Raw genomic sequence first — 282,933 nt, 5'->3', positions numbered from 1 at the left:
TAGGATGGACTGGTTGGATCTCCTTGCAGTCCAAGGAACTCTCCAGAGTCTTCTCCAACACTACATTTCAAAAGCATCAATTCTTCAGTGCTCAGCTTTATTTATAGTCCAACTCTAATATCTATACATGACTACTGGAAAAACTATAGCTTTGACTTGATGGACCTTTGTTGGCAAAGTAATGTCTCTGCTTTTTAATATGCTGTCTAGGTTGGTCATAGCTTTTCTTCCAAGGAGCAAGCGTCTTTTAATATCATGGCTGCAGTCACCATCTGCAGTGATTCTGGAGCCCAAAATAATAGAGTCTGTCACTGTTTCCCCATCTGTTTGCCATGAATTGATGATGGGACCAGATGCCGTGATGTTAGTTTTCTGAATGTTGAGTTTTAAGCCAACTTTTTCACTCTCCTCTTTCACTTTCATCAAGAGGCTCTTTAGTTCTTCTTTGCTTTCTGCCATAAGTGTGGTGTCATCTGCATATCTGAGGTTATCGATATTTGTCTCGGCAATTTTTTTCAACTTGTGCTTCATCCAGCCCAGTGTTTCTCATGATGTGCTCTGCGTATAAGTTAAATAAGCAGGGTGACAATATAATATACAGCCCTGACGTACTCCTTTCCCTATTTGGAACCAATCTGTTTTCCATGTCCCATTCTAACTGTTGCTTCCTGACCTGCATACAGGTTTCTCAAGAGGCAGGTCAGGTGGTTTGGTATTCCCATCTCTTGAAGAATTTTCCACAGTTTGTTGTGATCCACACTGTCAAAGGCTTTGCCATAGTCAATAAAGCAGAAGTAGATGTTTTTCTGGAACTCTCTTGCTTTTTTGATGATCTAACGGATGTTGATAATTTGATCTCTGGTCCCTCTGCCTTTTCTAAATCCAGCTTGAACATCTGGAAGTTCACGGTTCACACACTGTTGAAACCTGGCTTGGAGAATTTTGAGTATTACTTTACTAGTGTGTGAGATGAGTGCAATTGTGCAGTAGTTTGAACACTCTTTGGCATTGCCTTTCTTTGGGATTGGAATGAAAACTGACCTTTTCCAGTCCTGTTGCCACTGCTGAGTTTTCCAAATTTGCTGAGTCATCTTTAGTTTCCCTTATTAATGTTTTTAGTTCTCAATGTATAAGTCTTTCACCTCCTTAGTCAGGTTCATTCCTAAATATTTTATTTGTTGGGGTATGATTTTAAAATGTATTTTTTTAATATTCCCTTTCTGATATTTCATTGTTGGTGTAAAGAAATGCGACTGATTTCCATGTGTTAATCTTAAATCCTGCTACCTTGCTCAATTCATTGTTCAGTTTTACTAGTTTTTGTGTGGCTTGTTTAGGATTTTCTGTATATTGTATCATGTCATCTGTATATAATGACAATTTTACCTTTTCCTTTCCAATTTGAATACTTTTTATTTCTTTTTCTTGTCTGATTGCTGTGGCTAGGAAGGACTTCCAATACTGTGTTGAATAGAAGAGGTGAGGGCATCCTTGTCTTAGTCCAGATTTTAGTGGAGGGCTTTCAGCTGTGAGCCATTCAGTATTTTATTGGTAATGAGTTTGTCATAAATAGCTTTTATTACATTGATATATGTTCTCTCTGTACTCACTTTGGTAAGAGTTTTTATGAATGATGTTGATTTTTTTCAAATGCTTTTTCTGCATCTATTGAAATGAACATGTGGTTTTTGTCTTTTGTTTATGTAGTGTATCACATTTATTCACATATGTTGAACCATCCTTGTGAACTTGGGATAGATCATACTTGGTCATGGTGTATGATCTTTTTTATGTGGTGTTGGATTCAGTATTTGGTAATATTTTGTTGAAAAATTTTGCATCTATATTCATCAAATTTAGTGGCCTATTTTTTTTATGGGTGTTGTCTTTATCTGATTTTGGTATCAGTGTTATGGGGGCTTCATGTGATGTCTTTGGAGAATGCTTCCTCCTCTTCATTTTTCTGGGAAGAGTTTGAGAAGGATCAGTGTAAGCTCATCTTTGTATGTTTGGTAGAATTTGCCTATGAAACCATCTGGTCCTGGACTTTTGTCTGTAGGAAGTTTTAAAATTACAGATTATTATTATTTTTTTTGGTCCACAGTGCATGGCTTTCAGGATATAAGTTTGCTGGTCTGAGATTGAACCCAGTCCACAGCAGTGAAAGTGCCAAGTCCTAACCACTGGACCACCAGGGAATTCCCTAATTACAGATACTGTTTCACTTCTAGGGATCAGTCTGTTCAAATTATCAGTCTCTTCTTGATTCAATTTAGGTGGGCTATATGTTTCTAGAAACTTGTCCATTTCTTCTAGGTTGTTGAATTTTTGGCATATAATTGTTCACAGTATTCCCTTATGGTTTTTTGTATTTCTGAAATATCAGCTATTATGTCTCCTTTTTTGCTTCTTTTTTTGTTTATTTGAGTTTTCTCTTTTCTTCTTGGTAAGCTGGCCAGAGGTTTGTTTGTTTAATCTTGTTTATCTTTTAAGCATGATAGTCCTCATCTTATTTAGAGAAAAGGAAAACCCAGACAGATACATTCACTAGCTAGAGGTCATATAGCTAAGGTGGTATCCTGGCTTCTAATCTGGATCCAGCGTTTGTGCTGTCACCATTGAGTAGCCCAGCCCCTGTCATCTCCTGAGTCTCCAGAAGGACCCTTGGGGCCTGCTGAGGAAGAATGAATAGGAAGGATTCTGATTTTCTTTTGGGGAGGCAGAGTGGGTGAAGCAGCCCCAGGGGAACAGAGGTGGTTCTGAAAAAGCAGGCTTGGTAGATGGTTTTCCCAGCTCTGTGGTTTTCCTCGTTTGCCCTCCAAAACTGGGGCAGACCCCAAAGCTTTCAGCCATGGTGAATGGGGCCAGGTTGGGTATGAGAGGGACATTCTTGGCACCTGTGTCTCTCCAGTGAAATATCAGCCTCCTTTCTTCTGTCTAAATCCTACTGGGGCTGCCCAGGCCTGGCCTGGAGGATGGACCAGCTCAAGGAGTCATTGTGACCCTTTAGGTCCAGGTTAATGTCTCTGGATAAACTCCACTGACTTCAGCTATAGAACTCTTTAGACTCTCTAACCTACATCTCAGTCCAATTCCACAGGACTTCCCTTTGGTAACTGGGATCTTCTGTCCTCTTTAAAAAAAGGTTAAAAGGACGCACCACACATGTAACCCTCCCTTTGAATCTGATCCACCCAAGCTTTGAGAACTTGGAGTTTGACCAGTGACTGTAAGAGGAGACCCTTCCAAAGACAGTCCCTGAGTGAAACCGGCTCATGGTAGGTTTGCTGGGTTTCCTTCAGATCTGCTCCTTCACCCCTGTTTCAAAGAGTCCCTGATTTCTGCCCCCTCAATGCAAGGCATTTCTTGGCTAAAATCTCAGTCTGGTTTTATGACTTCACTTGGCTGGTGTCCCGCTGAGTATTTCTAAAAATGTTAACCTGGCCTTAGATCCCACTTTTGGCACCTCATTCAAAGACCTGACTTATTCCAGCTCTGCCTTAGGCCCCCTCTCCACAGAGAGGCACTGTGATGTAACTAGATAAACCTTGGCCACTCGAGGAGACCTCAACTCATCTCCCCTCTGTGGGCCTTTCCTCTTCTACACAATGGACAGCCTAAGGTTTGCCTTGTTTACACTGCAAAGTTGTGACAGGCAAGTGTCCGAGTCAACATAAAAGTCAACATTGCCTAAAATGAGTAATAATGACCACATCTCTGTGGATCGGACACTAGGCCCGGCACTTTACATCTGTTAACCGCTTTATAGATAGTAAATCATTTCCCCCTTTGCTCTTCGGGACAGAAGACGTTTCTTCAGAAGATGAAAGACTGAATTCAGTACGGTGCAATACCCACTGTGTGGGTATTTCTTGCCCCCTTGAAAGCCCCTCTCTTTTTCTGGGTATCTTAGCATTATCATCAGTGTTAGGGTAACCAAGGCACAGTAATGCTTGGGGGTAGCTTCAGAATTCTTTAGAAGTTCATTAGAAGGCTCAGTGGTTACCAGCCAAGTTGGGGTCAGCAGCAAGCATGGAATGACAATTAAGTATAAATTGTTCCAGAGTTTGTCTCTCCCCGAGTCCCAACCCCACTGGCAGCCACTCAGCATTTGTGAACAAAGGAAATGAAGTGAGACTTCAACAGCTGCTCTGTCTACCTTTCAAGTTAACATAATTCCAGCTCGGATATAGCCTGAAAATGTTTGCATAGTGATCCCTAAAAAGATATGTCCACATCCAAATGCCTAGACCCCTATGAGTATTCCTTTCTTTGAGAAATGGATTTTTATCGATATAATTAAGTTAAGGGCCTTACTAATTTTTTTATTGAACTATAATTGATTTATAATGTATTATTTTTTGCTGTATAACAAAGTGACTCAGTTATACATGTATATATATATTTTTTTATATTTGTAATTAAGGATCTTGCCTTGCCTGTCAGTCAGTCATAAGTTGCTCAGTCGTGTCCGACTCTTTGCAACCCCATGGACTGTAACCTAACAGGCTCCTCCGTCCATGGGATTTTCCGGGCAAGAATACTGGAGTGGGTTGCCATTTCCTTCTCCAGGAGATCTTCCCAACCCAGGGACTGAACTTGGGTCTCCCGCATTGTAGGCAGAGGCTTCACCATCTGAGCCACCAGGGAAGTCCTGGTTTGCCTGGGTGGGACCTAAATCCAAGGACAAGTGTCATAAGAGACAGAAGAGGAGGGACAGACAGGCGGAGAAGACAGAGGCAGAGGCTGGAGTGATGTGGTCATAGCTGGGGAAGCAAAGGACTGCTGACAGCCACCAGAAGCTGGAAGAGGTCAGGCAGTACGTCTGCTCTAGAACAGGGGTCCCCAGCCTCCAGACATGGACCAGTACCTCCTGTCAGATCAGCGGCAGCTTTAGATTAGAAATAAAGTGCACCATTAATATAATGCGCTTGAATCATCCCTATAAACCGGTCCATGAAAAAATTGTCTTCTACAACATCGGTCCCTGGTACCAAAATGGTTGGGGGACCACTGTCCTAAAGCCTGCAGACTCACTGTGGCCCTTTTTTCTTAAAAAAACTGACTGACTGGTTGTGCTGGGTCTGAGCTGCTGCTCAGGCTTTTTGCTAGTTGTGGTGAGTGGGGGCCACTCTCTCGCTGCAGCGCGCAGGCTTCCTGTTGCATGGCTTCTCTCGTTGCGGCTCCCGTGCTCTAAGAGTGGACTTCAGTAGTTGTGCCACAGGAACTTACTTGCCCCGAGACATGTGGGTTCTTCCCAGACAGGGATCAAACCCATGTCTCCTGCATTGGCAGGGGCATTCTTTACCACTGAGCCGCCAGGGAAGCCCCTGATGACACCTTGGTTTTAGACTTGTGGCCTCCAGAATGTGATGGTAAATTTTTGAGGTTTAAACCACGCAGTTGGTGGTGACTTACTGTGGCAGTCCTAAAAAACAGATACATGGCCATACACACTGTCTCTGATACTTAAGTCTTGAGGGCACGTAGGACTGGCCTTGGGAGCAGCCCCTGGGGATTGAGGCTGTGAGGAGCGTGCAGCGTTGTGTTTAGGGCAGCCGGGAGAGTGCACAGTGGTGGCACAGATCCTGCGGTGGTGGCTAGCAGGTTTGATATTTCCTGGGTTTAGCTGGAGGGGAGCCCTGGGCCCATTCTCTGCTGGCCTGGGCAGCATCACCCCAGCGCCCCAAAAGTGTCACCACTAGGGCGGGAGGAAGCAGGGAAGGAGGTGAGGGGAAGGCACTTCCTGAGGGCCTTCCATGAAAACCCCCAGGCAGGCCTGGTGCCCCTGAGGGTTGGGAGCGGTGGGGATAGGGATGGGGAGAAGAATTGGGTGCCAACAGGCTGGGAGAGTAAGGTTGGGGAAGGGTGCAAGGTAGACTAGGGTGGAGCGCTGGGGCACTCTTGGGGAAAAGGAGGGTTAGGGAAGAATGATGTGGGGGGAGGGAAGGAAAATAGAGGGGGATGGGCGGGGAGGAGAAAGGAAGATTGGGGTGCAGGGAAGAGTAAAGAAATGGGGTGATGGAGGAGTTTTTTATTTATTTAATTTGTATATTGTCGGGGGTAGTTTGAATGGAGGAGTGTGGGAGTTAGGAGGGGAAGGAATAAGGAAAGGGAGACAGGAAGAATTGGGGAGTCTGGGTGAATGCAGCAAAGGGTTGGGGAAGGGTCTGTCCCTAGTTGGCATCAGCAGCATCATCAACAACAATATTATTTATTGAGCACTTGTCCCTATGGAGCAAGCGTATAGCGGGCACCTCCCTGTGCCAGACACAGTTCCCTGGCGGCAAATACCCCCCGACTCTCCGTCCTCCCAGAGCTCATGCTGGAGATGGCGTGGCCCTGGTCTTTGTGTCAGTGAGCTAACGCTTTCATCATGGGGTGGCTGTGATTGTCCCCATTTCATAAACAAGGAAACCAAGGCCGCGGAGGGGAAGAGCTAAAGTTTAGTGAGAGCAGGGCCCTGGTTACCCCACAGGCCTGGCCAGCCACTTCCACCTGACGCCCATCTGCCCCCAGACCTCACAGCTCCGGCATTTCCCATACATGCTCCCCTGGGGAGCGGGGCGCAGCTGGACCCCCGTACCGGCCCCGCCTTGACCTTCTCTGAGCCTCGGCTTCCCCGTCTTGGCAGTGGGCTAGGGATTTATCTCCTTCACGGGCTGTCGGGTAGCTCACTCAGCAGCACACATCTGTTACCCCTCCGTGCGTCAGTTGCTGGGTGAGGCTGGTGCTGGGAGTGGGGCGCGCAGGCGGGTTGGCTTCCTGATAGCAGGCTGCCCGTGCCCTCCTGAGCCTGGAAGGAGACGTGGCTGTCAGGCTTGGGTATACAGCAGGCACCCCATAAATATCAGATTCTTCCTGAGCTCCGGACAGGTTGCGTCCCCGCCCTCATCCCACCCTCGTCCTGACCTCCTGACCGCTCGGACCCCAGCCCAGAGAGGCAGCCCACCCTCCCGCTGGCCCCCTCCCCCATCTGCACTTCCGTTTGAGAAATGAGTTGGGGTCTCGTGCCTCTAGCCTTCACCCGGCCTCCGCGTGCCTGCGGACCCGCAGGAGCCTGCGCAGGGCTTCCACCTCCAGCTCAGTGGTTGGTCCAGCCAACCTGGCCCCGGCGTGTTGAGGGGGTGTCAGCAAACAGCACCGGGGATTTCAGAGCAGAGCCTTGGAGAGGCTCTGGGAAGACCTCAGGCCCTGCCACTTTACTTGCTGTGAGATCTCAGGCTTCAGTTTCCTCTTGGCCTCAGTTTTTCTATCTGTAAAATGGGGCTAACCTGCTTTGTGGGGCTGTTGTGAGCATTAAATGCACTTTAGTTGGGTCAACACACAGCTGTGTGTTGTCAATACAAAGAAATAAAGAAATCTTAGCCGTTAGGATTTTTAAAGTTTGTGTTTGTTTTTGACTGCTTTGGGTCTTCACTGTGCAAGAGTGCTTGTCTCTAGCTGCGGCCAGTGGGGGCTGCTCTCTGCAGTAGCTTCTCTGGTGGAGCACGGGCTCTAGGTCATAGGCTCATCAGTTGTGGCTCGTGGGCTTTAGAGCATGAGCTGTTTTGATTATTCTGCGAAACTGACTCGTCGCCTGTCTAGCATCCTTCCAGTCATAGCTCCAACTTCCCTTTGGGTTCTTCCCCCCACCTCAGTGAGGTGTGGATGGGCTTTGTGACCAGTTCTCATTCAATCCACTGGTTTCAGGGGCTGACTAGGGGAGGAACATGTGATCCACTCAGCCATTGACCTTTTGCTGAAAAGGGGCTTTTGCTGGGAATCCTGAGAAACAGATGTTTGCTCCAGAGTGGGATTTGAGGCTGAGTTTCTCTCTTGGACCACAGAGAGAAAGTTGTCTGAGCCAACAGGTAGAGGAGGTGATCTCTGAGAACATCATATGAGCCTTGAGCAAGTTGTTCCTGAGGTCCATACCTAGGCTTTCCATCCACCATGCTGTATTTGTTCAACTCTGTTATGTGCCAGCTGCCATTCCAGTTGCTGGGGATGTAACCAGGAACAAGACAATCTTCACCTCACAGAGGTCCAGCCCCCAGTGCCCCAGGGCCTTTGTGCTTGCTGTTCCCTCTTCCTGGAATGCTCTTCCCCCAGTAGCTCCGTGGCTCCCTCCTGCACCTCCTTCTTCAAGTCTCGACTCAGTGACTATCCCCTGGCGAGGCCTGTCCTAGCTTCTCTGTTCAAGATCACACACCTTTGCACCTTTTCTACCCTTTTCTGATTTTATTCTTTTTCTGATTTATTTTATTCTATAGAAATACTTATTTTGTTACTTCTCTATCTCCTCCCCTGGAATGTCAGCCTCATGAGGGATGGGGTTTTCTTTTTTTTTTTTCCTTTATTTTGTATTGGTTATAACCAGTCAACAATGTGATATTTTCAGGTGAACAGAGTAGGGACTCAACCATACAAATACATGTATTCTCCTCCAAATCCCCTCCCATCCAGGCTGCCACGTAACACTGAGCAGAGTTCCCTGTGTTATACAGCAGGTCCTTGTTGGCTCGTTTTAAATATAGCAGTGTGTACATGGCCATCCCAGGCTCCCTAACTGTCCCTCCAAGGGAGGGGATTTCTATCTGTGTTGTTCACAGCAGCTCCATGGTGCCTCGAACAGAGTGTACCAGAGGGTAGGTGCTCAGTGTTGAATAAATAGGGAGACCCCAAAGACCGATCTGAAGAGATGACATTGTCCTTGTGGTCTGGATGTTTAATAGGAAGGAGGAGTCTATTTGCTGACCCTCAAAGGAGGGCGAAGCACATGGCTGCTGTAGCAAATTGATTCTCTTCTGTTCCTGGGTAGTTCAAATGGTAAAGAATCTGCCTTCAATGCTGGAGACCTGGCTTAGATCCCTGGATCAGGACGACCCCCTGGAGAAGGTCATGGCAAGGACAGAGGAGCCAGGACAGAGGAGCCTGGTGGGCTACAGTCCATGGGATCGCAAAGAGTTGGACACAACCGAGTGACTAACACTTTCTGACTTAAGCCAGACTGGATTGATTTTATTGGGGTAGGTGTCACTGTCACCCTTAGAATCCTAAATTTCTCTTGGAAGGATGCTGTACTCGAGTCCCTGGAGGGTGCAAGGAAATCCCGTGCTTGCCCTCGGACATGCAGTCATAGCACACTATCGAGAGACGTGGTGGGGACGGTGAAGAGGGTGACGCTGATAGTGTAGCGTTTGCTCTGGCGCTCATGAGGTGGGCACCATTATCACCCCTGTTCCCTGATGAGGAAACGAAGGCACCAAGAGGTCAAAGAACTTGCTCAAGGTCCCTCAGCTGTACGTGGAAGAACCAGACACGAGCAAGTAGATAAAAGTCACGTTGTCTGACCACCCAGAGGAAAGGAAGGTGCTGCTCGGCTGAAGACACCCAGGAGGGAGGGAGTTCAGGAGGGGCCCTGGGAGGACCACCGTGCTGAGATGTGAGCCTTCTCTGGCAGCCTGAAGCCTCTGACCCACGGCCTACCTGCCGGATGTCCCCTCCACCCCCGCAGTGGCCTGGTGTCCTTTTAGCTGTGGAACTAACTTTGGCTGGCTCAGGGGCAGGTGAGACCAGCACAGTCTGACACCACCCAGTCTGAGAGGGGGAAGGCTTCCTGGAGGAAGCTGCATTTAATCAGAGGCCTGGAGGAGGAGTCAGGTACGGAGAAGAGGTCAGGAAAGAGAGTTCAGGCTGGGACACGGCTGGCCAAAGGCCCAGGGAGTGTGAGAGTGAGTGATCAGCTTCTTCCGAGCTCTTCACGTGTCTCAAGAGCATGTTTACCCAAGCCCACGCAGGGCAAACGCACCGCAACTTTCCCGCCCACATTTCCATCCGTTCACTCTTTCCTCTGCGCGTTCAAAAGACGCATCCACCAACCTCTACTTTGGCAAAACACATGATCTTATCTGCAGGCCCATCTCAGAACTGTGTGGGCACCCAGCTGGCCTGGGCCCCTCAGGACGTGGTCTCTGGGACGGAAGGTGGTGAGCGGGTGGCTAAGCCAGTGCCTCTCTGAGGCTGGGAGCCCCTTTCTCAGGCCTTAAGACCCTGGAATCTGGAAGTCCCCAATGCTGCCTCCCCTTGGGTGCCCCACAGGCAGGCTGCTCCCAGGGAGGCCGGCCCCACAGGAGCCGCTTTACAGCCCAGCTTCCCTCCTCCTGTGTCCATCATTGCCTAGGCTATGGGGCCAGATGGCCTTGCTTGGTAACGCCTGGCCACTGGGAGCTGGTGGTTTAACCTCTCTGGGTCTCACTCACCTTGTCTGGAGGACGGGTTCATTCAGCGGCGTGGCCCATGGTAAGTGCTCAGTGAGAGATCGTGTGGCTCTGACGCTGTGGTCTCTCCCTTCCAGTTCTCTGGGGTGTTCTGTCCTCACTACCCAGGGAAAAGAGCATTCAGGATGGAGACAAAGATGTCTTCCTGCATCCTGAATTTCACCATGTCCCGGGGAAAGGGGAGGCTTCTAACAAAAACAGTTTTAGGGGAAGTCTATGGCTGGGGTTACTTCCCAGGTGGCTCAGTGGTAAAGAATCTGCCTGTGAATGCAGAAGATCCAAGAGACATGGGTTCGATCCCTGGGTTGGGAAGAGCCTCTGGAAGAGGAAATGGCAACCCAGAGCTGTATTCTTGCCTGGAGAATCCCATGGACAGGTGGGTACCCTGGCGGGTACAGTCCACAGGGTTACAAAGAGTCTGACACGACTGAGTATGGAGCACACACACACATGTAGGGGAAGCTGGATCTTAGAGAAAAGATTTCCTGAGTGGGGAGAGCGGGGTGTAGGGAGCTGGGAGGTAGTAGAGATTGTGGAGAGGGCCCCAGGAAAGGAGACCTCGGGTAAAGCGTGGAGGAGGCGCCAGGCCTGCTGGGGAGCTGAGCCCAGCCCCTCTCTGGTAGGGCTCAGGCACAAGAGAAGAAGGGTTCCTGGGGTCTCAAGAGTGGACCTAGGACAGCCCCACATAGGTCCCTGAGGTCCCAGGGTGATGGGCCACTGAAGAGGTCCCCACCGTCCAAGAAGGCAGGGAGGTGTGGGTGAGCAAGCCCCCGAGGTCTCGGGGCACCAAGGGCAGATGGGGCAGAGTGGATACCAGGACAGACTTGGCCTTGCCGCCCGAAAGCTCTGTGGGCCGAGGGAGCAGATGTGAGGGTGGTCACGTGGTCAGAGGGCGGGCTCACATGGGAAGAAAGGATGAGAAGAGGCTGTGAGCAGCGCGGGAGGTGGTCAGCGGCCAGACGCGGGGCGCAGGGCGGGGCTGGGATCCGGAGGGCCCTGGGAGGACACGCTATCTCCCAGACTTGACAACACAACCGACCCCTCTTAGAGTCTGTCCCCAGCCCTGGGCTGCATCAGGCTCCACTGCATACACGCAGTGTCTAGGTGTTTGCCATCCCAGCTCTGGCCTCCCTGGTGACTCAGCTGTCCCCTCGTTGAGCCTGTGAGCCATCTGAGGGCAGGGACAGGGCCATCGTTGTTGGCCTGGTGGCTGGCACACAGGAAACCTTTGCAGTCTGGACCTACTTCTTAGGTTTCTCCTCTCTCCAGCTTTCACCTGCTGTGGAATAAATAACTCATATGAGCAGTTCAGCCATGATCAGGCCCCAGGTCCACACCCCCTTGGGAGGGGAAAGTAAGGGCTTTCTAGTTTCTAGTGAGTCTGGGGGATCCCCTTCCCATTGCCACTACCCCACCGCTTCTCCAGCACACAGCCTCCCTCTTCTCCCCCCTCCCAGGTTTGGGGGATGCTGTTGGAAGCATCCTACTAGTGTAAGCCCGCCTGTGGCTCGCCCCATTCCTCCCACTGCTGGGTGGGCTCTGCTTGGCCCGGGAAGTGCCCTCTGCCCTCCCCAGAGCACGTGGCCTCGCGATTTTCCTTGAACACAGCACTTTGTGACTTTGACGTAAACTTCAAACACGGCCCCATTTCCTATCTGCGCATCAAGGAAATAGGCCGAGTTTCACAGAAAGGTGCTTCCAAGAGCACACCAGGCCTTCCGGGCCTGTCCCTGCCCCGCTTGGGTGTGCTGATCTTCTGGGGCATCTAGGTGAGTGGCTGTCCTCTGGCCTTCTGCGTCCAGCATGGCCACCGATTGCAGGGCCTCCCGGGGCAGCTGGCAGAGGGGGACTGAGGTTCTGCCACCTCCCCCCGACCTAAGGGAGAAACCCTAGTGGGGTATGACCTCTTTACACCTGGCCGGGGTGTATGAGGGGGTGGTTAGCTGGTGGGGGCCTGGCCTGGGGGCTTGGGCTGCAGAGAAGCCCAAAGTGGTTTCTCGGACCCCAGTTCTTCATCTAGAACCAGTTTTCTGGTGCCTTTGGGACCCGAGACCTTGCAGGTGGCCCGGGCCTTGGCGTCCATCAGCACATCCCCAGGTAAGTCATTCTGGATGAAGCAGCAGCTGGCCGCCATCTTAAGGGGTGGCCTGGGTCTGGTGGAGGAAGGAGGATGAGAGAGTCAGGAGGAACGGGGGTAGCAGAGGGGCTGTGGGGCTCTTGTGGGTGGCGTCCCATGGGAGGAGGAAGCAGACGTGGCCTGTGACCATCCTGAGGGGAAGAGGTTTGTCTCCAGAGCGCCAGCTGAGTGGCTGTGGACGTGTGTATCCAGGGGCCCCACAGATGCTGGCTCAGTCCCTAGCCTCCTGCAGGGCCTTATCAGTGAGACAGCCTTAGTTCCAGGAAGCAGAGAAATGTCCAGAGAAAGCAAACATGTGCTCTGTCCCCCAGGCTCAGGAATATGAGGGAGCATCAATGGGGCTGTAAACTGGAACTTCCAAATGCCAGATGGTTTTCGTGATGGGGCCCAGGGCAGGCTCCATCCATTGATGGGGAGCTCAGGTTAAAGGGGAGACAGGTGGAGTAAACAGCTTGAATCCTGCTCAACTGATGTGTGTCCTTGGCAAATTGCCTGGCCTCTCTGAACCTCAGTTTGCCCATCTTTTAAATGCAGAAGCAAACTTTGGTGCCTAGTATGTACTTGGCTCTTTGGCTTCTGACCGTTGGGGGAGAGGTTGGGAAAGCTGTCCCAGGCAGGGAAGGGTCTTGGCAGGAAGGAACAGGGGTTCATGTGGTGAACAGCTCAAGATGAGCTTTGTTACTTTCTTTTTAAAAATATTTATTGACTTGGCTGCCTCAGGTGTTAGTTGCAGCAGGCACTCAAGATTGTGTTGCTTCATGTGGGATCCTTCATTGCCGCACACAGACCCTAGCTGTGGCTCTCGGACTCTAGAGCAAGCAGGCTCAGTAGTGGCAGCGGGAGGGCTTAGTTGCCTCTCAGCATGTGGGGGTCTTGGTTCCCAGACCAGGGATTGAACCTATGTCTGCTGCACTGCAAAGCAAACTCTTAACCACCGGACCGCCAGGAAAGTCCCTGAACTTTGTTCCTGTTGTCTCAGCCAGGGCAGCCAGTACACCGTAGGTGCGTAAGAAAGCTTTGCTGAGAGATTAGGGCCCGCATCCTATGACAGTAAGTCCTTGAGTGTCACCCGCGGGGGCTCGTCTCCTGCCAGTGCTTTTTCCTGTCGCCGCCTGGTCTGCAGCCTTGTCAGGGATGGGCAGCCTTGCTGGGCAGGCAGGTGGGCCAGACGGATGGTGTTTTGTGTTCACTCTGGAGCCAGGAGGCTGACTCCGGGCCCGACTCTGCCCCCTGCACTGTGTGTGCCACACACACCTTTGGCTAGTTCCTTCTTCTCTCTCCCTCCTTCATGTCCCAAACCCACGAATTCTCCATACGCAGTGTTCTCATCAGGATTAGGCGGCTGAACTGCCCTCGAGTGCCTGGCATGCTGGAGGTGCTGGATGAGCAGAATGATCTTTATTCTTAGCATTAGCTCAGGGCGCTCTCATGGCTCCTGGAGGGTCTCCTAAGGGGCTGCAGCAACCAGCCTTTTCCATGCTGGCTGCTCCCCACCCCACCCAGAACATAGGGTCAAGGAAGTGCTTCTTTTTTTTTTAACATTATTTTTAAAAAGTTTATTCATTTCTCTATTTGGCTGCACTAGATCTTCATTGCTGTTCTCAGGCTTTCTCTAGTTGTGCCAGCTGGGGGCTACTCTCTAGCTGTGGTGTGAGGCTTATGGGGGTTTCTTGCCGTGGAGGCATCGCTTGTCGTGGGGCATGGCTCTGGGGCACGAGGGCTTCGGTAGATACGGCACACAGGCTTAGTAGTTGTGGCCCACAGGCTTTGTTGCTCTGCGGCATGTGGGATTTTCACGGACCAGGGATTGAACGTGTGTCTTCTGAATTGGCAGGTGGATTATTAACCACTGGACCACCAGGGAAGTCCCAAGGAAGTGCTTCTTAACTGGAGCCAATTTTGCCTCCCCCATCCCCTCTGGGAACATTCAATACCGTCTGGAGACATTTCTGGTCATGACTCGGTGGGTGTTACTGTCATCTAGTAAGACAGAGACCAGGGATACTGCTAAACACGCTGCAGCGCACGGATAGCGTGAGATCTCCCAGTCAGGCCCTGTTGTCCCGACGCATCCCACCTTTTCCAGCCCTGAAGCCTTTTCCCATCTCCCTTTTACAGTCACAGAGCCTGACACCCAGAGAGGGCTAGCTCCTTGCTCAGGTTACACAGCCCTTAGAACCCTGGCAGCAGAGGTTGGAGTTGGTGGGGAGTGGTGGTGATGGAGAGCTGGTCTTGGGGCATTATTCAGTCAGTCAACAGACAGAGTATGTTTGAGGTCTGAGGACCTGCCTCCGACCCCACAGCAGCCCAGCAGTCTGCACCCTAACAGTCATAGGCAGCTCAGAGTGCAGCAACATCGGGGCCCGGCAGGCGTGGGAGCCCTGGAGACCCAGCTCAGGGCGGTGGATGCCGCTTTCCTTATGGCCATGCACTGGAGTGGCTAGTACTGGCTGCTGGGTCAGAGAGACCTGGGATCAAATCCTGACTGCCACTCTTAGGCCATATGACTCTGAACATGACATTACCCTCCCCAAGCCTCAGATTTTTAGCTGACGAATGGGGATAAGTGAGGTTTAGATTAAACAGATCATGCTTAGAAGAGCTGTCATAAAGTCTTCAGCACACAGGCTATTGTCATTGTTGCTGATTTGACAAATATTCATTGGGAGGCAGTGGGAGCTACAGTGAAGACCAGACAGGTGTAGGCTCTGCCTTGGGGAGCTCAGGCTGGTCAGAGCTTGTGGGGAAAATGGAGAGACTGATCATACATGGCCATCAGGGCTATGATGTGGGAGGATGGGGCCCTGGGAGAACAGAGTAGGTGACTCAGCTGGGGAAGGAAGGGGGAATCGTGGAACATCTCTGCATGGAAGGGACAGCTGAGGGGACCTGAGGCATGTGGCTAGGAGAAACATGTCGGTGGCTTCCCAGGTGATGCAGTGGTAAAGAATTCACTTGCCAGTGCAGGAGACCCAAGAGACATGGGTTTGATCCCTGGCTTGGGAAGATCCCCTGGAGGAGGAAATGGCAGCCTGCTCCAGTATTCTTGCCTGGAGAATCCCATGGACAGAGGAGCCTGGCAGGCTATCGTCCACGGATTCACAAAGAATCAGACACGACTTAGTGACTGAGCATGCATGCATGCAGCCTGTGCAAAGTCTCCTCCAATGGGTCGTCTCCTCTTCCACCATCTGTTAGTAAAGGAAGCCTCTAGGTCCGCCATTCCCTCTTCTCTCCCAGGGAAGCCCCCATCACCTCTCCTCCCTCATCAGACTGCCGAGTTCTAAGAACCTGCAAAGGTGTCCCTGCCCACCACAGCAGGCTACATACCCTCTCAGGTACCTGGTATCAGAGGGTAGCCTCTGCCCACCACCAAAGTTTATTGGGCACCTACTCTGTGCCTGGTTGGCACAGGCAGGAGAACAAGACAGTCTCCACTCTCCTCAGGCTTACTTGCTAGCAGGGGAAAAAGGTCTTGTGTCAACAAGTTGATAGAACATCACAATTTCAGTGGGAACAGTAACACTGGGCCAGTGATAGAGAAGAGGAGGTGGTTTTAGACAGAGGTTAGGGAGGCCTCTTGGAGGTTGAGACCCAAATGAAGTGACAGATGTCGAGGGAATGGTGTTCAGGCAGAGGGAACAGCCGGTGCAAAGGCTCTGAGGTTGGACCAGGCCCAATTTGTTCCAGTTTTCTCAACAAGTAATGTAAGGAAGCCGGTGTGGCTGGGGGGGTGAGTGAGGACAGGAGGTGGCTGGGCAGATTGTGTACCTCCCCACCCAGACCCACATTGCTGCTGCCCATAGATCTGTGACCCCATGATCAGGTCTCATGCCGTGGCGTCAGAGAGAGAAGGAGTCTGTTGCCACCCACGGCCCAGTGCTCACCACTGTCACGGTGACTCGGAATGGAACAGAGTTGGTGTTTTGTTAGTTGACAAATGTCTGTGCTGCCTCTGTTGTTGGCCTGTGGACTGGGGAGCAGGACATGTGGCTTCAGGGGGACTTGGCGTCTCGGGCAGAGGACTGGGGTCCGTGAGAGGAGGCCCGGGCAGCTGGGGCTGTGCCTCCATTCCAGCAGCGCCGTGGGTGGGAATGCTGTTGGTGCTGGGCTGTGGGTGGCGCACAGGGCCTGCAGACCTGACTGCTGCCTCTGCCCCCTGCTTCCCTGCACGTCCAGCTGGGTCATCGCTCTCTGTCGGCAGCCTGATGCCCTCAGTCTGGTGTCTCAAGGTCGACATTTAACTGGTGCTTTGGACGCTCAGAGCCTGTTCTGTGCAACAGTAGTGCTTCCAGGCTCTGCTACTTAGGTGTGGGGATTGTTGTTGTTCAGCCTCGAAGTCATGTCTGACTCTTTGCAACCCCAGGCACTACGGCACACCAGGCTTCCCTGTCCTTCTCCTGGAGTTTGCTCAAATTCATTTCCATTGAGTCATTGCCGCCCTCTTCTCCTTTTGCCTTCAATATTTCCTTCCCAGCATCAAGGTCTTTTCCAATGAGTGGGCTCTTCTCATCTGGTGTGGGAATTAAACAAAGCTAAAAAGGGTCCTTCCTGGCAGGTCTTCTCAGGGCCTTTATGCAAATATGCTCCCCACAACTTTTCAAAATGCAGTTGGTCCCTTGACCTTTTTTCCTTTGAAATATATTTGGGCATCCTGTGCCTGGAACAGATAGAGTTTAACCCTATCTTTCTCCAGAAAGGAGGCTTGAAGGGTGGAATTTCAGACACAGCTGTTTAGCCAAGGATCACAGTTTCCTCTCCTCCCCACAGGGCCTGGGCTGTGAGAATGAGCCCGGTGGTCTCCTGATGGAGCTGCAAACTCTGGGAAGGCCAGACGAGCATCTTTGAGCAAGCTCAAGGGGAGGCTGGAGGGAGTCAGCCTGGGCAGGAGCAGGGTGGGAGAGTATGGTGGGCGTGTCTCCTGAAAGAGTCATGCAGTCTGTGGGGACTTGGCTCAGGACAGAAACATCTGGTCCTCCAGGAGGCTGCAGACTGGCAGGCTCCTCTGGAAGCTGCTGTGGTTACTGCTGTCTTTGTTGTTGACAAAGAGACAGGGAAGTGGGGATAAAACTGAGGATGCACAGGAAGGCTCCGGCCTCTGGGACACCTTGGACTCAGGTCCGAGGTGGGCCATCATAACTTCTGGCCCTGGACGGGGTCCTCAGGTCCGGCCTCTCCCCACTCCCGCCTCCGCACCAACCTGCCTCTGGCTACCCAGGCTGCACCTGCGGCCACCGCGGGGCGGAGCTTCTCAAACTGTGTTGTCGACAGTTTCCTGCCACAGCTTCCGGCCCCAGAGACCAGCTTCACTACCCCCACCCCTCCCCGCGGTCCCTGGACAAACCTCACTTTGCTGCCTTGTCTCAGGTTCTGATCCCCGTGAGGAGTAGGGCTGTGAGTCTGCCAGGCTGGGCTGGCTGGACTGGGGGAGCAGAGAGGAGTGGGGAGGAGGTTCCCAGTGGGGGGCTCTGCATGGATTCAAGCCGGGAAGTGAATTTGAAGAAAGACTGATAGCACAGCCTGGCCGGAGCAAAGGAAGGGCCGAGAAACTCAGTTATTAATAGATCCAATGATGTAGGCAGGAGGGAGCCACAGTAGGTCCTTTTTATTTTTTTAAAGTTTTTTTCTTTTTTTTTTTTCACGTGGGTCGTTTTTAAAGTCTTTATTGAATTTGTTACAACATTGCTTCTGTTTCATGTTTTTGGTCCCCGAGGGATGTGGGATCTTAACTCCCCCCACTAGGGACTGAACCCAACCCCCCTGCATCAGAAGGCGAAGTCCTAACCACTGGACCACCAGGGAAGTCTCACACAGTAGCTTCTTGAGCCAGGGAGGCCCTGGGGGAGAACTACCTGAAAACAACTTGCAGACCCCAGAGCTTCAGCTCATGTGGGAAACAGACTGTGGGGTTCAGCCAACCACAGGCACTGTGTGAGTTAGATCTGGATCTCAGGTTTTATTAATAGAAAACAGCTGGTGGAGATCAAAGGTGGTGACAGCAGCAGCAGCAGACCACAGGGGAAGAGATCTGGACCAGACAGGTGGCAGCAGCTGCGTGGGGAGGCAGAGACAGAATGGCCTGAGTCGGGAACAGAGGGTGGGGAAGGAGAGAGAACAGGAGCCATCAGAGAGGAAGGAGGCAAGCTGAGGGGTTGGTGAAGGACTCCAGAGAGCCGCGATGCTCAAGCAGGAGGGGGGCGGTCACAGTGTCCATCACTCAGGGGACCCAGCCGCAAAGAGGGTGCCTGGTGCCCATCAGGTGGTGATATCTTGGCAGCTGGAGGGCAGCCAGGTGGAGGCGGGGGGAGCAGATAATGACAGGAGTGTAGACAGCCTGCTCTTTCCCTTTTTAATTAATATTTTTAGCGCCTGGTATGTCTATATGTGGGCTTTCCAGGTGGCACAGTGGTAAGGAATCCTCCTGCCAGTGCAGGAGATGTGTAGACGCAGGTTCAATCCCTGGGTCTGGAGGATCTCCTGGAGGAGGAAAGGGCAATCCACTCCAGTACTCTTGCCTGGCAGACTGCCGTCCATGGGGTCGCACAGAGTCGGGAACAACTGAGCACACACAGGCACGTCATGTCTATAATTTCCTGCTGCCTTTCCTCTGTTTACATAAAAAAATAAACTATCATTTACATACAGTGCAATTTACCCCTTTTAGTGAAAAACTCGGTAAGATTTGACAAAGGCACACAGCTGAGAAACTATCTTAAGATACAGGCTATCCTTCTGAATCCCCTCATACTCCTCTGTAATCAGTCCACATCCCGGCACCCCCACTTCCCAGCAAGTCTGTGGCCTCGGCAGCCTCCACCTGTTCTGCAGTTCTGAATGGAACCAAATGGTTTGTAGCCTTTTGAGTCTGGCCCTTTGCTCTCAGCATGATGCCTTTCAGGTTCATTCATGTGTGTGTATCACCATGTCCTTCCATTTCACGATGGAGTAGGATCCCACGTGGGATGTACTCCCACTTTCTTCAACTGCTGGAAAACGTTGGTCTTCCCAACCCAGGGATCAAACTTGGGTCTCCCTTATTGCAGGCAGAATCTTTACCCTCTGAGCCACCAGGGAAGCCTTTGAGTTCTTCCTACATGTTGGCAATCGTGAACAGAGCTGCTGTAAATGCTCCTGTGCAGGTTTTTGCGTGAACCTAAGTTTCCATTTTTCTAGCATGAATGCCTAGAAGCCATCCTGACTCTTTTTATTTTTTTTTCAAACTTTAACATTTTTATTTTGTGTTGTGGTGTAACCGATTAGCAATGTTGTGATAGTTTCAGGTGAACAGTGAAGGGGCTCAGCCATTCATATACATGTATCCATTCTCCCCCAAACGCCCCTCCCATCCAGGCTACCACATGATATTGGGTAGAGCTCCAGGTGCTATAAAGTTCCATGTCCTTGTTATTAATTTTGAACCTACGCTTTTTATTTTAAATTTTTTATTATTTATTTATTTGGCTGTGCCAGGCCTTAGTTGCCGCAGGATCTTCAGTTGAGGCATGTGGGATATAATACCTCGACCAGGGATCAAACTTGCATTGGGAGCTCGGACTCTTAGCCATCGGACCACCAGGGAAGTCTTCCAATTCTTTAAACACTCTTAAGGGATGATGGGGGCTTTCCTGGTGGCTCAGTGGTAAAGAATCCTCCTGCAGACATGGGTTTAATCCCTGGGTTGGGAAGATCCCCTGGAGAAGGAAATGGTTATCCACTCCAGTATTCTGGAGAATTCTGGAGAATTCCATGGACAGAGGAGCCTGGCAGGCCACAGGCCATGGGGTCAAAAAGAGTCAGACACGACTTAGCAACTGAACAAAAACAATAAATGGGAATGGTGGCCTGCACCTCCAGGTCCCCAGTTAATCACCTGCCTGTAACTGTTGGGACGTCCAGGGCCTGCCCCCCCAACTCTGGCCCTCCCACCCCCAGTGTCAGAAGCCTTCTGGTTGGAGCGCTGGTCCTGGCCCCTCCAGCTGCCCTGATGCAGGCCTCGAATGATTCTCACTCAGCCCCAGTGCCTGTCTTTGCGTGTTCCTGAACACCAGGGAAAGGCAGCCTTCCTCAAGCCACAGAAGTTTTCTTTCCACCCCCTGCTTATAATTGCTGAAATAAGGGTGCCCGAGGACCCTTCCTTGAATGCAAAACTATGCCCGGGTGGCCTTAACATCTTAGTAGAGGAACTGTTATGGGCATAATTTTTTCAACATTATATAAAAACTTACAAACATACCGAAAATGAGAACAATTCGTTGTACAAATTATCTACCTCTTAGATTCTACAGTGGAATTTTGCTAATTTGCTTCATCACATACACTTGATCCTCCTTATTATTGGATTCTGTATCTGCCAACTTGCCTGCTTGCTGAAATTTATTTGTAACCTCCAAGTTCATGCTCACTGCACTTTCACGGTTGTTGGAGGGCATGTGCAGAGTGGTGTGAAATTTGAGTCAGCCCACATGCTGGTTCCTGCCGAGGCTGAACAAGGCAATGCTTTGCCTTCTCGTTTCAACTCATATTGTAAACAAGTCTCTTTCTCACAGTCTGTTTGGTACCACATTTTTGTGCTATTTGTCCGTAATTTCACTGTGTAAATGGTCCCCAAGGGCAGCACTGAGGTACTGTTTAGTGTTCCTAAGTGCAGGAAGGCTGAGCTATGCCTCCCAGAAAAAGTATGTGCTGAATAAGCTTATAGTTATAGGGCTGTCGGCCAAGAATTCAGTGCTAATGAGTCAATATAATTATGTAAGGTGTCTAAACAGAAGTACATAAAACAAGGTTATATACTGATCTGTTGATGAAAATTTTGTGACCAGAGACTTAAAGGAACTTAAGCCTGAATTTCTTCTAGAAGCAATGGCTTAGTACTCATTCAGTACCTTATGGAAGTGCTGCAGACAGCAAGACTCAGCTCTGTCAATCACTTATCCATACATCAGCTTTTGTTTTTGGATGCTTTCCTTTCAAAATAAATTACAGTCATCACTACCCATCACACCTAAATATTTCTGCACACAGATCATTGACTGGGGCTCAATATTTTATGGTGCCTTTAAAAAATATATTTTGACATTTATTTTAAATTTGGCTCCCTCGGTCTTGGTGGCGCCAGGCACTCGGCGTCTCTGCCGCGGGATGAGGGCTCTTTCACTGTGGTGCGTGCTCTCCAGTTGTGGCCCTTGGGCTCCAGAGTGTGTGGGCCCAGTAGTTGTGGCTCAGGGGCTAGGCTGCTCCACGGTGCGTGAAATTTTAGTTACACAACCAGAGATCAACCCTGTGTCATCTGCATTGCAAGGCGGATTCTTAACCACTCAGCCACCAGGGACATCCCTTACGGTGCTTTGTAAAATTAAGAGGCCCAAATACAACGAAATGAACAAGTTGGTACATCGTCTGAATTTTGAGCAACTCAGACACCTGTGTAACCCAGTGCTTCGGAAGATATCAGACATCACCATCACTGTGGAAAGTTGAAGGTGGGCAGTTTTAGGTTATCTGCCTCTCCAGATACCTAGTTATTTAAATGTCCTTAATTCCTCCTCACCACAAGAGGTCACACTTTCCAGTCACACACTTTATTTTGTTTAAATAAATATTATTTATTTAAATATTTTGCCATATCAAAGTTCACATTGGTGTTAAATCCTAATATATTTTTATCTGAACTAGTTTATGTGTTGTTCAGTGGCTCAGTCCAACTCTCTGCCACCCCATGGACTGCAGCACGCCAGGCTTCCCTGTCCTTCACTGTCTCCTGGAGTTTGCTCAAACTCATGTCCATTGAGTCAGTGATCCCATCCAACCATCTCACCCTCTGTTGCCAGCTTCTCCTCCTGCCCTCAATCTTTCCCAGTATCAGAGTCTTTTCCAGTGAGTTGGCTCTTTGCATCAGGTAAACAAAGTACCGTAGCTTCAGCTTCAGCATCAGTCCTTCCAGTGAATCTCCAGGATTGATTTCCTTTAGCATTGACTGGTTTGATCTCCTTGCAGTCCAAGGGACTCTCAAGAATCTTCTCCAGCACCACAGTTCAAAAGCATCAATTCTTCGGCTCTCAGCCTTCTTTATAGTCCACCTCTCACATCCGTACGTGACTACTGGAAAAGCCATAGCTTCGAACTAATTTCTGCTTTCTACAAACTCAGTTCATGAAGGCAGAGGGGACAGGGCAAAGGGACACTTCTCAGGTTGTGGAAGGCGAATGGAGTCAAGCTCCTTTGGTGAGCAAAGGTTGTTCCAGCTGCAGGGCCTTTGTACTTGCTGTTCCCTCTGCCTGATGCTTTTTGAGAAGTGGTTCCTCTTTATCCTTCAGATCGCAGCTCACATGCTACCTCCTCAGAGATTGTCGCTATCCCGGCTACAGCGGCTTCTTTCTTAGTCTCACTCTATTTCCTTTAAAACACTGACATCAATCTGTAACTAGTATTTTTGTCTCTTTGTTTGTTGCATCCTCCCTCCCTCAGACTGTCATCTCGGGGAGGGCAGAGACCATATCTCCAGCCTGAAACACAGTAAGACTCCAACATGTGTCTGGGAGACAGTTGCGCCTGGTGCGTGTGTGTGCGGGCCAGCGAGGGGTGCCTCGGTGCTCCGTGCTAGGTCTGAAAAGTCAAAGGCTGGTTTGGGACTCCCCAGTCTGAGTCCAGCAGGGTAAGGCTCTTTTCCACTTTGACTCCGGCACGCATCAGGTTCTGCACGACTGGCGCACACAGCTGTGCTGCAAGGATGCCCTTTAATGAGGGGTCTCTCCTCCTATCTCTGGGTCCAATGGTGGGTTCAGGAAGGGAAACCAAGGCCCTGACGTGCCCTCAATCCCGTTTTGAACCCCCAGGGTTTAGAGAGGCGCAAGGCCACGCAGCCTGCACAGGGCGGCGGCGGAGATGCCGGACCCCGCGGCGCACCTGCCTTTCTTCTACGGCAGCATCTCGCGCGCCGAGGCCGAGGAGCACCTGAAGCTGGCGGGCATGGCCGACGGGCTCTTCCTGCTGCGGCAGTGCCTGCGCTCGCTGGGCGGCTACGTGCTCTCGCTCGTGCACGAAGTGCGCTTCCACCACTTCCCCATCGAGCGCCAGCTCAACGGCACCTACGCCATCGCGGGCGGAAAGGCGCACTGCGGTCCGGCTGAGCTCTGCGAGTTCTACTCGCGCGACCCCGACGGGCTGCCCTGCAACCTGCGCAAGCCGTGCAACCGGCCTTCGGGGCTCGAGCCGCAGCCCGGGGTCTTCGACAACCTTCGTGATGCCATGGTGCGCGACTACGTGCGCCAGACTTGGAAGCTGGAGGTGAGAGCGCGGGGTCCGAGGGGCAGGTCCTGGGGGAGCTTGGCCAGAGCCGAGCTGTGTCAGGAGGGGGCGGGTCTTTGGGGTTGGGGGCGGGCCTTGAGAAGGTGGGGCCGGGGAGGGCGAGCCCTGGGGCGGAGGGAGCAATGGGACTTGGTGAGAGCCGCTGTCTTTGCCAGCCTGCGCTGTGCTTTGCTGCGCCCATTTTAGATGCTAGAGGGGCGGGGCCTGGTTGGGGGCAGGACCTGGGGTCTCCTCCGAGGCAGGGGCCTGAGCGATGCTATGGTGCTTATCCGAGGCAAAATATAAGTCGGGGAAAGCTGAGGTCGCTCTGAGCCTGGAACGGACGAGGTTGGGAGCGGGACCCAAGGAGCGGGGGCTTGGGCTGGGAGCGGGGTCCAAGAGAGGATGGTGGGAGCAGTGCCCTGCGGTACGTTGGCCGGCAGGGGCAGTGGCTTGTGGTCTTTGACAACCTGCACTGCCCGATTACCAGTGTCAGGCCTTCAAGTAGGAGATGAGAGTGGGCCTACTAGAAGGCGGGGCCTGGGCCGTGGCCTATGCGAGGGCCTGGATAGACTGGAGCGGGACCACGGAGATGAGCGGAGGGCCGGCTGTCCTCATCAGCCTGAAAGACTTACGTCCTAGGCGCGCCTGAGTTGGGAGTGTCCAGGAGATGGAAGAAGGGTCCTGTGGCGCGCTCTTAACGACACTTACACGTCTTCTTCACCCTCCCTTCCCCAGGGCGAGGCCTTGGAGCAAGCCATCATCAGCCAGGCACCCCAGGTGGAGAAGCTCATTGCCACGACAGCTCACGAACGGATGCCCTGGTACCACAGCAGCCTGACGCGCGAGGAGGCCGAGCGCAAACTCTACTCGGGCTCCCAGACCGACGGCAAGTTCCTGTATGTGGGGCTTGGGGCTGGGGCTTTGGGGGGTGAGGCTGGGGTGGATCTCAGTGTGCAGGTAGGTAATGAGGGGGTGTGCCTGTGCTCACAAGTGCGAGTGACTCCAGAGTTGGGTGGCCTGGGTTGAAAGCCAGAGTCTGCTGCTTAGCTGCTGGGCTCGCTGGGCAAGTATCGGAACTGCTTGCTTGCATTAACTCTTCTGCATTCACCAAATATTTACTGAACACCTACTATGTGCCAGGCACTGTTCCAGGCATTGAGGACGTGGCAGAGCACAAGACAGACACAAATTCAGCGTCCTTACTGAGCAGGCAGACAACGAGGAACCACTAAAACATAGAGTGTGTCAGATGGTGGCAAGTGCCGTGTATGGAGCTGGCCAGGGGGAGCTGGGCAGGGGGTGGCAAGCTGAGTTTAGGTGGCCAGAGAAGAACCGAAGGAGGTAATAAGTGGGCTGTCAGCTCTCTGGGCGATGTTCCTGGCAAATACTCAGACCAGGAGGAGGTTCTTGGCATGTTCCAGAAGCAGTGAGGCCAGTGTGCTTGGAGCTGAGTGACAGCTGGAGTGGGAGGGCTTCCCCAGTGGCACTAGTGGTGAAGAATCTGCCTGCCAATGCAGGAGACATAAGACACGTGGGTTCGATCCCTTGGTTGGGAAGATCCCCTAGAGAAGGAAATGGCAACCCACTCTGGTTTTCTTGTCTAGAGAATCCCATGGACAGAGGAGCCTGGCAGGCTACAGTCCACGGGGTCACACAGAGTTGGACACGACTGAAGCGACTTAGCACCCATGCATGCATGGAGTGGGAGAGGGTGAGGCCAGGGAGGTGACTTAGGCTTTGACCCTCAGTGAGGTAGGAGCTCTGAGGGAGCATTGAAACTGCTCTGTGGATGACGATAGTACTAACCTAAGGATCTGTTAGGGGAATACACCAATTAATGTGTGTTAAGCAGTCTTAAACAGAAGAGGGTGACAGAAAACAAGATGGCAGGATGGCATAACCAATGCAATGGACAAGAACCTGGGCAAACTCTGGGAGATGGTGACACAGGGAAGCCTGGTGTGCTGTAGTGCACGGGGTTGTGAAGAGTCGGACATGACTTGGTGACTGAACAACAACAAGCAAAAGTCAAGTATCTGGCGTATACCATAAGGGCACTGGATGTTAGTATATGTGGGTAAATGCAGTATCTCTGCCTGAGCCTGAGCCATGGCTGAACCATGTGGCTGTCCATGAGTTAGTTATCATGAAAGAGTCTGTCTAAAGCTATTCACAGCCCTGTGCTGGAGCTGCTGCTTTCTGGTCAGGACCTGGGCTCCTCTATCAAGCAGGTGTTATCCAGATGTCAGCTGAGGTCACTCTGGTCTCGAGATATAGAGAAAGTTGGTGCCGTCTCTTTCCTGTGGCCTCAGGAAGCGCAGCATCTTCCCCTAAGATGTGAATTCTTGAGGACCTCCTTTCTCATGGTCTCTTCTTGGCCTGAGATCCTGCCTGGCTGAATCCTTGCTCTCATCCACCTCCCCCAGGGCTGTTCCTCTCCCAGGGCCATCCCACTTGGAGGAACTGACCTTTTCCCCTTGATTTCCCCTCTCCTGTGAGGCCTGAGCATGTGCACCAGATTATCTGCAGGGATCCCTCTACAAGATTCTTGTAATAATAATAAAATATTATTGTCAAATAATACAATTTTTTTTCACCCTGTCCAACCTTGATGATATATTAAAAAGCAGAGACATTAATTTGCCAACAAAGGTCCGTCTAGTCAAGGCTATGGTTTTTCCCGTGGTCATGTATGGATGTGAGAGTTGGACTGTGAAGAAAGCTGATCGCCGAAGAATTGATGCTTTTGAACTGTGGTGCTGGAGAAGACTCTTGAGAGTCCCTTGTACCGCAAGGAGATCCAACCAGTCCATTCTAAGGGAGATCAATCCTGGGTGTTCATTGGAAGGACTGATGCTAAAGCTGAAACTGCAATACTTTGGCCACCTCATGCGACAAGTTGACACACTGGAAAAGACTCTGATGCTGGGAAAGGTTGGGGGCGGGAGGAGAAGGGGACGACAGAGAATGAGATGGCTGGATGGCATCACCGACTCTGTGGACATGAGTTTGAGTGAACTCTGGGAGTTGGTGATGGACAGGGAGGCCTGGCGTGCTGTGATTCATGGGGTCGCGGAGAGTCGGACACAACTGAGCGACTGAACTGAACTGAACTGAACAAAGCTAGGCTGTAAATTGAAGTGGAGTTTGCAAAACTTCTGAGGGAATTCTTGAATGCATGTTATAGATAACACTCAGCTGCGAAGATGGCTTCTGAACAACTTAAGGCTATTTTCTAAGACTGAGGCTGAGGGAGCTAGAATCTGGATACAGTGTAGACTGAGGCTGGTGCTGGGGTTCAGAAACAGCGGGGGCAGTGACATTATGAGGGACATGACTCAGGGAGGGAAATGTTGAGACCAAGAGCCGCTACAATGAGCCAGACTTCTGGACAGGTAGGCAAGCCATGCTCTGGACAGAAGCTGTCGTAGGCTCTTCTTGGGTTCCTGTCATCAATAACTGCTTTCTCAATGTGTGGACTGAAGGTCAAAGCTGTAGGCATAAAATCACATGAAGGAACACCCCTGGTTCATCATGATGCCAGGGATAAGCCCAGGACTGGTCTAGTTCTGCAATGAGGGTGCAGGTGTGATGGAAAATCACAGGCCCCTGTGGCCAGGAATCAAGAACAGGGCCATACTTATCACTGACCACTGTTCAGAGCTGCTGGCAAATGGATGGAATGATACCGAATGCTCTTTGCTGCCAAAGCTCACTTCCTTTCTGCCTCTTGGCAGCATTTGTGGTCCTGACTGATTCAACGGAAAAAGACACCTGAACCCTGGAAAGGGCCTTCAAGACTATATCATTAAGTGTTTCTTAATGGACCACAGGCCCCTTTGGGAATTGTACTGAAGCTGAACACTACTCATAATCCCCAACACATGTTTACCCCCAAAGATTCTGCAGACAGTCATATGAGATCATGGGCTTCCCTGGTGGCTCAAACAGTGAAGAATCTGCCTGCAGTGCAGGAGACGCAGTTTCGATCCCTGGGTTGGGGAGATCCCCTGGAGAAGGACATGGCAACCCACTCCAGTATTCTTGCCTGAAGAATCCTGTGGACAGAGGAGCCTGGTGGGCTACAGTCCGTGGGGTCACAAAATGTTAGACACAACTGAGTGGCTCACACTTATGTGAGATCATGGTTAATCCTGAACCTCATTTTTGGAGCCCTTTTCAGGATAAGAACGTGTGAGTTAGCTCTGTTCTTTCATTTTACACGTGAGGAAACTGAGGTACACAGAGGAGAAGCAACTTGCTGGAGGTACACAGAGAATCTGTTGCAGGGCTGGGTGTCAGTCCCATGTAGCCATCAATTGAAGGGTCATCCTGGCTCCATCCCAAACCAACTGTGGAGTTGAGGCAAGAGATGTAATCTCCTTGAACCTCAGCTTCCTCACGTGCAAAATGTGGGTAATTATAGCACAAGGTGGGTATCTTGTGGAGAACGTGGCAAAGATGACAAATATTGAAGAATTGAGCGAGTATATTCATAAATGGTAGCTTATTTTTATCACCATTACCAGGTTCCATGTATTATTTTGTAAATATTTATCTATTTTTGGCTGTGCTGGGTCTTTGTTGCTGCACGGGCTTTTCTCTAGTTGCAAAGAGTGGGGGCTATTCTCCGCTGTGGTGCATGACCTTCTCATTGTGGTGGCTTCTCTTGTTGCAGAGCTCAGGCTCTAGAGAGCCTGGGCTTCAGTAGTTGCGGCATGTGGGCTCAGAAGTTACAGCTCCCAGACTCTGGAGCACAGGCTCAATGGTTGTGACACATGGGTTTAGTTGCTCTGTGGCATGTGGGATCTTCCCAAGTCAGGGATCAAACCCATGTCTTCTGTATTGGCAGGTGGATTCTTTATCACTGAGTCACCAGGGCAGCCCTTTATATTTTAAAAGTGGAGATAGAAGTTGATGTGTTAGCCTGTACCTCTAGTTTTTAAGTTCAGATTTGGACTTCAAGGACAGAGAACTGCCACCAACTGGTGGATTTTTAGTAAATGAAGTAGAATTTGTGGCATTGAAATGTATTTGGTGAACACACCAGTGTCTTTGCCTATATGGGACTGGTGGCTGCTCTTTTGTGAACGCTCATGTCTCGTCCCAAAGACAGTGTATCAGTCAGGCTTTGCTGTGTAACAAACCAACCTAAAGTGCTGTAGCTTACAACACCAGTTGTTTATTCATCCTTGATTCAGTGGGCTGGCTCTTTGGGCTTAGTTCAGCTGGGTGGTTCTTCCGCTGGTTTCTTTTGCACTTGTTTGTGTGGTCACAACTGGAGGGTTGACTGGGGCTGGAAGGTATGGGATGGCCTCACTCACAAGTCTGGCAGTTGGCAGGCTGGGGTGCCTTGGTTCTCCTTTGTGTGGCTCCCCCAACAGGCTAGCATGGACTCATTTCTGTGGTGGTTGCAGGGTTGCCAGGAAAAGCAAGAAAGAGTAGGCAAGCCCCAACGCTCAACCACTTTTCAAGCCTCTTCCTGTGTCCTGTTTGCTAATATTTTATTGGCCACAGCAAGTCATGTGGTCAAGCCCTGATTCAAAACATACAAAACTACAGTCCGTCTGTTGATGGGAAGAAATGCCCAATATTGTGGCTGTATTTTTTTTTCAATATTCCACACACGTTTGTGGGTGAGTGGCTGGGCACTGAGTTTTTGTTGTCAGTTCAAAAATCTTAAGAGTTTGAACTTATGAGGTATTCTCACTTCTCAAAAGGAGAGAACTAGAAATTGGAGGCCATTACCTCCAGGCCAGCCTACCAGTCTAGTTATGGAAGCTCCTTCCTTTCTGTGGGACAGTTACATTTCCTAGTTTGTTGTAGGATTCTCTTCCTTGACTTTGGTGCCCCCCGTTTCCCCCCAGCATACCCTGTTTCCTGTCTCTCCAGGTGTCCCCAAATGTTGTGAGCTCACCTGGGAACCATGTCAGCCTTCATTGAATTGTTCTTTTGGGAACTTGCTATCTGGGAATGGATGGGATATTCACAGTCACCCCTCCATTCTTCACTCAGGTTTTGCCGTGGAGATTTAAGGGATATTTCTCTGTCCCTTTGGCCTGAGAAAGAGGGTTGCAAGGTGAATTTGCATCTGTCTTGTTCACCACTGGACTCCTACCCTTAGAACAGCGCCTGGCATGTGCTCAACACTTAGTAAATATTTGTCCATTGAATGGATATCCACGGGCAGGACCCAAACCCTGGGAGTGTTCAGTCTGAGGGTACCCACACGGGTTATCCCATGACTGTTTCCTGCTGCGTGCTGCTGGTCGACTCTTGTGTAACTCAGTTCAATCCTCTAGATTATTGGTCAGTTGTCTGCAACTTCCGCAGTGCTAGAGACCCCAGGAACAGCTGCCCTCCCTCCTCCTTAACCTACACTTAACCTTGGAATAGAACCTTGTGGCAGGATGCTGACTAGTTTTACCATGGGACGGGAGGGTGCCGGGTGCCCTAAACTGGCCTGTGTGTCTGTGTGCATCCATGCACACGCACATGTGTGTGGTTGGACAGGTTCTTACTGCATGAAGACACCATCTTTGAGGGGTTCCATTCCCATTCATAGACATGGAAGATTTTAACATTTTTTGGCAAATTTCCAGAAGAGTACAATCAAGGGTCTCATTCTGTTAAAGGTCATCTGTTATGATAATTGATGAGTCTATTGTGATGATAAGGTGACTTGTTCTGATTTGTATGAAGGTGCCTTACGATCTAGCCATGGACCTGTACTTACCTTTATCGCTCAATGTATAGAAATATCTTTGCCTCTCCAGGAAAATGGTCTTAAGGCTGTGTGTCCCCCATGAGTGGCTCTGTGTCCACCACAGATGGAAAAATATCCCACCATGAGTGGCCAACGGTCTTCCCCCACCCACTTGTGGCCAAGTGTCTAGCCATGGGTGGCGAGATGTTGAGCCACAGAGAACCAGGTGTCCCCAGTGTATAGCCAAGTGTTGCCCCCTGAATGGCTGAGTATCCAGCTGGGGGTGGCTGAGTATTAGGCTATGTAGGGCTGAAAATCCACCACAGGTGGTCCAGTATTCCCCTGTGGATGGCCCCATGCCTGTGCTTGGATGACCATGAACATGGTTCTCCTCTGGTCGCCCCGGTGCCCCCTCTCCCAGCCCTACCCAGAGTCTGTTACCAGTAGGTCTGGAGGTCACGTGGGCCTGGCCTTGGTTCCCACATTCCCTGCCACTTCTCCATGAAGCTCTGGGCTGTAGAGCCCGTAGGGTGTATGTGTGGGGACTGAGATCCATTAGGAGGGAACCACCAGGGGCCCAGGTGGTTGTCAGGGTGACACCCCCTCCTCCTCCTGCCAGGCTGAGACCCCGGAAAGAGCCAGGCACGTATGCGCTGTCTCTCATCTATGGGAAAACTGTGTACCACTACCTCATCAGCCAGGACAAGGCGGGCAAATACTGCATTCCCGAGGGGACCAAATTTGACACACTCTGGCAGGTAAGCCACCCACCGCCCTGTTGCAGGGGAGAGGCTGTTTCAGGGGTGCTCAGGCTCCCGGGGAGTCCCAGCCCTGACACCACCCCTCATAGCTGGTGGAGTACCTGAAGCTGAAGGCTGATGGACTAATCTACTGCCTGAAGGAGGCCTGCCCCAACAGCAGCACCAGCTCAGGTGAGTGGGGCAACAGTGGCAGGGGGGCGGGGGTTGGGAGACCACGGCTCCCCCTCCTTACTGTTCCTTCTGCTCCCCCAGGGGCCGCTGCTCCTACACTCCCCGCACACCCATCCACATTCACCCAGGTGAGTCAGCGGTCCCCCAGAGTTGGGGCCTTGGGGATGGAGCACAGTGGGCGCTGGGTTCTGTCCCCAGGATGGGCCTGGGCAGGGCAGAGTGGGGCTGCCATGGAACAGAAGAGGGTCCCCCCAGCACTGTCCCTGGGAGTCCTCAGAGGATGTGGGCCCGTGACAGGGGCTGGGTGCCCCGGCTCAGGCCCTGCTGACCCTATGACCTTTAGCCTCAGAGACGGATTGACACTCTCAACTCGGATGGATACACCCCTGAACCAGGTGAGCCAGCAGAGGTGAAGGTGTGTGGGGGTTCATGTCAGGCTGAGATCGGAATCCTGACTAGGCCTTGGGGTGTGTCTGGAGGGGCCTAGGCCAGGCCTGACCTCTGGCAGTGGGCTGGGTTGCCCTGGGCACAGGGCGTGCCTGCAGGTGTCCACGTCGACATACGTATCACACCTGCCTGCGTGCATGTGCCTGGGGGCATGCTGACACACAGGGGAGTACACCTGGCCATGCCCAGGCAACCTCGGGTATAGAAACACATCCATTAAGCACCTACTGTGTGCCATTCATGCTCCAGCACACTGAGTGTATGAGCTTTGCAGAATCCTCTAACAAACCACAAGAGGCTGTCATGGTCATTATTCTCATTTTACAGAAGAGAGAGGAGGGCAGGAAGGGTCCCACAGCGGACCAGGGGTGGAGCTGGGATTTGAAGCGAGGAAGACAGACTCCACAGCCCACGTACCTAACATGCCTGCCACAGACACTGCTCGTGTGTTTCATGTATGGATGCAAGCCTGTGCACACAGAGATTCACCTGGAGTCCTTGTACGCATGGCTGTGTGGTTCATACGTAGACAAGGGTGGGCACACACACGCACAGATGTGTACACTGCAGCTGGCACACTAATGGTTGCTTGTGTACACACACTTTAGGACCCCATCACACACCAAGACATGGGTGAGAGTGTGGGCGCGTGTGTGTGAACACGCAGGGGCACATGTCTGTGCACACGTTAGCCAGTGCACACACGTCACACGTGCACATTAGACGCGGCGTCACAGTTGGCGCGACCAGGAGCGCACACAAGTGCACATGCACACCTGCGCACACATGCCCTGCACGGTGCGACTTGTGCCTTTTGGCTTGTGTGCCTGGTGGGTGCCAGGGCTGCCCTGTCCTCCTCCCACCCCTGTCCCTTTCCCTGCTCCTGACTTGGGAGTGCACACCTGTGTGTGTGCCCAGCACGGTTAGTGTCCTCAGAGAAGCCGCGAACGATGCCCATGGACACCAGTGTCTACGAGAGCCCCTACAGCGACCCCGAGGAGCTCAAAAACAAGAAGCTCTTCCTGAAACGTGAGAACCTCCTCATGGCTGACATTGAACTTGGCTGCGGCAACTTTGGTTCAGTTCGCCAGGGCGTCTACCGCATGCGCAAGTAAGCTCCCACCTTGGCTGGGGAACCACTGTGGGTGGGGCAGAGGGGGCGTGGCCTCTCCAGGCCTTGTGGGGTGGAGCCAGGATGAGACTTCAGATTGACTGTGGTGGGGGGCTTACCTGGGAGAGTTCAGGACAGTCCCGAGAGGGAGTGAGAGGAGCTGGCCAGGGGCAGGGAGAGTTTGGGCTAGCGGCAGTTGCAATGGAATCCTTGGCTGATCGCAGGGGAGCTGCAGAGGGGCCAACCCTCGTCTCCTCCATTGATTGGCCATTGGATACACGCAGGTTATTAGATATAGGCTGCCCCTGGGGAGGGTGAAACTGAACCGGTTCTTTTTGGTGAGGGCAGTTCCTGGTGAGGGGCTTGGCTGTGAGCTCTTGAGTGACGGGGAGGTCTAAGCGGCAGACCACAGCATCCCCTACACAAGTCTAGGGAGAAGAGAGGCAGGTCCGGTGGGGATGAGGGAGTGAGTGGTCCAGACCACTGCGGGCTCAGGCGGTGCCCCTCCCTGTGTCACGGCAGGAAGCAGATTGACGTTGCCATCAAAGTGCTGAAACAGAGCACGGAGAAGGCGGACAAGGACGAGATGATGCGGGAGGCACAGATCATGCACCAGCTGGACAACCCCTACATCGTGCGGCTCATTGGAGTCTGCCAGGCCGAGGCGCTCATGCTGGTCATGGAGATGGCCGGCGGCGGGCCCCTGCACAAGTTCCTGGTCGGGAGGAAGTGAGCCCCTCGGCTGGCGGGGCGTTTGGGACTGGGGGCTGAGTCTGTCCACCGAGAGGCGTGCCCCACACTCATTTCCCCACGTTCGTGACACATTTACACTTGCCGCCCACACTTACACCCCTGACAGGTCTGTTCTCAGGTTTGAGTTTCAGCTGTCACTAACTCTTGTGACTCCAGGCGGGTCTCTTAATTCTTTTGTGTCTCAGTTTCTTCATTTGAAAAACTGCGATGCCCCCTCCAGGGGCCCTTGAAATCAAATGAGTTGATATTTATAAAGTGCTTAGAACAGGGCCTAGCACTCCTTGTAGGAGCTTTGTAAGTATTAGCTCTGTTGCTTCTGCCACCCCAGCTCTCTCTGCCAATTCAAGATCCACTGTGATGGCTGATTGTCTTTGACCTAAAGCAGGATCAGAAAACTGCAGCCAGGTTTGTTTTGTATAGCCTGGTTTTGCGTTTTCAAAGGTTTCCCCCAAAAACCAAAAAGGACTATGTGACAGAGACCATATGTGTCCTGCAAAGGCTGAAATACTTACTCTCTGGCCCTTTAGAGAAAAAATATTTGACCGACCTCTAATACAAAGAAATTGCAGTTTCATTTGGTTTCCTCATGCCTCAAACTCTTACCCTTATGACAGAATCTTTTACGTTCATGGAGGCACGTGACCTTTAACCCAAGCTCTCTCTGGAGCACGTGCCTTCACGGGTCCCAGCTCAGGTACTCAGTTATTCCACAGGTGTTTCTGGGCAATTTCCGTGTGTCGGGGACTGTTACCAACACTTCAGATTGTCACTGAAGAGAGAGACAAAGTTCTTTGCCCTTACTCTGGTTGAGGAAAGAGGTTTTAATAATAATTATAAAAAGTATATAGTGTCAGACTGGGAGGTGAGAAGCGAGAATGTGAGGTTTCTGCAAACTGAGGGAGGCAGCCAAGTGCAGCTGTAGGGGAAGAGTGGGTGGCTGGTGCAAAGGCCCTGAGGTGCCTGGAATGGTGGAGGAACCATGAATTCGGGCCCTGAGGCTGAAGCAGAGGAGTGCAGGAGGGAGGGGAGGTGATATGGGCAGGAGTGTGACAAGGTGGATGATGCATGACCTTGTTGGCTATGGGGAGGACTCAGACATTTACCCTGAGTGAGGTGGGAGCTATTGGGGCTGTGAGCAGAGGAGGAGAGGCAGGGCCTGAGTCCAGTGTGTGAAGGACAGGCCGTGGCGGGTGAGGACAGAGGTGGCTGTTCAGGTCTAGGCTAGTGATGATGGGGGCTGGTCCAGGTGGCAGAAGCAGACGTGGAGAGAAGCTGGGGAATACTGGAGGAATTCTGAAGGCAGAGCTGCAGGGTTTGCTGATGGATTGACTATTGCTTGTGAAAAAGAGGAGCTGAGGGCAAGGCTTGAGTAGATGAAAAGATGAAAGGGGAGCGTGTGTGTGTGTGTGCGCGCACCTGTGAACAATTAGGAACTTGACTTTATTTTCTTAGAGATGCCCAGGAGACCCCCTGAGGGCACACAGGGGATGCAGGCAAGTGTATTAAGTTTGGGGGTCATGGTGGGTACACTTTAAAGCCTGAATGAGGGCAAAAGTTTGTGCCTGTTTTGTTCACACACGGTGTGTCCCCGCCCCATGCCTAGCACACGGTGGGTGCACAATAAGCTCCTGTTGAACAGAGGCTGAGCTGGATCAGACTTGGGCTTTGCCCCCTTGGGGCCTTGGGCATCCTCTCCCAGCTGCTCCCTTCTTCCCCCTCACCCTAGGGAGGAGATCCCCGTCAGCAATGTGGCGGAACTGCTGCACCAGGTGTCTATGGGGATGAAGTACCTGGAAGAGAAAAACTTTGTGCACCGTGACCTGGCGGCCCGCAATGTCCTACTGGTCAACCGGCACTACGCCAAGATCAGCGACTTTGGGCTCTCCAAGGCCCTGGGTGCCGACGATAGCTACTACACCGTGAGCCCCTGGCTCTGGGACGCCCAGGTGGAGGGGGTTGGGGTTGGGGGTCCCTGAGCCCTCTCTCAGCATTATCTCCCGGCCCCCAGGCCCGCTCAGCCGGGAAGTGGCCGCTCAAGTGGTATGCGCCTGAGTGCATCAACTTCCGCAAGTTCTCCAGCCGCAGCGACGTCTGGAGCTACGGAGTCACCATGTGGGAGGCCTTCTCCTACGGGCAGAAGCCTTACAAGGCAGGCGTGGGCAGAGGCGGGTGGTTGGCTGGGTGGGGAGGGGGACTGGGGGAGAGAGCCCTGAGTACTCACGTGTGCACTTGACTTTGGCTTGAGCAGAAGATGAAGGGCCCGGAGGTTATGGCCTTCATTGAGCAGGGCAAGCGGATGGAGTGCCCACCAGAGTGTCCCCCTGAGATGTACAAGCTCATGAGCGACTGTTGGACCTATAAGTGAGTGCCAGCAGGTGGGAGGGTACCTGGCTGAATTGGCACCTGGGCCTGGGGCAGGAGGTTGTGGTGTCCGACAGTCAAGCATCACTCTTCCCACCCAGAGACCCAGGCAGTTCATGGCCTTTCCAACCCACAGTACCTTTACTCCCCTGAGTCTGTGTTCAGCTCTTCAACACATTGACCCTACAATGCTCTAGCACCTCAACACCCTACCTGTGGACACCCAGGGCCCCAGCATCTAAAACCTCACTCCCCCTCAAGCACTCAAGCAGTCAGCAATCCTGCAAAATTCAAACAAGTCAGTACTGTTACCCAAAATATGACACCAATACTCAGGGTATGGGGTAATATTCCATTGTATAATATAAATCCTTTTTCCCATCAGCCAACACCTAGTTGCCCATTCAGGTCAACACTGAAGCCCCCAAATATTCAATATCCCCCACCTCCATCTGCTTGAAGTCAGTGCTTGAACACCCTAACCCCTAACACCATCAGTATCTTCACTTCTAAGCACAGGTAACTTGCACCCAAACAAGCTGTCACCCTTCACTAATCATGCAATGCTTCAGTTCAGTTCAGTTCAGTTCAGTCACTCAGTCGTGTCCGACTCTCTGGAACCCCATGAATCATAGCACGTCAGGCCTCCCTGTCCATCACCAACTCCCAGAGTTCACTCAAACTCATGTCCACAGAGTTGGTGATGCCATCCAGCCATCTCATTCTCTGTCGTCCCCTTCTCTTCCCACCCCCAACCTTTCCCAGCATCAGAGTCTTTTCCAGTGAGTCAACCCTTTACTGCCCCAACGCCAATTATTCCACTGGACAACACCTGTCACACTAACACCCAGACATCCAAGCAATCCAATAAATAGACACCGTATTTCTGTCGGGTGATCATAAAGGACAGGGAAACCTGGCGTGCTGCAGTCCATGGGGTTGCAAAGAGCTGGACAGGACTGTGCGACTGAACAACAAATTTATGATCAATGCAAAGAAATAGAGGAAAACAACAGTGTGGGAAAGACTAGAGATCTCTTCAAGAAAATTAGAGATGCCAAGGGAACATTTCATGCAAATATGAGCAATAAAGGACAGAAATGGTATGAACCTAACAGAAGCAGAAGATAATAAGAAGAGATGGCAAGAATACACAGAAGAACTGTACAAAAAAGACCTTCACCACCAAGATAATCCCGATGGTATGATCACTCACCTAGAGCCAGACATCCTGGAAAGCTGAAGTCAAGTGGGCCTTAGAAAGCACCACTATGAACAAAGCTAGTGGAGGTGATGGAATTCCAGTTGAGCTATTTCAAATCCTGAAAGATGATGCTGTGAAAGTGCTGCACTCAATATGCCAGCAAATTTGGAAAACTCAGCAGTGGCTACAGGACTGGAAAAGGTCAGTCTTCATTCCAATCCCAAAGAAAGGCAATGCCAAGAATGCTCAAACTACTTCACAATTGCACTCATCTCACACACTAGTAAAGTAATGCTCAAAATTCCCCAAGCCAGGCTTCAGCAATACGTGAACTGTGAACTTCCAGATGTTCAAGCTGGTCTTAGAAAAGACAGAAGAACCAGAGATCAAATTGCCAACATCCGCTGGATCATGGAAAAAGCAAGAGAGTTCCAGAAAAACATCTATTTCTGCTTTATTGACTATGTCAAAGCCTTTGACTGTGTGGATCACAATAAACTGGAAAATTCTGAAAGAGATGGGATACCAGACCACCTGACCTGCCTCTTGAGAAACCTATATGCAGGTCAGGAAGCAGCAGTTAGAACAACAGACATGGAACAACAGACTGGTTCCAAATAGGAAAAGGAGTTTGTCAAGGCTGTATATTGTCACCCTGCTTATTTAACTTATATGCAGAGTCGATCATGAGGAACACTGGGCTGGAAGAAGCACAAGCTGGAATCAGGATTGCCAGGAGAAATATCAATAACCTCATATATGCAGATGACACCATCCTTATGGCAGAGAGTGAAGAGGAACTAAAAAGCCTCTTGATGAAAGTGAAAGAGGAGAGTGAAAAGGTTGGCTTGAAGCTCAACATTCAGAAAACGAAGATCATGGCATCTGGTCCCATCACTTCATGGGAAATAGATGGGGAAACAGTGGAAACAGTGTCAGATTTTATTTTTTTGGGCTCCAAAATCACTGCAGATGGTGATTGCAGCTGTGAAATTAAAAGATGCTTACTTCTTGGAAGGAAAGTTATGACCAACCTAGATAGCATATTAAAAAGCAGAGACATTACTTTGCCAACAAAGGTCCATCTAGTCAAGGCTATGGTTTTTCCCGTGGTCATGTATGGATGTGAGAGTTGGACGGTGAAGAAAGCTGAGCACCAAAGAATTGATGCTTTTGAACTGTGGTGTTGGAGAAGACTCTTGAGAGTCCCTTGGACTGCAAGGAGATCCAACCAGTCCATTCTAAAGGAGATCAATCCTGGGTGTTCATTGGAAGGACTGATGCTAAAGCTGAAACTCCAATACTTTGGCCACCTCATGCGAAGAGTTGACTCACTGGAAAAGACCCTGATGCTGGGAGGGATTGGGGGCGGGAGGAGAAGGGAACGACAGAGGATGAGATGGCTGGATGGCATCACCGACTCGATGGATATGAGTTTGGGTAAACTCCGCGAGTTGGTGATGGACAGGGAGGCCTGGCATGTGACGATTCATGATGTCGCAAAGAGTCGGACACGACTGAGCGACTGAACTGAATAAGAAATGATCAGAGCATTCCTACTCCAATATATATTAAGCCAGCCTCTATCAGGAAACGCTCAGTACACCAACACCTCAATATCCAGAGACTAGTGTCTGACACTCCAACACAATTCATGGATATTTCGCACACGGTACCATTAATACCTGGAATCTCCACTAGATGAACCCACCCCCCTCCACAGTCTAATATCCTTTCCATCCCTGGCAGCATACTTGCATCCATGTGAGCCCACACCTAGCACCCAAGTACCCTGCCCAAATACACATGCTCAGTACTTCAGCACTCAGTGTCCCAGCTCCCTGGAGTCAAGTTGTCACCCCAACACTCAGTGAGCTCTCATTTCTAAGTCTTCAGCAGTCAGGACTCGGTACACGCTTCCTGTCCGTCCTGTATGTCAGCCCTTCTCTTATGCAAGAGGGCAACCCCTGAACCGCAGTTGTCTTACACGCAAGAGATGCCCCTGCACCCCATCACCCAATAGCCCCTGCCCCACTGCTTTCTGAGGCTCGTGCATGCCCGCCCACAAGCTGAAGTTGGGTTCTGGGGGTGTGGTCAACCGCCTGGATCTCTACTACTCCTCACAGGTGGGAGGACCGCCCGGACTTTGCCACAGTTGAACAGCGCATGCGCACCTTCTACTACAGCTTGGCGAGCAAGGTAGAGGAGCCCGCCGCTTGTGGAAATGGGGTTGAGGCTGCGTGTTCCTGAGCTGCACCCGGCCCAGGGCCTGAGGCCCCCACGCCCCCAGCTTTTCCTCCTGTGCCCTCAGCTCTCTCCCGGGACCTCCAGGCTGGGCCCAGCTCAGTTTCTCTCTGGCCCACGCTGGTCTAGTAGTCCCAGCCCGGTCACCTGGCCCCTCTGGCTGGGGGAGGAAGCAAGACTTGGGGAAGATGGTCCTGGACTGGAATCTACAGGGGAGCCCTGAGCTGAGGGGCTTTGCTTACAGCCGGGCCCCTCCTTCCTCTGGGTCCAGAAAGGCAGACTCTGGGAGTCCTCAGGCTGCGAGACCTGGAATCATTGGAATAAACTCCAGCTTCTCCCTTGTTTGGGATCCCTCATCTTTCTGGGGTGGGGCTGGGAGGACCAGGAAAAGGTCAATGCAAAGGGTCCATGAGAAGTGCCTGAAGCAGCTGTTTTTGTGTGAGTCTGGGGGCTGGTTTTCCCACCCCTCTGCCCTGGGAACATGTTCCTGTGAGTCGGGGGTCTGTGGGAGGTGAGCCTGGGGGCTGAGGGCCCAGAGTCACTGCTGACCCCAGCTTCCCGACCTTCGTGGACGGCGTTAAACAGGTGCTGCCCGTGTTCACTGCGTGTGAGCCATCACCTGCAGAGGTTTAAACACCCTGTTGGCACCTCCCCCAGCTGCGCCCCAACCCGAGCTTTTAAAGTCTCTTCAGGTGACTCCAGCGTCCTGTCCCACCTACTCAGCAGCCGCCCCCTCTCCCCTGGGACCAGGCAGTCGCAGCTGGGAATCTTTATCAACCTGATGCCCCCTGTGCGGACTCAGGCCCAGCTCAGTCCCGCTCCAGAGAAGACCCGTCTCCGGGCCCTGGCTGCCTCAGCTTCCCCGCGCGGAGATTTGGGGTGCTGGAGCTCGGAACCCACCCGGGTGGGTGAAACAGAGCCAGGTCCCTGCCTCTCTTTTCTGGACTCACTCCCCCTCATCCTCAGCTGCAGCTGGCCCCATGCTCAGTTCCCTGGCCTCAAAGAGCCGACGGTCGTGAATCCCCCTCAAAACCAGGGAGAGGCCAGGAGATTTTCTGCAGCTTCTGGGAGGGTAGATTTTCTTTCTTTTTGTTTGTGGAGCTCTAGAAAGTCAAAGAGTTTTTTTTTGTAGAACTATAGGGTGCAGGTGGGGGGACTGGGGCTTCGGGATTGTGTGGGGGCTGAGCAGGAGACCTGGGGGTGGCGGGCAGGGGACACCCAGGAGGAGGCCCCGGAACCTTACTGATGTGGGTGCCTTGTCAAAACCAGGAAATTTATGTTGGGATTATTAACTTAGGTATAGACCTTACTCTGATTTTTACCACTGACGGAGTTGTAATAATTTATGTATAAGCTTCATGTTAGCATATTCTTTCATGAACTTTGCATTCTACCTGCAAGGTAGTTGAGAGAACTCCCAGTTTTAAAGTCAACCCCAGACACACAAACTCTCAGCTCTGTGTTTGTTTGGAAAGTAAATCTGTCATGGTTTGGAATTGTCTGAGGGTTTCCAAGCCCTGCCAGACAGTATCTTCCTGCAAAGACTGACAACAGACAAGAAGAGCACAGCAATTGTAAAGATAAAGACACAAACTTGAATTACCTCCATTTTGTCATTTTGTGCAGTCACCTGGAGATTTTTGTCTTTAAAATTTAAAGCTGTGAAGGCTTGGAAACCATGTGATATATTCTTTTATTTGGTAAATGTACATATTAGTTCATAAACTCTATTACTGACTTTAACACCATTAAAATGCAAAAATTGTTTTTTAACTTTTCAAATGAGTGAACAAATCAAGAAAAGTTACATCAATAGTACTGTTTTGTGGCTTCCCAAGTTGTACTGTTTGCAGGTATTTTCTTTTTATTATTTGTTTACTTGTTATTCCTGGATAATTATTTACACTGTTACATAAAGTATTATATCACAAGGGAAAACATTTTCACTGTCTGCATTTCTTTTATGGTCATTATTGTTTCATGTTGTAATTATTGCTGAAAATACTTTATGGGGAGAAGATGTTTAAAGTGATCGCTCTGGGTGTCAAATACACTGGAGAATGCTGCTGTCATTCAGTGGCCGAGTGGTGTCTGACTCTTTGTGATCTCATGGGCTGAAGCAGGACAGGCTCCCCTGTCCTTCACTATTTTCCAGAGATTGCTCAAACTCATGTGCATTGAGTGGGTGATGCTGGAGAATGCTGTGTGCTCACACTAAATGACCATTGGAGCCAAGGACAGAGGGTGCAGTTTCAAAACGATACCACGAGATGGCGGTGTTCCCTAAGCCACGGTGGCTCAGCTTCTGAAACCTGGCTCTCACCTGCTGCCCTGTTTGAGTTATCTTTTGCCTGGAGCAGAAACCACGACTCCCCCCTGGTCTCACAGCCCCTGGCCTGTGCCCTGCAATCCATTCACTCCACAACCACTTGAAGAATCTTTCCTGTGAGCAGCTCTGACCTCTTCCAGGGTTCCTCAAACATATTCATGTTAATGCTTACCTCTGGGCCTTTGCAATTTCTGTTCCTTCTGCCTGAATGGTTTTCACTATTTTACTAATGTCCGCAAAACTCATACTGTATTTAAAATATGAGTAAGTTACGGGGGGAGGTTACTTAATCTCTCTGTGCCTCTGGTTTGGCCAGAAAGAGAAGGTAAATCCAGGTTGAAGAATTAGAAAGCCTGAAAGGCAGTGGGGAGACACGGAGGGTGTTTGAGCAGGGGAAATCCTGGGAAGTAGAAAGAGAAAGGCCTCCCCTTCCTCCAGCCCTTCAGATGTAGGGACTCTGGCTTTGGCCAACCCAGGCCTCTCCTGTGGGTCCACCCAAGTGCCTGGTCCAGAGGATCTTCCTCGCTCTTTGTTTTCCCCGGTGGGGCCATTTGCCCTCTGGTGACCTCCTCTGGGCCTGAGCCGACCTCTGGTCCCTGGGAAGACACCAGGTGTGTGTGTGGTTTGGTCCCAGTGGGGGAGCTGCCAGCTGCAGGCGGGACCAGGGTGTCACCTTTCTGGAAGTGTTGGTGACTCCCTCCAATACAGAGGGGCTTGGCGGCCACCAGAGGCTCACAGGATTCAGTAGGACACAGCTGGGAGCTGAGTCCCGCGTGCAGGCACGGGCCTGGCTGAGCCCGCCGGCATTCTGGGGGCTGTGGGGTGCTCTTGGGGTGGCATCCAGCGCCGTCTGCCTAGGTCTGTCTCTGCCCTCCACACTGCGTCTCGGTTCTCGGGCTTAAGTCCCTCACAGCCTCCCCTTCTGTTCCTGCCCCATCTCCCTGTTCACTGTGGTCTCTGTTGATTCCCATCTTTGGGCTTCTCAACCCTGAGGGTCCCTCCTCTCTCCTCTGGGGTTCTCCTTCCTCTGACCTCAGTGCCCTGGGAGGAGAAGGAAGGGGCCGCCCAGGGAAGGGGCAGGGGGCCAGGGCCAGGTGGCGAGCACAGCTGCTGTGTGGAGTTGCACGCCCCGATGCTGAGCTCCACTTTGGAAGGGCCTCACCTGTGACTGCCTGATCCCCGTGGGCCACCTCTTCCCTTTCCTTGCCCTTTCTCATCACTGGGCTTTGACCTCTGTCCCGTTTCTTTGCTTCTTCTGTAGGTGTCACCCCTACCCCCCGACCCCAACCCGTGGCTCAGCTGTCTGCATGCCGCAGCTTCTGGGCTTTCCTGTCATTCAGGACCGTGGCCCTGACACTGACCAAAGGCCAGTCCTAGGCTCCGCGCACCTCTACTAATGCTCTGTTATCTTAGGTCCCTACACGACCCCTGCTGGGGGTGGGCTGTGCTTGAGGACTCAGGAGGCAGCGCTTTGAGGCCAGGGAGGGTCCGGCCGTTGTATGGCTCTAGAGGTAGTTGTTCTCGGGCTTGGCTGTAGAGGACATGGGGCTTCTTAACAGGGAGCCTGGTGTTGCTGTGGGGGTCTAACTGTCCTGGGGAAGCAGTTGTAAAGATCCCGGGTAATTGTGCTCGTACGAAGCTCTGGTTGCTGTGTGGGGTGGTTCCATGGGCTGGGCTGTTGAGTCAGTGTTGTCATCAGTTTGGGGAAGTCAGTGGCTGTTCTTGGTTTGGGGGGTCAGCGTTTGCTCTTGGCTTTGGGAGGTCAGGGGCTGTCCTTGGCTTTTTGACATCAGTGGTTGTCTCCAGCTTTGGGAGGTCAGAGATCGTCCTTGGCTGTTGGGTGTTCATTCCTTGTCTTTGGTTTGGGGAGTCTGGCTGCTGTTGGGCCTTTCCCCCCCATAGCTGGTGGTGGGTCTAGGGGGTCCTGGGGAGTTCCAGCTGTTGAGTGAGGGGATGAGTGTGTGTTGTGGGCGGTCACGCTTGCAGGCCTCTGGCTGTTACCAGCTCCCCCATCTTTCCTTCTTCCTGTGTCTCTCTCCCTGTTCTGCCCACATTTCCATCTCCATCTCTCCGTCTGCACTTCTCCTTTCCAGTCATATGTGTTGAGCACTTACTGTATACGTAGGTCAGCTAGAGCAGGGCTCTGGACCCGCTCATAGGGGAAGAGGTGGGGCCCCTGCCAGGAAGCCTGGTTCTTGGACTGAAGTCATAGGTTTATATGGGGTGAGAGAGCTGGATGCTGTGTGCCAGAAAGCCCTTGATCAAGCTCCTTCCTTTGAACCTTAAGGCTGAGTCCAGGGGTGCTTGGACTGGCCTTGGGTGTATGGGGCCAGGGGTCTCAGCCACAGACTTTGGGCAGGTGCAGGGACTCTCCCCTGGGGACCGAGAGGACTGTGAGCATCAGGGGAGAACCCAGACACGCTGATATCTGGGCATAGGGTGGGAGGATAGTGTTCCAGGGGGAGGGAAGAGCTCGTGCAAAGGCCCTGGGGCACGACAAGGAGGCCAATGCGGCTAAGCAGAGTGGGTCAGGTGGAAGGGGGTGGGGGCAGAGTGTGTGGAATTTTGTCTTCATTCCGAGTGAGGTGGGAAGCTCTGGGGTTGGGCACACAAGGCTCCGAGCACAGTCTGCAAACGTGGCTCCCGTGTGATGCCCACTGTCGTGGCAGATATGGGCTTGGCTGGGCCCGGGTGGGACTCATTCTAAGGCTTTCACGCATGGGAACCTTCTCATCATGAGTCAGGGCTCTAGAGGCCTTTTGAGGAATGGGCTGGGCTGCCCAAAGCTGTGGGAACAGCCCCTGTGACCCCTTAATCCAACCCTGCTGGGCAGCCTTCTTCACAAGAGGAGGGAGTCCAAGGCCCATGGAGCAGCTGGGGGCAGAGGCGCTGGACAAAGCCTGGAGGGGGGCTGGCCCTTGGCCAAGGCTCCTAGGGGTGACGGAGAGAGGCTGCAGGAGGCAATGTCTGACACCTCCTTGTGCAACTTCCTGTGATTATTACCTACCCAGGCGGCCAGGCTGGCCCGTGAGCTAGAGTTCTTAGAACGTCCTTTCAAATGCTAACCCCAACCTGGACTCCACTGCTCTCCCTGTGGTCCCCTAACCACACCAGGCTCACCTCTTTCTGCAGATATTTCACTCCTCCAATACTGATCACACGCCTGCTGTGGAGATGTGTGTCACTGGTACACAGACCCAGAGTCATCGCTGCAGTGATGGTGGAAGGCCACGTGGCCCTAGGAGTCCAGAAGTGGCTCCTGACCCAGTTGAGAGGAGGTCAATCTGGTAGACTTCATGTAAGAAGTAACGTCTAACCTGAGTCCCCTGTGAGATGAATGAAATTTGGCCATGGAAGAGGTGAGGAAAGAGTGTTCCAGGCACAAGGAACAGCACGTGGAAGGCAGAGAACATCCTTTTGGAAACCAAAAGAGGTTTAGAATGGCTGGAACACTGTGTCTGAGGAAGGATGCTGAGGCCAGCAAAGGGGTCATGCTGGAAGTGTGGCCCCATGGGAGACAAGTGACCTTGCCTTTTGTATTTCCTGGTTGCTCTGCCAGAAAGCAACTTATTCCCTGTCTTCCCCGACCCTCCCGTGGTGCATGAATTATATAATTTCTTCTTCTTTTTTTGAAATTGAAGTATAGTCAGTGTATAATAATATATGTTACAGTTGTACAATAGTGATTCACAGTTTTTGAAGGTTGCCCTCCGTTTTTAAAATGTTGCCTATATTCCCTGTATCGTATGGCATATCCTTCTAGCTCAGTTTGTGCTTGAGAACCTCTTTTCCCTCCCCTATCCTGCCCCTCCCCACTGCTAACTACTAGTTTGCTCTTTATATCCCTGAGTCTGCTTCTTTGTTGTCACATTTACGAGTCCGTTGTATTTTTTTAGATTTCATGTATGTTGCACAGCACTTGTCTTTCTCTGTGTTAATTGTTTTACTTATAATGCCCACCACGCCCATCCATGCAGTTGCAAATGGCAAGATTTCTTGTTTCCCGTATGGCTTAGTGGCGTTCCACTGTGTGTGTGTGTGTGTGTGCACGCGTGCTAGTTGTGTCCAAATCTTTGTGACCTCGTGGACTCGTCGACTAAAAAACACAACTTGAGAGTTGTGAATTAAGTTTTATCTGGGGCAAAATGAGGACTGCAGCCCCGGGCGACAGCACCTCGGACAGCTCTGAGAGACTGCTCCACAGAGGCCGTGGGGGAAGGAAGGTCAGGATATAAGATTTTGGTGAAGGGGGAGCTCAGTGCAATCAAACGCTTACTTTACAACAGGTTTTCTGCTAGTCACGAGGAGCTGATGTCATCGTGAGGGATGTAGTTCTTTTCTAGGTATGAAGAGGTGCAAGGACTGGGATCATGGAGTCAGTTTCTGAAAATATCTATCAAAGACCTGTCCCACCAGATCCCTGGCACAGAGCGCCTCACCCCCCACCCTGAACCCCCTCAGGAATGCTGAAGGTCAGCAGCTGCAGCAGCACAGAGTTCAGTCTCCACAGAGGCAGAGGGCAAATGCCCTTGTTGTTCAGCCGCTGGCAAATGCTCTTGGCAAGTGCCGATTTGTAGTTGACAGACTGTAGCCCGCCATGCTCCTCTGTCCATGGAATTTTCCAGGCAAGAATACTGGAGTGGGTTGCCACTTCCTCTTCCAGAAGACCTTCCTGACCCAGGGATTGAACCCACGTCTCCTGCACTCCAGGCGGATTCTCTACCCCAGCCACCTGGGAGGCCCGTTGTGGCTGGGGCCTGTCTTTTTTATCCATTCATCCGTTTGATGGACACTTAGGTTGCTTTCGGTGACCACTTAGGTGGCAATTATAAATAATGATAGATACTTAGGTGGCAATTGTAAACAGTGCTGCTGCGAACACTGGGATACATGCATCTTTTTAAATTTGTTTTTCAGTTCCACCTAGGAGTGGAATGGCTGGGGCATATGGTAGTTCTGTTTTTAGTTTTCTGAGAAACCTACATATTGTTCTCCATAGTGTTTGTACCTATTTACATTCCATCCACAGTGTACAGGGTTCCCTTTCTCCACATCCTCACCAACACTTGTTATCTGTGTTCTTTTTGATGATAGCCATTCTGGCAGGTGTGAGGTGATATCTCATTGGGGTTTTGACTTGCATTTCCCTGATTAGTGATGTTGAGCACCTTTTCACTGTTGGCCTGTTGGCCATCTGCATTTCCTCTTTGTAAAATTATCTATTCAGTTCTTCTGCCCATTTTAAAATCAGGTTGTTTGTTTTTTGATGGTGAGTTGTATGAGCTGTTTATATATGTTGAATATTAATCCCTTACTGGTCATACAATTTGCAAATATTTTCTTCCATTCAATAGGCTGACTTCTCTTTTTGTTGATGGTTCCTTTGCTCTGCAAAAGCTTTTAAGCAAATGGATAATGAGCACCTTGGAGCAGGTGCCCTCGTGGGACACAAGGGACTTTTGTATTTTCCAGTTGTTCTGCCCGGAGGCTCCTTACTCCACCCCCCCAGCCCCCTCCTACCCAATTTTCTGCCCCTTGCCATTCCCATGTGACCGCATCCTTCCTAGCATGAGTTTTATAATTTTAGAAATCTTCTCGAACTTCAGATGGGAAAGATCACGTCTTCTTGTGTAAATGAAGACAAATCAACATTTCTTGCGTCCATGGCGTGGTCAGACAATGTTTTCAGAGATGCCTGTATTATGATGCCTCAGACCAAGCAGAAAACGTGCATAGTCGCAGGAGCAAAAGCAAAGCCCCATGCTCTGGCCCTGTGGGTGGGGAGTGGTGTGGCAGTCTGCCTGCCCTCTTTTGATTCCGATTTTGTCTTCTCCTTCTCTGTCCCTTTGCAGTTTTAAACACCTCTCTTCTGTGTTGGAGGCTGGGCTCTCTCGGTGCCTATAGCTTTGTCCTTAGTGTCTGGGGGTGACTTTGAACTCACAGGACAGAGCCGTGAAGCCAGGAGATGTTCCGTGTGAGGAAACTCGATGTGCTGAATGTCTGACACGTCCCCATTTAATTTTCATGACGGTGGTGACCCTCATCCCCATTTTACAGATGAGGAAACTGAGGCTCGGGGAGGTTAAGATACAAACCCAGCATCCGATGACCAATATAGAAGAGACAATCATTTTTTAATTTTTATTTTTTTATTGAAGTATAGTTGATTTACGATAAGTTAATTCCTGCTGTATAGCGAATGACTCAGTTTTATATTTATATCCATTCTTTTTTTAATATTTCCCATTATGGTTTATCCCAAAGTCTACATGCAATAAATGCTGGAGAGGGTGTGGAGAGAAGGGAACCCTCTTACACGGTTGGTGGGAATGCAAACTAGTACAGCCACTATGGAGAACAGTGTGGAGATTCCTCAAAAAACTGGAAATAGAACTGCCATATGATCCAGCAATCGCACTCCTGGGCATACACACCGAGGAAACCAGAATTGAAAGAGACATATTGACTCCAATGTTCATCGCAGCACTGTTTATAATAGCCAGGACATGGAAGCAACCTAGATGTCCATCTGCAGATGAATGGATGAGAAAGCTTTGGTACATATACACAATGGAGTATTTTTCAGCCATCAAAAAGAATGCATTTGAATCAGTTTTAATGAGGTGAATGAAATTGGAGCCTATTATACAGAGTGAAGTAAGCCAGAAAGAAAAACACCAATACAGTATACTAACACATATATGGAATTTAGAAAGATGGTAACCTTAACCCTGTATACGAGACTGCAAAAGAGACATAGGTGTATAGAACAGTCTTTGGGACTCTGTGGGAGAGGGTGAAGGTGGGATGATTTGGGAGAATGGCATTGAAGCATGTATATTATCATACGTGAAACGAATCACCAGTCCAGGTTCGACGCATGATACAGGATGCTCGGGGCTGGTGCACGGGGATGACCTGGAGGGAGGATATGGGGAGGAGGGAGGATATGGGGAGGAGGGGGTTCAAGAAGGGGAACACATGTACGCCCGGGGCGGATTCGTGTCAATGTATGGCAAAACCAACCAATATATTAATGTAAGGTAATTTGCCTCCAATAAAAGAAAAAAAAATAAAATCAATAAGAAAATTTTTACCAGCACAGATAGAGAAGAATGTGCAGTCTGAGAACTAGGTTTGAAATGAAGACTGTTCCCTCACCAGAAGATATGGGTATTCATTTGTAACTAAATTTTTCCTATTGCCATCATTTTTTTTCTATTTCTGTGGAGCGACAGGAAAAAATGTTTTGAGAAATGGACATGTTCAACCATAGTAGGAATTTGTTATTAGTTTATATCAAAAGTATGATTCACACATCAAAAATCTAGTGCCTATTGCATACATTTCAGGAAAACAGGAAAAAACAATTAAAAGCAGAGACATAAAAAAAAAATTTTTAAGTCTATAAATCACCTTGGGTTGTTTCTGATGCTCTCAGCACCTCCGAAGAGAACTGAATTGTTAGTCTTGTATTTTCAATATTAAGAGTATTATTTTCTGGTACTTTGTGACAACCTAGAGGGGTGGGATGGATTGGGAGGTGGTAGGGAGGTTCAAGAGAGAGGGGAAATACGTAGACCTACGGCTGATTCGTGTTGATGTATAGCAGAAACAGACACAGTTGTACAGCAATTACCCTCCAAACAAAAATAAATAAATTAAAAAATAATTATTAGAAATTTTTTTAAAAAGGAGGCGTAGGCTTTAAAAGATTGAAAACACTGTGCTCAGTCCTCCTGAACTGCCAAGCCCACTGTGAAATGATTCATCAGCTGTGAATTTTCACATAAATATTCAAGTGCTGTGCCTCTGAATGTACATGCAATTCCATCTGACTTAATAAAACAGTTGCCAAAAAAAAAAAAAAGGAAATGGTTCCCTGTGCTCTACCGTAGGACCCTGTTGCCCTTCATCCTGTCGTGATGGCTTGCATCTGCTAATCCCAGCCCACCCTCTGCCACCCCATCGGCAGCCACGAGTCTGTTTTCTACGCCAGTGAGTCTGTTTCTGCTTCAGACAGCCTCGTTTGCGTTGTATTTTAGACTCCACATACAAGTGATACCATACAGTATTTGTCTTTCAAAGAGGCAATTCTGTTGGTGGCTTTTCTAGGCTTTCAACCAACTTCTCTTCAGAAATTAAGGATTCTGTTTGATTTAACTCAAGTTCCAGGGGAGAGGGCTGCTGACTCTCCACCCCGAAGAGAGACCTATTGTCTCCCCGGCCCAGTCTGTCTCTCAGCTAGAAAGGGGCTCTGGAGTTCAGCCCTTACACCAGCCTTACGTTTCAAGGAGAGAAATGAGAAACACTGTCCTCAGAGAACCTCACTCACAGAATCCAGTCTTGGTTCTAGGTCCATATCTGCCACCGATCCCTGATGGGACCCTGTCCAGCTCCTTCCCAGCTCTGCATCCATTCCATCTATTGAGCTTTTATTCTATCAATTATACTTCCTATATCTAACTCCAAGTCTTTTATATCTGCCTGTTTATGTTTCATAGTCTCCTATTCTTTCATGGCAGTTACTGCATCCTGTATCTCTTTGAGTGATTTAAACATATTTGATGTTAAGCCCTTTTTATTTATTTAATTTATTGGAGTACAGTTGCTTTAAAGGGGTTCCCAGGTGACTCAGTGGTAAAGAATCTGTCTGCCAATGCAGGAGCTGCAGGAGAGACAAGAGACATGGGTTTGATCCCTGGGTCGGGAAGATCCCCTGGAGAAGGGAATGGCTGCCCACTCCAGTATTCTGGCCTGGAGAGTCCCATGGACAGAGGAGCCTGGTGGGCTACAGCCCATGGGGTTAAAAAGAGTTGGACACAAATGAATGACTAACATTTTGTGTGTGTGTGCCTGCCTTTCAGTGTTATTTTACACTGTAAAAGTGAATCAGTGTGTGTGTGTATGTGTGTACATCTCCCCTATTTTTTGGATTTCCTTCCGAATTAGGTCACCACAGAGCACTGAGAAGAGTTCCCTGTGCTGCACAGTTGATTCTCATTAGACCGGGTTCGATCTCCGGGTGAGGAAGATCCCCTGGAGAAGGGAATGGCTACCCACTCCAGTATTCTTGCCTGGAAAATTCCACGGACAGAGGAACCTGGCAGGCAGCAGTGCGTGGGGTCGCAAAGAATCAGACACGACCGAGTGACTGACACTCTTTTGTCTATTCTATGCATCAAATGTGTGTATAAGTCAACCCCAGTCTCCCGGTTTCATCCCACCATCCACCCCCCGCTTGGTGTCCGTACGTTTGTTCTCTGAGTCTGAGTCTCTAATTCTGCTTTGCAGATAAGGCCATCTCTGCCATTTTTCTAGGCCCCACATTATGTGTTAATGTGTGATATTTGTGTTTCTGTTTCAGACTTACTTTACTCTGAATGACAGTCTCTGGGTCCATCCAGGTCTCTACAAATGACCCAGTTTCCCCCTTTTTATGGCTGAGTAATATTCCACTGCATGCATGCATCACATCCTTTGTCCATTCTTCTGTAGACGGATGTCCGGGCTGCTTCCTTGTCCTGGATGTTACAAACAGGGCTGCAGTGGACATCGGTGCGTGTGCCTTTGGAGCTGTGGTTTTCTCTGGGTGTGTGCCCGGTAGTGTTAAGCCCCTTTTAGACTGTTTTTTTCTCTGTTTCCTCAGATGTAAAGCTCTTCCAGTTGGGGAGTTTGGGGAAACTCCAGGAAATGGCTGTGAATCCGTCGCTTCTGGGTAGTCTCTCGCGTGCATCTGGGCAAGGTGGCTGAGAGCATGTGTGTGACCTCCCATGAGGAGCTCCTACACGGGTTCTAGCCTCCCATGGCGGGGGGCTCAACCCTTGCCATTGGGCACCTCTGCTCTGGTCTTTTGTTCACGTTCGTGTTTCCTGTCATTGCTGCGTGTTTGGAGTGTAACGGGCAGTTTTCAGTGTGTGGGCTGCTTTGAATGGAAGTTCAATTGCATCATCTGCAGACAATTCACAGGAGAGGAAATGGAAGCCCAGGGAGCTAGCGTGACTTGCTCAAGCACACGCAGCTGGAAAGGAGGATTATAATCTGGTTAAATCCTCTCCACTTCTCTGCATCTGGTGGCCTCAGTGCCTACCTCAGCTCTGATTCATTGCTGGCAGTGTGTTCTGTAGACGCTGTCTTTTTTTTTTTTTTCTCTATGAGCTGAAGAGACTGACCTCTCCTCTTCAGCCTGCAGAACAAACTCAAAACTGTGTCCCTGGCAGAAGTGAAATAAAAACTGACAAGGTTTAACCTGGTATATCGGAAAAGGTGTGAGGTCTGGAGTCTGACCTCAAGAAGGTCACTTAGCATCTTGGAGCCTCAGTTTTCTCGTCTGCAACAGGGAAATAATCACACTTATCTGTCTGGGTGATGATGAGCGTAAAGCGGTGAAAATGCTTGAGTATGGAACACAGTAGCCACCTAGTAAATACTTCTTCCTCCCATGGAGGAAAGCAGACTAGTGTAGGGGAGTGTGGGCTGGGGCAGCTGATCTATTAAATTCCTCAGGTTTTGAGAGTACAAGGGGGGAAAGGTTCTCCAAAGACAGAATAGAGACGATCAGGGAAGGGTCCAGGTAAGCCAGACGTTAGTTCCATTTTGAAAAAATGATGAGAGTTTACCTGATCTGAAAGGAGTTGATTTTAGAGGAAATGAGCTCCCCATCACTCAAGGGAGCCAAAGAGAGTTCAGAAATAAGCCCATTCATCTAAGGCCAATTGATTTTTTTTAATGTGAAGTATGGTTGATTCATAATATTGTGTTAGATTCAGACACATAGCGAAGTGATTCGGTTATATGTGTGTGTGTGTGTGTGTACATTTGTTGTTGTTCAATCATGTCCAGCTCTTTGCGACCCTATGGACTGCAGCATGCCAGGCTCCCCTGTCCTTCATCATCTCCCAGAGTTTGCTCACACTCATGTCCCAGCCCGTACGGTTGGCGCCATCCAACCATATCGTTCTCCGCCATCATCTTCTCCTCCTGCCTTCAGTCTTTCCCGGGAGGGTCTTCTCCAGTGAGTCGGCTCTTCTCATCAGGTGGCCAAAGTGTTGGAGCTTCAGCATCAGTCTTTCCAGTGAATATTCAGGGTTGATTTCCTTTAGGATTGTCTGGTTTTATCTCCTTGCTGTCTAAGAGTCTTCTCCAGCACCACAGTTTGAAAGCATCAGTTCTTCAGCGCTCCGCCTTCTTTATGGTCTACCTCTCACATCTGTACATGACTACTGGAAAAACCGTAGCTTTGACTGTACAGACCTTTGCTGGCAAAGTGATGTCTTTGCTGTCTAGGTTTGTTACAGCTTTCTTTCCAAGGAGCAAGCATCTTTTAATTTCACGGCTGCAGTCACCACCCATAGTGGTTTTGGAACACAAGAAAATAAAGTCTGTCACGGTTTCCATTGTTTCCCCATCTATTTGCCATGAAGTTATGGAACCAGATACCCTCATCTTAGTTTTTTGAATGTTGAGATTTAAGCCAACTTTTCCACTCTCATTTTTCACTTTCGTCAAGAGGCTCTTCAGTTCCTCTTCACTTTCTGCCATAAGGTTGGTGTCATCTGCATATCTGAGGTTATTGATATTTCTCCTGGCAATCTTGATTCCAGCTTGTGCTTCATCCAAATCAGCATTTCGCATGATGTACTCTGCATAGAAGTTCAATAAGCAGGGTGACAATATACAGCCTTGACGTACTCCTTTCCCAATTTGGAACCCGTCTGTTGTTCCATGTCCAGTTCTAACTGCTGCTTCTTGACCTGCACACAGATTTGTCAGGAGGCAGGTAAGGTGCTACAGTATTCCCATCTCTTTAAGAATTTTCCACAATTTGTTGTGATCCACACAGTCAAAGGCTTTGGTGAAGTCAATGAAGCAGAAGTAGATGTTTTTCTGGAATTCCCTTGCTTTTTCTATGATCCAACTTTCTATGATGTTGGTGATTTGATCTCTGGTTCCTCTGCCTTTTCTAAATCCAGCTTGAACATCTGGAAGTTCTCAGTTCATATACCATTGAAACCTGGCTTGAAGGATTTTGAGCATTACTTTGCTAGCATGTGAGATGAGTGCAATTGTGCGGCAGTTTGAATGTTCTCTGGCATTGTGCTTCTCTGGGATTGGAAAGAAAACTGACCTTTTCCAGGCCCGTGACCACTGCTGAGTTATCCAAATTTGCTGGCATATTAAGTACAGCAATTTAACAGGTCTTTTAGGATTTGAAATAGCTCAGCTGGAATTCTGTCACCTCCACTAGCTTTGTTCATAGTAATGCTTCCTAAGGCCCTCTTGACTTCACACTCCAGGATGTCTGCTCTAGGTTTGCAGCCACACCTTCGTTGTCATCTGGGTCATTAAGACCTTTTTTGAACAGTTCTTCTGTGTGTTCTTGCCGCTTCTTCTTAATCTTTTCTGTTAGTCCTTACTGTTTCTGCCCCTTATTATGCCTCCCTGTGCATGAAATGTTCCCTTGGTGTGTTAAAAATTGTTTTCCACTCTAGGTTATTATAAGATACTGGTTGTAGTTCCCATGCTCTATAGTAAATCCTTGTTGCCTGTCTATTTCATATATGAGAGTGCGTCCCATGCCCTGGCTATTGTAAATAGCGCTGCTGTGAGCATTGGGGTGCATGTATATTTTCTGATTCAAGTTTTCGTCTTTTCTGGATATATGCACAATAATGGGATTGCTAGGTCAAAGAGTAGATCTGCTTTTAGTTTTTAGGGAACTTTTGTACTATTTTTACAGTGGCTGCATCAATTTACATCCCACCAACTGCGTACCGCGGGTCTTCTTTGTTTAACACCCTCTCCAGCATTTGTTATTTGTGGACTTTTTGATGATGGCCATTCTGATTGGTGTGTGGTGACCTTTGCTGTAGTTTTGATTTGTATTTCTCTATTAGTTAATGATGTTGAGCATGTTTTCATGTGCCTGTCGGCCATCTTTCTGTCTTGGAGAAATGCCTATCTTTTGCCCATTTTTTGACTGGATCGCTTGTGTTTTTGATAATGAGTTGCATGAACTGTTTATATATTTTGGAAATTAAAACCTTCTTTGACCGAACCATTGACAAATATTTCCTCCCATTCTGTAGAGTGCCTTTTCACTTTGTTTATGGTTTCCTTTGCTGTGCCAAAACTTGTAAGATTGATTAGATCTCATTTTTGCTTTTAGCTCTTTCTCCTTGGGAGACTAAGAAAATATTGCTATGATTTATGTTAGAGAATGTTTTACCTACAGTCTCTTCTAGGAGTATAACGGTGTCCCATCTTAGAGTTAACTCTTTAAGCCACTTGGAGCTTTTGTGTGTGGCAGGAGGGAGTGTTCTGATTTCACTGATATGCATGTGGCTGTCTGACTTTCCCCACACATTATTGAACAGACTGTCTTCTCTATTGTATATTCTTGCCTCCTTTGTCAAAGATTAATTGACTAAAAATGAAAAACTGGAGAAAAAGAGTCACTGACAGTGGGCGGGCGGGTTTGCACCCTGGCACCCTGTTCCGCCCGCTGACCCGTGACTGTTTTTGTGTGTGTGCGGTGCCGCCCTGCTTTGTTATTGTAGCACTGTGGCATTGTCTGGATAGGCAATTTTTTTCTCTTTTAAATTATGAAAACATGTTAATACATTTACAGGAGACTTGGAAAATACAGAACAAAGTTCCACTATATATTACAATTATTTTTAAGGAGATAAATTGATTTTTAGTCAGCTGTCAGACTCTCAAAAATTAATAGAATAAATACACAGGCAAGTAGAAGGATATAGGACACAGTGAAGGATGGATTTCTTGGAACCTAGAGCCTGGTGTAGGAATGGCAGACCCTTGGCTTAGCCTCTCTTGACGGTTTATTTTGGAGGTATTTTTGAAGCTGTCCTTTATGCTGAGCATCAAGAGCGCCTATTACCTCGAACAGTGTAGTGCAGTTACTGTTTGTAGCCCCGTGAGGATGACAGCTTGACTAGTGGGATTTGTTTCTCGTTGTCCTTCTGATGGACATGCCTGCATTCGTTAGGAATGAGGAGCATCTTGGTTTGTAGTTGAGGGCTAGATTTAGTTTGATTTTTTTTTTTCTTCAAAGGTAAGAGGATAATTTACCATGTGCCACTTGGCTTCCTGAAATTCCATTTTGGTTAAAATTTATTCCTGCAATAACCACCCCAGTACATACCCTAAGCGCAGCTGTTATTGACAGCCCCCTAGGCCCTGTGTCCCACCAGGCCTTCCCTGGTGGCTCCGAGGTTAAAGCGTCTGCCCACAATGCGGGAGACCTGGGTTCGATCCCTGGGTCGAGAAGGTGCCCTGGAGAAGGAAATGGCAACCCACTCCAGTATTCTTGCCTGGAGAATCCCATGGACGAAGGAGCCTGGAGGGCTACAGTCCATGGGATCGCAAAGAGTCGGACACGAATACATATGCCTTGTGTACTTCAGGTGGCCATAAGCCCTGGTGGTCCTGTTGTAGTTACAGAATATGTCCACAAGGCGGCAGCACTTTCCCATTCCCTCTTTCGCTTTCTCCTGCAACCAGAGCCTTAGGGAATGTCAGGTTCCTCGGTTGTGCGCTGGAGTGGAATGTGTGTGTGCAGACACCAAGGTCTTGTGTCCCACTGTTTACTCTCCCTAAAGCTTTACAAGCCCGAATTTTAATAAATCCCAACAGGGCCAGAGCACCCAGCTCTAAGGTGCCTAGGAGGCTGCACTCTCAGGAAGGAGGCTTGTGCTGGGAACCTTAGCACCAGGAGAGGTAGAGATTAGTTGACTATTGCCTCCAAGATCCTCTAGGCCTGATCCCACTCTCGACTCTGGTCGAGACAGACAGACACTAGAGGTTTCAAAAGGGTCTCAATGAAGGGCAACCTACTAGGCTGTCTCAACCGTACTCCATTCAAAGTAGGACACAAGCCTGTGCAGATTCCAGGTATAGGATGAGTGCTAAATAAGGTAGGTTCGCAGGAATAAAATAGGCATTGCTCTGCTTTTTTTCCCTTTAACGTCATACTCTTGTTATGTCGCAGTGGAGCCAATTGGCCATATCAGTGTACAGATGATTCAGGTATGACGTAACCATGGGGTGCATCTAAGTTTTTGTTTGTTTTTTTTTGTCATAGGGCTTATTGCAGAGGGTCAGGCAACCTGCTGAGCACAAGGTCCTTGGTGATTATCTATCTCAAACATAGTTTTCAGTGTATATGAGCAAGGAAAGAGAATCTCTGTGGATTATCTTTAGAGATCAACATTTCTGTGGATGGGTCAGAGACAGAGGTTTCTGTGTGTACATAGAAAAGCAAATGAAGGAAGAAAATAAGAAAGCTGATAACCCTGGTGGGTCATCTATGACAGATACAGATTTCTCTGTTCATGCTAGCCTCGACTCCCTAATTCTTCCCCATTCTTTCACTTATGTTATTTTTTTCCTGAACCCTCGCTATGAGTTAGAATCATCAGGTCTCTCTTTGCGGGTAAATTCGATCCTATGTTTCTGGTTTTTCTTTTGCCCAGAGAGCCATCCTATGGTCCTGTGGTCTCCGCTGTCTGGCTGAGCCCCTTTGGTGTAGGATCCTTCCGTTCCATGCCTGGGGCCCCCTGGGCCGTGATGTCCATCTCTCAGTGGCGGCTTCCTGAGGCTGAGTCACAGTCCATCCTGCGTATGTGGCACGCCTTGTGGAAGCTCTGATGTGCCGGTGAGGGCTGTGCTGCTTCTGCATCTGGGCTCCTGTGGATACTGCTGCGGTGCGTGTTGAGGTGCATGTATCTTTTTGTAGGCCTGGTGTGGGAATGTCAGGTCCTAGCAGCTTAGCCTTTCCTGAAAGCTTCTTTGCAGGCGTTTGGAGACTGTCCATTTAATAACTGGGAGTTGCCAGTGTACACGCACAGCCGTATTGTAGGGGGTTCCCTTTTTTCCCAGCCCTTCTCTGGCATTTATTGCTTGTAGCCTCATGAGGATGGCTGACCTGACCGGTGGGATTTGATTTCTCCATGTCTGTTTGATTGGCATTCCTTCAGTCATTAGGGAGACTAAACATTTTGTCCTGAGCTTCCTATTATGTGTTTTTTTTTTCCTTAAAATTTGTCTTGGTAAATTTACCTGTCCAGTTGGTCACCTGAAAGTCCATTGTACTTGGAATTGATCTTTGCAATACCCACCACAGGACAGGTCCTGAGGGCAGCTGTTACCATTTATAGCCCCCTCTGCCTTGTGAATTAGAGGTACCCATGGGCTTAGCTTGTGGCTCAGAGGTTAAAGCGTCTGCCTGCAATGAGGGAGACCTGGGTTCGATCCCTGGGTTGGGAAGATACCCTGGAGAAGGAAATGGCAACCCACTCCAGTTTTCTTGTCTGGTGGGCTAGGTAGTCCATGGTGCCACAAAGAGTCAGACAGGACTGAACGACTAAGCACACACACACAAAGCAAGTGTGGTGTCATTTAGTTACAGGCAGTGTCCACAAGGTGGCAGCACTATTCCTGTCCACCTCTGGCTTCTGAGTCAAATAGTTGCTTACAAATTCAGCTTCCTGTGTTGTGAATTTGAGTGGAGTAATGGGGTCGCACAGAGTCAGACATGACTGAAGAGACTTAGCAGCAGCAGCAGCAGCAGCATCATGCCTGGGTAAAACATTTACGGGCTTGTGTCTCAGTATTAATCCCCCAGTGCTTCATGTGCTGGACTTCAGGAGTAAGCTCAGCCCAGCCACAACACCCAACTGAGGGTCCACTTTGCTCGGAGGGGGCTTGCTCTGGGAACTCCAGCACCAGCACACTTGCAGACTCGCTGGGTCCCAAGGCCTCTGTCCCACTAGGGAGTCTTGTCCCAGCCACAGACAAGCAGACAGCATCGATTTTAAAATGGGATTAACGGGCTGTCTCCACCCCACCCAAGTCCAGGCCTGGAACCCAAGCCTGCTCAGGTTCCTGGCATGCGGTTGCAATCAATTCAGGGACATCCGAGGGAATACAAAAGGCATTGCTTTCCTTTCCTTTCCTTTAAGAACAAGCCAAAGCCACGTTAGAGTCCATGAACAATGTGTGCTTATTGTCCATGCACAGACCCCTGATTCAGCACTGACCTAACCATGGAGTATATCTACTCTCTTTTGGATTCTTTTGTCAGAGAATTTATGGCAGAAGGTAAACCAATGTGCTGAGCATCACGTCCTTGTGAATTTTTTATCTCACAAGCAATTTTTGGTGTATATGTGAAAGAACAAAAGAGAATCCTTGTCGATTGTCCCTCAGAGATCCACATTTCTGTCTATAGACGAAGGCAGAAAGCTGTGGGTGTAAGGAAGGAAGGTGGGAGGAAGGAAGGAGGAAAGCTGATAATGTTTGAGGTTTATGTATTACAAACACAGATTTCTCTGGGTTAGTCCGACCTTGTAATTAATCTTTGACCCTTCCTTAACTTTTTTCTTTTTTGGAGGACCCTAACTTTTAAAAGACGCTTACTCCTTGGAAGGAAAGTTATGACCAACCTAGATAGCATATTAAAAAGCAGAGACATTACTTTGCCAACCAAGGTCTGTCTAGTCAAGGCTATGGTTTTTCCCGTGGTCATGTATGGATGTGAGAGTTGGACTGTGAAGAAAGCTGATGGCCGAAGAACTGATGCTTTTGAACTGTGGTGCTGGAGAAGACTCTTGAGAGTCCCTTGGACTGCAAGGAGATCCAACCAGTCCATTCTGGAGGAGATCAATCCTGGGTGTTCATTGGAGGTTCTGATGCTAAAGCTGAAACTCCAATACTTTGGCCACCTCATGCGACGAGTTGACTCACTGGAAAAGACTGATGCTGGGAGGGATTGGGGGTGGGAGGAGAAGGGGACGACAGAGAATGAGATGGCTGGATGGCATCACCGACTCTGTGGACATGAGTTTGAGTGAACTCCGGGAGTTGGTGATGGACAGGGAGGCCTGGCGTGCTGTGGGTCGCGGAGAGTCGGACATGACTGAGCAACTGAACTGAACTTTCAGTTTGAATTCTCAGGGTCTCTCTTTGGGCTGTAAATCTGTTCCTTTGTTTCTCTGTATTTATTTTGTCTAGAAAGGACATCATATGCTATAGTCTTCCTGTGTCTGGCTGAGTTCCCTTACGATCCTTCTCGGCCCATCCCTGTGGCACCAGCGGCGTCATTTCCTAATTTCAGTGCGGGTTTCTTATGACTGCATAACAGTCCATTGTGTGGATGTAGTGCATCTGGCTTAAGCTTTCATCTGTTGGTGAGGATTCTGCTTTATCCCTTCCCTGGCTTTCATAATTAGAGCTGCAGTGTGTGTTGGGACGGTGGTGTTTTTTGATTGATGGATTTCTCGGGATCTAGAACCAGGTATAGGAATGTCGGATCCTTGGTTTTTGGGCAGGTGTTCAGAGGCTGTCCTTATAGTGTCGACAGTGTATACTCCCACGGGCGGTGCAGGGGATTTCCTTTCCCGCAGGCTCTCTCCCACAATTATTGTTTGTCATCCTGTGAGGATGCCCACTGGACTGTGGGATTTGATTTCCCATTGTACTTCTGATGGACATGCCTGCATCATTAGGAATGCAGATAATCTTGGTTTGTTGTTGAGGCTTAGGTTTTGTTTTCCTTTTTTCTTAAGTGGTGTGAGGACAATTTCTGTGGCACTGGGTTTCTGAAATTACATTTTGGTCAACATGTATTTCTGCAATAGCCTCCCCCAGGACGTATCCTAAGGGCTGCTGCAGCTGCTGCTAAGTCACTTCAGTCGTGTCCGACTCTGTGTGACCCCATAGACGGAAGTCGCTATCATAAACAGGCCCCCAAACTTGGTGTGCTCCAGGTGCCCATAAGCATGGGTGGTCCAGTTGTAGTTACAAAGGATATCCACAAGGTGGCAGCACTTTCCCATATCCACCTATGTTTCCTTCTGCAACCAGAGCCTTAGAGATTCACAGGCTCCTGGGTTGTGCGTTCGAGTGAAACTGAGCGAGACATAGGGGCTCCACTACATCCTATCCCTAAAGCTTTGCACCCCCGAATTTTAACTAATTCCAATGGGGCCAGTGCACCCAGTTCTAGATACTAAGGTGATTAGGAGGCTGCACGCTAGGAAGGAGGCTGGGAAACTTAGCACCAGGAGAGGTGGAGGTTAGTTGAGTATTGCCTCCAAGATCCTTCAGGCCTTGATCCCACTCCAGATTCTGGTCCCAGGCAGAGCCAGACAGACACAAGAGGTTTAAAAAGGGTCTCAGTGAAGGGCACCCTGCCAGGGTGTCCCGACTTCACCTTGTGCAGATGTAGGACTCCAGCCAGTCCACACGCCTGTTATAGGATAAATGCCAAATGAGATGGGCTCCAGGGAATGAAATCGGCGTCGCTTTCCTTCCTTTCCTTTAACAGCATGCCCACGTTGTGTCGCAGTATAGGCGACTGGCCATTCTGTGCTCGTCAGTGTACAGACACCTGGCTCAGGCATGAGGTAACCATAGGGTGTATCTAACATTTTTATTTGTTTATTTATGTGTTAGAGCTTATTGCAGAAGGTTGAACAACCTGCTGAGCTCAAGGTCCTTGGGGATTATCTATCTTAGACCCAGTTTTCAGTGTCTATGAGGAAGGAAAGAGATTACCTCTGTGGATTACCTTTAGAGATCGACATTTCTGTGGATGAGTCAGAGACAGAGGTTTCTGTGTGTATGCTGAAAAATTAACAAAAGATTAAGAAAGCTGAGAGTCCTGGTGGATTATCTATGACAGATACAGGTCTCTCTGTCCATGCTAGCCTCAATCCCTTAATTCATCCCCATCCCTTCCTTCACTGTTGTTTTTTCTGAATCCTCGCTATGAGTTAGAATCCTCAGGTCTCTCTTTGGGGGTAAATTCAATCCTATGTTTCTGGTTTTCCTTTTGCCCAGAGAGCCATCCTATGGTCCTGTGGTCTCCGCTGTCTGGCTGAGCCCCTTTGGTGTAGGATCCTTCCGTTCCATGCCTGGGGCCCCCTGGGCCGTGATGTCCATCTCTCAGTGGCGGCTTCCTGAGGCTGAGTCACAGTCCATCCTGCGTATGTGGCACGCCTTGTGGAAGCTCTGATGTGCCGGTGAGGGCTGTGCTGCTTCTGCATCCGGGTTCCTGTGGATCCTGCTGCGGTGCGTGTTGAGGTGCACGTCTCTTTTTGAATGATGAATTTCTGGGGATCCAGGCCTGGTGTGGGAATGTCAGGTCCTAGCAGCTTAGCCTTTCCTGAAAGCTTGTTTGCAGGCATTTGGAGACTGTCCATTTTGCTGGGAGTTGCCAGTGTACGTTCACACCGACAGTACAGGAGGTTCCCTTGTTTCCAGACTCTCTCCGGCATTTATTGCTTGTAGCCTCATGAGGATGCCTAATCTGACTGGGAGGATCTGATGTCTCGTTGTCCGTGTGATTGGCATCCCTTGTCACTAGGGATACTGAGCTTTTTGTCCTGAGTGGTATTGTCCTTTTTGTCATTCCTTAAAGCTTGTGTTGATGTACCTGTGCCACTAGCCACCTGAATGTCCATTGTGTTTAGAATTTATCTTTGCAATACCCACCACAGGACAGGTCCTGAGGGCAGCTGTTATCATTCACAGCCCCCTCTGCCTTGTGAATTAGAGGTGCCGTAAGCAAGGGTGGTGCCGTTATACTTACAGGTAGTGTCCACAAGGGGGCAGCACTATTCCCACCCACCTCTGGTTCCTGGGTCAAACGGAGCCTTAGGCAAAGCCAGCTTCCTGGGTTTTGAATTCAAGTGAAATACGCCTGAGCAAACATTTATGGACTTGTGTCTCACCATTCCTTCCATTAATGCTTCACACCCCGAACCGTCAGACTAATGTAAGCCCCAGCCACGGCTCCCAGCTGAGGGTGCTATGGTGCCTGGGAGGTGACACTGTCAGGAAGGAGGCTTGCATTGGGAACTCCAACATCAGCACACTTGCAGGCTAGGTGACTGTTGCCTCCAAGGTCCCCAAGGCCTCTGTCCCTCTTGGGAGTCTGGTCCCAGCCAGAGACAAGCAGATAGTATAGATTTAAAGGGGGCTTAATTGAGGGAACGCTGCCAGGCTGTCTCCAGCCCTCCCCAGTCCAGCCTTTGAACCCAAGCCTGCTCAGGTTTCCTGGCATGTTATTGAAATCAATTCAGGGACATCCGGGGGATACAAAAAGCACCACTTCTCTTTCCTTAACAATAAGCTGATACCATGTTGGGGTACAGTCCATGGGCCATGCTGTGCTCCTTGTCCATGTACAGCCCCCTGATTCAGCAGTGAAGCAACCATGCAGTGTATCTACTCTTTCCTGGATTCTTTGGCAGGAGAGTTTATTGTACAAGGTCGAACGTGGTGCTGAACATTAGGCCCTTGCAAATTTTCTGTCTCACAGGCAGTTTTCGGTGAATCCGCGGAAGGACAGGATAGATATCCTTGCGGGCTATCCCTTAGAGACCCACGTTTCTGTGCATCCGTGAAGGACAGAAAGCTCCGTGTGTGTGTGGAAGGAAGAAACGAAGGACGCTGGTGATCTGTGAGCACTGTCTGCTGCAGATGAGATCTCCGTGTCCCTGTTAGTCCCCACCTTGTAACTGATCCCTGGCCCTTAAGTTTTTTTCTTCTTTTGCAGACCCCTTGTTTGAGTTTGAACTCTCAGGTCTCTCTTCGGGCTGTAAATCTGTTCCTTTGTCTACTTTTCGTTGCCTGGAAAGGACGCCGTAGGCCGTTGTCTCCCATGTCTGGCTGGGTTCCCTTAGCGTTGCTCCTTCGCGGTCCCTCCCTGCGGCACCTGTGGCAACATTTCCTAATTTCAGTGCCGGTCGCTAATGACCGGTAACAATCCACCGTATAGATGTAGGGCATCTTGTGTAAGCTTTGATCTGTTTGTGAAGATTTGCTGTTTCTGTCTTGACTTTTGTAATAAGAACTGCAGTGCCTGTTGTGGTCCGACTCTTTGAACCCAAAGACTCTAGCATGCCAGGCCTCCCTGTCTTTCACTGTATCCTGGAGTTTGCTCAAACTCATGTACGTTGAGTCAGCGATGCCATCCAACCATCTTTTCCTCTGCCGTTTCCTTTTCCTGTCCTCAGCCTTGCAGCATGCGGGATCTTAGTTCCCGACCAGAGATTGAACCCATGTCCCCTGCAATGGAAGCATGGAGTCTTAACTATTGGACTGCCACTGAAGCCCCTGAGGTGGCATGTTATTAATTCATAGGGAGCTAACTTGGGCCCTGGAGGTGATCGATTTTATAAACTATGCTAATGGTGATCTTTAAAATATTTTTGTCTTAATTAAAAAATAATTTTATCTATTTTTGGCTGCACTGGGTCTTTGTTGCTTTCTGTGGGCTTTCTCTAGTTGTGGAGAGTGGGGGCTACTCTTTCTTTGCAGTGCTTGGGCTTCTCACCATGGTGCCTTCTCTTGTTGCGGAGCACAGGCTTAGTTGCTCTGTGGCATGCGGGATCTTCCTGGACCAGGGATCGAACCTGTGTCCCGTGCATTGGCAGGCAGATTCTTATCCACTGCACCACCAGCAAAGTCTTAGTAATCTTTTTACGTTAAAATTTTTTTAAGGTTTCTGAGAGGTTTGGTATTTATTATTTTTAAAGTATCATTAGTTCTGTTTTTTTTTTTTAGAGGATTGTAGACATAAAGAGAGTGAAGTTTCTGGATTAAAGGCAAAACAGTGTTTCTAGTAACAGTACTAGAAAAAAGATACTCTGTAATTGGAGAGGTGAGCAGGAATTTTCCAGGTTGGGAGACACAATTAAGCACTGTCTCAGGTTTCTTTTGCCTTAGTTAGGTCTGTGGTGCCCTCACAAGGAAAATGTCAATCTACAGTTGAAAATAAACACCAGTCAGAATGTATTTCTAGCCCCGGGCAGGAGGCACGTGTTTGACACCCCCTTGGAGGTGTGGAAAGTACCTTTAAGCTTCCGCTTTTGCCCCTGGTCTCCTTTTGTCAGGATTGTTTTTGGGGGAGGATATCGTTTGGAGACATCCTTGGTAATACCTCTAACATTATCCTGTGAGTGATGGATGAATATTGTCAATCTATCTCTGTTCTTACAGATAATATCATGAAAAATTTTGCTCAACTCCATTGTAAATATTTTTAGTGCGTAAGTCAGCTGTCCTAAGATATAATGTGCACTGTGACTTCTCCCATCTTTGTTTCTAATCTTCTCTGCTCTGACAGTTGATATATAGCGTCTCTGATTTCTCCAGCTTTTCTCACCGGTGCGATGCGGGCGTGTTTCCCTTTAGCGTGGTGGCCAGCCCAAGCCTTGTCAGGGTCTCTGTGACTTTTGCTGTTGTTGTTTTGTCCCTAAGTCGTGTCTGACTCAGCCCACCGGGCTCCTCTGTCCATGGGATTCTCCAGGCAAGAACACTGGAGTGGGTTTCCATTTCCTTCTCCAGGGGATCTTCCCGACTCAGGGATTGAACCTGAGTCTCCGCATTGCAGGTGGATTCTTTATACCACTGAGCCACCAGGGAAGCCCTCTTTTACTGTCACTGAAGGTATTTCCTTAAACAGCAGAAAAGCTTCTAAAATGTTTCAACTGTTGACTTAAAGGAAATGCACGATGTGACAGTTGTGAGCTCAGTCTTATCTGGGGCAAAATGAGGACTTTAGCCCCGGAGACAGTACCTCAGACAGCTCTGAGACACTGCTCCAAAGAGGCAGGGGCAGGTCAGTATTTATATGATTTTGGTGAAGAGGGAGTACATACAATCAAGCACATATTTTTTCAAAAGATTTCTACTAGTCTCATGAAGCTTTGCTAGGCATGAGGAATAATTGTCACCGTGAAGTATTTTACCGCTTTTCTAGATATGGGGAGATACAAGAATTGGGCTCATAAAATCAGCTCCCAAAAATATCTATCTGAAGACCTATCCTGCCAGTTTTCCCCCATAGCACGGAGGCCTCGTTTCTGCTCTCCACCCTGAATTCCTTCAGGGGATGCTGAAGGTCAGCAGCTGCAGCGGCATATTATTTAATCTTTGCAGAGGTAGATAGGTAGATGGCAAGTACCAATTTGTAGTTGACACACGTTTTATAGGCTTTGCCAAACTTAGAAGCTTCTCTGTGGGAATTACCTGATGGAACAGTGGTCAGGACTGAGTGCTTTCACTGCAGGGGTCCTGGTTTGATTCCTCGTTCAGGGAATTAAGATCCTGCAAGCCATGTGGTACAGGCCACAAGAAAAAAGAAGCCTCTTTGTTTCTAAACCATCCAAACTTGGTGGATTGACACCCTCTCATCCTCACCCCCATTTATTTAAATGACTAGTATAAATATTTACTTTTAGGGTTTTTTTTGCCAACTTGTCCAGGTATAGGCAAATATTTCAGTCATCAGAGTATGATTTAATTTCTTGGATAGGTCTATATTTTAAGAGTGAATTTAAGTCTGTGATAGCCTTTTCTTTTAGGAACAAATAAAATTAAGTCAGGGCTGTTCAAAGGATTCTAACAAAATTATATGTTGTTTAGTTGCCAAGATGTGGCCAACTCTCTTGAGACCTCATGGACAGTAGCTTGCCAGTTTCCTCTGTCCGTGAAGTTCTCCAGGCAAGAATACTGGAGTAGGTTGCCATTTCCTCCAGGAGGTTTTCCTGACCCGGGTATTGAACCTGCATCTCCTGCATTGGTAGGTGGATTCTTTACCACTGAGCCACCTGGGAAGCCCAACAAAATTATTCAGTTCAGTTCAGTTCAGTCGCTCAGTCGTGTCCGACTCTCCGCGACCCCATGAATCAGTGTATGTAAAAAAAGTGTTGAGAGTTAACAATTTGGTCTCTTCATTCGGTATACCTACCAAATCATCTCACATTTAACCCCAAATACTAATTTTACTCCTTTGGTTTACATAAGACAAATACAAAAAGGATTAATATGCATTTATTTGTATGCATTTAAGTGTATATAGATATACTACCGGAGAAGGCAATGGCAAGCCACTCCAGTACTCTTGCCTAGAAAATCCCATGGATGGAGGAGCCTGGTAGGCTTCAGTCCATGGGGTCGCTAAGGGTCGGACATGACTGAGTGACTTTGCTTTCACTTTTCACTTTCCACTTTCACACACTGGAGAAGGAAATGGCAACCCACTCCAGTGTTCTTGCCTGGAGAATCCCAGGGACGGGGGAGCCTGGTGGGCTTTCGTCTATGGGGTCACACAGAGTCGGACACGACTGAAGTGACTTAGCAGCAGCAGCAGCAGCAGATATACTACTGGTAAGGAATCTGCCTGCCCGAGGGTAGGATGATTTGAGAGAATAGTTTTGAAAGAGATACTTTACTGCTTCCCTGGTAGCTCAGCTGGTAAAGAATCTTCCAGCAATGCAGGATCCTTGGGTCAGGAAGAGCCCCTGGAGAAGGGAACAGCTTACCGTCTCCAGTATTCTGGCCTGGAGAGTTCCATGGCAGAGGAGCCTGGTGGGCTACAGTCTGTACGGTCGCCAAGAGTCGGGCACGACTGAGTGCCTTTCCCTTTCACATACATTACCATATGTAAAGTAGATGACCAGTGTGTGTTCGACGCATGAAGCAGGGTGCCCAAAGCCAGTGCTCTGGGACAACTTAGGACAAGGTGGGGAGGGAAGTGGAAGGGAGGTTCAGGATGTGGGGAACACGTCTGCATATGACCGATTCATGTTAATGTATGGCAGGGACCATCACAATGTTGCAAAGTAATTATCCTCCAAATAAATTATTAAGAAAAAAATGATTCTGCCTGCTAATGCAGGAGATGTAAGGGACTCAGGTTCAATCCCTGGGTGGAGAATATCCTCTGGAGAGGAAATGGCAACCCACTCCTATATTCTTGCCTGGGAAAGCCCATGGACAGAGGAGCCTGGTGGGCTACACTCCATGGGGTCACGAAGGATTGGACACAACTGAACGTCTGAGCACACACAAACATAAAGCAGATGATTTAGAGTTCTTCTGTAGCTTTAAAATATTAACCTTTCAGTATTAGCACTGTATCACATTAATTAAGATGAATTTTAACTTTAAAAAAATTAAGAGTCACATCTTCTGTTACCTGTGCGTATAATGTGAAGTTTCTGCATTACTGCACCGAGTATCACTATCTACATTAATTATGACTCATAATAGTAATCAACTTGTACTTTTTCCTTCAGACATAAGACTTCCTTCTAGACAGAAGCGTAAAAACTGTCAAGTTAATATTTTATGAGTACTTATTTCAATTACTCTAAAATTTTGAGATGGCAAAAACATACTATCATCCAGAAGTATCTGCATATTTTGTTCTTCACTGACATACAATAAGGGTAAATTAAATTTCCTTCTGTATCAGTTTTTCAGAAATTAACATTTAAAGATTAATTTCAGTTTAAGTTTTTAAGGTTAATCTGGATATTTTGTTAACATAGTAAGTTTTCATGAATTGCAGTAATATATAAAAACTTATAACCAATATATTTGTTTTTATTTATTAAGTTACATTTGAAGTGAAAGTGTTAGTCACTCAGTCGTGTCCAACTTTTTGTGACCACACAGACTGTAGCCCGCCAGGCTCCTCTGTCCATGGAATTCTCTAAGCAAGAGTACTGGAGTGGGCTGACATTTCTTCCTCCAGTGGGGATCTTCCCAACCCAAGGATTGAATTCACATCTCCTGCATTTACAGGTGGATTTTTTACCACCTGAGCCACCAGGGAAACCCATCTTACAAACTTTTAAATTCAGCCTTGGCTGAGTACAAAGCAAACTACTATGCTAACCGGTTTTGCAGGTAAATTGTTAGGCTGCATCTGGTCAAAGGTTTAGGTTTGGTTGATGAGTAGGTTGCCTCTCAAATACCTGCCCCAGATTATCTGAAAAACCCAGGTAACAGCAAACTCTTTGTGCTTTTCCCCTTTCCACGTGTTTCTCAAGCCTGAGGATGAGGGTCCTACGGGGTCAAAGAAGGCATTTGGGAGTTTCCGGTGATTCTTTCAAAGGTGCAGGTTTAGGATCTCTGCGATACCGACTGAGGTAAGGTTTGCCAACAAAACCTTTTCTTTCTTTCTGCAGACTAGGGTTTGTGTGAAGCTCGGGTGTTCAGCGGCTTGGTAGCATCTTAAGAGTTGCTCTGGTGTGGGAAGAACCCCAAGCCCTAACTGTGTCTTGCTGTTGCACTCGCACACAGAAGCGCCTGCCAGGCAGACGGAGGCCCAAGGCCCAGGTCTTCCATGAGCCTGGCACGCCTGAGCTCTGAATGGACAGGAAGCTGGTGTCCAGAGTCTCAGACAGAGCACAGACTCTGTCAGGCTCAGAGTCTCTCTGGACGATGCTTCAGCTCAGCCACTCTGACCTTCACGGGGAAGGCTGGATTTCTCTGTGGTGTGACTGACCCCACACAGAACGTTCATGCTTAGCATCTCTGGCTACCCCAGCAGAGGCTGGCTTTACAGGCCAGGAAAAGGATAACAAGAGAAGCCTGCTGAAGTAGGCAGCACTTTCTGAGAGATTAAACCAAACTCATGTGTTATGGCCTGTGGAACTTGCCCAGTAACTGTGTGGTCTTTACAGCCACCGCTTGGAGGAGCTGTGGGAATATGAAAACTGGAAAAGGGTTGAACACTTCTTTTTAGATGTGTGAGCTTTTTTTTCTCTCAAGGGCCTTTAGGGAATACTATGGAAATACTCAGAATTTAATTAGTAAGTCCAACGCCATAGAATCAGGCACTGGTAGAATGGCTTACTTTAGTGCGAGAGAGCTCCAACACATGCATATTCTGTGTTTGAAAAAAAGACACACAACAAATTCAAGGCTTTTGAAAAAAGCATCATTTATTTCAAAGTACAACATAAAGTTGTATTTTTAAGAAATACACCTTCAATCTTGTATCTCAAGACTTGGCGATGTGCATTTCAGTTTATCTTGAAAATAAATTCAGGTATACAAATGTTACATACCTCAAGTACAAACAGCACAGAAAATGCATATGGTCTCAACCGAATGTTTTAACATTCATTCACTGTTCTTAAAGTTGACTTAACATTTCTGTAATCTGCTTTTTGAACCGAGACAGCCTTATTTTAAAAAAATACTCTATTTTTCAGCACAAAGTCCTCATACATTTTTAAAATTAGATCTTGGCGTATAATATTGTGAAATTATTAAAAAACCAACCTTGGTAATTTAATAAAATTGTCACATGCCAGGACTTCTGAAATCAACTTGAGTTGTCACCTCAGCTGTAATATCAAATTGGTGCTCACACAGATAGATAAGGTGGGAGGGAGACAGGTGGTGGACAATTGACAATAGGTAAGGTTTTCAGATGCACAGGTCTTACTGGAGTTTGTGGCTGAGTCCAGACTTTTCTCTAAAAGCACAACAGCAAATCTCGTATTATCATAATTGCAAGAAAGATCTGAAAGAAGCGAGTGGTATAAGCCTGCCCTGCAGAGATGAGGAGGGTGGGGAGTGGGCGTCGACAGCGGGGAGAGCCTTCGAGATGTCTCGGAAATGGGCACATCATGATCTAGACCAGGGGCCACCACCGTTTTCTTTTTCTTTTTTTTGCCTAATTTCAATTCTCGTGAGGGAAGTGTGAATTTGACCAGGGGTCTGAGCTCCTCCGTCCAATGGTGGGGCTCCATATCCGCCAGGGGTTGTAGGTCTGGCCCAGGTCGTCGGCCGGGCTGGCGGCGGAGGGTGCATGAGGCGCCGGGGTGCTCTCGGGACTCATGAGGCCGATGCTCGGCAACGCGCTGGCGGGGCTGGTGAAGGGCAGAGTGCTGTGCAGGCTGCTGGACCAGATGGAGCTGCTGAATGGAGTGGACGACCACAGGCTGCTGGTGCTGCCAAGGATGGGCTGACGAGACAAAACAGACGACGCTCAACATCAGACGTGAGGGGGGCAGACGGCAAAGTGGTGAAGGTACAGCTAAAAACAGCTAGAACACAGGTTTCTCTCACTTGTTTACTTTAAAATGAATGTTTTATACACACAGCCACCTCAGCCTCTGAGCAGATGGTTCTGAAATTCTAGAGGGGCGCCCACCACAGCCGGTGGGCTGACTGCAGCCCGCCCATTTCTGAAGGTGAAGTTTACAGGGCCATGAGCTGCCCCTGCCGCCTCTCACCACGTGGAGGCGCTGGACAGGCTGCGCCAGCAATGAAAGCGACAGTCTTAGCTGCTTAGACTCTGTGTGACCCCAGGGACTGCAGCCCGCTGGGCTCCTCCGTCCATGGGACTCTCCAGGCAAGAATACTGGCGTGGGTTGGCATGCCCTCCTCCAGGGAATCCTCCCGACCCAGGGATAGAACCCAAGTCTCCTGCATTGCAGGTAGAGTCTTTTGCCCTCTGAGCCACCAGGGAAGACCCATCAATAATGGCCTGCAAGGTCTCAAAGAGTTCTACCCCATTTTAAAAGAACAGTTAAGATGCTTGTACAACTGAAGCCAGAATGATTACGAGTGAAGACAAACTTTGGAACTGGTGAAGTTAAAATATCTACTGTTAAACTTTGTACATCTAATTGAGTTTTCCTGAGGATGAAGAAGTAATCACAATGTGATCCTATTTTTCTGTCATGATTTTGCCAAAGCTGAAACCAGGAATCATTTACTTTTTATGGCACATGATCTTTACAGAACCATTTAGCTGAGAAATAAACAGATGCAACTAGAAAAAGCTCAAGACATAGGCGTCTCAGGACTCAGTATGTGCCATGCTCAGGCACCGTCTGACCTGGAGGTGGCGGGACCCGAGATGGGCCCCCAGTCACCCTGTGGTCTAACTTACAGGTTGGGAGAGGCTGAAATGAGAGAATTCAGAGATCAAGCCTCAGCATCTCAGCCTTTCTACTGTGACTTCTGGACCATCTCAGCTGAGTACTGACGGTCACTTTGGCAGAAACGAAGACACAGCAGCGGACAAGGTGAGCATGCTGGCCCACGCCCTCACGCTGCTGCTATCATCTGTCTGTCAGTGTCACCCCAGTAGCAGCAGCAGCTGTGATGCTGCCTGAGCAGGTGGAGCAAGCCCAGGACTCACTGTGGCCGTGTGGGTCGGGGAGCCGGAACTGGCTGGCCAGGAAGGGCTGGGCTCTGTGGCCGGCGAGTCCCAGAGGTAGGAGGGGCCGCTGCTCAGCTCATTCCAGCTCCTCTGCGAGGCCTGACTGCACGATCGTGATAACCCAAGCTTGCTGAACACTTCTGGAAGTGAGGAAGCAAAGGCAAGTGTGTGCTGGATCCGGCCGTGCTCCCGGGACAGGTCGGGCGTCCTCTCAGGGGTCTGCATCCCACCCACTCCAGCAGCCCCCACCATTCAAAGTGGGGTCTGGGGAGGCTCCCCAGGCCCTTGCCCATGATCTCAATACCTCACCCACACCTTTCACTGGGTTGTCAAATGCAAACACCATCACTGCCTCTAATTCTGAACAGCAAGTAAAATAAGGAGCTCCAGCGTAGCCAGGAATCACCTCTTAGACACAGAACTTTCTTGAAGCTCTTAAGTCAGTTCGGCAGAACATAAGCCAGTGGGGACCCCCACTGCATGGAGCAGACCCCTTGCACCTTCGGGCTGGGGTGCGGGGAGGGGCCCGTCCGAGGGCCAGGGCAGCAGAGACAGACCCACCTCCCGGAAGTCAGCCCCATGCCCGCCCACGGCTGCCTGGCAGCACTGACATGGGAAACGCATCTTTCAAACACGTCCATCGATGACCACCAGCCTCCTCCCTCCATCTGTCCACGGCTCATTAGTCATGGCCCAGGGTTTGAACACTCACCACCAGTTAGGTTAAAAGAATTCCCAAAGGCTGAGAACGAGTTGAGGGGCGTGAAGTCAGGGCTGCTGGGGTTGCTCACGGGGCTCCACAGACCCGAGCTGAATGTTGGGAGAGAAAAATGCGACACATAAGAACGTGATGGTCAATGGACACAGATCCATCGCTCACAGCTCCACACACGGGACGCCCTGCTTCAGTGGGCTCTCGCGTGTTACAGACAACGGGGAGAGCCGGAGACCGCTCCATCCCATAGAGGGCTCAGAGCTCAGGCCACTCTGTCACAGGCTGGGAGCCTGGCTCAGAGCAAGTGTTCTGCAGAGAAAAGAGGTATTTCTTCCTTGTTTACTTTTTAGCGATGGAAGATTTATTAAACTGTTTCAAATCTAGGATTTGTTTTCTTGTTAGTATCAAGCAGGTAAAACTGGGAGTCTACCTGAAGTTTTTATTATTTTACTGTCGGAATTTTATCCAGGAAAGTGAACCGAGGCAGTCCCTACAGCCACCAGGCCACTGTGGCTGCTCTGGATCAAAGACCAACAATGTACAATGACTGCGTGGAATCTGTTCCCGTGTCCTTCCTCTCAGATACATTTTGGTTCTTCTGTTTCTAATGGTGAGGTCACAGACTTTCCACAATGACCATGATAACGGAGAGGGACGAGAAGAGACTCAGAAGGCGGTCACACACCTGTCCCCCTCCGCGGGGGTGGGCAGTGTTGCGGGTGCTGCCTCCCCTGTCAGGGGGCCCAGGAGGGAACAGAGACCCCCACCTGAGAGGTGCCCGACCACCACCAAATATCTGCTTGTCATCTAGGGGCCTCAGAGCACACGGACAGCTGGAAGATGTCAATCTGGCCTGAAAAGCCCGCTTGCCTCCACCCTGATTGAGACAGGCTGGCCATACCTGTCTGAGCCATCGCTGTCAACAGGAGTGTGTGAAATGCCAAGGCTGCTGGAGAAATCTGTTTTGCTTGAAGAGACTTTGGCAAAGCCGTTCCCACCTGTAATAACGGGCTCCGAGTCAGCTGGAGGCAGCCGGGCCACAGGTATGTGCCCAGGCCCAAGGCCCGGTGGTGCCTGGTTTCTGATGCCAAGCCACTCACCTGGGCTCTTGTCATACCCAGCTGTGACCGCGGCGAAGGTGGGGTTGCCATTCTTGCCCGGGAGAGAAGCGGCTTTTGTCAGTTTGTGTTTGCTCCCGCTCGGCTGCTTTGCTTTAGAGTCGCTGGGGAAGAAGCAAGGCGAGAGCCCCTCAGTCCTCGCTGGCACTGCCCTCACCCCCGGCCCGGAGGCCCCGGGAACTCGTGTCCCAGGGGCTGTGGCTCCAGCAGCGCTGGGGGTGGCCAGGCCCGAGACTGTGAGGTCAGGTGAAAAGTCAGGGGTGTGGGGAGAAGGGAAGGGAAAGAGGCGGGGCAGCCCCTTCCTGAGGCAGCAAGGAGTGGGCCGCCAGGCAGGAAGGGCCGTGCTCCGCTGCAGCGCCCTGCGCCTTCCGCGGGTGAGGAGCCCCGGCTGCTCCGGGCAGGGGGGAAACACGGGGCAGGGTGCCCGGCCGCTCCGCGTGGGGCAGGCGGGGAGCGGGAGAGACTGGCTGGGAGGACGCAGTGCGCCGACACCTGCCCGTGCGGGGAGCAGCACAGGCCCTCAGTCTGAGAGCGGCACCCCATCAAGGTCACGGTCACACTAACGGCCGGGCTCCATGCCTCCTGTGTGCCCGGCTCTTCGGGCCCTGCCCTGTCACTGCGACCTTCACCTGCCACAGGGTCGGAGCAAATGACCCACAAACCCATTTCTACTCTCAGCACAGCTCCTGGGACTTCATTCAGGAAGGATGTGCTTTCTGGCTCCTGAGTCAGACTGTGACTCTATGGGGCTGCCCTGAGGTGAGGGCTGGGGAGTGGGGCTGAGCCTGCACAGGGCGGGATGGCCGTCTGCAGCCTCTGAGGATCCCACCGATCCGGCCCCAGCTCAGCACGGGCGGGGCCGCAAGCCCACCTGCCCGGGCTGCCATGGACGATGCTGCTGTAGCTGCCCCGGGACGTGAACGGGCAGGGTGCGGCGGGCGGTGACGGGGAGGCGGGCGGTGGCGAGGTCTGGCGTTGTTTCAGGAAGATGTCTGCGTTGAGGGTTTGCAGAGAGAGTTTATAAAGACTATCTGTAGCTGCAAATTAAAAATAAAAAGTCTCAATTGTGACATTTCGATTTTTAGTCTTAAAAAATAGTTGCTTTTGATATTCTAATATCAAAGGCAGTAAAACTCAAGTGCTTCTACTAAGAAAAAACCTACAGCTTTCATGTGTGTTCTGTTTCTCTGCCTTTCCCGGAATCCCCAACGTGACCCAGCTCTGCAGGCCCTTCCTGGGGGGTGAGGTTCCCTCCCTCCTCAGGCTGGCAGGAAGCTTCCCCCTGTCCTCAGGGATGGGCAGGTGGAGTCTCTGCCTGGACCTGGAAGACCCTGGGCTACCACACAGGCCCAAACCTCACAGGTGTGGGGCTCCCCCAGCAGGACGCTTACATTCTGTGGGCCTGCCTGGTCCCTGTTTTACAAGGATACTTTATTCCTGCTGCCCTTTAAAGCACAGCTCTTTTAAAATTTTTAAACAGAAAATAAGATAGACTCTGCATTCACTCAATGGAAACACGTAACCTATCAGAAACAGGTAGCACCCTGCACACCTGTCATGTGCTCTGCTGCTGTGACGCGAGGTGTGAGGAGAGTGCTTGGCCTCCACAAGCTCAGTCTCTGGGGGACCCTACTTGCCCAGATACCCGAGCACGACCCCCCTGGCCTAGCATCCCCCTTGTTTCTTCTCCCGGCCCAGGAGGCTTTGCCCAGCTCAGTGCGTTGCTCCCCTGGTCCCTCTGGCTGGCCTTTTGAGCTTCCAGAGCAAGGACAGGCTGCTCTGCTCCCCACCCACCTGGTAGGGCCTGTACCCCTCACTTTCAGAATCAAGCTGGCCCTGTGGGTGGTTCCCTCCAGCACTGCGCGCTTCTCCCAACAGGCAAGGGGCCAGGGCCCAAGTGAGTGCATGTGATCCTGGCTGTGTCCAGGCCCCGGATCAGAACCTCCACACAGAGCCCCACCTCCACCCCAAGCCCGAGTTAGCTTTCCCATCTTTAGCTATGTGCCTGCCCTAAGAGCTCTCCCCGCACTTCCCCCACGGGGCCGGCACCTCCTCACCCACCATTTCCACCTGTGCCCTCTCACCCTTGCCCACTGGAAGAATCTCCCCTCCTCGCCTGCCCGAACGTCTGCTGACCTGACACGCACACTGCCTCCCTGCAGAATACCCCAGGCTTCGCTGGGCTTCACATGGCCCAGTGAAACCGGCTCCCTGGGAACACGGAGTTTACTTCCTACGCTGAAAGGCAGCTTCCTCTGCGGGGAAACGGCCCCTGTCACAGGGTACAACTCGAGCACCAGTGTCCTGTTGAAACCTCGGAGGGGACTGGAGGGCTTGAAAGCAGCAGCCTGGACCCCGGGATGGCCCAGAGACTCGTTCAATTCATTTCTTGAATGACCAGGGATTTCGGATTCTCTCCCTCATCTCAGGCAAGAAGAAAGTACTAAAAAGGCTCCAGAAAGTTTCATAGCAAATATGGGGCTGCAGGTTTTAACCCAGGGAGTGTCTCTCTCCAGGGCGTATTTACACAGGCTTGTGCTCAACGCCCACCTCACCCAAGTTCTTTGCCCACATTCAACTCACTGGCCTCCAATCACCCCTCTTCTCTAAAGCCCTGTGACCGCAAACCTGGTGCTAGCCCTGATTTTCCCTTTGGCACAGACGGGCCCAATGGAGTCACTCTGCTACGGTGGCTGAGTGCAGACAGATCAGCTCTGCAGGACTGATCAGCACGCCCTGCCCCCAGGCCCGTGCTGTGCTGGTCTCTCCTCTTCCAGGTCCTAGTATCTAGAGCCTGAGGGCCTCCACCCTGGTTCCAGGAGACAGTGCTCCTGTCATGACTGCCTGCAGGCCAGACCCGGGGACGAGGTCAGGAAGCTGGTGAGAAATTCACACCCCTTCACACAGGATGCCTACCGAGAAGACGTGGTAAACTGGGAACAAAGTGAATTCTTACGAAAGGGGTTACGCTGTAAACATGAGAACCTAGTCAGGCACTGGGATGTTGAGCACATCTCTGGATGGTTCACGGCTCTACTGGAACCTTCCACGTCATACAGAGGGAAGCAGCGGGGTGGTGAAGCAGCTCCCTGAACTGTCTGACTGCTCTGCTATAACACTTACTCTACGCTGATCACACTACCACAGCTTAACTACTCAGAGACCCTCTACCAATATGTCTGCTGGCTGCTACAAACCGGCTCCAGCACACAGACCCCGGGTCTCCTTTGGAGGCAAGACACCCGCCCAGACCCGGATGTGCTGCGGCTGTGGGGGGCACCGTACTTACAGCTGCCGGGCTTGTGAACAGGCACGGAATCCCACTCTGGCGGGGGAGAGTCTTTTTCACCTTCTGAGCTGCTGGTGTTGCCTAGTTCTTGACTGTTTGGGAGGAACTTTGCGAGGGCAGGTGGCCTGCTATCCACTAACTTACTTGTACCTGTCCAGAATTCAGAAAAGAAAGCCATGATGGAGGATCATCCCTTTCTTTCGGGACAATTTCAAAAAACCTTCTGATGAGAATGAGAATCCATCCATGCCTGACAACTGCTGAATACTGTGAACTCACAATCAACAACTACTAATACAATGAATCGTTAGACCACCTGTATGATGAGAAAGGAAAATACCTTTTGTTTTCTGGGAGTTTCGTGGTTTGGATCCACCGGTCAATGTAGTTGGAAGAGGAATCTTGGTTGGGAGATTTCGGCGCTGTTTACTTTCCAAGGGGGCAGTATACGGTAGCTCTAGAGAACTGAAAGACAACCACGGATGGGACATTCAAACACAACGCTTTGTTTCAGAGCTGAGAGGAGAAGTCACTGATCTGGCTATAATTTCAACAGCTTCTTTGACTCATCTGGCCTCCTGATGATCCACCCACTGTCCTGAGGGCTGGCCGCCTTCCAAGCACTTCTAATACTGCTCAGAAGACATGAACAGATCTATCCTCTGCTATTCTGACAGCAGATAGGGAACTGAGGTCCATTATTTCATAGTATGTAACGGGTTGGAGCACCTACCTCAGATAAGGTGTAGGAAGCTGTTTGTGCAAACTAGCCTTGTAGGAGCTGCTGAGTGCAGTCATCTGCCTGTGAGAGAGTCTCACCGCACCTGAAGCCTCCACACCCAGCACCTAGATCCTTACCCGGCACGTGGACTGCCTCTAGGACTCTTGACTATGGAGACTCTGAAAGTCTCAGACTTAGAACTGTCAAAGGTTCTGTAACTCAAAACTCTGAAGCCATTTTCCCATGGACACCATGCAGTGAACCAGGGCTAAGTTCAGCAGGGCTAGTTCCTGGGTGACCTACAAATCCCCCAAAGCCCACGGCAGGGCGGCAGGACTCTCTTATTTGCCTAAGGTCTAGGCCGAGCGGGTAGGATAAATATTATTCTCTATTCTTGAACTCAGGGTTCATCTTAGGCCAAAACTTAAATATTATTTTCACTGATCTATTTAGAGTCTATTACATTCTAAAATATTAAGAGGTAAGCTTAACATAATAAACATGTATAAATAGGACAATTAATTGGCTCTGAAATTCCTGTCAGCAAGGCAAAATGGGAGACAACTTTAAGTTTTAAGTCCTATTTTTAAGTTTCCACAGCCCGATGAAGAAAACATTGAAGTCTGCTGAGAGAGAAGTGATCGTTAGGAGAAATGACCTGGGGAGATGCCCACATAAGGCAGTATGGCGCACAACGCAAACACATGAACCATAAAAACCTTCTTCACAAAGTCCCTCCATGCTGCCCACCAAGATCAACGGAGGCCTCTCCAGGGGGAGCTAGGCTGATGCGGCCCAAGAAAAGGAAGCCTTTCAGCTGAGGGAACCCAGTGACCCCTTACAAGAATCACTCCAAAAATCATCAGTGGGCTCCTGGTGACGGCCGCAAAGCTGTCGGTTCAAGGCTGGGCTGATAGCTGGCGTTCCACGAAAAACTTCACAGAGTTCACTGATCAATACAAATGTTCTTAAAGTGGGTAGTGCCTGGCATTTTCTACCTAAGTGCACTTGCTGCCCCAGCCTCCAGGGGTGTCATTCCGCCCCAGCACTCTGCCCCTGAACCCCTCCCAGCCCCACCCTTTAGGTTCTTAAAGTGCCACACCTTCCTTCCACTACCCCTCTGAATTCACCCTCCTAGTGGGTAGCAGATTTCTGCTGGGCTCTGGGCCTGGCACCATCCACCATGCTAGTTCACACCAGACCACAAACATGAGGACGGCTCAGACCTTCTATATCCAATCCACAGTGTCCATCACCAGCACATGCCCCCCTCCTTTCAAAAAGGTAGCAGATGATAGAACAGTAGTACATAAAACATGATTCATAAATTTTAACAGAGGTGCTTTATAAACATCATATAAGGTAGTTGGTCAAAGGTCATTTTCTTTTCATTCTTTTGTTTCTTTGTATTTCACAAAGTTTCTATCATAAATTGTTGTTACATTTGGAATTAGCATAAAGGCTAACCAAAAATCCAAAGGGCTCTATTCACCCAAATGAGTAGAATTTTAGGTGCGCTAATGAACTGACATGAAAAAATGCACTGTTTATGGGTGAGACTATTAAGGCTACAGTTTTATAAATCTGGCTTTCTACTTATGATTGACGAAGACAATTTAAAAAGACACTTTAGAGCATATTGCTTAAACTGTCTTCTGGTAATGATCTCTGTTAACTACACACATCAAGAGGACATGAGTTGAGACTCCCCTGGTGGTCCAGTGGCTAAGACCCTGTGCTCCAATGCAGGGGGCCCAGGTTCGATCCCTGGTCAGGGAACTAGATCCCACAGGCTGCAACTAAGACCTGGTGCAGCCAAATAAATAAATAAAATCTTTAAAAAAAGTGTGAGTTCTCACTTTGCCTCCTGACTGGGGGCTGGAGAGTGGGCCGCTCTGGCTCTGGGAACACCAGCAAATTCTCCCAATACCCCCTGCAGAGTCAGGGCATCAAGTGAAGTCTTTCACAAATACTCAAAGTCAAATCTGCTAACAGTCAACTGACTTTCTAAAAAGATCAGAAGACAACAGAAGTCACTGGAAGAAGGATGAGAAGATTAATGTGTATGTGTACTGAGCTCGGGTGTCAAGGAGAATGAACGCTGACAGTCACCTATGGACTGGTATTACCAAGATAATCCTCAGAAGCTGGGCTTTCAAACTTAGGATCCTAACAATGACAGCACAACACTCCATTCTCACAAGATCTCAGGATATGTAAAAATTAGGGTTTTTCATAATTTGGATTTTTTATCCTCATTTACTTTAAAAACATAGCGAGGACAGGGAAGCCTGGCGTGTTGCAGTTCATGGGGTCGCAAAGAGTCGGACATGACTTAGCAACTGAACAACAACACTTTAAAACATCTGATCACTCAACCAAGCCTGAAAAAGGCCTAGAAGAATAATTTCTGGCCACTTGACTAGGGCTGTTATTTCTGTCTTGGGGCACCAGAATATTAGCACCAAAGTGCCTCAGGCTCATTTCCCTTCAGGGCAGAGTCAAGTGCATGAGCCATTATTCCACTTGACACTGCTGCTAACCAGGTCAGATCGCTCTCAACAAACTGTATAGTTAGGCCACTTCAACTAACGTTTTGCACAAAAGGGTAACTTTAAGTACAAACACTCCTTTACTAATATTGCCATGTACTATGTTGCTTCTTAAGTTCAGGGACAAGGTTAAATTTTTCTGCAGGAATCACTAATTTCTGATTAGCTTCTGGTCCTACAGGACAAGCTGGCCCTGTTGAGTTAAGCTGTATAATCTAGGGACAGAGTCCAGTTTACTGGTGTTTTTGCAGAGTTCAAACTTTATTCCTAGAATCTGAGTAAGAACAGACTTTCTGCAAAGCTATGGTCAGTTCTGATGACAACTAACCATGCCTTCCTTTATTAATTTATATATAATTCCCTCAACTTCCTAGGTTGATGTCCACTTATCAGAGAAGAAGGTCAATATTGGTTTCCACGCAGATGGCCATCTTACATGATGAACTAGCAGGGCACTGTTAACAACTTTAAAACCAGGGTTAGTTTATTAGACCCAAAGTTTAATGAAAGTATGAAGTAACCTTAGGAAATAATAACCCAATAGTTCAAATCATTCATTTCCTTGGGGAAACATTTTGTAGGGTGCCCTCCCTGTGGGGCCCAAGGACCCTGGCCCAGAGGACTGGACGGGAGCTACTTCACGGCAACTGTCTGGTGGTAGTATCTGCCCTGAGCACTTTTTTTTTAAAAAGGTAAGAATGTATGTGCCGTGTGTCAAGTCGCTTCCAACGCATCTGACTCTTTGCGACCCTTTGGATTGTTGCCTGCCAGGCTCCTCTGAGTGTGGGATTCTTCAGGCAAGAATACTGCAGTGGGTTGCCATACCCTCCTCCAGGGCATCTTCCTGATGTCTGATAAGTCTCCTGCATTGGCAGGCAGGTTCTTTACCACTAGTGCCATCTGGGAATCACAGGTTAAGAATAAATTTTTCCAAATTTTACAGCCCTGGAGTCCAGATCCCCATGACAGCCCTGGGTGAGTGAGCAGACCCAGAGCTCCTATGAGAGAAGTTATGCTCATACCTGTGGCTGGAACATCAAGTCCATCTTTGGGCAGAAGTGAAATGGCTCTCTGCCTGGGAACAAATCACCAACTGTATTTTTCTCCTCTATTCCTCCCTGCCCCACCCATATTTTGGCTGAGCCACGTGGCTGTGGGATCTTAGTTCCCTGACCAGGGGTTGAACCCATGCCCCTCACAGTAGAAGCATGATGTTTTAACCACTGGTCCTCCTCTATTTTTACAAGTTTTAACTCTGCCTTTTGTATGTCTGACCTCAGAAGCATGTGCCGGTCCCTCCCCAGTGACAGTGAACACTGGGAAGCAGAAAAAACCCAGAGGAACATAATGAGGTACACAGCTTTTGTTGCAAAAACCCCAGAAAAACCAATCAAGCAGACAAAACCATTACTGAGTTCTCCCCAGTAACTTCTCTTACTTATACCTGATTTCTCTGAAATCACATACTTTTCTTACCTGGGTTTCACATCTGCTGGGATTTCCTTCTTAATGTTTAAGAGTTTTTTGCTTTTTTGTTTCACTTGAGACATTTCGTTTTCATGTTTTTCAGGCATGGCTTGTTTTCCCTTTTGCTTTTCTGTATCCTGTAAAAAAAAAAAAGTATACTTAATTGCTGAGTAAGATTAAAAATGCCTGATACAGTCCTATTTGAAGGCAGAGACACACCACCAAAGATGGAGAAGATACATATGTCACAAGTATACAAATGATAAGCTCCTTTCTTCAGATCTCTCTCAATTGTGGTTCTGTCAATTTTCCAGCCTTTGATTTATTATAATTATGTTTTACTGAGTCTGAAGTATAAGGCATGTCACTTAAAATTATACTCACATCCTGACTAGAGTAGGAGGTGACAGTGGTAGCAACAAATCGATAGCTTGTTTTTAAGCATTGGGGAGTGAAACCTTGCCCTTTTTACAAGAAAAGTTAAGGCAGGACTGCAGGGTAAAGTGACACATTCCTGGTGATGTTCCTGATCCTTTGCAGGAGGAAGCCCCAGGGGAGAAGACAGCACAGGCAGCACCAAGCATCAGCGTGTCCCTCCGAAGTGTTCATGGTAACACACGACTGTCAACAGTGTCATGGTGGCTGGGATGCCAACAGATGCTCACCATCCAGGGGAGGGGACTCAGCTATTCATTCACTTATTCAACCATCCTTCCCTGGTCACCTGTTGGTGTCAGGCAACGGTGTTACCAAGAGGGCCCGGTCCCTTCCCTCAAGGAGGGGGAAGTCTAGCAGGAGGGAGACACCACACACAGATCAACCTGCGTCTCCATGCAGAAGTGTTCCCTGGCTGGGACTGGAGCCTAGAGGAGCTGCCCCGTCGGCAGAGAAGCCCACAGCCCAGGTGCTGCTCGACCAGCCCAGCGACGCTGCCCCTGGGTGCTAGTTCATGCACACGGAACTACACCTGGCGCTCCAGAGTAAAGGGAAGCCGCCGCCACATCCACACATGAGCCCGGGGCTTGTCTCTAAACAGGGCAGGCACCACTCAGGCACTGGTGACCCTGCCTGGAGCCACCTGGAAAGTGGGCGCGCACTGCTCACATGCAGAGGACCACACACAGCACGGACAGGAAGTGAAAAGGACAGACACCCGGTTCTGTGTCAGGAAGCACAGGGCCAAGTGGGGGGAGACACCCTCGGCTGAAGGGCAGAGCCTCTGGGAGGGTGGAGGGCTCCCACCAATGGGCCGATGAGTGTCCACGTGACAGGGTCAGGCTGCAGTTCAGGCAGCCTGGATTTTAACAGGTCACACAGACCCTCCTGCCCCAGCACCTTCTGAGACTGTGCCGAGTCATGTAAGAAGTATTCCTGACCACCCGACTCATCAAGAACTTTGCAGACCATGAGCCCCTTGAGGAGAAGAACCTGGCCTTTCTGTCCTCAGCTGTTTTTCAAGCACCCAGCACGCAGATTCTCAGCACATCTTTGCTGAGTGCGTTGGGAGGAGAGGGCTGGAAAAGACACACGTGCGAGGGAACGTGACCTGCCAGGTTTGTAAGCTACATGGGAAGAAAACACACACCAGGAGAATGCATCAGTCACAAGGGAGCAGAGCAGAGGAGCTGCACGCGAGAGCGCCGAAGGGGCACTTCCCGGGGGTCGAGTGGCTAAGGCTGGGCTTCCACTGCAGGGGGCACTGGTTCAGTCCCTGGACAGGCACGTGACTGCAAACAGCAGCAGCAGCAGCAGCAAGCGCTAAGGGGAGGAATAAACACCGCTCAGCAGGGAGAATGGTAACAGGCATGGGGGTAGCCGGTCCTGAGCAGTGTCTGTGAGAAAGCACATGACAGGGCACGAGACAGACGACCGGGAGGAAATGAACCGCAGAGAACGGAGAATGATGCCAGCGGGGGTGGGGGGACACAGGGTGCTGGCCGACGGGGTCGGTTGGAGAGGAGCACCTGAGGAGTGCTTAGGAAAATGCTGGAAAGGCAGAAGGCAGCTGGAGCAAAGCTGGGGGGCACGTCTGCGCGGAGACTGCTGTCCAGATGCTTGAAGCTCCTCTGCTCTCGTTCCTCTGTGACTGACGCATTTGCGGGTTGTGTGTTTTCTTCCCGGTTACCTTACAAACCTTTCCCTCGCACGTGTGTCTTTTCCAGCCCTCTCCTCCCCATGCACTCAGCAAAGATGTTCTGAGAATCCGCGTGCTGGGTGCTTGAAAAATAGCTGAGGACAGAAAGGCCAGGTTCTTCTCCTCAAGGGGTTCAGAAACGGCTGAGACCCGACTCGAGGACCATGCGTGGCCGTCTGTTCCTCGGCAGCACCTGGCAGAGGAGACTAAGGACACAGTGCCGGCCCAGCTGTGGACGGCACCGAGTGGACCCGGAGCGCCTGCCAAACCTCGGGGCGCACAGGCGAGGGCAGCTGACAGGAGTGCCACGTGCAAACTGTACCTTAAAAATCAACAAATGAAGATGACGCTGCTCGATGTCTTTAAGAAATGATTCCTGAAGCCACTAGATTAATACTGAAACAGAAATTCAGCTCCACAATATTAAAGGTTCTGTTTGGCTCATTTTAAATTTGAAATATAGTCATTTAGAAATAAAAAGGCCCAAAGGGAATTACACCCTCACTTTTCCTCATACCTTATAACACATGCTCTCCGACACAGTCAAGGCAGCAACATCACCCTCCATCTACCTCGTGGCCACGGTGTGCAGGCATTTGGCAGCATGACCCCTGATGCCCACGACCCCCCTGGAGCTGAGCATTGGGAGTGAGGAAGCCGTCCCGCTGTGCTGGGGGAGTGTTCAGAGACTGGGGGCCCCTGAAGCCTGGCCCCGGCCACCGCTCCACCTGCCCCCAGGGCTTACTGTAGCAGTGGCGATGCAATGGGACACAGCCAGTATACTCAAATCAAAGCGGTGTGATCCCTTCCCGTCCTTGTTTGATACTTAAAACCTGAGGCAATTTTCATAAGCCAGAGTGGTTACTATTCCAGACAGACCCTAACTCTCCAATTTCTAACTATTCCACCTTCTAAACAGGCTTCCAGACTTGTTCCCTGGGGAAAGGAATATATTCTGGCCCGGACCTGTGGTGCACGTCCACCCCACTCCACAAGGCCATCCTACCTCCTTGAGGAGAGGCTCTGTGTCTGGGTTGGAGGTCTCTGTGGTGGTGGAGGAGCTGTCGTCGTCAGCCAAGGAGTCCTTCAGCTCATCTTCCAGGGGCTTCCCCTTTCCCTTCTTCTCCTTCTCCTCCTGCTTCTTGGGTGGCTTCACCTTGCGCTGAGGAGGCTTTCCTTTCCCTGGGGGTGAGAGTCAAAGTAAAAGAACCCTTGATATTTAAACAGCTTGGAAAACACAGCCGTTCAAACTTTTTTTTGAAGAGGCTGAACTCTGATTAGTAACGGTTTCTTTCTCTGTTTTTTCTCTCAGTTCAGTTCAGTCGCTTAGTCGTGTCTCTAAAGCTTCTCAAATTAATCTTTGACTTTCTGATTAGAATATTTTACAAGATAAACAATTTCTGAGGCATAAGTGATATACAATAAGATACGCCCATTTTAAGTGTACAGTTCAATGAGTTTTGGCAACTCACTATTTTTCACAAATCTGTGTGTCTCTAGAAGACAGCTGACCCTTGAACAACAGGGGGTTAATCCGTATACAGGTTACAGCTGGCCCTCTACACCTGTGGCTCCTCTGCACCCAGATTCACCCAACCGGGGACCCTGTGTTATTGGAGTCTCTACTGCTGGAAAAAAATCCACGTATAAGTAGACCTATGCAGTTCAAACCCTTGCTGCTCAAGGGTCATCTGTACTTTTATATCCCAGAGATGATATAGCTTTGAGAAGTCAGAAGTGAAAACCAGAGATCCCGTCAAATCTCTTTGGAGATGGGAGCTTGACAGTGACACGGGATGAGCTGCCATGTGTGTTGCTTGTGGGGTGCTGAGAACCCTGGTGGCTGAGTACAAATTCTGGCCCTCCCGTTGGTAGCTCCTTGATCTTGCCCTCTCATCTGCAGACTCGGGGAGACAACCGCACAGTGCGGTGAGGAGGAATTACAGGAAGCCACTGGACAGTGTCCAGCCACTGCTGTATACGGCCAGAGGGTAAAACAGAGCGACAAAAAACCTATTATTTTAACTAATGTGGACGCTCCCAAGACAGACAAGAAAACAACCTGCAACATCTGAGTGCCCGCTGTGCTGCAGTGCTGTGTGTGCTGGGAACATGGCAGTGAAACCCACCACCACAACCCCTGCCCTCAAGTAGCCTCCGCTCTAACCGGAACAGGGCATCAGAGAAGTCCATGGAGGATGCCAAGCCCTCAGACCACGCCCATGAAGCCACCTGGGCAGGCAGGCAGGGGACAGCTGAAGAAGCCACATCTGCCACCGTTAAACCCCTTCTATGTCATTTAAAAATACATCTCCTTAATATACCTTATTTAAAACCCTAATGCCTTATGACTGTTGATGGATGCCAGTGACTCAAACTTTAAATTTTCTCCAAATCACAGAGTTAGTAAGTGGCAGAGCCAGGATGTGATCTGGGTCTGCCTGGCCTCACCACCCCATGGCACTTGGCATCCCCCACCTGAGATAAAGCCGCCTTCAGACTGCCAACGGTAGACAGACACCAGGGTGGCGACAGATCCTGCAGTGTCTGCAGACACTGCGAGTGGCCACACCTGGCTCAGTGCATTCTCGGGTTTTAACCTTCAATCCAGCAATGCGTGCACCCAGTCCCCAGGGCTCACATGTTACGGGAGGGAAAACCAGAGAAATACAGAATCTAGACTGTCCAGTTGCAGAGGCCCTGCTCAGGCCAGCCATGAAAGGAGGGTATTTCTGGAGCCCCTCTTCCATGAGCGACAGTGACTGCGGGGGTGAGACACAAGAGATGGGATGTCTAATTCATAACTCATAACTTGGATGTATAACTCCAAGCTGTCTAACCCAGAGAAGGCGAGGGCTGGGGAGACCCTGTTCCTATGACAAGGGGTCATTCTCAACAGTCTACAAAAGCCAGACATTACTGAAGCTCATTACAAGAAGAGTTCGTTGAGATTTTGGGGAGGGTGGGGGAGAGAACAGGGCACTTCTAGAAAGAGAAGTGCCAAAGAATGGAAAGAAACATTACATATTTAATGTAAACACGCAGGCTATCTCGCAGGGGTGCTGGGGTAAGCTTTAAGGAGACGATGAAGATCCCACCAGCTGATGGTTTCATGATATATTAATACCACTGTTCCGCAAGAGGAACAGGGGGCACTAGTGGTCAAGAACCCGCCTGCAGTGCAGGAGACGCAAGACACACAGGTGCGATCCCTGGGTGGGGAAGATGCCCTGGAGGAGGGAATGGCAACCCACCCCAGTATTCCTGCCTGGAGAACCCCATGGACAGGGGAGCCTGGCAGGCTACAGCCCACAGGGTTGCAGAGAGGTGGACACGACTGACCAAATGAGCACTATGGCACTATTCTGCAACCCCAAAATCAATGCCCATCTTTTAAAGTCACTTAAAAGACTGCTTTTCTACATGTGTGTTGTGCTTCAATAAAAACACTTATTGAAGAAAAAAACAACATGAAGACCTGGCTCATTCCTTCTTTCCCAACAGCAGTGCGGGGAAGGACATCAAAAGGGGTGGCTGCTCATGTGAAGCCAGCAGTCACTGTCTCTTCGTGGCCTCAAGAATCACCTCCATCATTAAACAGTTTTTATTTAATAATAACAGAGTAGGTCAACTCTAGGACCATTGTGAAAAGTAAAGAACATTTTTAAATTTTAAAGTTTATATTCTAGATGAACGACCCTGAAAAGAAAAGATAGGCCCATTGTATTGGTGTCAGAGGGGTGTCTTAGACCAAGGATCAAGCGGTTCACTTTGCCAGAGCCTCTCTTTGTGCTAATAAAAGATAATATACATTTATCTTACTTATGCTCTAGATAAGGGAAAAACACATTATGTAACCATATCTAATTTTAAAAAAGAAGAACCTTAAGCATCCATTTAATATTACTGTAAAAATTACCCTAAAATATGTATGCTCTATTTACCAGGGAATATTTGCAGAAATGAACGCCAGTGGCTGGCAATTTCTTATGTAAGTGAATACTGAAACATCTCTGGTCAATAATGTTCAGGTAATAAAAGATGTATTAATATGTCTCTGGTCAATAATGTGTTAGAAAAATGAGGTAACGACAAAGAAGATTTCTGTAGAAGAAGTTAAATATTGTTCAAGACTTCTGACTATTTTATAAACCCAAATGCAAGTAATTCTATGAAGACTGTATAGAACCAGTCTTCATATCACTGGAACTAAGAAAGTTTCTAAAACTCCTGGACTCTGGAGGGTCAGGTTTCTTTTGGCCTCTCAGGGCTGCCAAGTACCCTGATCAAACCAAAGGCAAAACTTCTCGGTACATCAGTGAGGCGGGTATGGAAATAGGCTCAGAATAACCTATCAGCATGGCTGCCACAGAAGACAGTTCAGGCTGTAAAGGGAGTAAACTGAGATACAGCCAGAGGCCTCTTATTGTTTTTCACACAGGACTCCGGAAGTTACTTGTAAACAAGCCCGTCTGTGTGTGTGGTGTGTAGGCTTCTATGAAGGCAGCCCCACGTCGTGCTCTCATGGACCTCTCTCAGTGTGGCTGACCTCACTCCCGACGAGGACACCGCAGAGGTGAGGGGAGGTCACTTCCAAGAGTAGGTCCCAGAAGACCGAGACTTCTGTCTGCCAGCCTGTTCTCTCTCTCGAATTTTTGCCTGCTTGCTCTGGTAAAGCCAACTGCTCTGAGCTGCCCTACAGAGAGGATCCAACAGGCTGATGGCCTGAAGAACTGAGACCATCAGTCCAACAGGCCACAAAGAACTGAATCCTGCTCTCAGCCACCTCAGTGAGCCTGGAAGCAGGTCCAGCATTGGCTGAACCTTACGAAGACTTTAGCCCCAGGCAACACCGTGACTGCTCTTCTGTGAGAAGCTGGCAAAGCCGTACCCAGATGCCTGACCCCCAGGAACAGTGCGTTACTAAACGATGGGGTTTAGGCCACTGGGTTTTGGGGTAATCTGCTGCTTAGAGACAGATGATTAATACAGCACATATGTACGCATGCTCAGTCATGTCCGACGCTCTGTGACCCATGGACTATAGCTTGCCAGGCTCCTCTGCCTGTGGGATTCTCCAGGAAAGAATACTGGAGTGGGCTGCCATTTTCTGCTCAAAGGGATCTTCCTGACCCAAGGATGGAACTCACGTCTCCTGTACTGGCAGGCGGATTATTTACCACTGAGTCACCTGGGGTGAAAACATCACGAGGAACTCTAAAGCAGGAGTCAGCACACTTTTTTTGGGAAGGGCCAGACAGTAAGCGCTTTCAGGTTTCTGCCCTTGCAGCCTCTGCTGCAGTGGCATGAGAGCAGCACAGACAATGTGTGAACGAACAGGCATGCTGGTCCCCAGAGGACAGGTGACGACTTTGTCCATGGGCTGTGGCTTGCCAATCCCTGCTCTACAGTGTAGGTTGTACAGAAATCCTATTTTGGGGTCAAAAGGCAGATGACCGCCATTTTAACACTGTGTTAAAAACTATTTTAATGAGGTAAAAAAAAAAAAAAGCTCAACCTACCACAGTAACATAGTCATCACAGGCAGTGAAAATGAAAACAGATGTCCAACAAATTTCTGAATTTGGTAAGTGTTCTAAGAGAGAAATATGGGTATCTTTTATGACACTGGATATTTCTCTTTGCATCTTGATGCAAAAGAGCTGAAGTCCAAGGGCGCAGATGAGTGTGAGCCAGAAGAACACCTGCTAAATTAGCTGCTCATCACAATTACGAGTGAGATAGCCCCCTACAGCAGTGGCTGTCCCCTTGAGAATCACACTGTCCCAGAAATGAGAAGGTATGGTTACCTTTGCTTTTTGACAAGGGTGAAGGCGGCTGCTCTGTAAACACATCTAGGGGCGGGGCGTCATGGTGCTCGAAGTCTTTGTCCATGGCTTCGATGAGACTGGTGATGTCTGAGTCCTCGGAGCTGTGCCGGGTGCTGCCGGGGTGCTCTGGGTGGGGCGGGGGCACGAGGGGTGCAGGGGACAGCCTCTCGGGCTGTGGCTCCTGCTGCTGAGGCACTGGCGGCGGTGGCGGAGGCGAGTGCTGCTCCAGGGGGCTGTGGCCGTGGTGCTGGCTGCTGTGCTGGCCCTGTCTGGCCCCCTTGGACTTCCGGCCTGCGGTGTGGCCCTGGGCCATGCCATGGGACTCGAAGACCAGTGGGCTGGCTTTGCTCGCCGACTGGGCATTAGTCCTGCCGGAGGCACTCGCGCTGTTTTTGGCTCTGACGTTTTCCACGTCAGCCGAGTTTCTATTGCTGTGACTGCTGTGCGGGTGGACCGACGGGCTACACTGCTTGTGACTCCCTGCGCTGGGCCGGGAGGCTGAGCCACCTGCTCCACAGAAGCCCCGACTGTGACCAGGGTCACAGCTGAGTGTGTTCAAGCTGAAAAAAAGCATCAGTAATAGCAACCTATGAGATCTAATATTAAAAGAAAATCATACGATGTCCATGGTGGTCCAGTGGCTAAGTCTCCACGCTACCAACGCATGAAGGGGGCCCAGGTTTGTTCCCTGGTCGGGGAACTAGATCCCACATGCTACAGCTCAAAGTCTGCATGCCACAACCAAAGATTCTGCATGCCTTTAGGGACGAATGAAGACCCCATGTGCCACAACTAAGACCCGGCACATCGAAGTACAGGAGTAAATTAAAAAAAAATGTAGTACTTCATCAGCAGAGCCACTGCATATATATGAACGACCCTTGGGCAGTTCTACTCGTGACAAGAAATAGGATACTTTTCACAACTCTACTGGGTCTGTTCTATCTGAAAATTTAGGCATCAAGTCACTGACCTCAGGTAGAATATTTTAACCCTCATCAATATAACAAAAATATGGTATTTTCTAAGAGTTCTTAGTAACTGAGAGTGACACACAGGGTATTACAATTTTTTCCCCCTGAGCAAAGTTGAAAAGAAGAAACTTATTTTTTCTTTTAATTACATCAGCCAAATCTATGCATATTAGAGAATTTATTTCCAGCAGGTGCACATACTTTCCTTCAGATGAAATACCAACGATTCTCCTGAGATCAAATGGTCTCCCCACATCAAAGGGCGGGTTCGAGGCCTCAAAGGACAGCCGCCTTCGGAAGGGCTCCCAAATTCCTTGAGCTTCTAAATAGGCTGTTCCAATTACCAAAAGAAACAGTGCACTGCAGGGGCAGAAAGGAGGAGAATCCGGGGTCACGTGTTAGTGCAAGAGCAACAGGATTTGATGCTAAGGGCAGAGTTTCTTGGTAAAGTACAAAACAATATAAAAAAACCAAAATGTCTATGACAAGACAAAGGCATTTTGGATGAAAGTTTGCCCACGGACTTCTCTAGTGTGCCAATGTACAAGGAGGCTTGTATGGAGGAAATAACTACTTGAATCAGAACCGACACTGGAGGGTACCTTTCCTTCTGCCAAGAAGCAGCTTTTTAGTTCTAACTCTCTAGGCCAACTCTCTTCCCTTGAAGGATGTGTTGGGTAAACATATAAGTTGATTGAGAGGCGAGTATATCTCATTCTTAAAAAATAAACAGACTGAAAAAAAGATGAGGATGCTGAGGGTTTAAAAATATTTCTCATCAGTTTTATGTTGTTTAGCTATGATATGACTCAGTTAGAATAAACTATTATGTTTCAGTACATTTTATATGCCCAAATCAAGTAATTTCCTGGTAAATTATGAGTTGTTTTTTTTTTCTTTAAGAAATTAAGCTGTACTGTATGTGTGTAACAAATTTATAGGTAGAAAAGACTCTGGTTTATTGTATGTGTCACCCAAGAAGGGTTTAGGTCTGACTGCTCCCACTGGCGTATGCAAGCCTGACTAGGGAGGGCTGCCTCTTTTGTCTGTTGGTGGATCCCTGGCAGTCAGAGCAGTGACTGGCACACAGGGGCAGCCATGATCCACAGTGTCAAGTGATGCATACACACCAACCTCGAAAGAAGACACAAGTACCTCATTATTCCTGAGATGAGGATGTACAGAGCCAGCTCCCAGCTGGGCCTGGGCAGGGCTTCTGCACAGGTTGCTAACATATGGTAAGGAAGGGATGCATTCAATACAAACACGAACTCAGAGCCACTGGCTGTTAGAAACTTCAGTTCACGGATGACTCTAGAAGCTGTGAAATCAGGAGTAAACCTAAAACGCAAAGGTGGCAGTGAGACTAGGTTTCTAAAAACATACTACAAGCAGTTTAAATATAATACCTTTGAAACAGAGCACAGAATTTTAGAGATGGGCACTTTTATTCAACTTTCTCATTTTCAGATGGACAAAGTATTGTCCGATGAGGTTAAATAACCAAAGCAACTTTATTTTGTGGATAACTAGAGAAACTGCACAGAAAAAGAATAATGGTTGATTTTCCATAATTATTAATTCAAAGAGAAGTCTCTGAGCTTCTTTCCTTTCTTTTTTCTGTATTTAATTCACTCTCCTCTCCCATGATAAACTCGCAATAATGCCTTTTTCCTCCCCAAGAAATCCATCCTAGCCCTACTGATGGTCATCTCCTCGAGCACTGCTTTCTGTCCTAATGATTTTATTTTTGTGTTAACTGTATGCTCTCCAACCACATGATCTGCACCTTGAGGAAAGGTGTCTTATTCCCCACTGTACCTTCAGGTGCCAAGTGTTATGCCTTACATGGAATGATACAGGTACTAACAAAGTAAATGTCCACTGAAGACCATGAAATTATCATTCAACTAAGGGACAGTGGTTACATTTTATTATGTAAAAGTTTGTAACACGCTATCAACTGTTAAAACATGCTGCAACTATTACCCATGTAGGCATTACCACTGTTTTCTGACCAAACTATCACACGACATGGAGAAACGGCAGGTGTGTGACACAGGGGTCTGCTCTACTGCTGAGAACGATCTCACAGTTGGTTCTCTACAAAACCTTGACAAGTTTTAAAAAAATTAAGTATTTTTTAAGTTATGAAAGCATGATAACACATTTACAGAAGACTTCAAGTAAAGTTATATATTTATATATGAAACTTACATATATAAAACCACTATATATATATGTATACACACATACATATTTATAGTTCTACTCTATAATTATTTTTTAAGTAGATAAGATTTTTAGTTGGAGTTTCAATATCAAGTGCTCAAAAATTAACAGAAAGAACAGGCAAAAAAGCAGAAGGATACAGTAGACCTGAAAAGCACTATGAACCAATTCAACATATTTAAAATTTATATAATTTTTACACAACAGCAGGATACAAATTCTATTCAATTTTCCATAGACTATGAACCAGGAGACACTGGAACATATCCAGGGACATAAAACAAGGTGCAAAAATAAAAAATAATTTTGAAATTGGTTTCTAAGATTATCTGATCTACTTTGGAGTTTCCTGAAAACAAAGAAATGAAGAAATAACCAAAGACTAAGTGGGAAAAAAAAAGATTTAGTGATTCATCATCTTATGAGAAAATACTTACAAAATGACTATGTCTTTAGAGGCATTGGCGCTTAGTGCAAACTCTTGACAATTGACGACTTTAAAGCCATATCCCTCACAGGAGTACCCACTGACTTCAATGGTTTCTATGTGAATTGGAAGTTGTCCTGTGTTCTCTACTTTAAATGTTCTTTTCAATGTGAAATTGGGTTCCCTTAGTCTCATACCTAAAGGAAAAAAATGATGAGTATAAATCTTGCTGTCCTGTGCACCAGGTCCAAGTGACGATAACACATCCTTCATGAATGTATCCCAGAGATTATGATGGAGCTCCTCAGGCCAAGGGGATGAGCCACTGCCCAGGTTTCATCAGGAAGTTCTTTTCCTTGTTAAGCCATTTTAGATGGCAGAAGTCTAATTAGGCTTTATATTTCACATTCAGAGTAAATCAGCTAAGGTATGCAATGAATACTGATACTTCAAAGCTTGTAAGATCCAAACACAACAACTCTGAAAGCAAGTCAGGGTGTCCCCTTAAAGTCTTGAGTACTCATCAGTCAAACATACACATGCCCATGTAGAAACACTGCTCCTGATTCTGGGGTGACTTGCTGTTGGAAAGGAACGCTGGAATTTGTGCATGTGCCTAGGACAAGAACACTCACCCTCTGTACAGTCTTTCAACAGTGCTTCTGTGATTTTGAAGCGCAAGGAGCTCCCTGGGCCCGGAAGCTTGCCTGCAACCCTCAAGTTTTCGGTTGTCCCCTGTCCGTGGACCATCACAGCATCCATCACAGTCAGGTTATTTCTATGTAAGAAGAAGAAGCCCAGGTTGTCTTCCCCTTAAATTTGCACAATCTTTTGATCTTGAATTTTACTGCTACTTTTAAACAATGTGAAGATTAATACATTAAATTTAATGGTCAAACACTGGCACTTTAAAAATTTAAAAGTGTTCACATGATGAAGAGCAAGAGTTTTACATTTTCAAGAGCCACACATGGTACAGTAAGACACTATTCATGTCTTTTAGCTAAAAATATAATCACAATGTTATGTTTCATGAGGTGTGGTGTGTGAGTGTGTGCATATTTTGGACAAAATGAATAGCCCATTTCATAAATAAATGCAAATATTAATATTGAAACAAATCAAGAAAGGACTCTTATGTAAGTACTAGAAGTCAACCCAAACTTAAATCACAGAACATACCTGATTATGATTAGGGAAGAAACAGTTCTATTGTGAACTGGAGTAAACTTTACTTTGACAGATTTCTTTTCTCCAGGTTTTAAAATTAAGTTTAAAACTAAGTGTCGGGAGAGGCCCTCTGTGAATCCTGTTGAACTCTGCAGTGGGTGAGCCTTGAATCATTGGGCAAACAAACAAGAGTCATTAGTATATTTTCTGGAAAAAATTTTTTCCCTTTACCCCATCCACAGCTGAGTATTAGTTTCTCAAAATGACTAACTATGAAAACAAATTTATCCCTTATGATTTAGATCCTGGATAGCTGGTAAGCAGAGCAACCGATGATGACAACTTCATATTCTGCATTAAGTCCCAAAAGGGCTTTTATTCCCCAGGTCACCAGAGTCTTCAAGTTTGTATTAAGCACTTGTTTTTGTGTACAGATCTTTAAACTTTAAAGGTTCTGAAACATGACATAAAAAACCAGAAAAGGCCACACACCTAAGAGACGATCGGCTCAGTGTCTTCACACAAAGCAAACAGTGGTGTGACCAGCACCCAGCGCCCTGAAGCCCCACTGGCACTGCCCCTCGCCTTTCGGTCACGGTTTTCCTGCCTCTCCCCTCAGAAGGGGATTGGCTGCAGAGCCTTAAGGCCACATCATTTTATTTATAAGGGTATTTCCAATTCATATCTATCTTTGAATTTTTATTTTGAAAGCTAAGCCCCTTGTTATTGTTTCATAAACACTTGATGATTTGAAGTTCAAATAATAAGTTCAGTTTAATAATCAAAATACGACTTCTTGACAGTTACAGATAAGATTAAAAAGATTTGGTTTTTATTAAAAAATTCATAGTTAACACTGCTCTGATTTCAAGTAACATTAAGCTCAAACTTTTTTGGGGGTGGAAGGGCTGGTAGTACTTGGGTTAAATGTCCATGGCACTTTACATACCTGCTAACCTGTGGGAAGAGAGTGAATTTTCTATGATTTTCTACTATACACAGATCTATCTATTTCAACAGCATGATTCTATGGGCATAGTTTCATAGCTAATAAAATCTGTGAAGCACACTACTTTTCAACTCTCTCTTCTGTGGCAGCTATTTTTTTCCTGCATCGAAAATTCTTCTCTGTCAATGTCTACTAGGACAACAATGTTCTGACTGCTCCCAAATGGTTGGTGAATAGGTTCCCTTTAAATAAACTCTTCTGGGTAACTGACAAACACATTATACACTATACCTATATTCCCAACAAACAACTAATTTAAATTCTGATGATATGGAAAATACTTTAGGATTTTGTGATACCTCTGGGCTATCACTCAGTAATTTTCATAGTGGTGGTTCTTGAAGAGGGATTCACGGACTCTTGGGAATCTGAGAGGTCTTTTTAGGTGTGTCAAAACTACTTTCACAACACAGATCAAAGTTCTTTGCCTTTTTCACTGTGTTAACATTGGCACTGATGGCCAGCAAAAGCAATGGTGGGTAAGTAAAACTGCTGACCCTTTAGCTAGAAGCAAGGTAGCCTTATCAAACCTCCCAGGTAGCCACAGTTTTTCTTCACTGCCACGCACTTACAGCTAACAAAAACAAAAACCAAAACCTGTGATTGATTAAGTAGTAATAAATATTAATCTTAAATCTCAACCCTTGAGCACGAGGCTTTTTAATACTGTGTGATAGAACAAAGTATTCCTGAAACGCCCCCTGCAGCATGCTGGACCACGCTGTCTGGAAGAACTATTGTTTGAGATGACAACACAACTAGCTCCTTCCTCAAGGGACTCCATTTATATTTGAAAAATGACCGAGAGTCAATATATGACTATTCAGACTGAAGTAGGCAATGGCACCCCACTCCAGTACTCTTGCCTGAAAATCCCATGGACGGAGGAGCCTGGTAGGCTGCAGTCCATGGGGTCGCTAGGCGTTGGACACGACTAAGCGACTTCACTTTCACTTTTCACTTTCATGCATTGGAGAAGGAAATGGCAACCCACTCCAGTATTCTTGCCTGGAGAACCCCAGGGACGGGGGAGCTTGGTGGGCTGCCGTCTTATGGGGTTGCATAGAGCTGGACACGACTGAAGCGACTTAGCAGCAGCAGCAGACTGGAGTATTTAGTAGACATTTTCACAAAAATGAAGTCCATCTGTTCCTTTAAGGAAAGCAACTTAAGCATTTGTTGCCAATGGTAAAATTCGACTGTTTGAGTGTAATTCAGAATTTTGGCCTTGTGAACTTGAGAACTTCCCAACAGTTAAAGAATTCCCTGATGAGATTCATGGTTACAGGGGTGAACATGATTTTTTGGATACTGCAGAATGAATTGTATCAACATTTGGAAGCTCTGCATATGTTCAGTTCAGTTCAGCCGCTCAGTCGTGTCCGACTCTTTGCGACCCTATGAACCACAGCACGCCAGGCCTCCCTGTCCATCACCAACTCCTGGAGTTCACTCAAACTCATGTCCATCGAGTCGGTGATGCCATCCAGCTATCTCATTCTCTGCCGTCCCTGTCTCCTCCTACCCCCAATCCCTCCCAGCATCAGACTCTTTTCCAGTGAGTCAACTCATCGCATGAGGTGGCCAAAGTATTGGAGTTTCAGCTTTACATTAAGTCCTTCCAATGAACACCCAGGATTGATCTCCTTTAGAATGGACTGGTTGGATTTCCTTGCAGTCCAAGGGACTCTCAAGAGTCTTCTCCAGCACCACAGTTAGTGAACCAATATTTTCCAAATGATTGGTGTATATAGTGTTATGATAGCTAAAAAGGCAATTAAGACACCCTTTCTGCAACTACATGAATGTGTCAGGTCAGGTCAGATCAGATCTTTATCATATACTTCCACCAAAACAATGTATCATAAGAGGCTGAAAGCAGAAACAGACATGAGAATCTATCTGTATATTAAGTCTGAGAGCCACTGAAGAGCTCTGTAAAAATGTAAAACAATCTGTTCTTATTGCAAAACCGTTTTTAAAAATATATATCTATTTTTTCATTTTTATATTATCTGTCAAACAGAATGGACTTATCATTATTTTAAATGAATTAAATCACTATTTTAAGGATCTCAGTTTTAATTTCTAATATGGTCAATACTGACAGATATAACCCACACACACACACACACACACACAAAAACAAACCTCTCTGGAGTCCTTAATAATTTTTAAAAACTGAGATAAAGCAGAAATCCTAAATTATTTTTCAGACTGTAAAGGAATCCTGAGATTAAATAATTTTAGATCCACCGTTTTACAGCACCGTAGAGAACTGTGAGACAATTTATTTGAAGCTGACCCAAAGACCTCCTCCAAAATTTCTTACTTAGAATAAATTTCTGGGATCTAGGGCATTCTTATTCATCTTCCTACCTCTTACAATACCTACATCTTATAAGTTCCACCAAATATTTGGTAAGATAAGAAAGGCAAATACTAGGTCATTTACTTCTTATGTGTATTTTCTCTCTTTATAAAAGCAGAGTGAACGGAATTTGTGGTTATTGAACTTTCTAGATATTATCATTTAGATATCTGGATAATATCTAGATATTTGGATAACCCTGAACTTATTATTTTTATGGCATTATTTTATGGTATCTTTATGGATGGAAACAAAGAAAATAAAAATGATTCCAAGAGAATGGCACAGATTAGACTATGAGACTCTCTAAATTTCAGTCTAGCGTTCTACGTATTACTGAGCAGAAAAAAAAAACATTGAAAATTACTTAGAAAAATAACTTTCTTATATAAGACTGACTTAAAAATAGATCATAAAAAATATTCCATAAAGGTCTGGCTAACATGTTTTATAGATTAAAATATAAAATTATGGGAAAGAACACAAATACTTGAATAACTATAAAACATGTGGTTGGAGAGTAATTAGTGATTCGTAAAGCCTTTGACTGTGTGGATCACAATAAACTGGAAAATTCTGAAAGAGATGGGAATACCAGACCACCTGACCTGCCTCTTGAGAAACCTGTATGCAGGTCAGGAAGCAAGAGTTAGAACTGGACATGGAACAATAGACTGGTTCCAAATAGGAAAAGGAGTACGTCAAGGTTGTATATTGCCACCCTGCTTATTTAACTTATATGCAGAGTACATCATGAGAAATGCTGGGCTGGAAGAAGCACAGGCTGGAATCAAGATTGCCGGGAGAATTATCAATAACCTCAGATATGCAGATAACACCACCCTTATGGCAGAAAGCAAAGAACTAAAGAGCCTCTTGATGAAAGTGAAAGAGGAGAGTGAAAAGGTTGGCTTGAAGCTCAACATTCAGAAAACAAATATCATGGCACCTGGTCCCATCACTTCATGGGAAATAGATGGGGAAACAGTGGAAACAGTGTCAGACTATTTTTTTGGGCTACAAAATCACTGCGGATGCTGATTGCAGCCATGAAATTAAAAGACGCTTACTCCTTGGAAGGAAAGTTATGACCAACCTAGATAGTATATTAAAAAGCAGAGACATTACTTTGCCAACAAAGGTCTGTCTAGTCAAGGCTATGTTTTTTCCAGTGGTCATGGATGGATGTGAGAGTTGGACTGTGAAGAAAGCTGATCGCCGAAGAATTGATGCTTTTGAACTGTGGTGCTGGAGAAGACTCTTGAGAGTCCCTTGGACTGCAAGGAGATCCAACCAGTCCATTCTAAAGGAGATCAGTCCTGGGTGTTCATTGGAAAGACTGATACTGAAGCTGAAACTCCAATACTTTGGCCACCTCATGTGCAGAGTTGACTCACTGGAAAAGACCCTAATGCTGGGAGGGACTGGGAATGGGAGAAGGGGACGACAGAGAATGAGATGGCTGGATGGTATCACCGACTCAATGGACATGAGTTTGAGTGAACTCCGGGATTTGGTGATGGACAGGGAGGCCTGGCGTGCTGTGATTATGGGGTCACAAAGAGTTGGACACGACTGAGCGACTGAACTGAACCAGTAATACCCATGTGTCACATAAGCCTGGGCAAGGGCTCCCTGACTCTCGGGGAACTACATGTGAACTTGGCCCCACCAGCCATCACAGGTATGAACTCGGGCAAGGTACTTCCTCTCCCTGAGCTCTGTTCTTCCACCACCAACAGAACATGTGAAATACTTATCTCTCTTAGGGCGGTTACTGATAGCTCAGCCAGGCTGTTGTAATGATTATGCGAAATTACAAACGTGAATGCACCTGACATGATGCTGACACATAACAGGTATTCAGGGAGTACTGAAAACCTTTCATTCTTGCCTGTGAGCCACAGACTGACTCAAGCAGCCCACATTCCCTGAACGCTTCCCATTCGCCAAGCGACTCATCTAAGGGCCTCCATGTTGGTTTCTTTCATCTGTTAGAAACCCCTGTAACATCCAGATGATTAAGTTCACATTGCATCAGAAGCTCAAGTTTGGAAAGGTTGACATACTTGGTTGAGGTGACCAAGCTAGTAGGTACACAGGCGTGATGATCCCAGGAACCGACCTCCCTTGTTCCAAATGGGAAGCAGCCAAGTCATAGCTCCCTGACAGACTGGGACCTGTGCACTGCAAGAGCCCACAGCGAGGAGAGAAAGGAAGGGCAGACGACTGTTTCCATCAAAGTCATTCAGATGATGGAAGATTAACTAGATTCTCACTCTTATTCATTCAACACCTTTCGTTTTATAAATGTGAGAAAAACTAAGATAAACAGAAGACAAATCCTCAAGGAGCCTATACCCAGATTTGGGACATGTGGCACCACACATGAAAAACAAAACAGAAACCAAAGTTATCATGGGTGCAAATGAAGAGCCAGGGACACTCAGAGAGCTGCGCTGGTGGAGGGCCACAGCCAGTGGGGCTGGGTGGACAGGCTGTGTGAGGCTGGACGGGACGGGCTGGGCAGGAGGAGGGGCATGGAGGCCAAGGGACTCGGGCCGATTTGCAGGTGGCGTTAGTTCCGAGGGCCAATTTCCTGACTGACACAAGAAAGTTTAAAGTTCTTACGTAACCATGAGTGGGCTAGTGGCTGCTCAGCCTGGCCTCCATGACAGAGACTATCTGGTCCTAGAACAAACCAGCTTGTGTATACACTCAGCAGTTCAAAAATACCTTTTGAAGGAAAACTAAGCGCTACCGTGCTAAGTATGAATACAGCAAGCCATGGGTCTGGCCTTCATGGAGTTTACAATTTTATTAGAAAGTTCCAAAATAAAAATTTAAATGACCAAGCTCAATATTTTGAGGTTTAATAAAAAGAAATCATGTATTAGTCTATACAACTCATTGGCATCCTCTCAAGAGGTTCTGGCAGCCATTATTATGGGCTTAATATTTAATGCCCACAAATAGGACCTTCTACAGAGCATGCCTCCTGGTGACCTAAATCCCCCCCACTCTTCCTGGGCTTTATGCCTCTAAAAGAATGACTGGACTCTTCTGAACTTCTTCAGTAACCTGCCTTTCAGGCAGTTTAAGGATGGTCAATGTTTTTCTTCCACATCGTATTGGTCATATCATAAAATTACTTCTTTGCAATCGTATGAAGTTTGAATACTTACACTGTTTCTGAAGACTTGGAATTCTTGTGTTCTTAAATCGATCTTTGCCACCTTACTTAAGTTAAACCTGAAATTAAAAAACACACATAATTCTTTGTGAACAGCATCACAGTTAAAGGGGTTGTAATTACCAAGGTTATGTTTACCTTTCAGCAGCTTTTGAGATCAATATTATCAGATTAATAGCCTTCAAAAAGCAGCTATAACTTACAGTTTATTCTTTACTTTTAAAACTAAAATATTTGCTTCCTCTTTATACTGTTTTAGGAAGGAGTTCTACATGATTTCTTCTTGTCTTAAACTGGAAGCTTTTCCAGATGCTTAATGTAATATCTTTTTCTCTCCCTAGAACTTTCTCTCAAATTCAATTATAGATGCAAGTTTCTCTAAGTAAATAGTAGATATTTATGAGCTGCAATGAAGCTCCAATACTTTGGCCACCCGATGCAAAGAGCCAACTCACTAGAAAAGACCCTGATGTTTGAAAAGACTGAGGGCAGGAGAAGGGGGAGACGGAGGATGAGACGGCTGGATGGCATCACCGACTCAATGGGCATGAGTTTGAACAAACTCTGGTAGACAGTGAAGGACAGGGAAGCCTGGCGTGCTGCTGTTCATGGGGTTGCAAAGAGTCAGACACGACTTAGTGACTGAACAACACCGACAACTTTCTATCAGACGCAAGATTTGGAGGTAAATGCTCATAAGACCCCAGAATACCTTCTATGGGATACATACAATCCAGAGTGCTGTGGCCACAAAGGAGTCAATCCTGTATAATCATTAATTTAAAAACATCCTGATATTTCTACTTTATAGACAATAATACACCTGTAGTCCATGGGGTCACAAAGAGAACGACTTAGCGACTGAACAACAATGAAGTTTTAAATGTGTAAAATGATCATTCACTGTTCATACGGAAACATTTTGATGATCTGAAGCAATGCTTACCTTGATATTAACTTATCTACAAAGATGGAAGGGCTGGAATATAAAGCCAGGGGGATAAATTGAATATAGATGGGAACATCTGCAGGGTTTTCTAACATAATCTCTTCTTCCTTAAATGAAATAAAGAGGTGGGAAGTGAAAGATCTGCCCCATTAGAAGAGCAGATACTTCAACACACTATGACGCATTTCCAAAGGCCCATGGCACTCTGGTTACTTACTGAAGAGCAGTTTGTATTAGTGAGGGGAAACCTCACGAGCCGGGGGGAGCTGAGGAGGGATGGCCAGGAGAGCTCGGCAGAAACTTTTGACAGGATGTTTTTCTGAAGGTCTGTATTTACTTCAAACATAGCGCTCAATCTAGAAAACACAATTTGTAAGTCACTGTATCGAATGGAAATGCTTGAGTTTTCTCAATACAGGAAATTCTATTAGGCTTATGTACTTGAGAAATTTTATTCTGGCCTTGAATAAACACAGGTTTACCTGCTCCTAACATTTTACTCTGTTTTCACAGACACATATGAAGAGGTCTCTATTTTGGCACAGAGAGCAAGCTATCTATCACTGATCACCTGCCCTGTTTCCACACTGAATGTGTAAGTGACAAGCCAGGCATAAAGAGACGACAGGATGTAACGGGGATCCTAAAGGATCCTGCATGTTTAGTGGAAAGATCTAGATACCAACAGCAGGTGAATATTTCAGCTGAACTAATGAGAAGGCAGTACACTGCTTGGTGTATGGCTTCTTTCCCACTTGAGATAAAAAAAAAACACAAAATCTTAATATGCAATGAAGATGTCAGTTGAAACGATAATACATATGAGGGTTCTGTGTAGACATATATATGGAGTTATATTCAGGATCTCATTTGACTATTTCCCTACTTACAAGTGTTTATAAACCAGTTGTTTAGAACTCAGAACACATTCCCTACAGAAACAATATTACAGATGTGGCTAAACACTGAAGCCTATTTTATACCATAAGAGCACTGAATTATGATACCATAATACTGGTGAGAGTACCAGCTTCATAAGACTGGTAATGAATTTTCTGTGACACGCATGTTGACAAGGTAACACAAAGGCAGGAGCGGGGAGAATGCCACATTCACTATGCAGCTGTGACCGAGTAGCTCAGGGCAGGCAGGGAGTCTGTGTCTTCAGTGGGGAACGCTAGGCTCACAAAGAGGAAGGCAGGGGTTTCGGTGGGTGGGAGGTGAAGAGGTTCCTTGGCAGGTGAGCCAAGGGCAGCACTACCAGTCATTTATTCATAATTGGGTGTTAAAATACAGAGGCGACCTGTACATTACAATGTCTCCTGGGGAAACTGGAGAACCAGGAGAGTCTGAATTAGTGTTCTCTTAGTGAGTTCATTAGAAGAAGTCTCTTTGTACTAATTTTAACCATTTTAATGGTAAAATTTACCTCTCTTTTTGCCTTAAGAAAACCTTTCACAGCAGGTAGTTCAGATACACAGAAACCTGCAGATTTGACTGCTCATGGCTTGAAAATATTATATTAGAATAAACTGGAAGATTTTGATGATGCTGACAAATACATTTCAAGTTAGCCAATGGAGAACAGTGTGTTCATCAGTTTTCAAGTCTAATTCTCTTTGGAAGTACACAGAAAGGTCAAATTTCTAAACTGCCACGTATAAATGTGTCTTTGCTTCTGAATCCAGGTACGGTGTTAATTTGTCAATGTGAACACTTTCCACCTGCCAGAGATATAAGGCTGAGTCCTGTGCATCCCTAACAGGTTCAGCACTGGAAAGGGAGGAGGCAGTTCTTTTCACAAGGAGCAGAGACACTCCTCCTATGGTGAAGTTCAACTTCTAGTGTTTCCTTGCCTTGAACAGAGGTCAAAGGCAGGTAGATTCTTTCTAATGAAAATGACTGTCTGATATGGAAGTTGGGCTTCCTCGGTGGCTCAGATGGTAAAGAATCCACCTGCAATGCAGGAGACCCAGGATCAGTCCCTGGGTCTGGAAGATCCCTTGGAGAAGGGAATCGCTACCCACTCCAGTATTCTTGTCTAGAGAATCCCATGAACAGAAGAGCCTAGCAGGCTACAGTCCATGGGGTTGCAGAGTTGAACATGACTGATCCACTAAGCACAACACAGAAGTCATCCTACACAAGGACAACTTCATTGAATTTCTGTGACTTTCCATCCAGAGCACTGGAAATAAGACAAAAATGGTAGCATGTGTCCTTCTGAGAAATACACAATCACAATGGCCATTCAAGATGCCTCATTATGGTTTTCTGAAGATTAGGCACATTTTCGGCACTACAGAGAAGTAAAATAAACAAATACAGGAATAACTTTAGAAAATGATGTTTGAAACTGGTAAAGGTAGCTCAAATACTTACATACAGCAAAACCACTTACCTGTTTTCCTTTATTCCCATCCATCCCTTAAACAGGCTTTGATGTAAATCCCAGTCAGCGTCCCAGGCATCTTCCTGCATGGCTATGCCAGGCTGGACTTTGGGTTCAGCTAAAACACAGGGACAAATGGTATGACATACTCTGCCCCTCAAATGATCTCTACAGCATCGAGATGTAGGGGTGGGCTTTAGAAGCAGCAGCCCATCATTAATGGGAGTACCTTGGGGAGGGAGTGAAGGTGTGAGAGAACAGTAAGATGACTTACATTTGGACAGAAAAGGCAAGCCGACATAGCAATGATCCCCGCACTGCAATCCAGGATCAAAGTAAATGTTTGCGATCTATAAGGGGGCACAGGAGAACCGTGAATCTCAATCCATGGACAGTCACAGCAACAAAGGACATAAAGACGGGACTCTGCAAACACAGCGCGTTCAAACCTTTGATTTCTTCCCCGGCTCCAAGTCGTCCTTATTACTCCGCAATCGTCTGTAGTAAAAACGCACGTCTTCCGACAAAGATCGTATCTGTTGGATCTTTACCTTCTGTGAGAAGGAATTCATAATATTTAAACTCTGATGAACTATTTTCCCCTGAAGGAAGAAAACAAACAAACTCATTTGTAAATGGTCAGATTTTCTTCAGAACACACACTTTAGAACTGACCGACATGTTTACAGAAGACCAAAGCTCAAAGGACACTTAGAGCGCTCAGAAGTTGATAAGCTTTAAATCTGTAATCAGAGCCCTCCCCCAAATACATGTATTTCGTTGCTGTTTTTAAGGTCTGTTACAGAGAAATTAGCAGGACAAGTCTCTGCAATCCTGTAAAAATGAATTAAAGTAAAAGTGTTCACATAACAAAGGTGCAGAACTAGCTTTGAATAAAGGAAATGGTCACTATCAGTTTGTTAAGAAAGGTTTGTTTATACCAAGGCCAGGCTATCTTAAAAGTTTCCAAATTCAGGATGAAAATATTATGAAATCACTGAATTTTAAAAATCCAAAGCTAAACAAGAAATGAAAAAAATCAGATTTATTTTTCTCAGAAAAAGTATTTTCTTTATAAAAAAAAAAATACTATCTGTGCCAAAGAGAAATAAGACATCTTTTAAAAACACAGTTTATCTGGCATCGTATTAAAATGAAGTATACAGATTAAATCATTACATTACCAATGACCATGCTTATCAGCTGTATGTCTCTTCCTGTGATAGGGTACCAATTTTATTTTTTATTTTTTTTAATAAAGAGATTTATTTATTTTTTTGTCATGGAGCACATCATGTTCCCTGACCAGGGATCAAACGCATGCCCCTGCATTGGGAGTGCTGAGTCTTAATCACTGGACTGTCAGGGAAGTCCCAGGGTGCCATATTAAAAAAAAAAATTGTATGATTGAAATAACCATCAATAAGAATCATATTATAACCTTTTCCTTTTTTGTTGTTGAATATAGAACCAGAATCTTATAACCTGATTCCTAGACTTTTAAAGAAGTCTAAAATGATCAGGGCTTCCCAGGTGGCACTAGTGGTAAATAATCTGCCTGCCAATACAGGAGATGCAAGAGACTGATCCCTGGGTTGGGAAGATTCACTGGAGTAGGAAATGGCAACCCACTCCAGTATTCTTGCCTGGAGAACCCCTTGGACAGAGGAGCCTGAGCACCTAAAATGATCAGACCCACTGGTCTAAAATTTGGTATTAAAAGACAAAGAAATTAAGAGAATGCATAGTAAAAACAGTTCAATATGGTGAAAACTGAAAGTGAAAGTCACTTGGTCATATCTGACTCTTTGTGACCCCATGGACTATATAGCCAATGGAACTCTCCAGGTCAGAATACTGGAGTGGGTAGCCTTTCCCTTCTCCAGGGGATCTTCCCAACCCAGGGATTGAACCCAGGTCTCCTGCACTGCAGGCGGATTCTTTACCAGCTGAGCCACAAGGGAAGCCCAAGAATACTGGAGTGTGTAGCCTATCCCTTCTCCAGTGGATCTTCCCGACCCAGGATTGAACCGGGGTCTCCTGCATTTGCAGGCAGATTCTTTACCAACTGAGCTATCAGGGAATGATGGTGAGGTTAAGTCTAATACTTATTATATACAGTCTAACCAGAGTAAAATGCAGTAGAAAGAAAAATAATTAGCAAGAAGTCTACAAATTTTGTCTTACTGGAAAGGAAGGTGGAAGAACCATGTGCTTTGGGAAGCAAGTCAGAGAACCCACTGCGATCACAGCCTTCACGGGAATTGTGAGGATCTGTGGAGGGAAGAAGCAAACCACAGAGAAATAAGTGTGTAAGTCCTAGACTGACCTGACAGTTGTTGCACCATTTTAGGAGATTGAAAACAACCAATCTTTGGACTTACATGAGCATTAACCGACTGGTAAGCAAAATTAAAGTCACCCATGGATACTGTTTAATCTATCCATGTACTGCACAAAAAGCACTGAAATACATTTCCATGTACTTCTCAGTGGTTCACTGAAAACAAGGTAAACAGGACCAAACCACGGGGAAGGAATGAAGAACAGATTTTTCATAATATAGGTGATTTTGCAGGTTACTAATTTAGAAGGAAAGTCCAACTATACTCTTAAAACAATGCATGAAAAATTCAGCATTTTTAAAAGCTACATAGCTCTCTACTTTTTTGTACGTAGCAATAAATTAATGTCAACCTGATTTTTTTAAAATTTTTATTGGAGGCTAATTATTTTACAATATTATATTGGTTGGTTTTGCCATACATTGACATGAATCCGCCCTGGGTGTACATGAGTTCCCCCTCCTGAACCCCCTCCCACCTCCCTCCTCCCCTTATCCTCCCTCTGGGTCATCCCCGCACACCAGCCCCGAGCATCGTGTAACATGCAACCTGATTTTTTAAAAAATGAGCTGAATATTCCAGGTTTTAAATCGCAACTCACACTCTATTTGCAACTCACAAGGATACTTTGCTAAGGAAATGTACTTATTTCTATCAAAAGTGATAAATGTGGATTCCTCACTTTTGGAGATAATTAATTTGACATACTCCCAACATATCATTTATTACTAAAAGACCAATTCTGTTTATTCTGAATGAGTTTGCTTTCATGGGGGGCAGGGGTTGTATGTGTTGAAAACAGGTAGGAGAACAAAGGTATCTTGCTGACTTCAGCAGTGCTCAACTTCCCAAGAGCTTTAAAAGAACACATAAAAATATTTAGACTTGGCAGAAACACATCCCTTCAAAATCTCATTGAATGCAACATGTCAACCCCAGAAAAAGTCTTTAAAAAGTTCACTGATTTTCACTTGGTTCCTGACTCAGAATGACTCATGTAAACATAATTGTGAGAACTCAAATTAAGATGTGATTTCCTGATTGTATCTTCCTTTTTGGCAATGTTACACAGGAGGATATTTAAGACCACAGAAAGAGAGAGATCTAATCTCAAGAATTTCAGCCAGGGTCCATGTAACACTACAGCCATTTGTAAGCCATTCTAACAGCAAATCTAAAAGTGCCAAATGTATTTTTCTGAAGTTGCTTTTAGTCAAGAGATTCAGGTTTTATCAGAAAACTATGAGCTAATGAAAACCATTATTTTGTAAACTATTCTCAGAAGCTGAAGTTTTTAAAAGTATCATAGTGGTAAACTGTAACTTTTTGAATAAACTTAATTCTCTGTTTCTATAAAAACAAAAAAAGGACTGAATCTTTCAGAAAGACCCCACTGACCTGAATCCCCGTAAATAAAGTTCTTACCTCATAGTCTGTCGTGATCTGTATAGCCCCATCATGAATTCCTTCCAGTTTTTTTGCAGTAAGTTTGACTCTGAACACTGCAAAGTATCCTGAAGCTAGTATTACCTGTATGGAGTAGAAATGACATCCTTCATTCGCCTTGCTAATTGAAATTTTCTATTAAAATGGAAAAGAAAGCTACAAAAATCCTTCAGTTTTAAATCAGTGTTAACTCATATAGGTTAGGAATTCAAAATCCTAACAAGCTAACATAGAATTAACACATCATCGTGTACAAATATCTCAAAATAAATAATGCCCATCTCTGGATGCTATCTATTATACTTATTCCATGGGCTACTGAGAAAACTGGTTCCCCAAGGAACAGCTGAATTCTCTCAGCTGCTAAGTTGGGGAGGGGTGTGGGCCTCATCCCCCAATCATATACCTGCATGGTCAAAGGGGGTGCAGGCTACAGCAGACGGATACAGCCTTCCCCTACCCTTCAGAAGCCACTTCAGAGAACAAGGACACACAAAGTTGGTTCTGCTTCCAGTTCTGAATTCAGTTTGGCATGTTAATACCCATGTCTTCAGATCAACTGAGACTGGGTCACAGGAAAACATCAAAAAACCAAGGAAAGAAGGAAAAGTTAAGCAAAGCAATTTCGAAAGAAAGCAGAACACAGAATGTGGATCTTACTTATTTTCTCAAGCTATTTGCTGATATTTCTGGTGCTTAATCTTTTCAATTGAGAAACTTGCAAAAAAACCATGAAATTCATTTTGAGAAGTTGTACTTTAGTGAGTAGTAGTTATACTTTACCTGGAATTTACATTTATCTCAAAATAACAAATGTGGGTATACCAAACATACCCATGTCCCCCCTTTAGAAGCATTTCTATGCTGATTTTATGCAATTCTAATGTTTTCATCATGACTCTGACCACCCCAATCAGAGCATGTGTCTGAAGAGCACAGAGAGTTGTTAACAGTGTGTGTTTCATAAGGAACAGGATGCTAATTTAGTTCATATGTTTGGCTTTTTGGAAAACAGCTAGACAACAGTTGAAAGTTCAGGCATTACAAACTTCAAAAAAAAATCCACATTTTGTGGAGTTGCTATTATGAAGCTGGCAACTCACTACAACCTCCTATTTTAAGTAAGGAAGGGTTCATAAAAATGATGGCATCTTTCTATCCCTTGGTTCTTATATTTATGCAGTTTCTTCTTAAGTTTTTATCGTGCACTGGGGTACAGCCCATTCTATGAGAATTTCAGGTGCACAGAGAAGGGACTCAGCCATACACACACATGGATCCACTCTCCCCAAGCTCCCCTCCCACCCAGGCTGCCACAAAACAGCAAGCAGTGTTCCCTGTGCTGTACAGCAGGCCTGTGCTGGTTATCCACTTTAAATACAGCAGTGTGTACATGCCCATCTTTTATATTTATATAGTTTTATATAAAAGTAAATTCTAAAACCCCAAAGTTTCCAGCAGGTTTCATGTTACCGAGTGGACCTCTCAAATTTAAATAGTAAGTGTTCAGTTCAGTTCAGTTCAGTTGCTCAGTCGTCTCCGACTCTTTGTGACCCCATGAATCACAGCACGCCAGGCCTCCCTGTCCATCACCAACTCCCGGAGTTCACTCAAACTCATGTCCATCGAGTCGGTGATGCCATCCAGCCATCTCATTCTCTGTCGTCCCCGTCTCCTCCCACTCCCAATCCCTCCCAGCATCAGACTCTTTTCCAGTGAGTCAACTCATCGCATGAGGTGGCCAAAGTACTGGAGTTTCAGCTTTAGCATCAGTCCTTCCAATGAACACCCAGGACTGATCTCCTTTAGAATGGACTGGTTGGATCTCCTTGCAGTCCAAGGGACCCTCAAGAGTCTTCTCCAGCACCACAGTTCAAAAGCATCAATTCTTCGGCGATCAGCTTTCTTCACAGTCCAACTCTCACATCCATACATGACCACGGGAAAAACCACAGCCTTGACTAGACGGTCCTTGGTTGGCAAAATAATGTCTCTGCTTTTTAATATGCTATCAAGGTTGGTCATAACTTTCCTTCCAAGGAGTAAGCGTCTTTTAATTTCCTGGCTGCAATCAGCATCTGCAGTGATTTTGGAGCCCAAAAAAATAAAATCTGACACTGTTTCCACTGTTTCCCCATCTATTTCCCATGAAGTGATGGGACCAGATGCCATGATCTTCGTTTTCTGAATGTTGAGCTTCAAGCCAAAATAGTAAGTATTAACATGTGCTATTTAGGAGGAGGAAATGATCCAGGGTCCTAAGATTATTAACTTATAATGTATTATGAAAAACAGTATAATTCAACCATCTTGGATTAGATCTACATACAGTTTTACTTTAAGTTCATTGTTGAAATGAACACATTAATAGCTGGTCTCATTATTATCCTTTTTCAGCGTTCTATTTGTATTAAAAATAAAACCTCAGCTGTAGTGACAAATATTACTTGTCATGGGCATACTCTTTTTTGTTTTAAAAGCAGACTTTATTTATGAGTCAAATTTAAAACATTATAAATTTTAAAATGCAAACACCCAACACCCATGTATCCATCACAATATCTGATTACGGAGCTTGAATGCCACACAGATGCAATTAGAATACACATTATCCAGTACTATTTCCCATTCTTTCATAAATCCTTTTTCAAATTTTTTACATACAATCCTACTTACAGCTTATCTGTTTTAATATTCAACCATGAAATCACGACTTTATACATTTGGTTGTTTCTGGTTATCTGTAATTCCTAATACTGCTATCACAAATATCGGCATTCTCACCACTTCTGGCTCTTTAAATGACTTCCACAAGAAGAAGTCCCAGGAGTGGTATACATTGCCAAATTATTCTCAAAAAAACCTGTTTTGGGGAACCTTTCTCATACAAAATGTTTAAATCCATTTTTATGGCCTATGGCATTCCACGGAAAGGTCTTTGTCAACAATCTCTGTGTGTAAGGACATCTGCTTTCCTTCTGTAAAACTGCCATGAGAAGTTCCATCTGAACCTTCAGAGGAGGTTATATTCTGATCCTTCCAAGTCGCACAGGTGATTCTACTAACTCTACTCTGAGTAAGTTTAAACTCTGAGATCCCTCTTCCGCAGTGGTGAAGGCCTAGACTGATAACACTCACTTGCTCTTGTCTCATGTACTTTCATGACCAACTAAACGTAAGAGAGTAAAAGTGTATGGGGAGAGCCACAGAGAGATCAAACAAATGATGTTCGTCTCACTGATACTCTCTTCTAGTCAATACAGAAAACTGAACAGAAATATTACTGTTGAACTGAAAACAACTTCTACTAATGTGCAGGGTTCTTTCTTTTGCCTAGTGAATTCAATAAACAGGGTTAGTTTAGTACCCATGGAAATTTCTCCTGTAATGGTACCTGTGTTATATCTTAACTCCTTTGAGTCTCAAGTGCTCTCATCATGAAAAGAGTGCTTAAGTAGATTACCTATAAGGTCCTTTCCACATCAAATAGCCAATGCTGTTATGAATCTCATAATATTTTGAGGAGGGACCTCCCTGGTCATCCAGTCACTAAGACTCTGTGCTTCAAATGCAGGGGGCCTGGGTTTGACCCCTAGTCAGGGAACTAGATCCCACTTGCCACAACTAAGAGTTCATATGGTGCAACTGAGACCCAGCACAGTCAAATAAATAAATTAATATTAAAAATAATATCATGAAGAACAGTTTTCTATTTGAGATTTAGACACACATCTAAGTTTAAGGAAACAAGTTTACTTACCGATGACTGGTCTGACAGAGAGGACTTTTCAAACTCTGGAAGGCTTGAGATGATTGTAGTTCTATTGCCTCTTTCAGTAGCTACAAGTTCTATTGATAAACCATCTCCTATAATATGCCAGCTTTTTATAGCCAACTTAAAAGAGAAAGATATGGAAGCAATTATTGCAGCACCAGCATAAAATCTCTAAATGTGATTTAGAATAACAACAGATTTTTCTTTTCTTACCTCAATTGGATTGCTGTTTATAATGGCAAATAAAATATTACTTGCTTCTGTCGCACTCAGTACACCAAAATCTATGAAACGTTCTTCTATTTTGGGGGGTAATACAAAGTACTGGAAGGACAGAAAAGAACTAGATTAGATGTAAAGCTACACTTATGTAACAGTAACACTTAAAGAAAAAGTAACTATATTAAGGTACACTAAGGTTCCTACGTTTTATGTAAATATACACATAAATAATACATAATTAAGAACTTTGTATAATGGAAGTATTTTGAGTACTAGGAGATTAAATGGAGCCCTGGAGATTTAGGCAAAAAGTCCCCAGTCTCAGCAAACTTCATGCATTCCTGAAAGCAGCTACAAGCCAGTGACCATCTGAGCAGAAGAAATGCAGGAATGCCAGGGGTATGATACTGAAGGCCCCTCGGTTCTAAAGTTCTCACTGATGCTAGGTTTCTGGACGACCACACTTCTGTCTTTTTGCTTTCTTTGCATCTTTCTACCAGCTTTCTTTCTTTCCCAAACTTCTTCCATGGATTACCCTAAGGACAGCTTTGCTTGGATTCCCCCCCCCCCGGCTTATTTTCTGTATTAAAAAGACTTCTGTTTCCTTTCCTGCCGTTATTTAGATGATTATTCCATCTGTGTCTTTCTCCCCGATTCCCTCTTTCTTATCGGATTCTTCTCTTCAGTCTTGTGTTTTCAGTTTTGGTCACCTCTTCCCTACAGAGCTCCCTTTTTACTTGCCCTTTAGTATTTTTTAATTTTTTTTGCTTATTATGTTTCTTCTGCTTAGTTTGTTTTTAGCTTGCCCCTGACTTTAACAGTTTAAAAGCAAAATCAAGAGGAGTGGACCTGATCTAAACAGAGGTGTAGCTAGAGAAGTCAACTGTGTCATGAGGAGATATGGCTGCTGGGAGGGTGAACACCTTGGTAGCACTGACTAGGGAGGAATTAGAACAACTTGTTAAGTACAGAAAACAGCAAAATTTAAGTGTCTGCAACACAACTACTAAACAGTAGCTGAAAACAACAAAGATGTGGGGGGAGTTTAAATTTTAAAAGGTAGATAACATACTTACATCTAAAAAACCTGTATATACCCGCACAGGTAAGTGAAACTTAGAGGCATTGGTAATAAGTAAAATATTGTTATCTATGTGCATGGATGATGTGGATGGCATAAAAAATAGAGTAAAAATGTAGCCTGATCCATTTGGAAGAATTAAGACTGGTTTGCTGAAGTTGTGAACCTAGGAGATGACAGGAAAGAAAAAAAACATGTCAGCACCATTTGCTTGGTAGACTGGTAAAATCAAAAGTATGAGGGGTGAGAAACATACTTTAAACATTGTTTTGGCTTCTTCTGGTAGCAACACATCATGAATGAGGATCGCAAAGCTGAAAGTGTTAGTAAGGTAAATTGGCCTTTCCACAGGATCAGCAGGACTGTCTCGAATGTGAAATAATGTTGCAGCGTGATCAAATCCCAAATAACTATTTGAAAAAAACAAAAACAAATCATTTTTATTTTCACGTGTTAATTTATAATGCAAGTTTAGTGGTGAGTAATAATTTACATTTAGCAGTAAGGACTGCTAAACTGGACTGGTTACACTGTTAGAGAATTAAGACTATAAATATTTTAGTGATTGACCATATGATTTAAAAGACAATTTATTACAGTGTAATAAAAAGAACTATTTGCTACTGCATTATATGTAACCAAATAATGAACGTCAAGAATGTACTAACAAAAAAAAAGTTTTAAGCTATTTAAAAAAAAAAAATCATGTTTATCATTCAGTTGCAACCAGCTTTGTTAAAACAAGTCCCTACTAAGCTGGACATGAAACTATTACTGGTTAAAGTAGAAAATGAACTACATATATTATTACCTGTTTGTAAAAAACTAGAATTTTAGAACAGTGTTTAATGGGTTTATAAAGGAATAAAAATGATTTTGCTTCAAGAGACAATATACTTTAATAAACAAGCCATAGCCATTTGCATGTTACAAAAATAATTACAGAAACGAAATGCTTCAAGTGATTTAAAAATCAGATTCACTTTTCCATTTTATTATGGGATCATTAGGATTTCATTTAAACCCAAATCATATCATCCCATTTACTTCTTTCTTCTAAAAGTAAAAAAAATAAAAAATGAACAAAATACAGAAGATTTTTCTCCTTTATGGCTGAAGTTTTTTTAATACTAATTCCATGGAGTTTATGTGAATTTGCCTACTACTTCTGCTAAAGTCAGAGAGTAGGAAAACAGAATTTACCGATTAGTAAAAAGTTATAAAGTTTATTTAAAACAGAAACTCACCCATCTAAAACCTCTGCCTGATATGGTATTTCAAGTTTAGAATAACTCTTTTCCTTTGCTTTCACAGTTATTTTCCCAGAAAACTGAGATGGTTTTTTTGCCTTTGATGCTGAAAGGAAGCACAGAAGATAATCTGTCACCTTCCGCTACCGACAAATTTACACAGAGGAGGATGAGAGTGACTGTGCATGGACGGATTGAAATCGTAAAAAGAAAGTGAGCTTTCAAACTGGCACACAGAATACAGTGACAACATTTTAAGTCAAATATCACATTTTCCATTCAAATATGGAAAGATATTTCAATTTTCCTGTAATGGGATAAACAGGTAAGGAACTAGCAAGTGAACACCATTCAGGAGGGAAAACGCTATATCTGAGCTGCTTCTCTATCACTATAAGCTTTGGCTTCACGTACAACAGGGATTCTCAACCTTGATGCTATGAACATTTCAGGCCAGGTAAACTCTGCTGGTGAGGTGGGGGTGAGGGGTGAGGTGGCAGTGGGGTGGGTGTCCTGTGCACTGAGGGATGTTGGGCAGTGTCGTCAAGACAGCCTCTATCTGCGAGACAGCTGCATTACCCAAAAGTGTCTGCAGATGTTGCCAAACGTCCCCAAATTGAGAATTGCTGGTTCACAGCTGATTAAGAAATAACATTCCTTGTGTGGTCCAAGTCTTGCTATAAATACCAATAAAGTAGCCTGGTACAAGAAATGCCAAGAGTTATGAGACATATACTCTCCCTGCCATCATACTGTTCTCACAGATGAAGTTAAAACCTTTAAATTTTGGATCACTTCTGATTTTCCTTCTGGAATTACACAAATAGTCAGTTGGATCCAATCTGGGTACCCATTAGATGTTCCTTTCAAAGCAAATAAAGAAGCTGTTATTTCAGGAACACTTCCACTGATGAGAAGAATTTCATATGTAGGTTCTGCAAATGTGTGTTATCCAACTTTAGCATAAAAAAGGAACAAAATAATGGTATGACATCTAGTATGTGGCTATGTACAGACAGTGTGAATTCAGATTTTTAAACCTCCCATTAAGCTCCATTTCTTTCTGCTTACTGTACAGCCATTTCTGGATGCTTATTTTTCTTTTTGCTATTTATTCTGACATAAGGCTGGTAACAAGGGTCATAATTTAGGCATTTCATAGTAGCTTATCAAGTTATATTTTAGCAAATGAAGTGGTCAGAGTATCAATAAAATTCAGTTAAAAATCATAAGGAATCATCACTTTATGAGACAAATGATTACATGGTAAGTCAACACTGCAGAGTGAATATTCATGGCACGTTCTGAAATTTTTATGTTTTTTATTTTTATAATTAATTTGGCTGTGCTGTGGGCTTGCGGAATCCTAGCTTCCCAACCAGGACTGAACCAGGGCTATGGCAGTGAAAGTACTGAATCCTAACTACTGGACTGCCAGGGAATTCCCCCTGAACATTTTCAAAGTTAAGTAAAAAGTGCATTTCTCGACTGATGATTTTCACAGGAATCTCAGTGGTAAAACCATTTGTATTGTAATCTAGGGGTGGTGGTGGGGGAGGAGGGAGCAGGTGGGCAGTGGAGGGATTTTTTCCATAATAAAAATCACTTTTAAAGATGAGGGGAAAGAAAAAGGGGAGGAAACCTCTCCTCTCCCACCTTCACCTTTAGCTTTTTGAAAATGGGCCCTTGCAGAATAAATCTGCCAGTTTTTATAATAAATAAATAAAAAGCACTATTAAGAAACACTTATTTTAGACTCTGTGATCTTGGAAGAACCACCACTCCTCACATTCATTTATCTGAGTGGTAACAGTCACTGGGTTGTCAACACAGGAGCTGGGAAGGGTGAGGGAACAGCACACAGCACAGCTGCACTGCCCTATTGTGTGCCCTGGACTTCTTGGACTTATCAGATCTGTCTGTTCTTAGGGTCAGAAAGTATCATCGGTCACTCTCTTTCTCAGTAAGGGAAGACAATGTACTTGCCGATACTGACGCTGATAACTGGCGGTCACGGCTGGTGTCTTAGCAACACAGAAGACCACTCATCACACATTTGGAAATATCTGTGCCATCAAGCCTTCTGCAATACTGAGTATTTTTTGACAGCTGGTTTATGAAAGTGTGCCATGTGTATAATCTCAATTTCTTCAGGAGTTTTCTCTGAGCTCATGGGATGAATGCTGTGTTGGCAGCCAAGTGTGCAGCTGCTCCAGGCCCTCCATGTGAGAGGAGTGTGCGCAGATGCCTCACAGAACTGGGCCACACTCAGGGGGGTCTGCAGTGGCCAAACATTCTCTCCTGATGAGAAGCTTAGTTGTAAAATGTGGATTATGAGCAAAGATGGCTTCATCATGAGGCCAAAGCTTAAGCTTCAGGGCTCCTCACTTGGATAGGCCATTATGAGAAAAGTCCCATTTGGAGTTTCAGCTTTCATTACATTTAATCATACATTTAGACAGCCATTAAGTTACTACTCAAAACATTTTATGATAGCAAATGCAGTATATCTTCTAATTAAGTAGTCAAAACTGAATAAAAACATTCTATTAAAACAAGCTAAAGTCTGAGTTAACATTTCAAAAGTCAAAATATACAATATACACGCTTGAAATAACTGTTATCTAACTTGACAATTCTATGATAAAGGCTGTCATTTTAGTTTAGATAGGACTGCTTGCCTTGTTTATAAAAGCCAAAATATGGAAATGTTACAGAAAATACTTTATTTCTGCTCTAAAATTCAAATATGCTTCTGAAATTCAAATATGTATCACTTAATTACAAAAATTAATGACTTCATAATTAAGACAAAGCTTAATAGATACATACATGAAACAGCCTAGATTAACAAAAATTTAATTGCAATCCTAATGTATTTGCTAACACTAATTTAGGTTTATGAAATTATAATATTTACTTTCAAGAAACAATCAAATAAGAGTTCACGATGGTTTACAAGAAAAACCAATCTGACCAGTATCATAAAATCTAACTGTCAAATGGTCTGGGTTCTTATATTAAGATGTCAATAGAGATGTCGTCTAAATTATCAAAATAAGACCACTCTATTAGAAAAAGTTGAATACTTACCATCAAAACTAATACTTGCTACCTTGGTATATTTACTTTCTGAAGCTTTTAATGTAATTGGTTTAAAGTGTACCGTGATAGCATCATTTTGTGGTGTAGGTCGAACACTCTGCAAAGAGAAAAATTTACACTGCATTTAGTCTGGTGGTCCAGTTTATACCGAAAAGTGTACTGGAAAAGTAAAGCAGAATCAAAATCTGAAAAGTTTAAGTGGTCGGTTTAAATGGAGTAGGCTAAACTGATAAAATCTCAATTTCATTAAACAGTCTTTATGAAATCAAATGATGACCAGAAGGAAAAATGTGTGATAGATAAGTGAGTGTTAAAAAATCTAAAGTCAAACTAGGGCAATGAGTATAAATACATAATAAAGAAAAAAGGCATTTCTTTTCTAAATGAATGTCTAATGAACATATAAGAAAAGAGGACCTTCAGGGTTTACAAGAGGGGCTGTGGGGCTCAGTGGTGAAGTGGATGGCAGGAATGTGCAACCTAAAACAGGTCAGAATGCTTTCAACTTAAAAGAGTTGAATTTAAAAGAGTTTGAATTCTCTATTCAAAAAGCTAGGCTTCCCAGGTGGTTCAGTGGTAAAGAATCTGCTTGCCAATGCACGAGATGCAAGAGACACAGGTTCAGAAAGATTCCCTGTGGTTTGCAAAACAGTTGGAGGTGACTTAGGTGACTAAACAACAACAAATGTGCCTAAAGAGAAAGAAGGACAGGTCTTTGAAAGCACAAGAAGCATCTTAGGAGAGAGGAAACGCTGTCTCTTGCACCATGTTTCAATCACAGGAAACAAAGTTGGTTACCTACAGAGAGATGACAGATACTGCTTCTTAGTTCCAGTTAGCAGGGTACTGCCCCTCCCATTGCTGGTTAGTGACTCCGCTGTCAGGGTGTCTTTACTGGGCCTCGGATGATGGTCCTCAGGAGGACCCTCTGGTTTTCTGTGCTGGAAATCTTAATTGCCTCAGCTCTTGGCTGCAGGCTCTCCCAGTATTTTATCTCTTTACCTTTCTTCTTCTTTGAGAACTCTTACTTTGCTTCTGAATCTCTAATGGGGGGGTTGGGGGGGTTGACGGGTTCATATCAATATATTTGCTATCAATAATCCTGCTGTTATTAGCAGTCATTTAAAGTATGAATCTTTTCCTTCCTCGAAGGGTATGCATGTCTGTATGTATTGATATGTATTTGTAACAGTAAAACAAAGCAGCCTGACTATAAGATAACTGGAGAAAGTTCATTTGGTTTCATCATACTATGCTACTATATTTTTTCTGAAGGAAAGGAAAGCAGTATAGAAACCCAGAGTGATGAGTTTACAGCAAAAGGATTTTAACTATTTAACTAGCAGTGTAAATCTCTGTAAGCTGCAATTTACTCTGGGCCATGTTTCTCCCACCTGTAAAATCGTAGGGGACTGGATTAGGTATTTTCTAAGTTTCCATCAGGGGCTTCCCTGGTGGTTCAGTGGTAAAGAATCCACCTGCCAATGCAGATGTGAGTTCAATTCCTGGATCAGGAATATACCCTGGAGAAGAAAATGACAACCCACTCCAGTATTCTTGCCTGAGAAATCCATGCCAGGCTACAGTCCATGGGGTCACAAAAGAGTTGGACATGACTTAGCAACTAAACAACAACAACAAAGTTTTCATCTATCTAAAACATGTGATTCTATTAATTTTGCTGTTTTCCTTCGAATTAGTCATATTTATCCCGAGGTCAGGATTTATTTTGAGAGATAATCACATAAAGTTTTGCAGTTTACAGGAGACACATTTGGTCTCTAATTCTTTCACTTGCTCTGTTGACTGTGATACAGCAGCCATGGAACCTTGACCATTTTCAAACACGCTTAAAGACTGTAAGCCGCAGTTCATCAGTAACAAGCACGAGCCTATGCCAGAAACAGCTAAGCAATGGTATTTCTTACCATACAGTCACTGTTAAGTAGTGAGAACTTAGTTGATGATAAAAAATGTTTTTCTTATATGAAACACACGTTAAGATTTTCCTTACAAGAGGAAAAGTTTTATCTGTATTATTAATATTACCTTAAAATAACAGTCATATTATTTTACCAATAGTAGTATTACTAATAGTATTATTTACACTAATAGTAAAATAATATTCAATTGACTCACGTTTTATACAAATGGTCTGAAGTGTTCACTTACTACCATTAAAAGAAAAAAGTACCCCAATCAGTTAAAACCTGTTTTTCAAGGAAACAAAAACAAAGCAAAATAAATGAAAGACTTAAACAGTTGGCTCATTCTGGTGGCTTTAAATGAAAAGTAATAAATAATCAGAAACTTGTAATAAGCATATTTATACTAACAATATATTTCAGCATCAGTCACTAACTGTTGTTTACTTAAAGATAATTGAGAAGTGGAAAAAATGTGGCAAGATTCCCAGAAAAGGCAGCCTGCACAGGCTCTAAATATAGTTCCAGTCTTTCTCACGACATTCATACCCAACTATGCTCAGTAACTCTCAAGTGAGACACCAGGCCCAGGACATTCTGAAATGATTCAACTGCTTTAAGCAAGCAAAAAAATAAATAAATAAATAACCTTCTGGTATACAGTGATTGTCGCAGAAGGCAATGGCAAGCCACTCCAGTACTCTTGCCTAAAAAATCCCATGGATGGAGGAGCCTGGTAGGCTGCAGTCCGTGGGGTCGCTATGGGTCGGACACGACTGAGCGACTTCACTTTCACTTTTCACTTTCACACATTGGAGAAGGAAATGGCAACCCACTCCAGTGTTCTTGCCTGGAGAATCCCAGGGACGGGGGAGCCTGGTGGGCTTCCGTCTATGGGGTCACACAGAGTCGGACACGACTGAAGTGACTTAGCAGCATACAGCGATTGTATTTTTAATAGTAGGTGCACAGATTTTCTAAGACTCATGTCAAGTCGACCCAGGTAAAATTTAAGGACATCTGTGATTTCTTATTAATTAGCGAGGAAACGACATACAAAGGTGTTTTAAGATGTCTCAAGCAAATTTACTCCATTATTTATATAGCATTAATGTTTTATAAATGTTGAGGAAAACTATATTTTCAAAGTTGCACTATAGACAAGCTGTGTCAGGAAGGCGCGAACCTGGGTATCTTGCTCACTGATGGTGAGGAGTTTATAATGGGAATTGCTTACTTTAGTGTGTGTGTGTGGTCAGTCATGTCAGACTCTTTGTGGTACCGTGGATTGTAGCCCATCAGAATCCTCTGTCCCTGGGATTTTCCAGGCAAGAATACTGGAGTGGGTTGCCATTTCCTTCTCCAGGGGATCTTCGCAAACCGCATTTCCTGCATTGGCAGGTGGAATCTTTACCACTGCGCCACCTGGGAAGTAGTCTTATATCTTGAACAACGAAGACATACTGAATTCCCTGAAGGGGGAGGCAGGGACCTTTCTAATATGCACCAGTCTGTAGGTCTGGCATACTATGGAAAAACCTTGGGAAGCTCTCTTAATACTCAGTTTCCATGGCAGACGGGTTTATCCCCTGGCTGATAAGGCCAAGAAGTCCAAGCTATCATCATCTCTTAAGTGGACCACTGCAATAGATTTTTAACCTTCTTCAGTTCATTCTCTAAAAAGCAGCTACAGTGACTTTAATAACACACAGATTAAATGACATCACACCCTTGCTTAAAACTCTGTAATTTTCCATTGCCCTTATAGTAAAACCGAAACCCCTCCCAGGAGCCTGGGAAACCCTGCTCGACCCTCCAGCCCGTCTTCTACATCTTAGCCTGGTGAGTTTCAACATTTGCAGCTGCCCCTCAGGTCTTGGCACCTGCTCATCCCTGCGATGGAACACTTGTCCACCAGCTTTGCTTTCCTTACAGGTGCCTGCTTCTCACTCTTCAGTTATTACCTCAAATGTCAGCTCCTCAGAGACAGCTCTACCTAAAGCAACTCCTTCCTCGACTTACACACCATTCGGTTTATTTCTTAGTTTACAATATTGTTGCATACCTGTTTGTCTGTCTCCCAACTAAAAAAAAATGAGCTCAGTAAGGGCAAGACCTTGGTTCTCTGAGTCCCTGCTGTATCCCCAGTACTCAGCACAGAAGCTGGCATACAGCTGACGCTTAATGAATATTTACTGGATGAGTGGATGAGGGAATGAATGAATGAGGAAATAAATCTACCATAACACAAGCAAGAGTATAGGCAGATGTTAGAAGAAAACATACAGAGGCAGGCAGAGATGTAGATCGAGGACAGGTACATAAACCAATAGGTTTTTATTAGGAATACTGAATATGAAATTAAAATTATATAGTCATAAAAACTTGATTGATAAGTATACCTAATATATTTTCATGTAACTATTGCATTCAACATGCCAGCAAATTTGGAAAACTCAGCAGTGGCCACAGGACTGGAAAAGGTCAGTTTTCACTCCAATCCCAAAGAAAGGCAATGCCAAAGAATGCTCAAACTACCTCACAATTGCACTCAACTCACATACTAGCAAAGTAATCCTCAAAATTCTCCAAGCCAGGCTTCAACAGTACGTGAACCGTGAACTTCCAGATGTTCAAGCTGGTTTTAGAAAAGGCAGAGGGACCAGAGATCAAATCGGCAACATCTGCTGGAGCATCAAAAAGAGAGTTGCAAAAAAACATCTATTTCTGCTTTATTGACTACGCCAAAGCCTTTGACTGTGTGGATCACAACAAACTCTGGAAAATTCTTAAAAAGATGGGAATACCAGACCACCTGACCTGCCTCCTGAAAAATCTGTATGCAGGTCAAGAACAACAGTTAGAACTGGACATAGAACAACAGACTGGTTCCAAATAGGGAAAGGAGTAAGTCAAGGCTGTATACTGCCACCCTGCTTATTTAACTTATATGCAAAGCATATCACGTGAAATGCCAGGCTGGATGAAGCACAAGATGGAATCAAGACTGCCGGGAGAAATATCAATAACCTCAGATACACAGATGATACCACCCTTATGGCAGAAAGCAAAGAAGAACTAAAGAGCCTCTTGATGAAAGTGAAAGAGAGGAGTTAAAAAGTAGGCTTAAAACTCAACATTCAGAAAACTAAGATCATGGTATCTAGTCTCATCACTTTATGGCAAATAGATGGGGAAACAATGGAAACAGTGACAGACTTTATTTTTGGGGGGCTCCAAAATCACTGCAAATGGTGACTGCAGCCAAGACATTAAAAGACGCTTGCTCCTTGGAAGAAAAGTTATGACCAACCTAGACAGCATAATAAAAAGCAGAGACATTACTTTGCCAACAAAGGTCCATCTGGTCAAAGCTATGGTTTTTCCAGTAGTTGTGTATGGATGTGAGAGTTGGACAAAAAGAAAGCTGAAAGCCAAAGAACTGATGCTTTTGAACTGTATTGTTGGAGAAGACTCTTGAGAATCCCTTGGCCTGCAAGGAAATCCAACTAGTCAATCCTAAAGGAAATCAGTCCTGAATATTCACTGGATGGACTGATGCTGAAGCTAAAACTCCAATACTTTTGCCACCTGATGCGAAAACTGATTCACTGAAAAAGACCCAGATGCTGGGAAAGATTGAAGGCAGGAGGAGAAGGGGACGACAGAGGATGAGATGGCTGGATGGCATCACCAACTCAAAGGACATGAGTTTGAGCAAGCCTCGGGAGTTTGTGATGGACAGGGAAGCCTGGCGTGCTGCAGTCCATGGGGTTGCAAAGAATTGGACATGACTGAGTGAACTGAACTTTTGCATTTTATATAGCTGAATTTAGTTACTTTAAAAGATCTGACTCATTTTCCCTATTTGGAAAAGAAGGACCTGTGTATCTTACAGGGGAATTGCATCAAATAAGACAATCCACATAAAGAACTTAGCATAAAGCCTAACTCATGGTAAGAGCAAAAATGTTCACTTACAATGTATTCTAAAACTCCTTAATAAAAGAGAAAAGTAGGAACATGGGCCTCAGTTCAGTTCAGTCGCTCAGTCGTGTCCGACTCTTTGCGACCCCATGAATCACAGCACGCCAGGCCTCCCTGTCCATCACCAAATCCCGGAGTTCACTCAAACTCATGTCCATCAAGTCGGTGATGCCATCCAGCCATCTCATTCTCTGTCGTCCCCTTCTCCTCTTGCCCCCAATCCTTCCCAGCATCAGACTCTCTTCCAGTGAGTCAGCTTGTCGCATGAGATGGCCAAAGTATTGGAGTTTCAGCTTTAGCATCAGTCCTTCCAATGAACACCCAGGATTGATCTCCTTGCAGTCCAAGGGACTCTCAAGAGTCTTCTCCAGCACCACAGTTCAAAAGCATCAATTCTTAGCGCTCAACTTTCTTTATAGTCCAACTCTCACATCCATACATGACCATAGGAAAAACCATAGCCTTGACTAGACGGACCTTTGTTGGCAAAGTAATGTCTCTGCTTTTTAATATACTATCTAGGTTGGTCATAACTTTCCTTCCAAGGAGTAAGTGTCTTTTAATTTCATGGCTGCAATCAACATCTGCAGTGATTTTGGAGCCCCAAAAAATAAAGTCTAACACTGTTTCCACTGTTTCCCCATCTATTTCCCATGAAGTGATGGGACCAGATGCCATGATCTTTGTTTTCTGAATGTTGAGCTTCAAGCCAACCTTTTCACTCTCCTCTTTCACTTTCATCAAGAGGCTTTTGAGTTCCTCTTCACTTTCTGCCATAAGGGTGGTGTCATCTGCTTATCTGAGGTTATTGATATTTCTCCCAGCAATCTTGATTCCAGCTCGTGCTTCTTCCAGCCCAGCATTCCTCATGATGTACTCTGCATATAAGTTAAATAGGCCTATTTATACTTATATTTAATTACTATAAATGAATTAAATAGTAAGTTTTTTTCATTCACATTCTTAGAATTGCTGAGTTCATTTTTCAAGAAAATGTTTGTTTATTTTTCAAGACATTTGGGTCCATTCATTGGACCCAAATGTTAGACCAGAATGTGTGGGCTAAGAAAAGGCACTTTCCCAATAAATGTCTGAAATGAAATGAAATTCACTGAGTTGTGTCCCACTCTTTGTGACCCCATGGACTGTAGCCAGCCAGGCTCCTCTGACCATGGAATTCTCCAGGCAAGAATACTGAATCTGGATCTCCTGCATTGCAGGCAGTTTCTTTTACCATTTGAGCCACCAGGAAAGCCGCCAAGCCTGTACATATGGAGACAGGACTTCAGGCCTGAAATCTGCCCAACAAGCATGAGAGCTTCTGCTCTGTGCGAGACAATCCACAGGATCAAAGAAACCAGTAAGTGACAGACAGCAGGCAGAACACACACAAAATAATAACAATTATCTGATGTCTCAAACTGAGGCAAGGGCAGGCCATCCAGCCACAGCCAAGAGTCTGACCTATGCGCATGTGCATGACTGCCTTTAAAGGGGAATCCTAGAACGAAGCCAGACGGTGTGCTTCAGGAGGTTCTGCAGAGGCCAGGAAAGGGAGGGCAGGAAAGGGAGGCGTGCACACATCATCACGCATGTGCTAACTGCGCTCCTTGCTGCCAGTCGGGCTCCAGAAGAAATTCTGGACCAGGAAGTTCAGAGAACAAAAGCAAGTTGTAGCCAAAGCAACCTGGATAGACTGAGCAGGAGTCACACCCCATGACGGAGGAAACTCTGATACACTAAACTGGATAAGTCTGAACATAAGAATCACAACTCCGAGTATAAAGTGAGATTCTGAAATGTTATAATAGAGTGGTGATTCTTAGGCCTTTTCACTTCACTGGTAAAACCCAAAATGTGTGTCTGTGTGTGTAAGGAAGTCTAACTTTTTATTTTTGCAAATGTGAGGATGTTGGGGATGAGGGGAAAAAGGAGAAATTCCTACTCTCTTCTACCTTTATTCATAAAACAAAGGACAGTTTAATGTTGAACCAAAAAACAATAGAGGAATTTAACAAAACCAAAGGCTGGTCCTCTGAAAGGGTCAACAAAACTGACAAACCTTTAGCGAGACTGAAAAATTTTTTTAAATAGAGAGGAGACTACAATTGCTAAAATCAAGAATGGAAGATGGGCCATTACTATCTACCTCACAGAAAATAAAAGTATTATAAATAAACACTGAACAATGGTATGCCAACAAATTAGGTAACTCAGATGAAATGAAAAAATTCCTAGAAAGACAGAAGCTACTGAAACTGGTTCCATAAGAAATAGAAAATCTGAATAGGCCTATAGCAAGTAAAGAGATTGAATTAATAATTTTAAAACATTCCATGAACAAAAGTTTAGGTCTAGATGACTTCACTGGTGAATTCTACCAAACATTTAAAGAATTAACACCAATCCTTTGCAAATTCTCCCCAAAAACAGGAGAGGAAAGAATACTTTCCCACTCATTCTATTAAAAAACAAAACTCCAAATAATTCTCCCCAACTATGTATTATATTTTTATAAACATTTACATTGCTCATTTTTCTATAGACTTGTGAAAACTTCAATACAGATTAAACAGCCAAAAATAATCCCTAACCCCTCAATATAGCAACAATAGACAGCATTATGTTTGTTTGTTTTTTAAAGAAAAACACATTGTCAGGGTGGCAGGGTCAAAGGAGCTGTTCCTTGTCATCTATGGAAGGGTCCCGGGTCCTTGAAGACCTCCCTGAGGAGCAGGGGCATGAACTCCAGTATACTTAGCAGGTCTAACACTGGAGTGGTAGGAACCTCAGGCTGTGGTAGTTTCAGCTCCACTGCATCTTAGGGGAAGCTCTTTACAGACTCCATTCCTCTAACTCACTCCCAATTCTCCTACCAAGCAGGAAGAAATACTAGGTCTTATGTCTGACAGGACACTGCTTCATCTACAACTCTCCCAGTAAGCAAGGTCACACTGTGCATTAAAATGTGGCTGTCTGGGGTGACCATCTCTCCCATTACCTGGGGATTGTATACCCTCTTCTCCTTGGTCTCTACTCCACCAGTTGGTGGAAAATTCTGGGTTTGGGTGGAAATGGACAATGGTCTCTAAGTCTCAAAGCCCATCTGATCTATCTCACTTTTATCAGAGTTCTCTGAATATAGGTTTTCTGACACCAGCACAGGTTGTAATAAAAACACATCTTTCCTCTTCCATCTGTGTAACCTGGGGACCTCACGGAGGTCATGGGCTAAAGCAAAATCTGGATACTCTAGCACCCTCAAACCATCACATGGCACTCCAATTCCACTACAAGGCATCAAAGTTGCTTGTCCCCTGTGCATGCATGAGACAGTGGGAGGACCCTGGTCTCCGTGCGCTGCTGAGGATAACTACGGCAGATACTATGAGAAGGGGCCCCTGTGTCACAGGGCAACAGTGCTCGACCAATACCTATCACATCTCTCTGCTTCCTGGTTTCTCCTTCCAGCTCCTCTGGATCTTATATCTCTTTTTCACTTAACCATACCTTAAGTCTAACAACCTGTTTTCCTTTATACACAGCACACAGATCCTAGGATTCATCAGAATCCACAGGCCTACAGAGGAACCTCATGAACTCTAGTTCAGAGTCCTTGGAGAAGACTGTTCACATGTCCTTCTCATCCTTAAAATCTGATCAGACAGGCAGAACAGGTTTCCTACACTCTATTTTGAACCAAAGTGTCACCAGGTCACCACAAAACATATATCCTTTAGAGCAGGAGTTTATAACTTTGTCATAAGTTTAAAAACAAAGAATATATAAATTAGAAAAAAATATAAGCAAAAACTTACTGTTATTGGTACATCTTTTGTTCCTGAATTTAATAAATGAAGATTTAAAACTTTTGGTAGATCTGTTAAAATTGAGGAAAAGAAACATTTCTTAAAGTGGTATGTTTTCTATAGCAAGTTAGAATCTTTCTCTTATATCAATTTAAATATATTTTAGAATGTGAAGTAGAATGACAATCACATTTATAAAAAGAATGTGACAATCACATTCCTAGATAGGAACTGCCTTACTTTTAAGGACAGTGAGTACTATAAGTAAACAATCAGATCAAAAAACAACCTTTTTCAGTGAAATTGACATCATCACCAATCTTTCAGTTTTCCAGCAAAGCACAATGAAGCAAGTCAATAAAGTATAATATGAAATTATTATATTAAAACCAAATCTAATCTTCAAGAATGGGTCTTCAATCCTAAACAACCAAATTTCAATTACATATGGCCCCACAGGAGGAAGCCTGTATTACATGCCTTCTTTTTTTCTTTTAATACATCCTCTTTGGTTATTTTCAATTTTAGAATTTGAATTCGTTCTCTGACCTCAGGAACTGACTTCTAACATTACATAGTTATAATGCAACTGAATTAATCCATATCTAAACAAAAAATTCAGAAGTAAATCTTTTTATTTCCTTTATTTTACAATTAAAAGATTTAGCATGACTAAATAGGTGAGAAACTGGATTAAGAAACTACTTTTTGCCTCAATCTTCCATTTAGAAGACTTAAGTTATCCATGACACTGCTTTCCCATCTGGTAAGCAATGGCATCCCTCAGAAGAATGGGGTGTAAACCCCTAAGGGCTCCGACTTCCCAGAAGCAGACTTCTACAAGATCATGTAATACATTGAGAAATAACTTTCACAGCTGAACTAACTACAGAGGAGTTAAAGGAGAGCCATTTAGCAATGAATACAGGGATTTTTAAAAAAGACATAATGACACTATCTCTTTTTTTTACCTTGTGTTCGCAGTGTGCCAAAATCTAACATTTCAGTTGAGGAATAAATTCCAGGAGCTTGGAAAAAAGAAGAGTAAACAATTATATTTCATTTTGCCAGAGTAAGACGTGCTCTAGACAAACTATGCTCCTTCAGCCATCCACTCACCTGTTGTAACTTCCACTTCAACTGGAAGGATGATAAACTCTGTGCTGTCTGAAGCATTTGTCTTTATTCTTATGAAAGCTGTGTGATTATCTGCTTCTCTAGATGAAAAACTGGCTCTCATCACTCCCTTGGTTTCATAAGGAGGAATTTCCTGACAAGTTAACAGACCAGAATGTAGCAAAACCACTATAGTTTATTGAATAAGATGACATCACCTAAAAGATGCATTATTATTATTTATATACAAAAAAATACTGCCAATTAAACAAACACATTCATTTCACTAATTATACTGCACAGTCCAATTTTGGAGGATGTTAAATGATAAAAACGTGTGTATCTTAAAATTGATGAAATTCGGTATGTAAAATTGAGCAAAACAAAAAAGAGATAAAATTACATGAAAACAAACTGTCAGCTGTAAAGTCATCATTAAAAGGTAGAGTCCAATTTTTTCGCTATATTGGTGTGCTTGTTTAGAGGATTTCAGTCCAAATCCTCTAAACAACAAACACATCATCATCAAAGAGAAACTACTTTTCCAGAAATTCACAGGATTCTCTTTAAACGATAACTAAGGAAACACAGACTTGGCTCTCCTTTCGCTTAAAATCTAACAGAACAAGCTTTCCAAGCAAATCCACAGTTCAACAAATGTGTTCAGTAAGGCTCTTAGCATGTAAAGCAGCGTAACTTTTTAGGTTCGTAAAAATGTACATATATACTAGAAGGAAGAGAACACAACACAAACACTAGAAGGAGGAGTCACTTGAAAAAAAAAATTTTTTTAGGTATAAATCTTTTCCTGGTTTTATAATAAACTGGCTTCACTGGGCAGAGTTCCGGAGTTTCTCTCACACACCTTTTGGCCTATTTTAGGAAATCCCTGTGGTTCAGAATGTACTGGTCTTCATTTGCCTCCATTCTCTTAACTCTTTCTAGACTCAAAGTAGAAAAGAGGTGACTAGAACCCTCTCAGGGCCATGAGAGACGGATTGCCCACACCCCCATGTCTTGGAGCTGACTTGATCTCTGAGGTTTGCTCCCTGAAACAGGCTGGGGGTGAGGTCAAGGCCAGCTGCCTTCTCTAGGCCAGTCTCACTCTAGATTTGTATGAATAAGAATCACTATTTTTTCTTGTAGCTGTTAAGAATATTAAAACAATTTTCCACGTCTGCTACATTACAGTTCTTAACTAGAAATCTGAATTCTCTAATGTTTATTAGAATACACTTCAGCGTGTGTGCCAAGTTGCTTCAGTCATGTCTAACCCTTTGCGACTCTATGAACCGTACCCACCAGGCTCCTCTGTCCATGGATTCTCCAGACAAAAATACTGGAGTGAGTTGCCATGTCCTCCTCCAAGGGGTTTTCCCAACCCAGGGATTGAACCTGAGTTTCTTATGTCCCCTGCATTAGCAGGCAGGTTCTTTACCACTAGTGCCACCTGGGAAGCCCATCACAGTAAATTCTTAGTTCTTCTATTTAGAATTATAACAGAAATTTAATACCTTATAATTAACTCTATAAAGCATTGCTCTATACACAATTTCTCCCAAAGTCTTTTCAAACAAAATCATAATTTCAAGGCAAAACACTTTTGCGAAAGGATATAAAAAGGCTGTCCATTACATACCTTTCTACCAGCTAGTGTTCCTATGTCTTAGGAGTTAACTTGGTCACTGACAATTTGGTTTCTAAATGTTCACGTTAACATCCTAAAAAGTGTCCCGTGTACATCCCTTCCTTCCCTGGTTGAGACTGGTCAGATGACAGAATCAAGAGGTGGTGTGTTTTTAAACTAACAGAGCAATTAACAAAGAAACTTTGATCTTCAGAACTTATTCATGTGGTCAAGTCTACGTGTCTTCAATTATGGATAAGCAGTGATTTTAGTGACAAGCATGCATATTTTATGCCTTTCCCTTCTCTGATTAAAGCTGAGCAGACAACATTAAATAATAAAAACAATCCTCCTATGGCAGGAACCTTTGCAAATTAGGTAATGGCTATTCATTCATCTGGTTAATATCTGCTAATATTCTCCAAGAGAAAGTGGTTCTCTCACCACTTACACAAACTACTGATACATCTTCAACAGCATTAAATTGGATGTATTAAGAGATCACCTAAGAATTTAGTTTCTAAGTCATCACAAGGGCCTATGTTCCCTCTGCAAATGCCATCTCCACCATCAACAATAAGTTTGAATGTTCAATTATGTACCTTCAAAAATACCATGAATCCCTTCCACAGGTTCTTTTTTTTTTTTTTAGTGTAAAGCATATTATAAATGATTAGATTCAGAGACAGCTTTACCAATATTATTCTGTAGAAGAACAGTTAAAATCTCTTCCTTTCCACACGGGGGGTTAAAGGTTCCACCAATTTTATTCACTGCTCTTTCCAACAATTATTAATACCACTCTACTACTCTCTCCGGCTCTCCAGTTTTCAAATATGTTTGATACACATTTAATGTTAAGACAGTAATTATGGAATCATCATCCATATCTCTTCGGGTGATGAGGAGTTAAATGTTTTCTGGTGTATGTAAGGAAATAACTGGTTTCAAGTGATCTCACATGAGAGAACATGTTTGCACTCACCCACAGTTTCCTGGTGCCTCCCTGCTGCCCTGTGGGAAGTTCAAGGTGAAGGTCTCCTCCACTAGAGTACATTTCTACAACCTGAGACACAGGAGTACATGATGGTTAAGTTAAAATCATATTCTTGATTCAAGTGATTTGCTGTTATGTAGAAATGTTTGATGCCTTAATTGCGTCTACCAGAAAAAATTTAAAAGATGCTTATAGATACAAAAGATAAGTATTGGTAGGATAAGTATGGCATCAAGGCACCAGAGGCAGTGCCCCTGTATAAGCAATGGTGCAATATTTAATTAAAACAGGTAACTTTGAAACATCAAACTCAGAAACAGTGTAGCTGTTTCAGAGACTGGATTTTAGAAAATCCATCTGGAGGACATATATTTTTGTATTTTCCCAAGGAAACAGTTTCTGGAAAGGATCAAATTTTAGAAACACGCATTTTGTATTTCTTATAGTAATACAAGTTCTTCTTTATTCACACATCTACAGCAAGATCCAGCAGCAGATCTAATAGCTACTGTAACTGTGACATGTGCTCGTCATTCAGTCGTGTCTGACCCTTTGTGACCACATGGACTGCAGCCCTACCCACCAGGCTCCTCTGTCCATGGGATCTTCCAGGCAAGAATACTGGAGTGGGGTGTCATTTCCTACTCCAGGGTATACTCCTGACCCAGGGATTGCACCCGTGTCTCCTGCATTGGCAGGCAGATTGTTTACCACCGAGCTACCTGGGAAATCCTAATTGTGACACAGTGAAGAGCATATCATGCTGACAGGCAACAGTATCAACGCAGGATGAAAATATCCGATGTCTTCTGGGAGCAAAATCACAGGTACTGTTAATATCTCTGTAGCTTGTACCTACACCCATGTTTTTTTTTTAAGCTAATAATTTCTTTAAATTTTTTTTTTTTACAGTGTTGCATCGGTTTCTGCCATACAACAATGCAAATCAGCCATAACTATACATATTTTTAAAAAACAGCTGTGCTAAGGTATGATTCATATACAATAAAACTCTACATTTTGAAAGTGTACGACGAGATAGATTCTGACATGTACATGAAGATGGAATGAAGCTACCATCACAATTATGATATAAACCCTTTTCCTTCCAAAGTTTCCTCACACCCTCTGAAATCCATCTGCCGCTCTCTGCCCTTTCCCATTCCCAGGCACCACTGAGCTGCTCTTGGCCACTCAAAATTAGTCTGTGTTTTCTAGCATTTTATATAAATGGGAGCATATAGTGTATACTCTTATGTCTGGTTGCTTTTATTCAGTGTAATTATCTTGAGATCCACTACGTTGTTTTTTTTTTACTAACAGTTCATTTCTTTTTTATTTTATGGATATGCCACAATTCTAGGTCCATTCACTTGCTGATGAACATCTGGGTTGTTTCCAGTTTTTTGGTCATTACAGATAAAGCTGTTAGGAACACCACGTTTTTGTGTGGACATCTGCTTTTCTCTCTCTTGGGTAAACAGCAAGGAACGCAACGGTCATATGCCTCTTTGCCCATATAAAGAAAAAGAGACTTTTGTTTAAAGGAAGGTTATCCTACCTCTTAAAAATAAAGAATATATTTAGTTAAATGCAAATCTGGGGTGAAGAATGAGAACTGGTGGAAAACCTTTACTTGTCTTTATCACAAACCAGGAGTGCATAAAAAAGGACACAGCAGGCAAACAGCAATACGTTAATATATGCTTAAAGGCTTTTGTTTTTGGAGTGTGTTGTTGTTACAGTAATGAATTTACCCAAGACTAAGGAGCTACGATCTTGTCTGCGTATTATTACTTGCCTTCCAATGTATTACTGTTCCCCTTCAGTACTGACTGTGCTAACAGGAACAGCACCTTAACTGATGGGGTGACTTATAGGACTTTTTCTGTAAAACCAGAAAACACCCATGTGTTATTTCATATTAACTCATATATATGGAATTTAGAAAAATGGTAACCTGAACCCTGTATAAGAGACTGCAAAAGAGACATAGGCATTTAGAACAGTCTTTGGGACTCTGTGGGAGAGGGTGAAGGTGGAATGATTGGGGAGAATGGAATTGTAGCATGTATATTATCATAAGTGACCAGTCCAGGTTCGACACATAAATTTTCCTCTGTTCATTTCTTTGCATTTGTGCTTTTTTAATAAAAATACTTTTAACTGTAAAGAAAAAAAAATTATAAAAATAAATAAATAAATAAATAAATTTTGAGAAAGTCACAAAAAAAAATAAAATAAAATTACGTGAAAAAAAAAGAAAAAAAAAAAAAAGAAATCTTCCAAGGTATTGAGGAAACAAGCCTAACAATGTTTGAAAACAAGATTAAAAGGTTGACAAGAGGGAAGGGAATATGGAAATAGGGACAGATAAAGGCTAAATTATCAGATCAAAGGGAAGATAACATTAAAACTAGAACAGACTCCTGATTTTCAGTCCACTGCTAGTTATTTCTAATTTAATAAAGTTTAGGGGAAAAAGGACACCAATGATATATACAAACGATAATTTATGTAAAAAAAAAATCCCACAAAGAATGTTAATTTCAGTGTGCCCCTGTATCTGTACAAGCACACAGAGAAAGGCCTGAGGAGACACACCGAGGCTATACGAAGGTTATAAGCAAGGAAGGGCTCCGGGCAGGGGCTGTGAAAACAACAGTTAACATGTGGTTATTTACACTTAAATCATCTGATATAAAATAAAACTGAAGGTTCAGGCCCTCAGCCACCCTAGCCACAAGTTCACGTGCTCAACAGTCTTGTGTGGCTGGTGGTTCCTGTACTGGACAGAGAAGATACAGAACACTCCCATCGCACCAGAAAGTTCTGCTGGACAGTACTGGACTGGAAGGCAGCAAGTTCAAGGGGACTTCTGCCTCATACGTTTGAACTGTTATTAGTTTTCAGTGAGAACATACTTGTGTGTTAGTGTTGTATAAAGAACAAATGAGGTGTAATTTCTTGCTTTACAATACTTTCTCAAATTTGAGGACAAGTTCATGACACACAGGACTACCAGGTGAAGAGTGTCTTCCATACAACCTTCCAGTTTTAAAAGCAATTAAGTCACGGGAATGTGATAGACAGGACAGTGATTATAGTTAATAACAACACTGTAACCGCACATTTGAAAGTTACTGAAAGAGCAGATCTTAAAATTTCTCATCATAAGAAAAAAAAATTTTTGTAATTATATGTGGTGATGTGGCCAGTGAGACTTATTGTGGTGATCATTCTGTGATATATACAGATACTGAATCACTGTGTTGTACACCTGAAATTAACACAATGTTATATGGCAATTACACCTCACGTAAACAGTGTCCATCAGGAAGGGACTTGGATTTTTTTCTCTCAAAAAAAAAACAAAAACAAACAACTGCCTTCCCGAGACAATCTATTGCTTCTTTTTTATTTTTTGACAGGACCCTATGGCATGTGGGATCTTAGTTCCCAGACCAGGGATCGAACCAGTGCCCCTGCATTGGAAGCTGAGTCTCAACCACTGAACTGCCAGCGAGATCCCAATCTACTGGTTCTGAGAGAGCAACCCTGGCTTTCCATCTGCTCTCCCGTGTGTTGATGTGATAAATACTGAACTGAAATGTTACATGACTGGAAAAGGACTAGACAAGCCAAATAAAAAAATTCAATACTGAATTCAGAGATAGTTGTTTTTGATGGTAGTCTGACTCAAAAGGCTGAGGAGCAAAGACACAGACTGTAAGGCTACTTAAGTATTACAGCTAGGCTGGCCAATATCTGCTGAGTCTATAACCTCCATCTTTCCCAGCAGAAAGCAAGACCCTCAGTCCGCGGTGGAGCAACCACGGAGGCGGTGCATCCCTGGGCCTCTGTAACACTGCTGCTGCAGCTGCGTGTGGCAGCTCACACAGCAGGGCCTGAGAGGACAAGAGGACAATTCTTATTTCGTGGACTCAAAAACAGTCAAGAAAAGAAAGCAAGAATTTTCGAGGTTTCTGTATAGTTTTCTGATAAAAGTGAGGTGAAACAGGGAAAGTACACCATTCCCCAAAGCAGCAAAAGGTTATAAACAAAGACTGATGATGGAGAGGAACTCTCTCACTTGTAAAAGCAGGAGACAAGGCACTTTCCTCTTTCACAATGAAGACACTCAGATATATATAACCAGAATGGGGGGAGTGTTTTTATCAATGGCTATCCTCACCTAATGGCAGCTGAGTTTGCAGGGAACCCTTTCTTGCTACCTCAGCATACAATTCCTAGGCATTTCACAAATCGATCTGAGTATCTCATTATGTTCTTCCTTGTTTTCCTCTTCACCGTTTATGAGCCTTTCTACCAGGGAGTGCTAGGATGACAAAATCCACTTTCGTTGTCACAGCTCAGCGGCTCACACAACACAGTGTTTATCCTCCACCTGCCATTTTCAAGCTACTGTTCAGTTCTTCAATGTTAGTCCTGAAGAACTCCATGGGCCCTGGGAGTGAAAATTATTCTGGAAAGTATCCACATGTTCTTCCACACAGAAAACACAGCTAGAAGCTACAATGGCAACAAATGTCTACAGCTGGAAGTCACTGGGGAGCTGGGGTAGGGATCTGAGGAAATACCTGAAGGAGAGACACCAGCCAGTCCTACCATGTTAGAGACAAGGGCTGAGTGAGGAGGGATTTCAAGGTGGAAATAATGATCACTAAAAGACTGCGTAAGATAAGGAGCTGGATTTTTCAAAATAAAAAATAAATTGGCTTTTAATCAGTGGTTCTATATTATCCTTTCCTTGGATTTTAATTTCCAGGCTGCCATCACCAAAAATTTAGTATTACTAGAAATAAATACAAATAGTGGAATTAAAATTTTAAACTGGGCCAAAAGGAACTCAAGCAAGAAAAGTAGGGGCCTCATATAGATGAAAACTCTCCTTAAAGTAAATGTAGAGCCACTTAAAACTAACACCAGAGAAACCAGTCATTTTAAAAATGGTTCCAAAAATTCGATAACCAGACTGATATAACCTCAGGTTCAGACTACAAGTAGCATTAAAAGAATATCTTGCTTCAGTACTACATACTGGCATATATTTTAAAAACCCGTTTCAGGTAATCTAAAAACTGTAAAGACTGAGATTTCATGCTAAGCATTAATTTCCACTGAAGTGAAACATGTTAAAAAAATTACTGTTAAACTCACCTGTAAAGGCTCACTGTGAGGATTGTGTATGTTTATTATAGGTGAGAAACTGCTATTCACAGGGACTCTGGCCCCAAGGAATGGCCTCAATCGGTATGGATTTGGAACTCCAACACCAAATACCTGTTTCCAAGTAGGAAAAAAAAAAAGCAATCTGAGTAGCTTTCAGTTTTAGATAACATTTTTATAGTTACAACTGATTGATTTCAGGAAAACTGGTGAGTTTACTTATGGCAAAATCTTAATTCTTTTTAAAAGGAACACACATGTAGTTTCTGTACTTGTTTGACTATCAGTTGATCTGAGATACACATGTATCTCAAGAAAATATATATTCATATTTATATACATATCTCTAAATAACATACATATACATTTGGAATGATTTCTATATTAGAAATTAAAATGCTAGCAGTCCTTCACGAAGTCATGGGAGAGACAAAAGAAGAAACACAGAGAATCGTAAGATTTCCCTGTTTCAGTCACCTGAAGACAGCTCTAGGGCCCAGACAACCTCTTAACGAGCAAGCCCAGTCCCAGGTCATTCCCATATGGGAATGTGGGGTGACCAACAGGGTGAGCCAGTCACTCAAATGACAGACATTTATTAAGTGCCTATGATGTGCTGGGCACAAGCATGCACAGCTGTGAATAATTCAACAGTGAGCAAGATGCACAATGTGCCTGTCCTTATGGAACTTAAATTCTAGTATGAGGGGCAGATAACAATAAAAAGGTTTCTTAAAAAGTGGATAATGTGATACAGAGCAGCTAGTTGGAGTGAGGATGGGAAAACTCTTTAAGAGAGGGTGGCCAGGGGAGGTGACATGAGCTGATGTCACCCGAAAGACGAGAAGAAGCAACAGTGACTCTTCAGCAAGGGGAAGTATATAGGCAAAGGGCTGGAGGCAGGAAAAGGCCTGGCTTGTTGGAAGACAAAGAAACAGATGAGAACCATGGTCAAACGCGATGAGATGGGAGAGCTAATATGGGAGTCAGATCCTTAGAGCCTTGCTGGCTTTGCTCAGAAGCGTGCCTTTTGCTCTAAGAGCAGTGTCAAAGCATAAAGATTTACATGAGGGGCTGACTGGATGTGGTTTATGTTCAGAGAAGATCATCATGGCTACAGCATGAACAATGGACTGTGGCAGGGGCTGTGGAGGAGAGGATAGACAGTCAGGAGGCTCGGTGTCACCCAGGGAAAGGTAGGGCCGGCCGGCCTGGGAGACAGCAGTGGAGCTGAAGAGGAGACATTTAAGAGCAAGATGTGGTCAAAGACTAGGTATGGGGAGGTGAGGATGGATGGCAGTGAGGCGCACCTTGAGAACAACCCGACCACGACCTCAGGTCGCCCATGGTCAGTTGGGGGTGCCTCTGGAGGGCACAGGTCTTTCCAGTCTCATGGAGGTCTTTTCATTTACTCAACAAGTATATGCCAAGTGCCCTGTATAGCACGTCAAAGTCACTCATCCATACTGGCTTCCAAACTTTACTGAATGCCTACCAAATGATTATTAAAGACTTACTCACCATAAATAAGCGTAAGATATGATGTCTGACTAATATGAATGTTTACTCTGACAGTGATTTCCAAAATACACAAATAATTTACAAAATACATGAAGCATTATGGGTAGCTGAGAAGAAACGTTCAAAAACAAGCATAAAGACTATAAAGTAACATATTAGCTAAGGAAGGATCTGAGTTCCATGGGCAGTACAGCTCAGTGGTTAATAGGATGGTCTTTGTAGCTATAAAGACATGGATTTGAATCCCTGCTCAACAACTTACCGGTAGCATAAGCGTAACTGTTTATCCTTTCTAAACTTCACCTTCCTCATCTGAAAAAATGAGGAGGACAGGATCTGTAATGCAGGCAGAAGTGCATGTACAGTGTGTAGAACAGTGCCAAATAAATTATTTCTTTGTATCTTGCTATATAAAAAATTCTGATTCAAAAAACACTAATAATCCAAACAATGATTGTACATACAAAGTGTGAGCTGCTCAGTCATCTCCGACTCTTTGAGACTCTATGGACTGTAGCCCGACAGGCTCCTCTGCCCATGGGATTTCCCAGGCAAGAATACTGGAGTGGGTTGCCACTCCTTTCTCCTGGGGATCTTCCTGACCCAGGGATTGAACCTGGGTCTCCTGCATTGCAGGCAGTTTCTTTATCAATTGAGCCACCAGGGAAGATGAAAAATTTAAATGATATAATTACCAAAGAAAAACAGGCATACATCTTTTAATCCTGAAACTATCATCACTTCATAAGTGTGCTGCTGCTGCTGCTGCTGCTAAGTCACTTCAGTCGTGTCCGACTCTGTGTGACCCCATAGACGGAAGCCCACCAGGCTCCCCTGTCCCTGGGATTCTCCAGGCAAGAACACTGGAGTGTCATAAGTGTGCAAAAAGTAAAAATTTAAAAATTCCAGAGGCACTGTGAAAATATTTTTAACTGTTCTTCTGCCAACCAATCTTACATTAACACTTTAGCTGTAGCTTTTAAAGATCATTTGTTCAGTCTGATTTGAAAAAATGCTCTAACTCTAAACTCTTACATTCTTCCTGATCATAAGTTTTTGAAAAGAGTTCCCAAGATGTTGTTGTATGATAGGATGAAGATGAAAACTGTATTTTATAAATAATAAAGATTTCATTTTGATTCTTACCTGGTAAGTGAATACCCCATGATTAGATGTATTAATAAATAAAGTATTTTCTACATTTCCCACTACTCTTGCAAGAAAAACTACATCAAATGATGTATTTCCTCCTGGAAGAATTTTCTGAAAAAGAAAAGTAGTAAGTTAAATTAGTTAAAAAAAAAAAAAGTATCAGATCATAGTGACTATAAGTAGACAACTAAAGTTCTCTAACACATCTTAGAATCATTTCCATTAACTAGCTTTTTCCTCCCAAAGGTTTACGTTTTAAATTAGCCAAACTATTTTGCAATGGAAAAAAATGTATGTCTTCATATCGGCTTTCACATATCTTTGTCAATCACGATTCTAAAAACCTGTACAACAGATGGTTCCCTTGGATTCTGTTCATTCAGTAATCACCAGGCTGGAACGAAGTGCCTAATTACAGGCTCTTTCAACACCAGACGATCAAGGAGGAGATGAGCTGAAGCCGAGCTTTTTATATAGATGTTCTATTCTACTACTAAGCAGCCACTTGTACTATTCTAATAAGTAAACAAGCCTAGCCTCAACCCTTTGACTTCTGTCACCCATTCACACAAGGCACAAAAAGTGCCAGTAACTTATATTATAAAAGAAAGGAGAGGAGAGGAGACCCCTCCTCTGACCTTGAGCAAACTGAGAATGTCACTGGTTTGCAAATAAAAATTTTATTACAGCAGAACAATAGGGCAGCTTCACGAAGTCTCTGAGACTGTGAATGCAGTTCTGCCTGCAATGAAGCCATAGAATGCATTTTGATATGCAAAGTCCTTAACTTCTCTCATTCTGTCTCTGTGGCTAGAACTCTAAATGCTCCCCAAATTATAGCTTAAAGTCTATGGCACTGAGACTTCTGTCTTCAGCTTTGGATGTAGAAAGGTGGGAAGAGCATCTTTCCTGTATTATAAAAACAACAATCATATGAAAAATGGTAACCTTTCTTGTGTATCAACCAGTCCCCAATTTAAGGAAAGACAAACACCTTCAAGAAGAGATGGGAACATAAGTAAGGCAGATAAAGGGAAGAAGATGAGGTTAGCATTCAAGACAGTAAAATGAATTCAGCTAAAATTTTTATGCACTGCTAAATGTTGAGTGTGGACTACACAACATGGTACATAGAAGCTTTGGAGTTTGTAGATGCTAGATGGAGGTCACACTTGCCAAAAATCAGTAATAGCAAGATATATGGTAAACCCCTAAGCAGTTAGAAATGAAACAATACACTTCTAAATAACCCACCGGTTAAAGTAGTAGTCACAAAGGAAATTTTAAAACATTCAAAGTCAACTGGAAATGAAAACACAGCATATCAAAATTTGTGAGCTGAGCTAAAGGAAATACTTGAAGGGAAAATTATAGCATTACACGCTTATCTTGAAAAGAAATGTCTCAAATCAATAATCTATGTTTCCACCTTGAAAAACTAGAAAAAGAATAAATTAAACCCAAAATAAGCAAAAGAAGACTAAAACAGACAAGAGCTGAAAATAATGGAATAGAAAATGGAAAAATCAGGAAAACCGAAAGTTGATGTTTCAAATAGGTCTGGAAAACTGATAAACCCCAGAGAGAATGACCAAGAGTAAAAAGGAAGATGAAGCTTTTACCTCATGATGTCATTTATGTCCTGGGGGGAAAGGAGCCTGGATACAAGAGCACAGTTTCTCTGATAGTTCCCTATAGCCAATCAACTCGTTATTACTTCAAGACTTGAAAACTGGACACAACGGAGGAAGGAGAGGGAGGCGTGAACTCAGAGAGCAGCAGTGAAACATACACACTGCCACAGGGAGAAGAGACAGCCAGTGGGGATTTCCTGTATGACCTGCTGCTCTGAGTCAGCCCAGAGGGGTGGGAGGCGGGAGGGAGGTTCAAGAGAGAGGGGGCACATGTATACCTACGGCTGATTTAGGATGATAATATGGCAGAAACCACACAATACTGTAAACCAATTATCCTTCAACTAAAGAAAAAAAAAGATGCCTCAAGAAACACACAAATAACAGGGAAAATCTACTTCCAAAAGACACGAAAGGATGTAATAAAACGGTGATGAAACAGAACAATAAACTCAGGTTCAGAAACGTAAGCTTCCTGTAAAAATTCATCACATTTGCTGCAATTTATCTTTTTGTTCCCTTTGCTGCAAACTTTAAAATAAATTTAGTATGACTAAAGAAAAAAGAAAACAGTAGGAAAAGGTAATGAAGGCAACACAACGCATGCTAACTTTGGTTTTAAATTATTTTCAGTGAAGTTTTTCATCTTTGTACCACATCAGTCCCTGACCACCTGCTCCCTTGGTGATCTCACCTAGGTCTGGGCTTCCCATCTTTACCGGTGACTCCTACCCTTCTTTGTTTTTTCAGATTTCTTGATTTTAAAACTCAAACCAGAATGTGAAAACAAACCAACAAATGGAAGCCTCTGAACAGTCCTCCCCCCTTCAGTGAATGCTTCTCCTTTCCCTTTGAGAGCAGTGGCTGCGGTGGGCAGAGGGGGTCACTGTTAAGCTACTTCTTTTTTTAATTAATTTTTTAATTGAAGTATAGTTGATTTACAATGTTGCCTACACTTCTGTTTTAAGCCAAGTCCTTTCCCTCACACACCAAACTTAAATACCAATTGCTTACTTGGCACCTCCACCTGGACATCTAGGAGATACACCAAATCTAATCCGTCCAAAACTGAACTACTGGCTACACTCTTGAAACCTGCTCTACTCTCAGCCTTTCCCATCTCGGTTGATGGCAACTCCGTCCTCTCAGCTGCTCAAGACAAAATCTCTGGAGTCACTCTTGATGCTTCTCTTCCTCTCAATCCCACCTCAGAAAATTCTGCTGCTGTCTTCAAAATACATCCCAAATCTGACAGCTTTCTTCATTTCTTCTCTCTGCTTAGAGCAATCTTGATATTCTGCTATTAGTTTATAATAATAATCTAAAACTAGTAATAACCCTGATATTCTGCAACAGCCAAGATAACTAGCGTCCTTTATTCTCCCCTCGTCCTTGAGTCTATTTCTGATAAACAGTGATCCTTATAAAACGTAAAGCTATCGTTCACTCCTCTGCCGCAAACCTGTGGTAGCTCACCACATCATTCCGGATCAGAGCCCAAATCCCTATCAGAGCTGACAAGGCCCTTTGGTCTGCCCCCACCACAAGCCCCTCACTTCTCTCACCCTTGCTCACTCTGCTCTAGCCACACTGTCCTCTGCACACTAGTCATGCTCTCGTATCAGAGACTTCCCTGACTGAGCCCTCCGTATGAAATCTCTTCCATATATTCCACTTCCCTATACACATCTCCTTCAGTCTTCAACTGTCACCTTCTGAATGAAGTCTTCCCTGACCCTCCTGTTTAAATCTGGTGGTGTAAGACATTCCTCCTTTTTGCTCCCTTTAAAATAACATATTCACTATCCATCCACAGCAGAAGTGCCTCTGTAGGACTTGTGGGATCTGGTGCCATACACCTGAAGACCTGGGAGCCATCTTGCCCACCTGTGTATCTGGAAACAGGCAAACAGACTTCTGCACAGGCTGCAGAACCAATGAACCTACCCCATCCCGTCTAGTTGCAGCTGGGAAAGAACCTGCAGAGTGCTGGCTTGGGAAGATACCACTGGACAAGAGATAGCTTGCAGAGTCTACCTTTCCCAAGGAGGTATTCCAGGATGCCACTGGAAGCGGGGAAAAAAAAGAACCTGGTTGCAGTGGAGATAGTAAGAGGAATTTTCCCAGGGTCAACTCCCCAACCCATGCTAAGGCAACACTGCATGAGACAGTGACCTCTCCTGGGTTGGGGGGGAGAGAGAGGAGAGCAGCCTGGTGGATTAATTCCTTGAAACATACAACCTACCAAGAGTGAATCAGTAAGAAACAGAAAATCTCAATAGACCAATAATAAGGAAGGAAATCAAATAAGTAATCAAAAACCTCCCTAAACAGAAAACTCCAGGACCAGATGGCTTCTCTGGTGAATTCCATCAAATACTTAAAAAAGAATTGATACCAGTCTTTCTCAAATTCTTCAAAAATTAAGAGAAGGGAACATTTCCAAACTCATTTTATGAGGCCAGCATTACCTCGATAACAAAGCCAGACAAGGACACTACAAGAAAACTGTAAACAATATCCCTGATGAATACAGACACAGAAATTCTCAAAAATTATTAGCAAAGTAAATCCAGCCACACAACAAAAAAGCACTTGACAAAATATATCTCTTCATGATAAAAACCTTCAGCTGAGTACAGAAGAAGCATACTCTGATATAATAAAGACCATATACAAACACCCAAAGCTAACATCACACTCGGTGATGAAAATTTGAGTTTTTCTTTAAGATGAGAACACAAGACAAATGTGCCCACTCTTAGTCTTACTCAACACATTACGGAAAGGCCTAAGTTATAGCAACTAAGGCAAGACAATGAATAAAAGGCATCAGAAGTGGAAAATAAGAGAAAAAGTCATTATTTGCAGATGATACAATATTACATAGGGAACACCCTGAAGACGCAACAAAAAACTACTACAACTAACCAAGCAGGAGATAAAATCAATACACAGAAACCAAGGTACTGGTATAGTGGTGTACAGGCTATACATCAATAATGAAACATCTGAAGAAGAAAAAAAAACTTTTCTATTCACAGTAGTATCAAAAACAATACTTAGTAATAAATTTATCCAAGGAGGACGAAAGATCTGTATGATGAAAACTGTAAGACCTTGATAAAACAAACTGTAAGAGACAAACGGGAAGATAACCTTTGTGGCTCAGAAAAGTTAATATTTTAAAACTTTCCATACTAAGTAAACCCATCTACAGATTCAATGCAATCTTTATCAAAATCAATGGCACTGTAAACAGAAATAGATAAACAATCCTAAAATTTGCACAGAAATAGAAAACAAGAATATCAAAGTTGAAGGCATCATACCTCCTGCTTTCAAAGCACACCTTAAAGCTAAAGAAATTAAAACAGCCTGGTTCTGGCATAAAGGTAGACATGTAGACCAGTGGAACAAATAAGACAGTCCAGAAATAAACACCTGCATATACTGTTTATCTAATATTTGACACGGGAGCCAAGAATACTTGATAGGGAAAGGTTGTATCTTTAATAAATGGTGTTAGGAAAACTGGATAACCACACATAGAAAAATGAAATTGGACCCCTATTTTACAGCACTCTCCAATATAACTCAAAATGGATTAAAGATTTAAAATATATAACCTCATACCACTAAACTCCTAGAAGAAAACATAGGGATAAAACTCCTATAAGAACATAGGGAAAAAACTCCTTGACACTGGTCTGTATAATGATTATAATATGATAGCAAAAGCAGAAGGAACAAAAGCAAAAAATCAGTAAGAGAATGCATTAAAAAGCTTCTACACAGCAAAAGAAATTATCAATGAAATGAAAAGGCAACCTATGGAATGGGAAAAAATATTTGCAAACTGGACTTCTCTAGTGGTCCTGCCAATGCAGGGGACACAGGCTCAATCCCTAGTCCAGAAAGATTCCACATGCCATGGGGCAAATTAACTCTTGTATCACAACTACTGAGCCCATGCTCTAAAGTCAGTGAGTCGCAACTACTGAGTCCATGAACCAAAATAACCAAAACCTGAACACTCTAGCTTTATTGACTATGCCAAAGCCTTTGACTGTGGATCACAATGAACTGTGGAAAATTCTGAAAGAAGCAGGAATACCAGACCACCTGATCTGCCTCTTGAGAAGCCTGTATGCAGGTCAGGAAGCAACAGTTAGAACTGGACATGGAACAACAGATTGGTTCCAAATATGAAATGGAGTATGTCAAGGCTGTACATTGTCACCCTGCTTATTTAACTTATGCGCAGAGTACATCATGAGGAACTCTGGGCTGGAAGAAGCACAAGCCGGAGTCAAGATTGCCCAGAGAAATATCAATAACCTCAGATATGCAGATGACACCACCCTTATGGCAGAAAGTGAAGAAGAGCCTCTTGATGAAAGTGAAAGAGGAGAGTGGAAAAGTTGGCTTAAAGCTCAACATTCAGAAAACTAAGATCATGGCATCTGGTCCCATCACTTCATGGGAAATAGATGGGGAAACAGTAGCTGACTTTATTTTTTGGGGGCTCCAAAATCACTGAAGATGGTGATTGCAGCCATGAAATTAAAAGATTTACTCCTTGGAAGGAAAGTTATGACCAACCTAGACAGCACATAAAAAGCAGAGACATGACTTTGCCAACAAAGGTCCGTCTAGTCAAAGCTATGGTTTTTCCAATGGTCATGATGGATGTGAGAGTTGGACTATAAAGAAAGCTGAGTGCTGAAGAACTGATGCTTTTGAACTGGGGCGTTGGAGAAGGCTCTTGAGAGTCCCTTGGACTGCAAGGAGATCCAACCAGTCCATCCTAAAGGAAATCAGTTCTGGGTGTTCACTGGAAAGACTGATGTTGAAGCAGACACTCCAATACTTTGGCCACCTGATACGAAGAGCTGACTCATTTGAAAAGACCTTGATGCTGGGAAAGATTGGGGGCAGGAGGAGAAGGGGACAACAGAGGATGAGATGGTTGGATGGCAGCACCGACTCAATGGACATGAGTTTGGGTAGGCTCCAGGAGCTGGTGATGGACAGGGAGGCTTGGCGTGCTGCGGTCCATGGGGTCACAGAGTTGGACACGACTGAGCGACTGAACTGAACACTCAAGAGCCTGTGCTCTGCAACAAGAGACGCCATCTCAGTGAGAGGCCTGTGCACAACCAGAGAAAGCCCGTGCGCAGGAACAAAGACCCAGCACAGCCGGAAATAAATAAACAAAAATATGTGCAAACCATATAACGGATAAGCTGTTAATACCCACAATATATAAAGAACTTACACAACTCAATAACAAAAAACCAATCTGATTTAAAAATGCTCAGAGGAACTAAACTGCCATTTCTCCAAAGAAGACATCTAAATGGCCAACAGACACATGTAATGATGATTATCATCATTATTACTGATTACCAGGGAAATGCAAATCAAAACCACAATGAGATCAGCTCACAACTGTCATTAACAGAAAAGTCTTGGTGAGGATGTGGATATAAGGTAGTCCTTTCAGACTGTAAATTGTTTCAGCCACCATGGAAAACAGTATAGAGATCCTCAAAAAATAAAGATAGAATCACCATATAATGCAATAATCCCACTTGCATATAAAGCCAGAGGAAATGAAAACAGGATATTGAAGAGATAGATGCACTTTCACGTTTACTGCAGCATTATTCACAATAGTTAAGATACGGGAACAACTAAAGTGTCTGGCAGTACATGAATGGATAAAGAAGTTGAGGTGTATATTCATATCCAATGGAATATTATTTCGCCATAACAAAAAAAATCCTGCCATTTGTGATATGGAGGGCTGTGAGGACATTATGCTAAGTGAGACAGACAGTGAAAAACAATCACTTCTATGTGGAATCTAAAAACACAGAACTTATTATAAAAGCAGAGAGCAGAACGGTGGTTACCAGACTCTGGGTGGTGGGGAAATTGGAGAGATGTTGTTTAAGGGAAGATTTTCTACATTTTATAAAAAATGGCATCATATTCTATTCTACAATGTGCTTTTTTCACATATTAACATATTATTCCATATAAATATATAAATCTGATTCTTTTTATTATCTATATAATAATATTTGCATATTACTGGCTCTACCACATTTTGTTCAATTCCCAATAACATGCATGAATATCAGAATTTAACCTGAAATAGAATTTAAAATGTCCAGGTCTGTATATATAATTTAAAATGATCATTAATAGCCATTAATGACCGTCAACCCATGAGAAGAGATAATTATATTATGCATACTAAAATAAATGAGTAAAAACTTCATTTTAGCCATGGGTTGAAGCAAAGTTATCCTAGTTAATCTTCAATTAACCCAAAAAGGTAATCAAACAAAAGGTTCTATACGACCAAGGAAAAATACTTTTTGTTTGCTGACTAATAAGGGACCCATTTCTACAATTCTTAATCAAAATTTGACCATTACAGAGTTTTAAAAATCTCTGTATCCTTTGTAACAAGTCATATATTATATATTTTATGGCCAACATGCAGTCTAGCCATGAAGATGAATAAGTCTAAACTGCAGTTTTAATATTATGCAATTTTAAATATAATCAGACAATTATAGTTAATCAACATAATTATAACCACAAATAATTATTAGGAGTTACATATAAAAAAATAAATTGTCACACAACCACATTCCTTTTATTACCCTTGTTCTTGACTTCCAGGTAAGATGTATTATTTATATGTGGTTTAAAAAAAATGGTTATGTAACCTTTTAAATAATGACAACTCTTTTTTGTGTTTCCTACTGGTTAGTTAATGCATGTATGATACTGGTTAATAATCAAAAACTTAATTGAGTTACAGAAAATGTTTTATTCTCAAAGAAATATGATCTGACCAGGAATTCTAAAGATGACAAGACAACTAGATTTAGGATAAATATAGAGAAAGGGCCTGCTCTCTTGGACATGAGAAACTCTTTTTTATTTTTCCCCAAAGGCTCCAATGATAGGCATAAAATTCAGTGGAAGAGAAATAAGGTTCCCTCTTCTCAAGAGTTAATACCACCTTTCCACTTCTTGGGCTTCTGAAGTCAGTATCTTACTGTAGGGAATAAAGATGAAAATCAAGAATAAGAAAATAACAACTTAAGACAGCACAGATTTTGGCTATCTCCTTTCAAGCTAAATCTAGAGTACCTAAACGTTAATTCTGATAGGTGTAAATTATTTTATTGTTTAATTCCATCTCCTGACAATGGAAAACACAGATTGGCTTTTAACTTGTTCTTTGACTACATACACATTGAGTTTATTTTTTGAAGAATTTTCAGAGAAACTATTCTGTTTGTGTAAGATTCATATGTTGAAATAAGTCCCTAGGAGAGCCAGCGCAGAAATGTCAAATTGGTGACCTTTAACTTGTTTTCTTTGGTCTACACTGTCTTTCAAAATTGACTTCATTTATCATTTGTAAATATCGGGAGATTATCATATACAAGTCCCTATTTCTGACTCTTTCTGGAAAATCATAACTGTGCATGAGCTTACATTCCCATGTGGCCACCACTGGCTCGAGCAGAGTGAGGGCTGGTCCCTCTGGTGCTCTGCAGGGCACCTCTCAGCCCACTTGGTCTGCACTGTCTACACGGCCCCTGGAAGAATCTATCTGTAACTCTGCTATCTGTTTGGTCTGCTGTGTATTGTGACAGGAATATTAAAAATGTAAACACCCTGGCCTTTAACAAGGATGAAGCTTGATGCTTAGAAACAACAAAACATTGCTTGAATTAGCAAATTAAGTTAACAAGATCAAAATCTGTAGTGTAGTTGTAAACTACTTTTAAACTGTTTTCATGTCATTTTACTATTTACCCAACATGTCTCTACACTTTGGCAATGCCTTAAAGCCGGATGATTCCATTTGTACCTAAGTGTGTCTCCATACACAGACTAACGTATATGAGCCACACCATAGCTTCATATGACACAAATCCCTGGGGAAGCCAACAGTACACCTAGACCTTCACCTTGGTTCCTGTCACTAACTGCACGACGACAGGCAAAGCCATCTGGGGTTCAGCTCTTCACTGGTAGAACAAGGGTACCAGGCTAGATGGATATACACACACGTCTCTCCTAACACTGGGATTCAACTGCTGAGACCATCAGTACATTTACAAAAATAAACAAAGAATAACTCAGCATAATAAGCAAATTAAAGTTTTATCATCAAAATATGCTGACTAATTCATTCCTTGTTTACAAGATAGTTTTCAATTTTAAAAATGTCAAGATATGCCTTGTTTTTACACTAGAAGTTGCTACTTGACAACATGTGATAAAACAGGATTTTAGAAAGAAGAAATGTAAACACTGAAATAATTTAGGAAAATTTATATGCTAAAAATTAATTATTTAGTTATATCTCGTCAAAGGAGTCAGGGAAAACCCTGGGAAGATGAAATTAGACTTCGTTAATTTACTTTACTCTCATATTTGCTATTTAGGTAATTATTTTGGAAGTCTACGTATTAAAGCTTAATGCATTCTCTCAAATTCAAAATTTATTAAGATCAATTTCTTGTCAAAGTTTTTTTCATAGTAACAAGTTTGCATAGTATCTATAAAAATGATTATAAGCAAAATTTTAGAGGACACGTGTGTAGACAGAATCCTAAAGAGGCCCCAAATTTCCTGCCCTCACTTTGTGATTGGGAGTATGAGGAGATATTACACCTGTGATTTGCATTATTTGATAAAAAGGGTTCTGCAGATACAGTGAGATGATCAGTCAGCTTACTCTAAGTTAATAAAATAAGGAGACTACCGGGTGATCTTGACCCAATGATATGATGAAAGCAGAGTTCTCTCCACTGGTGGTGGTAGAGGAAGCCAAAGATTTCTGAAGCATGAGCAACATGTGACACACAAGTGAGATGGTGACGAGGAGAGTGGGTGCCTCACGGAACTGGGAAAGGCCTCTGGCCAACAGCCAGCAATGAAACCTCGGTCCTACAAGCACAAGGAACCGACTTCTGCTGACAATGTGAATGAATCTGGAAGTGGATTTCCCCTCAGTCTCAAGTCAAGGTCTCAGCCCAGCTGACATCTTACTAAACCTGGAGCAAAGGACCCACTGAAAGGTGACTTACAGCACCACAAGCTAACGAGTGGGTGTTTCTGGTGCTTTATTAGTCAGAAAAAAGAGAACCAACACAGTGCTGAGGATTTACCTATTATTAGGAAGGAAAAGAAAACCAACTGAAGACATGAATGCTACATTTTTCAGAGTGCTTAAGTTTCAAAGTTGATTTGTTAGGCTGTTTCATGTTAAGAAAAACAATGTGTGCTGAAGAGCAGAAGTGATAATTTTCAGGAAGTGGGGAAAACTATAAAGTCCAGAATAAATATGAAACATTCAAATCAGCTTTTAGTTACAATAAGATAAAATTATATAAAAAAGATCTAGACATTTCACTTTCAAACTCAAGAAACATCAACTGTAGTGGAGAAACTTACCCTATTTTGAAAAAATGATGCATGAAAATGTGATGTTGTAGCAGATATTGATACTAAAGTAATAGTTTCTTCAGAACTAGGATTATGTAAGTAAACTTTTTCCATTTTTGGCATTCCAACTGGTCTGTAAAAACAAAAAGAAAATGGTCACAAATATTCAAAGACAATTTAAAGTGCTAGAGTTAATTTCTGGTTGTTAAAAAATTAATCATCAAAATTATTTAGACAAATACATACCCAAATATATAGACTTATTTATTATACTGATTTATATCTAAAGTTACACATAAAACGCATTCATTAGCTATTCAGCAAATAAAATTTCTGAGTGCCAAGTGTATGTCCCACACTGAGCCAGGTCCTGGGAGGTAAGGGAGCAAGTGTCCACTAGGATAAAGCTTACAGTCTAGGAGGAAGCAGGCAAGGAACCAAATGATCAGATCCCTTTCTTACTGCAACACTACCTGCCTCTCTAATTCTGAATCTTCTCCTTCTCTCCCCAAATTCCACTGATAAATGCTCTTCAATTTAGAAGGCAAACTTTAGTAGCAAAGGTATGTGAGCAGATCTGCCTTATGCGTTAGGAGCTATTATCCTCATTTTACAGGCGAGGACACCAAGGCACAGAAAGCATAATAACATGCCTAAAGCCACACTTAGAACCTCATCTGAATCCAAGTCATTTGGCTCTGGTCCCTGCTCTAACAATAGAAAGCACACACTCAAGATCTGATATCCACAGATTTTTCTAATGTTCTACTTAGGATCCAAGGTATAGTTTGTCTTAAAAGTGAAACCTCCTCAGTATGCAGTCCTTTAAGTACTTCCATTGCTAATCATGTTTGTACAGGCTGTCTCACTCGACAGCTTAAGAGACTTCTATAATATAATGCAATATAAATGTAAATGTAATATAAATGACATTTTTTTCAGAGTGCTCTCTACTTATTTAATCGACACGTGTCTTATTTCAACAAGATTATCAGTACTCTAACAACAAAGGTTATGTTACACACGCACTGTGTATTCCTCATATAGCCTAGCACAGAACCAGGAATGTGGCGAAAGTGTGCGTGGGAGAGCCTGCCCACTCTGTCCCAATCTGTGACCTCAGGATTATGAAGGTCTCTGTCACTTGGCATCAGCCTAAACAAGTGACTCCCTACGTTTCCATCACTTGGGTCAGGCTGGTTCCATGTTCACGACCCCCACACCTTTACCAATGTCTCTGCTCTGTGTTTTCCTGCCTATCCTCTATGCGAAACAAAACCCTCAAGTTCTAATTCAATTACAACTTTTACAAGATCCTCTTATATAATCATTTTGGCCTATGTTTTCTGAAATTTTATTTTATCTGTATAAACATCAAATTGTAAGTAGCTGGCAGAGCTAGAATTGCTTTATATGTGGAACAGTGCATTCCTGAAGCTGGAAAAGTTAAACCAAGTATTAAAAATAAGCATAATGGAGTATACAGAGAGATATGGCAAGATACTAGCAAAATGAGATAATCATATAGAAAACGAGAGAAAATATCAGCAATAAACACAGGTAACAGATTGGCGAGGGAGACAAAAATCTCTTCATGGCTGAGAAGATGAGACTGACAACTTAGCTCAGAATTTATCAAGAAAGAATACATATTTGGAACATTTTAAAAGACAGAGCTATAAAAATCAAAAGAAAAACAGGTATGTGGGGCATAACTAGAAGTGGCAATATTTGGAAAAGAGAGTGTAGGAACATCTGAAGAATATGGACAAAAAGTGGGCAAAACCCAAAATTTAAAAAAAGAAATAATTCTTGATTATGAAATGTCAACAAGGAGAGATGAGGAAACCCTGCACTTATGCACACAGTAACATTTCAGAAGCTGTAAGAACTCTTCATACGTGATGGATGTAACTTTCTTAGGAGATATTTGCAAATATTTTCTGTGATAGCCCCATTCTGTGGGCTATCTTTTCATTTTCTTGATGATATTATTTGCAGCACAAAAGTTTTTAATTTTTATGTAATCCAATTTGTATATTTTATTTTTTTTTGTGTCACTTTTACTTCTGAGGCCGTATCTAAGAAACCACTGCACAAAAACCACTGCAAAATGGAGACATATTCCAATGTTTTCCTCTAAGGTTTTATAGTTAAGCTTTGTTACATTTACATTTAGTTCTATGACACTCTTTGTATTAATTTTTGTGTAGGGTATGAGGTAGAGCTCCAACTTAATTCTTTTGCATGTGGATGTCTAGCTGTCTTAGCATCATCATCTGTTGCAAAGATTATTCTTTCTCCATTTAATGGTCTTGGCACACTTGTCAAAATCAATTTATAATACATGTAAAGTTCTATTTCTGGAATATAAATTCTTCCCCACTTATCCACACTGCAGAGTTACAGGGTCTTGATTACTAAAGCTTTGTAGAAAGTTTTTGATATTGGGAACTGTCAGTCTTCCAATGCTGGTCTCCTTTTAAAACATTGAGACTGTTTGGCTATTCTGGATCCTTTTTATTTCCATGTGAATTTTAAGACCAGCTTGCCAATTTCTGCAAAAAAGTAAATTGTGATTTTGATGGGGACTGTGTTGAATCCATAGATCAACTTAGGGAGTATTGTCATTCTCATTCGTGTTTTCTGATTTATGAGTATGGGACAGATTCTATATACTTAGTTCTTTAATTTCTTTTGATAATGATTTGTCATTTTTAGTTTACAGTATTACTTTTGTTAAGTTTCTATACAAGTATTAAATATTTTATTATTTTTGATGCTGTTATAAATGAAACTGTCTTAATTTTAAGACTGTTCATTGTTAGTATATAGAAATAAAATATTTTTGTATCTGATGTTTAGTTGCTAAGTTGTGTCTGACTCTTGAGACCCCACTGACTGCAGCTTGCCAGGCTCCTCTGTCCACAGGGTTTCACAGACAAGAACACTGGATTTCCAGGGGATCTTCCTAACCCAGAGAGCAAACCCACATCTCCTGCATTGGCAGGAGGATTCTTTACCACTGAGCCACAATGTTCAAACTATCACACAATTGCACTCATTGCACATGCTAGCAGAGGTATGCTCAAAACCCTTCAAGCTAGGCTTCAACAGTAGGTGAACTGATAACTTTCAGATGTTTCAGCTGGCTTTCAAAGAGGCAGAGAAACCAGAGATCAAATTACCAATATTCACTGAATCATGGAGAAAGCAAGGGCATTCCAGAAAAAAACGTAATTCTGCTTCATTGATTACACTAAAGCCTTTGACTGTGTGGGTCACAACAAACTGCAGAAAATTCTTGGAGATGGGAGTACTGAAACACCTTACCTGTCTCCTGATGAAACCTGTATGCAGTTCAAGAAGCAAAGCAACCAGAACCAGACACGGAACAATGGTCTGGTTCATAGTCTGGTTCAAAACTGGCAAAGGAGTACGACCAGGCTGTATGCTGTCACCCTGCTTATTAACTTATGTGCAGAGTACATCATACAAAATGCTGGGCTGGATGAATCAGAAGCTGGAATCAAGATTTCCGGGAGAAATATCAACAACCTCAGACATGCAGATGATACCACTCTAATGGCAGAAAGTGAAGAGGAACTAAAGAGTTTCTTAATGAATGTGGAACAGGAGAGTGGAAAAGCTGGTGTGAAACTCAACATTGAAAAAAACGAAGATCATGGCATCCAGTCTTATCATTGGAAGGGGGAAAAATGCAAGCAGTACCAGATTCTCTTTGCTTGGGCTCCAAAATCACTGCAGATGGTGACTGCAGCTATGAAATTAAAGGACGCCTGCTCCTTGGAAGGAATGCTATGACAAATCTAGACCGTGTGTTAAAAAGTAGAGGCATCACTTTGCCAGCAAATGTTTGTATAGTCAAAGCTATGGTTTTTCCAGTAGTCATGTAGGCATGTAACAGTGGGACCATAACGTGAAGAAGGCAGAGTCAAAACATGGATACTCTAGAATTGTGGTGCTGGAGAAGACTCCTGAGAGTCCCTTGGACTGCAAGGAAATCAAACCAGTCAATGCTAAAGGAAACCAACACTGAATATTCACTTCGAAGGACTGTTGCTGAAGCTCTAACACTTTGGCCACCTGATGTGAAGAGCTGACTCACTAGAGAAGACTCTGATGCTGGGAAAGATGGAAGGCAAAAGGAGAAGGGAGTGGCAGAGAATGAGATGGTTCAGTAGCATCACTGATTCAAAGGACATGAATTTGAGCAATCTCTAGAGACAGTTGAGGACAGAGGAGCCTGGTGTTCTAGTCCATGGGGTTGCAAAGAGTCGGACATGACTTGGCAACAGAACAATAACAACATATTGATCTTCTACGACCTCCCTGAATTCATTTATTCTATATTTTTTAAAAATGGACTGCTTAGGATTTTGTATGTATAAGAAGATAACATCCAAAAATAGATAGTTTACTTCTTTCCAAATGCCATTACCAAAAGTGGGGTATCTAAGTCCCCAACAATTACTACTGAATTGTCTGTTTTCCCCTTTAGCTCTGTCAATTTTTCTTGTATTTTGGATTTCTGTTGTGTGTTTAGTTTTGTCTTGCTTTTTCAATCTGACAATCTTGGTCTTTTAACTGGTGTGTTTAGACTATTTATATTAAATGTAATTTTTTATGTTTAAAGTTTATTACCTTGCTGCTGCTGCTGCTGCTGCTAAGTCGCTTCAGTCGTGTCCGACTCTGTGCGACCCCATAGATGGCAGTCAACCAGGCTCCGCTGTCCCTGGGATTCTCCAGGCAAGAACACTGGAGTGGGTTGCCATCTCCTTCTCTATTTGCTGTATCTCTTCTTTTTCATAATTTTTTTAAAAAATAATTTTTATTTATCTTTGGCTGTGCTGGGTCTTCATTGCTGTGCAGGCTTCTCACTGCGGTGGTTTGTTGCAGAGCATGGGCTGTAGCTCATGTGGGCTCACTAGCTGTGGCTCCCAGGCTCTAGAGCACAGGGTCAATAGTTGCTCGGTAGCACGTGCTATATTCCCAGACCAGGCATCAAACCCAAGTTTCCTGCATTGGCAGGCAAATTCTTTCTCCCACTGAGCTAGGAAGTCCCCATAATTCTTTACATGTAGAATGTTCTAGGCTTGGCCCAGTTAAACTAGAAATCAGATAAACAGATTCTCTACAAATAAACAGAGCAACATGCGTAAGCTTAAAAACCACTTGCAAATGAATCAAAATGAAGAAATTAACTATTAAAATTTTGTGGTATACAGTTCAAGTTGTGCTTATAGGAAAATTCATACATGTAAATATACATATTTAAAAAGAAGCCTGAAAAGTAATGAGCTAAGCATCCATGTCGTTAGAAAAATAGCAAATTAAACAAAAGAAAGTTGAAGAAAAGAAATACTAGAAATAAGAGTGGAAATCAATGACGTAAAACACATAAAATAGAGATGATATATGAAGTCGAAAATTACCATTTTGGGGGTAGACTAATAAATTATTAACTACTTGGCAAAACTAATAAAGAAAAAAGAGAAGGCACAATATCAATATCAGCAGTGATGAAGAAGACCTCACTACATCTAAAGTTGTACATTAAGTCACATTTCACTTAATTCTCACATTCTGTTATCACCTAAACTAACATCAAATGTAACATACCACCACTTTATTCATTTCTTCTGCAGCTTCATCTACAGCTGACTCAGATTGTTCTACACATTTTGCCTTTTCCAGGATGGGAGAACAACACCTTCTTTCCATATTAGGGCTTTGCTGGTGGCACAGTGGTAAAGAATCTTCCCATACTACCCTAAAAAGTCAGGTTCATATGCATATGGTCCACAAATTATATAAATAAGAACTCTTCACTGTCTTTCATCAACATTTAACACATTTTCTAAGGGTCTGATGATGATTTGTGCTGCTTTTCATTTTACACACCATTGAGAATTTCTTTATAATGCTGACATGAAGTTTTGTTGCTGTTGATGTTAAATGCCTTCTGGTGTCTCTAAAGCTTAACCCTAGATATACTCCCCACTCTCAGAGCTCAGCACCGCAGATGCTGCCAGCTCTTGCCCAAAGTGGGAAGGCTGTAAAGAAGATGCACTCCATTAGCAGTCCCTAGGAGGCTGTGTCCACAGATGGCCCTTGCGAGGTGGGTTCCCACAGAAGAGTTTCCTGCCTTGCAGGGAAGCAGAAACCCGGTTCAAAACTGCTCCATGGCTTACAGCCCAGCCATCATGAGGCCCTAAATCTTTCTGTAGTTTAAATCTCAGCCACGAGGGAAAGATCCAAAGATGAACCAAGGTCTGTTCCTGAGGCAGGGATGGAGGGCACCCAGAGGCAGGTTTGGAACAATGCATTATGCTGAGGAAGCAGGAGGCCGAGTGTCCTGAGGATCCCCAGTGCATGGGCTTCCTCCTGCCTCAGGAACCAGCCCTTTTAACCAGCAGGCTCACTGATCTCAGGCAGGGGTCACAGAACCACAAAATAAAAGTAGGTACAGATCCAGCTGGGGCTTCAAACTTTGGCCTTGTTGCAACAGGAGAAGCTTTACAAAGACAACATGGAAGGGGAAAATCTTCTTCCTCAAGCCTTATGCACACATGTAAGTGAAATGAAAATACAGAGAAATAAACATGTCCTCCTTACACCCTGTAAGTTCACCAATTATGCGTTTTTCAGCAAGTGTGTTCCTGTGTGTGTTAGTTGCTCAATCATGTCCAACTCTGTGATCCCATGAACTATAGCCCTCCAGGCTCCTCTATTCATGGGATTTTCCAGGCAAGAATACTGTAGTGAGTAGCCATTCCCTTCTCCAGGGGACCTTTCCAAACCAGGGATTGAACCTGGGACTCCTGCATTGAAGGCAGATTCTTCACTGTCTGAGCCATCAGGGAAGCCCTTTCAACAGATATACTCTTAAAATTCAAATATTTTATACACTACCTGGTAACTATTGTTTCTCCTATGAATTTATTCTTAATGTTTTTCCTCCTGTGATATCAGTGCAATCAATCTCAGTTTAGATGAAATAGACACGGTGTAAGACAGACAAGTAATCTGGAGGATCCTTGAAGAAGACTGGACTGAAGATGGCCAGCTACAGGAGAGGATGTGGGTTAGGAAACAAGCCTGAGGTGCCAGGAGCCTGGAAGTGGGGGTGGGTCAGAAAGCTTGCTTTGCAGTGCTGCTGAAGTTGGCCATGCTCTTTTTCTAGCATCAAAGAGGGGAGGCCCTGGGCCACACCCTCCAGAAATGAACCCTTGCTCAGGGGAGAACGGTCATCTCCTTATGCTGCTCAGAGACATCTGGAGTATGTCAGCAGGCTATTCCAGTCACACATCGCACGGGAGCAGGCTTTCTGCAGCTACAGGTCCACATCATGGAAGCAGAGGCCATGCTCCTTGGATGGACCTGCCTACAGAGCTCACACAAACAGCTCTCCCTGCCTCTCCCTCACCTCAGTCTCCTCGATAAAGTAGGAGACTGAAGCGAGAGGCCACACTAAAACCATGGAAAACTATGGTCAAGTACTAATACAAATTTACTTGTAAATAAATATGCACTGTGTCAGTTTTTTTTGTTGCCTAACGAAGTACCACAAGCTGAGAGGGTGAAAGTGACACCTGTTTATCATCTGACAATGCTGCCAGGCACAGGTCAAGGCAGAGCATGACAGGTGGATCTGCTTGGGGTCTCAGACATCAAAGCTCAACGTTCACACAGGTTGTTGGCAAAGTTTGGGTTGCTCTCAGTGTCTTGCCGTATGGCCACTTAATTTTCAAAACCAACACAAGGAAACTCCCTTGCATCAAATACCGCTCAAGCTTCAAACCTCTGACATTTCTGTCGCTGATTGCTACAGCCAGATTTAGAGGGCTCGTGTGATGAGGTCAAGTACCCAGATTACCTCCCCAATCTTACAGGTCAACTGATGTGGGACTTCAGTTACACTTTCAAAATTCTTTACAGCAACATCTAGGTTAGTGTTTGCCTGAATATGATTGGGAAGGAGGTGTATGTGCTCCTTAGGGACCAAGAATCTGGAGGCCACCTTAGAATCCTCCTGTCATAGACATCACGTGTGACTGCTTGGCGAGACAGGTAAGACGTGAAAATAAGACAAAAGATTTTCAAAGGTCTGCTAGTGCTGGTCCTGCTTGTTTCCATTATCAGCTGCTTCAAAGTAGGGCCAAGGGGGTTACTGTGACTTATTTAGAGATAAATCAAGCTGATTATACAGCTATTCTCTGTGCTGACAGGGCAGAGCTTCTGACTAACTGCCCATATTTTACAAGAGTCTGAGACCTGAAAGAATCAGGAAGAAGCACTCATGAATTAGAGACGAGCTTGGAAAGTAAGCTGCAATTTTGTGGTCAATGACAATTTTTCTAGCCACAGAAAGATGACAATGCAATGCCACAGAATAGCTGAAGAGATGGCTGAGCAGCTGCCCTCAGACAAACTTTATGAATGGCAGTGACAGAGGGGTCTATTAACATCACTTCTGGCAGGAAGTTGCGCCAAATCAATATGCAGTACTCTGTACCACTCAACTACCACAAAACCTGACCATCATCTCAGGCACATCTGGTAAAGAATTTGCCTGCCAGTGGAGATGTAAGAGATGCAGATTTGATCCCGGGGTCAGGAAGATCCCCTGGAGGAGTAAATGGCAATTCATTCCAGTATTCTTGCTGAGAGAATCCCAGGATAGAGGAGCCTGGTGGGCTACAGTCTATGAGACCACAAAGAGCTGGACATGACTGAGTGTCTGAGCACAGCACCCTCAGGGTAAACTGGGGTGTTGGTAGAACAGTGGGAAATTGGAAAGTTAAAAAGCACCAAACCGCCCTTTAGAAGAGACGGCCTACTTGATTTTCTGGGAATACCAGAAAGTGATGAGGGAGAAATGGCTCTCAGAAACTGACTTTAACTTGATAATCAAGACCTCCATTTACAGCAAGTTTATTCAATTTCCACTTTTTTAGAAAGCCATTAAGTCTCTACTTTAAACTTTAGACTTGAAACCAAGATTTTCTGCACTTTATTACATAAACCAAAGAACTCAATGAAACAAGTCCTCACCCAAAGAATCTTTTAAAACTACAGTAAATGTTTGAAAAAAGGAGTTGTTATGGAAACAGAAAAATATTTAACATCACTGGCATATATAACTAGGGGGGTGAGTAAAGGGGAGGGGTGGTCATATCCAAGATTTCTCCAGGCTGTTATAGACAGAGAAGAAAAGGGGAAAGAAAAGAAGTGGAGAGGGAGAGAAAGGTAAGGGAGAGGGGAAAAAGGCAGAAGAATACATTGAAACAAAGTGGATGAAAACAAAGAAAGCCTACTTTTGAAGAAAGTTAATCTGATCAAACCTTAAAGACCTAGAGGGCAGTAGGGATGAGCAGGGTAACGAGAGGACTCAGGCCGTGGAGGTTTAGACAGTAGCCACAGAACTAGAGTTGTGTCTTTGCTGAAGGACGGAAAACCATCTTGGAGACTCTGGTTGACAACCTGGAGTGGTAAATTTCATCCAATTCAACAGTTCTTCCAGATACCGTCAAGGGTGTTTTAAAATGAAGAGTGACTTCTGGTTTAGCAAAAATGACCACAAGCAGTAGAAATAGTTCACAGAAAACATAAGGCAAAAACTTTAGTGCATAAGTGAAAGTACAGTATAGTGAGCAATGATTTCCTATTACTTAACAATTTCTGGAAAAAAAATAAAGTATTCGGTTAAGGGTACTTCTCAAGTCTTATAATTACTCAGACATTTGAAGCAAATGAAACAAATTTGAAGCAAATGAAGCAAATTTACAGCATGGGCATTAACTAAATCTGCACATAGTTGGGTCAAGAAGAAAAGGTACAGCAAATGTTTACTGAAGTCCAGCAAAAGCACTTAGAGACAGAACAAATTCAACCGTAGCAGAAGAAATCAAGAGACAATCTTGCTGGACTTGAAGATAATGCATGGCATGTATTAAGTATGAAATACATGATAAATATGTGAAGATAAATAGCGTGTATCACGAATTTGAGCAAACTCTGGGAGACAGTGGAGGACAGAGGAGCCTGGCAGGTTATAGTCCATGGGGTCACAAAGAGTCAGATACAACTTAGCAACTGACCAACAACAAATTCATCTTGATAGTCTGGTCTAGGAGGAGAACAGACATCAAAAGAAACAATTAGAACAATAACCAACACTCTGACAGAAGTTAGTAGAGGATGTCAAATGTAATGAAGAATTCAACTCTACTTTTGATGCCTGATTACAAAGTTTTCAAGCCCCACAATGTCCCTTCACCTTATGCCCCACATCTGGGTAAGCCTACAGGAAAGCCTGTATAGTTTCTCTCTTGGATCTATTGAGAAATTCAGACCATGTAAATCCACCCAGCCTCACCCCCTAACCACAGGATTCAAGCCAGTCTCCTTTCGCTGCTCTCTCAAGCCATTTTTCAGACCTTGGGAGCCTACCCTGCTCTCCCCAGAAAGTTTTACTGCATGCTCAGTCGCTAAGTCATATCCAACTCTTCATGACCCCAAGGATGGTAGTCTGTGAGGCTCCTCTGTCCATGGAATTCTCTAGGCAGGATTACTAGAATGCGTTGCCATTTCCTCCTCCAGGGGATCTTTCCAAACCAGGGATGGAACCCACGTCTTTTGAATTAGCAGGTGGATTCTTCACCACTGAGCCACCTGGTGAATTAGCCTTGACACTAAACCAGCTTTGGGGTGGGGATCCAACACAGCTCAGTGGAGTGAACATAATAGCACCGAAGCAGTGAGGGGGGCAGTTCTCTGCTAGGCAGGCTGGGGAAGGCATGCTTTAGAAGGTCATCAGGGGTTCTCCAGGCCAGGGAAGTTGTGATGGACTTCAGCTGGAGCTGCTGCCCACAGCGGACTACTCTTTTTCTGAGTGGAACCCTGATAATTACAGACACCCCCTGAAAGACACATCCACTGCCAAACACTGTCGTTGTCTGAGGGGTAGGGTGGCTACTTCACCTATGCCAGGGTGCTGACTGTTCTACTCTGAGATTTTTCAAACTAAAGTAATGTGGGTCTGAAGAGCAGTCAGTCGATTTGTTCCCATCATTGTAGGAAAAAGATACAGGCAGTGAGACAGAAGCAGCTGACAGCAAGCGAGGGGAGATAAGAGACAGGGAGAAGGGCCTGGGGTGCTGGATAACATGCATCCTGTTGTTCCCAGATCCCACTGCGACTCTGAACTTTCTGCAAATATATTATGGTCCTTGGAATTCCTTCTAGTATATCCTCATCTTTGCCTCAACTCGTTGCAGTTAGAGTTCTATCACTTCAAACCAAACAACTACAGCACTGTAGCTGACCAAAATAGAGGAATTACAGCATTCTGTAATTATTGTTCATTTTCTTAGAATACCAATAACGGGTTTTCTTAGTGGCTCAGATGGTAAAGAATATGCCTGCAGTGGGGGAGACCTGGGTTGGGAAGATCCCCTGGATTAGGGCATGGCAACCCACTCCAGTATCTTGCCTGGAGAACCCTCATGGACAGAGGAGACTGGCAAACTCGGTGCTATGCTTATGGAGAATGCCCTTATATGTGGAGATGTTTGCCAAAACCTACAGGAATGAAATATTATGTCTGCTACAAGTGATTTTTAAAAATCAATAAAAATATGAACATAGGAAAATTTTTAATTACAGAATTTAGTTTAAGAATATATTTACTATCTGTTCTACTTTTCTGTATGGTTGCAAGAAACCATCCATGAAAAATTCCTTTCAGAGAGAGGAGCCTCTTAAAATATGTATAACACACCTAGAGTTTTCAAAGAGAGTTTGTCCCTTGCCTTAGCTAAGAGACTCCCAACAACAGCTGGATCTGTGATTGCCCTGCTTCCTTGGAATCCAGTTTGAGGCAAATGTCCCTTCCTGAGTACGTGCCCTTGTACACTGTGGGCCTGCTTAACCAGCTCCTGCAATTAATATAAGTCAATTCCTCAAAAACTCTACATACATAAACACATACAGTCATACACTCTCTCACACATACACACACATATAAAAATCTCTGACTGGATCTATTCCTCTGACTGAATCCTAATACACCTGTTCACATTTGCTCCCAACTCCTACTGATTCACTTCTGTGAGATCCACTTTATCAGATAAAAACAAACTCTGTCAGGGCTCTCAGGTTGGACACAGAAAAGTTTAAATCAAGGAAAGAATTTGTTTTTCATTTCGACTTCTTGCAGCAGCATATAAATGTGCTGCTTTCGGAAGCAGTCTAGTGTGACTGTGCTGTCCCTAAGAGCACACACGTGGCTTCACTCACTGTATGCCCCAACCCTTGTCTGTCCTGGGGTTCATCTGTCTGTTCGCACGTGTTCACCACAGCATCCACAGCTGTTCTCAGCCCAGGACATTTCCAGTTCTCTGGGGTCAGCACCAGTCTCTTAAAGAAATCTCATTTATTTCCTCTCTGGTTGTACATTAATTCACTGATTCCTATCAGTTCTCTTTGTGCATGACACTCAATTATTCTCTAGACTAAATCTTAACTAAAAATGTTTCACATTTTGCATATCTTTTCATCTCATAATTTTGGACTCTCTTCTGAAAGTCACGGCTGTGTTTAAAGCATTAGTTTCAGTACTGATTACAAAACAAAAAGTTTAAAACAATAAATGAATTTTTAAAATGCATACATACAATTTGCTGTTCTTTGGTACTATAAAATAACAAAATTCGATGGAATAAAAAAAGGCATGGTATATTATGTTTAGAAAGCAGGTTATAAAATAGTTTGTGTTCAGAAAATATTGTTATATATCTATAACTCAATAAATAAATACAGATACACAGAAAAATGACTTAAAGGATAAAAGTTCAGTGTTAATGTTTCTGAATGGCTGGATTACTGGTAATTTTTTTCTTCTTTCTCTTAATAAGCATTTTCTAAGTTTACTAAAGTGAACATGTATGGCTAGCGCATCAGGCAAAACCCCAGCAAATTCTGTAGTAGTGATTTAATAATCTGTGGTCTAAAACAGGAATTCTTCACTAGCTCTTAAGGATCCAGATACGGACTTGGAGGGGGATGGCTATAAAACCCTTGAACTTGTATGCAAAATGTTATTTTGTGTGTATGTAAGCACTGGGGAAAGGAAGGAAGAGGTTGCCATAGCTTTTACCTGTTCTTAAAAAAAAAAAAAACATCATGATCCCAAAAGGGTTAAAACTAGTCTAGAATTTTGCTTGACTTTATCTCAATTTCTTCTATTTGAGGGATGGTGCATTTTTTAAAGTGTTGAGTGACAGATAATTTGAAACAGGCATTACCAATTCTGATTCAGATATGTAGTATACCTGAACACTTCTTTATCTTAAAGGATTCGTGAAATTTTTAAAACTCCCTTTAAAATATAAAGTGAAAAACAATGGGTATAACTTCTGAAACAATCTCTCTAGAATGGTTATTGCTAAGCTTTTCAAACTAAGAAAACTCACTACATTAGAGTTTCAGTTTTGCTACTGTCCATTGATCTCCTCTGTCCCCAGGCTCATGGTGTCATCATAAACATGGCCCACGCCACAGTCCTAGACTGGAGCTCATCAGCCTCTCTTGTGATTCACTCAGGATGAGAACAAACTTAAAGACAATTTTACTCATCATTGTTTTTAAAATAATGAACTTTCTTGCTGAAGATCAAAGTGCATGGCATGTTTCATTAAATATCTTGCATTTGACAGAAGGAGACTGTGTGATACATTACTGTGATCACATTAAGAACTCTGTTTTCGTGCCTCAACATTATACCTCAATCTTTTTATAGGACAGGAACAAGAGTGATGTATTTCCTATCTAACATTATGGTATTTAAATCCAATACCCACAAGTCAGTTTTACTATTCATATAACAACTATTGGCAAACACTGATTTCACCTACCGGCACCGAAGGAAGCATACAAACTTCTCTTTATCCCCTCCAAAATCCATGATCTTTGTAAGAATATAAACACCTGAGACAATGGAGTTGCTAGCAGATAGCTCTTCTGCTAACTGCTCTACCATGGTTCTATACAAGTATGACTGATACATTCGAGTATTCTAGGTTTGAGATTGTAAACAAATTATTTAATGTCTTAACTCTGACAACGTTAAAAAGAAATGACGGTTTTCATTTATTGACTCAACAGATCTGCATACAGTTCCTATTACCTTTCCCTTTAAATTATTTTCTTCTCATAACTGCTGGAGAGGGTATAGAGGAAGGGGAAGCCTCCTAAACTGCTAGTGGAAATGTAAATTAGTAGAGCTACTAGTAGGTTCCTTAAAAAACTAAAAACAGATCGACCATATGATCCAGCAAGTCCATTCCTGGGCATATATCCAGAGAAAACCATAATTCATAAGGACATTGTGCACCCCAATGTTCACTGCAGCACTATTTACAATATCCAAGACATGGAAGCACTCTAAATGTCCATCAGCAGAGGAAGGGATAAAGAGCATGTGGTACATCTATACATGGCCTATTACTCAGCCATAAAAAAGCGAAACAATGCTATTTGCAGCAACATGGATGGACCTAGAGATTGTTATAGATTGTCACACTAAGTGAAGTCAGAGAAAGACAAGTATTATATGGTATCGCTTATATGTGGAATCTGAAAAAATGGTACAAACGAACATATTCACAGAACAGAAACAGAGTAACAGATAAAGAAGAAAAACTTACAGTCACCAGGGGGAAAAGAGGGGTTAGGATAAATTGGGAGATTGGGACTGATGTATGCTGCTGCTGCTAAGTCACTTCAGTTGTGTCCGACTCTGTGTGACCCCATAGACGGAAGCCCACCAGGCTCCCCCATCCCTGGGATTCTCCAGGCAAGAACACTGGAGTGGGTTGCCATTATACACACTACTATATATAAAACAGACGATAAGGAATTAATAAGGACCTACTGTATAGCACAGGGAACTCTACTTGATACTCTGTAATGGCCTAAAAGAGCAAAGAATCTAAAAAAGAATGGGTATTATACATGCGTAACTGATTCACTTTGCTGTACACTTGAAACTAACACAACGTTGTAAATCAATATTCCTCTAATAAGAATTACACAAGAAGAAAGGCAAACAGGAATTTAAGTTAAAAACCCATCTTCTGTTAACTTGCCAAAGCAGCATTACTCCCGTAGTTGTATCATTTAAGGTGTCCTCTTCTCCTGACTGCTAAACTGAGTTGGAACCAAATATTGAAGACTTGTCCTCCCCTCAGGGTACCTGAGATGTGCAAAACCTGAGATCCAGAGGTAGCAGGTGAGCAGAGCCACGGTGTGAGGAAGTGACTCTGTGGCTGAACCACAGCTTCCTATAGGATCTGCTTTTGGTTGGCTTCTTGGGTTGGTGACAATATTATTTATTTGATGATGTATAAAAGTTTGTACCTTAAAAGTATATGTATCAAACAAATTAATATAGTCTTCTATATCCACAAGGATAAAATGTTAAATAATAAAGATGGAAATTAAGTGCTAATCAGAAAGGTAACCCTACGTTTAATGTTGCTTCTAAAGATACGATCCCCTGAACCAGAGACTCCAAAGTGTAAATATTTTTCAAACTTCAAAAGTTAAGAGTATATGCTAGACTCATAATAGATACTTACTTCCCATGTTCAAACTGTATTCAAGGTTATTTATTTTCCTGATGACTTGAACATGTAACTTTCTCATACAAGATATCACAGGCAAAAGGCAAGACACATGCATGCATAAAATACATATAACGGTTTAATGGAAAACTGTGGTAAAAAAAACTTTGAACTTACTGTTCATGGAAATCCAGCATTGGTGGCTCAAATCGTATAGGTCTGCAATTACCCCGGTACAGAGATATACTGTAAGTAAAAAGAAAACAGTGTTAAGAAGCAATTTTTCAAATTAGGTATTTCCCCAAACCAAAGTCAGACACTTGAGTTTTTTTCATGAGAAAGTATCTAGAAAAATGGAGTCTAATGTATTAGAAATATGTGTTACTCTTTAATTTAGAATAAATCAATAAATGCATGTTTTTAAAAAAGAAAAAAAAAGTATTTTTCCTATTCAAAGGTACATGGAAACAGAAAATACTCCAGCACACTGCTGAAATTTATTTGGCTGATGTAACTGATAACTATATACCTTAACATGTTCATTTGGATTTTCTGATAGATGTGCAATGAACAATAGTTAACACAACTAACTGTACCTGGAGGCAATATATATAGAAAAAACCCTGCGATCCCATTTTAACTAAAGTGGCAAAGAACTAAACAAAAATCAATTTGGGGACAGAAGTTTCCAGGAACTGAAATATCTTTAATCTGAGAGTTTAGGACATACTGATCTATGACGTCTTGGCCTAAATATATGAGTATCATTCCTATTTCACTTGATATTAGAACTTCTCATTAAAAAGATCCCTGACTAGCAAACCTACTAGACATCACCACAACCAAATATTTATGCAAAGTAAAAATGACTTTGGTGGGGGTGATCCACGTACCTAAAGTCATCTGTTTACAAACTAAAAGTGAGAAAGTTGGACACTGAAGTTTCTAAATAGTAGATTATCTTTCTGTTGCATTTTAAGAAATGATGGAAGAGCAAAACTTATTTTTGTGAGACTACTTTATTTCATTACCTCCATAATTCAGAAGAACACACGCTTCAAATGATAGAGAAATTTTATTTAGGAAATACATTAGAAATTAACAAGGACATACAGAAAATGTAGAAAATCTAGCTTTAATTCAATTCAATAAAGATTAAATATTCTAAGTATGGAATAATTGAGCTTAAAGAAATAAGGTTTAAAGGTGTTTTTGGTCTCACCAATTAAGACCATTACTCTGTGCTGCTTGATAATCTTCTACATATGTTGAACATTAAAGATGACAAACACAAGAAGGAAAAAACAAAATGTAAGATTATACTTTACTAGAGCACAAAACTAAAGACACTGGGACAATGAAAGCTCAATTCCTCACAAGATAGCTGCCACGTTATAGCCAGAGGTATAGAATCTGTTCTCTGTCAATTTCTGCCCTTCTTAAAAAACATACTATAACAAGGATACTCTTCTGCTCCTTTAAAATAATGATACTGATCAGTTCACCAGTTTTAACAGTATGGACCTCAAACTTAGTAAAACAAGAAAAAAGTGCGATGTAAAAAGTAACTATGTATAAGTCATTAATTCATATATATTAACACTGTTAGAAGCTAGAAATACAAAGGAGATTAAGACTTTTTTTTTTTCTCTCACAGAACCAAGAACTGCAAGTGGAAATGTCTAAACTGGTCAGGGAAGGGGGGCAGAAAAGTGCACAACCCATTCACTTGACACAAACAGACTGAATGTCAGGGGCTGTCTAGTGGCTGGGGCTATGGGAACACGGCACAGAGTCTGTTCTCATAGCACTAACATCCCAGCAAGAAAAACAAAAGCAGAACCTATCACGTGATGATATCCAACATATAAAGACAAACCAAACACAGCAGGAAACAGAGACGGTCTCTCTGAGGAGGGACACTGGAGTTGAGACTGGAGAGGTGAAGATCGGAGGAAGAAAGCAGGGATGTCCTTGGCGTGCTGAGGAACAGGGAGGTTCAAGTGGCTGGAGTGCTGGAAGCAGGGGGAAGAGACCAGAATTGAGATCAGAGAGGTACAGAGGCCAGGTCTCATTGTAGGAGTTCGGATTCTATTCTCAGTGTAACAATAAGCCTTTACAGTGTTTGAAGCAAGGAAGTAACGTGACCTTTAAACTAACACATTTAAAAGGTCAATTCCGGCTGCTGTGTGAAGGAGAGACTGCAGGAGCCCAGGAGGGAAGCCCTGTAGCTGTTCAGAGGGGAGGTGACAGTCACTGTGGCCTAGAGTGACAGCAAGAGAAGGTGGTGGAAGCTACAGACATCATGCTGAGGGACTGACTGTGCAAAGTAAGGGAGAGGAGACAGGCGTCAGGAGGACTTAAAAGTCTGGCCTGAGAAACTGGACCCTCAGCCATGACATGAGACAGTGGGCTGGAAACACGGAAGGGTAGTGGGTAGGGATTCAGGAGTATTGTTTCAGACATTTACTCTTATCTGCATGGATATGTCAAGTACGCAGATATTAATAGATATACATGGTTACTGCTTTATACTAAAAAGTTACTGATTGAGGGAACTGATCTTAAATCCAGTCATTTTGGTGAGTCAATTCTAACAATCTACAGATTCTCTTAGACTTTCCCCTGTCATTTTATGTGGTGTTGCTAAAATGACCGCTATCTTGGATTATCTCTCTAGACAAATCACCTGCAAGTAACAACAATTCTATTTCTTCCTTTTAAATCCTCAGACCTTGTTTCCCTTTGTTTTGCCTCACGTGGGCTAAGACCTGCCATAAAATGTTCCAAAGAGGTGGTGTCCAGCAATTGTTACAGTGACATTTACAGGATGAGCCCAGAATATGAGATAGAGGGAACAATATATAAAAGACGATTACCTCATAAATAAATGTGTATTTTCAAGACAACAGCAGATCTGTATCTAAGGAACAATTTAACAGTTGAGTGGGTACAACACAAATTGTCATAGGCATACAAACATTTTAACAAAACCAAAAATCCAACAACACAGCTGTTGTGTACCCATAGCTGATTGAAACGGTTGCTACTGTTTATTTAGAATGGCCATGACACTGTTGAGTGCTTTAAAAAGTCTACAAGCAATGAATGCTGGAGAGGGTGTGGAGAAAAGGGAACCCTCTTACACTGTTGGTGGGAATGTAAACTAGTACAGCCACTATGGTGAACAGTGTGGAGATTCCTTAATAAACTAGAAATAGAATTGCCATACGACCCAGCAATCCCACTGCTGGGCACACACACACAGGAAACCAAAACTGAAAGAGACACATGAACTCCAATGTTCATCGCAGCACTGTTTATAATAGCCAGGACATGGAAGATGTCCAACCTAGATGTCCATCTGCAGACAAATGGATAAGAAAGCTGTGGTACATATACACAATGGAGTATTACTCAGCAATTAAAAAGGATACATTTGAATCAGTTATAATGAGGTGGATGAAACTGGAGCCTATTATACAGAGTGAAATAAGCCAGAAAGAAAAATACCAATACAGTATCCTAATGCATATATATGGAATTTAGAAAGATGGTAACGATAACCCTGTATATGAGACAACTAATCCTCAAACGTATAGGCATAAAGTTGTTTCTATTATTTATATTCTTAATGTTTCTATGAGTAATTCCTATTTTGAGTACTGTTTATTTGCAAGATTTTTCTTGTTGATTATTATTACCTGATGTTTCCCTTTTTAGAGAAGCTTTTCAAGGCAGCTTGGACTCTGTTGAGCCTCTGAATTTTATCTTTATTTTTATTGCATTAATACCTGGTATGTATTAGTTGCTTTCTTTTCTTTATGATTATTCTGTTTATTTTGCTAACTTCTTAAACTGGCAGTGTACTTGTATACTCATTACTTTTCCTTTTTATGTAAAGTCTACTACATTTAAGGCCTCAGTGGATAATGTTTTCCATATCCCATAGGTCTTAAAACTCTGTATTTTTGTTATCTTTCTGTAATGATGTTGTTTTTAAATGCCATGTACTCAGTGAGTGATAGAAACACATTGTAAATTTCAGTTTTCTAATAAAACATTTTGAAAATTAAAAAAAAAAGCAAATGTCTACGAATCCATAAGGTTGAAAAATAAACTGGAGAAGCAGTATGAAAAATGGTGCCCTTTGTCACTTCCTAAGAAACAGAATCTGAGACATTAAAAAAGTAACACATGATCTTATGCTTTCTGCAGTGATTGCGTTTGTTTTGGAAGCCTCAATATAATTTTTAATTTTCATGAAAATATTACTGTTTATTTCGAGATAAGGAGGTGAATAAGGACTATTTTCTGACTTCAAGTGAGAGAATAACTGGAGCGATACAAGAAATCTGTTTCTTGGTGAACTATCAAGGTCAAAGTTAAGCATACAGTTCAGTTCAGTCACTCAGTCATGTCCGACTCTTTGCGACCCCATGGACTAAAGCACGCCAGCCCTCTCTGTCCATCACCAACTCCCGGAGTTTACCCAAACTCATGTCCATTGAGTCGGTGATGCCATCCAACCATTTCACCCTTTGTCGTCCCCTTCTGCTCCTGCCTTCAATCTTTCCCAGCATCAGGGTCTTTTCCAGTGAGTCAGCTCTTTGCATCAGGTGGCCAAAGTACTGGAGTTTCAGCTTCAACATCAGTCTTTCCAATGAACACCCAGGACTGATCTCCTTTAGGATGGACTGGTTGGATCTCCTTGCAGTCCAAGGGACTCTCAAGAGTCTTCTCCAACACCACAGTTCAAAAGCATCAATTCTTTGGCACTCAGCTTTCTTTATAGTCCAACTCTCACATCCATACATGACTACTGGAAAAACCATAGCCTTGACTAGACAGACCTTTATTGGCAAAGTAATGTCTCTGCTTTTTAATATGCTGTCTAGGTTGGTCCTAACTTTCCTTTCAAGGAGTAAGTGCCTTTTAATTTTATGGCTACAATCACCACCTGCAGTGCTTTTGGAGTCCCCCCCCCCCACCCGCCAAAATAAAGTCAGCTACTGTTTTCACTGTTTCCCCATCTATTTGCCATGAAGTGATGGGACTGGATGCCATGATCTTAGTTGTCTGAATGTTGAACTTTAAGCCAACTTTTTCTCTCTCCTCTTTCACTTTTATCAAGAGGCTCTTTAGTTCTTCACTTTTTGACACAAGGGTGGTGTCATTTGCATATCTGAGGTTATTGATATTTCTCCCAGCAATCTTGATTCCAGCTTGTGCTTCCTCCAGCCCAGCACTTCTCATGATGTACTCTGCATATAAGTTAAATATGCAGGGTAACAATATATAGCCTTGACTTACTCCATTCCTGATTTGGAACCAGTCTGTTGTTGCATGTCCAGTTCTAACTGTTGCTTCCTGACCTGCATACAGATTTCTCAAGAGGCAGGTCAGGTGGTCTGGTATTCCCATCTCTTTAAGAATTTTCCACAGTTTATTGTGATCCACACAAAGGCTTTGGCATAGTCAATAAAGCAGAAATAGATGTTTTTCTGGAACTCTCTTGCTTTTTTAATGATCAAAGGGAAGTTGGCAATTTGATCTCTGGTTCCTCTGCCTTTTCTAAAACCAGCTTGAACATCTGGAAGTTCAAGGTTCATGTATTGCTGAAGCCTGGCTTGGAGAATTTTGACCATGACTTTACTAGCGTGTGAGATGAGTGCAATTGTGTGGTAGTTTGAGCATTCTTTGGCATTGCCTTTCTTTGGGATTGGAATGAAGACTGACCTTTTCCAGTCCTGCGGCCATGGCTGAGTTTTCCAAATTTGCTGGCATATTGAGTGCAGCACTTTCACAGCATCATCTTTTAGGATCTGAAATAGCTCGACTGGAATTCCATCACCTCCACTAGCTTTGTTCGTAGTGACGCTTTCTAAGGCCCATTTGACTTCACATTCCAGGATGTGTGCCTCTAGGTGAGTGATCACACCATCATGATTATTTTCATACAAGACCTTCCCAAATAAAGCATACAGCACATTCTGAGAGCTTGTGCGTGAACTATGAAATTTAAAATGTTTTCCTAGGGGTAATTACTCGGAGAAGGCAATGGCAAGCCACTCCAGCTACTCTTGCCTAGAAAATCCCATGGATGGAGGAGCCTGGTGGGCTGCAGTCCATGGGGTCGCTAAGGGTCAGACACGACTTCACTTTCACTTTCACTTTCACACATTGGAGAAGGAAATGGCAACCCACTCCAGTGTTCTTGCCTGGAGAATCCCAGGGAAGGGGGAGCCTGGTGGGCTTCCGTCTATGGGGTCACACAGAGTCAGACATGACTGAAGTGACTTAGCAGCAGCAGCAGCAGGGGTAATTACTACCTAAAACAAAGATAGTCTTTGGCCCAGTATTTCTTAATGAATGATTTGTGGTCTACCTACATCTTAATCATCTAGGATGCTTGTAGAAATGCAGATTTCGGGGCTCTGCACCGCTGGAATCTGATTGCTTACTTCTAGTATGGAGCCCAGAGAACATCCTTGGACCACAAAGGAAAAAAGAAAGAAAAACTCAAAAGCAAACAAAACCCCCAGTGTATTAGAATGGTAAGAGAAAAGGCCGCAGTCTGCTCATACTGTGTTTGTGTCACCAGGCTGCGGCAGCGCTGCACTGAGAGGGCCCCTGTACCTCAGTTTCTCTTGGGGAAGGAGAGAGCTCAAGGGAGACATTGAGCTCCCGCAGTGCTGTGAGGAGATGAAAGAACATCCACGGTTCTGAGGCCCAGAGAACCCCACATAGGTTGAACTTGAAAAGGCACATTATGATTAAATTGTCAAAAGTCAAAGAGAGAATCTCGAAAGCAGAAAAAGTGACACATCACATACAAGGAGCACACCGCACCACGTAAGACTACAGTAGGCCCCCTCATCTATAGTTTCATTTTCTGGAGTTTCAGTTACACGCATTCAACTGCGGTCTGAAAATACTAAACGAAAAATCCCAGAGATAAAGAGTGCTTACGTTTCAAACTGCACACCTCTCTGAGGAACAGGATGCAACTTCGTGCTGTCTGGCTCTGCCCTGAGACATGACTCCCCTTTGTCCCTTGTACCCTTTTGTACATGTGACCCAGTGTCAGTATAGGAAAAAATGGAGTATATTCAGAGTTCGGTACCACCTGCAGTAACAACTAGTATTTGAACTGTATGCCCCACAGATAAGGAGGAGCTACTGTACAAGTGGGTTTCTCAACAGAAATTTTGTAGGCAGAGAGACAGTGGAATGACACATTTAAAATATTGAAAGAAAATAACTATCAAACAATGCAATACCCAGCAAAGCCATCATTTAGAAATGAAGGAGAGACTTCACTGAACAAACAAAATTTGGGATGGTAATAAATATTTCTTTACTTTTTAAAATAAAAGTCATTAACAGACCAATTGAAAAAATTAAAATAAGGTCTGTAGATTAAATACTAGTATATGTAAATGCTATTTCCCTGATTTTACTGTACTTTATAAAATAATGTACATATTTATAAGAAATATATATTGAAGTTTATTGGGGTAAAAGAGTATCAGGTTGACAACCGAGTCTCAAAAAATTCAGAAAAATAATTACACATACACATATACAGAGACAGACAGATAGGGAAAGAGAGATAAGGAAAGAAGTGGTGGAGAGGGAGATGATGAACGATCAAGCAAATGTGGTAAAGTGTTACTAGGGGAATCAATCTAGGTCAGCAGTACAATTCTTTGTACTATTTTTGCATTTATTTTCTAAAGTTATTTCAAAACAAATGGTTAAAAAATTAAATATAAACTGAATTGAAAACTACAGTACATTTCTTGTAGACAATATATGATTAGATCTTTCCTTAATACAGTCTGACAATCAGTGTTGAAACCAGAGTTATTGTAATATTTGATATGGTTGGGATTAAGTCTACCATCAAATTACTATAGTCTTCAAGATGTATGCAAACTGGTACTATTTTTTGCATATATGTCATTTCATGTACAGCTAAAAGCTCCAGAGCTATAAAATAAATGTTAAGTATACACCCAGATGAAATCTTAAGAAACAATTGAAGAACATTAACTTTTTCACATAATTTAAAACAGATATTAGCAAGTTCTAGATCTGACTACAATCTTCTAGATGCTGATGGTTAACTGCAGGCAACCAAAATGGCAGTACTTAATATTAGTGAAAAGCAAACTATACAATTAAAGAACCTCAACCATCCTAAATTTGAGAAGTGCTCCCTAGTCCAGTACTTTTGGCTTTTATCCTAGAGATACCGGGAAACTTAAAGATTGGAAGACTCTGGTTCTTCTTGTGGACACTGCATATATACATAAACACACAGATATAAACATGTATTTCTTACCTAACTGCACACAGTAACAATTCCAGCTGTTATAGCAACACAATATAGTAACATCAACACTGAGCCCAACATCAGACATCTGCACTAGCTGTTCATCTGTCTGAAACACTCTGCCCTAAGACTTCACCAGGTAAGCTGAAACATCACTTCAGAGAGACCTTCCTTATGGTCAAATCTGAAGAAGTAATAGAGTCTTGTCTATCCAGACTTTTCTTAAGCTGACATTTTGTTCATTTACTTGCTGGCTTATGGTTTTCCCCATTAGCACACAGGTTGTACCAGGGCAGGACTCTTGACTATCTGGTCTATTCAGCACTGTGGCAGTTTTAAAATATGATCACAGATTCTCTGATAGGCCTCTCTTCAAGTAGTGGCTGCTTAATTCTGCTTTCCTTGGGGGTAACTTCCCATGAATAAAACGTGGTGGAGGTGGTTGTGTGTGACTTCCAGGACTCAATTATAAAAGACACCATGGCTTTCACCTTGTGCTCTCTCTTCGATCTTCAGCTCTAGGGTCATCAGCTGCTGTGACACATGGCACAAAGGTCCACATGGTAAAGAATGAAGGTCTCTTGCCAACAACCAGCAAGGAACTGGGGCCTTCTGCTAATGTTTTGTGAGTGAGCCATCTTGGAGAGGACCCACTGGGCCTACATCTTCAGATGCCTGCAACTCCAAATGATGTCTCGGCTGAAACCACATGAGAGACCCTCGTGAAAGCCCCAACTACTCAGCCAGAGTTGTTCTCAAGTTTCTTACTCACAGAAACAGAAAGATAATAAATGTCTGCTGCTTTAAGCTTCTAGGTTTGGAGGTAGTTTATTACAAAGCAACAGACAACAAACACCATGACTGAATCACCAATTCTTACTATAATGCCTGGTGTATGTAAAGAGCCCAGTAAGTGTTTGCTGAATGACTGAACAAATTTGCTAAATGACCAACAAAACTGCGGGTGTTAGCAAACACGCACAGTTCAGTTCAGTTGCTCAGTCGTGTCCGACTCTTTGCGACCCCATGGACTGCAGCACACAAGGCCTCTCTGTCAATCACCAACTCCTGGAGTTTACCCAAACTCATGTCTAGTGAGTTGGTGATGCCATCCAACCATCTCATCCTTTGTCGTCCCCTTCTGCTCCTGCCTTCAATCTTTCCCAGCATCAGGGTCTTTTCAAATGAGTTCTTCATATCAGGTGGCCAAAGTATTGGAGTTGTAGCTTCAGCATCAGTCCTTCCAATGAACACCCAGGACTGATCTCCTTTAGGATGGACTGGTTGGATCTCCTTGCAGTCCAAGGGACTCTCAAGAGTCTTCTCCAGCACCACAGTTCAAAAGCATCGATTCTTCAGTGCTCAGCTTTCTTTATAGTCCAACTCTCACATCCATACATGACTACTGGAAAAATCATAGCTTTGACTAGATGGACCTTTGTTGGCAAAGTAATGTCTCTGCTTTTTAATATGCTATCTAAGTTGGTCATAACTTTTCTTCCAAGGAGTAAGCGTCTTTTAATTTCATGGCTGCAATCACCATCTGCAGTGATTCTGGAGGCCAAAAACATAAAGTCTGTCACTGTTTCCATTGTTTCACCATCTGTTTGCCATGAAGTGATGGGACCAGATGCCATGATCTTAGTTTTCTGAACGTTGAACTTTAAGTCAACTTTTTCACTGTCCTCTTTCACTCTCATGAAGAGGCTCTTTAGTTCTTCTTTGGTTTCTGCCCTAAGTGTGGCGTCACCTGCATATCTGAAGTTACTGATATTTCTCCTGGCGATCTTGATTCCAGCTTTTGCTTCATCCAGCCCAGCATTTCTCATGATGTACCCTGCATATAAGTTAAATAAGCAGGGTGACATTATACAGCCTTGATGTAGTCCTTTCTTGATTTGGAACCAGTTTGTTGTTGCATGTCCAGTTCTAACTGTTGCCTCTTGACCTGCATACAGATTTCTCAAGAGGCAGGTCAGGTGGTCTGGTATTCTCATCTCTTTAAGAATTTTCCACAGTTTGTTGTGCTAAACACAGTCAAAGGCTTTGGCAAAGTCAATGAAGCTGAAGTAGATGTTTCTCTGGAACTCTCTTGCTTTCTCTTGATATTTTTTAGGAACTCTCATCCGTTCGATGATCCAATGGATGTTGGCAATACGATCTCTCATTCCTCTGCCTTTTTTAAATCCAGCTTGAACATCTGGAAGTTCACGGTTCACATATCATTGAAGCCTGGCTTGGCGAATTTTGAGCATGACTTTACTAGTGTGTGAGATGAGTGCAATTGTGCGGTAGTTTGAGCATTCTTTGGCATTGCCTTTCTTTGGGATTGGAATGAAGACTGACCTTTTCCAGTCCTGTGGCCATTGCTGAGTTTTCCAAATTTGCTGGCATATTGAGTGCAGCACTTTCACAGAATCATCTTTCAGGATTTGAAGTAGCTCAACTGGAATTTCATCACCTCCACTAGCTTTGTTCGTAGTGATGCTTTCTAAGGCCCACTTGACTTCACATTCCAAGATGTCTGGCTCTAGGTCAGTGATCACACCACCGTGATTATCTTGGACGTGACGATGTTTTTTGTACAGTTCTTCTGTGTATTCTTGCCACCTCTTCTTAATATCTTCTGCTTCTGTTAGGTCCACAGCATATCTGTCCTTTATTGAGCTCACCTTTGCATGAAATGTTCCTTTGGTATCTCTAATTTTCTTGAAGAGATCTCTAGTCTTTCCCGTTCGATTGTTTTCCTCTATTTCTTTGCATTGATGACTGAGGAAGGCTTTCTTCTCTCTCCTTGCTATTCTTTGGAACTCTGCATTTAGATGGGTATATCTTTCCTTTTCTCCCTTGCCTTTCGCTTCTCTTTTCTCGGCTAATTGTAAGGCCTTCTCAGACAACCAGTTTGACTTTTTGCATTTGTTTTTCTTGGGGATGGTCTTGATCCCTGTCTCCTGTACAATGTCAGGAACCTCCGTCCATAGTTCATCAGGCACTCTATCAGATCTAATCCCTTGAATCTATTTCTCACTTCCACTGTATAATCATAAGGGATTTGATGTAGGTCATACCTGAATGGTCTAGTGGTTTTCCCTACTTTCTTCAATTTAAGTCTGAATTTGGCAATAAGGAGTTCATGATCTGAGCCACAGTCAGCTCCCAGTCTTGTTTGTTCTGACTGTAAAGAGCTTCTCCATCTTTGTCTGCAAAGAATATAATCAACCTGATTTCGGTGTTGACCATCTGGTGCTGTCCATGTGTAGAGTCTTCTCTTGTGTTGTTGGAAGAGGGTGTTTGCTATGACCAGTGCGTTCTCTCAGCAAAACTCTATTAGCCTTTGCCCTGCTTCATTCTGTACTACAAGGCCAAACTTGCCTGTTACCCCAGGTATTTTGTGACTTCCTACTTTTGCATTCCAGTCCCCTCTTATGAAAAGGACATCTTTTTTTGGTTGTTAGTTCTATACTAACATGTGTCAGTTCTATAAGGTCTTGTAGGTCTTCTTATAACTGTTCAACTTCAGCTTCTTCAGCATTACTAGTCAGGGCATAGACTTGGATTACTGTGATATTAAATGGTTTGCCTTGGAAACGAACAGAGATCATTTTGTCATTTTTGAGACTGCATTCAAGTACTGCATTTCAGACTCTTTTGCTGACTATTGGCTGACTACTCCATTTCTTCTAAGGGATTCTTGCCCACAGTGGTAGATATAATGGTCATCTGAGCTAAATTCACCCATATCAATTCTTACTCTAAAGCCTGGTATATGTAAAGATCCCAGGAAATATTTGCTGAATGACTGAACAAATACCTTAGCAAACACCCACAACCTACGTTCGTATAACATTTTCATGTTTCCAACTGCTGATGCCAAGTAAGTCTTCTCATTTGATCCTTACAGCAACCTTACACAAAGCATAACCTTACATCACATACAAGATATATCAGGCCAAGAAATGATCTTCCCCAGTTTGCAAATGAAAGTTGTGCTCAGAACTTGAGTAGTTTCTCTCAAGGCTACACAGCTGGTGAACACAGAACTCAAGTCTCTTGATTTCTAATCTCCCAACACATGGCACCACAATCCTAGGAGAAGGTATTATAAAAGGTAGCCTCATGTCAATAATATTAAACCATTACTGATACTCATCACAACATTCTGGCATTCAGCTGAAACAAACACTGATAGAACACTATAGGCATATTATTCACCATTATATTATGTAGTCAGCATGTTTTTAAACAAAACATTATCAAGTCATTTATAACCGTATTAAAACAAAAGGCAGAGTCAGGAAGGAGAAAAATATAAATAAAAGTATGTTGGAAAATTCTGTTTTTCATAGTTCTACTTCCCATGATCCTGAGATCAAGAAAGCAGAGCTCATGTCTTTGCAGAAGATCCTGCAAGTCCTTGGGGCTGAAGCAGATGAAAGCGGGAAGGGGGACTAAGCTTTTCATGTGATAAACTTCCCTGGAGCAGGGGTTCAGTCTCACTTCCAGACTGAGGGTTTTCACTCAGGACATCATGCACAGGCGACACAAGGAAGGATGGGGCTGAAGCTCTCGGCTTACTAGAAAAGTCACTGAGCAGCACATGGGCCATACAGCTGGGGACATGAAAAGAGAGAGATCAGTGCAGAAACGACTGTTGCTGTTTATTCGCTAAATCGTGCCTGACTCTCTGTGACCCCAGGCTCCTCTGTCCATGGGACTTCCCAGACAAGAATAATGGGGTGGGTTCCCATTTCCTCCTCCAGGGAATCTTACCGCCCAGGGATCAAACCCACGTCTCTTGCATTGGCAGGTGGATTCTTTACTACCGAACCATCAGGGAAGCCGCAGAAATGACTACAGGAGGTCAAAAGACACAGTGTTCATCTCAGCAATCTCTCTGCTGAGTGGAAACTGGGGTGTTCCCCCAAGGAAAACCTGGGGGAGGTAGCACCCCAGGAGTGGAGACCAGAAGCTGCAGTCAAAAGCCAACTTCACCTCAGCTGTGACCTGTGCCTTGTGGGCTGATTTGATGATGAGAGTAAGATGCCACGTGAGGCATACAAATGTGTCTTAGGCCCCCGATCCCCTACAACTAAGCCCCCAGGCTTCTATCATCTGATTATAATATACTCTTCGAGTAAGCTGCCTTCTTTCACAAAGCGGACGCATTCTGTCATTTCATTCATACCTATGCTTTATAAGCTCATCAGAAGCGGGGTCTCCACTGTCCTTCAAGATGTTTCGAGGAAGGGAGTGTATCCTCAGCCCCAGCACAGAGCAGATTAAAAGTCGACTGTGTAGATGCTCACCCTGCTTCCCTACGGTATAAACTCCCTTGTGATAACTTGCCTTCAATGGCTCCTCTGCTTCTCTTTCAAAGCATTTCCCCCTCTAATTCTTAACTAACACTCTATATTTCTCTTTCAGCTAAATGAGAAAATAGTGAATGCTGAAGGACTCCGTTAAAAGAATATCAAAGAGAATGCAATACAGGGCTAGTAATCAGAAGATAAAGAATTCTATCTGAAACTCTGCCAGTCTAACCTTGGTTAGCACATCCCTTGGTTCTAAGACTCTTAAGAGTCCTCATGTATCAAACAACGGGGCTCAACAAGACAACCAGTTAGGGTCTCCTGAGGTGAGAACTCTCGCTCACTACACGATAACCTCCTCCTCTAGAGGCCTGCAGACAGACCCTTGATGATAACTGAAGACAGAAGTGTAGTCCATAAAAAGTGGCTGGACCACAGGAGACGTCATTAGGGAGCTGTAAAGATGAAACTCTTCCAAAACGAGGGGTGTTTCAGCTACAAGTAAACCACTCTGTATGTGATGACACGCAAGCTCAGATTTAAACCTGGTTTTCCATACGCAATACTTGAAATACATGATATGATGTGATTTATAATCTGCTTTTCCCTCTTCACCAAACAAGTATGAGAGAAAAGGACAGCAGGAATCCCCCCAGAAAGAACTAAAAGTATGTCGGTATCTTAGTGAATATATAAAACTTTATATATTAAAAGCAGTTATCATCCAATTAAAAATAAATCTTAAAAAAGAGGAAAAAGAAATACATGTATGTTACTTGCTTACCTTTTCTGTTGGTATGAACTGAGTCCAAGTGTTGTCTCAGTCTGTAAAGGAAGAAAATGATGGTGAAAACACAGAAACCAAATGTTTACACTACAGACATACAGAACATCCACATATTTCATTACAGCTTCAACACTGATTTTTTTTTTTTATTGGAGGCAAATTACTTTACATTAATATATTGGTTGATTTTGCCATACACTGACATGAATCCGCCCCGGGTATACATGTGTTCCCCTCTTGAACCCCCCTCCCACCTCCCTCTTCCCCATATCCTCCCTCCAGGTCATCCCCGTGCACCAGCCCCAAGCATGATTTTATACTCGCATTCAGGTTACATCTGATCCCTAAACCATGCGAAATGAACCGTCCATTATTATTCATATGAGAGAACGATTTGGATTAAATTTTAAACAGACATGGAAATAATACGAAGTACTGATAATCGAGTTTTGGAAGTTTGCCAAACAATACATCCTATGAGAAGAGTCCCCTGTGAGGCTCCATGCGTCTCTCACTGCTCCCCAGCTGAACTTAGGGACTGGTGTGCTATGGTTCCTGCCACCATGGAGTTTGAGGTATGGGGGGAGTCAGTCGTTTTAAAACTAAACAAGTACATATTTATACACTGAAATCAAGGACTTCAGAAAGTTGCTATGAAATTGGAAAAAAGACACTGTGAAAGAAAATAGGTAACATGCTTAAATATGTCACAAGGGAAGGCCTGTCTTAAGAGAGAACTTTTATACAGAAGAGCGGGAATGTGCGGCAGTGGAGAAAACAGCACCTGCAAGGGGCGGTACAGGGAAGAGCATGGGTACTCAAGAAAGATGGCAGATTCATCTGGCTGGAGCTTAGAGAGAAGAGGGAGAGAAGCAGAAATGAGGCTGCAGGCAAGGCAGCACCCTGTTATGTCGTGCCCTGGTAAGAAGTCTGGGCTGCGTCATCCTCCAAATGCAGTACAAGGGGTCTGAAGTTGTAGGAGACACAGACAGACACAGTCCGGACGACCTGAGTGCTAAAGACATTACTCTGGCTGTAGTGTAGGAAATGAAGAGCCAGCAATCACAATTTTAGGTGGATACCCAACAGAATTGAAAAACAGAGAGCAGGGACTGAGCAGGCATTTAGACACTCATTTTCAGCAGCATTATTCACAACTGCAACGCATGGAAGCAACCCATGTGTCTATTGGCAGATAAACGAAAAAAATAAAATGTGGCTTACACATACAAAAGAATATTGGTCAGCCTTTAAAAGGAAGGCACTTCTGATACACACTACTATCCGGATGAACCTTGAAGACTAAGTTGACACAGGCTACATGAAATAAGCCAGGACAAAAACTACATGATTCCACTCAGTGAGATCCTCATGCAAGCAAAGTCAGAGACAGACAGTGGAATGCTGGTTGCCAGGGGCCGCAGTAAAGGGAATGGGGAATCATTTAATGGGCACAGTTTCAGTGCAGAATGAATAAGAAAGTTCTGGAGCTAGATGGTGGTGATGCAGAAACAAGCATATATGTACTTAACAACACTGAAATATACATATAAATATGGTTAAAACTGTAATTTTATGTTATGTATATTTTACTACCAAAATAAAAAAAGTTACAGTAATCAAACCAATGTGGCACCGGCAGAAAGACAGACAAACACATCCATGGAACTGGAGAAGGGTCAAAAGTGAACTCACACATTTATGGTCAACTTGATTTTCAACAAAGGCATCAATGTAATTCAACAGAGAAACATATCTTTTCAACAAATGGTGCTGGAACAACTGGACAAAGCTGTGTGGAAGAAAATGAGCTTTTTAGCCTTGCATTGGGCTTCCCTGTGGCTCAGATGGTAAAGAATTTGCCTTCAGTGAAGGAGACCTGGGTTTGATCCCTGGGTTGGGAAGATCCCCTAGAGAAGGAAATGGCAACCCAATCCAGTCTTCTTGCCTGGAGAATTCCCTGGACAGAGGAGCCTGGCAGATTACAATCCATGGGGTCAGAAAGAGTCGGACATGACTTTCACTTTTCACTATCCTTGTAGCAGACCATGCAGATTAATTTTAGATAAATCACATTTCTAAGCATAAAATTATAAAGCTTCAACAGAAAAACACAAGAGATTATCTTTACAACATTCTAATAGACAAAGATTTTCTGAACAGTATTAAAAAAACATTAGTCATCGAAGAAAAAAAATTACACACTGGACTTCAGTGAATTTTTTAAAATATGCTAACCAAAAGACATTGTTACAAAAATGAAAAGGCAATCCACAAACTGAAAAGAAAATATTTGCAAATCACCTATTTGATGAACATATAATGAACTTATGAAGCTGAATAATAAGAAAACCCAGGGGGAGGATAAAGGGAGGAGGGAGGTGGGAGGGGGGTTCAGGAGGGGGAACTCATGTACACCCGGGGCGAATTCATGTCAATGTATGGCAAAACCAACCAATATAATATTGTAAAATAATTTGCCTCCAATAAAAAATAAATTAAAAAAAAAAAAAGAAAACCACTCAATATTTTTAAATGGGCAATTCTACAAACGTCAGTGAAGCAAATGAGATGATGCTCAGCAGCACTTATCAAGGCATGGTGACCTACAATAATGTCCAACATGGAAAAGACTGTCCATACTAAGGGTTGGCAAGAACGTGCAATAATAGACTTTCATATGCTGCTGGTGGGAATGTAAAACAGAACCATCATTTTAGAAGAGGCTTGGCAATTTCTAAAGTTAAACTTAAAACACCTACAAATGTGACCAACCCACTCCACTCCTAGATTAATTGCCCAAGGGAAACAAAAGCACATGTCCAAACAAAGAATGTTTATAGCACCTTTATTCATAGTAGGTCCAATACTGGAACAATCCAAATTTCCATCAACAGAGGAACTGACACATGGATTGTGGTATGAACAATGGAATACTACTCAGCAAATAAAGAGTAAACGCGAAGACTGGAAACTTTTCTTTTTTTCTATTAAATATTTCTTTATGATCTTGGAAAATATTTTTATTTTCAAAGAATAGAAAATAACATTTGAACGGGAAAAAAAGAATAAACTATTATACATGCAACACTGATGACTCTTAAAAAATAATTATGCTGAGTCACAGTCCCCAAAAGTACATTCTATATGATTCTATTTACATAAAATGATTTAAAATATAAACTGACAGTGTCAGAAAGCAAATGAGTAGTTGCCTAGAGATGGAGAGTGAGGGTCAAGTGATTACCAAGGGTCACAAGTAAACTTTGGAGGCCATCAATACATGTATTTATTATCATGACTGTAGTAATGCTTTCACAGGGTATAATAAATATGTCAAACTCTCCAAACTGTACACTTTAAACAGTTTACGATGTGTCACATTTACTTCAATAAGAAAGTGCAACCTAAGAATTCCAGGTCTGTGGCCCCCGTCTGGAGTTGACAGAAAAGAAACTTAAGAAGTATATCATCCATGTATACTTTCTCAAGGGGAAAAAAATATCTTCATGAAGAAAATCTGGCCAAGAAGATTACTCATGAAGAATTGCAAATAAGGAAGCTGTCTTGTGAAAGGTAAGCAGATACAGTAAAGGAACTGTGGAAATAAGGTTTGCAAAGTTGAAAGTATTGTTTTTGAAGTATAAGCCACAAAATAGAAAAGTCATTTAACTATAATAAACAAGAATAAAGACCCCAGCACATGCCAATAATAAAACTCTAAATATTGAGAGAAAAGGGAAAATCAGACACTACTGCGTGTCTTAAGTAACTTAAGAAATAAAGGTTTAAAAATATCTTAATACATATCACAATTAAGCCTCTAAATCAAGAGATAAAACAAGAAGGCAAGTATGAAAATTAAGATGTGGATGCTGATTACAGCCATGAAATTAAAAGACGCTTACTCCTTGGAAGCAAAGTTATGACCAACCTAGATAGTTTATTAAAAAGCAGAGACATTACTTTGCCAACAAAGGTCCGTCTAGTCAAGGCTATGGTTTTTCCCGTGGTCATGTATGGATGTGAGTGTTGGACTGTGAAGAAAGCTGATCGCCAAGGAATTGATGCTTCTGAACTGTGGTGTTGGAGAAGACTCTTGAGAGTCCCTTGGACTGCAAGGAGATCCAACCAGTCCATCCTAAAGATCAGTCCTGGGTGTTCATTGGAAGGATTGATGTTGAAGCTGAAACTACAATACTTTGGCCACCTCATGCGAAGAGCTGACTCATCTGAAAAGACCCTGATGCTGGGAAAGATTTAGGGCGGGAAGAGAAGGGGATGACAGAGGATGAGATGGCTGGATGGCATCACCGACTCGATGGACATGAGTCTGAGTGAACTCTGGGAGTTGGTGATGGACAGGGAGGCCTGGTGTGCTGTGATTCATGGGGTCGCAAAGAGTCGGACACGACTGAACTGAAACATACATGATTAAATGAGATAAACTTCTCTACTAAGAAAAACAAAAAGATCGTGTCAAAAAAGCAAAGTCTAACTATGAACCGTAAATACCTAATACAAAATGATGCAGAAAATCTTGAAAGCTGAAGAATGAGCAAAAACAAACAGGGTAAATACCTCCACCCTCTCTCCCCAAAAAAGAAGAGAAAAATCAAGCAAATAAGTGTTATATTAGCAACAATGAAAAGATCTTGCTACCGTGTGCAAGTATTTTTATAACAGCAAAAAGAAAGAAAATAAAGAAAGTGGGGAGAAGAATGCTGTAACTGAACCGTAAGCAAAGAGCACGAGGCAATTCACTTAAAGAAACACAAATGGGCAGTAATCATATGAGACAGATGGCTAGCTCTCTCAACTGGGACGCAATCCCTCCAAGAAACTCAGACGTCCTGTTTCACCGTGTGATTAGCAGAAACCTCTGAGCTTCACAGTCAGAGATCAGGATCTGTCAGGAGTACTCAGGGCCCAAGAAAATGCCTGTGCCACGTATTTCTGAATCTTCTATCAAATAGAAGACATACTTACAATATTGCAAAGTAAACTTCACTGAATCACAAATACGTGAAGTTGGTGACGCCTGACATACTGCAAATGATCTTTTCACTGTGTCTATCTACAAAGATAAGCACAGACTTCTTCCTGCCCACAATTCAGACTTCACTCTTCCACAGCATTTAAGGGCTCTGATCTCAGCCTACCTCACTGTTAGGCCCCACATTCCAGAGCTGTCTGAGCACTGTCTCTCAGAGAGCATCCCACAGGGATATAGAGGAGGAAACAAACAAATGGAAAACACTCCGCAAACATATTATATATGCTATGTTTTCAAATATTATTAAATTCGCTTATCACAAAAATAATATATGTTTATCCATGTAATCTTTTGATACTGTTCATGGCGTTCTCAAGGCAAGTATACTGAAGTGGTTTGCCATTCCCTTCTCCAGTGGACCACATTCTGTCAGACCTCTCCACCATGACCCACCTGTCTTGGGTGGCCCCACACGGCATAGCTTAGTTTCATTGAGTTAGACAGGGCTGTGGTCCATGTGATCAGATCGACAGTATCAAAAGGCAAAATGATAGGATACTGAACGAGGAATTCCCCAGGTCACTAGGTGCCCAGTATGCTACTGGAGATCAGTGGAGAAATAACTCCAGAGAGAATGAAGGGATGGAGCCAAAGCAAAACCAATACCCAGTTGTGGATGTGACTGGTGATAGAAGCAAGGTCCGATGCTGTTAAAAGCAATATTGCATAGGAACCTGGAATGTTAGGTCCATGAATCAAGGCAAATTGGAAGTGGTCAAACAGGAGATGGCAAGAGTGAACATAGACACTCTAGGAATCAGTGAACTAAAATGGACTGGAATGGGTGAATTTAACTCAGATGACCATTATATCTACTACTGTGGGCAGGAATCCCTTAGAAGAAATGGAGTAGCCATCACGGTCAACAACAGAGTCTGAAATGCAGTACTTGGATGCAATCTCAAGAACGACAGAATGATCTCTGTTCGTTTCCAAGGCAAACCATTCAATATTAGAGTAATCCAAGCCTATGCCCCAACTAGTAACGCTGAAGAAGTCGAAGTTGAACGGTTCTATGAAGACCTACAAGACCTTTTAGAACTAACACCCAAAAAAGATGTCCTTTTCATTATAGGGGACTGGAATGCAAAAGTAGGAAGTCAAGAAACACCTGGAGTAACAGGCAAATTTGGCCTTGGAGCACGGAATGAAGCAGGGCAGAGGCTAATAGAGTTTTGCCAAGAGAATGCACTGGTCATAGCAAATACCCTCTTCCAACAACACAAGAGAAGACCCTACACGTGGACATCACCAGATGGTCAACACCAAAATCAGACTGATTATATTCTTTGCAGCCAAAGATGGAGAAGCTCTATACAGTTAGCAAAAACAAGACCAGGAGCCGACTGTGGCTCAGATCATGAACTCCTTATTGCAAATTCAGACTTAAATTGAAGAAAGTAGGGAAAACCACTAGATCATTCAGATATGACCTAAATCAAATCCCTTATGATTATACAGTGGAAGTGAAAAATAGATTTAAGGGACTAGATCTGATAGATAGAGTGCCTGATGAACTACGGACGGAGGTTCATGACATTGTATAGGAGACACGGACCAAGACCATCCCCATGGAAAAGAAATGCAAAAAAGCAAAATGGCTGTCTGAGGAGGCCTTACAAATAGCTGTGAAAAGAAGAGAAGTGAAAAGCAAAGGAGAAAAGGAAAGATATAAGCATCTGAATGCAGAGTTCCAAAGAATAGCAAGGAGAGATAAGAAAGCCTTCCTCAGCGCTCAATACAAAGGAATAGAGGAAAACAACAGATTAGGAAAGACTAGAGATCTCTTCCCTGGTGGCTCAGAGGTTAAAGCTTCTGCCTCCAATGCGGGAGACCCGGGTTCGATCCCTGGGTCGGGAAGATCCCCTGGAGAAGGAAATGGTAACCCACTCCAGTATTCTTGCCTGGAGAATCCCATGGATGGAGAAGCCTGGTAGGCTACAGTCCACGGGGTCGCATAGAGTCGGACACGACTGAGCGACGGAACAGAACAGAACAGAGATCTCTTCAAGAAAATTAGAGATACCAAGGGAACATTTTATGCAAAGATGGGCTCGATAAAGGACAGAAATGGTATGGACTTAACAGAAGCAGGAGATATTAAGAAGAGGTGGCAAGAATACACAGAAGAACTGTACAAAAAACATCTTCACGACCAAGATAATCACGATGGTGTGATCACTCACCTAGAGCCAGACATCTTGGAATGTGAAGTCAAGTGGGCCTTAGAAAGCATCACTACGAACAAAGCTAGTGGAGGTGATGGAATTCCAGTCGAGCTATTTCAAATCCTGAAAGATAATGCTGTGAAAGTGCTGCACTCAATATGCCAGCAAATTTGGAAAACTCAGCAATGGCCACAGGACTGGAAAAGGTCAGTCTTCATTCCAATCCCAAAGAAAGGCAATGCCAAAGAATGCTCAAACTACCGCACAATTGCACTCATCTCACACGCTAGTAAAGTCATGCTCAAAATTCTCCAAGCCAGGCTTCAGCAATATATGAACTTCCAGATGTTCAAGCAGGTTTTAGATCACAATAAACTGTGGAAAATTCACAAAGAGATGGGAATACCAGACCACCTGACCTGCCTCTTGAGAAACCTGCATGCAGGTCAGGAAGCAACAGTTAGAACTGGACATGGAACAACAGATTGGTTCCAAATAGGAAAAGGAGTACGTCAAGGTTGTATATTGTCACCCTGCTTATTTAACTTATATGCAGAGTACATCATGAGGAATGCTGGGCTGGAAGAAGCACAAGCTGGAGTCAAGTTTGCTGGGAGAAATATCAATAACCTCAGATATGCAGATGACACCACCCTTATGGCAGAAAGTGAAGAGGAACTCAAAAGCCTCTTGATGAAAGTGAAAAGAGGAGAGTGAAAAGGTTGGCTTGAAGCTCAACATTCGGAAAACAAAGATCATGGCCTCTGGTCCCATCACTTCATGGGAAATAGATAGGGAAACAGTGGAAACAGTGTCAGACTTTATTTTTTTGGGCTCCAAAATCACTGCAGATGCTGACTATAGCCATGAAATTAAAAGATGCTTACTCCTTGGAAGGGAGGTTATGACCAACCTGAATAGTTTATTAAAAAGCAGAGATATTACTTTGCCAACAAAGGTCCATCTAGTCAAGGCTGTTTTTCCAGTGGTCAGTATGGATGTTGGACTGTGAAGAAAGCTGATCGCCGAAGAATTGATGCTTTTGAACTGTGGTGCTGGAGAAGACTCTTGAGAGTCCCTTGGACTGCAAGGAGATCCAACCAGTCCAGTCTGGGGGAGATCAATCCTGGGTGTTCACTGGAAGGACTGATGCTAAAGCTGAAACTCCAATACTTTGGCCACCTCATGCGACGAGTTGACTCACTGGAAAAGACTTGATGCTGGGAGGGATTTGGGGCAGGAGGAGAAGAGGATGACAGAGAATGAGACGGCTGTATGGCATCACCGACTCGATGGACATGAGTTTGAGTGAACTCTGGGAGTTGGTGATGGACAGGGAGGCCTGGCGTGCTGTGATTCATGGGGTCGCAAAGAGTCGGACACGACTGAGCGACTGAACTGATCCCTGTAACCTAGTGGTTCCATCCGGGTGCAATTTTTGTCTTCAAGGGGCATTTGGCAACATTCAGAGACTTCATTTTTCTGGCTGTGCCAGGTGGCATGTAGGGTCTTGGTTCCCTGACCAGGGATCCTTGCAGTGGAAGTGCAGAGTCTTAACCACTGGACTGCCAGGGCATTGCCAACATATCCTTGGTAAGACTCTGTATGCCTAAAACTGACTTCTTTTAGCTTAATTGTTCAGCTTCTGCTGAAGCTGGCCCACTCATTTCCTTTTACGCATATTTTACGTTATTATTCTTAGCAGTTACCCTAAGTGGAGATTGTAATTCGTATATTAAATTTACAACAAACTTGTCTGAATTAATACCAGCTTAGTTTCAGTAGTCCATTCAATTCTGTCATTTTGCTATTTGGTTTCTACATGCCCTATACTGTTTTCATCTCTCATTTCCTTTAATTCTGTCATCTTTTGTCTCAGGTGACTTTTTGGAAATGAAATGTTTCAATTCTTTTTGTGTATTTCCTGTATTATTTTCTTTGTGTTTACCGTGGGGATTAATCAAATATCCTAAAGTTGTAACACTTTAATTTGAATTATCAGCTTTAACTCAATCACACTCAATGTGTACTTCTTTTCAGCTCCATCCCTACTTCAGTTATTGATGTCACAAAATTTACTCTTTATATACTTTGTATCCAAAACCAAATAATTATTTTAAGTATACTAGTCTTTATGGAGAAACCAAAACGTGAAGTTACAAACCAAAGTGGCACTAATTATTGCTTTTAGACTATTAGGTTTTTTTTTTTTAATGTATTAGTCTCTTAAATAATGTAGAAAACAAAAAATGGAGTTTGAAACCACTGTTCCAATAATACCAGCTTGTAAACTGCCCATGTTTTTACTTCTACTGTGATCTTTATTTCTTCACATGGCTTTATGTTGTTTAGTGTTCTTTCATTTTTACCTGCAGGACTCTCTTCATTTCTGCAAAGGGTTACGTCTAATGGTAGTGAGCTTCCTCAGCTTTTACCTATCTGGGAATGTCTTAATTTCCCCCTCACTTCCGAAGAGCAGGTTTGCCACAAACAGGATTCTTGGTTGACAGTCTTCTACTTGTAGCACTTTGAATATGGGGCCCACTGTCCTCGGGTCTCCAAAGTCTGTGATAAGAAATCCCTTAATAACCTACTGAGGATCCTTTTCACATCATGAGTCCTTTTCTCAGGTTGCTTTCAAGATTTTGTCTTTTAAAGGTCTGATTTAACATGTCCCAGTGTGCATCTCTGAGTTCATCTTACTTGAGTTCACTGAGCTTCTTGGATGCTTACATTCACATTAATTTGTGACATTTCCAGCCATTATTTCTTCAAGTGTTCTCTCTGTCTCTCATTTTTTAGGACACTGCATATGTTGGTCCACTTGATGGTCTTTGGATCCAGTGACTTTTCTTTAATCTTTCATCTTTCTGTTCCTCAGAATCAAGAGTCCTTCATTTCAGTTACTGTACTTTCAGCTCAATTTTCTTTTTGACTTCTATTTTCCCCAGCTTCACTGAGGTATAATTGGAAAATAAAAATTATTTACATGTAAGGTGTACAATGTGACATTTTAATACACATATACATTGTGAAATGATCATTTCATAAAATTTTCTTTTGTGAGAACAATTAAGTACTAGCCAAGCAAATTTCAAGTATATAACACAGTATTATTAAGTACAGCCATATTGTACACTAAATCTCCCGAACTTACTCATCTTGCAAAACTGAAATATTGTACAATAACTGAAATGAAAACTTCATTAGAAAGATTCAAAGGAAGACTGGAGCAAGCAGAAGAAAGAATCATCAAACTGGAAGATAAGACTACAGAAATTCTTGATTCTGAGGAACTAAAAGATGAACGATTAAAGAAAAGTCAGTATTATTCTTATCAGAAAAATTCTATTGCTCTTGGCTTGTGCCCTTCTAGGGGTACTTGTGCTTCTTCAGTTCAGTTAAGTTGTTCAGTCGTGTCCGACTCTCTGCAATCCCATGAATCACAGCACGCCAGGCCTCCCTGTCCATCACCAACTCCCGGAGTTCACTCAAACTCATGTCCATCGAGTCGGTGATGCCATCCAGCCATCTCATTCTCTGTTGTCCCCTTCTCCTCCTGCCCCCAATCCCTCCCAGCATCAGAGTCTTTTCCAGTGAGCCAACTCATCGCATGAGATGGCCAAAGTACTGGAGTTTCAGCTTTAGCATCAGTCCTTCCAGTGAACACCCAGGATTGATCTCCCCCAGAATGGACTGGTTGGATCTCCTTGCAGTCCAAGGGACTCTCAAGAGTCTTCTCCAGCACCACAGTTCAAAAGCATCAATTCTTCGGTGATCAGCTTTCTTCACAGTCCAACTCTCACATCTATACATGACCACGGGAAAAACCACAGCCTTGACTAGACAGACCTTTGTTGGCAAGTAATGTCTCTGCTTTTTAATAAACTATCTAGGTTGGTCATAACTTTGCTTCCAAGGAGTAAGCGTCTTTTAATTTCATGGCTGCAGTCAGCATCCGCAGTGATTTTGGAGCCCCCCAAAATAAAGTCTAACACTGTTTCCACTGTTTCCCCATCTATTTCCCATGAAGTGATGAGATCAGATGCCATGATCTTCGTTTTCTGAATGTTGCGCTTCAAGCCAAACTTTTCACTCTCCTCTTTCACTTTCATCAAGAGGCTCTTTAGTTCCTCTTCACTTTCTGCCATAAGGGTGGTGTCATCTGCATATCTGAGGTTATTGATATTTCTCCCGGCAATCTTGATTCCAGCTTGTGCTTCTTCCAGCCCAGCGTTCCTCATGATGTACTCCATAAGTTAAATAAGCAGGGTGACAATATACAGCCTTGACGAACTCCTTTTCCTATTTGGAACCAGTCTGTTGTTCCATGTCCAGTTCTAACTGTTGCTTCCTGACCTGCATATAGGCTTCTCAAGAGGCAGGTCAGGTGGTCTGGTATTCCCATCTCTTTCAGAATGTTCCACAGTTTATTGTGATCCACATAGTCAAAGGCTTTGGCATAGTCAATAAAACAGAAACAGATGTTTTTATGTGGATTCTAATTTCTCTTCAAAGTATTTTCGTATCAATAGTTACTGTCATGTCAATGTTTCTGAACAAGAATGAGAGCTAGGGCTGCCAATGTTGCCATATTGATAATGTCATCCTCTTTTACTTTTTAGGATTTCTTTAATTCTATTGATATTTTCATTTTGTTCACATGTTGTTTTCTTGATTTTCTCCACATCTTCCTTCAGCTCTTCAGCATCCTTAAAAAGACTGTTTTTAAAGTATATCTACTTTAAATTTGTACAGCAGACCTACTATTAGATGTTTTTCAGAGACAGCTTCTGTTGATTAATTTTTTTTTGTTTGAATGAGTCATTTTTCATGTTTTGTTTTGTTTACACACTGTGTTTTTGTTTAAAACTGGATATCTGAATCTAATAACTTAATGACTCTGGATGTCAGATTCTCCTCCTTTTCCAGAGTCTGCCACCTGCTTGTTTCTGTTCATTGTTTTTGGTTTTATGATTTTTGCAGGCTGTATCTATGCCAAAGATAAGCCTGAGGTCTAATCTTAAGGTTTTCTCAGGTCTTTTATGAACTCAGGCCCTTTCCTGAACATTCAAAATGATTTTTCCAATTTCTGCCAATTATGCAATAGCTTTTGAAGGTTGTTAGACCTTTAAAAATCTTCTGGGTCACTTAAGGATGAAGAACTTTTTAACAGTGGGGGAGTTGCAACAACAATGGCCACCTGCCTCTTTATCTAACATCTGAGATCAAAAGCAGCAGTGAGGACAGGGATCCCCAATACTTGGAGGACAGAGCCCTTTTTTGGCCACCCAGGCTCCTGCAAGTTGTGGGCAAGCTGTTTGACAAACACTGCACAGCTGCCTGATGTGGGACCAGTGGGTGAGGGTGGGTAACTGCTTTTATGCTAAGAGCTGAAACGGACTATATTCTACTTTAATTTACCTCAAGCCTTCCCCTTGAAGTTATAAGCCTTCAAAAGACTCCAGAGTTCCAAAATAGTTACGCTACTTTTGCTATTGGTGGGAGGTCATATAGATGACCTCCCACATAGATGTTTCTCCCATATAGATGTTCACTTGTTCCAGTACCCTTTATTGAGTGTTCCCTAACATACTTCAGTTCAGTTCAGTCGCTCAGTCGTGTCCGATTCATAAATCAAGTATCCATATATGTATGCATCGGGCTGGACTCTGTTCCCTTTTCTGATCTATAGAAGTGGTTTAATTCACATGGTTCAACATAAAATGTAGAAATGCACTTGTGTTTTACATATCAACTGTTAACCAGGAAACTTGCTAAAGTGCTTACTGAATCTAATGACTTATCTCAAGACTTTGGATTACCTCCATCAGTTCAGTTCAGTTCAGTTGCTCAGTCGTGTGACTCTTTGCAACTCTGAGGTGAAAAACATTTTATTTCCTCCTTTCCAATCCTTTTAAGTTTTTGATTATTTTTCTTGCCTTACTGGCTACAACTAGGCCGATGCTGAGTATCAGAGGTACTCAATGGGCAGCTCTAACCCAGTCTTCACCTCAGAGATAAAACTTGAAGCATTTTACTGTTAAGTATGTGCTCTACTGTAATTTTTTCCACACTGCTCCTCAACAGATACTTTTCTATGATTATGTGTCAGCTGGGGTTCTCAGCAAGATCCTAAGGAAGAATCCTCAAGTATTTGTGCTCATCTTGTTCTCATCTAAGACATGAATTCAGCTTCCTTGTTCTATATACCAAAGCTCAGTAGCCCTGTCAACCAGGAATGACAACAGCCAAAGCACCACCTACAGAACACACAGGCTAAGAGGACTGCTGTGCTTTCTAATCATACCCTGCTATCACCAGTGGCACCACAAGGAACTCACTGGGAAGAACCGCACACGCGTCCTACTGTGGGAAGAGCCGATGCCAGGAAGCTGCATAATTACCAGATGCCAGGTTCTTGCTCTAACAACTGAATAATGAGCAAATTATTTAACTTCTAGGAGCCTCGTCTTCCTTATTTTTAAAAAACAAGAAAATCAAGTCCAATTTTTCTAGCAAATTTTTTATGAGTTGGAACAATTTTTATTGACTTATCATCAATTAATTTTTAGGACTTAAAAAATCACTATGAGCCAAAACACAAAAATGTAACATAAATTCCACAATCTGGGAGGGAACACTCTCAGGCAAAATTCTAATTTTGAATCATGTCAAACAAAGCTGCTGCTTTGACTCTCTCCTTGCTTTACCTTTAATTTAATCTGGAGAAACCTGATACATATTCTGCCACTGAAATACCACGTGTACTTACCGTTGTTCTAATCACAAGAAACCAGGAGCTGTTTAAGAAACAGTTGAACTTAATGGCAAATTATTGCCAGATAGAATGACATTATGTCAAAATCAAAACTGCTGTTCCTAGGAAACATCCTTCAACATTAAAATGAATGATTCTTACACATTTCCATTCAAAGGGTCTAATATTCTGTTACTTGAAGACACATAATCCATTATATATTAGCACCCCAACATCAGGCACTCTGCAGGAGTCTCAATGAGGTTTCACTGTGGCTGAGTTTACCAATTTAGTGGGTCGCTAAGGGTCGGACACGACTGAGCAACTTCACTTTCACTTTTCACTTTCACACATTGGAGAAGGAAATGGCACCCCACTCCAGTGTTCTTGCCTGGAGAATCCCAGGGACGGGGGAGCCTGGTGGGCTTCTGTCTATGGGGTCACACAGAGTTGGACACAACTGAAGTGACTTAGCAGCAGCAGCAGCCCTTATACTTAACATTCCAGTCTAAAATTATCTTTGGTATAGAACTCTGAGGTCACCCCCAAGCTCTGGTCCAAGCATAGCAGCAGACCCAAAGAGTATGAGCAAATGACATCCCAGGTAACAAGCTCTTCCACTCTCAAGTCCTTTTATATATGGATTGACAGCCCCCCACTCCCACCACCAGCAAAACACGTCAAGCTTCAGAATTTTCAAAATGGATTATCCACTTGCAACCCATATGTCTAGCTCCTAAAAGACAAAAATCCATCTTTAATCAGTAATAAATAACTACACCTGGAGAATTGTTTTTAGAAATTCAGTACTGAGTTGCCTGCTCTCTAGATCCTACAAATCACCAAAAGGGAGATTTTTTAAATGGTCATTCCTAGAGGTTCTCCAAGTTCTTACCCTGCAAGAGATTAAAGAACTAGAAAAAAGAGACTAAGATCATTTTCTCAGGAGGTGGCTTTACAAACCCAGAGATCATTATATACCTTGTTTCATTCACTTTTAAAATATAAAAAGCCACACAAAGACATTCTGTAAATACAATGTAGCCAGTGCCTGATGTATGTGTTTCTTAACATCTTTTATGTAAAAGTAGAGTAAGTTTATCTAAAAATTGAGAAGCAGGGAAACAGTGGTCATCCAAAGCATCTATTTGCTTCATTGTCAGAGAAAAAGAACCTTACGACCCATCACTTTTTTTCTTGCTTCTTTGTCTGGCTAAAACCTAAATTTATACCACAACACAAATAGAAATCTTACTCCAGGCCCCTAGCAGAATTATTTCTCTCTTGCCTTGATCAAATTTTAATTTTTACTTTCTTGCCTTCATTATGAGCTTTAGGAAATATTTTTTTCAGAACTATATTTAAGTCGTGTATTTAGTTTATAATTAAGTAAACAAATACATCATTGGCAGCATCATGTAATAGAGATACGAACAATCACAAACGTATCTCTACCACACCCAAAGTGAGAAGAACAGAATTCTAATACCAGTCCCATTACTGCGAAGTCATGAAATTTTGATCAACTTTCTAAATCTTTTAAACCTTCGTTTCCCTTGAATATAAAAAGTAAAAAATTATCAGTCATGTTATCAAACAACATGACACTTGAAAACACATGTTATTATTATGAATGCGGTAATACTATAGGATAAGCATGCTGCTGCTGCTGCTACTAAGTCGCTTCAGTTGTGTCCGACTCTGTGCGACCCCATAGACAGCAGCCCACCAGGCTCCCCCGTCCCTGGGATTCTCCAGGCAAGAACACTGGAGTGGGTTGCCATTGCCTTCTCTGAGGATAAGCATAGAATATGGGAAAAGTTTTGAAGAAAGGGGAAAATCAGCCATGAAAATCACGAGTGGTTAAAATGTCATTTATTGTCTTGTTCAGCTCTGAAATCCTGGAACTGATTTTTGAGCTGGGAAGACTAAAATAGTCCTCACGGCGATATGTGAGCTAGATCTGAAAGGAAGGATAGGATTTTTATTAGATTACACTTTCTAATTTTATGCACAATGTATTTAAAGACATGGCTTAGGATGGCTAGGGGAAGGATGACATAGATGTAAATCCACAGTACATATACCCTCTGGAGTTCTCTTCCAGATAAATATCTAAGGTCCAACATCCGAACTCATGTGTTTTCCTCACTGGCTCCATACTCAGAGTTTACTAGCAATTCCACAGCTCCTGATCTGACACTTGCCACCTATCCTCCCAACATCCCCTACAAATACTTAATTTAAAAGATAATTCACACAGCTAAGAAGGTGTGTATTATTACCCATGACTCTACTGAACTGTCTGCATATAAAGCTCATAAAATATATTTCATTTGAACCAGTTACATTTTAAAAGAAAAATAATAATCAGATTTTATTCAAGGCTTGACAATGAGCCTTGAATAATTCTTCAAACTTAAAATAAAATTACCTGTAGGAGCCCTCCATCATCAAAACGCAGCACTTCTATTATGCTCTCCGACTGAATAAATGCTGTGGTGGAAACAAAACAGATTGTCACTTAACAGGAAAAGAAATTTCATTTAAATAAAATCGTTTAATTTAAAGTTAACTGCTACAAGTTAATACTTTTAAAACATACTACTGCTTGATGGTGATGGTTAAAGAGGAAAATATAACTAATACTTCAGGATTTTAGTAACTATGAAATGCTTGAACTAAAACAATCCAGTTAGAAAGTAGTTTTAACAACCTACAAACTATGTAAGCCACTCACAAAATATTTATTCCTGCTATACTGCCAGAAAGCATGAAATAAAGTTCAGCTAGCTGCAGTAATTGTGCTCCAAGTATTTACCTGATTTGAAAACTTATGTCCACACAAAAATCTGCAAGCAACTCCTTATAAGCAGGTTTGTTCATAACCTTCAAAAACTGGACAGAATCAAGATGTCCTTCAACAGGTGAGTAAAGAAAAGGCTGGCTTGAAATTCAACATTAAAAGAACTAAGATCATGGCATCTGGTCCTATCACTTAAGGGCAAACAGAAGGGGAAAAAGTGGAAGCAATGACAAATTTTGTTTTCAGGGGCTCCAAAAATCACTGCAGATGGTAACTGCAGCAATAAAATTAGAAGACTTTTGCTCCTTGGAAGGAAATCTATGACAAATCTAGACAGCATATTAAAAAGCAGAGACATCACTTTGCCGACAAAGGTCCATATAGTCAAAGCTATGGCTTTCCAGTAGTCATGTACAGATGTGAGAGCTGGACCAGGAAGAAGGCTAGGTGCTGAAGAATTGATGCTTTCTAATTGTGGTGCCGGAGAAGACTCCTGAGAATTCCCTGGACTGTAAGGAGATCAAACCAGTCAATCCTAAAGGAAACCAACCCTGAATATTCACTGGAAGGACTGACGCTGGAGCTGAAGCTCCAATACCTTGGCCACCTGATGCAAAGAGCCAACTCACTGGAAAAGACCCTGATGCTGGGAAAGATTGAAGGCAAAAGGAGAAGGGGCCAGCAGAGGAAGAGACGGTGAGATAGCATCACCTACTCAATGGATATGAATATAAGCAAATTCTGGGAGATAGTGGAGGACAGAAGAGCTTGGCATGCTGCAGTCCATGGGGTCACAAACAATCAGACCAATTTAGCAACTAAATAACAACAACAACAGAGACAAATGTAGATTATTCATACAATGGAGTATTCAGTTCAGTTCAGTTCAGTCGCTCAGTCGTGTCCGACTCTCTGCGACCCCATGAATCACAGCACGCCAGGCCTCCCTTTAGTGATAAAAAGTACAAGAAAGGGATGCATGCTCTATGATATTAAGTATATGACATTCTGGGAAAAGCAATACTATAGAGATGGTAATAAGATCAGTGATTATGAGGGGTTTGGAGTGAAATAAGGAAACAATATGGAATTTTTCAAAGCAGTCTTCTATATGATACTGTAATGTGAGATATATATGACTTTAAGAATCTGCCCGCAATGCGGGAGACCTGGGTTAGATCCCTGGGTTGGGAAGATCCCCTGGAGAAGGGAAAGGCTACCCACTCCAGTATTCTGGCCTGGAGAATTCCATGGACTATTCATGGAGTTGCAAAGAGTCGGACACGACTGAGTGACTTTCATTCATTCATTCACGCATTTATTAAAAACAGAACTTTACAACACAGTTAGCCTACTGTAAGCAATTTAAAAAAAATCATTTAGGAGATCAGGAATCCCAGGGCAGACTGCAGAATATGACAGAACCATTTAATTCTATTCCAAAAGTATGAAACCATCTCACGGAAGGTGGTGAGGTGAAAGGTGCTGACCTAAGTAATTTGGAAATGAGTGGAATCAGTAAGACTAAGGGCAAATGAAACTGTACATAAGCACTATTTTTAGGTAATCAAGTTATTTTCCACAGGGGTTTGGGTTAACCATCCTGATGCTGCTCTACATGTATTCTCGAATTCAACCATTAACTATATGGATGGTGGATGGCGACTGTCAGACTTCTCACTGTTTGAATAAGAGTTCACAAAAAAGCAAGGGAAGGAGGCTAGAGTGATCCATCTGGTAATAGATTAGAGTTAACAACATCAGCACAGACTCATGTTGAGTCTAACAAAGATACAGATGGTCACCTATAGAAACATTTACTGACGTGCCTATACCCTGGTAGGCATACACACATATATCACAACCTAACAGCAAAAAGCACATATACAGCACACAGATCTTGGGTGCTTATACCACTCTCCAATAAAAGGAAATGGCTGAATCTAGCACTGGGGTTGGGGGGAGAAATACACAAGGCGAAACTTGTGCCAGAAAGAAAGTGCTTAAAAAAAAAAAAAAAAGACAAAACAAAAAACCCTCCATTGATGAGGGTATGTCACAGAGATGTAAGAATTAACAGGAAGAGTTCCCAAATGGCCAAAGCTGCAACAACTTGAGCAATAAAGTCAAGCAGTACTGGATTAAAACCCAAAGTATAAAATAAATATCTATAAGTCTATACTGATATAAATAAATGAATGAATAAATAAATAATGGGGGATAAGAATTCTAAATAATTTATGTAGAAGCTATTTTACTTAGAAGGTGGAACATAACTGCCCACTCCTTAAGCATGGGATGCACATGGTGACCCCTTCCAAAGAAAACAGTATGGAAAAGAGGAAAAAAAGAGTAACTCTACAATGGAGAAACCTGACAAATGTTACGTCAGTCAGATGATCAAGGTCAACATCCAGAGTAAAAGCCATGGGTCAGTACCCTTGATATGCTGTAACAAAAATGGCACTTTATCTCTTGGTCTTCCTCCCAAAATCATGCAACTCCAGACTCATCATGAGAAAAACATCAGACAAATCCCAGTTGAGGGACATTCTAGAAAAACACCTGATCGGTACACTCCTGAAAACTGTTGAGGTCATCAAATATAAGAAACATCTGAGAAACTGTCACAGATTAAAGGAGCCTAAGGAGATATGATCACTAAATGTAATGCTGTATTTTGGATGGCATTCTGAAAAAGAAAAGGGAAAAACTTTTCATTTAGGTAAAAACTGAGGAAACTTGAATAAAATATGAACTTAATAATAAGGTACTAAAACTGGTTCAATTGCAAAAAAAAAAAAAAAAGACCATGTAAGTATGAGATGTTAATAATAGGTCAAACTGGGCAACAGTTATATGGGAACTCTGTACTATATTTGGAATTTTTACATAAATCTAAAACTGTTCCAAAATGAAAGCCTATTATTTTTAAAAAACCCATGAAACAGTGGTGTTTTACTTGGTTTAATATGACCCTCCCTGACTTCTCTTTGTTGGTCTTTGTGTATTCGAGAAGAAGCCCACTGTCTAATCCCATGTACCTGGCTTTTCCAGTGTGACCAAAGCTGAAAGTCACGGGGCAGCCAAGATGCCAGCAAATTAATTACATCACTTCACCTACTTGGATGGTAACCTTGCTGCCTGCTAAGCATCCATTTCTTCTTACTCAAATAATAGCACCCTGATTTTATTTTGTGGAAACCCCTGTCCCTCCATTTCTCGTGTTTCTCTTGAAACTCAGTGTCAACTTGCTCTACCCTGAGAAGCATTCCTCACCAGTTCTTCATATACAGAGAACATTCAACAGTTCTGTGTGTGAATGAAATTCCATCTTTTTGCTCAGGCACAAGTACTCATTATTTGCATCCACTGATACAAATAAATTCCTTTTGATTCTCTCTAGTCCTAGCTTGAGGTTGAATTTCCAAACTAAGATCAGAGCTAATGACTACAACAGAATTACTAACATAGAGTACATCTGGAGTACACAAAAATGTATCCAAATAAAGCAACAGACTATTAAGAAAAAAGGACTATGAAATAAAAGGCTATGCCCAGCATACCCATCCATTTCTCATCACTTCCCGCTCCTTTTAACATAAAGTGACATTTTAGATGATCCAGAAAACCTTTTTGTTATGCTCTTGTTGAATACAGGTATCCTGATGCAAGGACACAATGACCTAACAAGAATTAACTGCAATAGCCAGACACCCACAATGTAACAGACAAAAAGTCTAACTCCTAGTCAGAAGCTTTCCATCTAGCCAGCAGAGAAAACAAACAAAAAAGTAACAGAAATGTGCTGTATTTGGTAGCTGCTATTCAGTTCAGTTCAGTTTAGTCCCTCAGTTGTGTCCGACTCTTTGCGACCCCATGAATCACAGCACGCCAGGCCTCCCTGTCCATCACCAACTCCTGGAGTTCACTCAAACTCATGTCCATGGAGTCGGTGATGCCATCCAGCCATCTCATTCTCTGTCGTCCCCGTCTCCTCCAACACCCAATCCCTCCCAGCATCAGACTCTTTTCCAGCGAGTCAACTCGTCGCATGAGGTGGCCAAAGTATTGGAGTTTCAGCTTTAGCATCAGTCCTTCCAATGAACACCCAGGATTGATCTCCTTTAGAATGGACTGGTTGGATCTCCTTGCAGTCCAAGGGACTCTCAAGAGTCTTCTCCAGCACCACAGTTCAAAAGCATCAATTCTTCGGTGATCAGCTTTCTTCACAGTCCAACTCTCACATCCATACATGACCACTGTCTAGCCTTGACTAGACAGACCTTTGTTGGCAAAGTAATGTCTCTGCTTTTTAATATGCTGTCTAGGTTGGTCATAAATAGTTCAACTGGAATTCCATCACTTCCACTAGCTTTGTTCGTAGTGATGCTTTCTAAGGCCCACTTGACTTCACATTCCAAGATGTCTGGCTCTAGGTGAGTGATCACGCCATCGTGATTATCTTGGTCGTGAAGATCTTTTTTGTACAGTTCTTCTGTGTATTCTTGCCACCTCTTCTTAATATCTTCTGTTTCTGTTAGGTCCATACCATTTCCGGTAGGTGCCCAGTATGCTACTGGAGATCAGTGGAGAAATAACTCCAGAAAGAATGAAGGGATGGAGCCAAAGCAAAACCAATACCCAGTTGTGGATGTGACTGGTGATACAAGCAAGGTCCGATGCTATAAAGAGCAATATTGCACAGAAACCTGGAATGTTAGGTCCATGCATCAAGGCAAATTGGAAGTGGTCAAACAGGAGATGGCAAGAGTGAACATAGACACTCTAGGAATCAGTGAACTAAAATGGACTGGAATGGGTGAATTTAACTCAGATGACCATTATATCTTCCAGTAGTCATGTACAGATGTGAGAGTTGGACCATAGAGAGCTTAGAGCCAAAGAACTGATGCTTTTGAACTGTGGTGCTAGAGAAAACTCTTGAGAGTCCCACACACAGCAAAGGAGATCAAACCAGTCAATCCTAAAGAAAATCAACCCTGAATATTCATTGGAAGGACTGACGCTAAAGCTCCAATACTCTGGCCACCTGCTGCGAAGAGCCAACTCACTGGAAAAGACTCTGATGCTGGGAAAGATTGAGGCTGGCAGGGGAAGAAGGGGGCGACAGAGTATGAGATGGTTGGATGGCATCACTGACTCAGTGGACATGAGTTTGTGCAAACTCCAGGAGATAGTGAAGGACAGGGAAGACTGGCGTGCTGTAGTCCATGGGGTCACGAACAGTCAGACACAACTTAGTGACCGAACAACATTAGTTATGATACAACAACCATCACATAAGATTTCATCAACAACCAAGGTCAGACCTTTATCTAACTGATGAGAGCTTTCCTAAATATAGAAAAGTAGTAATATAATTTGGGCATATAATACTTAAAGACCAGCAGCTATTATAAAGTCCTGAAAGGAGAATATTGTGTTATACATCAACAGCTTTCCTTACAGGATGTAGAAATGAACAAGATTCAACTCTGGCATAAAATATTTTACTTTAAGTGATCAATCTTAATAACTTCAAATTATATGTCTAGAAAAGCAGAAGTGACACTAGATATGTACTTAATCATTTAATGTGTTAACAGTTATTAAGGTATAAATTACAAAAAGGAACCCAAGCAAGTCAAATTCCCGTATCACCACATCTCTAGATTGGAAACCACAAAGGACAGCTACTTCCTCTCCTGAGAATTTCTGTCCCTTATTTTATACGCTAATGGAATTCTAAACTGTCCCAATGTTTTCCAGTTAGAGCAGCAACCAGATGTGGAAGAAAGAATGATGTCCAGGGGACTTTCCTGGCGGTCCAGTGGTTAAGAATCTGCCTTCCAAAGCAAGGGTGTGGGTTTGCTCACTAAGACCCTGCATGCCGCCTGGCAACTAAGCCAGCACACTGCGACTGGAGAAACCGTGTGTGCTCTAACGAGAGAAAGTCTGAGTGCCACAACAAAGAGCTAGTGCGGGAAAAACCGGATAACTATCGATCACTGTATTACTCAACTCAAACTAACTTTATGACATAGATATTATGGATTCCATTTGAAGATAAAGGTTCAGTGAGGTCAGGCTCAAGGTCACTCAGCAAGAAAGTGGCTTGAGAGGGGCCATAAATTTCAACCATGGGACCTCAGAACCTAAGCTTCTACACCCATAACTGTTTACTTTCAAAATAAAGTGATGTGAATGCTCACAACCAGCAGTACCTTCAAGCAACCTAATTTTTAAAATCAGGCATATATTCCCATACAAAGGGAGGAAAGCAGGATACATAAATACAAGGGGTTTAACGTCTGGCTTTTAGGATTCTACTAGCATTTACTCCATGAAATTGAGCTCAGTAAAGATGTACTTTAAGCTTCTCATATTCACCTACATCACTATGATGTCTGAGAGCAACAGACATTTATTTTCTGTGGAAAAAATCTCAGTGTGCCAGTTATCTAATCACTTATATTCAAAACAGAAGATCAGAAATTGAGTTTACTTCCCCATTGCATTTTAGCAAAGAATAAGACAAAAATATCTTCACTCTAAAGGTAAATCTTTCTCTACTATAATTAGGGATAATTTATAATTTTTTTTTCCTTTTAGGTAGAGATTCTTTTTTCTGAATATGGCAAATGATGACTAGATACAGTGCTTGTTTCCAGACATCTTCTATAAGTCATGAAAACAATTAATGTTGTAAATAACTGGAAGAAATATGTCATGAGACGGTTCGATGGCATCACCAACTCAATGGACATGAGTTTGAGCAAACTCTGAAAGACAGTGAAGGACAGCAAAACCTGACATGCTGCAGTCCATGGGGTTGCAGAGTCAGACACAATTGAGTGACTGAACAACTATCAACTTTACAGAAATAAAAGGCATCTACCAACCTTATAGAAACAGATTATAAATAAGAGAATAACCAGGAACAACTGTACACCAACGAATTAGATGCATGGACAAACATCTGGAAAAACACAAACTACTAAAATTCAGTCAAGAATAAACCTGAATGGACCTGTAACAAGAGACTGAATTTCTAATTAAAAATCTTCCTACACAGTAAAACCTAGGGACAGATGGTTTCATTCTACCAAATGTTTAAAGAAGAAATTATACCACGGCTTCACAAACTTCCAAAATAAAGCAGAGGGGGAAAACACTTCCCAACATATTCTGAGGCCTTTATACTGATACCAGAATCAGATAAAGCTATCACACACAAAAAAGGAAACTATAGTTCAATATCCCTTATGCATATGGACATCAAGACCTCAAGAAAATACACAATACGCTCTAGCAACATATATAGAGGCTTATACATCATGATCAAGTGTAAGACTAATATACTTTACACTGCAAAGCTTCAATGAAAGGAATTAAAGACCTAAATAAATAGAAAGACATAGGCTGTAATACTTAACAATGTAAAGACTGTAATACTCCCTAAGGTGATCTTAGATTCAATGTAATCATTATCAAAATCCCACTTTTTTCCCCCAAATTGATGCTAACGGTCTTAAGAAACTGAGAGAAATCCTTAATAGCCAAAACAACCTTGACAAAGAAGAACAGAGTGGAGAACTCTTACTTCATGATTTCAAAACTTACTACAAAGCTACAGTAATCAAGACAGTGTGCTACTAGGAATAAAGATAGATGTGGAGATCAACAGAAGAGAGAGCCCAGAAAGAGGCCCTCATGTTTACGATCAGTTCATGTATGCCACAAAGAAGAACGGATAGTGTTTTCAGTAAGTGGCGTTAGGACAACCAGGATCTACATGTGAAAGAATGGAGCTGGACCCTATTTTTTACTGTATGTAAAAATTAACTCAAAATGAGCAAACACCTTGGTGTATGCACTAAAGTTCTAAAACTCTTAGAAGATAATATCGGTAAATCTTCATAACCTTGAATTAAGCAATGTTTCTGAAGCTAGGATAGCTAAGCAAAGAAAAACACATAACTTGGACCTCATCAAAATTAAAATTCCTGGGCTTCAAAGGGTACTATCAAGAATGTGAAGAGACAACCCAGAGGACAGAAGATTTTTGCAAATTATTTATCTGTTAAGGGTTATGTACACAGAATATATGGAACTCACTCCCCTCCTCGCAAAGATGAATATTTCAACTTAAAAAAAAAAGATCTGAATAAACATTTCTCTAAAAGAAGACAAATTGCCAATAAGCACATAAAATGTTCACAATCAGTCCTCAGGGAAATACAAATCAAAACCAAAACAAGGTACCACTTCACAAATACTAGGATGGCAATAATTAAAAAGACAGATAATAACAAGCATTGGTGAGGGTGTGGATAAATTGGAAAGCTGTAAGTTGCTGGTTGGAGTAAAAAGTGGAATAGCCACTTTGGAGAACAGTTTGGCAGTTATTCAAAAAGGTAAACACAGAGTCACCATAGACAAAGCCATTCTACTCATATATATATAAACAAGAGAACTAAAAACATATGTACAACAACTTACCCACAAATGTTCCAACAGTACTATTCATAATAGCCAAAAAGTAGAAACAACCTAAGTGTCCACTGACAGATGAATGACAAACAAAATGTGGCGAGTCGATATAATGGAGTATTTCTCAGCCACACACACACACACACGCGCACACGCACAATGAATCACTGATACATGCTACAACATGGATGACCCTCGGATACATACGCTAAATGAACTAAGCCAGATACAAAGACCACATATAGCATATGAAATGTCCAGAATAGGAAAATCCATAGAAATAAAGATAGATTTAACAGTTGCTAGGGGCTAGGAGGAAATGGGGTGTGAATCTAATGTGTATGAGGTTTCTTTTTGGGGGTGTTGAAAATATTTTGAAATTAGATCGTGGGGATGGTTGAACAAAATGTGAATATACTAAAACACTCAATGGTACACTTTAAAAGCATGAATTTATGATATGGGATTATATCTCAAAGAATTATCTCTCAATATTTAAAAATTCAACACAACAAAGTCAGGGCATAGTTTTGGTTCTATTCCCTAATTTTTTTCTTAATAGTTTGCCTAAACGGCATTTTAAATACTGTGGAGCCATGGGACACAATACTACTCCAGAAGAGCTTTAAGCTGTGTAGTTCTTTCATGTATAGAAATTCATTTTTTGATGTACACATGTGTGTGTGGGAGGGGAGAATACATAGCAAATGATAAAGCAAATGGGGCAAACGGTCAACAACAGGTGAAGCTCTGTAAAGGTATATATTTTTTTAATTCTATTTTGATCCTTAGAAATTTCCTGAACGTTTGAAAATATTCCAAATAAAAAGTCTACAAAAAAGGAAATAATTTATACAAGACATAAAAATTTGAATGTTTAAACATATTCACTTTTAAATAAAACCACAATAAAATAAAAGTAAGTAAATCTTGTTACTTATGCCTGTTGGAAATATTGGTTGTAGAGGCGTTTGGTATACCAATTGCTGCCACAGATTGGGACAAAAATAATAAACTGCTTAAGTGTCTGTGACTAAAGTGATATTGCAGCCATCTTAAAACTGTCAACATGCGAACTCAATTATTGTGCTGGGATTTTACCTTGTGAGTATGTCCAACATTCAATCATATACTATGAGATGTATGGTGTAATACATGTGATACCTGCATTGCAGATATGTATACACTACACATCATATTCTAAGTATTAGGGAAGAATCATCCATGTCTTATCAATATAATTCTTATTCCACATGCCCAAAGAAGTGATCAATATAAGAAACTAGAAAATGAAGAGCAAATTAAACCTAATATAAATGTAAATCAACAAAATAGCAGAAAATAAAGAAAAATCAAAGAAATCAAAGTTTTGTTTGAGAAGATGAATAAAACTGATACACCTCTAGTCAGACTTGACAGTGAAGAGGAGTCACAGATCAGAAATATAAGAAATGAAAGACTAGACACAACTACACTTCCTATATATATAAAGCCGGTAAAGGGATATCATTAAAAATTCTGTCAATATAGTCAACAACTCAGATTATAATATGGATAATTTCTTTAAAGACTCAAAATCCCAAAGATCAGTTTTTAAAAAAATTAACAGTTAATGTGAATAGCCCTATATATATTAAAGAAGTTACTCTGTAGTTAAAAATCTCACAAAGAAAACTCTAGGCCCATTCACATAAATTGATGAATTCTCCCAAATATTTAAGGAAGAAAAAAATACCAATTCAACACAAACTCTCTCCAAACACAGAAGAGGAAAAACTTCCAAACTCATTTTAGGAAGCCAACATTACTCTGATACCAAAAACAAAGACACTAAAAGAAGGGAAAAACTACAGATCAACATTCTTCATTATTACAGATGCAAAAATTTTCATTAAAATTTCAGCAAATTTAACCCGTTAATGTATAAAAAGAATAAATACACCATTACCATATAGGGTTTATCCAAGGAATGCAACAGTTCTCTAACATTCAAAAAAGGGGGAGGATCCATATCTATAAAACTAAAAATCTATAAAACGAAAACAACAAAGACAAACAAAAAAACCCCACCAAACATTAAAATAATAAAAATCTCTTAAATCATACTTGATGTTTGAGATAAAATTATAATGACATCAGTTGAGCAGAATGTATAGAGAAGAAATACTTTAGGAAATTACATTTTTTAAAGCGGTAAGGGTGTTATTTAAGGGGAAAAATAAGTGCTTAAGGGCCACAGAATCTCAATGAAATCAAAGTTTTAATATTGCAGTCAAAGTTGTAAAACATTGATATCAGGGAGCTGTGTTAAGTTAAAATACACAATTTAATGTTAGCAACCACTTAAAAATACACAAAGTGATATACTAAAATACATACATACATATATATAACAAGATGGATTCTAAAAAATGTTGAAATAAGTCAGAGAAAGACAGGAAAAAAAATATAAAAATAAGAAACAGAAGAATTAAGCACGGACGTATCAAAAATCGCTTTAAAGTAAATGGTTTAAACGCATCAATTAAAAGGCAGGAAGTGACAGAATGATTAAAATGATTATCCAACCATATACTTCAACACAACAGAAACAGATTTTATATTATGTAAAGGTTAGAAAGAGATTTATCATGCTAACTTTTTTAAAAAGGTATTGCTATGTAAATATCAGATACAGCAGACTTCAGAGCAGGGACAAAGAGTAACATTAGATAAAGGAATCAATTCACCATGAAGAAACACTGTGCCGAAATGTGTATGCACCAAACAACAGGGCTGCAAAAAAATGATGAAACAAAAATTGGAAAAGCCAAAAGGAAAAGTAGACAAATTCAGTTATATTCAAGGACTTCAACATCTCCCTGCCATCAAATATCTCACTGGTAAGACTAAGAGATACACAAGACATAAAATAATATATATACATATAACTAAAAGATACTAAAAAACCCTAACACCATCAACCAACAGGATCTAACTGACATTCATAGGCCACAGAGCCTTTGTCAACAACAACACACATTCCTTTTAAGATACCTTGGACAAGTCCTCAAGACAGGACAATTCCTTGGACAACTCCTGGGTCATAAAACAAGCATCAACAACTTTAAAAGTATTGAAATCAGAGTATGTTCTCTGATCACAATGGAATCAGGCAACAAATCAATAACAAAAGTGCAACATAAAAACATCCTAACACTTCTACATTCAACAATATACTTTTAAATAAATCATGGGCCAAAATGGAACAGAACTTTAAAAACACAGAGAAATGAATAAAAACAAAAATGTAATACATCAAAAACGGGGGAAAAAGAGAACATTTTCATGGTATTAAAATGCTCACATTAGAAAAGAGAACAAGGTCTCAAACTAATAATCTGTATTCCCACCTCAAGAAACCAGAAAAAGCAGAACAAATAAGCGCAAAGGAAATAAAAGAAAGGAAATAATAAAAAGAAGAGCAGAAATCAATGAAATTTAAAATAGGAAAATAACAAAAAATGAATGAAACAAAAATCAACAAAACCAACAAGCCTGTAGCAAGACTGAAACGAAGAGAAAACACAAGTCATCCATAACCGGAGTAAAGCAGGGCACAGCACTGTGACTGCTGCAGCCACTAAAAGATTAACAAGACAGTACTATGGACCCTATGCTTATAAAGTCAACAACAGCAAAGAAAGACCAATTTCTCAAAACCCACAAGCGACCCAAACTCACCCAAGATGAAACAGAAGGCCCACATACACCTATAGCCACTAAACACACTGAATTCGGCAATACAAAGATTCCCTCAGAAAAGAAATTCTCAAGCACAGATGGCTTTACTGGATAATTTTATCAAACATTTAAAGAAGAGTTAGCATCAGTTTTACATAATCTGTTCCCCCAAGAAAACAGAAGTGGGAATACTTCCCAACTTGTTATAAAGGCTAATATTACCCTGATACCAAAGCCAGACAAATAACAGATTAAAAAATTTTAAATCACAGCCCAATACCCCTCATTTAACCCACTCCAGTATTCTTGCCTGGAGAATCTCATGGACGGAGAAGCCTGGTAGGCTACAGTCCATGGGGTCGCATAGAGTCGGACACGACTGAGCGACAGAACGGACGGAACGGAATACCCCTCATTAACTTAGAACAACTCTCAACAAATACTAGCAATCTGAGTCTAGCAATATGTAAAAATAACTATATACCATGAACAAATGAGATTTCACATATGCAAAACATTTGAAAATCAGTCAAGAGAATTCACCATACCAAGAGTTAAATAAGAAAATCATATGATCAAAACAACTGATGCAGGAAAAGCATGTGACAAAATCCAACACCCATTCATGATACAAATTCTTAGCAAACTAGCAACAGAGTGGAATTTTCTCCACTTGATAAAGAGCATCTGGCAAGAATCTATGGCTAACATCAATACTCAATGGTGAAAGAATCAATGGTTTCCCTTGAAGAATGGGAAAAAAGTGAGGATATTGCTTTCACAAATCTTATTAGAGCACAGTACTAGAAATTACAGCCACTGCAATAAGAAAAATCAGTAAAATGCATACAGATCAGGAAGGAAGAATAATATTGTTCCTATCTGCAGATGACATGATAGTTTATATACAAAACCCAAAGGGATCTACAGGAAAAAGAAAAATCACTGAACTCCTAGAATAAGCGAGTTCAGCACGGTAGCAGGATATATGATGAACACACAAAAATGAGTAACATTTGAAGGAGCTTTTCCCTTCTCTAGGGCAACTTAGAGCCTGGCAATACCTAGAGATATCAAACTGGGAAAGGGACCACAAGCCAGGTCAGAGCAGGAGCAGAACATGGCTCCACCACAGGAGCATGCCCCTCCGCTCCACAGGTGAAAGGCTTTCGAAACACAAAGGAGCACTTCCCTTTCTCACTCACTGACCTTGTTCAACGCATTCTGACATTAAAAATCCTAGCAGTCGGTGTAAACTTCATCAATATCTACAAATGAGAACGCCCCTAATTGGGCTCTTTATTTTACCAAGATGACTATCCTGGCATCTTAGGTAAGAAAATAAATAGATATCTCAATTCCCCAAACCCATTCACTATATCTAAAGTTTCATTAATACTAGTCTGCAAAGGTAACTATAGCAAGAATTCCATTAACAGTAACACATTAAGTTTTAATTAATTCTCTCCTATTTTTATAATGTTTAAGATTAATCCTTACTCTGAACATAGAGGAAAAGACAATAACCTTAATACATTTAAACTAGTCCTTTTAACAACAAACATTTGTGTGTTCTCCAAAATTGTAACTTTATTTGAGTATACACCTTCCATTTTCTAAAATACTCCTCAAATCTTATTTTAGAGTAGTGGCATAGTTGGAGAAAGGAGATAATAGACATTAATTTTAAATCAATTTTAACAAAAAATTTTTAAAAATCAATTTTAAGTATTAAATGGAGAAGAAAAAAAGGAAGGGGAGAAGGAGAAAAAGAAGAATCAATCAGAACAACTGCAAATAATGTTCTCCAATAAATATCTCTGTATGAGAGGACTATTTTAACATACACATAAAAGAGATCCTTATTCCAAAAATACTCCTAGCACACTGTAGAGACTGCAGTGATTTAAAACTGCATGTTTTTAACAGTTGTATCCAATAACTGCATGTAGAAACAAGTAAACTCATTTTAGAAGCAATTAGTAAGCAGAAGAGGAATACAGATTAGCTATCTCTGTTGCAGACTCTGATCCTATAAATATTTTAGCCAATTTCGCTTCCTGTCTATCTCACATCCTATCCAATAATCAATGTTTCCCAATGGTCAGAATCCTTGACAATGTGGTGTTAGATGTCTGTATCCCAAAGTTCCCTGAGAGAAACGCTGGCTAACAGAACAGGGTTTTTTACCTGTATGTTGTGATTAACTTTATAGTTAACAGTTTTTCTATTTGTAGACATCAAGGTGACTCCACACTTGGGGCAGGTACACTCCAGTTTCTGCAGGACTCAGATCTTTCTTCTCTCCTATCCTTATGTTCTCTCCAGACTCTGGGAGTGACGCTGAAGACCCTGGTCCTCCTGGGCTGACATATATCGCACCCTTCTGCTTCAGAGAGTGGGTGTCATCTATTGCCCTTTCCAGCAGACTTATCTCCATTAAGAGTGATCAGGGGGCTTCCCTGGTGGTTCAGTGGTAAGGAATCTGCCTGCCAATGCAGGAGACTTGGGTTCAATCCGTGGCCCGGGAAGATACCACATGCCCCAGAACAACTAGGCCCGTGAACCACAACTATTGAGCCTGTGCTCCACAGCAAGAGAAGCCACTGCAATGACAAGCCTGCACACCACAATGAAGAGTAGCCCCTGCGTGCTGCAACTGGAGAAAATTCACAGCAACGAAGACCCAGCACAGTCAAAAAGAAATAAACAAACTTATTTAAAAAAATGATCGAGTCAATTGTTCTCTTCCTCTATCTCATTTCTCAGGTATATTTTAATCTAGAATCCTTGTCTTATGCTACTGAGATTTAACTCATCCCCTGGTTGCATGGTATTTTTTAAGAAATATCTGCTATATTCAGAACTGTTTTCTTCTGTTTTGCTTAATGTTTTGCTCCCTCATTCTTTGCTATAAAGAAGCCCAAGTCAGTTAAATTTTTCTTCATGTTTTTGCTCTGAGATCTCATTGTCATCATTTTCTCACTTTGTTTCAATGGATTCATCTATTTACTACTTGAATGTTCTGCTTCTATTTTAGGCTCCAGGGTCAGAGCACAAACTAAATTAGATTGGGGCATTGAGGAGAAAAGGGTATCTTCTGGCAAGAGTCGGAATTGAGACTTTAGAAACTAGAAATCTATTAAGTTTAAACTCAGCTAAAGTTTTCTGTAGACTACAGAAACAATTCATGAAAGAGACAGCATGAAAATTCTCCATGTCAGTGTAAAGCTGATCCTAGTTGGTCAATGGAACTAATGAGTTTCATTTACTCAAGACTCTCACACAGCATTAAATTTTTTATCTACAATAAGCACACTAGTCTAGTAAAAATCTATACTTGAGTATCATTATCCAGAGTTGTGAACAGAAGTGAAAAATAACCCACTTTTCTTTTTTTAAGATTTTTGGATGTGGACCATTTTTAAAGTCTTTATTGGATTTGTTATAATATTGCTTCTGTTATGTTTTAGTTTTTTGGCCCCAAGGCATGTGGGATCTTGGTTCCCTGACCAGGGATGGAACCTGCATCCCCTGAATTGGAAGGCAAAGTCTTAACCACTGGACAGCCAGGGAAGTCCCAATCCACTTTCCTAATTGTCTGTATAGATTCATATATTATTTTTACTTTATATCCAAACATCTTCTGTCAATTGCCTTTCAAGATACAGCCTTTTGTTCCTTTCTTTACAAGACAGAGAACTGATTAAATGTTTGTTTTCCGGGACAATAATTTGCATAAAATTCCAGTTTCCCCACTGTGTATGTGATCTTAAAAATGTACAAAACCCCCTGCAAACCTCGGTTTCCTCCTCTATAATATGCACGCAAGGACACACTGTATATCCTTAGGTTTTTGTAAGCATTAAGTACAGCAGTGCACACAAAATGCTAATTGCTGGCACAGAGTAAGGATTTATGATACTAACCTCACAATGATTTTATCATTATCCTTGCTGCTGTTGCTATTTTTCTTCCAGATTTCTAGAAGACTGGATTTCCTCCCAGCTCCCAAGTCATTTATGCCAAGAAGGAGGTATACGCTCTTCACTGATGAGCACTGGAGTTAGAAGAGTTAATCCACATAAAAAGAACTTGTTTATATATAAAATGTCAATAGTTATCTATCTTGCATGTTGGTCTTAGAGTGTAATCTTCTAGGAGATGAATAATTTCATTTTTGGAGAAGGTATAGCTAAGTAATGTTTTTTCATGAAAATTTATACTATGCTTTACAATTAATAAAAATCTAATTTCAGTGATGAAAAAATCATGAACACTGATGTTTTTGTTATCCAGCAAAAAACCAGAGCCATCTTCTTGTTTTAAAGACACTTTTTATTTTTTAAGACAGTGGCGCTTCCATTTAGGTTTCCCTCCCACTCCTGTCTCTCAAGATCATTTGGCCTGCAGTCCTGTTCATGCTTTTATTAGCTCAACTGGTAAGGGGGAAACATCAGGGCTTCATCTATCAGAACTAGATAAAGAAAAATTAACCAAATGGATTTTTAAACTGGACACCCACAGTTTTAAAAAGAATCTAGAGTTGAGAGAAGGAAAAAAGGAAATGAATATGGATGGAGTCAAGTCTCTGGGGCAAGGGTAAGAGCGCCATAATTTAACTACAATACTTAGAATTTCCAAAGAAAAGAAAATAGTGGTATTCCAAGTGGATTTACACAAAAGGCTTTTCTTAAACGCAAGAAAATATTGGAAATGAAAAGGAGGACTCAAAAAGCAATACTATGTCAGGCTGTTGAGGTTAGCAAGGAAAATATTATTTAGGTGAACCTATCTCAAGGGCAAAGTAAAAAGTAGTTTGAGCTAATGTTAGCCAAAGGCCTTAGAAAACAGATGATATATTTTCTTGAAATATTCTATCACACAAAGGAACATATCATGGCAAAGTAAGTTTACTAATAAAGTAAGAGAAACATTAAATTTTATATTAATTCTGTTTACGATCAGAGGGAATGTTTCTATTAACCTGAATGTATAGAGAATTATAATGCAACTGCTTCAATTTATGTGAATAAAAGTGTGCCCAAAGAGACTAATTCATTTACCAAAAGCCACAGAGATAGTTAAGGTGGGAGAGGGGAAATAACCTGTTTTCAACAAGCTAGAAAGCTTTAATAACATTTCATGGGAGAGAAGCATGGCAGACATTTAAGAGTTCTACTTCAAAATCTGATTCTGGGATGTTCCTTAATGTTCTGATAGAAGGCAGGAAAGACATAGATAGGTCTGATTCGTTCTATGGCATTCCTGGAAAGTTTTTGCAGAATGGATTATATGGATTTGCTTTAAAAATACATATGTATCCTAGTCCACTTGTCTGTTACTGACCTAATATTAAATTAAGCATCAGGGGGCTTCCCCTGGTGGCTCAGTAGTAAAACACCTGCCTGCCATGGGTTCAATTCCTGATCTGGGAAGATCCCACATGCCGGGGAGTAACTAAGCCTGTGTGCCACAATCACTGAGCCCAGAAGCCGCAACTACTGAGGCCCGCACACCTTGGGGCCTGGGCGCCACAACAAGAGAAGCCACCACAATTGAGAAGACCGTTCACTGAAACTCGGGAAAAGCCGGCGCAGCAATGAAGACCGAGAGCAACCAAATCTAAGTAACTAAAATTATTTAAAAAAATTTTAAAACAAATTCAGGATTAGAAACTGGTAGATTCTTGAAGGCAAGAAGTTCGCTGATCAGATGCTGAGCCAAAAGGAAAGCTAAGAAGGACATGAGGTCCTCTATCTTTAGCCCCAGCACGAAAGGCGTCAGGGATCCAGGCATGCTTAAGACTTTCATCAGAGGTGACAGCGGCCCAAGTGACTGTCTCTCTGAGAGCACGTTTCTACTCCAGCTAGTTGCAGCCTATTGTGGATGCAATGATGGTATCTCTTGGACCACAGTTATCCTTTATGTGTGCCTGCCATGTGTTCTATCCTAAGCAAGCAAAGAGGGACAAATTTGGATATCAGGAAGTCAAGGGACATAAACAGTAAACATTTTTGAGAAAACTGGGATGCAGACATGTTAAGTAACTTCTCTGAAACAGCTTCCCTTTTCATTATCTCAGGCCCTTAAGACCTGACAATCTTAACAGAAATTTAAGGTATATTCAAAATAACTGTGACTATTTCAAGGACTAAAACCCACTCCTACTCTATTAGGCTCCAGAAATTAACTTGATTTAAGTCAGAATAGTTTAAATAACATTTATTAATGTGATTGTCTCACAATCAGCAAGGGGAATGCATGATATGAGAACAGGGCTATTTTGCCAGTCGCTCCCCTTAATGAGGTTACTGAGTTTTAGCTGTAGGTTTTTACAACTCTTAGAAATTTTCATTATGAAACATGAATGGTTTAAAGATTATTAACGAAGCCATCAGTATACCCACCATCCAGCTTCAGAAATGAAGTATTAAAAACCACCCAGGTGGTCTCTCCCATCGATACACCTTCCTACCTGCAGCACCAAGGTAATGGCACTCCTGCATTTTATGTTTCCCATTACCCTGCTATTCTTTAGTTTTAACATATATATATATAGCTCTAAAAGTATATCATTTTTAGTTTTTCCCATTTCTAAAGTTTTCATAAATAGTAAATACAGCAGTATTTATTTTTCCAACTCCCTCTCTTAACAGTATGTTTTGAAATTTATCTATGCAGCTGAAGCTTATGCATTATAACATATATTGTGTTTCTACCTACACTTCTGCCCGTAGACACACACAGCTTTGGATTATGTGTGCTGTTACAAACAGTACCGCCAGGATCATTCTCAGACGTGTCTTCTGTTCTGTATGTGCATGAATTTCTTTTGGGTACATACCAAGGGTAAGAAATGGATCCAGGTTTTGCAGATCAGAAGTTTTTACAACTTAGGAACTTTTGTAAATGCATGGTTCAGTAATTTTATTCACTATTAGTCTTTGATAGGGCTTCCCAGGTGGTACAGTGGTAAAGAATCTGCCTGCCAATGCAGGAGATTCAAGAGACTTGGGTTTGATTCCTGGGTCGAGAATATCCTCTGGAATAGGAATCGGCAACCCACTCTAGTATTCCTGCCTGAGAAATCCCATGGAAAATAGGAACCTGACAGACTACAGTACATGGGGTCACAAAGAGACACAACTGAGCACACACATACACAGTCTTTAATAGCTTACTGCCCACCTCCAATTTAAATTCTAAGTTTAAAAAATTGACCAACAAAATTAACTTTAAAATAAAATTGGATGTTTGAATAAATGTGAAGCTTTTTACAAGAGTAAAAATTAAGAGACGAACTTGGCAATTCCAAATTTAAAAAAAAATACTATTGTACCCAAGTATTATATATTTTACTTTAATATTACTATGAATTTTTATATATTTTTATATTTATTCATGTATGTTTTACTTTTGATTACATGAATATAGAAATGTCATTATACCTATTTTCTCCTTTCAAGTAACCAAGCACAAAACTTAATTTACCTCTACTCTGCCCAGCTTGCTTCTAAGCTAGGGATACCATTTTTGGCACTTTAACTACTGGCCATAAACAGAAAATACCAACTAACTCCTAGGATAGGGAGCGGCAAGGTTAATTTATGATCTCATTGTGGAGTGAGTCAACTACAGACTCAAGAAACAAGTTAACTCTTCAAAACTAAGGGGGGAAATGTGCTGAAGTTGCTAAAACTTGTATTCCAAAAGGACATACATTTTTTGTTTTGAAAATATACTGGAAAGTTTTCTGCCTGTTCACAAGGCTGCCAAGTATGTTGACAATCAAATGAGGAAGAAAATTTCAGAACAGGGCCTCCAAAATACAATTAGCTAATGCGATAGAAGGTATCATGACAATTTATTTTTTAAAAAAATGAAACAAGAAAACTTTTAACAGGAAGCTGCCACACTCAGGCACTGTGCAAGGGGGAGGGCTACACACTGCCTGTGTTCAAGGAGCTTATGGACTCAGAGGAAACACAAGCAAACCAGGAACTAGGGGCACCAAATTCGGCCACAAGGCTTTGCAAATATCTCCAAGTAGCAGTTTCGTGCGAAGAACCAGTGAGAGAGAAGGTTAAGGCAGGGGCCCCCTCCCAGAGAGCGCCACAGAGCACAGGCACTAGACATGTAAGAAATTATGGTACTCTCAGAAAATGTCATCTTCACAGGTCTGGGTTTAGGAAGCACTGGAAGGAATCAGAGAAGAGGCTGGAAAGGGAAGCCGAGGCTGAACCACACCCCCATGCTAAGCCCTGAAAGTTATGGGCTATTTTCCCCATTTGTCTAGTAATTGTTAAGGTCACACAGCAGGTATATGACAAGGTCAAGCTGAGAGTTCAGGTCTTCCTGTCTGCAGAGTTTAATTTCAGGCTGCTTTTCAACAATCTTCCATACTTCCAGGGTTTCAGTAAGACTGGCTTCTTAAAGAACCTACTGTATAGCACATGGAACTCTGCTCAATGTTTTGTGGCAGCCTGGATGGAAGGTGAGTTTAAACTATCACAACATTGTTTATCGGCTAAGTTGTGTGCTAAGTCTTCAATTGTGTCAGACTCTCTTAGACCCCATGGCCTGCAGCCCACCAGGATCCTCTGCCCCTCCAGGCAAGAACACTGGAGTGTGTTGCCATTTCTTCCTCTAGGGATCTTCCTGATCCAGGCATTGAAACCACATCTTTCATGTCTCCAGCACTAGCAGGCGGATTCTTTACCTCTAGCACCACCTGGGAAACCCTATGGGCTTGTGCTGTACTTAGTCGCTCAGCTGTGTCTGACTCTTGAGATCCCATGGACTGTAGCCCGCCAGGCTCCTCTGTCTATGGGATTTCCCAGGCAAGAATACTGTAGTGGATTGCCATTTCCTTCTCCAGGGGATCTTCCCAACCCAGGGACTGAACCTAGGTCTCCCACATTGCAGGTGGATTCTTTACTGTCTGAGCCACCAGGGAAGCCCTATACCCCAATGCAAAATAAAAAGTTAAAAAAAGGACTCTCTTCTTAAAGGTAGAGGAATCCCATGGTGAACTAGTACAAGAGCTAACTTTTAAATTAATCGCTGAAACAGCAGTTCTCAAAGTGGCATCCTTGAATCCCTGCATCAAAATGGCTCAATATTTAGTAAGATGGAGATCCTGGGCCTACTTCTGAAGAATCACATTCCTGGGATTTTGCATTTTATCAGAAGCTTTGCAGGATGGGGACTGAAATGTCTGTTCAACTGAAGCCAAGTGATGACCAGCTTTCAGGGGAGTATGATGAAAGGAAAAGGCTTAATCCAACTGTGGACATAACAGGACTTGAGATAACAATGGAACATACATGTGAAAATGCAGTCCAAAAAAAGTGTTATGACTGTGTATGCTTGTGAAACTAATCACTTAAAACTGGTGTATTTTATTATATGCAAATTATACTTCAATACAGCTGGTTAAACATAAAGAAAGGAAAGATGGCACAAGTTCAATAAAGTTTACAGGGTTGTTTTGGGTACCTAACACTATAGCCACAATGCTCTAAATGAATACCCCTAGGGCACACAGCTTCACCTAGTTTCTGTCTTAATCTCTGCTGTGTTAAGTGGAGAGAAAAGGAGTTGTCCTGCTTCTCAATGGCTTTTTTAAGGTCCCAGAAAGCAGTCAGCTCTAAAAAGTTTTAAGATTGCTAGAACAATACGATTTTTACTAAAAACTAAATACTTGTACTACATCAAGTATAACAAGGTTTTCATTTTATGCAAGTGTACCGTGGTAAATTTCTACTAAGAGTACAAACTGTTCAGGTACGGAATTAATGTTTGAAAGAGTAAGTTGTCCTTTCAGATATAAACATTTTCCTCAATCCAGTTTTCTGACCCACAGGCTTACACAAAAGTGACACAGGTGTAATAATGTTCTGAAATACTCCAACTACTTCCAAGAAAACCAATAAACGAAGTGCTCACACTCCTGACGGGTCTGCCAATGGGACGATAGCAATCCTTACATACCCTCACCACATACAGCTGCGTCAAAGGTTTCCTTTTCTTTCTCAATCAGAACTCCTAGGTCCCCAGAAAAAAAGAAAACAAAGGAGACCACTGCTGACAAACTCAAAAATACTGTTAAATTTAAGAAATTGGGAGAATTGTTATGACACTATTTTTACACTGAGTTTTTTCACAAATGATCTTTGACCTCAATTTCCTTGCAACTTTGCTCATGTCACTTCCTATTACTGACATCGGTATGCAAGTCACATACCTCCCCTTCAGAGTAAATTTAGTCCCACACAGGGGAATACAGTTAAGGAAGAAGTCAATATTTTCCATAATTTTCTTAAGACAGTCATACAGATGTTGCTGAGGAAAGCAAAAGATCATGGGTAACTCAGAATGGAGCTTGTTAAATACATACCTAGGAAATAATGTCCCTGATTAAATCAATCCTTTTGCAATCAGATTGTGCTGCCTTATACACCTTCATTTTCAGACAGAAAAACACTGGAAGATAAAAATAAAGAGTAAAACGTCTAACATCTTCTACTGAATGTCCTGTACATACTGAGAACTGAGCTAGACAAATCTGCATGCATTATTCTTATTTAATCCCAACAAATCCTGGGAAGGAAGATATTAGTCTCTAAAATAGGAAGGCATTATTAACTACTATCACGAAATTTTGGGAAAACACTGACTCATGGTCTTTAAAACCCAGTTTCCTCATCTATAAAATATGCATTTATATTTTTTGTTTAAACAGGCACTGCTATGTACAGTGTCCAGTACATAATAGCCTCCACTTACTAAGCACCAACTATCAGGGCCATTTATGGGGCCATTCAGCTAAGCACCCAGTGGAAACCAGGAAGAATGAATGTGGATGGTGTGACAAGCCCTATGACTGGGTAACAACTCATCTGACCTCACAAATAGCACAGGTTGTTTTAATATTCCCTAGTGTAATGAAAATCACTGCTTCTGGAAATCTGGAGAAATTCTCCAATGAATTTAGACTGTAACCTAGTTAGCTCTGAAGGCTAGTTTCTACCTTTCTTGAGTCTGCCCACGGAGAAATGTTTTAAACATAATTCTGAAAAGACAGAAATAGGCGGCATTAACTAAGTTTCCTGGTGTGGCTTTTTCAACTGGATCTAAAAATCTAAACAGGCAGAGAAAGAAGAGTAATGTAAGGAAAATTCTGGAAAGCATGAGAGAGAATCTAAAAAAAAAAAAAAGTGAAATTAGAAACTAAAGAGAAGCTTTACAAGCAAGACTATTAAATTTAATTTTTAATTGAACCTGTCATCATTAAGTTGACAGGGGTATATTTTTCCTCCCTGTCACAAAAGAAAAATCTACCACAGATAACTAGTATGTCAATTACTAGATTACTAGACCTGACAGAATGCACATACTGAATACAGAAACCTCAGAGGAAGCGGACTGATTTTCTGCCCAATGCAACATTAACTCAGCAGATATTAAGCCTGCATAGTGTCTGGCATCCAACTCAGATGAAGTCCTTCTGGGATGGTTAATAAGGTCTGGAAGGAACAATTTTACTGATATTACTTGGTACTGTCCTTTGAAAGAGAGAACACTTTTCTATTTTTCTTATTTCTTCCACTTTTCAAATCTAATTCTTTGAGTGTCCTGATCTCAAAAGTACTCTGGCAGAGTTCACTACTAATGAAAAGTGTAAAGCACCTGAAGCTAGAAATCACCTCTTATTCATCTCCAGAGCCTCAATGACCAAGGCACAGTTCCAAAGAATAGCAAGGAGAGATAAGAAAGCCTTCCTCAGCGATCAAGGCAAAGAAACAGAGGAAAACAACAGAATAGGAAAGACTAGAGATCTCTTCAAGAAAATTAGAGATACCAAGGGAACATTTCATGCAAAGATGGGCTCAATAAAGGACAGATATGGTATGGACCTAACAGAAGCAGAAGATATTAAGAAGAGGTGGCAAGAATACACAGAAGAACTGTACAAAAAACATCTTCATGACCAAGATAATCACGATGGTGTGATCACTCACCTAGAGCCAGACATCTTGGAATGTGAAGTCAAGTGGGCCTTAGAAAGCATCACTACGAACAAAGCTAGTGGAGGTGATGGAATTCCAGTCGAGCTATTTCAAATCCTGAAAGATAATGCTGTGAAAGTGCTGCACTCAATATGCCAGCAAATTTGAAAACTCAGCAATGGCCGCAGGACTGGAAAAGGTCAGTATTCATTCCAATCCCAAAGAAAGGCAATGCCAAAGAATGCTCAAACTACCGCACAATTGCACTCATCTCACACGCTAGCAAAGTCATGCTCAAAATTCTCCAAGCCAGGCTTCAGCAATATGTGAATCGTGAACTTCCAGATGTTCAAGCTGGTTTTAGAAAAGGCAGAGGCACCAGAGATCAAATTGCCAACATCGGATGGATCATGGAGAAAGCAAGAGAGTTCCAGAATAACATCTATTTCTGCTTCATTGACTATGCCAAAGCCTTTGACTGTGTGGATCACCATAAACTGTGGAACATTCTGAAAGATATGGGAATACCAGACCACCTGACCTGCCTCTTGAGAAACCTGTATGCAGGTCAGGAACCAACAGAACTGGTCATGGAACAACAGACTGGTTCCAAATAGGAAAAGGAGTACGTCAAGGTTGTATATTGTCACCCTGCTTATTTAACTTATACGCAGAGTACATCATGAGGAATGCTGGGCTGAAAGAAGCACGAGCTGGAATCAAGATTGCTGGGAGAAATATCAATAGCCTCAGAAATGCAGATGACACCACCCTTATGGCAGAAAGTGAAGAGGAACTCAAAAGCCTCTTGATGAAAGTGAAAGAGGAGAGTGAAAAGGTTGGCTTGAAGCTCAACATTCAGAAAACAAAGATCATGGCATCTGGTCCCATCACTTCATGGGAAATATATGGGGAAACATTGGAGACAGTGTCAGACTTTATTTTTCGGGGTTCCAAAATCACTGCGGATGCTGATTGCAGCCAGGAAATTAAAAGATGCTTACTCCTTGGAAGCAAAGTTATGACCAACCTAGATAGTATATTAAAAAGCAGAGACATTACTTTGCCACAAAGGTCCGTCTAGTCAAGGCTATGGTTTTTCCCGTGGTCATGTATGGATGTGAGAGTTGGACTGTGAAGAAAGCAGATCGCCGAAGAATTGATGCTTTTGAACTGTGGTGCTAGAGAAGACTCTTGAGAGTCCCTTAGACTGCAAGGAGATCCAACCAGTCCATTCTAAAGGAGATCAATCCTGGGTGTTCATTGGAAGGACTGATGCCAAAGCTGAAACTCCAATACTCTGCCCACCTCATGCGACAGCTGACTCACTGGAAAAGACTGATGCTGGGAGGGATTTGGGGCAGGAGGAGAAGGGGACGACCGAGAATGAGATGGTGGATGGCATCACCGACTCGATGGACATGAGTTTGAGTGAACTCCGGGAGTTGGTGATGGACAGGGAGGCCTGGCGTGCTCTGATTCATGGGGTCGCAAAGAGTCGGACATGACTAAGCAACTGAACTGAACCTGGTTCTCAATACATGTTTGCTGTGCTGAATATGTGAAACACCTTCAGACCAAGGAGTCAGTCTGATTCAACTGAATGTAACTGCAGTCTGGTTCTCTTGGGATTACACAAGTCGTCCAGGCTGGTGTGTAATAAGAATGTGTGACACCAACAAGGGCCAGCAGTCACCTAGCACTTACTGCATGCCAAGATGACCCAATGCAGTCCTTGCACCAAATTTAGAAGGGAGGTACGCCAACCCTCCCCATTAAAGCAGAACAGGAAGCTGAGGCACGAGGGCTAGAAAATCCTCTCAAGGTCATGGTCAAGGCAGTACTCCCAAGTCTAGTCTCTATACAGGCAGCCAGGCTCCTCAGGCAAGATGACTTACCAGAAAGATGGGAGCTTGCTGTACCAGACTTTTCCAGGAGTGTTTACAGGTTTGAATTCAGCCACACCTGCCCACGGTGTGAAACAACAACAAAAGTGCACACTGGTTCGACAGGTGACAGGATGGGCTGAATGGAACTACAGAGCTGAGTTCTGAGTCACTGTAAACCTGGGTCCACCAGACCGGACAGCCTCTCTGGTACTGTTCTCTCCACTACACACGGTGAACAACACAGGCTTATACGCACGGTTCACCCAAGTCCCTCCTGTCAAACACACAATCCTGATATGCAGCTTTAACCTTATACTGTCCTTATTTCTTTATGCCTGTCTAACAAGAAATTCTTGGAAGCCAATGACTATGTCTTACTCCCAAACACGCTCCCAGAGCCCAGCTGCAGGCTCACTGAACGCTGGTTGCATGACAGATGTATACTGACGGAACAGGAAGCACTGCTGAAAACTGGACATGTGTGATGGCAGGATGGGAGGCTGGAGAGGGCTCCTCTTACTTATCTTTTCTGGGTACAGACCAACTGGCAGAAAGGGAAAGGGAATAAAAATTAAAGTATTAAAGACCACATGGAAGCAATGAGTTTTAATAGGTAATTAACAAATTACCTACAGTTAAAGACTGTACACTCACTAATCCAAAGCTTACAATGGGGAATTTCTCAGGAGGGTTGATACTAGATGAGGAAAGGTGACCGTAGACAGATCTATTAAGCAACCTCACACCAGAAGTTTAATCTCTTCAACCTCTCCTAAGAGGAAACAGGGTTAGAAATCTGACCAAAGTCACAGAAAGAGTAAGAAGTACTCTTACTTACTGCTTTTCATCAAATCATGCTGTGTTCCCATATGAAACATCCTGTTGGGATGTCTTACATCATTTTTCAGGGTTGCTTTTTTTTAAGTTGGAAGGAAGGGAGGAGGAAAGAGAAATCTAAAACTTTCTCTGGGAGACACATCATAACAAAGCTACAGTGTCAAGTCAAAGACCCCAAAATAAATTACTTATTCTAAGCAAGGTCAGTTCAAAATGTGTTGATTTAGAGACCCCAAAAGCTCTACTCAAAACCCAACATTTTGCTTATGAGAAGCAATGGTCCTCGTGAGAGACATGTAAACTGGACCACAATGAGCATCTTTTCTCACGGGTCCCAGCTGAGGTCCTCTGTCATATACACTCGGATAGATCTACCCAAATCAACTGGCCTGGCCTGAGCACCTGTGACCTGGAATGCGAGTGTCTATCTGCAGGCCTGCTCACTCCTGACACTGGAGGCTCCTGCAGGGCCAGAACTGTGTCTTTATCTTTCTAGACACTGAGCACATGGTGCCCACTGCATAAAAATTAATACAAGAATGTGCCAGTGTTCAGCCTTATCTGCTGATCAAAAAAGAACTGAGATGCGACTACCAGGTAAAAGTGGTGTTTAAAAACAAACAAACAAACCAATGTGGTGTTTTAATATTTTAAGTTTGAAACTTTTAATGGATTCCTAAAGGAAATCAACCCTGAACATTCATTGGTGGGACTGATGCTGAAGCTGAAGCTCCAATACTTCGGCCACCGGATGCGAAGAGCTGACTCACTGGAAAAGACCCTGATGCTGGGAAAGACTGAAGGAAAAAAGAGAAGGGGACGACAGAGGATCAGATGGCTGGATGGCTTCACTGACTCAACGGACATGAGTTAGAGCAAGCTCCAGGAGATGGTGAATAACAGGGGAGCCTAGTATGTTGCAGTCCATGGGATCGCAACGAGTGGGACATGACTTAGCTACTGAACAACAGCCCCAACTTTAAAGAGATCAACATGAAGTTCTGAGACGAACACAGAGAGGGTTGTGAACTGGCCTGTCAGCTTGTGATTCAATTTTCCACTGAGTCACATGCACTAAGCACGTGGTACGTTCATGCACAAGGCAGATAACGGTGGGCACTCCTATCTCGTTGCAACCAGACCTTGGAGAACGAGTTCCAGCCCAGAAGAGAGATGTTCAGACCAAACCATAAATCAGAAAGTCTGCCACACAGTGATGGCATGTGCCTGTGAGAAAGCGTGCATAAAGCAAGAGTGACTCCCAACAGCTTCCACTGGCCTGTGTGTGGTGAAGACAGAGAGCAGCCACCAGCGGGGGTGGGACCCCTCCCCCAACTCACCACCTGGCAAGTTTCCAAGGTGCAGCCTTCCCATGAGAACAAAAAGGAAATGACAACACTTACGCTGCTGAATTAGCTGACTTAATTTGATAAAGTGTACTTCGTTGATGTTATGACCAGAGAGTAAATATAAATTAAGACTTTTATTTTCAATCGCACAAAAAGTATGAAGAGAAATCACCAGGAACATCTTAAGACCAGCACCCCTCTGTGGGGGAGAAGAGGGAGGTTAGACAGACAGTTGCTGCTCTGTGACCAGTTTCTTCCCGGCCTCAGGCCAAGCTCACCTTGTTGAGGTCTTTCTGCTACCCACCCCTTTCTGCTACCCACCCAACTCCTTCCACGGACCTCCCTTTGCTAGCCTGTTATTTCTTTCTTCCCCTCTGTCGGTAGACACCCAAATGCCTATTTTATGTTTCTGAAAACACTTCCTTTTCAGAATCTGATGAAAGACACTTTCAGGCCTTCTCTGATACTTCTGGATGTATCTTTCTGCATAGATATTGAAAGGGCTTGGGGCACTCGTGCAATGATTCAGAAATCTATCAACATACTCATCTGGTGAAAATCACCCATATATCACTATATACAACCTGCTCAAATTTAAAGAAAAACAGAAACTGATGTAGGAAGAATCTATAAGAAAAGAACCACAAAACTGAAAGCCAAACGCCTTTTCCCACATGGAGCTGGTGGCCACCACATGCCTTCACTTCCAGAATAGTATGTCATGCAATAGTCACATCTGGACTGCCTAATGTGACCGTAAGGGATGCAGAATTGCCCACTTCTCTAAACTTTACTCAGAGTCCCTCACGACTAGCCCAATGGTGAGTTGTGCAGGAAACAGAAGGGTCCAGGTGAGACTCCACTGCATACCAAGGTCCTGGCAATATTCCTTTCTCTGTGTTAGCTGAGAATTATTTTATAATAGCTCTGCTGGAGCCAGTAAAGAAGTGCTCCCAGGAATGTACATACAGCTGTGAACCAGAAGTAGGAAACAAGAAACATCTTCTAGGAACATTCACTTACGAAAAGGTGTTTTTAGCATAAAATGGAATGCAAAATTTGCATACATCATTAAAATATAACTCAGTACCTTAAAGAAATCACCACTTCTGTGGGGTGTGTCCTTGGGCTTCCCTTGTCCCCAAGGAACTGCTCAATAAGCAGTAAGAGGGAATTAAGATCTGACCCAAGAGACAAAAGCTGTAGGCACAATTTCTTTTTTCGTACATAGGGGAAAGGGGTGGGAAGATGAAAACAGAGACAAAGGCCAAAGGAAACAGCGTAGAAAAAGAAGAAAAAAAAGTAAGAAAGTACGAAAGATATCAAAAACTAACATTTGAGTGCCTCTATAAAGTGCCTTAGCAACGCTATTAAGCATGTGTGTGCCAATTTTATAGCTGAGAAAAGTCCACAATTAAATAATTTGTCCCCAGGATACAAACAGCTAGTAAATGATAAACTAATATGTGAAGAAAAGTTATCTGTCTGCAAAGCCTTCATCCTGTCTATTTACCATGCACCAGACCCCAGGCAGAACCCAGCCAGGTGGAAGAACAGACTGTTCAGCCAATTGAGACTGCTCTGCATGATAAAAAGCAACATCGCGAGAAGTTAACTGTGTTAAGTGTGTATCGGGGAGTGGGGGGTTGGACAGATATATTATTATACGATTTTAAGAGAAAAAACATTGCTGTATAAGGTAGGTTGACACCTGCCTAAAATTACATTTGTGGTAAGAAATTAACTTCACAGACTTGAGAAGCTTCTATAGATTGCCACATACAATGAACTGAAAAGTTCTCAATTCACAACTTGAGCAAGGGATCCATACAAATTAATATACTAATTGTACCTGAAATTAAAATAAATTACCTTTAAATATTATGTATGGTAGACAAGCTATATACAACACAATTTTAAAAGTGTAGGTTTATGGAATTCCACTGTTTCTTCCCAGGTGGACCTAGTGGTAAAGAATCCACCTGCCAATGTAGGAGACGCAGGTTTGATTCCTGGGTCAGGAAGATTCCCTGGAAAAGGAAGTGACAACCTACTCCAGTATTCTTGCGTGGGGCATCCCATGGACAGAGGAGCCTGGCGGGCGGCAGTCTGTGGGGTCGCAAAGAGTTGGACATGACTGGGCATTCACTATTTCTAATAATTTTTTTTTAATGTATGTAGGTTAAGAAGAAAATCCCTAGTAGATTTTTCTTCACCATAAAAAGAAAGAAAAATGTGTGAGGCAAAGAAGGATGCTGAAAGCCATCTATCTGTAGGAGGGAGAATAATGCACTCCCTGCCCAGCCCCAGATGCGCATGTCCTTACTCAGGAAACTGTGAATATGTTAGATCACAAAGCAAAAGGGAATATGGTTGCAGACGGAATTAAGATGAAGTCAGCCACTCCAGTACTAGTGCCTGGAAAATCCCATGGATGGAGGAGCCTGGTAGGCTGCAGCCTGTCGGGTCGCCAAGGGTCGGACACGACTGAGCAACTTCAATTTCACTTTTCACTTTCACACATTGGAGTAGGAAATGGCAACCCACTCCAGTGTTCTTGCCTGGAGAATCCCAGGGATGGTGGGCTTCCGTCTATGGAGTCACACAGAGGCGGACATGATTGAAGTGACTTAGCAGCAGCAGCAGCTGAGTTCAAGATAATAAGGTTATTCTGGATTATCTGGGTGGGCCCAGTATCCTTAAAATTGTAAGAGGGAAGCAGAAAAGGGAGGAACAGAGAGATGGCGGCATAAGGAGGAACTGGCTGAAGCCAAGGTCTGTGGTGGCTTCAAGAAGCTTGAAAAGTCAAGCAAACAGTTTCTCCCCTTGAACCTCTAGAAAAGACACAGACCTACCGACACCTTGATTTTCACCTGTGGTATCCATTTTAGACTTCTGATCTCCAGAACTGCAGGATAATTAGTGTTCTTTTAAGCCACTAAGATTGTGGTTATTTGTTACGGCAGCAACAGGAAACTAATACACCATTGTTGTTCAGTCGTATCCAATTCTTTGTGACCCCATGGACTGCAGCACATCAGGCTTCCCTGTCCAGCAACAACTCCTGGAGTCAGTTCAAACTCAATGACCATTGAGTCGGTGATGCCATCCAACCATCTCATCCTTTGCCATTCCCTTCTCTTCCTGCCCTCAATCCATCCTAGTATCAGGGTCTTTTCCAATGATTCAGCTCTTCACGTGAGCTGGCCAACGCACTGGAGCTTCAGCTTCAGCCCTTCCAATGAATATTCAGAGTTGATTTCCTTTAGGATTGACTGGTTTGATCTCCCTGCTGTCCAAAGGACTCTCCAGAGTCTTTTCCAGCACCACAGTTCAAAAGCATCAATTCTTTGGCACTCAGCCTTCTTTATGGTCCAACTCTCACATCTGTACATGACAACTGGAAAAACCATAGCTTTGACTATATGATCTGATCTGATATTAATTGCTGTTGTTCAGTTGCTAAGTTGTGTATTACTCCTTGTGATCCCAATGGACTGCATCCCACCAGACTCCTCTGTCCATGAGGAGAAGACAAGAATACTGGAGTAGGTTGCATTTCCTTCTCCAGATCTTCCTGATCCAGGGATCAAACCCGCATCTCCTGCACTGGCAGGCATGTTCGTCACCACTGAGCCACCTGACATTAATTATCAAAATTTCTTCTGTAGTAACAGGCTTAGAAATAACACCTGAAAGTAATAATACTGGCTACACTGGAGAGTAACTGACACAGATGTCTAGACTTCTATCTCTGGGCAGGAAGGAGTCACAGAAGCCATACCCTCTTGCCTGAAACAACCAAACACTCAGATAAAACACCTGAAAAGACCCTAAATATCAGTCAACAGAGAACGACAACCTCTAAGAGACGGGAAACAAACACGGTCAGATCTATGACTGGCCCAGCTCACTGCCTTGAGTTACTAGGCCACAGCAAGAGGAATCTGTGAGAGCCTGGTAGACTCTCTGAGTTGATAAGACAGAGATGAAAGTCCAAGGAAACCAAGGCAGTGAGAGTTCATAGGGCTCTATGAGTTTATACCAGGAAGGAAACAGCCTCGCAGAGAACTACAGAGGGTCTCCCTCCATACTCAGTAAAGTATGGATCAACACCTAAGGTGGGAAAGAGCCACCCAAAAGTATCTGAAACAATGCTGGGCAACTCACAGAGCCACTTACAGTGCCTGCTCCCACCAGTCAAACTGGAAAACCACACATCATGGGGTTCTGCATTGAGGATGCAGGAAGGTCTCGCCTCAGCTGTGGAAAATGACCAGTTGGAACCTGAACACTGCTCATGACACACCTAGCAAATCTTAAAAGAAAGACCACAAAAAGATCACAAACTGTTCCAAATTAAGTTAACTGCATCAGAGAACAAAGCTCTTTCAAGAATACTCCTCAGAATCCAAAAAACCACACCCAAAAAAGTAAAATCTGAAATGTCTGGCATCCAGTTAAAGATTACCAGGCACATAAAGAGGTAAGAAAACATGAACCACTGGGATAATGACCAACTGAAACCAACCTAGAACTGGCATAGATGTCAGAATCAGCTGACAAGACCATTTAAAAAGTATTACATTGACCCTGAACTGCTGATTCGTTTCACATATGACAACATACATGTTTCAATGTTGTTACAGGATTCTCGGGGCTGGTGTGTGGGGATGACCCAGAGGGAGGATAAAGCGAGGAGGGAGGTGAGAGGGGGGTTCAGGAGGGGGAACTCATGTACACCTGGGGCGAATTCATGTCAATGTATGGCAAAACCAACCAATATAATATTGTAAAAGAAAAAAAAAAAGTATTACAAATGTGTTCCATATGTTCAAAAAGTTAACAAGCAGAAAAGTAAAAGACATAAAAACGACAAACGCTTTTAGAGATGAAAACTACTATGTATGAGACGAAAAATACACTGGATGGAATAAAAGGCAGAAAAGAAAAGACCGATGAACTTGAAGGCAGAGCAACAGTACCTATCCAAAATGAAACACAATGAAAAATACAAAACTGCAGTACAGTGAGCTGTGGGAACAACTTCAAGCTGCCTAATGCATGAATACCTGGAGTCCTCAGAAAGGACAGGAAAAATGTTCGAAGAAATAATACCTGAAATTTCCCCAAAACTTAATGAAAAACAAATCCAGGGATCAAGAAATTCAACAAACATGGAAAAAACAAAACTAAACTATACCAAGGGATACCAAGTCAAACTGCTTAAAACAAGATACAAAAAGGAAATCTTAAATTCATCGAAAGAAAAGAAATATTACATACAAAGGAACAAAGATAAAGAGGAACATCAATAGGCACAAAGTATTAAAATTATTTTGCAGAAAAAAAAAGATGAACATCAAGGTTCTCATGGGAAACAACAAAGGAGGAGAAAGCGAAGGTCACTCTACAGTACGAAAAGAAACGTTTCAGCCTATAATTTTATACACAGCAAAAATAGTTTTAAAAATAAAAGCAAAGTAAGGACATTTTCAGACATACAAAGATCAAAGAAATCATTATTAGCAGATATACTTCAAGAACTATTACAGGAAATCTTTCAAGCAGAAGAAAATGATACCTGGTGAAAATATACAAAAGAATGAAAATCACTAGAAAAGGTAACTATAGGTTAATTATATAAACTAAATGTAAATAAATATACACAAATAAATGTATATATGTATATGCACATACATACATATGCAGATCTTTAAGAAATATCATTGACAGTTGAAATGAAAACCAAAACAGTAACAATGTATTGTTATAACAAAAAGATCCCTAGTAAATCCCCAAAGACATCAAAAAAAGATCTGTTTCCACCTTAAACACCAGAAGTAATGAAGATGAAAAAAGGAAATAATAAAATCTTAGCAGAAATAGACTATGAAAGATTAATGGAGAGAGAAAAAAGGTGAAATCTATTTTTAACAAGAATACTGAAATTGATAAACTTTAGCCAGATAGACACAAGTTAAAAACATCAGGAATGAGAGAAGTGTCACAAGCGCAGACTCTACAAATATTCAAAAAATAATAGGAGGACATGACATACAACTTTTTCAATAAATCTAATGACTTAAAATGAAGTGGACAAAATCAATGAAAGATTTTAATTACCAAAGCTCACTAGAAAAAAACAGATAACCTAAACAGCCCTGTGTCTTAAAAGTCGAGATTATGGATTAAAAAAAAAAAAAAAAAAACTGAAAGAAATTCCAGGCCCAGACAGTTTCAATGGTATTATTTGATTGGTAGCCACATACTATGGGGAAAATATCACCAATCCATGCTGACTCTTTTAAAAAAAAAAAAAAGGAAAAGATACCTCTCAACTATTTCTACGAGGCCAGTATTACTCTGATACCAAAAGCAAAGGTATTACAAAAAAAAACGCAGAACACTATTCCTCATGACTACAGACATAAAAAATGCTAAACAAAATTTTAGCCAAAAAACCCAATAATATAAGGATAACACATCATGGTCTAGGTTGAGAAACTCAAGGTTAGTGATTCACTGTATTATTAAAAACAAAACAAAATCCGAACAGCTACATAACAAGCTGTTTGATAAAGGCAACATACATTCCTGTTAAAACCCTCATCTAACCAGACATCAGGGATTTCCACTCCTTCTATTAAACATTGCACTGGAGGTTACACCAGTACAATCAGGCAAGAAAGATAAAAAGTATACAGACTGGGAAAGAGGAACTGCCTTTATTTTCAGACATAATCATCTATGTAGAAAGTTACAATGAAATCTACAGAAGACCTATTAGAACTAATAAGTCTTTTAGGAGGATTAAAGAACACAAGATTAATATATGAAAATCATTTTATGTCTATATTCTAGCAATAAACAATCAGAAACAGAATTTATAATACCATTTAGAATGGTATAAAAAATACGAAATGCTTGGAGACACATTTGACCAAAGAAAGATATTTAAGACCTTTACACTGAAAACTACAAAATATTGCTAACATATTCACACATACATACACACACACACACCTTTTTTATTCATTCATCTGTTGATGGACATTAGTGGTTTCCATGTCTTGGCTATCGTAAATAGTGAAGCTATGAATACTGGGGCACATGTATCTTTTCCATTTAGTGTTTTCTGCAGATATATAGTCAAGAGTGTAACTGCTGGATCATATGGCAGCTCTACTTTTAGCTTTTTGAGGAACCTCTATAACTGTTTCCCATAGTGGCTGTACCAATTTAGTTCAGTTCAGTCGCTCAGTCATGTCTGACTTTTTGCAATCCCATGGAATGAAGCACACATTCCCTGTCCATCAACAACGCCCGGAGCCTGCTCAACAACTCATGTCCATTGAGTTGGTGATGCCATCCAACCATCTGAGCCTCTGTCGTCCCCTTCTCCAGCCTTCAATCTTTCCCAGCATCAGAGTCTTTTCCAATGAGTCAGCTCTTTTCATGAGATGGCCAAAGTATTAAAGCTTCAGTATCAGTCCTTCCAACGAATATTCAGGGCTAACTTCCTTTACGATTGACTGGTTTGATCTCCTTGCTGTCCAAGGGATTCTCAAGAGTCTTCTCCAACACCACAGTTCAAAAGCATCAATTCTTCGGTGCTCAGCTTTCTTTATGGTCCAACTCTCACATCCATACATGACTACTGGAAAAACCATAGCTTTGACTAGATGGACCTTTGTTGGTAAAGTAATGTCTCTGCTTTTTAACATGCTGTCTAGGTTGGCCATAGTTTTTCTTCCAAGGAGCAAGCGTCTTTTAATTTCATGGCTGCAGGGATTCTGGAGCCCAAGAAAACAAAGTCCCTCACTCTTTCCATTGTTTCACCATCTATTTGCCATGAAGTGATGGGACTGGATGCCATGATCTTGGTTTTCTGAACGTTGAGTTTTAAGCCAGCTTTATCACTCTCCTCTTTCACTTTCATCAAAACACTCTTCAGTTCCTCTTCACTTTCTGCCATAAGGGTGGTGTCATCTGCATATCTGTGGTTACTGATATTTCTCCCTGCAATCTTGATTTTAGCTTGTGCTTCATTCAGCCGACATTTCACATGATGTACTCTGCATATAAGTTATATAAGCAGGGTGACAATATACAGTCTTGACATACTCCTTTCCCAATTTGGAACCAGTCTGTTGTTCCATGTCTGGTTCTGTTGTTTCTTGACCTGCAATACAGATTTCTCAGGAGGCAGGTAAGGTGGTCTGGTATTTCCATCTCTTTTCAGAAATTTCCAGTTTGTTGTGATCTACACAGTCAAACACTTTGGTGTAATCAATAAAACAGAAGCAGATGTTTTTCTGGAATTCTCTTGCTTTTTTGATGATCCAACGGATGTTGGCAATTTGATCTCTGGTTCCTCTGCCTTTTCTAAATCCAGCTTGAACATCTAGAAGTTCTCGGTTCACGTACTGCTGAAGCCTGGCTTGGAAAATTTTGAACATTACTTTGCTAGCGTGTGAGTGCAATTGTGCGGTAGTTTGAGCATTCTTTGGCATTGCTCTTCTCTGGGATTGGAATGAAAACTGACCTTTTCCAGTCCTGTGGCCACTGCTGAGTTGTACAAATTTGCTGGCATATTGAGTGCAGCACTTTCACAGCATCATCTTTCAAGATTTGAAATAGCTCAATTGGAATTCCATCACCTCCACTAGCTTTGTTCATAGTGATGCTTCCTAAGGCCCACCTGACTTCACATTAAAGGATGTCTAGCTCTAGATGCGGAGAAGGCAATGGCAAGCCATTCCAGTACTCTTGCCTAGAAAATCCCATGGATGGAGGAGCCTGGTGGGCTGCAGTCCGTGGGATCGCTAAGGGTCGGACACGACTGAGCGACTTCACTTTCACTTTTCACTTTCACACATTGGAGAAGGAAATGGCAACCCACTCCAGTGTTCTTGCCTGGAGAATCCCAGGGACGGGGGAGCCTGGTGGGCTTCCGTCTAAGGGGTCACACAGAGTCGGACACAACTGAAGTGACTCAGCAGCAGCAGCTCTAGATGAGTGATCACACCACTATGATTATCTGGGTCATGAAGATCTTTTTTGTACAGTTCTTCTGTGTATTCTTGCCATCTCTTCTTGATGTCTTCTGCTTCTGTTAAGTCCATACTGTTTCTGTCCTTTACTGAGCCCATCTTTGCATGAAATGTCCCCTTGGTATCTTTAATTTTCTTGAAGAGATCTCTACTCTTTCCCATTCCATTGTTTTCCTCTATCTCTTTGCACTGATCACTGAGGAAGGCTTTCTTATCTCTCCTTGCTATTCTTTGGAACTCTGCATTCAAATGGGTATTTCTTTCCTTTTCTCCTTTGCCTTTTGCTTCTCTTCTTTTCTCAGCTATTTGTAAGGCCTCCTCAGACAACCAATTTGACTTTTTGCATTTCTTTTTCTTAGGGATGGTCTTGATCACTGCCTCCTGTACAGTGTCACAAACCTCCGTCCATAGTTCTTCAGGCACTCTATCAGGTCTAATCCCTTGAATCTATTTCTCACTATTGCTGTATAATCGTAAGGGATTTGATGTAGGTCATACCTGAATGGTCGAGTGGTTTTCCCTACTTTCTTCAATTTAAGTCTGAATTTGCAATAAGGAGTTCATGATCTGAGCCACAGTCAGTTCCCAGTCTTGTTTTTGCTGACTGTATAGAGCTTCTCCATCTCTGGCTGCAAAGAATGTAATCAATCTCATTTCGTTATTGACCATCTGGTGATGCTCATGTGTAGAGTCTCCTCTTGTGCTGCTGGAAGAGGGTGTTTGCTGTGACCAGTGCGTTCTCTTAGCAAAACTCTGTTAGCCTTTACCCTGCTTCATTTTGTATGCCAAGGCCAAATTTGCCTGTTACTCCAGGTGTTTCTTGACTTCCTACTTTTGCATTCCAGTCCCCTATGATGAAAAGGACATATTTTTGGGTGTTAGTTCTAGAAGGTCTTGTACATCTTCATAGAACTGTTCAACTTCAGCTTCTTCAGCATTACTGGTTGGAGAACAGACTTAATTACTGTCATACTGTATGGTCTGCCTTGGAAACGAACAGAGATCATTCTATCGTTTTTGAGATTGCATCCAAGTACTGCCTTTCGGACTCTTTTGTTTGAATCTAAGGGATTCTTGCCCACAGTTGTAGATATAATGGTCATCTCAATTAAATTAGCCCATTCCAGTCCATTTTATTTAGTTCACTGGTTTCTAAAATGTTGATGTTACTCTTGCCATGTCCTGTTTGACCACTTCTAACTTACCTTGATTCATGGACCTAACATTCCAGGTTCCTATGCAATATTGTTTTTTATAGCATCAGACCTTGCATTACCAGTCATATCCACAACTGGGCATTGTTTTCACTTTTGCTCTGTCTTTTCATTCTTTTTGGAGTTATCTCTCCCCTCCTCTCCAACAGCATATTGGGCAGCTACTGATCTGGTGAGTTCATCTTTCAGAGTCATATCTTTTTGCCTTTTCATATTGTTCATGGGGTTCTCAACGCAAGAATACTGGAGTGGTTTGCCATTGCCTTCTCCAGTAGACTACGTTTTGTCAGAACTCTCCATCATGACCCGTCTGTCTTGGGTGGCCCTACATGGCATGGCTCATAGATTCACTGAGTTAGTCAAGGCTGTGGTCCATGTGATCAATTTGATTAGTTTTCTGTGATTATCCTGTCAGGGACAGGATACAGCTCTTTATTTAAACTGGGCAGTGTGGAGGTGTGTTGCAGAAAGATGTAGTACTTAAATTTAAAACAGAAATATACAAATATATCTGTGAAGAAAAAAAAAACCAGAAAATCAAGAAACAGATCCAAGAATGCAATACAATTTACATGAAAAGGAAATACTGTGTATAATTCAATGAGTGGTGTTAAGACAACTAAGTATTTGAGAAAAATAGATTCCCTAATAGCAACAGACTATGAAGAAATAGAAATCTGCATTTAAAAGTAGAAGCATGAAGATATAATACTGGTGAATCTATCACCTTTATGCGCAGAGCTCTTTAGACATAACAACAAAAGCAGAAACCAAGAAGGAAAAGAGTGACATATTTGGTCAATAAAATTTTAAATAATAACAATAAATAGAAAATTAAAACAAATATCCAAATGTTAACAGAACTGGGAAAAATATGAACTCCTTAAATGTTCATTTCAGTCAAAAAGAAAAATTCAAACACCAATGGAAAGATTGACAAAGATGTGATCAAACAACAGAAAAGAAATACAAATGGCTAGCAAATTGTAAAAGTATTCAGTCTTGTCAATTTTTTTTTTTTTTTAATGTGCTGGGCACTGTGCTAAGGGCTTGACACCGAGTACCGTGGTAAATCTCTGCAGTAACTCCATGAGCATGCATGCTAAGTTGCTTCAGTCATGTTTGACCCTTTGCAACCCCATGGACTATAGCCTGCCAGGCTCTTGTCCAATGGATTCTCCAGGCAAGAATACTAGAGTGGGTTGCTGTGCCCTCCTCCACGGGATCTTCCCGACCCAGGGATGGAACTCGCGTCTCTTAGACTCCTACATTGGCAGACGGATTCTTTACCACTAGTGAGACCTGGAAAGTCCAACTCCACAAGAGAAGTACTGTTATCTAGATAATTACCCAGATCCTAAAGATGGTGAAATTGAGACAGGTAGAGGTTAACTCTACTTACCCGCACTCACACAGCCCGAAAGCAGATGACCAGAGTCACACTCTGAATCACTGTTTCTACCTTTTAACTTTCTACCTCTTCTGGACTTCCCGCTCATTAATGTAGATAACTCACAGAGTGAGCCTGGTGTGTTCTTCCTACCCCATCTCCTTGCCAAGCACAGTGGAATGGTTATTCCCAGAATTCCTTTCTTGGGATACACTTCAACTTGCGTTCATAAGTAGAATCCTGCCATGGGTCTCCCAGAACTTCCAGCCTATGTGACCTTAGTACCTCAGCTGGAGCTCTATCCCTCCCCTCTCTGAACCTGACATACATCTTACACCTACTCCATCATTCAGCCTGATAACCATGGTTAAGAAACACTAGCAGTATTTAAAAATCAACTAAACAAAGGGGTATCTTTTACTGCCAAGTGAGCAAGGACTTTAAAGAAGGGCTTCCCTAGTGGCATTCACCTGCCAAGGCAGTAGACACAGGTTCAATCCCTGGGTCAGGAAGATTCCTTGGAGAAGAAAACTAACCCACTCCAGGATTCTCGCCTGGAAAATTCCATGGACAGAGGAGCCAGGAAGGCCACAGTCCATGGGGTTGCAAAGAGTCAGACATGACTGAACACACACATAAGAGCTAATGTGGGAAAGCTGGCACCCTCACACGGTGTTGTTGAAATGTACCAAGTGATACTTCCAAGACAACATGACAGTATCTGTTTTTCAAATGGGGAGCAGGGGGAGGAAAGGGGGGGAGAAAGAAGAGAGATCAAGACTGATACTGGTTCTTTCTACTTGATAGATTACAGAAATTTTCTCAATTTGGCGGTGATGGTGTAGTCACTAAATTGTGTCCAACTCTTACGACGCCATGGACTATAGCCCGCCAGACTCCTTTGTCCATGGGATTCTCCAGACAAGAGTACTGGAGTGGGTTGCCATTTCCTTCTCCAAGGGATCTTCCCGACCCAGGGATCGAACCCAGGTCTCCTGCATCGCAGGCAGTTTCTTTATCAATTGAGCTATGAGGGAAGCCCTTTCTCAATTTACTCATCCATATTTTACAATGTTTCATTTTTACAACCAACATGAAATTTTTTGTGAAATTAAAAATTTTTCCAAACTGACCTCTAAGTTGTATGCACAAGAATGACCATTACATATTATACTGTCTCATTTTACTGGAGATTAAAATTCTGTTTTATACTATCACAAACAAGCACACACACCACCACCACCTCTTTCCCACTCCAAGCAGTACTGACAGCAACAGAGGAATTGTAGTCAAGAACAAACAGATTTAGGGAAAGTAGGAAGAACAACTGCGGTGGTCCCCACATGGCATAAATGTGAGAATTAAAAGGGATAAGGCTTGAAAAGCAATCAGCACAGTGCTTGGCACAAAGAAAGTACTAGATAAACATTAGCAATCATCATCAAGTAATTCTAGGCATTACCAATCACAGGCAATAACTGCTTACGTTAATATGCTCCTGAAATGGTAAGGCAAACTTGTATAAGTATTATCATTTCATATATACTTTTTCTTCATTCTGGTTCATCTTTACGAACCATCTTTACGGTTTACTGCTTCTCCTACCAAGTCAGAACTCAGTGTGTTGAACTCCTTAAAATGCTAGGTCCAGGGGGACTATGACCCTACTCCTTAACCTCCAGAAGCTCAAGATCCTATACAACTATAAATAAACTCAGATGCAACCGGGAAGAAATTGACAACCTTCAGAAATTATTTCTATTTACAAGAATCTTTAGGATTCCAATAAAATTAGATTTAATTGCCAGCCTGTTCCCTTCTTACTCTCGTCTCTTGTCAACACTATTCTCAGTAACCTATTTCTGAGTCTAGCCATAACCCAAGAGAAGTCCCCAGCGTGGTGAGATCAACTTATAAACATGAAATAACTTCCTTACTTGTGAAACATAACTACTGCTGTGCTAACCCTGAAAAGAGACATTACCTCCTGACGGTGCTAACTGCTATCCCACTCTCCATTTGCATCAGGGAGCAATGTTTCAACACGAGCCCATGTCAGCAACTCATGGAAGTATTTTTTAAGTGATCCAGGGCTTCCTTGGTGGCTCAGTGGTAAAGAATCCACCTGCCAGAGTAGGAGACATGGGTTTGATCCTTGATCTGGGAGGATCCCACATGCCCAGGAGCAAAATTAAGCTTGTATGCCACAACGATTGAGTCTATGGCTCTAGAGCCCGGGAGCCGCAACTACTGAGCCCATGTGCTGCAACAACTGAAGCCCGAAGCCTGTGCTCCTTAGAGCCTGTGCTCCTCAAGGAGAGGCCACGGCAATGAGAAGCCCATGCAACATGAGGAGAGAGCAGACCCTACTTGCCACACCTAGAGAAAAGCCTGAATAGTAACAAAGACCCAGCACAGCAAAAAATAACATTTTTTGTTTTTTAAAAAGAGCCACATCTAAAAGTTTAGTAAAGGTGATCCAGTCTGAAAAGCACACTGCCCTCTCTCACACATTGCTTAGACACCAAGTAAAATTTTAGAATGACAAATGTAAACCATATTTCAAAGCTCTTCATATAATACAGTTAAGTTTTAGAAAGGATCTTCGTACCAGAAACAATTCCCTAGGAAAATCTGCTGCCTCCAATATACTCATTGCCCCCAAAGAAAATCTAAGTAGAGCCTGTGCTAAACCATGAGTGCAAACTGCAAATTAATTTGTATCAACAGAGTTGGCTTAAGCTATTTCTCAAATTTACTGCTGAGATGGGTTTTTACTAGGGCATGCTTTGATTCAAATGTATACTGCAACTACACAGGAATAAAATTAGTTGTTAAGAATCAAAGTTAGACTGTCATATCATTTCATAATCATAACTGATTAAAAAACATAGCCACAAATTGTTAAAACTTGAGAAGGCTTAAAATATATTTCATTTTATGGGCAAGTAATCTAAGGAAATAACTGAAGTTATGTCTCAAAAGCAGAGCATAGTTTTTTTTATCAAAAACTAGAAGTTCACAATTCTTAATCATACAATACACTCTGATTTACAGTAGCATCAAAAAGAATGAAACATCTAGGAATAAATCTAATAACCAAGAGACTGAAAGACTTGTACACTGAAAACTACAAAACACTGCTGAAAGAAAATGAATAGGACACAAATAAGTGGAAAGATTATCCCATGACCACAGCCAATCTTGAAAGAGAAGAACAAAAGTTAAGGTCCCACTTTCTGATTTCAAAACACAGTCATAGTATTCAAAACAGTGTGGTTGGTACTAGCAAAAAGAGAGATAAACATATCAATGGGGTGGAACAGAGAACCCAGGAATAAGCTCTCATGTATATGATCATAGGATCTTCATACAAGGGTTTTAGGACCACTGAACAAGGAAAGGACAGTCTCTTCAACATACGGTGCTGGAACAACTGGACATCCACGTGCAAAAGAATGAATCTGGACCTTTCTCTTATATCATGGACAAAAATTAACTCATAATGAATATCAAAATGTTAAAACCTCAAACTGTAAAACTCCTATAAGAAAATAGGGACTAGATTCATGACACTGGACTGGGCAATGTTTTCTTGGAAATAGTATCAAAAGCACATGCAACAAAGGCAAAAATAAATAAATGAGACTACGTCAGACATAAAAAATTCTGTGCATCGAAGAATACAATCCTAAAAGGCAACTTACAAAATAGGAGAAAATACCTGCAAATCATCTAACTGATAAAGGATTAATATCCAGAATATATAGAGAACTCCTGCAACTCAACAAAAATAACCCAATTAAAAAATGGGCAATGGACTTGAACAATTATTTCCACAAAGAAGATATAGAAGTGGCCAAAAAGCGCATGAAAAGCTACTCAACATCAATTATTACAGAAAGGCAAGTCAAAACCACAATGAGACATCACCACATATACATTAGGATGGCCATTACCAAAAAAAAAAAAAGAACAAGTATTGGTGAGGATGTGAAGAAACTAAATCTTTGTGCACGGCTGCAATGGAAACCAGTATGGCAGTTGTTCAATATATTAAAAATAGAACTATCATATGATCTAGCAAGCCCACTTCTGGGTATATACCTAAAAGAATTAAAAGCAGGATCTCAGACATTAGACCACCTATTCACAGCAATATTATTCAGAACAGCCAAGAAGTGGAAGCAACCCAAATGTCCAACGTCCATTGATGGATAAATGGATAAACAAAATGGAAAAATTACACACACACACACACACACAATTAATCAGCCTTAAAAAGGGAAGATATCCTGTCACATGCTATGACATGATGAACCTTGAAGACAACATGCTAAGTCAACTAAGCCAGTCACAAAAAGACAAATTCTCCATGATTCCACTGATACTAGTGTCTGAAGTAGTCAAATTCATAACAAACAAAGTAGAATGGTGGCTTCCAGGGGCTGGGTGGGAGAAACTGAGAGTTATTGTTTAATGGGTACTGAGTACCAGTTTCACAAAATGAAAAAGATCTGGAGACCAATTGCCCACTGATGTGAACTTAACTTAAAATTACTGAACTACGAGCTTTAAAATGGTTCAGTTCAGTCGCTCAGTCGTGTCCGACTCTCCGCGACCCCATGGTTAGGATGGTAAATTTTATGCGTTGTTGTTGTTTTAACCACAATTATATAGGAAATAAAGAAACTGGGTCTGACACTCTATCATGACAGATCATGTCAAGGATCACCTTAGACATTTTCCAGACCTTTGCTCTAAGTACTATATCCAACAGAATGAAACAAGCAAAGAATAATAGTTTTCTAAATATCTTTCTAAAGAAATCACACAGGAATGAAATAAAAACTGTTCTACTACAGATGATAATGATTGCCTAATCCAAAAAATCCCTTCACCAGAATGAACAAAGCACCAGGAATGAACTTCTGGAGTCCCTTCTAAGACTTCTAACAGAAGTCTGAGGGACTTTCCTGGTGGGCCAGTGGCTAAGACTCCATGGTCCCAATACAGAGGGCCCAGGTTCAATCCCTGGATAAAGAATTAGATTTCACACATTGTAACTAAGGTCTGGTGAAATAAAAAAGTCTGAACGAGATTTCACCATTGTCAAAAACTGATGCCACTACTAGCCTTTGGATTACCTCCATTTCCTTTTAACACAGGTCCAGTTTCTGAGACTATCCACACATCTTGACTAACTGGTCATACCAATCTAGAACTAAGAGGAGTTTGTGAATTCACAGGATGCAATGTCATTTTTTTAGAAGATTTTTTTTTTAATGTGGGCCACTTTTAAAGTCTTTATTGAATTTGCTACAATACAGCTTCTATGTTATGTTTTGGTTTTTTGGCTGAAAGGTATGTGGGATCTAGCCCATTACCCCTGTGTTGGAAGGCGAAGTCTTAACCAGGGAAGTCCACATGGAATGTTAATTTTAACCTAAGCAATATACCAGGTACCGAAATATCAAGAGCGAACAGTCGAGTCAGTGGCTTCCAATATTGAATATGTGTTACATGGATTATTCATTCATGGGTTTTCCCTGTGCATTTTTAAGAATCTGCATAATCCAGATGGCCTATGATCATTTTAATGGTTAAGAAGTTGATAGAAAGTGTTACGGATGTTTACTTTTTTTTTTAAACTGCACCTCACTTGAATACTTAACATGCTGGTTTTGCACAAACTGGCAGTTCTTTTTTTTTTTTAATTTTTATTAATTTTATTTTTTTGGCTGCTCTGGGTCTTTGTTGCTGTGTGAAGACTTTAGATGAAGTGAGCCGGGGCTACTCTTCATTGCAGAGCACTGACTTCTCATTGCAGTGCTTCTCTTGTTGGAGAGCACAAGCTCTTGGGTGCACAGGCTTCAGTTAGGTGCAGCTCCCAGCCTCTAGAGCACAGGCTCAATAGTTGTTGCGCATGGGCTTAGCTGTTCCTCAGCGTGTGGGATCTTCCTGGACCAGGACTCGAACCCTATCCCCTGCAATGGCAGATGGATGCTTACCCACTGGACCACTGGGAAGTCCAGGACTGTTCACTAACCAGTTGGTATACAACAAAACCTACTACCTTATATACCCATTTAGGATTGAATAGCGGAGAAGGCAGTGGCAACCCACTCCAGTACTCTTGCCTGGAAAATCCCATGGACAGAGGAGCCTGATAGGCTGCAGTCCCTGGGGTCGCAAAGAGCCAGATATGACTGAGCGACTTCACTTTCATGCACTGGAGAAGGAAATGGCAACCCACTCCAGTGTTCTTGCCTGGAGAATCCTAGGGATGGGGGAGCCTGGTGGGCTGCCGTCTATGCGGTCACACAGAGTCGGACACAACTGAAGCAACTTAGCAGCAGCAGCAGGATTGAATAGCTTGACTCAAGGGAGAGATGGCCTGCAAAGGAACCCGAGTTTAAACGTCTACTGGCTCTGTTACCTTGGAAACATTCCTTAATTTCTCTGTGCCTGTTTCATGATCTATAAATTGGGGTTTTACAAGGATCTAAAATCTTAAAATCCAGAAGTAACAAAAGTGATGGTTTAGATAAGTGTATGCTACTCATTTTAGTTACAAGGGAAAGCAATATGTAGGGAAGAAAAATGTGGTGTCACTCTATGTCTTACCAGAGCAGAACTGCTAATAGTACTTGAATCCAAGTTCAAGTATAGGTTTCCTGTACTCTGGACTCTAAGTCCAGAACTCAGATATGAGAACAGGAGGATGAGGTTATTCGAGGCAAACTTCCGTTTAAAACTAAATGCCTGCCCTGTCCACACTGCAGACGTTGATAGAGGTTCTGCCCCACAGAAATTCTGGTCTGGGTGAAGAAGGACCCCCATAAAGGAATTTAGGTAGCTCAGGGAGGCAGTACCTGATTACGCACCAAAGTGAATGACAGCTGAGGAACGAAGAGAATACAAATTTGGAGAAGGGATGGCAGAATGAAGGGAAGTGGAGAGAGCTGGGAGGTGAGTACCCCCAGTAGTACCCCAGCCTGAAGGCTGTGGGCAAGCTGTCCAAGGAAGTTAACAGACACTGATGCCACTTGGTAAGTGGTCAGAAACGAGACCAACGTGGCAGACAGAATAATCACAGCGTTAATAAAAACTGGGAAACTGGAGGTGGCATCAGACAATTCTGCTCTGTACACAAGCAGTGTGTGCTGGCTGCCAGACATGCAAGAGAGGGAAGACAGCCAACGGGCATCCAGAGAGCAGCGACTGAGAGCGGGGCAGGGTGATGACCAAGAAGGACAAAGTCACAGAAATGAAGGGAGAGAAGTTCCAAGAAGCGATCGACAGTGCCTGATGCTGCTTACCACAGACAAGGAAAAACTCAGCCAGAGAAAAAAGGCATCTCCCACTGACGGGCCAATCAGAGAGCTCAAGCCACAGGCAGATGAAGGAGAACTTATAAAATATCAAGCAACTGGCAATGATTTCATTTTTCTCCAAGAGTAGCTTAGCTTATGACCCTACTCTGGATGATAACAAATTAATGATTTTACACCTACTCCCCAAAAGTTGATTTTTGGGGGGCATGGATCTCTGAAGATGGTGGCAAGGATCACAAAGAGGAGGAAAACAGTCCTCAGCAAGAGAAAGAGGGAGCACACTGTTTTCAACTACAGTATTTCATTACTGCCCAGTGCAGATCTGGGCAGTAATGAACAGCTTTTAGTAAAAAGCAAGTGACGAAAGTTCCTTAATGGAGCACTATGAATGAATATGGGCTTCCCAGGTGGCCCAGTCATAAAGAATTCTCCTGACAATGGAAGAGACCTGGGTTTGATCCCTGGGTGGGGAAGATCCCCTGGTGAAGGAAATGGGAACCCACTCCACTATTCTAGCCTGGGAAATCCCATGGACATAGGAACCTGGTGGGCTACAGCCCATGCGGTTGCAAGAGTCAGACAACACTCAGTGACTAAATAATAACATGAATGAATATTCTACTTACTAGGCTCTAAATTAAAAAGTAATCACTCTACCCTCATGCAAAGGATGAAAACATCTCACTCCTTAGAAAATCACTCATAAAAAAATTTTTACATTATAAAGTAAAAATTCAATAAAAAGAAAGTAAATACCACTCCTGTTCAATCTACAATCTAAGACAAAAAAACCTCACCAAATTAGGTTTTTAATCTCTTTTCTTCTGGCTTTTATTCCTAAGCACTTTCTGTTCATATGTTTTGGAGACAGAACGCTTTTGTACCCACCCTCTGCACTTCTGTCACAAACACAGCTTAAAACAAAAATTTGTGCATGAAACAAAAGTATCTGGTAGACAAACTTAAAACTCCAAAGAAAGACTGTCAAACTTCACCCTGCCATAAATCGCCAGTTAGTGATAATAACATGTGAAATTGTTGCGGACTAAAACAATCACATTCCTGAACATTTACCCAACTTTCTATTTACTAGATACATAAAATGTAGCTCTATATTTATAAAATATTAAAAGAGAACCATGCCCCCCAAACACATTTCACAATGAAACTATATTACAGATGATATATGATGCTTTTTTTGAGGAGGGCATGGCAACCCACTCCAGTATTCTTGCCTGGGAAATCCCAAGGACATAGGAGCCTGGAGGGCTACAGTCCATAGAGCCACAGAGTCATACACAACTGAGGCAACTTCACATGCATGATGCTTTTTTAAAAAGCTTTTATTTGTTGGTAATAATGAATGGGCTGACTTACAAATAAAAATACTACTAAATGTTAGATGTTTAACATATACACACATATTTTCACTATATTTTTAATATTTTCACTACACCATCCCCCTATTTTCACTCTTCTCAATATCTACATCTGAGCTTCAAGGAAAACTGCCAGCAATCCAGAACAAGCAATTAAGTTGTAATAATTACAGTAACTTCTACCTTGGACAACTCTTTCAAAGTCCTTACAAACTACAGAGCACCGTCAACATCCTCAAAGATCCCCTTTTCTCTAGACTAGTGAAACATACCCTCATAGATCAGTGAAGACAGATGTTAAGATGTATGAGTGCTAAGATATATAGGCAATGGCAAGCCACTCCAGTACTATTGCCTAGAAAATCCCATGGATGGAGGAGCCTGGTGGGCTGTAGTCTGTGGGGTCGCTAAGGGTCGGACACGACTGAGCGACTTCACTTTCACTTTTCACTTTCACACATTGGAGAAGGAAATGGCAACCCACTCCAGTGTTCTTGCCTGGAGAATCCCAGGGACGGGGGAGCCTGGTGGGCTTCTGTCTATGGAGTCACACAGAGTCGGACACGACTGAAGTGACTTAGCAGCAAGATATATAGGAAAGCTGAGCACTGAAGAATTGATGCTTTTGAACAGTGGTGTTGGAGAAGACTCTTGAGTCTCTTGGAATGCAAGGAGATCCAACCAGTCAATCCTAAAGAAAATCAATCCTAAATATTCGCTGAACTGATGCTGAAGCTCCAATACTTTGGACACCCAATGCGAAGAACTGACTCTCTGGAATAGACGCTGATGCTGGGAAACACTGAAGGCGGGAGGAGAAGGGAACGACAGAGCATGAGATGGTTGGATGGCATCACCGACTCAATGGACATGAGTTTGAGTAGGCTCCGGGAGTTCGTGATGGACAGGGAGGCCTGGTCCATGGGGTCACAAAGAGTGTGACTGAACTGAAGACATACAGGATGTTAAGACAAAGGTTGTCTCATGTTTCTGACTTAAAATTAACAACACCTGGTCCAAACATGAAACTTGCATTAGGTAATCTAGGAATTTCTGCTGCTTTTCTTTAGAAGATGATGAGTTTTACTTAGTTTTGAAGATTTTCAGTGAAATTCAGCTGCAATAGAAATATACTAATATACGAGATACCCAGAGAACCATCATTAAAATTGCAGGTAAGTCTTAACTTTAAAAAGTTAAGGTAGTTTATACTACCAAAATAAAACCACACCAAAAATCCTCAGGATGTAAATGGACAGAGTGAATTCAGCTGCCTTCAGAAATCTGCCCAGATTTGCTGAGAAAAAACTCAAAACAGCACCCTTTGGGGGGCAAACGGAGCCAAACTTGTGGTATCACATTCATGTAAGAAAATCAATCTCACTTCTCCTACTTACTCAAACAAAAACTATTAGAATTTGATCACCAAGGAGACTGAAAGCACTGGCCAATTTTGGAGCTATCTTCCTGGAATATTTGATTAGAACCAGATCCATTTATGATGGGCAGAGTCCTATGTTCTACGTAAGTACTGTCAATATCTTGAATAGCTAATTTCTCTGTTCAAATTGTTCATATAGACACAACACAGGCCACAAAAGGTGTCTGATTCTGCCAGGACCACTGGCTGATTCAACCCCATCTTTTCATTCTTCTACACCGGGGCCCAAATTCTCCTCCCCTGACCCTTACATTTATGGGTATGAGAGAGATGTACTAAAACTTATAAATCATACAAAAGGGAAATAGCAAATATAAATTAGCCTGACATTTCTCAAACAAAGGATTTTTCTTAAGTAACACCAATAAATAGCATAAAAAATGGCTGCTGGAAAAATAAGCAGAAGGACAATACAAACTTAATGTTTTACTGGACTCAATCATTTTAGTTCCCTGTGTTAACAACCCATGAATGTAATTACTCCCTCAAACAAACGTTAAATGCCTATTGTGTGCCTGGCCCTGTGCAAGGTAATCCAAGGAAGACAAAAACCAGGACACCTACCAAGCACTACTTTAAACTCAAGGAGACCTTAACTTATTGTACCATTTCAGATTTACTGGACACACCAACTACATGCCAGGCTGTGCTAGGTGCCATGGCCACAAGAAAACCAATCAACTGCAGATCTGTAACCAAAGATGAACTGTGAAAACCCCAGGCCTGACTAATCCTAAAACAGCAATATTTCATTCAAGAAATAATCTTGCCTCTGTAGATGAATCCTTTCTACAGACAGCAATTCTTTGTATAACTTCCACCTATGTTAACCCAAACTGCTTAAGAGTTAATTGTACTGTTTTGAACAACAACAAAAAAACAGTAAACTGAAGCACCTGGCACTTTAACATTAATTTGCTTTGCTGTTGCCTTCTGTAACAATAAAAAGTGACTTAAGTTGTAAAGTAGAACGTCAACCCTAAACTCACTGTGGCAAGAAATTATTTTCCTTGCAGTGGCAATTTAGTGTGAAACGGAAGCTAAACTAACAAATTTTGCTTAGCTTTTTAAAAACCATTCACTTTTAGTGATTTCTTCATGAAGGCTCTGTGGTCACTCATTTCCTCAGGTTCAAAAACAGGTAGTGCCAACAAAATTACAGATCTGAGCTTCTAGGCTGGCTACAAAACCATTTTAAACCCCGGAAAAGCACCGGGTTTACAGTCATACAATACTAACGAGAGTTTTCTAAAAAATAAGATTTAGCCCTTAATTGTAAGTTACAGGTAAAGGTTTGCAAGCTAGAAACTTGACACTGGTTTTTAAAGTCTTTCACATTAAAAACAATGACACCCAGTTACGTATCTTAAGACGTGTAAAAAATATTAGAGAACTGTCAGCTAAACAATCATCAATAATGTAAAACGATACTGAAGAGGGAAGCTGAAGATACAAGATTCCTCCTCCAAAAACGTTTAAACAAATCTAAAGCAAAATTTGGCAAGCTGTCCCTCAGTCTCGCTATTTTTACAATTTAAAGTGAGCTCTTTTCGCACGCCGTTATTAAAACCGCAACCAAAAAAAAAGTGTCCTGAAAGTTGCTTATTAACAACAATCAAGTCTAAAAATATGCCCCTCCTACCTAGTGGGCCAAGTGGCAAGAATATACGAGAACTCAGGAAGTTTTGAAATGGCAGTGACAGGAGACCAGGGGGAGGACGGGGGTGAGACGAGGGGAAAGAATCACGGAGAACAAGAGCAACTCCGTGCGGTCAAAGCCGCGAGTTGGCATCCGAGCAGCGAGTTCCCGGCTCGGGACGCGACTCGACCGAGCAACTTCGCGCCGGACCGAGCCCCGCGCCCGGCCGCCCTCCGAGCCGCGAGCCGCGGCCCTTCCTCCCCGGTCGCAGCCCGGCAGCGGCCTCCGCGAGGCGCGGTGACAGTCGCGGGGCCGGGCCCGGGGGAGGCTGGCCGGCTGACACCCACCTTCCTTCTCGGCCCGCGCCGCGGCCACGACGAGGGTCAGCACCAGGTGCAGCGCTCCCAGGAGGCCGGCGGCCGCGCTCCGCGGGCCCCCGCCGCGGCCGGCCGCGGGCTCCACACCGGCCACGGCGGCCGCGGAGGCGGCGGCGGCGGACCCCGCGGCCCCTCCTCCGGCCCGCTTCCCCATCCCTGCCGGCCGGGGGCCGCCGCGCGCGAGGTCCGGCGCGGTCCTTGTCGGCTAGGCGGCGGCGGCGGCGGCGGCGCGGGAGCCGTGGTCCGGGCTCTGGCCGCGGCGCCGGGGGCAGACAGCGGTTCCGGGCCCAGGGCTCGGGCTCCGGACGCGGGTCTGGGTCCGTGCGTGCGTGTGAGCGAGCGTGTCAGTCACGGCCTCCGCCTCAGCATCGCCCACGGGGAGTCGAAGCGGAGAGGCCGCGGGTCAAGCACGGCGGGCGGCCATACTGGAAACGGGCACGGGCCGCGGGCTCTGGGCGCTGGCCTGCGAGGGGCGGGGCGCGGCCCTGGGCACCGCCCCCGCCGTGCCGTCAGCGGGGCAGCCCGCCGGCCCGTCTGTCCGCCCCGGGGTTGGTCGGCCCGAACTTCTCGTCCCGCTCTCAGAGGCCCACGGCTCCGAGGGCCAGACGGGACGGGTCAACACAAACCCAGCCTGTCACCGGTGCCCCACCGGCGAGGGGGAGGAGGGAGGCCGGCCGGGGCCCAGCCGCCAGGACTTGTGATGGCTGCTCACGCTTCGCGGAGGCGGGGACGGCGATGTCACGTGGGGACGGGGGGGGGCGGCCCTGGCCGCGCAGCCGCCCTGGGGCGGGGGCGGGGTTTCGGGGCGCTGGGGAGGCAGGGCGGCCCCTGAGAACCAGGGAACAAACCCCTGCGTCCCCTGTACTGCAATGCGAGAGCCTTCCAGAGAACTGAGTGCGCATCCGGACCTCGAAGTCCAGCGCGGAAAATCCATTCCAGTGACTCCTCCAGGCCGCACCTCCGCTTCTCAGCCGCGTCGAGAATACCCGGGACTTGCTTCAGTTTCCCTGTGGCGCTGCTTTGGAAACGGGGACCTGCACTGTTCATCTTTGCACCCTTGAAGATACAGCACTCTGGAAAGCTTCGTGGAATCCTCTTGCCCTTGGATTGTGCCGAGTTTGCTGTGGGAAAGCCCTTTGCTGTGTGTGTGTGTTTGTGTGTGTAAAGTGGCAGTGACTGACTTTCTCCAACTTGGAATAATTCTTAATACATTTCCCTCACCTATTTCCTTCAAGGCCCAGCACAAATCAGGAAGCCACCTCACGCCTCTTAGATACCCTTTTCATCTTAGGTCAAGGTTCTTCGTGGGCGTGGCTGTTCTCTACAAACTTTCTCTTTAATCAATTGGTAACTTCCCCTCCAATGGCAAGCCACTCCAGTACTATTGCCTAGAAAATCCCATGGATGGAGGAGCCTGGTGGGCTGCAGTCCGTGGGGTCGCTAAGGGTCGGACACGACTGAGCGACTTCACTTTCACTTTTCACTTTCACACATTGGAGAAGGAAATGGCAACCCACTCTGGTGTTCTTGCCTGGAGAATCCCAGGGACGGGGGAGCCTGGTGGGCTTCCGTCTATGGGGTCACACAGAGTCGGACAAGACTGAGGTGACTTAGCAGCAGCAGCAGCAGCAACTTCCCCTCACTCCTAATTTAGTAACTCTCTTAGTAACTTCCTCTAACTACAGACCCGTTCACTTACGCTGAGCTGGATTTGTCGAGTGAATGTTGTACTAAAGCCGAGTCCACCGCTAATACGTCCTGAAACAAACTACGTGGGAAAAATAAAATTTCGAGAAGCTATACAAAAGAAATGCAAACGTACTACCCTCTGCAGTCGTCTTCTTTGTCAAGCAAGCATTTTATATTTTTTAAGAGCCTTTACCCTGATTTTGAAAAGCAATTTTACTTTTCTGATTTTTAGAGTATGAATTTAATTGAATTTTGTTATTGATGTAATTAAATAGGAATAATTAGTATCATCTCTAAGTGGGCGGTTCCATGTTTGTAGATCGAAGGCTTTCAACTCACTGAAGAAATCGAGTTCAAAGATAAGTAAGAATGTGAGTGCAGAGTCAAAACTAATCTTAAATGTGCAAGGAGCCTGTAGCTCTTCCCCCATTACCAGTTTCAAGGCAGACAAGCCTCTTCAACCATTAAATGCTTAGGTTCTCTTACACGGGAATCAACCAAGTCCTCTGATTAGCCTGAGGCTCAGGAGCCCCATGGGAACTAAGCATATGTCTGTAATTGGAGCTTAGACATATACAGACCTGTTTGATCAGAGGCTGATTCCCGGGAAGCTAATGAAGCTTAAGCCTTAGGGCCTATCTCTTGCACAAGTTTCTTCCAAAGATCTCTGCATCTAACTGTGTTTATAAGCTCGTTTTCTTGTTATTTAAGCCCCCAAACCCCAATAGCTGGGTAGGCATTTAGGGCCTACCATATCCGAACCTCCCTGTGCCTGATGGACTTTGGGAGCCAGAGCGGTGATGATGGAAGTTTGTTCCCAGGAAAGGGCATTGAGACTGCTGGGAAAATAATAATAAAAGAAGAACTGACCGTACAACTTGGTAAACTGTATTGGAGAGTACCTGGAATTGCCATCACCTCATCTTTCTCTTTCCCCCCAGAGCCATGTTCTTTGGGAAGGAGAGAATGAAGGCAGTCCAGTGGGTAGGACTCTGAGTCTTCACCAGTGGGCCCAGGTTCATCCCTGGTCAGGGAACTAAGATTCTGTAAACCGTGCACACTTAAACAGGAAAGAAAGGAAACTGAAGGAACTATCACCAAGGACCTTGCTAAAGTTCCATTTAGCAACAGATCTCCCTAATCCCCTTTGGGGAGTTAGAGAGACCTGGGCATTTGGCAAGTGGAGACAGGCTTTTTAGTGGCAGAATCAGGGAACACCAGCTAAACCTGTGATTCTCCATGTGTCATCCCCAGACCAGCGTCACCTGGGAACTTGTTAGACATGTAGATTGCAGATCATGTCCAGGACACGTAGAATCAACCTCTGGGTCGAGGTCCTGCAGTCCCTGTTTTAACAAGCCACTGGGTGACACGCACTCAAGTTTGAAGACTACTGCACCAAATTGATACATGCAAGGAACAACACTCTGTTAGGACTTTCCACCTTCTGCTCACTTTATTGTCCACCCAGATTAATAAACTACTATTGAGAGCAGAGTTGAAAGGGACTCAGGTGAATTTAAGGCTTAAATCCTAGCCCTGCTTTTATTAGTTATACGAAGCTAGGCAAATTACTCAACTATTCTGGCCTCAAATTCCTTATTTGCAAAATGATGTCTAATAAATCTGGGGAAATTAAAAAACCATATTAAGCTCAGTGAAAGTTCCAAGGATCATGGATTGGTTCCCTTGTGACTCCATGGACTATAGCCTACCAGGCTCCTCTGTCCATGGGATTTTCCAGGCAAGGTTACTGGAGTGGGTTGCCATTACCTTCTTCAGGAAATATTCCTGACCCAGGGATTGAACCCAGGTCTCCTGTATTGCAGGCAATTTCCTGCATTTCAGGTGGGTTCTTTACTGACTGAACTGCTAGGGAAGCCCTTTATTGGTTTATATTCCCACAAAATATTTGGGGAGGCTTACAAGAATACTTTCATTGTAATAAAAATATATATGAATTAAAATTTGGGACTTGGAGGGGGAAATACTGTTGGAGTGCCCTGGGCTCCATCTCACTGGCTCATTGGTTGGCTACACATGGGTCTCCTGACATTCAACATCACCTATACTTTTTCAAGTCTCAAGTTTATATCACTGGCCAGACCTCACTGCCTCTATTGCTGCAGCTAATGGACATCTTAAACTCACATGAACTGTTAATCTGCTCCCCAAACCTTCTCTGCCCACAGCTTTTCCTGTGTCTAGAACCACTCCAACCAACCAATGGCCTCTTCTCATCACCTCCATGATACACTGTAGGATGAGCCCTATCGTATTCTGCCTGGTTTTCTGAAAGAACTTCCTAACAGCTTTCTCTGTTCCCAACTGTAAAAGGAAAAATTTTCCACTTACAGCCCTTGCCAAGGAAAGTTGATGGTATACCTCACCTGGTTCAAACCAACTGAAGCTGATAAAGGACTGTGAACTCTGAATGACCTCTAAGCCAGACTCTTGTTAGACCTAGCTGAAGGCTTGTTCCTATCCAGTGAACAAAGGGTTCTGTTTGATCCAGCACTGTTCATTCCTATCCAGCATGCTGGTTTTCAGTCTTAGATTAGCTTCACCCCACCAACCCCCTTTCCTCTTTCTAGCACCTCTAAAAAAAACCCTGACCTTTCCCAATTCATGAATTACTCAGTAAACTTTTTCACGGATATGTTTCTTTGCCTGATGAGTATATAAACTCAGCCTTGATTTTATTTTTTTAAGTTCTGGTGGTCTTTGCTTTCTTTTTTTTGACATAAACTTATAGTCTATTGTCAAAACAGCAGCAGAATGACCATCTAAAACATGACATCTCTTGTGTCTCCTGCAGTAGCTCCTGTCTCAGGGTAAAAACCATAGCTCTTCTGCTGGCCCATAAGGCTCTAACACAATCTACCCCACCCCCATCTCACCTCCTATTATCTTTGACTTCAGTTTCTACTGGACTCTTCTAGGCTCGGTTAATTTCAATGGATCATATGATAGCTCTATTTTTAGCTTTTTAAGGAACCTTCAATTCTTTCTTTTTAGAGTTTACACTTACTCTTTTGGTAATTTTCATTAGTTATTTTTGGCTGTGCTGGGTCTTTGTTGCTGCAAGCGTTTTCTCTAGTTATGGAGAGCAGAGACTACTCTCTAGTTCAGTGCTCTGGCTTCTCATTGTGGTGGCTGCTCTTGTTGCAGAGCGCGGGCTTGCAGACGAAGCACGTGGGCTCATAAGTTGCAGCTCCTGGGCTCTAGAGCAAGGGCTCCCTAGTTGTGGTGCACTAGTTGCCCCTGGGCATTTGGAATCTTCCCAGACCAAGAATCGAACTGGTGTCCCCTACCTTGCAAGCTAGACTCTTAACAACTGGACCACCAGGAAGGCCCCCTCTGCATTCTTAAAAAGAAAAAAAAAAAAAATCAACTCATGAAGCCCCAGGTTTAAATCTATTCAATTACCAGATAAATTGCTATAGCCTAGGGGAGGGCAAATAAACCTATATAGCATACAGAAGTATACTCAATATTTTGTAATAACCTATAAAGAAAAAGAATCTGAAAAAAAATATATGCATATATAACTGAATCACCTTTCTGCACACCTGAAACCAACACACAACGTTGTAAATCAACTATACTTCAATTAAAAAAAAGAAAAGAATTTACCCAAAAAAAGAGCCTGTGAAGCTCTCAGGGGGAATATTTGTGTTTCAGAGTTAGTCTACATTATGGTTAGCATCTGTATTCTATCATAAACGTTTGATGCTTTGAATCCCATTGATAGTATACAGGCCAGGGAATATTAATAGCAGAGTCCTTGATTTTTATAAAATATGTGTGTTGTCACACAATAGAAAATGTGATTATAAATAAAGGAACAATTCTTTTTGTTGGAGAAAATGTTTTCTTTTTGACAGTGTGGTCTTACTCATAATGAATAGCCAGCCTCATACCAAAAAGTCCACAGGGTTTAGAATAAGAGATGGACCTTCAGTCTTTCATTGAGGATGGCTTTGACACCAACCATGGCACGAACCCGGGCCTATTTCCAGCTACTGTTGGGCAGTTATGCAACCTCCCTAAATATATTACCAGTTTTGTGTTTTTAAAAACAGAACAAAAAATTAACTACTGATAGTTGTAAAGATCACTCCAGTTCTCTTGCCTGGAAAATTCCATGGATGGAGGAGCCTGGTAGGCTGCAGTCCATGGGGTCACTAAGAGTCGGACACGACTGAGGTGACTTAGCAGCAGCAGCAGTAGCAGTTGTAAAGACTGAATAAACTAAGTTTCATGAAACTATTGGACATAGAAGATGTCCAATGGTGTCACTGTTGTAATCATGACTATCATCACAGAACAGGAAACTGAGGCCCGGAAACGAAGGGAACTGTCCAACGTAATGGCAGGGCAGAGACATGATGCTCCAGGCTAGGGTTTTCATCTTTTATTTCATTTTCAGGTCCATTTAATATTTTATGCATCTTCAGTGCTTTATTTGTCAGAGTGCTCTTTTAATTACTGTGTTCATCTTATAATAATATCAGAACCTGAAGAATTAAAATTCCACTGGTCTAACTAAACAATAGCACAGATCAATTCAGTAAAATCATAAGAGGTGACTCTGATGATCCCTCAAGAGGGCTCTCGCTAAGTGGTTATTAGCCATAGCTTGACCTTCCCTGAAATTACGAACTCAAGCCTAACCACTTTTTTTTTCTGGCCATGCCATGTGGCATGCAGGATCTTAGTTCCTGGACCAGGGATTGAACCCATGCCCCCTGCATGGACTGCTACAGTGATCCCAATCCTAAGAACTTTACATGAGTCAAGTTTGGCCAGGTTATACCTCAATAACATACAACCTCAAACTCTCAGTGACTTCAAACAACACATTTGTTTCTCTTGTCTGCTACCTGTTCATCCAGGATCCTGACTGATGTAGTAACCTTAGTCACTCACTATAGCACAGTGAAAAGAGTGCTCCAGAGGGGCCCTTGCTGCTACTGCTAAGTCACTTCAGTCATGTCCGACTCTGTGTGACCCCATAGACGGAAGCCCACCAGGCTCCCCCATCCCTGGGATTCTCCAGGCAAGAACACTGGAGTGGGTTGCCATTTCCTTCTCCAATGTGTGAAAGTGAAAAGTGAAAGTGAAGTCGCTCAGTCGTGTCCGACCCTTAGCGACCCCACAGACTACAGCCCACCAGGCTCCTCCATCCATGGGATTTTCTAGGCAATAGTACTGGAGTGGCTTGCCATTGCCAGAGGGGCCCATAGTGGAAATTAAATTATCTGATGAAAGCTGACGTTTCATTACTTCCACTCACAACTCTGGTAAGAACAGGTCATTTGGCCACATCTCACTTTGAGGGACTGAGGAAGCATAATCTTTTCAGTGACTGGAAAGGGCGGGGGACAGTTTAATAGCCCTAGTGATGACTTTAGGCCTTAACCTTTTTTCCTTTTCTTCTTGGAAAATAAGAAGCAGCAGCCTGAGAAAAGACGGTGGAAACTGGTTTTAGTCTCATGAATGATCATGTTGTAAAGAACACTTTTTTAAAATCATTTATGCTTTTTTTGGTTTGGTGGTTTAATATATTTGAATACTCATTGTGAATACTGTCACCAATGAATGCTTTTAAAAGCAGTTGGGGGAATTCCAATTTTAATTTTTAGAGTTTGTGCTTTAAAAAGGCAATAACAGGGACTATTGAATACTGACAGGATTTTTGATGAAGAATTTTTAATTATCTTAGATGTGTTCATGATTACTGATTTTTTAAATAAAGGCTTTATCTTTTAGATATGCATCCTGAAATACTTATGAATGAATTATATGATGGAATTTGCTTCACAATAATCTACAAGGTGGGCTTCCCCGGTGGCTCAGTGGTAAAGAATCTGTCTGCAGTGAGGGAGACACACGAGACACTGGTTCAGTCCCTGGGTCTAGAAGATCTCCTGGAGGAGGAAATGGCAACCCACTCCAGTATTCTTGCCTGGAGAATCCCATGGACAGAGGAGCCTGGCAGGCTACAGCCCATGGGGCTGCAAAAGAGTCAGATATGACTGAAGTCATTGAGCATGCATGCATGCAATCTACAGGGTAAGTGGAGGCAGTGGGTGGGATTATATAGGAAAGATTATATATGACTTGATCAGTTGCAGCTGGGTGATTGGTGCAGGGGTTCATTATGCCAGTCTCTCTACTTTTAGGTATACTCGGAATTTTCTATTTGAAAAAAAAAAGTTTATAGGCTTTTTACTGCTTTAGCCCCAGATCTAGCTTCTCTACACATGGCTAAGAGAGTGCTAGACCATCTCTGGTGCCACTGGGGCTTGTCATCAAACCCCAGGTCTTATTTCATCCAAAGAATTTTTGCACTTGCCAAATAGTTTAAGCAACCAAACTTAGGCCAGGGTGGTAGTGTCCTTTCCTGGCAACATCTGGTAGGACCCCAGAACCACCTCCTCTAACCTCCTGAGGAGGTCAAGTGCTCAGAGCCTCCTGGGGCCACAGTTACTGGCCCTGTCCAACACCTAAGACTTGAGTCCAACTTGGAACCGAACTCCTCTTCTCAGGTTCCTCTGTGACCCTGGCAGGACACCAAAGTTCCTTTGGTCGTTAACCAGGTGCATAGAGACCTTTGATCTCCAAGGAGTGCAGAAATGTTTGGAGCATGAACCTGAGCCAGACACAGCCCTGTGGTATGACACAGGGCTACTGTGAACGCTCCTCTCTGCCTCCTAAGGTCCATGGTCTTCAGCTCAGACTTTCTCCCTTGAGCCAGTTCACTCTCAGCTTCAGCCACTGCCAACCTGTTCTGATGGAAACGCTGTTGTGAGCATCACCAGGGTGATGCCTAGCACACCCTGTCTTGGTGAGCACTGCTCCCCTGCCCACAGGGTAGACCTCTGGTCAGGCATTTTACACCCCCATCATTTGGCTTTCCCTGCCATAGTTTATTAGCTATAAACTCCAGGCTGGTCCAATCAGATTCTCTTGAAATATTTGATTAATATTTGATTAAGAAATATGAACATTGAGGATGAATTAGGAGATAAGTAAATGGCAGAGCTTACACAGGGCCATCTCCAAACCCCTGCTGCAGAGTCCCAAGAGCTGCCCTCAGGGCTGGTTGCTTGGCATTTCCAGGTGCCACGAGACAATCTAGTGTCACCAAATATGTATATATTTATATGCATATGTATATACAGGCTTCCCAGGTGGCTCAGTGGTAAAGAATCCGCCTGCCAATACAAGAGATGCGGGTTCAATCCCTGAATGGGGAAGAACCCCTGGAGAAGGAAATGGCAACCCACTCCAGTATTCTTGCCTAGAGAATTCCATGGACAGAGGAGCTTGGCGGGTTGCAGTCCATGGGGTCACAAAGAGTCGGACACAACTGAGCAACTGAGCACATGCACACACGTCCTTAGAAGAGCTAAGGGGACACATTGGGCTGACATTTTAGAGACATTTTCCATAATCTGTTCACAGAACCAACCTGATCAGGAAGATCCATCCCCAGAACCAGGCTGTCTCTGCCTCTGTCCAACAGAGACCACGCGGGTGCCCTGTGTCCTGCCCCTTTCCTCTTGGAGTTGGCTTGCAAACAGTGGCTCATGCTGATTTCATCTGAGTGTGTGTGTGTGTGTGTATGTGCTTAGTCGCTGAATCCATATCAAATATATGTATTCCAGTGGAAAGAGAGGCTAAGAAATTGAAGATCTGACTGCTATAGTTGAAGGTAAGTTCACAATCTGAAACATCAAAATATGGAGGGATGTTTACAGGATTTTGGTTAGGTTCCTGATTACCAATACATTGGGTTAGCCAAAAAGTTCATTTGGGTTTTTCTGTGAGATGGTATAGAAAAATCTGAATGAACTTTTTGGCCAACCAAGTGTTAGGCCTCTGAGTGTGTTCTCTTGTATACTTCGCTACACCATTCTCCCATCATTCCCACCGACCTGGGCAATGCTACCTTCCTGCCCTTTCCTCCCACACAGGGTATGCTTGCCCAGGGCATCCTTCATGCATTAACTCAGTTTATGTTAATTGAGTCCCTACCACATGCCGGGACTGTGACAGCAAGTCCGCATAGTCTGTGACCTTGCAGATCCTACCAGGGTTCATGAGGACATTTCCACTGAAGGTAAAATAAACTGACTCAGGCCAGATTACCAAAAAGGGTATTATAAGAAGAAGGGAATATCTCATAGACCCCAGGGATTTCAGTTATACACATATATCCACTCTTGTTTAGAATTTTTTCCCATAAAGATCATTACAGAGTGCTGAATAGAATTCCCCGTGCTAGATAGCAGGTTCTTCTTGGTCATCTATTCTATATATGTATTTAGTGTGTATATGTCAATCCCAGTCTCCCAGTTTATACCCCTCCCAGCCCTGGTAACCGCGTTTGTTTTCTACATCTGTGACTCATCTTCTGTTTTGTAAGTAGGTTCATTTGTACCATTTCTTTAGATTTTCACATATAAGAAATATTATATGATATTTGCCTTTCTCAATCTTCTCTTAACTTTTCCAAATCAATACAGCGTAAGGGAAAACACTATTTGGAAATGCCAGGTGGCTAATTTTAGGTATTCAGATTTTGTCATAACCATTCTTTGGCTGAGTAATTTCATATATGTTTTAGGGAACAATGGTTTGAATGGAAGTCTGTTTCTGCTGCTATGGTTATTTTTTGGTCAATTTCTCTCTCATCAGTGAATCTGTTCATCCAGGTGGCATTTACCTGTCTTTTAGAGGTCAAGAAGTCATCTGGTTCAGCCTTAGATTGTGACAGGGCTCTGGGTATATTGCCAAGGGAACAGTCCCCCTACTGTGCCAGATGGCTGATTATCTGTGGTTATTATGTGTATAAAGCATTTTTATAAGTTCCCAGAACTCTCTGCTCAAATGTCAGCTTGACAGAGAGGCCTCCCTGACCACCTCTAAAATAGCATCTGTCTCCTGTCTCTCTTCATTCCTCTACCCTACTATATTTATCTTCAGAGTACTTGTCACCACCTGACACATTATATATTTATTTGTTTACTGTGTGTCCCTCACCTTCAGAATGCAATCTTCAGGCAAGAAGGAGCTTATCTGTGTGTGTGTGTGTGTTAGTCACTCAGTCACGTCCGACTCTTTGCGACCCCATGGACTGTAGCCCGCCAGGCTCCTCTGTCCATGGAGTTCTCCTGGCAAGAATAATGGAGTGGGTAGTCAGTCCCTCCTCCAGGGGATCTTCCCAACCCAGGGATTGGATCAAACCCGGTGTCCCACATTGTGGGCAGATCATCTGAGCCACTAAAAAGCCCAGAAGTTTGTCTATTCTCTGCTGTATTTCTATTACCTAGAGTAGTCTCTACCACATGGCAATATTTAGAATGAATGCGTGAAATGAAGAAGAGAATGAATGAATTCTCCTGCTGTTCATGAAGGAAGGCGGAGGGCAATTTAAACCTGGGAAAATAGAAGGAGAGATGGGAACTTGAGCAGGAAGGACTCCATGTATGTTCGTCATATACTCTCAAGCCACAGAGCAGAGGTGAAAAGGTTCCTGGCATGAAGGTTGGGATAAGTGTAACAAAGGTGATGACCATAGCAACTCTGTGGCAGAGATGGGTCCCAGTCCACAAACTTGAGCGTGCAAGAGATATTGAGTTGGCCAACAACTTGTTCAGGTTTTTCAATGCTATGTAATGGAAAAACTTTGTTGGCCAACCCGATACCATTTTACTTTCTGTACCTCAGGCCAGTTCAAATTTTGAGGCTTGATTTTGGCATGATGGAGGCACTCAGCCACAGTAGAGTTCCTGTCCTGCCCCGCCTTTGCCAGCAGTGGGAGATGGGGGTTCTGTCCATATCCACCGTGGCAGGGTGGAGGGTTGACTTCTCCACAGATGGCTGCTCCTGCCTGTCTGCGTGAGTTGGAGAGACTTCGGCCATCAGTGTTCTGAGCCTGTACCACTGGGATTTCTCATTCATCAGCTCTCTGATTCACCCTCTGGGTTCTATTAGAAGGAGGTGATTTCCCTACCACTGTGTTCTGCTTTTTAACCATGCCTGTAATTTCTGTTCTCAATTCCATGGTAAGTTTCAGTTCTTTATTCTTCTACCCCGTAGAAGAACTCTCCTCTGATTCTCAGGCCTAAAGGTCTGGTAATAAAAGGAGGCAATTTAGCTTGGAAAATCTTATGCTGCCCTTGTTCCTCATGAATGTTATAGAACATGTCCTAATTAAGATATCTCCATTATTGCAGTAGAAGTCTTCCTAAATAAAGGATTTAGTTTCATTAAAATGATGGAAATGTATTAGAGTCATATAGATGAATAAGACATTAGTACTTGAGTTTCTTTCATTTATTTATTTTTTTATAAGTTAATTTTTTTTCACATTTTATTTATTTATTTTTGGCTGCACTGGATGTTGCGCGTGGGCTTTTCTCTAGTTGTGGTGAGTGGGGGCTGCTTTCTCGTTGAGGTTCATGGGCTTCTCTTTTTGCAGAGCGTGGGCTCTCGGGCTGGGCTCAGTAAACAGTTTGCAGGCTCTAGAGCACAGGCTCAGTTGTCATGGCGCATGGGCTTAGTTGCTCAATGGCACGTGGAATCTTCTTGGACTAGGGATCGAATAGGTGACCCTACGTTGGCAAGCAGATTCTTAACCAACTGACCACCAGGGAAGTCCCAGTTTCTTTGGTTATAAATGAGTTATTCATCTGAACAAAGTGTCTCTTGAGAAAAAAAAGAATCTCAGTTTATATGCAACCATAGCCAAAATTTCATGAGGGAAATTTTAGCACTATTATTAGCCAAGTTTTACTTCAAGCAAATTGAGGGCATTAATATAAAATGATAGAAATTAAAAGAATCTAAGCCAGTTAACAGCAGTGTATGTAAGAAACATTCCTAACATATATAGGTCTGGTTCTACCCTCAAAAACCCTGAATGCGCGTGTGTTCTGGACTGCAAGCTAAGAGTCTAGTCCAGTCCCTCATTCATTTTACTGATGAAGAAACTGAAGCTCAGAAAAATGAAATGATCTGTGAAAGCGGCAGTTTCATTAAGTATATGCTAACAGGTTATGACTCTATGGCCAGAGGTAAAGCTATTCTGGGTGATAATATTTAAGACTCATTAAAAAACTCAACATTCATCATCACCTTGTAATTCTGTAAGTAATAATGAAGAAAGTCTTAGTTCCTATTGGAACCAACCCTCTAATATTCAGGTTCAGTTCAGTTCAGTTCAGTCGCTCAGTCGTGTCCGACTCTCCGCGACCCCATGAATCACAGCATGCCAGGCCTCCCCGTCCATCACCAACTCCCGGAGTTCACTCAAACTCATGTCCACAGAGTCAGTGACAGTTCTCAAAGATGAGCTTCCCTGATGGCTCAGCGGTAAAGAATCTTCTCCTAATTCAGGAGATGTGGGTTTGATGCCTGGGTCAGGAAGATCCCCTGGAGAAGGAAATGGCTACCCACTCCAGTTTTCTTGCCTGGGAAATCCTGTGGACCAAGGAGCCTGGTGGGCTACAGTCCATGGGGTCACAAGAGAGTCTAATGTGATTTAGCAACTAAACAACAATAACAGTTTGCCAGAGGAGGTTGTCTTCAAATGTCTTGCAGTCCCTCCGGAGATGGGGCTGAGGTGACAACAGGTGTGAGGGGTAAGCAGTGGACGCAACCACGGTTAGAAGAGGGTTCAGAGTGGGGGACCAGCAACTCTGTTGTAGGTGGTTGAACCTAAAAGGACGTGACTCAGAGGTGTCACAAGCTGGCGGCACGCTGGCTGAGTTCCTTGAGGACCTAGTTAGAGAGGGCGGCCTGCCGGCACTGGGCTCCTCTACTCCACTGGCGTCACTCTCTGGGTGGTTTAGAGTTAGAGACTTCCCCTGACCCTGCTGCCCCTTTCCACATGGCTACTTTCTCACATCCCCTTTACCATCAGTTTTCTCAAAAGAACAGTGAACTGTGCCATCGGAGCCTCCTCAACACCTATTTTTCATCCTGTTGGGCCTCCTCCCACTATCTCTTTCTGCAGAATAACGCTCTTCATTCATGCATCTGATTAATATTTATAACATGCTGAATTCATGCCAGATACTGACCTACGCTCAAGGTGAGTATAAAAGACAGTCCTTAGCACAGGGAGCTCAACCCAGTGCTCTGTGACAACCTAGAGGGGTGGGATGGGGCGGGAGATGGGAGGCAGGTTCAAGAGGGAGGGGACACATGTATACCTGTGGCTGATCACAACGATGTATGGCATAAGCCAGCACAATATTATAAAGCAATTATCCTCCAATAAAAATTTTTTTAAAAATAAAGCGAAAGACTTCTTAGGATGGATAAAGATGTGCTACATATAGACCATGGAATACTACTCAGCCATGAAATGGGATGAAAAAATGCCATTTGCAGCAATATGGATGGACCTAGAGGTTATCATACTAAGTGAAGAAAATCAGAAAGAGAAAGACAAATACCATACAGTATCACTTACATGTGGAATCTAAAATATGACACAAGTGAACTTACCAACAAAGCAGAAACACTCACAGACATAGAGAACAGACTTATCATTGCCAAGAGGATGGGGAGGGAGGGCGTGGGAATCAGGGATGAGTAGATGCAAACTATTATATATAGAATGGATAAACAACAGGGTCCTACTGTATTGGGAACTATATGGAATATCCTGTGATAAATTGTAATTGGAAAGAATATGAAAAAGAATATAAATGTATAACTGAATCACTTTACTATGCAGTAGAAATTAATGTGACATTGTAATTCGACTATACTTCACTAAATAATAAATTAAAAATGAAAGTGCTTACCCCATAGAGCTTACTTTCTGGCGGGGAGCACAGATGATCACACAGCTACTTACTCTGATGGTGAGATCAAGGAAAAGTGGAGAGCATCAGGAGAGAGTATAATAGGAACCTAATTTAGATTGGAATGGGAGGTGATGAGCAAGGAAGGGCTCTTTAAGCAAGTGGAAGTTAATCTGATACCTCAAGGAGTAGCAGAAATTGGCTTTCAAAGAGTGAGGAAAGGGTGGAACAAGAGTCAAGGACCCAAGGCAGGAAAGAGTACGGGCAGTCATTTTGTAGAGCAAAAAGAAAGTGGGTCAGTATAGCTAGAGCCAATGAGCTAATCGGTAAACGGTGCCAAGTGTGTCTAGGAAGACAGGCAGGGGTGTGTTCATGCAGGCCAGGCTGAGACCTTTGATCTTTTTAAATTGTTTTTTTTTTTTTAGTTGGCTGTGCTGAGTCTTCATTGCTGCATGAGGGTTTTCTCTAGTTGCAGTGAGCAGGGGCTACTCTTCACTGCAGTGCATGGGTTTCTCATTGCAGTGTCTTCTCTTGTGGAGCACAGGCTCCAGAGGGTGTAGGCTCCAGTAGTTGTGATGCATGGCCTCTGTTGCCCTATGGCATGTGGAATCTTCCCAGACTAGGGATTGAACCTGTGTCCCTTGCATTTGTGGGCAAACTCAACCACTAGACCACAAGGGAAGTCCCGAGACCTTTGATCTTAATTCTAAAATCAAAGGGAAGTCATTGAAGAGGTTAAGCAGAGAAGATATATGATCAAATTTTTATATTTAAGAGTATTACTGTCTGTTGGCCGAAGATTGGATTAGGATGAAACAGGAATGGCAGTGCTCTCAGTGAAAGATGATGGTGACTTGGAGTAAGATGGCAGCTTTGCGAGTAGAGGGAAGTAGAAAGACTCATGATATATTTTGCAGTTTGAGAGATCCTGATCCATTGGACATCTAGGAAATGTCAAGTATGACCTTTAGGTTTCTGGCTTATGCAATTGCATGGATTGGTGATGACATTTACTGAAGTTTAAGATGCTGGTAAAGGTGCTTCCCTGGTGGTCCAGTGGTTAGGAATCTGCCTTGCAATGCAGGGGACACCAGTTTGATCCCTGGTCCAGGAAGATACCACGTGGCACGGGACAACTAAGTTCATGGGCTACAACTATTGAAGCCTGTGCATCCTAGAGCCTCTGCTCCACAAGAGAAGCCACCACAATGAGAAGCCCAAGCATTGCAACAAAGAGTAGCCCCTGCTCTCTGTAACTAGAGAAAGCCTGCACAGCAATGAAGACCCAGCACAGCTGAAAAAAAAAAAAAATATATATATATATATATTTTAAGTTGGAAGAGTAAAAGGTTTGGAAAAATAGGCAAGAATTTCTTATTTTAGATGTCTGAGAAACATCAAAGGCCAGATATAAAGAAGGCAGCTGGATCTGTGGATATCAAGCTCAGAAGAGAGGTCTGGGCTGAACATGAGTCTGGCATATGGTTCATGTTGAAAGCTGTACAATGTGGAAGTTCATCTAGAACAAGAGAAAAAGTGACAAGACACGCCTCTAAGAAACTTCACGATATAGAGATCAGACAAAGAAGGAATAGTCTGAGTGAAGACATATAGACCAGGGGAGGTAGAGGAAAAGGAGGGGGTGTGGTCATTGCAGCTAAGGCAAGAGATGGTTTCAGAAGGAGGGTGTGGCCCACTCTACGTAGTGCCACTGAGGGCTTAGGTGAGCTGAGAATGGCAGAGGGTCCATTGGACCAGGAAGCCATCAGATCTCACCAAGAAAGGTTTTGATGAAGGTGTGAGGCAGATGTCGACTCAAGTGACTAATCGATCACAGTGAGCATTAAAGAAAGAGAGCAAATGGGAAAGGGTGGAAAAGACCAAAAAACCAGAGCACATTGCTTCTATTAAGCATAAGAACTGTTTTCTGAAACTTGTTTCCAATGTTTGAGAATGTCCAGCCTTGGATCATCATCAAAGGAATCTGAGAAGGTTGATCTGGAGACTGTTTTCATTGTCACAGCTGTGGATGGGGTTCCCACTGACATCTATTGGATAGAGGCCACAGATGCTGGAAACATCCAGCAACACAAAGGATAGCCCCCATGATGAAGAATCATCTGGCCCCAAATCTCAACAGTGCTGAAACCGAGAAACCCTCTTCTAAGCTCAGGTGTTTCAAGTACAGTTGCACATGAGGTTTACCCGAGAAGTTTTTCAGGAATGCACATGTTGGACCCTCCTGGGAATTAGTGAATTTAATATTCTCTGCAGATGGTTATCATGTGCAGCCTGGGTTTCAAACCCCCTCTCCGGGGTTTATGCACAAGTGCTAAAAGGAAAAGATGGATTGAAGAGGCTCTTAGATTCCCGGCATCTTCCTACTCACCCTGCCATGAAAGCCCCAAACACATATGATCACCAAATCTCAACCAAGAGGCCTTTCAAAGTGGTTTTCATTAAACTAACACCTTCTTCTAGACCCAAGCGAAAGTGAAAGTTGCTCAGTTATGTCCAATTCTTTGTGATCCCATGGACTGTGGCCCACCAGTCTCCTCTGTCTGTGACATCCTCCAGGCAAGAATACTGGAGTAGGTAGCCATCCCCTTCTCCAGGGAATCTTCTGAAACTAGGTATCAAACCCAGGTCTCCTGCATTGCAAGTGGGTTCTTTACCATCTAAGCCACCAGGGAAGCCCTCTGGACCCAATGCCTCGCTCACATCTCCTGCCCTTCACTTGGAGAATAACTGTTTCTCATTTCTTGCTCCTTTTCTGGATAGAAGCTGAAGAAGACCACCAGACAAGACAGGATGTGGCTTCTCAGTAACCTACTTTTGTTCCCTTTCTTGAGAAAATCTTCATGTTTTGTCTTTGTGTTTGATGTTCCCCGGTTTCACTATGATGTGACTCAGGTAGATTTATATTTTTGTGTCCGGCTCGGAACCCAGTGTGCTTTTTCCTTCTGAGTGTTCATCCTCCAGTTCTGGTAGATTCTCTGCCATTATCTCTTCAGTGTTTTGTCTCTCCTTCCTCTCTCTGTTCTCGCCTCTGGATCTGCTTTAGATTCATGTTGGACTTTGTCATTCTGTTCTTCACATTACATTGATTTCACGTCCACAATCTCCGTTCTTCTCTCTGTGCTTCAGTGTGACTTTCTCAGACCCGTCTTGCAAACCACGAGTTCTCTCACTAGCCATCCAGACTTGTTAATGTGTCTATTGAGTTTTTAATTTTCTTACTATGTATTTCATGTCCAGAATTTCTTTTTGTGCCTGTATTTTCTCTAATGCTCTTTTTATTTTTTAATATTTATTATTTTTTTAATTGAAGGATAATTGCTTTACAGAATTGTGTTGGCTTCTGCCAAACATTAACATGAATCAACCATAGGTAGTCAATAAAAAAATTATTATGTATTTGCCTATGCTGGGTCTTAGTTGCAGCATATGGGATCTAGTTCCTCGACCAGGGATCACACCTGGACTGCCTGCATTGGGAGTGTAGTGACTTAGCCATTGGGTTACCAGGGAAGTCCCATCCCTACGGGACTCTTCCTGCCTCATTCTATTCATTCCTTTTGAACATTTAAAAGTTCTCAGATTGTTTTATTATTATTAGTCATTGGAGTATTGAGTCATTGGAGTATTGGCTGAGTCTCATCTCATGCAGATGTGTGTAGTAACCTAACATGTCTGGGATAATAGAACTCCTGTAAAGTGGGCTAATATTCATTGTCTTCATACATTTAACATTCACTGCGCTTCCTAAACTCAGGTGAGAGTATTGTTGCCACTGATGTCTAGAGCTCCATTTTATATAAAACTGTTCCTGTTGTTTTAAAGCTCTGATATGGGAAGAACACCATGGGCTATTTTTTCTGTAATTAAGGGTGGAATTCGGTCTTCCCAGGTGGCGCTAGTGGTGAAGAACCTACCTGCCAATGCAGGAGATGGAAGAGACACAGGTTCAATCCCTGCGTCAGGAAGATCCCCCGGAGGAGGGCATGGTAACTCACTCCAGTATTCTTGCCTGGAGAATCCCATGGACAGAGGAGCCTGGTGGGCTGTAACCCGTAGGGTCTCACAGAGTCAGACACAACTGAAGCAATTTAGCATGCATGCAAACATGCACACAGGGTTGGAATGGGGGAAAGGAGGCAAAAGAACCCTTCTAAATCACTGAGTCAACAGTGATTTGTTCAAGAGCCTCTTGCTAAATTGTTGTAACTATGTTACTATCAGGGCTCAGTTCAGTTCAGTCGCTCAGTTGTGTTCGGCTCTTTGTGACCCCATGGACTGCAGCACGCCAGACTTTCCTGTCCATCACCAAATCCCAGAGCTTGCTCAAATTCATGCCCATTGAGTCGGTGATGCTATCCATCCATCTCATCCTCTGTCGTCCCTTTCTCTTCTGCCTTCAATCTTTTCCAGCGACAGGGTCTTTCCAATGAGTCTGTTCTTCGCATCAGATGGCCAAAGTATTGGACCTTTAGCTTCAGCATCAGTCCTTCCAATGAATATTCAGGACTGATTTCCTTTAGGATTGATTGGTTTCATCTCCTTGCAGTCCAAGGGATTCTCAAGAGTCTTCTCCAGCACCACAGTCCAAAAGCATCAATTCTTCGGCACTTAGCTTCCTTTATGGTCCAACTCTCACGTCCGGTCATGACTACTGGAAAAACCATAGCTTTGACTAGACAGACCTTCATCGGCAAAGTAATGGCTCTGCTTTTTAATATGCTGTCTAGGTTGGTCATAGTTTTTCTTCCAAGGAGCAAGTGTCTTTTAATTTCATGGCTGCAGTCACCATCTGCAGTGATTTTGGAGCCCAAGAAAATAAAATCTGTCACTGTTTCTGTTGTTTCCCCATCTATTTGCCATGAAGTGATGGGACCAGATGCCATGATCTTCATTTTCTGAATGTTGAGCTTTAAGCCAACTTTTTCACTCTCCTCTTTCATGTTTATCAAGAGGCTCTTTAATTCTTCTTTGCTTTCTGCCATAAGGATGGTGTCATCTCCATATCCAAGGTTATTGATATTTCTCCCAGAAATCTTGATTCCAGTTTGTGCTTCATCTAACTGGGCATTTTGCATGATGTATTCTGCATATAAGTTAAATATGTATTCTGCATATAAGTTAAATAAGTTAAATAAATATAAGTTAAATACAGCCTTGACGTACTCCTTTCCTGATTTGGAACCAGTCTGTTGTTGCATGTCCAGTTCTAACTGTTGCTTCCTGACCTTCATACAGATTTCTCAAGAGGCAGGTCAGGTGGTCTGGTATTCCCATCTCTTGAAGAATTTTCCACAGTTTGTTGTGATCCACACAGTCAAAGGCTTAATGTAGTCAATAAAGCAGAAGTAGATGTTTTTCTGGAACTCTCTTGCTTTTTCAATGATCCAATTAAGAGCTGGTAAATCTTTGTGGGCAGATTCAGATCTAATCTGGCCTTGAGGGTTCAGGGAGGGAGGTATGCATAAAGCATTCTAAGTGAATGTAGGGATATATGCATGCTGGAACCTGCTGACAATTCATACTACCCTTCTGGTATGAGTGGGAAGATAGGCTTTGATAAGAGATGAAGTAACAGCGGGCCGGAGGGGGGGCGGTGGGTAAAGAAGGTGGAAGGGAGGTAGTGGCAGGGAGGTGACAAGAGGGAAAAGTCAATAACATAAATAGACACTGCCCACTGAGTCCTTTCTATGTGTAGGGCTTGTACTATTTTGTTGTTCAGTCACTAAATTGCGTCCAACTCTTTGTGACCCCGTGGACTGCAGCACATGCCAGGCTTCCCTGTCTTTCAGTGTCTCCCTGAGTTTGTTCATACTTATGCCCATTGAGTCGGTGATGCCATCCAACCATCTCATCCTCTGCCACCCTCTTCTCCTTTTGCCTTCAGTCTTTCCCGGCATCAGGGTCTTTTCCAACAAGTCTGTTCTTCACAATCAGGTGATCAAAGTATTGGAGCGTCAACTTCAGCATCTGTTCTTCCAGTGAATATTCAGCCCTTTTGGATCGACTAGTTTGGTCTCCTTGCACTCTCAAGAGTCTTCTCCAGCACCATAATTTGTGCTATTGGGTTGGCAAAAAAGTTTGTTTGGGGTTTTTCATTAGATATTACAGAACAAAAATTTGACCAGTTCAACAGCTTTGTTCCATGAATTTCTCATTTAAGCCTCACCTACCCTTCTAAGGAAGAGTGTACTAGTATCCCCACCTTCCGGATAGGGAATCTCAGGCTAAAGGTATGTAATTAAGTTGTCCTAGCTTACACAGGTAGCAAATGATCAAGTATAGCTTTAAATGCTTATAGTCTGACCCTAGAGTTTGTGGCCCTAATCACCAGAAATATCATTCCTCAGAGGGCTATAGTGACTTGCTACACATTAGAACATGTGTTATCTTGATCATTGCTTCCCACTGGTTGTCATCTTCTGAAGTAAGACATTGCTCATTCAACAAATACTTATGATGTTGCCAATCCCTAGCTTTATATCATAGGCTGAGGATGTCAAGATGAATCAGACTGATCGCTGACCTCAAGGAGATGATGGTTCCCATAAGCAGGTCACAAGAAAAAGAGTCATGCAAACACATAATTATAATGCAATATGGCAACTCATGATTCAGTGGATGTTTGTACAGAAGTGCTAGGGAATCTCAGAAGATGGAGTGGCTAATTCTGTGAGAGGGAGCTTGGGAAGACTTCAGCAAGAAAGGGAGATTTAAAATAAGTTTTAGGGACTTCCCTGGTGGTCCAGTGACTAATACTCATACTCCCAATGCAGGAGGCCTGGGTTTGATTCCTGGTCGGGGAACTAGATCTCACATGCCACAATGAAGATCTAAGATCCTGGATGCCAAAAACTAAGACCTGGCACAGACAAATAGATAAATAAAAATTTTAAAAATAAAATTTAAAGAGTGAATAGTTAATTAGATGGATGCTGATGTAGAAAAAGTTTTAAAGCAAAGGAAATAGTGTTCAAGGGCATGAAGGTCTAAGAGTGCATGACAGGTGAAGGAATGAACACAGGTGGAAGAGATAGGAGTACAAAGTCCAAGGGTAACCTTCAAATATGTTCTTCAGACCACTGTTTCTGTGTGATGTGAGTTCTGAAATCAACTAGATGTGGAAACCACTGTACCCGAGAATCTTTTTTTGTGTATTCACAATGCATGTAAGTCTTCCCTGGTGGCTCAGACTGTAAAGAATCTGCCTGGATGCAGGAAACCTGGGTTTGATTCCTGCATCAGGAAGATCCCCCGGAGGAGGAAATCCACTCCAGTATTCTTGCCTAGAGAAATCCATGGACAGAGGAGCCTGGCAGGCTACAGTCCGTGGGGTCGCAGAGTCGGACACGACTGAGTGACTAATACACACACACACATACACACACACGCAATGCATGTAAGCATATTAAAGACTTAAAGAAGTACTGCAGTAACCAACCTGTTAAATTCTTTTAAAACAAATTTCCCATCTTAAGTGTTCACAGAATTGCTTTTTAAATATCCAAATAACACTTACTTGTCATCTCAAGAATTTCCATTTTTGGGGACTATTAGCCATAAAAAGTGAAATAATGCCATTAGCAGCAACATGGGTGGATCTAGAGATTATCATACTAGTTGAAGTAAGTCAGAAAGAGAAAGACAAATATCATATGATATCCCTCCTATGTGGAATCTAAAATATGACACAAATTAACTTATCTATGAAACAGAAACAGACTCACAGACATAGAGAACAGACTTGTGGTTGCCAAGTGAGAGAGGGTTGGAGGAGAGGTGTATTGGGAATTTGGGATTAGCAAATGTAAACTATTACATAGAGGATGAATAAACAACAAATTCCTAATGTATAGCACAGGGAACTATATTCAGTGCCCTGTGATAAACCATAATGGAAAAGAATATGAAAAAGAATGTATATGTATAACTGAATCATTTTCCTGTATAGCAGAAATGAACATAACCTTGTTAATAATCTAAATGTTAATCAAATACATTTTTTAAAAAGAGAGTTTCCATTTTTTATACTTTTAATTTTTCTGTTGAGATTCCCTATGTGTTCACTCACCAGTATCATTTTCCTCTAATTCTTTGATCAGAAGTTTAACAGCTACTTTAACAGTCTTCTTTTTGCTAACTCTAAAATCTTGGTCCCCCTTAGATTTGATTGAAATTAACTACTTTCTTAAAAAATAAATTGCTATGGATTAGCATACTGTATGTCGACCAACTTCTGAGTCTCAGCCATTGTGATCATACATTTCAGAGACTCTAGTTTTTGTTTTCTTTCTCTGAAGGGTGTTGATTCTTGTTTTAGCAGACCCATTAATTAATGAACAATCATGTTGAATTTATACAGTCTTATGTTTATATTTGGTTAGTGCTGACACGTGAAAAGTTTTAGATGCTTCTTCGCAAGCCATTCTAACTTGGCAGGAGTCAGCCTCCAAGCCCCCTTTATCCCTTGTGAACTTTGTTGGGACTTGGCTTTAGACTTCGTTAGGGTGAATTTAGAGCAGATGTGACTCTAGGGCTTGGTCCTCGCTCCTAAGGTGCAGTGTCTCAGCTGGACGCCAAGGATGCTAATGAGGTGTAAACAAGGTCTCTTCACTCCAGCAGGGCTCTTCTCCAGTGTTCTCAAGGACTGGTCCATCCCTACTTGACCCACTCTCAAAATCATAGCAGTTACTATCTGTGAGTTTCCAGAAGTCTTTCCCTGCATACGGACAGCCCACCTTCATGAACGGATTCATAGGGCTCTCCATATGTACCTCTTGGGCTTTCTCTTTCCTTAGGTCCCTCCTTTGCCATGTCCCAGTCCGCTTCAGCTGCCCTCACACCATTACTCCTACCTCCTCCACTCAGATAGATCATTGTGTTCTGCTTGGACTCCAGTTCTTTGCTATCAGTTGGAAAACGTTCTCAAGTCAGAGAATTAGGTAATCAAGAGGCTCATTTTATAAATTTCCTTTTTCTAAGGGATCACAATGTTTTAAAACATATTTTTATTTGTTTGTTTTTGGCTGCACTGGGTCTTCACTGCTGTCACGGGCTTCTCACTATGGGGGCTTCTTGTTGCAGAGCGTGGGCTCTTGGGCACGTGGACTCAGTGGTTGTGGCCCGTGGGCTTACTTGCCCCTCAGCAGGTGGGATCTTCCCAGAACTGGGGATGGAAACCACGTCCCCTGCATTGGTTGGCAGATTCTTAATAACTGGACTGAGGTCCCAGGATTATAGTCTTGTGCTGCTGTCGTCCATCCCCTAAAAACAGTTGCCTATAAATTTTGTCCAGTTTTATAGTTGTTTATGGAAAGAGGGTTTTCTGGTATAATTTACCCCATCATGGTCAGAAATGGAAGTCCAATATAATGTTATCAAACAGCACATTAAGCTAGCTGTGTAGCATATACTTTGAGAAATACTGGGATAAGTTTATATTTAATTTCATCCCCATTTAAAAAATATATTTATTTATTTGGTTTTGGGATCTTTAGTTGTGGCATGTGGGATCTAGTTCCCTGACCAGGGATCAAACCCAAGCCCCCTGCATTTGAAGCTCAGAGTCTTAGCCACTGGACCACCAGGAAAGACCCTGAGCCCCACTTTTAGTAATAAGGGCTTATATTTCAGCAGCTCACTTTACCACTCCATTTGGATCTTCAACTGGTTTCTGAAGCTCAATAGGTCTAAAACTAGTCTTTTTTTCTCCAGATTTTCTTTTTCCCTAGTATTCCCCCATTTCAGCAAATGGCGACATCACTCCTTTCATTTCTCAGACCCTTGGTGCTGTTATTATCTGTGGAATTTTCTTCCTCTCATAGCCCACGTTTAGCACATTAGTGGATCCTGTTGCTCTGTCTTCAAACACACATAGCATCTGATCACTTTTCACTACCTCTGCATACTACCTTAGGTCAAATGACCATCGCCTGCACTACTGCAAGTAAGGCCAGGTTAGCTCATAAACTGGTCTACTTCTTTCTTGGCCTCTCTGGTGCATTTTTTATGTAGCAGCCAAACTGACCCTCTTAAAATACGTCACCCATGTCATACCCCTTCTCAAATCCGTCTACTGGTTTTTCATCATATTTAGAATAAATCAAAGTCCTTCCCATGGCCTAAAAACCTTTAATTGTTTTGAGCCCTGAATATCTCTCCTTCATCTCCTCCCTCTACTCCATCCTCATGGTCCTTCAGCCATACTACCATTGTTGTTTGTTTTTTTAATATTTATGATTTTAATGAATTTATCTTGCTGTGCTGGGTCTTAGTGGTAGCACCCTGGGTTTTCAGTCTTCCTTATGGCATATGGGATCTTTAGCTGTGGCATGTGGGATCTAGTTCCCGACCAGGGATCGAGCCCCGCCCTCCAGCCTTGGGAGCATAGAGTCTTACTTAGACTGGACTGCCAGCAAATCCCTTCGTGATGGTGTCTATCGAATATGCCAGGCCCTCTCTTATCAAAGGGCCGTTGTATCTGTTGGTTCCTCTTCCTGGAATACTCTTCTCATCCATACTCATACTCATCCATATGGCTTACTCTCTCACACCTTATGTTACATCCTCAGAGAATTCTTCATTGACCACCCTTTCTAAGTTCCTACCCCTTGTCACTCACACTGCTTCATTTCCTTCATAGCATTTTTTATTGCCTGACCTACATTATATCTCTTCATTTATTTTTCCTACTGAAATTAAGCTCCATGAGAAGATGGACTTTGGTTTTCTTCACCACTATACCCAAGTCTCATAGAACACTGCCTGACACTTAGCAAGCTCTCAATAAGTGAAGTTAAATAAATAATAAAAATTATAATAAATGTATTTACATGGAATTAAAAAAAATTTATTTGGCTGCCCCAGGTCTTAGTTGCAGCACAGCTGATCTTCACTGAGGCATGTGGGATCTAGTTCCCTGACTATTGATCGAAACTGGGCCCTCTGCACTGCGAGCACAGAGTCTTAACATGGACCACCAGGGAAGTCCCTAAATGGGACTTTTTCTGAGGCTGTTCAAAGTAATAGGGAAAGACTGAAAAACAGTATCCCAAATAGCAAATATGTTAGGAAAATCCACATATTTTACTGATTCTTATGAACAAAGGCCATCGATGCAAAAGTACTGGTAGACTGTTGCACATCCCAGTGAGGAAATTATCCTCTTTATCTAGGTGAACTTAACGGGGCTCAATCATCTTTCCCCAACAGGTTTATGTCAATAAAAGTCCAAACAGAAGAACACATAAAAATAAGAAGAAAAAAAAAGTGCACCCTGGGACAATGCTATTGTACCATCGGTGTCTTCCAGAAGATACTATTTTTCCTCTTTCTTAGGCGTAGTGCCATTCAGAGCCCAAAATAGCATCTGTTACACAAAAGATTTGTTATGCATAGGTTTGCTCTGGAGTATGAAAGCAAATTTCTGGAGATAAATGCCTCTTCTATTTGTGTTCACATAGAATGAACAAATGATAGACTCTAACAGGAAGGGATTCTCTGATGCAACTCGGCCAAGGTACTTCAAATCCCGCTATGTACTGGAGCTCTTGTAAACCCAGAGTACACTTTTCCATTCTTTTTAGTAAATCCATTTTGTTTATTTATTTATTTGGGCCATGCCACATGTAGGATCTTAGTTCCCCAGCCAGGGATTGAACTGGCATCCCCTGCATTAGGAATGCAGGGCCTTAACCACTGGACCCAAGGAAAGTCTCCCAAAGGGCATCTCTCAAAGCCGAGATAAGGACAGAGAAGCAAATGCAGTTTAGTTATGCTTCTTTGATATGAATTCTCACTCAGGACTATTCCATTTGCTCACTATTCCAGGAGGATCTATGGTAAAAATGGTGGACATATCCCAAGCCATTGTGATCAACAACTCAAGGAATATTGGCTCTAATTCCCACAACTTCTTGAAGATCAAGAAAGGTCTTCAGGTACTTCCATTTTTTGAGGTTCCTGATGTGTTAAGAGAGGATAAAGCTCTAAATCAGGGTTACAAAAATTGTGATGTATTTTAAATGCTTCCATTTGATAAATTAGTACCTTTAAAACAAGAACATACAAAGTGATTTATTATGCCATTTGAGGTTATATCTGTGACTGTATTGAGGACCACTTTTGGAGGTAATATCAAAGGTCTAAGCTTTATTTCCTTCAGAAATATAAGTCCATTCTAACTCTTCTTTGATGGATCCTGACCACTCCCTGGATGTTGCTAAGGTCTCCCACTGGTCAGCCAGTGGTTCTGAACTTTAAAAACTGTCTCTTCATAAAGATGGCCAAGAGGCACATGAAAAGATGCTCAACATTGCTAAGTATTAGAGACATTACAATGAGGTATCACCTCACACCAAGTCAAAATGACTATCATCAAAAAGTCTACAAACAATAAATGCTTAAGAGGGTATGGAGGAAAGGGAACCCTCCTACAAACTGCTGCTGGTGGGAATATAAATTGGTACAGTTGCTTTGGAGAACAGTATGTTGTTGTTATTCGGTTACTAGGTTGTGTCTGACTTTTTGTGACCCCATACCAGGCTCCTCTATCCCTTACTATCTCCCAGAGTTCACTCAAATTCTTGTCTGTTGAGTTGGTGATACTATTTAACCATCTCATTCTCTGCTGCCCCCTTCTCCTTTTGCCTTCAATCTTTTCCAGCCTTCAAACTCTTCCAGGGTCTTTTCCAATGAGTTGGCTCTTTGCATCAAGTAGCCAAAGTATTGGAGCTTTAGCTTCATCAACAGTTCTTCCAATTAATATTCAGGGTTGATTTCCTTTAGGATTGATTGGTTTGATCTCCTTGATGTCCAAAGGACTTTCAAGAGTCTTCTCTGGCACCACAATTCAAAAGCATCAGTTCTTCAATGCTCATCTTTCTTTATGGTTCAACTCTTACACCTGTACATGGCAACTGGAAAAAACCATAGCTTTGATTATATGGACCTTTGTCAGCAAAGTAATGTCTCTGTTTTTTAATATGCTGTCTAGATTTGTCATAGCTTTCCTTCCAAGGAGCAAGTGTCTCTCAATTTCATGGATGCAGTTTGAACCAAGTCTCCAGCATCGTAAGCTGATTGTTTACCACTGTACCACCTATTCTTTTATGGAGAGCAATATGGAGGTTCCTTTAAAAATAAAGCTACCATCAGTTCAGTTCAGTCACTCAGTCATGTTCGACTCTTTGTGACCCCATAGACTGTAGCATGCCAGGAGTTGGTCCATCACCAATTTCTGGAGCTTGCTTAAACTCATGTCCATCAAGTTGGTGATGCCATCCAACCATCACATCCTCTGACATCCCCTTCTCTTCCTTCATAGCTACTATGTGATCCAGCAATCCCACTCCTGAGCATATATCTGGAGAAAAACATGATATAAAAGAATACATGCACCCCATTGCAGCTCTATTTACAATAGCCAAGACATGGAAGCAACTTAAATGTCCATCAGCAGAAGAATGTGTAAAGAAGATGTGGTACATACATACAATGGACTATTACTCAGCCATTAAAAAGAATGAAATAATGCCATTCGCAGCACCATGGATAGATCTGGAGATTATCATACCAAGCGAAGTCAGACAGAGGAAAACAAATATCATATGATATTGCTTATATGTGGAATCTAAAAAAATGATACACAAGAAGTATAGAAAGACTGAAAGGTGAAAAGAAGGCAGGCTTCCTAAGGACAGCAGAACTTGAGGAACGATATGACCATGGGTTCCCTAGTTTTTCTTTCTGTCTCCCATATATTCTGAATAGAGCACTGGGGAAACCTGCAAAATGGAACCACCAAAAGGCACGGTGAAGAAAAGAAAAGAAAAAAGGGCTCCAAGAGAAGCCTATTACCCTTGAACAAAGGATCAAGAAGAGATGCATAAGAGAACAGAAAACCATTATCTCCCCAACTCCTGCCAAACATTGATGGATCAATATCTGTACCTAAGGTTTCTTCCAGGCCCAATGAGGAGTTAATCTTCCATTTTCCTGACAGCCTTAAGGAAATAAGAGTGAAGTTCTGATTTATCCATCTGGTGGTGTTGGCAGGGCCAAACAGGGGGCTAATCTTTTGCATCCATCAAAGCAGGCAATGCTCTGATTTTCCAGCTTTGGGACTGTCAGTGGGTTCCAGTGGGGAGCTGCACCTCTGCTTCCACCTGGCGTCAATGAAATAGAAGGAGGCAGTGTGTGGTGGGGCTAGATGGCCCTTCACACCCCCTACCCCGGTGTCAGCTCGGCAAAGACGGGAGCTGAACTTCTACCCGACTGGGAGAAATAAGGTAGAGTGAGTCAGTGCTAAGAGGGTTATTGAACTTCCACCCCACTCCTCTGCCTTCACAGGCTATATGAGTCACTGCTCCACCTTTGTCAGGATGCTTTCAACAGAGTTCAGCAGGGAGCTGAAAACCCACCCACACCTTGGCCTGTAGGCTACACCCGAATGCTAAAATGAGTGACTGTCTGTCCAAAAAATTAAATATGATTCAAAGCCTCACAATATAATAATCAAAATGTCCAGAACACAACTGAAAATTACTCATCATACTAACAACTGAGAAAAATGAACATTTCCTGAACATTTCCTTGAGAGAGACAATCAACAGATATCAACACTGAGATGACTCATATGTTGGAATTCTCTGACAAGGACTCTAAAGCAGTCATCCTTTTAAAAATGCTTCAGCAAGCAATTACATGCATGTTTGAAACACAAGAAGGAGAAAATCCCAGAAAAGAAGTGGAAGCTATTTTAAAAAGAACCAAAAGGAAACTAAATTATTGAACTAAAAATACAAGAACCCAATTAAAAGAAAACTTCACTGAATGGATTGGGTGCCAGAAAAAAAAATATGACACAGGAATGAATCAGTGGGATCAAGGATACAACAACAGAAATTACTCAATCTGAACAGCACAGAGAAAATACACTGAAAAGAAAAAGAACAGAGTCTCGGGGAACTGTGGGACTATAGTGGAAAAATCTAATATTGGTATCATTGGGGTCCTAGAAGGAGAAATGGAGAAGGAAATGGCAACCTACTCCAGTATTCTTGTCTGGAGAATCCCATGGACAGAGGAACCTGGTGGGCTGCCATCTATGGAGTCTCACAGAGTCGGACATGACTGAAGCAACTTAGCAGCAGCAGCAGCAGCAGCAGAAGGGGAAAAGAAAGAAAGTGGAGATGAAAAATATTTGAAGCAATAATGACGGAAAAATCCCCAATTTAGGCAAAGAACATAAAATAACACATTCAAAAACCCAAGTGAACACCAAACATGATAAACCCAAAGAAATTCACATCAGGACCCATCATAACTAAATCTTCTGCTGCTGCTGCTAAGTCACTTCAATCGTGTCCGACTCTGTGTGACCCCATAGACGGAAGCCCACCAGGCTCCCCCATCCCTGGGATTCTCCAGGCAAGAACACTGGAGTGGGTTGCATCATAATTAAATCTAGGGACAAATAAAAAATCTGAAACATCCAGAAAGAAACAACTTTATCTACACATGAAAACTAATTTGAATGACAGCTGATCCCTCATGAGGAACCAAGGAGGCCAGAAGGAAGTGGCACAATATTTTTAAATGCTAAGAAAAAGAACTGTGAATCATGAATTAAAAAAAAAAAATTTAGTTATTTGGTTGCACTGGGTCTTCTTGCAGGATCTTCACACAGTATCTTCGATCTTTATTGAGACATGCAGGATCTTTAGTTGCAGCCTGAGAACTCTTTAGTTGTGGCATGTGGGGTCTAGTTCCCTGATCAGGGATTGAACCCAGGCCCCCTATATTGATAGCTCAGAATCTTAGCCACTGGACCACTAGGGAAATCCTCAGTCACTAAAAAAAAAAATTTGCACAATTTTTAAAGGTTACTTTTCATTTACAGTTATTACAAAATTTTGACTATATTCCCCATGTTTTACAGTGTATCCTTGAACCTATCTTACACTCAAGTAAGTAGTTTGTTTCTCCCACTTACTTAACCCTATATTCCCTCTGCACGTTCTCCTACACACTGGGAACCACCACTCTGTTCTCTATATCTGAGTCTACTTCTTTTTTGTTATATTTAATACTTTGTTGTACCTTTTAGCGTGAACATATAAGTGATATCATACAGTATTTATCTTTCTCTCTCTGACTTATTTCACTTCACATAATGCCCTCCACAAAAAGTGAGGAGGAACTAAAGAACTCTTGATGAATGTGAAAGAGAAGAGTGAAAAACCTGGCTTGAAACACAGCATTCAAAAAATGAAGATCATGGCATCCATGATCACTTCATGGCAAATGGGGAAAATGTGGAAATAGCATCAGATTTCATTTTCTTGGGCTCCAGAATCAATATGGACAGTGACTGCAACCATGAAATTAAAAGACACTTGCTCCTTGGAAGAAAAGCTATGACAAACCTAGACAATGGATTAAGAAGCAGAGACATCACGTTGCTGACAAAGGTCCATATAGTCTAACCTATGATTTTTCCAGTAGTCACGTATGGATGTGAATTGGACCATAAAGAAGGCTGAGCATGGAAGAATCAATGCTGATGTGGTGCTGAAGAAGACTCTTGAGAGTCCTTTGGATAGTGAGGAAATCGAATCAGTCAATCCTAAAAGAAATCAACCCTGAATATTCTTTGGAAGAACTGATGGTGAAGTTGAAGCTCCAATATTTTGGCCCCCTGATATGGAGAGCCAACTCATTGGAAAAAGACTCTGATGCTGGGAAAGATTGAAGGCAGGAGGAGAAGGGGATGACAGAGAATGAGATCGTTGGATGGCATCACTGACTCAGTAGACATGAGTTTGAGCAGGCTCCAGGAGATAGTGAAGGACAGGAAAGCTTGATATGCTGCATTCCATGGGGTCTCAAAGAATTGGACACAACTTCGAGACTAAACCGCCACCACTATAACTAAAAAGTCAAGTAATTAAAAATAAAACAATGTCATTTGCAGCAATATGTTGGATGAACTTAAGAGATAATCATTCTAAGTGAAGTAAGTCAGAAAGAGAAAGACAAATACCATATAATATCACTTATGTGTGGAATCTAAAATATGACACAAATGAATTTATTTATGAAACAAAAAAAGGCTCACAGACATAGATAACAGACTTGAGGGTTGCCAAGGGCAAGGGGGAGGAATGGATTGGGAGTCTGGGATTAGCAGATGCAAACTATTATGTACAGACTGGATAACAAGGTCCTTCTGTATAGAACAGGGTGCTGTTTAATATCCTGTGATAAATCATAATATATAAGATTATAAAAATGAATGTATATATATATGTAACTGAGTCACTTTGCTGTACAGTGGGGCGCACAGAGTTGGACACGACTAAAGCAACTTAGCAGCAGCAGCAGCAGAAATTAACACATTGTAAATCAGCCATACTTCAATAAAAAGCTAAAATTAAATAAAACTAAAAAATCAAGTAAGCATAATTAATGGTAGACTGTGATAAACTATTGTATATATAATATATATACACATATAGATATATATGGGCTTCCCTGGTGGCTCAGATGGTAAAGAATCTGCCTGCAATGCAGGAGACCTGGGTTAGATCCATACATAGTAGGCAAATATTATAAACAAATTCGTGAATATACTTGGAATATCAACACTCCACTCTCAGCAATTGATAGAGCTATTAGAGAGAAAATCCAGAAAGATACAGAAGATCTGCACACAACCACCCACCAACAATATCTAATTAATGTTTTTGGAATACTCTACCCAACAACAGCAAAATATGCATTCTTTTTTTAAGTGCCACAAAGAAAGACTATGCATATCCAGGGCCATAAAAAAAGCCTCAACACATTTGCTGCTGCTGCTGCTGCTGCTGCTAAGTCACTTCAGTCGTGTCCGACTCTGTGTGACCCCATAGACGGAAGCCCACCAGGCTCCCCCGTCCCTGGGATTCTCCAGACAAGAACACTGGAGTGGGTTGCCATTTCCTTCTCCAATGCGTGAAAGTGAAAAGTGAAAGTGAAGTCGCTCAGTCGCATCCAACCCTTAGCGACCCCATGGACTTCAGCCCACCAGGCTCCTCCATCCATGGGATTTTCTAGGCAAGAGTACTAGAGTGGCTTGCCATTGCCTTCTCTGTCAACACATTTAAAAGATTTTAAATTATACAAAGTTCTTTGAAGATAATGGACTCAAGGTAGGAATCAATAATGAAAAATCAATAGAAAAATCTCTAAACACTTGGATATAAAACAACAGAATTCTAAATTATCCATGGGTTAAAGAGGAAGTCTCAAAGGAAAAAAGTCCGTGTAACCAAATGAAAATAAAATAGAACTTATCGATATTTACAGGATGCCTCTAAAGCAGTGCTGAGGAAAAAAAGACAAGAAATCAATGAAATTTAGTAATGTCAGCAAAAATTACTGTAGAGTAAGGATGGGAAAAGCTCCATAGAGTAGAAAGAAAGGAAAATGGCAAACTTTTCAAAATAGATGTTTTTCAGAATTTCAGAAACCAACCAGACTTTTAGCACTCCAGAAGTAGTGTTTATTTTTCTTAAAAGTTGAATCAGAGTAAGAACAATGGTTTTTCTGGCATTTTAACTTGCTCTGTTTCCATTTTCCCTCCTCCTGGCCCAGCTCTGTGGCAGCCTTGAAAACCAAATGCCCAGAATGATAGTTATAACGGTTTTCTTTTATTATTTTTTTTAATGAGAATAATTTATATTCTGCTACTGCTGAGCACAGTTCTCTACAGATGTCTGTTAGAATTCATTGGTTTATATTGTTCAACACTATTCCCTGTTAATCTTCTGCCTAGTTGTTCTATTATTGAAAGTGAGGTATTAAAGTCTCCAATGATTACTGTCAAATTGTCTAGTTCTCACTTTACTGTTGTCAATTTTTGCTTCCTGTATTCTGGGACTCTGTTGTTAGATATATATGTATATATATATATATATATATATATATATATACAGTAGTTGTTATGTCTTCTTGATGGATGGGCCCTTCTTTCATTATAAAATGTCCGTCTTTATCTCTAGTTTTTGTTTGTTTGTTTGTTTTATATCTATTGTCTGATATTATGATAGCCCCTCCAGATTTCTACTGAGGTGCTATTCATTTTCTTCATTTTTTTTTCCTATACGGTTTTCTTTTACTATTTTATTTATTTATCTATTTGGTGTGCCAGGTCTTTTTTTGCAGCACATGTGATTTCAATCTTCATTGCAGCATGTGGGATCTAGTTCCCTGATCAGAAATTGAACCTGGGCCACCGGCATTGGGAGCATGAAGCTTTGACCACTGGACCACCAGATAAGTCCTATAATAATGATTTTAAATCAGTCATTTTAAATATGTTCAAAGAACTAAAGGA

At 43.2% G+C, this 282,933-nt stretch overlaps 2 protein-coding genes across 4 annotated transcripts; one reads left to right on the top strand and one right to left on the bottom strand.

The window, feature by feature from the left end:
- The first annotated feature begins 11,892 nt into the window (after positions 1-11,892).
- On the top strand, positions 11,893-41,381 carry ZAP70 (zeta chain of T cell receptor associated protein kinase 70). Of its 2 annotated transcripts, XM_055400781.2 has the most exons (14): positions 11,899-12,031; positions 12,271-12,359; positions 23,232-23,682; positions 24,421-24,581; positions 31,011-31,149; positions 31,242-31,323; positions 31,405-31,451; positions 31,667-31,718; positions 32,689-32,881; positions 33,404-33,610; positions 35,361-35,553; positions 35,643-35,783; positions 35,883-35,995; positions 39,326-41,381. In XM_055400781.2, exons 3-14 carry the CDS (start codon positions 23,281-23,283, stop codon positions 39,447-39,449), a joined length of 1,854 nt encoding a protein of 617 aa, XP_055256756.1. In that variant the 5' UTR covers positions 11,899-12,031; positions 12,271-12,359; positions 23,232-23,280; the 3' UTR covers positions 39,450-41,381. The 2 variants fall into 2 exon arrangements, with proteins under 2 accessions (XP_055256758.1, XP_055256756.1); XM_055400783.2 differs by lacking the exon at positions 12,271-12,359 and having other exon boundaries at positions 11,893-12,031.
- Positions 41,382-69,524: 28,143 nt separating this feature from the next.
- On the bottom strand, positions 69,525-249,655 carry TMEM131 (transmembrane protein 131). Of its 2 annotated transcripts, none has more exons than XM_055400773.2 (41): positions 248,986-249,655; positions 196,503-196,564; positions 180,082-180,122; positions 165,825-165,893; positions 150,007-150,130; positions 138,866-138,982; positions 136,190-136,312; positions 130,997-131,077; positions 128,388-128,538; positions 128,240-128,296; positions 127,278-127,339; positions 117,536-117,644; positions 114,440-114,548; positions 113,449-113,602; positions 113,188-113,358; positions 112,103-112,213; positions 111,875-112,009; positions 108,094-108,198; positions 106,511-106,597; positions 104,773-104,925; positions 104,598-104,673; positions 104,333-104,441; positions 102,149-102,287; positions 101,929-102,038; positions 100,975-101,041; positions 94,422-94,573; positions 93,875-94,017; positions 93,250-93,436; positions 91,736-91,921; positions 90,782-90,940; positions 89,586-90,166; positions 84,782-84,957; positions 81,651-81,778; positions 77,242-77,366; positions 76,902-77,051; positions 74,484-74,649; positions 73,595-73,716; positions 73,396-73,492; positions 72,492-72,589; positions 71,759-71,919; positions 69,525-70,573 (listed from the first exon to the last, which is right to left on the bottom strand). In XM_055400773.2, the coding sequence occupies exons 1-41, from the start codon at positions 249,167-249,169 to the stop codon at positions 70,289-70,291; spliced, it is 5,622 nt and encodes a 1,873-aa protein (XP_055256748.2). In that variant the 5' UTR covers positions 249,170-249,655; the 3' UTR covers positions 69,525-70,288. The 2 variants fall into 2 exon arrangements, with proteins under 2 accessions (XP_055256748.2, XP_055256749.2); XM_055400774.2 differs by having other exon boundaries at positions 104,773-104,877.
- Positions 249,656-282,933: the final 33,278 nt, after the last annotated feature.

The sequence above is a fragment of the Moschus berezovskii genome, chromosome 11 (assembly GCF_049115385.1).
Source record: "Moschus berezovskii isolate FMDL1 chromosome 11, NW_MosBer_1.0, whole genome shotgun sequence".
NCBI classification, from domain to species: domain Eukaryota; kingdom Metazoa; phylum Chordata; class Mammalia; order Artiodactyla; family Moschidae; genus Moschus; species Moschus berezovskii.
This window is presented reverse-complemented; position numbering and strand designations above follow the sequence as displayed.

Excerpts from the sequence above, each read along its gene's own strand:
- ZAP70 (XM_055400783.2), top strand. The coding sequence starts at position 23,281 with ATGCCGGACCCCGCGGCGCACCTGCCTTTCTTCTACGGCAGCATCTCG. Across the intron at positions 23,683-24,420 it reads GCCAGACTTGGAAGCTGGAG|GGCGAGGCCTTGGAGCAAGC; the intron begins GTGAGAGCGCGG and ends TCCCTTCCCCAG. Across the intron at positions 31,719-32,688 it reads TGGATACACCCCTGAACCAG|CACGGTTAGTGTCCTCAGAG; the intron begins GTGAGCCAGCAG and ends GTGTGTGCCCAG.
- TMEM131 (XM_055400773.2), bottom strand. The coding sequence starts at position 249,169 with ATGGGGAAGCGGGCCGGAGGAGGGGCCGCGGGGTCCGCCGCCGCCGCC. Across the intron at positions 113,359-113,448 it reads AAGCCAAAACAATGTTTAAA|GTTCACAACTTCAGCAAACC; the intron begins GTATGTTTCTCA and ends GTCATCTCCTAG. Across the intron at positions 73,493-73,594 it reads TGGGTATGACAAGAGCCCAG|GTGGGAACGGCTTTGCCAAA; the intron begins GTGAGTGGCTTG and ends CCGTTATTACAG.